Source organism: Bos javanicus, chromosome 7 (genome assembly GCF_032452875.1).
Source record: "Bos javanicus breed banteng chromosome 7, ARS-OSU_banteng_1.0, whole genome shotgun sequence".
Classification (NCBI taxonomy): Eukaryota; Metazoa; Chordata; class Mammalia; order Artiodactyla; family Bovidae; genus Bos; species Bos javanicus.
This window is the reverse complement of record NC_083874.1, coordinates 62153854-62419919: the sequence shown is the minus strand read 5'-3', so window position 1 is coordinate 62419919 and position 266066 is coordinate 62153854. Positions and strand designations below refer to the sequence as shown.

General features: G+C 45.6%; 2 protein-coding genes across 12 annotated transcripts; one reads left to right on the top strand and one right to left on the bottom strand.

Moving 5' to 3' along the window:
- The first annotated feature begins 76437 nt into the window (after positions 1 to 76437).
- On the top strand, positions 76438 to 175380 carry FAT2 (FAT atypical cadherin 2). The gene is made up of 24 exons (XM_061424085.1): positions 76438 to 76576; positions 99459 to 102726; positions 104172 to 104486; positions 108615 to 108673; positions 110161 to 110472; positions 111443 to 111653; positions 113214 to 113353; positions 113988 to 114269; positions 115337 to 115547; positions 121161 to 125219; positions 126754 to 126950; positions 129313 to 129466; positions 131344 to 131577; positions 134132 to 134515; positions 136912 to 137126; positions 138061 to 138198; positions 138792 to 138935; positions 143076 to 143273; positions 148270 to 149080; positions 160792 to 160937; positions 166522 to 166963; positions 170137 to 170290; positions 171339 to 171796; positions 173441 to 175380. Exons 2-24 carry the CDS (start codon positions 99480 to 99482, stop codon positions 173971 to 173973), a joined length of 13044 nt encoding a protein of 4347 aa, XP_061280069.1. The 5' UTR covers positions 76438 to 76576; positions 99459 to 99479; the 3' UTR covers positions 173974 to 175380.
- On the bottom strand, positions 150912 to 249317 carry SLC36A1 (solute carrier family 36 member 1). Of its 11 annotated transcripts, none has more exons than XM_061424090.1 (13): positions 238888 to 239018; positions 238731 to 238805; positions 228235 to 238653; positions 226710 to 226857; positions 219727 to 219817; positions 218572 to 218660; positions 217780 to 217875; positions 215498 to 215582; positions 214593 to 214811; positions 209975 to 210073; positions 206273 to 206439; positions 202583 to 202752; positions 189201 to 193647 (listed from the first exon to the last, which is right to left on the bottom strand). In XM_061424090.1, exons 4-13 carry the CDS (start codon positions 226850 to 226852, stop codon positions 193376 to 193378), a joined length of 1431 nt encoding a protein of 476 aa, XP_061280074.1. In that variant the 5' UTR covers positions 226853 to 226857; positions 228235 to 238653; positions 238731 to 238805; positions 238888 to 239018; the 3' UTR covers positions 189201 to 193375. The 11 variants fall into 11 exon arrangements, with proteins under 11 accessions (XP_061280080.1, XP_061280074.1, XP_061280075.1 ...); XM_061424091.1 differs by having other exon boundaries at positions 226710 to 226859; positions 230018 to 238653; XM_061424094.1 differs by having other exon boundaries at positions 228235 to 230095.
- Positions 249318 to 266066: the final 16749 nt, after the last annotated feature.

Sequence of the window (266066 nt, the reverse complement as noted above, 5' to 3'; positions counted from 1 at the left end):
CAAGTGCTCAACAGCAAAATGTGGTTAGCGGTTACCCTCCTGAACAGGGCAGATCCAGAACATTTTCATCATCACAGAGTGTTCTATTGCACAGGGCTGTTCTAGGGCTTCCTTGAAAAACCTGGGTCACGAAGGAAAAGAATGATGTGTTTGGAGGGGCCGAGGTGAGAGAGGAGAAGGGTCGGGGAAAGGGCATTCCAGGCGGGGGAACAGCACAGGCAAAGGTCTTGAGTGGGTGGGGAACATGACGAGTCCCCCTGCATGGCTGGTGTCCAGGCTGAGGGCTGTCTGGTACTGGGTGAAGCTGCACAGGTGGGCAGAGGCCAGACCCTGAAGTCTGGTAGGCCATGTGAGGAGTTTGGATTTTATTTTTTTGTTTGCAGTGGAAGTTGTTGGAGGATTTTAAACCAGAGAAACAGAGACAAGATTAGACTGCCTTTAAAAAGAACGCTCTAGTTCTGGAAAGGCCCACCACTAAGTCCACTGAACATTTTTTCAAGGCCCAGGCATGCCCATCATGCTGGTGTGATATTTCAGGCTGGTGTTCTGAGGCTCCCCTTTGAGACAGAGAAATAGTTCCAGAAAGTGTCCATTGCAATGGGCCACACACAGAGCGAGGTCTCCAGATGCCAAGTCTAGAGTTGGTTTATCCCTCTCTTACATTATTTTCAAACTGCTAACAATTCAAAGTCATTTAAAAAAATCATAAAACTCATAAACTTGTATTACAGTGTTGCTTGTTCACACAATGGGAGGCAAGAACTGGGCAGTTTGATCCTGGCCATTTGCGGAAGCAAGTCCAGCCTAGTGCCATCATCTAGAGGAATCCAGGCAGAGACTGACAGGGTGCATTTCGGAACTGGCTCATTCCTTCATCTATGGTGTTTACCAGATGCCCGCAATAACGTTTTATGTTCTCTCGAGTAAGCGCAGGCATGGCCTCTGCTGCCCTGGAGCTTTCATCCTGGCTAGGCAGACTGTGCACAAGTCAGACCGTTTGAGGCAGAAACATGTGCGGCAAAGGCCATAAAGCAGAGAGCTCTGACGGAACCTGGCTGGAATGGGTTGTTCCTTCGGGTAGGGATGGAGCTGTGACACTTCCCAGAGACTGTAGGATGCAGTCCTTGTGCCTGGGTCAACCTGGGGGAGATCACCTGAATAATACACAGCTCTCGCTCTCAGAACAGCTCTGCTCCCCATACTCGCAGAGGAGGAAATTGAGGTTCAGGGAAGCTGAGTGACTTGCTCATTTTTCATAAAATGGGGGAAATTGGAAACCAGAGCTTCCCCCCTCCACCCATATCTAGAATTCTCCCTCTAGGGAGTTTTGCTGAGTTTTCAAGGGAAAGGCATCAAGGAGCCCTAGGAGGACAAGCTGGGGTGGCAGCAACGCTGAGGAACTGAGTTGAGGGGGCCCTCAGAATCCTTACAGGCAATGTTTTCATATTCTCCTTCCATCAGTGCTTTGCTCCCTGTAAGTCAAATCCTTTAAAAAAAAAATTAACATTTAAAGGAAATCATCTCATTACCCTGAAAGAAAAATCAGTATCATTTACTATTGACATAAAAAAAAAAAAAAAAACAGTGGAAAAAAATGTAATGCGATTACAAATATTCCCTGTGCCTGAAGGATGCTGTTTCTTATTAAAGGAAGAAAAGACTTTCTCTTTGATAATCAAATGGTCCAGAAGAGAATTGAATTACACTTAATTCAATGCCAAATTGGTAAGTCTCCTAAATCATTTCCAGTCCCGAAGTGGTAGGTATCTCTCCTCTTTTTCTTGAAGGGGGTGGGGGTCCTTTAGAGATCTTCTAGGTCTTCTCTCCCAACAGCCACAGAACTGGTCTGAGCCCCATTTAGCCCAATGACCAAACACTGAGCTTGTTTCCTCATCTGTAAAATCCTGATGATAATGGCCCCTGCCTCATGGGTCATTGTATCTGGCAGAGAGGAAGACGATGTTGATGGCAACATTCCCGACTTAAACGAGAGGGGCCTGCACTTTCCCCACTGCCTAGATGAGTCCTTTATCCCTGGTGCTCTCTCATTTACAAAGTTTCAAGACCACATCCTCTTTGTGAAGGTGCTCAGGCATGTCACAGTGGTTAGGCTGTGCTGGGCTGCCTGGTCTCTACACTGGTTTTGGTTTTAGAACTGCAAGGGTTAAAATATGTCCAGCCGGAAACAGAAATAAGGGAACCCTCATGAGGTAAAGGGGCCCTGGAGAGGGAGTTAAAGCCTAGTTTCCAGGACAGTGGTCTTTGCCTGGATTAGGGCCTTCCCCTCAGGGGTCCAGCCTCCCCTTCTAAATAATGGTAGAGGGGCAGCTGGATAAGATGGTCCCATCCTATGAGCTTTCCCCGTCTCTCCTTCTGAACCAGCGGTCCCAGGGATGAGTAAAGACCTGGGGACATAGAAGCCTCACAACCCGGTTTCCAGATGGCCCCCCAGAGCCAGACGGACCGAGCAGTCTGCTCCCTGAACCGTAATCCCCGAACCCGCTGAGGAGAGCCAGGGCGCCCTCTGGTGGAGCCGGGGAGAAGGGCTCCCAGAACTGTGGGATGCCTCTGAACTACTACAGCATCCAAGTCCTAAGAACCTACAGAAGTCATCTAGCCGAGGCCCCCTCATCTTCCAAACGTGGAAACGGAGGTTTGCAGGAGCAGAAGATACTGCCAAAGGCAAGACTGCCAGATAAAACACAGGACTTTCAGTTAAACTTGAATTTTATATAAACAATTTTTTTTTTAGTGTATGTCCCGTGGAATGTTTAGAACATACTTCTATTAGACAATTATTCATTACATACTTAAAACTTTGCTAAATCTGGTGACTCAACCTCCAGTCCACTCACTGAGTTAATGTCTCAGCTGGGAATGCAGCCCAGACATGGGTCAGGGCTCTTGCAAGCAGCTCTGCCCAGCACAAAGAGGCATAGGAAATGCTTGCTGACATTATTCTGGAGGAAAGCAAGTATAAGAATATCAGAATCCGATTTAGATAATGCCAGGAATGTTTCAAACAGAACAAGGGAGACGGGTCTTCCCCACTCCATCTCCCCTCTTCCCCCAGCCCCTGGCAACCATTCAAAATCCACCTTTTCTAGGTTTTGGTCATAGAGTTTGCTGACATCCCTGTGACCCATTCTGATTTACAAGGTTAGGGAGGAGCCTGGGATCTGCATTTCTGAAAGTTCCCCCAGGTGCCTCTGATGCATAGCAAAGATTAAAACCTTCGGAGCTGGCTTTAAGAAGAACAGACCACTGCTTGATGGAGCAGATTTTAACCAAGATATGTCAGTGATTGTCAAACTTCACTATGCATAGGAATCATGGTGGGTGAGGTAGGAAGAGGGAAAACGGATTGTTAAAAATGCACAGCTCTTTTTCCAGAGATTCTGAATGAGTAGACCCAGGCTAGAGCCTTGGAATCTGCACTTCTGACAAGCACTCAGGTTTCACCTGTATTTATGATTACTGAAGCAAGCATGGACGAGTGGTAAAGTTCTTAAAAACAGATGGTGAGAATAGAAATATACATTATTCCACTTGCTAAAACTTAAATATTTCACTAAAAATACTTTTAAAACTTAGGAACATTTTAGGGAAACTGTGACGCAAGTGGTCTGAAGACCACACCCTGAGAAACACTGGCTTAGGAGGCAAGAGAGTAAACAGAGCTTCCTGCTTCAACACATACTGGGTGCCAATCTCCCCACCCCCACCCTGCCATGTCTAAGAGCTGGGAGAGTCAAGGAAGATTCTGGGAGGAGATGGGCAGGGGCTGGTCTTGAAAGGTAGATAAGACTCAGAGGTGTATTAATAGAAGGAAGTATTTGTGGGCAGGAAGCAAGCAGTCTGAGCAGATGAGAAAGTAAGTACCAGGAGAGAGGGTTGTGTCTTGTTTACAGATGGTGTCTAATAAATGATCCCTCTAGCCATGCCCCCCCTTCACGGATCACTGCCTTGTCGTATTGAAGGGGTTTGCATAACTCAATGAAGCTATGAACTGTGCAGGGTTAGGGCCACCCAAAATGGACGAGTCATAGTGGAGAGTTCTGACATGATCCACTGGAGGAGGGAATGGCAAACCACCCCAGTATACTTGCTGTGACAGCCTCTGAACTCTGCCAAAGAATGCATGGTCAATACTGAAATCAAACTGGTTATACTCTTTATAGCTGAAGATGGAGAAGCTGTATACAATCAGCAAAAACAAGACCTGGATCTAACTGTGGCTCAGATCATCAGCTTCTCATAGCAAAATTCAGGCTTAAACCAAATAAAGCAGGGAAAACCACTAGGCCAACCAGGTATGACTTAAATCAAATCCCCTATGAATATGCAGTGGAGGTAACGAATAGATTCAAGGGATTAGAGCTTATAAACAGTGTGCCTGAAGAACTGTGATGGAGGTCTGTAATAATGTATAGGAGGCAGCAAACAAAACCATCTTGAATAAAAAGACAAACAAGAAGGCAAAGTGGTTATCTGAGGAGGCCTTTCAAATAGCTAAAGAAAGACGAGAAACGAAAAGCAAGCGAGAAGGGAAAAGGTACATCCAACCAAATGCAGATTTCCAGAGAATAGCACAGAGAGACAAGAAGACCTTTATCAATGAACAGTGTATAAAACTAGAAGAGAAAAACAGAAGAGGAAAGACTAGAGGCTTCTTCAGGAAAATTGGGGGTATCAAGAGGACATTTGCCCAAAGATGGGCACAATAAAGGACATAAGTGGTTGAGACCTAGTAGACACTGAAGGACTCAAGAAAAGATGGAAAGAATACATGGAAGAACTGTACAAAAGAGATCCAAATGAACCAGATTGCTACGATGGTGAGGTCAGCCACCCAGAGCCAGACATTCTGGAGAGTGAAGTCAAGTGGGCCTTAGGAAGCACTGCTGTGTTGGATGTGATGGAATAAAGCTAATAAGTTAGTGGATGTGATGGAATTCCAGTAGAACTCTTCAAAATCCTAAAGGATGATGCCATCAAGGTGTTGCATTCAATATGTCAGCAACTCTGTAAGACCCAGCAGTGGCTACAGGACTGGAAAAGGTCAATCCTCATCCCGATTCCCAAGAAGGGTAGTACTAAAGAATGTGCTGACCACTGAACAATTGCACTCATCTCCCATGCTTGGAAGGAAAGTTATGACCAACCTAGACAGCATATTAAAAAGCAGTGATATTACTTAGTCAACAAAGGTCCGTCTAGTCAAGGCTATGGTTTTTCTAGTAGTCATGTATGAATGTGAGAGTTGGACTATAAAGAAAGCTGAGCGCCGAAGAATTGATGTTTTTAAACTGTGGTGTTGGAGAAGACTCTTGAGAGTCCCTTGGACTGCAAGGAGATCCAATCAGTCCATCCTAAAGGAGATCAGTCCTGGGTATTCATTGGAAGGACTGATGTTGAAGCTGAAACTCTAATACTTTGGCCACCTGATGCGAAGAGCTGACTCATTTGAAAAGACCCTGATGCTGGGAAAGATTGAGGGCAGGAGGAGAAGGGGATGACAGAGGATGATATGGCTGGATGACATCACCAACTCAATGGACATGGGTTTGGGTAGACTCTGGGAGTTGGTGATGGACAGGAAGGCCTGGCATGCTGTGGTTCATGGGGTCTCAAAGAGTCGGACACGACTGAGCGACTGAACTGAACCCATGCTAGTAAGGTCACGCTTAAAATCTTGCATGCTAGGATTCAGCATTATACGAAACAAGAACTTCCAGATGTCCTAGTTAGAAAAAGAAGAGGAACCAGAGATCAAATTGCCAACATTTGCTGGATCACAGAGAAAGCTAGGGAATTCCAGAAAAACATCTACTGCTGTTTCATTAACTACACCAAAGCCTTTTGACTGTGTGGATCATAACAAACTGTGGAAAGTTCTTAAAGAGATGGGAATACTAGACCATCTTACCTGTCTCCTGAGAAACCTATATGCGGGTCAAGAAGCAACAGCTACAACCCTGTAGGGAACAACTGATTGGTTCAAGATTGAGAAACGAGTATGACAGGGCTGTCTGCTGTCGCCCTGTTCGTTTAATCTATATGCTGAGCACAACATGAGAAATGCCAGGCTGGATGAGTTAGAAGCTGGAATCAAGACAGGGGAAACATCAACAACCTCAGATATGCAGATGCACTCTAATGGCAGAAGGTGAAGAGGAACTAAAGACCTTCTTGATGAGGGTGAAGGACATGAGTGAAAGAGCTGGCTTAAAACTAAATACTAAAAAAACTAAGATCATGGCATCCGGCCCCATTACTCCATGGCAAACAAAGGGGGAAGAGGTGGAATTAGTGACAGATTTCCTCTTCTTGGGCTCTAAAATCACTGTGGATGGTGACATCAGCCATGAAATCAGAAGACGTTTGCTTCTTGGCAGGAAACATATGACAAACCTAGACAGTGTGTTGTAAAGCAGAGACATTACTCTGCTGACAAAGGTCCATATAGTCAAGGCTATGGTCTTCCCAGTGGCCATGTATGGTTGTGAGACCTGGACCGTAAAGAAGGCAGAGTGCCGAAGAATTGCCTTCAAACTATGGTGCTGGAGAAGACTCCTGAGAGTCTCTTGGACAGCAAGTAGATCAAACCAGTCAATCTTAAGGAAAATCAACTCTGAATACTCTTGCAAGGACTGATGCTGAAGCTAACGCTCCAGTATTTTGGTCCCCTGATGCAAACAGCTGACTCATTGGAAAAGTCCCTGATGCTGGGAAAGATGGAGGGCAGAAAGAGAAGACGGCATCAGAAGATGAGATGGCTGGATGACATCACCGATGCAATGGACATGAACTTGGGCAAACTTTGGGAGATGGTGAGGAACAGGGAGGCCTGGCGTGCTGCAGTCCATGGGATTGCAGAGTTGCACATGACTGGGGGACTGAACAACAACAACTAGCCATGTCTCCCAGCACATCCTAGTCACTCTACTAGAGCTATAATGGCCTCCTTTGTATTCCTGAAATAGCTGAGGTCTGCCCTGCCTCACGGCCTTTGCACTTGCTGTCCCAGTTGTTGAAACTACACTCTTTCCCCAGCTTTCCACATTAAAACACTTTTATTACCAGCTTTTCATTAGTAACAAAAACATTGCCTCTTTGCCACTATCAGAACTCAGTTCAAATGTCACGCCCTCAGAGAGACCTTTCAGGTCTACTCCTCTTACCCCTCTTTCCCCTCCTTCATATATGCAGATGACACCACCTTAAAGGCAGAAAGCAAAGAGGAACCTAAGAGCCTCTTGATGAAGGTGAAAGAGGAGAGTGGAAAAGCTGGCTGAAAACTCAACATTCAAAAAACTAAGATCATGGCATCCAGTCCCATCACTTCATGGCAGATAGATGGGGAAAAAATGGAAACAGTGACAGACTATTTTCTTGGGCTCCAAATCACAGAGGATGTGACTGCAACCATGAAATTAAAAGACCCTTGCTCCTTGGAAGAAAAGCTATGACAAGCCTAGACAGCACATTGAAAAGCAGAGACATCACTTTGCCGACAAAGGTCTGTATAGTCAAAGCTACATAGTTTTTCCAGTAGTCATGTGCAGAGTTGGACTATAAAGAAGGCTGAGAGCTGAAGAATTGATGCTTTTTAACTGTGTGCTAGAAAAGACTCTTAAGAGTCCCTTGGACAGCAGAGAGATTAAACCAATCTATCCTAAAGGAAATCAACCCTGAATATTCATTGGAAGGACTAATGCTGAAGCTGAAGCTCCAGTACTTTGGCCACCTGATGTGAACAGTGGACTCATTGTGTCAGGAAGCATTTAACAGGAGGCTTCCTGTGTGCTGTTTTGGATCTGTCAGGAATTCTCCGTTCCTTATTAATTCCTGAATATTCAGGAATTAAGAGGAGAGGCAAGCCTCTCTGGGGGCTGAGGAATCCAGGTATTTCCTTTGTTAGTTTTTCTCTACGGTGATAAGTACCCTCTTTCTTTTTATGAACCATATGGTAAAAGTGATTATTTACAACTCTCTCTCTCTTTAATATGGATCGCCTATGTTTTATAAGTCTGGAATTTTAATCTTTATCTTTGCTGAGAATAACTACAGTATATATGCCCACACCATGTTGATTAAAACACCTTTGCTCCATCAGAGCTCTGGTCCCCGTGTCTTTCTTTCTCTTTCTTTCTCTCTTTCTCAGGCTATTTCATTGGAGCACAGAGGCCCTCTGAGTTCACTTTCCTGCCTGGGCTTCTAAGACCCTCTCAAGAAGGCGCTCTGTGCCTTCACCCCATTGAGAGGCACCTGAGGCCTCTGTGAACAGAGCAAGCCCCGTGCCAGGGGCTTTATTGGCTTTCTGTGTAAACCAAGGAATATCAGCCTTTTTCTCTCTCCTTTACTTTCTTATTGGTTGACTCTGGACCACCAGGTTCTGGTCCATTAAAGGACCTCAACACATTGGAAAAGACCCTCATGCTGGGAAAGATCGAGGGCAGGAGGAGAAGGGGACGACAGAGGATGAGATGGTTGGATGGCATCATTGATTCAATGAACATGAGTTTGAGCAAACTCCAGGAGATAGAGAAGGACAGGGAAGTCTGGCGTGCTGCAGTTCATGGGGTCGCAGAGTCAGGCACAACTGGGCAACTGAACACCAACCTGACACTCCTCCCTGCAATGAAAATGTAAGGTCCATGAAAATAGGGACCTAATCTCTATTTTCACTGCTGTGGCCCTCACCCTGAGCACATTTCTTGGAACATATTAAGATTTCATTAATATTTGTTAAGAGCAAATAAGTTAATTAATGAGAGGTAAGACAAAGTCAGCATAGGAAAAGTCTTGGGACCAAGAAAAAGGGCAGGTGATATTGGAGTCTGACAGGGAAAAACTCCTTTGACATTGGTCTTGGCAAAGATTTTTTAGCTATGACACTAAAAGTCTAAGCAACCAAAACAAAAATAAAAATTGAGATTACATCAAACACAAAAGATTCCTCACAGCAAAAGAAATTATCAGCAAAATAAAAAGGCAACTTACAGAGTGGGAGAACATGTTTGTAAGCCATCTATCTGATAAAAGGTTAATATCTAAAATATACTAGGAACTCAAACAGCTCAGCAGCAAAAAAGCCAACAATCTAATTAAGATATGGGAGGAGAACTTGAATAGACGTTCCCCCCAAAAGATATTCAAATGACCAATATGTACATGAAAAGATGCTCAACACCACTAATCATCAGGGAAATGCAAGTCAAAGGCACGACGAGATATCACCTCACACCTATTAGAATGGCTGTCAACAAAACACAAGGATGGTGAGTGTTTGTGAGGATGTAGGAAAAGGGAGCCCTCATACACTGTTGGTGGGAGTGTGAAGTGGTACAGCCACTACGGAGAACAGTATGCAGGTTCTTCAAAAAACTAAAAATAGAGCTACCGTACGATCCAGCATTCCCTCTTCCAGGTATATATCTGAAGCAAATAAACTATTTTAAGGAGGTATCGCCACCTCTGTGCTCATGGCAGCATTATTAACAATAGTCAAGACATAGAGACAACTTTAATGTTCATGAATGCATGAATGGATGAAGGAAATGCACAAATTATGGTTACCAAAGGGGGTTAGAGGAGGGAGAACTAGGAGTATGAGATTAACAGATACAAACTACTATATATAAAAATAGAAAAAAAAATAGAGAAGCAACGTGGATTTACTACATAGTACAGGGAACTGTATTCAGTATCTTATAGTAATAACCTATAATGGAAAATAATCTGAAAAATATAACTGAATCACTTTTCTGTACACCTGGAACTAACATAAGTCAACTATACTTCAACAAAGAGAAAAAAATTGTACACACACAGAGGAATGTTATTCAGCCATAAAGGAAGGAAATCCTGCCCTTTGCGACAATATGGGTGGACCTTGAGGGCACTGAGCTAAGTGAAATAAATCTGACAGAGATAAACACTGCGTGTTCTCACTTCTATCTGGAATCTAAAGAAGTTGAACTTATAGACAGTAGCCTGGTGACTGCCCGAGGCTCAGGAGGGGGGTGTGGGGAAAATACTGGTTAAAGGGCACATACTCCCAGCTTTAAAATGAATAAATTCTGGGGATTAATCTACAACCTGGTGACTATAAGCCACAAAAATATGCTATATACTTGAAAGTTGCTAACAGAGGTCTTAAATGCTATCATCACACACAAAAAAGAGGCAATTTTATGAGGGGATGGGGGTGTTAACTAGGGCTTCCCTGTTGACTCAGTGGAAAAGAATCGCTCTGCCAACACAGGAGACGCAGGTTTGATCCCTGAGTTGGGAAGATCCCCTGGAGAAGGAAATGGCAGCCCACTCTACTATTCTTGCCTGGGAAATCCCATGGACAGAGGAGCCTGACTGGCTACAGTTCATGAGGTCACAAAGGAGTCAGACATGACTTAGTGACCAAACAGCAACAACAACAGGTGTTGTGGCAAGCTATTTTGCAACACACACATGCATCAAGTCACATTTCACCTAATATCTCAAAGCTCAAAAAAATTAAAAAATAAACAAAACCTCTGAATTTCATATACAACTGCTAATTTAGTAATATTTAGTTTTCCATCTGTTAAAAGAAGTCTAAGATTTCTTAGGCTACATATTTTCCAAGGGATATAGAATCTGCCTATAATGCAGGAGATGTGGATTCAGTCTCTGTGTCAGGAAGATACCCCGGAGAAGGGAATAGCTACCCATTCTGATATTCTTGCCTGGAGAATTCCATGGATAGAAGAGCCTGGTAGGCCACAGTCCACAGGGTCACAAAGAGTTGGACAAAACTGAGCAACTAACACTGACATGGCTACAAATGCAGGTGGATACGAGTGGGTGGAATGAGATGGTGAACAACTCTTGATAAAGCTCTAGACAAAGCAAAGCGCGAGCATCCATTGATTTACAGGATAGCTGCGGCTCAGTAGATCCTAAAACAGTGCAAACTACAACAACAGACAAACACTCAAGTGATTTGGTTAATGCTTGTAGAGGAGAGTGAGATTCCAGGCTCAGATGATTATGAACGGGATTTCTTCATTGGCTCATTCAAAAGTCACACAGGATGTAGGACAGTTCTTCATTGTGTAGGACTGTCTCCTGCATTGGAGGATGTCCAGGCTCTCTCAGCCCCACCTGTTAAACACCACTGTCCCCAGAGCCGCAGACAATCCCACACATCTCCAAAAGACCATCACGGAGTGTACAGCCACCCTTGAGAATCTCTCTTGTAGCAGCTTCCTGAAGAAACCAGCAGGGGGAATCCTGACTCAAGAAATGAGAACTCCTAGGGCATCCGGTCCTGTCACTTCATGGGAAATAGATGGGGAAACAGTGGAAACAGTGTCAGACTTTATTTTTGGGGGCTCCAAAATCACTGCAGATGGTGACTGCAGCCATGAAATTAAAAGACGCTTACTCCGTGGAAGGAAAGTTATGACCAACTAGATAGCATATTGAAAAACAGAGACATTACTTTGCCAACAAAGGTCCGTCTAGTCAAGCCTATGGTTTTTCCTGTGGTCATGTATGGATGTGAGAGTTGGACTGTGAAGAAGGCTGAGTGCCGAAGAATTGATGCTTTTGAACTGTGGTGTTGGTAAGACTCTTGAGTGTCCCATGGACTGCAAGGAGATCCAACCAGTCCATTCTGAAGGAGATCAACCCTGGGATTTCTTTGGAAGGAATGATGTTAAAGCTGAAACTCCAGTACTGTGGCCACCTCATGCGAAGAGCTGACTCTTTGGAAAAGACTCTGATGCTGGGAGGGATTGGGGGCAGGAGGAGAAGGGATGAGGATGAGATGGCTGGATGGCATCACTAACTCAATGGACGTGAGTCTGAGTGAACTCTGGGAGTTGGTGATGGACAGGGAGGCCTGGCGTGCTGCGATTCATGGGGTCGCAAAGAGTCGGACACGACCGAGAGACTGAACTGAACTGAACTGAACTGAGTGTGTGTGTGTGTGTGTGTGTGTACACGTGTCCTAGGGGTGTGTGTGTGTATCTCCTAGGTCTGTGTGTGTCCTAGGTGTGTGTGTGTACTCCTAGGTGTGTGTGTGTGTGTGCACGCGCGTGCCCCAACTCCAGGGGGGGTTGCCCCCAGAAGGACACTGAGGGACCACCTGTTCTACCACACTTCCTGCCACACACACACCGTGTTTTACAGATAGGGAAACTGAGTCTCAGGGAGGAAAAGGGATTTGCCATTTGCTCCATATCTTAGGGACACAGCCAGCAAAGGAATTTAAGAAGCAGAAGCCCAAAGCTGTCATTGCTGTGCCCTGTGACGAAGTATCACAAACCTGATTAAAACCTGCCCAACATTAAACTCCAGACTTTGCAGAAAGGAATAAAATGAAACGAAAATGTCTTCTCTTCAGTTCCCATTTTATTTCCTAAACTGTTGATATTCTTTAGATATCTTTCTGAAAATACGCTGCTGCTGCTGCTGCTAAGTCACTTCAGTCGTGTCTGACTCTGTGCGACCCCATAGACTGCAGCCCACCAGGCTCCCCCGTCCCTGGGATTCTCCAGGCAAGAACACTGGAGTGGGTTGCCATTTCCTTCTCCAAAGCATGAAAGTGAAAATTGAAAGTGAAGTCGCTCAGTCGTGTCCGAGGACTCTAGCGACCCCATGGACTGCAGCCTACCAGGCTCCTCCATCCATGGGATTTTCCAGGCAAGAGTACTGGAGTGGGGTGCCATTGCCTTCTCCGGAAAATACCCTAATAATATATAAAAATACAGGTGTGTACATTTATCTCTAAAAATTTTGTTGGAGGCTAGTTGATTTACAAAGTTGTGTTACTTTCTGCTGTATAGTAAAGTTATACATATACATATATCCACTCTTTTTTAGATTTTTTTCCCATATAGGTCATTATAGAGCATTGAGTTGAGTTTCCAGTGCTATACAACAGATTCTTATGAATTATCCACCAGGATAATAAGGTGCCACCAGGGAAGCCCAAGAATACTGGAGTGGGTAGCCTAATCCCTTCTGCAGTGGATCTTCCCAACCCAGGAACCAAACTGAATCTCTTACTTTGCAGGCAGACTCTTTACCAGTTGAGGTACTAGGGAAGACCTCTTATTAATTACCTATTTGGTATTCAGCAGTGTGTATACATCCATCCCAATCTCCCAGTTTATCCTCCCCTGCTTCCCCACTGGTAACCATAAGATTGTTTTCTATGTCTGTGACTGTATTTCTGTTTTGTAAATGAGCTCATTTGGCTCATGCTTTTAGATCCCACACATAAGCGATATCATACACTATTTGTCCTTCTCGGTCTGACATGTGTGTCATTTAAAAGTACATACGCTTTTTGTTACTATACCATACGTTTTATGTGATTTATTTTTCATTTAAAATATCACTAGTAATCTTCCCATAGCGGTGATGCACATTTGCCTCCTTCTTCTTCCCAGTGTCTGCAAAGTATTCCATAAAACAAAGGTCCCACAGTTTAATCTGTGGGAACTGTGGTGCTGGAGAAGACTCCTGAGAGTCCCTTTAATAGCAAGGAGATCAAACCAGTCAATCTGAAGGAAAATCAACCCTGAATACTCATGGAAGGCCTGATGCTGAACCTGAAACTCCTGTATTTTGGTCATCGGATGCAAACAGCTGACTCATTGGAAAAGCCCCTGATGCTGGGAAAGATTGAGGGCAGAAGGAGAAAAGGATGTCAGAGGTTGAGATGGCTGGATGGCATCACTGATGCAATGGACATGAACTTGGGCAAACTTTGGGAGATGGTGAGGGACAGAGAGGCTTGGCATACTGTAGTCCAGGATTCATACAGAGTCGGACACAAATGGGGGGCTGAACAACAACCAACACCATGCCCTGTGCTGTTTCTTGAGGATTCTTGCACTGACAAGGTGCATGCTATAGGGCACCTCATATATACAGCTCTGTGCACATGTGTAAGATTTCTGTAGGATGAATTCATAGAAGTGGAATTGCTGGGTCCAAGAACATATGTGTGTTTAAAACATTGACAGATGTTGCCAAAGTGTCCTCCAAAATGCATACATTCCAATTTCTCCTCTGGCATAGAAGGTCACCTCCCCTGCTAGCTAGCAAGGGGAAGCACTCAGCTTTGGGGTCTCATTCTTTTCATCCAAGGAATAAGGTTGCACTGGATGATACCCAGGGTCCCCTGCAGCCCTAACTTTCTAAATCTGAGTTTTTTTTTCCTCTAAGATGTCCAGCATGCGGAGTGGCACTGAGCCTCATCTTCAGCAGATCTCTGCTCCACTCCACTCCCCTCCCTATCTCTCCCCTCCCATCCCTCCCTCCAAGTCCCAGGGGAGCAGAAAATGCAGTTCAGTTCAGTTCAGTCAGTCAGCCTAGTAAGCATCTCCCCACCCATCTGTCCATTTCCCCACCTGGTTTAGCAACTTCTGCCTTCCCTCCCAGGGCTCCCATGCGGGTCTCTTGAGATAACATCATATGAAGTCCTTTGCCAAAAGCACGCCTTTTTCTGCCCCTGGAAGGAATTATTTTCACTTGTTCTGAAGAAGAGTCTCTGCATGTACTTGTAACTCCTGCCAAGAAACCGGAGAGGCCCCGAATTCCTTAGCGCCTGGATCCCAGAATCGCTTAATCTGCCGGTTGCTCCCTTCCAAGGGGCGCTGAGATGATGGAGTTACAAGCTGCTTAAAGGCTTAGAGAGTGTCAGTTTGAAGGGAGGAGAGAGTGAGGAAGCGTCTGCCGCCACGCTCAGCCTTTCAGATGAAAGGGAGAAGGGAGTGTTTATGGGGATCAGTGCAGACACCCTGGAGGGGCCAGAGTTCCCCTTGGGCTTCTCAAAGATGACAGAGGATTGACATCATCAAAGCCCCAAGAAAAACTTTCTACCCCAAAGTCACTTAGCCTCAGGATCCTCCAACGCTTATGGGGATGGAGGAGGACAGACGGGGCTGCTGCACTTTGCACAACTCCAGGGGGCTCTGCTACACTGACCACGCAGTGCATGGTGCCCTGGAGAAGTTCACAGCAGTGCTAATGGCAATGATACAGCAGCCAGGATGACGTTTTAAAAAGAAAATTTGTTTAGTTATTAATATTTGGCTGCACTGGGTCTTAGTTGCAGTATGTGGAATCTAGTTCCCTAACCAAGAAATTGAACCTAGGCCCCTTGTACTGGGAGGGTGGCGTCCTAGCCATTGGACCATCAGGGAAGTCCCAGCATGACTTTTTAATGTTGAAAGAACTCTAATGATTATTGCTTACACTCAAAATTCAACCCAATTTTCCTGTCCAATTTCATGTCTTGCCATCATCCTGGCTTCCTAAGTTCCAAACACACTTTCTGATCCCCAGGGCCTCAGGTGCTTATTATTTAGCTCCTGCCTCAGGGCCTTTGCACAAGCTGCCTCTAGACCTTCCCAAGGTTGCTGTTAAGCTGCTAAGTCACTTCAGTCATGTCCGACTCTGTGAGACCCCATATATGGCAGCCCACCAGGCTCCGCCATCCCTGGGATCTCCAGGCAAGAACACTGGAGTGGGTTGCCATTTCCTTCTCCAATGCATGAAAGGGAAAAGTGAAAGTGAAGTCGCTCAGTCGTGTCCAACTCTTTGCAACCCCATGGACTGCAGCCCACCAGGCTCCTCTGTCCATGGGATTTTCCAGGCAAGAGTACTGGAGTGGGTGGCCATTGCCTTCTCCTAGGTTGGCTACCCCTAAATGCTCATTTTGCTTACAGACATGGGCTCCCTCTATTCAGTCCCACATACATTCAAAGTTCCCCCTCACAAGGAATGATGCTCCTTCTCAATCCACACTTCCTTTTCCCTACCATATTATTTCCAAACCCCTCACCTCATTCATGATTATAGTTTTTTGAATGCTGACCTTTAAGCCAACTTTTTCACTCTCCTCTTTCACTTTCATCAAGAGGCTCTTTAGTTCTTCTTCACTTTCTTCCATAAGGGTGGTGTCATCTGCATATCTGAGGTTATTGATATTTCTCCTGGCAATCTTGATTCCAGCTTGTGCTTCATCCAACCCAGCATTTCTCATGATGTACTCTGAATGTAAGTTAAATAAGCAGGGTGACAACATACAGCCTTAGCATACTCCTTTTCCTATTTGGAACCAGTCTGTTGTTCCATGTCCAGTTCTAACTGTTGCTTCCTGACCTGCATACAGATTTCTCAAGAGGCAGGTCAGGTGGTCTGGTATTCCCATCTCTTTCAGAATTTTCCACAGTTTATTGTGATCCACACAGTCAAAGGCTTTGGCATAGTCAATAAAGCAGAACTAAATGTTTTTCTGGAACTCTCTTGCTTTTTCGATGATCCAGCAGATGTTGGCAATTTGATCTCTGGTTCCTCTGCCTTTTCTAGAACCAGCTTGAACATCTGGAAGTTTATGATTCACATATTGCTGAAGGCTGGCTTGGAGAATTTTAAGTATCACTTTACTAGCATGTGAGATGAGTGCAATTGTGTGGTAGTTTGAACATTCTTTGGCATTGCCTTTCTTTGGGATTGGAATGAAAACTGACCTTTTCCAGCCCTGTGGCTACTGCTGAGTTTTCCAAATTTGTTGGCATATTGAGTGCAGCACTTTCACAGTATCATCTTTCAGGGTTTGAAATAGCTCAACTGGAATTCCATACCTCCACTAGCTTTGTTTGTAGTGATGCTTCCTAAGGCCCACTTGACTTCACATTCCAGGATATCTGGCTCTAGATGAGTGATCACACCATCGTGATTATCTGGGTCGTGAAGATCTTTTTTATATAGTTCTGTGTATTCTTGGCACTTCTTAATATCTTCTGCTTCTGTTAGGTCCCTACCGTTTCTGTCCTTTATTGAGCCCATCTTTGCATGAAATGTTCCCTTGGTATCTCTAATTTTCTTGAAGAGATCTCTAGTCTTTCCCATTCTATTGTTTTCCTCTATTTCTTTCCATTGATCACTGAGGAAGGCTTTCTTATCTCCCCTTGCTATTCTTTGGAACTCTGCATTCAAATGGGTATATCTTTCCTTTTCTCCTTTGCTTTTTGCTTCCCTTATTTTCACACCTATTTGTAAGGCCTCCTCAGACAACCATTTTGCTTTTTTGCATTTCTTTTTCTTGGGGATGGTCTTGATTCCTGTCTCCTGTACAATGTCATGAACCTCCATCCATAGTTCTTCAGGCACTCTGTCTATCACTTCATGGCAAATAGATGGGGAAACAGTGGCTGACTTTATTTTTCTGGACTCCAAAATCACTGCAGATAGTGATTGCAGCCATGAAATTAAAAGACTCTTACTCCTTGGAAGGAAATTTATGACCAACCTAGACAGCATATTAAAAAGCAGGGACATTACTTTGCCAACAAAGGTCCATCTAGTCAAGGCTATGGTTTTCTCAGTGGTCATGGATGGATGTGAGAGTTGGACTATAAAGAAAGCTGTGCACAGAAGAATTGATGCTTTTGAACTGTGGTATTGGAGAAGACTCTTCCTTGGACTGCAAGGAGATCCAACCAGTTCATCCTAAAGGAGATCAGTCCTGGGTGTTCATTGGTAGGACTGATGTTGAAGCTGAAACTTTAATACTTTGGCCACCTGATGCGAAGAGCTGACTCATTTGAAAAGCCCCTGATGCTAGGAAAGATTGAGGGCAGGAGGAGAAGGGACGACAGAGGATGAGATGGTTCGGTGGCATCACCGACTCAGTGGACATGGGTTTGGGTGGACTCCGGGAGTTGGTGATGGACAGGGAGGCCTGGTGTGCTGCGGCTCATGGGGTCGCAAAGAGTCAGACATAACTGAGCGACTGAACTGAACATCTCATTCATGCTTGTATCTGTAGAGGCGAGACAATGACTGACACCTTACAGTTGCTCAAAATTATTTGTTGAACTGTTGACCTAGAACAGACTGCTGGATATCTCTCCAGCAAAGATGAGTTTATTTGGGATCAGCAAAGAATTGCAATTTGGGATCTGCGACTCTGGCAAGCCACATGCAAGTCCCAGCATGGCAAGGGAAGGAGAACTCTTTTATAGAGGGAAAAGGAAGGTGGGAGGGCTCTAGTTAACAAAGAGTCTATGGCTTCTCACTGGCTGAGTCCTTGCCGGGAGTCTTTCTTCTTCCTGTTGGGCTCTGTTATCATTGCATGGCATGAGAGCTCCTCCTTGAGGTCTCTCAAGTTTATTTAATTGAGGTTTCTATTTAATAATTTTTTTTACAGAACAAGCATTGCATTGAGTCAGGGCAGTGACAGCACCATGGAAGCTGTGAAGCATTATGCTGTCGTTGTTTAGTCGCTCAGTCGTGTCCGACCTTTTTGTGACCCCATGGATTGTAGCCCACCAGGCTCCTCTGTCCATGGGATTTCCCAGGCAAGAATATTAGAGTGGGTTGTTCATATCCTTCTCCAGGGGATCCTCCCAACCGAGGGACTGAACCTGAGCCTTCTGCACTATAGGCAGATTCTTTACCACTGAGTCAATAGGGAAGTCTGCAAAGCGCTATGGCTTGGGGAAAACCACCCCAAGCAGCAGAAAAGCCATGTGTGTTAAAATTACAGAAATCTTACTGTCTCCTAGTTTCACAAGCAGTTCTTAAAAAGCGGAGAACTTTTTTGCGGGGGGGGGGTTGGGGAGGGTGGTCAGCACATCAGTTTCTCCCTCTCACTCTCACAGGCTTGTAAATGGTGGGGCCGGGGGTAATCATTCCATCCAACCCCTTTACCGTAATGATGGGAAAACTGAGGCTCTTCCAAAGGGGTAGAAGAAATCGATATTAATGGCTGAACTGAGGCTAGGAGCTCAGGCCCCCTTCTTGCTTGGCCAGCGTACCCTGGTATTCTTTGCTTAGACAAAGAACAGAGGGGGACTGTATTTGAGGGGCAGCCTGATCTTCCATGAGAAACCTTTCACAATGCCTGGGCATTGTGTCTCCTGAAGATTCCTATTAAAACAGAAATACTTTATCAAAATTTCATCCCTTTGAAGAGATTTGTTTCTGAGATAAGCCATATGAAACAGCAAAGAATGAGACCCTGAGGGAGGAGGAAATTCCAAAGGTGGTGGTGGTGGTATTTGTTATTAATATAAAGGGGAGCTGGGGGGTCTAGACTTGGGGGCAGGAGGGTGGAAAAGAGGTGTGGCACCCATGCCCACCTTTGCCAATCTCATTTTGTCTCATGCTGGCCTCAAACCTGAACCACAGAGAACTGTTCAAATGCCAACAAACAAATACAAAGCAGCAAACAAAGAGGTGTTTGTGCTGCGGATAACCGGTCCCACAGGTGGCTCGGGTGTAGCGGAAAGCAAGCTTGGGTTTGGGAACAGATGGCATCTAGAAAGCTGAGGAGGGGAGAGGGCCACCCCCTGCTGCCTTTTGTCACCCTGCCCAGCACCCCCTGTGGTAAAGGAACAAGAGTGTTCCCTCCCAGTTCCCTCCCATCAGAGGCACCTCCTGGGGGCCTGAACCACACACTCGAAGCCCCTCTTCATTCCTGCCCTCCTGGAGGATGGGGTGGGGAGGATGCAGGGGGCTGTCTGTGACTGCTTGGACAGCTGGAACGGGCAGAAAACAAGCAAGTTCAGCAAGACTTTGATATTCTAGCTAGAGAGCTCAGAACTGACCACACCCCGCTCCCTGCAGTCAACAACTGGAAACACCTGCAAGAAACTGAATGCAACAAATAATGTCACCAGTAGAAGTGGACCTGAGCATCCCCTGGTTGGGTCCATTCATCCTCAGCTGCTCCAGGGAGGGAAATGAAGCCAGGACCTGCTGCCAGAGCTTAGTCTGAGGGCTAAGTGGCTCCTGAAGCGCATGAAGTTTTTCCTTCTCTCCCTATTCAAAGCCTATCTGTTATTAAAGGCTCAAATAAAGTCCTTTCCAGTCCACAGCAGCTCTCTTCCCTCTGGTCACCTGTAGCTGTTTTCTTCACCTGGCATTTTGCACAGGCGGCCCCGTGTCACTACAGCTTACCAATGCCTGACATCTCTCTGCAGTTCAGAGCTGAGCACACAGTACGAGACCCTGATAAAAAAGCCTGGAGCTGGATGGAACCTGAATCACCATTGTTGTTCACTCTCCCCACCCCCATGTTACAGATGGAGAAACTAAGGCCCAGAGAGGGCAAGGGGCTTGCATGAATGGCAGCTGGGGAGGGCTGGGGTGTTGGCTGAACTAAGAAACAAGGGTAAGGGTTGTCCCTGTGGTGTGTCTGCACTGGCAGGCATGGAAGGCAGCATTTCAACTGATGAATCTGAGACGTCCTTCAGCTTCAGCATAATTGCATTTTAAGAAATCAAATTCTATTTTAGCTCTCTGGGGGCTTTTTTCCCCCCAAACTTTAAACTTCTTATTTTGTATTGGGGTATAGCTGATTAACAGTGTTGTGGTAGTTTCAGGTCAACAGTGAAGGGATTTAGCCATACATACACATTTATCAATTTTCCCCCAACCCCCCTGGGGACTTTGTGATTAAAGAAATTATATAGGATATTGTTCCTTAAAACTCAGTGATCAAGGACTTCCTGGTAGTCCAGTGGCTAAGACTCTGTGCTCCCAATGCAGGGGGCCTGGGTTGGATCCCTGGTCAGGAAACTAGATCCCACAGGCTGCAACTAGAGATCCCATGTTCTACAACTAAGACCCAAAACAGACAAATAAATAAATATTTTTTAAAAAGTTAATGATCAGTCAAGATTTTCTAGTTGTGAGCAACAGAAGTAAACGCCAGCGAATACAGCAGAATGGAAATTTACAAAAGGATGGGGGTATACTTGCAGAACAGAAGGAAAACTGAGTCACCAGGATAGGAAAGGGCGGGGAATCTGGTAGGAGGAACCAGCAACAGTCACCACCACCAGAGACCACAGGTTTGATTAGTTTCAACGTCTTGTCTCTGCGTCAAGATGGGTAGGCCAGACAGAAAGGTCCAGTTTGGGCCATGTGCCCACCTCTTGACCCCAGTTAGGTAGGCTACTTGACTGACAATTCTACCAAGATCATACACCGGCAACTGGAAGTTCAGGGTCCAGTGCTACACCGGCTTACTACATTTTAGCATAATGCTTTGGAACAGGAGTCAGCAAACTGCAGGCCACTGCCTGTTTTTGTAAATAAAGCTTTACTGGCATACCATCACGTCTGAATGCGCTGTCTATGGCTGCTTCCCTGATACTGAAGCAGCACTGAGTTGAGACAGGGATCACGTGGCCCAGAATCTAAAGTATTTACTATCTGTCTTTTCACAGCAAATGTTTTCTGACCCCTGGTTTAGAATCCTGCACCAGCACACCTCAAGGCATGATTTGGAGCAAGACCTTACCCGGCAGCCTCAGCTTACTCATTTGCCAGTGATGAATTTGAGTTGTCCTTTCCTGTATGTGACTTTCCAGCTGACCTAATTTAGCACAGTTGTTCTATAATTAAGCTGGTACAAGTAGTTTTTAAAAATCAGTCTTTACTTCACACCCATTAGGGTTGCAATTACTGAAAACAAAACAAAACAGGAAATAAGAAGTGTTGGTGAGGATCCAGAGAAATTGGAACCCTTGTGCACTGTTTGTAGAAATGTAGAATAGTGTATACACTGTGGAAAACAATATTGTGGTTCTTCAAACAATTAGAATTACTGTACAAGCCAGCAATTCCACTTCTGGGTATATATCCCAAAGAATTGAAAGCAAGGTCTTAAAGAGATAGTTGTGTTACACTCATAGTCATAGCATTATTCATAACAGCCAAAAGGTGGAAGCAACCCAAAAGCCCATCTGTGGATGAATGGATGAAGGAAATGTATACACTGCAATGGAATATTCAGCCTTAAAAAGCGAGAGATTTCTGATATACACTACAACATGCACAACCTTGAAGACATTATGCTAAGTGAAACAGGCCAGCTACAAAAAGACAAATGCGTGTGATTCCCTTTATACAAAGTATTTAGAGAAGTTAAATTGAGAGAGAAAGTAGAACGCTAGGGGCCTGGGGTCAGGGTGGACAAAGGGGAGCTGTTGATTAGTGGGTATACAATGTCAGTTCTGCAAAATGAAAAAGTTCTGGGGATTAGCTGCACAATAACGTAAATTAGCACTACTGATGGAGAAGGCAATGGCACCCCACTCCAGTACTCTTGCCTGGAAAATCCCATGGACAGAGAAGCCTGGTAGGCTGCAGTCCATGGGGTTGCTAGAAGTCAGACACGACTGAGTGACTTCACTTTCACTTTTCCCTTTCATGCATTGGAGAAGGAAATGGCGACCCACTCCAGTGTTCTTGCCTGGAGAATCCCAGGGACAGGGGAGCCTGGTGGGCTGCTGTCTGAGGGGTTGCACAGAGTCGGACACGACTGAAGCGACTTAGCAGCAGCAGCAGCAGCACTACTGAACTGTACACTCAAATCATTGTAATACTGGCTAAAATGATAAATCTAGTGTTTCTTTTTTCTTTTTTCGGTCACCCTATGCAGCATGTGGGATCGAACCTGCACCCCTTTCATGTCTGCACTGGGAGCATGGAGCTCCTACTGGGCCAACAGGGAAGTCCCACATTTAATATTATTTTCCATGTCTGAAAAAGTCTTGAAAGCTCTTAGGTGAGTGAGTCATGGAAGCTCCCTGAGGGCAGGGATTTTGGTCTGTTCTGTGCACTGCTGTAACCCTCACTCCAGGACCGTGCCTGGCATGGAGCAGAGGTTGGGTACACATATTTAAAGAGAGAGGGAACCCCAGCCACTTTGCCATGGTGTTTTATTCACAACCCCTTTAAGTGTGAGGGTGATGTGGCAATTGCTGCTTGAAGGTCAAGCCAAACCCCAGAGGGTCCCTGTGGGACTTGTCCTTCTACCTACTTCCTGCCATCAGCTGAACGGGTGAAGTTGGCACCAGGGCAAAGGCAGCAACTGAGCGTGGGCTGTGACAACCCAGAATCTACCCTGTGCCAGCCCTTGCTAGCATTCTCATGGGTAACTTAAATAAACAGCTATGTCCTGGAGCATCCTTCGTTAATTTGCTCTATCACACATAAATATGTTAAACAGTATCTGAAGCCAGGATGAAAAAAACAAATAACTCAGTCCAAGAGGCACAGTACACCCCATATCTGTCACAGTAACCCTGTTTTGGCCATGTTAGGTTAAGGAGGCTTTCTCTTCTCTGAATCTGGAAGGGGGAAGTTGTGACCTGCCTTTCTTCTTACACAATAGCAGGAGCTCCTCAGATGAAAGCATTTCAGAAAAACTATAATTCTTATTATAACATCCATTATGGAAAATTTAAAACATACATAAAAATATACAAGATGTCATAATGAACCGCCAAAACTCGTCCCTGGCTTCAGCACTGATCAGTTCACATTCAATTTTATTTCATCTCTATTCACATCCATTCTCTCTCCTATCTGTTTTTAGTTTAGGTAAGCTTCTTTTTAATTTATTTATTTGGCTGCAGCAGGTCTTTGTTGTAGCATGTGGGATCTAGTGACCTGAGCAGGTATTGAATGCAGACCCCCTGCATTGACAGCATGGAGTCTTAGCCACTGGACCATCAGGGAAGTCCCAGTTTATATCAACTTTCATCAAAGCAAAATATACATCCAGAAAAGTGCACACATTATAAATGTACAACTCAATGAATTTTCACAAATTACACACATCCGTGTAACCAATGCCCAGTTCAAGAAAAAGAGCATCACCAGCTTGCCAGAAGACCCCTGTGTCGCATGGAAAGACAAGGAAGTCTAGTCCAGTGTCTTCATTTCACAGAGGTGAAAACTAAGGCCTCTGGCTTGCAGGCAAAAGCACGTATGGAGCAGAACACATGGGGTACCTAATGCCCTCTGCCTAAGGGTGCTGAAGTCAGGGCACGGTCTACACTTGCCTTTGCAGGAATGATTTCTACATCCTGGCTGTTCCCAGGGTTTCACATGGACCTCTCCTTTGACCACATACTCCCAAGAAGCTTACTTAACAAGGGACCTTCAGAGATCCAATCATCATATGGTTTGCTTAGAAAAGAAAAATAAAAAACTCATTAAACTTTATTTCAAAAAATTCCCTAAATTACTGAGTGGTTATTATTTTAAAATTCTAAAAACAGAGAAATATACCATGCCAACATAGAGCATTCCCTTGCCTGAACTGTAAGTTGGACAGGAGTACAGGTAGGTGCCTGGCCTATGGGCTTTATATGTGTGTGATTTTTTTAACAGCTAGAGGAGAGAGTTGCCTCTTTCCTTCCCTCTTCTTTGGCTTTCTCTCAAAATCACTGTATTGCTGCCAGAAGTCGGATGAGGAGGAGATGGGAAGGGGTAAAGTGTTTGCCCCTGGCTATGTACTACGCAAGCCCAGCTCCTCTTTCACTTCTTATGTGGTACCTTTGTGTGTGTGATGGACACACAGAGCAAGAAGGGTATTCTCAGCACCGAGGTCTCTGCATACAGAACTATGTGCTAGAAAACACAGCTGGCTGGAGTGGGATGCAGTCTTAGCATCAACCACGTGGCCCTTGGTATGGATGATGGTTGGGAGACCACATCAGCTGTACTGTCATTTCCTGGGATCTCTCTCACCAGAGCTCAAATTAATTCCCAGTCTCCCAGCCACCAGTGCAGGGCTCTTCGAACTATTACACTTGAGTTCCCAGGATAATCCCATTTTTCCTATTATGTTTTATTTGCTCCCCAAACATACATGTGTACTTGTGGTACTATGGGTGTCAATTCTGGGTTTATGAAACAAGCAGGAACTCAGAAAGCCTGCCTTGGAAGAGCTAAGTTGGCTGGGAAATTCTGACAGGTAGGCATGTGTAGTCATCAGTACAGTGGTTAAGCTATGAAAAGTCTTAGACCCTTATCTCAGCTCTGCTACTTACTGACTGAGCAACCTCACACAAAGTTCTTTATCTCTCCTAAGACACAGACTCCTCATCTATAAAATGTGGACAATTGTCTTCCCTCCCTCGTGGGACCATGAGGAGTGAGTGAGATCAGGCATGTAACATGCTCAGCGGAGCATCCAGCCACGGTAAACTCCACATTAACAGTACCTGTTGTTATTATTTTAATTAAGGAGAAACACTTTCCACACATAAAAGATTTTCAGAGGACAACATGCTTTGTGCAGTTCTGGAGGGCAGAACCAGGACCAAAGGATGGGAGCCAAAGTTGAATACAAAGAACTTCATCTGGAGTCTTGGAAGAAGGGCCAGGCTCCTGGGGAGGCGATGAGCAACCATCACTGAGTACTCAGGTAGAGCAGAGGACTGCTTGGAAGGGATGCCATGGAGGGGATGTACTTTAAGTAGGAGGTCATTGTGGTCACATTTTAAGGGCTCTTCTTACTCTAAGAGCCAGTGGTTCTCATCCCTGAGGGGAGCCTTCCCCATGTGAGTTGGATCTCTGTGGTTTCAGAAACTCCAGGATCCATTAAGCCCATATGCATTTGGTTCAGACACACCCAGGCTTTGGGATTTCTTCCAGGCTTGACCTTTGCAGCCATAGAACTTCACTCCATCTCCAGCTTGTTCAGCTGCAGCTTACAGATCAGAGGAATTCATTTTGTGCCGGGTAACGGTCCTGTGTGAAAGGCTTGGGAAAGCAGCTTCTGTCTTGGGGAGACGATCCCAGCACCCTCCTCTCCCGACCCCACCTGGGAGAGCTGAAAATAACAGCATTAACAGTCTCTGACCACCTCCTAAGTGCATGGCACTGCATAAACTTTGGCATCAACTAGAATTCGGTTTTCCTGCATAGCAAAGAAGTCAAATCATTGTAGTTTATATATAAAAGCTTTGCTTTTCTTAGGTATAGAAGAAGTCTGGACATAAGCAATTCTGGATTGATGTGACGGTGCCAGGCAATTATCAGGGACCCAGGATCTTTCTATCTTTTTCTCTTTAGAGCAGCATTTTGCCAAAAGGTCTTTGGTTTGATAAACTTGGGACACACCACACACTGTAACCCTTGTTTAGAAATTCACAAATCAGTCCTGGTATGCTCAGGACCTGTACTGCTTCTTGGTGCTTTTTATGAATATATATTTTTAAAGTATTTGCTTTTTTAAACTAAACAGTTCATATTTTTATGAAAACAAAAAACACCCTTCCTAAACAGTAGCAAAACAGGGGGAATAAAAAGAAATTGTCCTTATCTTTTCACTCAGAGAGACCACTTATTAAGAAGTTGGTATGTTACCCAGATTAGATATAAAATATATACAAACATAAATATTTATAAAAATGGGAGCATTCTTGCCTACTATTCTATAATCTGCTTATTCCATTTAGCAAGATATCATGTCTGTTTTGGGTTTCCCAGGTGACTCAGTGGTAAAGAATCTGCCTGCCAATGCAGGAGATGCAGGAAACGCAGGTTTGATCCCTGAGTTGGGAAGATCCCCTGGAGTAGGGAATGGCAACCCACTTCAGTATTCTTGCCTGGAGAATTCCATGGACAGAGGAGCCTGGCAGGCTACAGTCCCTGGGATCACAAAGAGTCGGACATGACTGAGCAACTGAGCACACACTCCATTCTTCTACATTGAGAAATATGGTCACAGCATTAAGTTAATTCATTTGTTTGTTCAACAGTTTATTCAGTGTCTAGAAAGTGATGGGCACAAGCTATTCCAGGTGGGCTGGACAAAACCAGAAGTTGTCACTTCCTCTTGGAGTTCACAGCATTGCTCCCTGGCATACACACACATTTATATAGATTTGATTATTTACTGACATGGACATAGAGTGAAGGATCGACATCTCAGGAGCACAGATCGATGAACTTCTCCACATGCATGCACTCCTGAAACCACCACTCACATACAGAACACGTCCGGAAGCCCAGAAAGTTCCTTTCCCACTCACAGAGCCTTCTTTACTGAAACTCATTCTGGGGTATATGGATTTTTCATGGGAGTGGGTTTTATCCCTAGAACTAGACCAAATTTGAGCTTCTCAGTGGAGCCCCTTCTGGGCTGGGCCCCTCTTGCCCTTTGGGACAGGCAGGCCAGTGGGCACCACTGAAGATTGGGGGTGCACCTCCCTAAGACTTCTGGACACCTACCCTCCCTGGGCACGCTAGAGACAGAGGCTCAGGTGTCCTGTGCTCCCAGGTCAAAGGTGAGGACAGCCTTCCTGCTCCTCACAGCAGCACTTCCTGTTCTGTCTGGTCTGGGCAGGCCTCAGCAGAGGAGGCAGGGGAAAAGGGCCCAGAGCCAGGAGGTAGTAGGTGGGAAAGAAAGGATTAAACGCCTGATTCACTTTGCCTGGGTGAAAGGGCAGGGCGCCTGGGTACAGGGTAATGGATAAAAATAATTGCCAGTTCTGAAGTGGGGGTGGGGGGATGGCAGAGGACATTTGAATATGGACTGTATATTAAATAATGGCTTATAGCAAAGTTAAATTTGCCAATTTTGATCTTTATACTGTGGTTTTGAAAGGGAAATACTAGCACACTGAGGGATGCTGTATTTGACTTAATTTCAAATGGTTCAGATAAAAATCAGTATGAGGACTTCCCTGGTGGTCTAGTGGTTAAGACTGTGCTTCTGAAACTATAGCAAAGACCAATAAAACTAAAAGCTGGTTCTTTGAGAAGATAAACAAAATTGACAAACCGTTAGCCAAACTCTTCAAGGAAAAAAGGTAGAAGACTCAAATCAATAAAATTAGAAATGAAAAAGGAGAAGTTACGACACAGACAACACAGAAATACAAAGGATCATAAGAGACTACTAGGCACAACTATATGCCAATAAAAGGATAACCTGGAAGAAATGGACAAAGTTCTAGAAAAGCATAACCTTCCAAAACTGAACCAGGAAGAAATAGAAAATATAAACAGATCAATCACAAACATGGAAATCAAATTTGTAATCAAACATCTTTCAGCAAACAAAAGCCTAGGGCCAGATGTCTTAACAGGCAAATTCTACCAAAAGTTGAGAGAACAGCTAACACCTAAGACCTATCCTATTCAAACTCTGCCAGAAAAACTCCCAAAGTCATTCTATGATGCCACCATCACCCTGATACCAAAACCAGACAAAGATGCCACCAAAAAACACAAAAAAAAGAAGAAAAAAGAAAATTATAGGCCAATATCACTGATGAACATAGGTGCAAAATGCTTGACAAAATTCTACCAAACAGAATCCAACAACACATTAAAAAGATCATACATAATGATCAAGTGAGATTCATCCCAGGGATGCAAGGATTTTTCAATATATCTGAATCAATCAATGTGATACATCATATCAACAAACTGAAAGATAAAAACCATATGATCATCTCAATAGATGCAGAGAAAGCTTTTGACAAAATTTGACACCCATCTATGATAAAAACTCTCCAGAAAGTAGGAATAGAAGGAACATATCTCAACATAATAAAGGCCATATATGACATCCAGGGTTTCCCAGGTGGCACTAGTGTTAAAGAATCTGCCTGCCAATGCAGGAGACATAAGAGATTCAGATTCAATTCCTGGGTCAGGAAGATTCCCTGGAGGAGAGCATGGCAATGTACTTCAGTATTCTTGCCTGGAGAATCCCATGGACAGAGGAGCCTGGTGGGCTATACTTCACAGGGTCACAAAGAGTTGGACATGACTGAAGTGACTTAGCATGCACACAAACACACAGCAAATATTTCAATGGTGAAAAATTGAAAGCATTTCCTCTAAAATCAGGAATAAGACAAGGGTACCAACTCTTGCCACTATTATTCAGTATAGTGTTGGAAGTCCTAGCCACAGCAATCAGAGAAGAAAAAGAAATAAAAGGAATCTGGGTTGGAAAAGAAGTAAAAACTCTCATTGTTTGCAGATGACATGATTCTTTACATAGAAAACCCTAAAGATGCCACCAGAAAATTATTAGTGCTAATCAATGAATATGAGGATGAGATGGTTGGATGGCATCACTGACTCAATGGACATGAGTTTGAGTAAACTTCAGGAGTTAGTGATGGACCAGGAGGCCTGGCATGCTGCAGTCCATGGGGTTGCAAAGAGTCAGACACGACTGAGCGACTGAACTGAATTGAATCAATGAATATAGTAAAATACAGGATACAAAATTAGTACTCAGAAATCCCTTTCACTCCTATACACTAATAATGAAAAGTCAGAAAGAGAAGTTAAAGGGACAAACCCATTCACCACTGCAACAAAAAGAATAAAAGTTAGGAATAAATTAACCTAAAGAGACAAAAGACCTGTATGCAGAAAACAAGACACTGATGAAAGAAATTAAAGACTACACAAACAGATGAAAAGATATACTATGTTCTTGGATTGGAGAATCAGTGTTGTAAAATTGACTTACTACCCAAAGGAATCTATAGATTTAATGCAATCTCTGTCAAACTACCAATGATATTTTTCACAGAATTAGAACAAATAATTTCACAATTTGTATGGAAACACAACAGATCTTGAATAGCCAAAGCAATCTTAAGAAAAAAGAATGGAGCTGGAAGAATCAACCATTCTGACTTCGGACTATACTACAAAGCTACAGTCATCTGACAGTATGGCACTGGCACAAAAATAGAAACATAGACCAATGGAACAAGATAGAAAGCCCAGAGATAAATCCACATACTTATGGGCACCCTATCTTTGACAAAGGAGGCACAAATATACAATGGAGAAAAGACAATCACTTCAATAAATGGTGTTGGGAAAACGGGACAGCTAGGTGTATGTAAAAGAATGAAATGAGAACACTTCCTAATAGCATACACAAAAGTAAACTCAAAATGGATTAAAGACCTAAATGTAAGACCAGAAACTATAAAATTCTTAAAGGAAAACATAGGCAGAACACTCTTTGACATAAATCACAGCAAGATCCTCTGACTCATCTCCTAGAGTAACGGAAATAAAAATAAACAAGTGGGACCTAATTAAACTTAAAAGCTTTTCACAAATGATAATCAAGGTAAGACAACCCTCAGAATGGAAGAAAATAACAGCAAACAAAACAACTGACAAAGGATTACTCTCCAAAATATACAAGCAGCTCATTCAGCTCAATACCAGAAAAACAAACAACCCAATCAAAAGGCAAGCAGAAGACCTAAACAGACATTTCTCCAAAGAGGACATACAGATGGATAATAAACCCATGAAAAGATGCTGAACATCGCTTATCGTTAGAGAAATGCAAATCAAGACTACAATGAGGGGACATCTCACACTGGTCAGAATGGCCATGATCAAAAAGTCTACAAACAATAAATGCTGGAGAGGGTGTGGAGAAAAGGGAATTCTCTTGCACTGTTGGTGGGAACGAGAATTGATACAGCCACCAGAGAACAGTATGGAAATTTCTTAAAAAACTAGAAATAGGACTTCCCTGGTGGTCCGGTGATTAAGAATACACCTGCCAATGCAGGGGATAGGGTTCAATCCCTGGTCCAGGAAGATCCCACATGTTTCAGGGCAACTGAGCCTGTGTGCAACAACCTCTGAGCCCATGCTCCACAACAAGAGAGGTCATCACGATGAGACAGTAGCCACCGCTCTCCACAACCAGAGAAAGCCCTCAGGCAGCAATGAGTGCAACCAGAAATCAAAATAAATAAATAAGTTTTTAAAAACTAGGAATAAAACTACCATTTGACCCAGCAATCCCGTTACTGGGCATATATCCTGAGGAAACCATAATTCAAAAAGACACAGGTACTCCAGTGTTCATCACATCACTATTTGCAATAGCTAGGATGTGGAAGCAACCTAGATGTCCATCAACAGATGAGTGGATAAAGAAGTTGTGGTACATATACACAATGGAATATTACTCAGCTGTAAAAAAGAATGCATTGAGTCCATTCTAATGAGATGGATGAACCTAGAATCTATAATGCAGAGTGAAGTAAGTCAGAAAGAGAAAGACAAATACCATATATTAACACATACACACACATATATATGGAATCTAGAAAGATGGTACTGATGATCCTGTTTGTGGGGCAGCAAAGGAGACGCAGACATAAAGGACAGACTTATGATCACAGTGGAGGAGAGGGTGGGATGATATGAGAGAGCAGTATCAAAATATATACGTTACTATATGTAACATAGATAGCCAGTAGGAATTTGCTGTATGATGCAGGGAACCCAGTCAGTGTTCTGTGATAACCTAGGAGGGTGGGATGGGAAGACAGGTGGGAGGGAGGTTTAAGAGGGAGGAGACATATGTATACCTATGCTGGAGTCATGTTGATGTATGGCAGAAGCCATCAAAATATTGTAAAATAATTATCTCTCAATTAAAAATTAAAATAAATTAATAAAAAAAAGACTTTGTGCTTCCACGACAGGGGGCATAGATTTGATCCCTGACCAGGGAATAAGATCCTGCAGGCCACAGGATGCTTCAAAAAAAAAAAAAAGATGGTGTGTGTGTGTGTGTGTGTGTGTGTGTGTGTATGAGTTTGTGTATTTGTGGAGGAAGAGAATGGTAAAGAAAATGAGTCAAGATATAAACCAAAGGTGAATCTGGAGAAAGGTTTTCTGGAATGTTCCTGTATTATTCTTTGAACTTTCATCAAGTAAGTTTAAAATTATAACAAGATACAAAGTCATAAAGAATAATGGTATCTGAGACCTGCCTGAATTCACGTATTTCCACTTTGAGGCCAGGGGACAATGTGATCTTGGGCAGGTTCCTGTCCCTCTTCGGTCCTAGGGCTCTACTTTGTAGGGGTGAAACTGGACACCAGATGTCTTTGTGAGACAGATCAGCTCTGACTTTCTGATTACTTAAGGCTCTGGGTTTGTGGAATCAGAGGATTACTCAGGAGACCCACTGGGTGACTGATGGGTGTTGGGTCCCTCTATTTTAATCTTCTCAAAGTGCCTGGGGCATGGAGTTTGCTTTCTGCTGAGGAGGCAGAGAGGAGAGGTGGTGATTTTGCAATGGTTGCCGGTCTCCAAAATTTAAAGGAACAGAAAACTTAAATATGGAAAACAGGGAAATGAAAAGCAAGTAGCCAGGCCTCTATAGTCTCATTCACCTAATGTTGGAACCTATTTGACAGGGACAGACTGCCTGAACAGAAGGGAATCCCCACTTTCTGTACTACTGGGGAAATTGAGACTCAGAGGTGGGGCGTGACTTACTCAACATTTCACAGATGCCCCCGAGTGGCAGGGTCAGGATTAGAAACTATGTGTTGTGAATTTCAGACTAACCCAATGTTGGTGTTTATTTTTATTTATTTGTTTTTGGCCTTAGTTCCCCAACTAGGGATTGAACCTGCGCCCTTAGCAGTGAAAGCACAGCATCCTAACCACTGAATCACCAGGGAATTCCCCCAATATTGGTGTTTAATATATGTCATTTTTTTCTAATTATGAAAGAAATATAAAATACTTGACCATATGGAAATGACTGAGGAGCCATACCTAATGGATTTGCTTGCTGGCTTTCCTACTCTAAGAATCTCCAGATTCCAGGTGGGGCGTTCCTCTCTGCTTTTGGGCCCCACACCCGGACCTTCCTTCATCCAGAAGCCTGGGCAGGGCAGGGCTGGACTCCGTTCCTCTGCAGGGTGTTAGTGGCTTCCAGCTGACAGTCAGTCAAACACCCAGGCCCTGAACCTTCCCTTATGGTTCCTTCTCATCTCCCCATGCAATGCTGGGCTGGAGCTAGCCCACTGACTGGGTGTTGTATATGCTACTCATAGAGCCAGGCTTTGGGGGGTTCAGGAAGATAAACCATCTGTGCAAAGTTCTACCTGAAACTTCACAGTTCATGCTTCATTCCTTTACCTTCAGCTTTGGCCAAATTGCTTGGGTAGCCAGGTCTGCCGCCAGAGTTCATCAGAAGAAGGAGGTCATTCTGTTCATGGGGAGAGCAGGTACCCTGCTTTTCTTTTTTCTCACTCCCAGAACCCTGTTTATGCACATCTCCAGTGGACCTCTGAGTTCTGTTCTGGAGGCATCCCCGGATGAGGCTCACTGTGACCTTGATGGTCAAAGTGAGAATGCCTGAGGGCAGATCTTTTTGTTTTACAAAACAAAGATAGTGATGAACCTAATTTTTACCAAGCTGTTTTGTTGGGCTAGGCACATCCGTTAGGTGCTTGAAAGGCACCACTTTTAATGCTCACCAAGGTGCTATGACGGGGACGGCAATGGCACCCCACTCCAGTACTCTTGCCTGGAAAATCCCATGGACTGAGGAGCCTGGTAGGCTGCAGTTCATGGGGTCGCTAAGAGTCGGACACAACTTCACTTTCACTTTTCACTTTTCACTTTCATGCATTGGAGAAGGAAATGGCCCCACTACAGTGTTCTTGCCTGGAGAATCTCAGGGACAGGGGAGCCTGGTGGGCTGCCATCTATGGGGTCGCACAGAGTCGGATACGACTGGAGCAATTTAGCAGCAGCAGCAAGGTGCTATGAGTATACAGTTTCTTCTCCCTGGTTTATTCTTGTGAAAAAACTGGTTAGAGAGTTTCGATTACACATAACTGGAAAGAGTAGTAGAGAGGAGCTCAGAGATACAAATTCCAGGTCTGGCTCTGGGAGGAGGGGGTCACTGTTCCTTTTAGACCTGGCTATCTTTCAGTCCCCAGACCGTCTCTGTCACCACGACTGGCACTGGGCAAAGGCTCCACCCCTCCTCCATTCCCAGTGCCCCGCACTCTGCTCATGCTGCTGGCAGTGCTGTGAGGCTACCTGAGGAAGCTGAGATGAGAGGCAGGGACACCGGGTTGCACAACTCCAGGGGCATTTCACTGTCTTCCATGTGAACGCTATTTCCTGGAGTTGCGCAATGCAGGGCCTGTGAGAAAGAAGCAGGGACCAGCCCAAGGCACATGGACTAGGAGAACCAGCACTTGAACCCAGAGCCAAGGCCTTTCCCAGCAGTCAGGGCAGCACTGTGTGTGTGTTCTGGGGGCAGGGAGGGTTAAGTCTTGTCTGGACGTCTGCCCTGGAGGCAGGCCTCGGAGGCTTGGTGTCCACTCCAGCCATTCCTTGGGATGGTGGGGGCTTCCCTGCAGGAAGCCTCCTCTCCCTGGCCCCAGAGCACAGAGGCAGAGGTGCCCCTGTGCAGCCTGACTGGGAACCCGTCTCACTCCGTCCTGGGCAGTTCTAGAAGACCCGGCAGACAGCAGGAAGTAGTCAGGCCTCCTCCCAGAGCCCGGCCCTGGCTTGGTACCCATCCTTTTACTTACTGCCAGTGAGCACAGGGCAGAGCAGATCTCTTCTCTCTCACAAAACCTTCCAGGGTCTCCCACTGCTTGCAGGACAGAAGGGTTTAGACATGTCTGCCTCTATAATTGGTTTCTACTTATCCAGCTGCATCTTAGGCCACAATTTCCTGTGTGCTCCATCAACCCCATGCCACTTACAACCATCACCAGCACGCTGAACTCTCCTGTCTCCTGCCTTATCTCAGTTTGTCCTCTGCTCCCTAAATGACTTTCTCCTCTCTGATCTCTTCTTCTTACCCTGCTGAAATCTTACCCATCCTTAGAGACTCAGGCCAAATGTTTCTTCTTTAAGAAATGTTATCTTAGAATCAGAATTAATATCTTCATACATCTTAGTGTTTATTACTACATGTGCCCCTTCGCCACAGAGAGAAAAGTGACCCAGAACGGGGGCAGCCACCCTCAGAGCCCTGATCCAGTCTCAACGTGTAGGGGTGTGCTGAAGCTTCTCTCTCCAAACCTCCTTTGAGCCCCGAGTTTTCAAATGGCTGGGGAACTCTGCTGAGCTCCCTGGTCATCAGAAATCCTCATTTTTATGGCAGCAAGGGGGGTGGGGCAGATCTGGTGGGTAGAAGCCCTACCTGAATCCCGCAAACTGACCACAGTGATGGATATGTCTGTGGGCACAGTCCTGCGCTAGCTTGTTCCCTGGGGGAGGGAGTTGCGCAAGAAGACAGGGAAGGGCCCTGTCCCATCCACTTCCTCACCCGCAGCCATCCAATGGCCCATTCCATTCTCAGAGGCCTTGTAATTTGCTCTCATTAACCAAGCTTTGTTCTAGGGGGCAGTGGTAGAGAACCCCAGGCGTCCACTGCAGGCCTGGTCATGTCCCCACCACCCTCCCCTTCCTGCCCTGGGAGGGGAAGCCTGGAGTGAAGGCCATGCTTGGCTCCTTCCCACACCACCCTCTCTGCAGGGAGTCAGGGACTCAGGAGAGCTGGCCCCATGGCAGGCAGAAGTGAGCGAGTCTGTTATCAGAAGTGGGGTCTGGGCAGACCGAAATCCCTGGGCTAGGGGCAGGGATTGAGATAGGTTTTAACTTGCTGTGTGACCTTAGGTAAGGCCTTTTCTGTCTCTGAGCCCTGCTGTTCCCTTCTGGGATATGAGGCACGCTCAGGCTCTGCACCTGAGTCAGTGTCAGGTCCAAGAATCAAGAAGTCAGGAGCCTTTTCCTTTGGTTCAACCATGCCCAGCCCCAGAGACATTGTACTTCTAAGCGCCCAAATCTCAGCTGCTTGATGCCCCAACCTGCTGCCATCTCCTCCCAGCCTCCATCCATCACCTCCCCTTTAAATTCCACTCTCCAGACCTTGCAAGACAGTGACACACCACCATGACTCTGAGCCACTCGCTGGCTGTGGGACCTCTCAAGGCTGAGACTCTCAAGGCTCTCAGATTCCCTGGGTGTGAGCGCAAATAACATCATTATGTGCTGCCTAGGGTGAACTGTGAGCATTCAAAGAGGTGATTCAGACAAAGTGCTCTGCATGGTGCCAGGCACATGCTAAGTTCTCAATAACTAGAAATCATTCTTGTGATTAGCATTATTGTTAGTATTTTAGAAGCTAAGTTGAACCAGAGCTCTGGTTAGACAACCCCCTCTCTTAGCTTGACTTTCTGTTTTAACATATTACCATTCTCTCTTCTTCTCTCCTTTTTCCCTCACATCTAATTATCTAGAAAAACTGTCCAAGTTGTCCTTTTCTTTTTTGTCAATGAAAAGACATAATTCCACTTCTTCTTTCCTTTAATAAACATCCAAATATTTGTAGAACCCCTACCATATCCCAGGTGCTGCAGTCATCAAATAAAAAAGACCAAGAAGGTTCCTGATGTAGGTGGGGAGGCAGTGAATATTCAAATACGTTCATATGTAACCATAACCTGGATGTACTCTCTGGATGGCAGGCAGAGGCAGGAGAGAGCTCAGATATCTCACACCGAGGTCCTGTGTAGATGTGGTCTGGCCCATGAGGTAGGGTGCATTTCACAGCAGGACAAAAGCAGATACTGCAGGGTCCCCATTCTAAGCATGCTCACGTGCCTGTAAGTGTAGGGTGTGGGGGTGGAGGAGGGTGGTGCTCTGTAGACTGCCGCAGTGAACTTGATCTGCTAAGTGACTGTGATGAGTCACCAGGCCTCTCTGATTTGTTTCTCTTGTGTATGCAAGAAAACCGACTTCCTTCGGTCCCAGGAAGGGCTGCAGAGTCCTCTGACGTGCGGGGGATTATTCCCACGTGCCTTTATTTATTTGGCAAAGATTCCCTGAGTGCCTACTCCATGCTCTGTATGGGAGGAAGATGAATCCACGGGCTCCACTCTCAACAGGCTCATAACAAGTCAGGATTTATTGAGCTGCTACTATGTTTCAGGCACTTCAGCCATTTTAAGCCATTTTATTGTCATGATGACAATAGTTATTACTGATGACAAAAGTTATTACTGTCCCATATTTTATAAGCATGGAAATTGAGGCACAGAGAGGTTGATTGACTTGTCCAATGCTCCCAAGAGTTGGCGGCAACCACTCTACCATTCTCATGCAGTAGCCTAGGGAACCCTGAGGGCTCCAGAGACCTTTGTACATAGTCCAAAAGGTCAAAATAACTTTTTTTTTAATTACTAAGAACTTGCCTGCCTTTCTAACTCTCATTTTCTCATGAGAGCACAGTGGAATTTTCCAGAAGTTACGTGACTTATGGAATCACAGCAAACAGAAGGAAGAACCCCAGTATCTTCTGCAGAGATTTGCAAAAATGTAGAATGATGCCACTCTCCTCCCTACTTTTTTATTTGGAAAATATTTTTCATAAGGATACTTTCTGTGAATATGCAATGAGTTCATTGTTATTTTTAAAAGAGTGAGTGGGAGTGAAAGTTGCTCAGATGTGTTTGACTCTTTGCAACCACATGGACTATACAGTCCATGGAATTCACCAGGCCAGAGTACTGGAGTGGGTAGCCTTTCCCTTCTCCAGGGGATCTTCCCAACCCAGGGATTGAACCCAGGTCTCCTGCATTACAGGTGGATTCTTTACCAGCTAAGTTACCCCATAAAGTTTTAGAATATTCTTCTCAGTTCGAATTTCTAATAAACTGAGAGGGTAAAGGTACAGAGACGAAAGAAAGCTTGAGAACCGCTGTGCAACACTAAGCAGAAATGCTCCCCAATCACTATAGCTCGGGAATAACACTCCAAGACAGGCCTGCTGGAGGTGTGGCCCTGGTGTTGTTGCCAATGTCATTAGAGTTATTAAGAAACACATCCCTGGATCATGCTCCATGGAGTGGCCTGTGTGGGAACCAGCTCCATCACAAATCAATGCTGTGATTCAGAGTGTCTGCCCTTGTGACTTGCAATATGGGAGTCAGATTCAAATCCCTCTGTGTGTTTCTCTTCCTATAGCTTTCTCAGGACTATGGCTTGTCTCTCTTTTTTTGGCTGCACTGGGCCTTCCTTGCTGTGCATAGGCGTTCTCTAGTGGCAGTGTGTGGACTTCTCACTGCAGTGGCTTGTCTTGTGGAGCGTGTGCTCTACAGCATGCTGGCTTCAGTAGTTACAATGCGTGGGCTCCGAAGTGAGGGCTCAGCAGTTGCGGTACACAGGCTTAGTTGTCTTGCAGCATGTGAGGTCTTCCTGGACCAGGGATTGAACCTGTGTCCCCTGCACTGGCAGGCAGATTCTTAATCACTGGACCACCAGGGAAGTCCTGGCTTGTTTCTCTTGAACAGCCATCCCTCCAGGGTCTAAGTGACCTCCCTACTCTTTGTGATGCCCCCCACCTGAGCCCTGCAAAATAAATTTTGTTTCTTACACAGCCTATATATTCTATACAAGATGCTCACCAACATTCCCACTGAATTTGGTGACCATCCATCTAGCTACTTTCACTTGATATGGTGACAAATGAAAACTGAATAATAAAAATGCAGATAACAATAATATCAGGAATTCAGTAGATATTAAGGGCATGGAAACAAATGCCAAACATGGCAGATCTGAAGAAAATTCTATGAAAACTTTCATGAAATCTGTGTCAGTGTCCCTGGGAGGGGAATCTGGTCTTCTGGAGGACAATCTTGATATTATCGTTTAGGTTATTCTCTTTATCTGGAACTCTGTAGGAAGCTTCTTGGAAGAACTCCAAAGGACATATATTTGAGAATTTCATTCCAGAAATGATAAGTTATGATCTGACACAAACACGATTCTAACTTGCAGTGTTTCTATAAAGGTTTATTCAAAAGATGAGAGCTAAGTTTTTCAGCCACACTGGTTAAATTACTACACTAGAACAGGGTGTGTTAAGTCTCTCTATAGATGCACAACAGAGCTTTCTATATCATGCCTGGCAACTTGGCTTCATTCGGTTCTGCTTTGAATTTTGTGACCCATTCAGAGGCTTGCCTGAGAGCCGATCTTGTTTTGGAAGCTCACGGTGGCATGGCGTCAAAAGGAATGCGCTTCAGATCTGACCTGAAAAAACAGTGCAAACTGTAGGTTTTGGCTCCTGAATCAGGACAGTCCTGTGTGATCCTGGCTGAACTGTTAAGACATTCTAGAGCTTCAGCTCCTCAGCTGTTGAGTGGAAAAAAAGAAATCTATCCTTCTTAGCCTGACATCTTTATTCTGAGGATCAAACGAGGTAAAATATTTTAAAAAACAGAAAGCACTTGTCTCTCTCCTGAAGGCTTTGCACATGCTGTTCTTACCTAGAACCAGCTCCAACCCTGTCCGGTGGCTGGTCTGCAGCTATGGCTCTCTCTGCTCCAGCCACACTGATCTGCCCTGTCCTGCCTGTCCGTCTCAGGACCTTCGTAACTGCCATGCTGTTTACATGGAACACTCTTTCCTCAGGTACTGCACAGCTGTCTCCCTGACTTCCTTCAGGTCTCTGCTCAAATGTCACCTTATCAGAAAGACCCTTTCTGGACACAATATACAATGTAATCTCCAAATCCCAGGAGCCCTCCATGTTCTTCAGAGCATGTGTGCAATTTACCTGTTGATTATCTGACTAAAGGGCCCCCTTGGTGGCTCAGTGGTAAAGAATCTGCCTGGCCAACGCAGGTTCGATCCCTGGCTCAGGAAGTTCCCCTGGAAGAGGAAATGGCAACCAGCTCCAGTATTCTTGCTGGGACAGTTTCACAGACTGAGGAGACTGGCGGGCTACAAAATATCAGTTCCATGAGAACAGGAGCTTTGCTTTGTTCTGCTATAATCAATCCTAAAGATTAGAATCTAGCATCCATGCCTTCCTCCACCAAGAAGAAGAAGAAAGTCAGGAGACAGCCATATCAGGAGAGGAGACAGGGTGGGCTGGGTGGAAGAGATTTCAGCTGGGCAGACCTACAGAACAAAGAGGAGGCCCCAGGTTCCCTCCTGCTCTGACTCCCACCTCTTGGCTTAGATGTATTAGAGCATATCCTTAGTGTAATTATGGGCATTTGAATTGTTTACTCCTTCTTAACCACCCTCTTTGCTCACTTAATTGGTTCAAAGCCTGTGGCATGAGTAACTAACTGTGCAGCAATTTGGCATGTGGTGAGAAGGCAGCGGCGGTGTGACTGCCCAGCGAGGGCTCGTTTGCAGTAACCAGGCTCTAGGTGCAATCCTCACACAGAAACAGAGCTCAGATGGGGCCACAGCACTTCTGATGTCCTGGCAAACACCCCCAGTGGGACTTGCTCAACCCCTGCATCCTCATGCCAGGCTTCTCCACAGGTGCCTGATTGGTCACGTGGATTCCATGCTCTCTGAGCACCCTACCTATGTGGGCAGAGTAATTCACACCCCTGCTTCAGGAAGAGTAAAATCCAGGGTGGTCTGGCTTCTGCTTGCCTGGCCACCTCACCTCACATGTCTCTCCTCTTCACCTAACTTCTACTTGCTCTCCTGTGGTGGTCCTACCTCAGGCCCTTTGCACTGGCTGTTTTCCCATATTCTCACTTGGCTACCTCTTCTTTTCAGTGGATCAGCTTATATGGATGACTGGATGGACTGCATGACATCAGGCAAGTCCTAGCCTTGGTCTGAATCTCCACTTCCTCATCTGATAAATGGGTAGATGGATTCAAGATGAGGCCAAAGAAATTTTTTGAGGAATTACAGGGTACTGGATCCTAGGGCTAGGTAGATAGTGGTGAAAAAAGAAGATAGAAATCCTGCTCTAAAGGGCTATACGTGCTAGTGGAAGGAGATTGACAGACAATCCCTGTGGTTCAGCTGGTAAAGAATCAGCCTCCAATGTGGGAGACCTGGGTTCAATCCCTGGTATCCACTCCAGTATTCTGGCCTGGAGAATTCCGTGTCCATGGGGTCGCAAACAGTTGGACATGACCAAACAATAAACATAGAAACAGATAAATAAGATAATCTCATTTACTATATAATTTCATTTACTAATAATTTCAGTAAGTGCTGTGACGATAAAAATAAATGAATGAGATAGAGAATGAGTAACAGCAGGCAGGTTTTGGTTAAAGCAGTCAAGGAGGGCCTCTTTGAGACCTAGACAATAGTGAGCTGGGGCAATCTGTTGGGGGCCAGAGTGAGGTACTCCGCCCATGGCAAAGGTCATGAGGAAGGAGGCTCGACATACGCAAAGGCGGGATCGAGCCTCAGGAGTCCCCCTGGAAATCCTCGAGCGTCTACCCCCATAACCAGAGCCTGCTTACTTTACTACTTTGTGCTCTTACCTACACCTCTGACTTTACGGGGGGCTGTCCCCCACCACCTCTTTCGGAGAAGGAGTTAACCTAGAGCTCCAGTCAATAAAAACTCTTGGGTGTGACAAGAGTGTTTTAACCTACAAACTCCTCTGAAGGTTCTCTGGCCTGCCTGACAGGCTCGTCTGGCCACATGTGATTGCTCACAGCCTCCCAACCATGAGAGGCACGAGATGCTTTAAACCTTCTAAAAACAGGTTCCTTAGAAAAGTTAGAAAACTATTAGTATAAGTATAATGGGCTAATTAGAAATTGTGTTGGTGAAGGGTTTTTCATTTGTTGAGCCAATGTTTGTTGCTAAGTCTCCATATCCCCTGCCCTTACACACATTAATGAATATATAGAATTAACCTTTGATATTAATCACGTTAGACCTTAGGCTAAGTAAATTCTTTCCTTAACTAAAACCCACTACACCCTCACCCTGTAGGAGTGTAACTTTACTTGGGTGGCATCTGTTTTGAGAATAATCAGCCCTGGAGAAATAAGTGTCCTGATTGACTGACCGCTGTCACAAGGAGAGGGTCGTAAATTGTCAGCAGGCCCCCCTGGCCAGAAGATGATGTAACACCCCTAAGACCTCTGTATACATTTGTGTGAAGCACCTGACTTTAATAAAAGTCAGGACTGCTGTCCCCACGTGACTTTTGTATAACATCTTAGTGTATAAAAACAGACTCTGGAAAATAAAGAATTGGGATCAGTTTCTCGAAATACTGGTCTCCCCATGTCGCTCTCTCTCTCACTCTGGCTGAGTCTCCATCTGGAGCGCGGAACCCACCATGCTTACTAATTATGCCTGGGCTTCTAAGGTCCGACCCGGGAGGCCTCAGTGTCTCCTCTCCTTCGGGAGAACGGAAGGATGCCTGCGGCCTACGTAAGTGGTGCAAACTTCTTGTCTTGAAGTTTTATTGGTCTCCCGCGTAAACCAAGCTACTCAGCCTCTTTTCTCCACTGAATTTTCCTACTGAGCTATCCTTATTCTATTACTCTTTATATCTTTAATTAATATCTAATTGAAGCAATTGTATCCTGATCCTCGCCGACGCCGTCTCTCCTTCGAATACCCTGAATCAGCCGGGGCTGGTCCCCGGCAGCAATCATTCCAAGAAGAAGCAGTAATTGCGGGGACCCAAAGAAAGGAAAGCAGAGAAGGCAATGGCACCCCACGCCAGTACCCTTGCCTAGAACATCCCATGGATGGAGGAGCCTGGTAGGCTGCAGTCCATGGGGTCACTAAGAGTCAGACATGACTGAGCGACTTCACTTTCACTTTTCACTTTCATGCATTGGAGAAGGAAATGGCAACCCACTCCAGTGCTTTTGCCTGGAGAATCCCACGGATGGGGGAGCCTGGTTGGTTGCCGTCTATGGGGTCGCACAGAGTTGGACATGACTAAAGCGACTTAGCAGCAGCAGCAAAGAAAGGAAAGAGGTGTCATCTTCTAGAAACAGAAAGAGAGGGAAGATGATCAGTGGGCAAGAGACAGAGAATGAAGGTTTTGTCTAGGGGCCATGGTACCTCTGTATGTTTCATGTTAGGGGCCATGGGATGTCCACGGAGGGTTTTAGGAGATCAGTGATTTACATCTTAGAGCAAATCATTCTGGCTATTCCTCTGAGAACAGACTACAGCGAGACAACAGTGGAGGCAGGGGAGTAGCTATCCAGGGAATAAAAGGCAACACCAGTATCTGGGTCAAAGGCAGAGAAGCTGGTCAAATTCGGGGCATGTTTTAGAGGTAGAGCTGGGAGCACTCACTGATGGATTGGACATGCTCGTGAGAGAGGGAGAGGCATGTGGGAAACAGTTGATACACGTCTGATGAATAATAAACATAGCTCTGTGATCCCTCCAGGAGGCTAGTTTGCCAAAGAGCTCAGCATCGGGGCTGAGGCACATCTGCAATGATGACAGAGTGATCTTTGTATTTCCCATCTGTCATTGTCCAGGAGGGTGGCAACCATGTGGGTTTTGTTGCTTTACCCCTGATGCCTAGGACAATGCCAGGCACAGAATGGTACTTATGATAGTTACAAATAGTCCTGGAGCTTGTACCTCCCCAGGGACTTCACAGGGAGACGGAGCCAAGAAGGCATTTCTGGGCTCACCAGCCACATGCAACCTCATGGTCCTACTGGTCCCTTGATGAACCAATCTCGGCAGGTGAGGCAACCCTGCTATGTCCTCACTGCCAAACCCAGATCACCCAGATCCCGCTTCCGGTCCCAGGCTCCCAATTTTTATGCAGTTTGCCTACTACAGCTCGAAAGCATGCCCATCGCTTAAAATTTACCAGTAGTCTGGACCCCCAACTCCTTCTTCCCCTGTGGGTCACACACACACTCACAGAGGCCTTGAAAGACTAGGGAGTCTGCTTCATACTAAGGGTGGAATTTCAACTATATGGGGGAAATGTTAGGGGCTGGAGTTCTTTGGAGATGGGGTGGCCTGTATTAATCCATGCTTCTTTTGCCTGAGGAGCACCCCACTTTGTCTACCACTGGGGCTGGTACAGGAAAAAAGATGCCTTTTTCTGAAGGTCCCCCCAAGCTACCTGCATACGGGGAGAGGGCTGCCCCAGAAACTGCCCAGGAAAGAAACTCCAACCCTACCTTTCTTGGCTCAGTCTGACTCTGCAGGCTTCGCCCTGTTCCAGGGCTAATAAGAAAGACTGCCCCAAGGCACTGGGGCTTTGTATTAAATTTTTAATAGCCACAGTGGGTTTGATCCTACACTCCTGTGAGAATTAGTCACTGCAGGTTCAAGTGAGGAATTTATGGACAGGCCTCGACAATCTGTTTCTAATTTGGGGATGGAAATTCTTTGATTCAAGAATCCCAGGAGGGGATATGGTATAGCTGAGGAGGCCTAGGTTCCAACTATTCAACAAATTTTTTAAAATCTTTGTGCCCAGTGCTATGCTACTCCAAACTCCTGCTGTGACCCTGAAGCTGTGTGACCTTGGGCAAGTTCCTCCCCATCTCTGGGCCTTAGCCTCCTGACTTGCACACGATAGAGTGGGACTCTTTCCAACTCTGACGCCCTGCATCTGGATCCGTGAAGGACAAATGACATCTCCAGCTGCAGCTGCTCCCCGGGAGGCCTCCCTTATCGAAAGTTAGCTTTGGAGGCAGAGCAACTGCTGGGTGCCCAAGCATGCCCTGCCCTGAAACCCTGCTTGCCCTCCTGCTGTTTGGGAAGGCACTGAAAGGGTTAAAGTTGGCTCAGTCAGGCAGAGAGAGACTCACTCAATCCCCTCCCTCTTCAGGTCCACTCCCCTTTTTGTTCTCAGGGATTTGCTCAGCTTGCTGAGGTTTGGTAAGCCTGCTTGCTGGGCCGGGAGCCATGCCCCTCTGCCTCTCTGCTGTGAGAGCGCTGAACTGCTGAACTGTAGCAACTTGCCCTCGCTCTTCCCCCAGGCAAGAAATCTGAAGCTGCGGCAAGGGGTGGAGAAATCTTGGAACCTGAGACAGTGATTCTACCTGCAGCCAGAAGTGGCTCTGGAGATAATGGAGTCCAACTAACTCCTTTTCAGATGGAGAAACTGAGGCCCAGAGAGGGGACTTTTCTAGGTCCAGAGAGTCAGTTCAGTTCAGTTCAGTCGCTCAGTTGTGTCCAGGCCTCCCTGTCTATCACCAACTCCCGGAGCTTACTCAAATTCATGTCCAATGAGTCAGTGATGCCATCCAACCATCTCACCCTCTGTCATTCCCTTCTCCTCCTGCCTTCAATCTTTCCCAGCATTAGGGTCTTTTCAAATGAGTCAGTTCTTCGCATCAGGTGGCCAAATTATTGGAGTTTCAGCTTCTGCATCAGTTCTTCCAAAGAATATTCAGGACTGATTTCCTTCAGGATGGACTGGTTTGATCTCCTTGTAGTCCAAGGGACTCTCAAGAGTCTTCTCCAACACCACAGTTCAAGAGCATGAATTCTTCGGTGCTCAGCTTTCTTTATAGTCCAACTCTCACATCCATACATGACCACTGGAAAAACCATAGCTTTGACTAGATGGACCTTTGTTGGCAAAGTAATGTCTCTGCTTTTGAATATGCTGTCTAGGTTGGTTGTAACTTTTCTTCCAAGAAGCATAGTCTCAAATGCAGGTTTCCAGATTCCCAGGCCAAAACTTTCCTCCTAGGCTGATTTCTGGAGTGGGGTGACAGTCTTTGGGGTTGAAGCTGTCATGAATAGGTCATGTTGGGGTGGGGGACATGCAGAAGGAAAGCAGAGGAAGCATGATTTCAGATGTCTTGAAAGCAAGAAAAAGGGCCTCTGTTAATGCTTCTTCAAACTGCCTTCTTCATTTTCTTCTTCCTTTTAAAAATTTATTTGGCTGTGCCGGGTCTCAGTAGTGGCATATGGGACCTTTAGTTGTAGCCTGTGGGCTTTTAGGGCATGAGGGATCTAGTTCCCTGACTAGGGATTGAACCCAGGCCTCCTGCATTGGGAGTGAGAAGTCTTAACCACTGGGCCACCAGGGAAGTCCTGGAGTTGTCTTCTTGACATTCATCCCTGCCCTTACCAAGGACCCCAAATATCTACCCCTCTAATCCTCCGATTGCAGTAGCCAGGTCTGTTTTTATTGAGAAGCCAGTTTGGATAGAGGCTCCTTTGTTTATGGCCCAGTTTTGTAAATAGACCCCTACCTCAAGCCCCAACTTCTCTTTTTATTAGTTGTGTGATCCTGGGCATGTTGTTTCACTCTTCTGACCCCGAGCTACCTGTCTGGAAAATGTTGGTGCTAATAGTCCTTTCTTCACAGTGCCGATGAGAGATGAACAAGATAATGCAGGGCTGGGCATAAAGTAAGTGCTGGAGAAATCACAGTGGTTACCATCACTCCTCAGCTCCCTCTTCTTCCTCTTCAGTAGAATGGACCTATTTCTTCTGGTCCTGCCCTCCCCACAGGAATGTGAAACTCTAATAAGACAACAGAGATAAAGGATTTATAAGAATGATATGAGAGTCTTTCCTGGTGGTCCAGTGGCTAAGACTCTTGTTCCCAATGCAGGGGGCCCAGGTTCAACCCCTGGTCAGGGAATTACATCCCATGTGCCACAACTAAAAGATTTTTCATGCTGCAATGAAGACCCAGCTCAACCAAATAAATATATATTTTTTTAAAAAAGAATGATATGGAACCAGTGGTCTTCGTTGGTGATTCCACTGGCACGTCTGTCCCATGACTCTGTGCCTCTGGACAATCCCTGGTTGACTAGTTGTCGGTCGGCTCAGGATGTGGTGTACGGGAAATACCAGGAATTCAGATGCATTGGGATGCATTCTAACCACCCATGAGCTAAATGGCTCTCTTAGATGGTTACAACTCACTGTAAAATGGTACCAGAATCCCTGTTGTTCCAAATTCATAGGTCTATGGTAAAACTGCAAAGTTCTATGCCTGTTTTGTATTCATCCCCCTCTTCCTCTGGTTCCACATCTCATTTTCACGACGGGGTCCAGTCCACCTAACCTTCAGTTTTAACCAGAGCTTTGGGGGCAGCTGATTGAACCTAACACTCTAGAGTTGGGGCTGAGAATTTGGTCTTGCCAATCAGAGCCCTGAATTCCCTGTAGTCACCACAACTGGTTCGAGGATGGGCCTGTGACCTAGTCATAGCCAACCAATTTTCATCCTGGAACTTTGACTTGTAGTAACAGGGAGAAATGACTCACTCTCTTTTCTGCCAGACAAGAGTGGGGGGAAATAAGAGCTTGGAGCTCTCAGACACTATCAGGTGAAGAGAACTCAGCTGATTATTAAGCAAACGCAAAGGAAAACAGACAAAAAGTGGAGAAGGGCAGTCTTTTGCCTATGCTGTTTGTGCATTTGGCCCAGGCTTAGTACTCACCTAGAGCCAGACATCCTGGAATGTGAAGTCAAGTGGGCCTTAGAAAGCATCACTACGAACAAAGCTAGTGGAGGTGATAGAATTCCAGTTGAGTTATTCCAAATCCTGAAAGATGATGCTGTGAAAGTGCTGCACTCAATATGCCAGCAAATTTGGAAAACTCAGCAGTAGCCACAGGACTGGAAAAGCTCAGTTTTCATTCCAATCCCAAAGAAAGGCAATGCCAAAGAATGCTCAGACTACCACACAATTGCACTCATCTCACACGCTAGTAAAGTAATGCTTAAAATTCTCCAAGCCAGGCTTCTGCAATATGTGAATCATGAACTTCCTGATGTTCAAGCTGGTTTTAAAAAAGGCAGAGGAACCAGAGATCACATTGCCAACATCTGATGGATCATTGAAAAAGCAAGAGAGTTCCAGAAAAACATCTATTTCTGCTTTATTGACTATGCCAAAGCCTTTGCCTGTGTGGATCACAATCAACTGTGGAAAATTCTGAAAGAGATGGGAATACCAGACCACCTGACCTGCCTCTTGAGAAATCTGTATGCAGGTCAGGAAGCAACAGTTAGAACTGGACATGGAACAACAGATTGGTTCCAAATAGGAAAAGGAGTACGTCAAGGCTGTATATTGTCACCCTGCTTATTTAACTTACATTCAGAGTACATCATGAGAAACACTGGGCTGGAAGAAACACAAGCTGGAATCAAGATTGCCAGGAGAAATATCAATAACCTCAGATATGCAGATGACACCACCCTTATGGCAGAAAGTGAAGAACTAAAGAGCCTCTTGATGAAAGTGAAAAAGGAGAGTAAAAAAGTTGGCTTAAAGCTCAACATTCAGAAAACTAAGATCATGGCATTCGGTTCCATCACTTCATGGAAAATAAATGGGGAAACAGTGGCTGACTTTATTTTTCTGGGCTCCAAAATCACTGCAGATGGTGATTGCAGCAATGAAATTAAAAGACACTTCCTTCTTGGAAAGAAAGTTATGACCAACCTAGATAGCATATTCAAAAGCAGAGACATTACTTTGTTAACAAAGGTCTGTCTAGTCAAGGCTATGGTTTTTCCAGTGGTCATGTATGGATGTGAGAGTTGAACTGTGAAGAAAGCTGAGTGCTGAAGAATTGATGTTTTTAAACTGTGGTGTTGGAGAAGACTCTTGAGAGTCCCTTGGACTGCAAGGAGATCCAACCAGTCCATCTTAAAGGAGATCATTCCTGGGTATTCTTTGGAAGGACTGATGTTGAAGCTGAAACTCCAGTACTTTGGCCACCTGATGCAAAGAGCTGACTCATTTGAAGAGACCCTGATGCTGGGAAAGATTGAGGGCAGGAGGAGAAGGGGACGACAGAGGATGAGATGGTTGGATGACATCACCGACTCAATGGACATGGGTTTGGGTGGACTCCAGGAGTTGGTGGTGGACAGGGAAGCCTGGTGTGCTGTGGTTCATGGGGTCGCAGTGAGTTGGACATGACCGAGCAACTGAGCTGAACTGAACTGAACTACCTAAAGTCAAGTTATTCCTGGACTTCTCAGGAATATGAGTCAATTCATTTCTTTTATTATTTGCCTTCTTTCTTCCCATTAATTTTTCTATCAATTTATTTATTTTTCCTTAAGCCAATCTAATTTTGGTTTCTGCCATTTGTAATCAAAGTTTCCTAAGTGAGACTAAATAAAGAATGATGATAGTTATTGGGATAAACAATGTTAGCTGCTGATCTGGTATCTATTTTTCCCTCTTTATCACTAACAGAACCCTGGATGGAGGATGGAAATAAGGAGAGATGGCATAGTAAGTCCCAAGAGAGATGTGACATTTCGTCTAACCTAATCATGACACCAATGTTTCATATTTTTCAGAATCCTTTGTACTGACAACAGTCATGTAACCCAGTTCTAGACCATGAAACAAGGAGAAATCTGGGAAAGCAAACACATGGGAAAACAGACATAGCCAGCATCATTCTGTCTCTCTCTTTCTGCCTTGAAAGAGGACGTAATGACTGGAGTTGCAGCATCCACACTGTGGCCATGAAGCAGAAACCAAAAAAAGCTTCAGTGACACCAGTCCTAACATCACTGAGTCACTAAGGGCAACAGCTGTCTGCCTGTCTTTCTCTTGTAATAAAGACAAACACCCATTTGTTTAGGATAATATTAATTGAATTTCTGTTATTTGCACCTCAAAGCATTCTTTAGGGATGAATCATCTTAGTCATGAAGAACTCGAGTAGCTACCCAGCAATATCACTGGCCCATAATTCAGACAGGAATCCTAGAATAAAACAAGGACTTCCCTGGTGGCACAGTGGATAAGAACGTGCCTCCAATGCAGGGGACGTGGGTTCAGTCCTTGGTCGGGGAAGATCCCACATGCAGCAGAGTAACTAAGCCCATACACCACAACCTCTGAGCCTGAGTGCCACAACTACTGAAGCTCGGGGGACCTAGAGCCCACACGCTGCAACAGGAGGAGCCCCTGCTCTCTGCAACTGGAGAAAGCCTTCACAAAAGCAATGAAGACCACAAAGAAATAAATTTTTTTTAAAAGAGTAAAATAAATAACACTTGTTGAGTAGCAGCTATTGCGAAGAAGTGTGTAAAGTGCCTTCATTGCATACAACTTTATGTTTAGTTGCCATAACCTTACAAAGCAGATACTATTGCTCATCCCATTTTATAGATCAGAGTGATAAAAAGATCTTTTTAGGCTCACATGGCTAATAAGTGCTGGAAAAAAGGCTTCTGAGTAGTCATGGTAGTATGAATTCTACCATGTATTTTATTCATAGGAGACACCCTTGCTTAGTAAATACATGTACTCATTGTCTACACAATGTACATATGCAGTTATCTAACAAATTCACTATTATAAATAGAACAAATGTAAAGTAAGTGATAGTTGACACTCTGCCAGTGAACAAGGAAAAAATATGGGAAAAAAAAAAAAAAAGCCTGGCTCTCGCAGTGCAGGGGCAAATAGCCTAACATACCTTCACAGCGCTTAAGGACATTTCTGCATTAACACTCAATTCAATTATTAATGTTTTATAATGGCCCTGAGTCATCAAACAAAGTTGAAGTCATGCTTAGCCTCTTGTTTGGGAAGGCAGGGAAGCAGTAATACACCTAGGGAAGGTTCCCACCTGAAATGCTTAACAGAAGGTTTTAGAACATTAATCAGCAATACCTTTCCCCTCACCCTTCCCCAGCTCTCTCTGGAAAAATCAACTCACAGAATGCTTCCACCCCCAGGGGCCTAGAGGCCAAGGTAGTAGAGGACTGCATTTTTCATCACCGTTTTCCCAAGATGTTCCCTTCCCAAGCCTATAAATGTCAACGAGCAGGTTTCTAGCAAAGGGGATCTTAATTATTATTCCTGGGGGATACCAATGGGCACTTAGAGCCAAGAACATAGTAACAGCGTGAAGACTTGAAGAGCAGGACTTGGTTGGGACCTCTGCTCATAGCCTGAGTTGGGATCAGGGGAACAAGTGGGAGAAGGATCTGAGAGAGGGAATTAAATCGATTCAATGTCAGGATGGACAGGAGTCACTGAGCAAAGGGCTTGAAGGCAAAAATGACACAATGATGGACTTCCCTGGTGGTCTAATGGTCAAGACTCTGTGCTTCCACTGCTGCACAGCCACACACACACACACGCACCCCAAAAGAATCAAGCAAAAAAACCACCACACCATGCTAAGACTAGATGTGGCCTCTGATGTCCGTAAATCCAACATGCTCTTTTAACAGACAGGAAAACTGAGGCTCACAGAGGGAATGGGATTTACTCAAGGTCACACAGCAAGGTAACAACAGAGCTCAGGGCTTTGTTTCCTGACTTTTGACCAGGGCAGAAGGGTACACTGGACAAAAGTTTGAGGGTTGAAGAGGTTAGCTGACACTTGTGTCCTAAGCCATGAAAGAAATATACCTGGCTGAAGTTTCTCTCACATCCTGGGCCCCCTCTTTGGGACTTCTGGAGTTCTCAGAGAGCGGGACCAGGTGGGGGCCCCTCTGAGATATTAATTCAACAAATATATATTGTATCTATTATATTCTCACAACAATGATGAAAATAGGAAGCAGTGTCAGTACTCAAGAGGCTGTCAAACACAGTGGTTGAGACTACAGGTTCAGGAATCATAAGGCAGGAGCCAAGCTGGGGGTCTCTTGTTTGCTGCCCCAAGACAGGTTACAGAGGGAAAGACAGACAGGTAGACCCACACAACAGAGCCACACAGGCATAGGCAACGGGACTTACGTATTCAAACACAGACGTAGACACTGAACACACAGACACACAACCACACAGATGGATGTAGAGACAGCTGTGCCCAGAGACATACACACAGCTGTCACAGGCAGACACACGCACACATGCACACACACACACAGCCTTCTCATTTCCCCCATAAGCAAATTGCGAATCGGTAACTCTGGAGATTGTAACTACATATTTTCCCGGAAAAACAGACTTCTTTAATGCTGCCTGACCCAAGACCAGGGCTGCCTGATCCCACCCCACACACAGCCCCCATCCCACCCGCCTTGCTGCCAGGTGTTTCTGAGTAGAGGCCAGAAACCAGGATGTAAGAGCACCTCCTGCCTGATTCACTCCTCTTGGCCCCAGAACTTCCTCTTCCCTGCTCAGAGCAGCTTCCCAGGACTCTCAGCAACTTGACCTCTGCCCCTGACTCATCCTGCATTAGCACAGTTTGCAGGCCTGTGGTTCGCACAAGTCAAGGCACAACCAAGGTGGGGATGGGGTGATTTGGGTGGGAGGTGGGGGTCATTATTAGGTGAGGGCCCAGGAGGAGGTAGGGGTGTGGGCTGTGTGTCTTGAAGGGAGTATAAGGAATATGTACCAATATCTCCTGGCTAGGTACTAGTGGTAGCCCCGGGATTGTCTTCAGTTAGGATAATCCTCATGCTGGAGCTATGGGGCCCCACCCTGACCCATCCTGCCCATCCCCCAGCAGCATTCTCCCCTTGAGGCCAAGAGTCTGTGGAGTCAAGGGGACAGATCACCCCAAGCCTGTGGCCTCCCCCATCACTTCCCTCTGCATCAGGCCTCTGTCAGTTGGCTTTCTCCAAGGGCTGGCAGTGCATCCCGAGGGCTGTCGAAGAGGGAGCAAGTTGGTGCTGTTTGCTGGGCAGGCACTGGGGTGGTGTGGGTGGAGTTTTGGCTGAGAGGTATCAGCACCTTCCTTGTGGAAAAGGAACAGGTAGGAAGGGAAGGCAGGTGGGCTAGAGCCACAGGGCCTGGCATTTGGACCCTTGCTTGTCGCCCCACACTATTAAAGGTGAACCTGAAATTGGTGACTCCTGGTTCAAGGAGGTCTCCCAGAAAGGGTACACCAGGTTGAATTTCTATTCTAAAACAAGAAGCATGAAGCTGAATGTCAGAGAACCTGGGTTCTGGCCAAGTTCTGCCTAAGAGTTCTGCTGAATAGGATTGTAGTCTCTGGGGTCAGCAACTCTGGGAGTTTCTAGCTGGGTGACCCCAGTCAAGATCCCCCTATGAGCCTCAGTTTCCTCCTTCATTGCATGAAACCAGTAATTGTCTCTACCTCGTGATGATTAATTAGCATGATCATCTGTGACACTCATAAGTCCCCTGCTTTCTCTGAGTCTCAGTTCTCTTTCAGGAAAGGGGGAGGGCTTGGTGATGCTAAATTCAATGATCTTTTTCAAAAAAAATTTTTTTTTTAAATCTTTTGGCCATACTGCACAGCATGTGGGATTTTAGTTCCCTGACTAGGGTTCAAATCTGCACACCCTGCACTAAGAGTCTTAACCACTGGACCACCAATGAAGTCCCTCAGTGATTTTAAAGTTCCTTCAGATGCTCTTAGTTCAGAATTAGGTCCCAGGGAGATGCCTCTCAGTGACCTGAATGCCCCACCAACAGAGCACAGCAAGCACACAGGACATTCTCCAGCACCAGCTCTCTGCTCTAACTGCTGGTTTGACCCTACAAACCCTTGCCAAAGGACTTGGAGAGGAAAGTGGTTCTCAGAGAATCATACTTCTCACCCCAGGGCCTTTGCACATGCTCGTCCCTTGCTGGGAACACCTGTCACCTTTCATCTCTTACCAGTTAACTTCCACTTAGGTTTCAAGTCTTAAATCAATTATCACGTTGTCAGAAAAGTTCAGACCCTCTTTTACAGGTCCTTCTTGTTCCTTGTATCTATTTCGACCTATAGTCATACATCTTTGTAGATGACGTTGGGTGTCACCTCCTCCAAGAGACCTTCCTTTCAATCCCACCAAGGTTCAGTGCCCTCCTGCTGGACTCCCAAAGCACCCGGCACTTTGCATTTCACCTTTCATCTTGGAATTCTTTGTATTTCATCTTTGAGGGGTGGATAAAATGATGGAGGCACCAGATCAAGACAGGCTCCCCTGCTGCATATGCCTGTGGTGCTTCTTACTATCCTTTCACAAAATGCACTGCACCTGTCCAACTTGTCATGACTTATTCGATGTCTGTCTTCTCTCACCAGAGCAGGAACTTCCCGAGGCAGGAACCTACTTGCCTTCTGCACAGCTGTATCCCTAGCATACAGGACAGTGCTTAGCACATTGAAAGAATTATGAGCCTACATATCAACCTTTTCCACTCTGTGCGCACACACACACACTTTTATTCTCCATGTCTATGATAGTGCCTGGCACAAGGTAAAATTCTCAATGGGCACTTGTTGAATAAATGAATACATGATTGGTCTTTATAGGAGTTGAAGCTTTGAGAGGCCAGGGATCACACCTTCAGTGATGTTTTCCATCTCCTTGTGAAAATGGGATCAAGCAAGATCCCCGGAGAAATGCCCCTGTTGTAGGACCAGATCTGGCTTCCCCTCCACACAGGCACAGCAAGGCCTCCATGTCCTCACTTCTCAGCTGTTTATGATCTGCCCCACTCTCCTGTCAGCCCCAATCTTTCTTTCCAGTCTTAATTTCCACAATCTCCCCTCAACCTTAGGTCTCAGTCATGGCTTCCCAAGTGGCACTAGTGGTGAGGAATCCACCTGCCAATGCAGGAGACATAAGATCCCTTGGAGAAGGAAAAGGCCACCACTCCAATATTCTTGTCTGGAGTATCCCATGGACAGAGGAGCCTGGTGGGTTACAGTTCAGAGGGTCGCAGAGAGTCAGACACAACCAAAACAACTTAGCATGCATGCATGTGACTTACTATGTAAAGCACAGGGCCCCTCCCATAGTTTCCTGAAGCCCCCTGGTTTCCTCCATTGTCCCATAGCTACTGTGGAGAGGCTCACAGAAGAAGAGATGCACAAGTTCACCGGCATAGAGGAAACTTCATCTAAAAAGTGATATTTGACCCTGGCCTTGAAAGGTAACCCTCTAGCCAGGCTGAGACTGTGAGGGGTGGAGTAGAAAAGAACAAAGGGAGAAAAGGCATTTCAGGCAGAGAGAATGGTCAGCAAAAGCTCAAGGTAGAACCGACTGAAATTCTTGGCAATGTGGCCACCTCGCTCCAGCATTTTCCAGGCAAAGTACTGGAGTAGGGTGCCATTGCCTTCTCCAATTATGGGGGTAGCAGAAGGATTGGCAGGGGCTGGAAGAAAACTTGAATCTAGTATCATTTTAGAGAAAATAAGTAGTAATATCATGAGCAGTAGAGATACTAAGATGTGATCTTTGCTTTTAAAGAGACCATTGTGTAACTGAGCGTGGGACCTTGCCTTTCTTGGCCCTCAGTTTCCTGATCTTCCAGATGAATGTTTTGGATGAGATGAAACGTCCATCTCTTTCCAGCTCTGACGTCCTGTGACTGAAACTGAAGTCTTCTCTTGGCTTCTAATTCCTGTTCTGGGCCAGGACTGGTGACCAGATATGAGATCAGTCTTGCAGATTTCAAGACAAATGAGGGCTCTGTCTGTGCAGCTGGTGTCCACTTCCCATGCCCGGGGTTTTGCTCTTATGCTGTGTGCGGCCGGCTGTCACCACATCCATGGTGTCACCAGCTCCTACTGGTCTTTACTCCTCTGAGCTCCTGGAGTGTTCTCGGAGTCTGGCCAGGGGGAAGGTAGCACAGCGGGTCAGGAAGGCTAGGTGGGCGAGAGGGATCCTACCGAGGGCTGGCAGGGCATTGCGGACCCCCTGACAGTCCCTGGCTCAGTAGTCAGGCTTCTTTTTTTCCTATACCCACATTTTTTTTTTTTTTTTGCAGCCAATGGATTTTGGAATGAGTCAGACCTGGCTTTGAATTCTCTCCTTGTCACTTACTAGCTGTAGGCATTTGGCCTAGTTTAGTTGTATGTTTACTAGTTATTTCATTTGACCGTTAGCTCAATTTGCTTGTTGATACACTCATGTATGCATTCTTCAATAAATGCTTATTTTTTATTTAAAAATTTTTACTGGAGTATAATTGCTCTGTAATGTTGTGTTACATTATACATTAATGTTCTGCTGAGCAATGAACTGACTCAGCCATATGTATATGTGCATATATATATGTATCCCCTCCCTTTTGAGCCTCCCTCCCACTACCACCCCCATCCCACCCATCTAGGTCATCACAGAGCACTGAGCTGAACTCCCTGTGCTATACAGCTGGTTCCCACTAGCTGTCTATTTGACACATGGTAGTATATATATGTCAAACCTAATCTCCCAGTTCATCCCACCTCCCCTTCCCCACTGTGTCCACATGTCTGTTTTCTGCATCTGTGTCTGTTACTGCCCTGGAACTAGGTTAATCTGTACTATTTTTCTGGGTTCCACATATATGCATTAATATACAATATTTGTTTTTCTGACTTACTTCACTCTCTATGACAAACTCTAGTCCATCCACATCTCTACAAATGACCCAGTCGAATTGAATGCCTACCATGTCACACTCGATGCAAGGGGTGCAGTGGTCACCAAGCTGACTCTTACTGCCCTCATGACATAGTGTGACAGGAGTGTTCACCTGCATGTCCAACACAATGGCCACTAACCATTCATAACTATAGAGCACTGGAAATCTGGGTAGACTAGGAAACTGAAGACTGAGGAAATGAATTTTTTTATTTTATTTACTTTTTATTAATTTAAATTTAAAAGCACATATTTGGTTCACTTTTAAGTATGCTTGATATAACTCAGAAATGTGAAGCTATTTTTTCAAATGTAAACCTTATGAAATCTAAACACAGGTCAAATCTTGCTTATGAAAATTTAGCATTTGAATCAAGATGTTCTGGACATGTATAAGAACACATTGGCTTTTAAAGTGTTAGTAAGAAAAAAAAAAGAATAGAAAAATATCTCACTAGTAAATGTTGATTTCAAGTTGGATAGAATACCATTTTTGAAATATTGAGTTATCTAAAAATGTTACCAAAATGAATTTCACCTGCTTCTTTTAACTTTTTTTAATGCGACTCCTGGAAGTTTTACATCACATATGTGGATACATGGTATTTCTGGTGGACAGTGCTCTGTCAGCCAATTAAGCAATGCAACATGAACTTAAAAGATTGTTCAGTTCAATTCAGTTGCTCAGTTGTGTCTGACCCTTTGCAACCCCATGGACTGCAGACTGTGAGCACTGAATGAGGATTTATCTAAAGTGCTTAGTTCAGGATAAGTACTAAGTCAATATTAGCTAATTCTGAATGTCAGACATTGGGCTGTCCCCCATGTTACCCCTTTCCGTCATCTTGACATTGGTGCCTACTTGGGGCCAAGACCTCGTTCCCCTGGTTGAGGGTGACTTTTTTCCCCAGGAGTCTCTTGGGCCTTTCCTGCAAATAGGGTCTTCCCCATCCCACCTCTCAGTCTTTAAGACACTCCAAGGTGTAGCTGCTACAACAAGGATCCACTTGATGCCATCTCTGTCTTCTCCTCCCCAGGAGGGCACACTCTTTGCCCTACCTGAAAATCTGACCCATTCTCCAGAAATTTCTAACTCACTTTTGGATTTCACAGATTGATAACATTTCCCAGAATTTTGTGGGCCCAATACAGGATTGTTTTTCTTTTCTCTCTCTCTCTCTTTGGCTAAATAAAGTCTTTAAAAATTACTGTCTTCTATCACCTTATTTCACAAAAGAAAGAACACTTCTAAAAAAATGGGACTCTTCTGGGTAGAATTTGGGAAATCCCATGGAGAGAGGAGCCTGGTGGGCTATAGTCCGTAGGGCCCCCAAGAGACTGACGTGACTGAGCATGCACACACATGCACGTGACAAGCTAATTCCAGAATTTATATGGAAATGCCAGGAACACAGAAAGGCCAACAATCTTGAAAAAGAAGAGCAAAGTTGAAGAACGCATGCTTCTCCATTTCAAAACTTAACTTCGAAGTCATAGTAATCAAGACAGTGTGGTACTGGCATAAGGATAGACATATAGGTCAATGGAAAAAAAATCAAAAGCTCAAAAGAGATAAACTCTTACATTTATATGCAATTGATCTTGATAAGGGCACCAAAACAACTCAACATGGACATAATAGCCCTTTCAACAAACAGTTCTGGGATAACTAGATACACAAATGCAAAAGAATTAATTTGGACCCTATATAGTATCATGCCGGAGAAGGCAATGGCACCCCACTCCAGTACTCTTGCCTGGAAAATCCATGGACGGAGGAGCCTGGTAGGCTGTAGTCCATGGGGTCGCTAAGAGTCAGACAGGACTGAGCGACTTCACTTTCACTTTTTACTTCATGCATTGGAGAAGGAAATGACAACCCACTCCAGTATTCTTGCCTGGAGAATCCCAGGGACAGAGGAGCCTAATGGGCTGCCGTCTCTGGGGTCGCACAGAGTCGGACACGACTGAAGCGACTTAGCAGTAGCAGTAGCATAGTATCATACACGAAACAGCTCAATATGGACCATAGACATAAAGGACTGCAAAATCAGAAAATATCAGTGAGAATCTCTGGATTAGGCAATAATTTTCTAGATATAATACCTGAAGCATAAGCAATACAAGAAAAAAATGTATTAGCTGGAGATCAAAATTAAAAATGTGTGTTTTAAATGATGCCATCAAACAAGTGAAAGCACAACCCACATAACTGGAAAAAATGCTTATGCATTGTATTTATTATAAGGGATTTTATCCAGAATATATAAAGAACCCTTATAACTCGACAACATAAAGACAAATAATCTAATTCTAAAATGGGTAAAGGATTTGAATTACACAAAAAGATACACAAATGGTCAATAAGCACATGAAAAGATGCTCAACATTAGTCATTAGGGAAATTAATCCCTTAGTCATTAGGGAAATGCAAATCAAAACTCCAGCACAATACAATTTCATACCTACTGGGATGGCTGTAATCAAGAAGGCAAATAATAACAAGTGTCGGCAAGGATGTAGAGAAATTGGCAACCTTATACATTGCTGGTGGGAATGCACAAAATGGCCACTTGGGGAAACAGTTTGGCAGTTTTTCAAATGCTAAGGATAGAGTTACCATATGACACAGCCTTTCTACCCAGGAGAAATGAAAACATACGCCAAAAAAAACCCCAAAACAAAAAACCCACCTCAAACACATATGTTCATAGCAGCATTGTTCCTAACAATGCTAAAACAGTTCCTAACAGCTAAAACAGTAGAAAAGTCCAGGGACCCATCGACTGATAAAGGGATAGACAAAATGGGGTGTCCCTGTACCTGGAATCTTCTTTAGCCACAGAAAGGAGCGAAGCACATGCTACCACAGGAATGAACCTCAGGACCATTATGCTCAGGAAAAAGAAGCCAGGAACAGAACACATCTCGTATGGTTTTATTCATTTGAAATGTCTGGATTAGGCAAATCTACAGAGGCCGAAAGTGGATCAGAGGTCAGCAGGGGCTGAAGGAGAGGGATGGGGATTGGGGAGTGACCACTAATGGGTATGGAATTTGGGGGCAGGGGTGATAAAAAAGTTCTAAAATTCTCCTAGGGCAAACATTGCCTAACTGTGTAATAAATCAAAAGCCATTGACCTGTATACTTTAAATAGGTGAATCTTATGGCATGTAAATGGTATCTCATTAAGGCCAGAAACCATAAAAGTGGGCCCCAGGACAGATTGCATGTAGGTAAAGAGAGCAGAGCTCTGTGTCCTGAGGGCCTCTGAGTGTCTCAGCTCTGCCACTTTTCGGTTGTGGGATGGGACCTCAAACAAAATAGTCGACTGTGCTAAGTCTCAGTTGTCTCAACTCTATGGGGGGTGGGGAGAGGTGGGGTGGGGAGAGTGCGGGTATTGGGGTTGTGAGGATTAAACAAAAGCATCTGTGTAAAGTGTCCAGAACATAGCCAGGGCTCAACAAACACCAGGCAGTTTTGTTCTTACGTTTCCATCTCATTCAAGTACCATCCTTTAAATGAAGTAAAGTTAATTTTGTGAAAATCAGTGAGATTGTTCCAGTGAGCCTGTCTGTCCTTCTTTTTCTCACTTTGTAAAAACTGAACTAATGACAGCCTCCTTACCAGCCAGCATCACCCCTGCCAACCCTCACAGCAGGAGGGTACCGCCCACCCACACTGCATGCCTCTCTCTGAGAAGGAGACTGCCTAGACTGGGAGATCTCTAGGGATCACTCACTCCAGTCCTTTCCAAACATATTTTAGAAGTGGGATCAGTCTTCACATGAAACTAAAATAACAATAACCATGATAGCAGCTAACAATTATTGAACCTTTACCATAAGCCAGTACCAGCTAAAGTATCTCATGTGCATTATCTCCTTCAATAACCCTTGAGGTCCTCAAGGCCTGTTAGTAAGCAGCGGAGCCCTCAGTTTGTATTAAACTAACTAGCAAGCCTGTTAGTTTAATACAAAACACCTGTGCTCTGAATCCTGGGCCAGCTAAAAAGGGCCTGATCACAAGCGTTTGCATCTTAGATCCTAGACAGCTTACTTAACAGCTCAGAGCCTCAGTTTCCTCATCTCTAAGATACATATGTGCTCATGATAAAATACTAAGCAGGGTAATTACACTAAGCGCTTTGCACACATTAGCGCATGTAATCCACCCAACATCGTGGGAGGGCTCAGTGTTTGTTTTCGCTATTACTACACATCACCTCCTCATGCAGAAGCCCAGAGGGTGAAGTGGATTCAAGAAGGGTTATTCTGGTTGAAAAGAACAGGGACACCACTTCTTTCTGTCTTATCTTCTGTTGCCCCTTCCCCCAAGGCAACCTTAAGAACCCCTCTTTAGGACTCTAGTGCTCCTTGAAGTATAGTTTGAAACTATGCTTCTCAGCATATCCTCACTCACTGCACAGATGAGAAAACTGAGGCCCAGAGAGGGTAGGATACTGGTTCAAGGTCACACACTCAGGGGCAGAGATGGTTCTATAACCCTGGATTCCTGGCTCCCAACCGGGTTGTTGCTGAGGCAACTGGGATCCCCAGGTCTTCCTGCTGCCTCAGAGGAGGTTGTGTGGATGCCAGAACTCCCAGGTTGGGCTCCCTACCCTCCAGTCTCAAAGATAATCCTTTAAAGAATTAAGTGCAGCAATTATGTGGCTGAGACGGAGGTTTTGTTACTTTTTGGTAACCAGTCTTGCAGAGTCTCATTTACTGTCAGTTGAGTGCTCAGAGAGAACCCCCCTTGCTTTCCCCATCTCCATCAGAATTTCCTCCCCACCGCTTTCCCTTCAATTCACAGCAACACCCTGGATTGGCAACCCTCCACAGCACCTCCTCTCACAGCGCTTCCAGTTAGCACAGCAGACGGGCACTGAACAAGCAAAAAGCAGAGCAAAACCCTGAATGAGAAATAGTCACTAGTTACCTTCCAGTGTGTGGTTCTCTTGTTCAGAGTGGAGCAAGGAGTTGAGTCTGGGAGGAAGTACAGCCTGACTGTTGCTCTTCCTTCTGCCTGAAACGTTCCTCTCTGACCTTGTGGTTGGCTTCTTCTCACTCTGGGTCCCCTCCCGGGTCATCTGTTCAGGGTGGCCTTCCCTGGCCAACCCCCGGAGCGGGCCAAGCTACTCTGACCCTTCTGCTTTCTTTAGGACACACAGCTCGCTCCAATCATCCAACTGATTGATTTGCTGATGCTTTTATTCTCTGCCTCCTCCCCTCCATTAGAAAGTCCCGCAGGCAGGAAGCACGTCTTTCTCACTCACTTACTGCAGGCCCAGCACATGGAGCAGTGATTGGCATGTGGTAGGGGCTCCATGTGAGTGTGTGTGTGTTTTCTTAGTCATGCCACTCTTTGTGACCCCATGGACTGTAGCCCACCGGTTTCCTGCGTCCATGGAATTTTTCAGGCAGAAATTCTGGAGTGGGTTGCCATTTCCTACTCCAGGGGCTCCATACTATTTGTTAAATGAATAAGAGGAGGAAGGAATTGGAGAGCAAAGTGCAAAGAAGAGAGAGTTAAGAAAGAATTCTAGTTCCATGTCTGTCACTAACTTGCAGTGGGACCTTGGGCAAGTTTCTTAGCCTCTTTGGTTCACTATGTTGTCTTCAGTTGCAAAATTAAAGAATTGGAATTAGCGCTGGCTGCATGCTCACATCTCCCTATAATGCTTTTCACACTGAAGCATAATTTTGTTTTTAGACATCCATCTTACCCACCAAGTGCTATGTTCTTAGGGACAGAAACCAAGTTTTAGTCTGCAATCTAACCTTGCACAGGGCGCTGAACATACAAGGACGCTAATAGTGTTGGATGAGTGAATGGATAGATGGATGGATGGGTGGGTGGATGGATGGGTGGAAGGCTCTCAGAAGTCCCTTCCAGGAGTAGAGACTTAGGGTTCTAGGGGTCTTGTAAGCAGGGGCAATTAAAAGAGGAAGTAGGTATCCAGGTCTCTGCCTCCTTTGGTGTTTCAGCTTGGATATGCTCCTTAGTCTTCCCAAATCCATTTGGAGGGGTTCAGGCTGTTCCTGCTTCCCCAACCCCTAAGGCAGAGAACTACCTGCTCCATCAGAGGTAAGACCATGGAAGAAGTGGGACTTCTTGGTGGTCCAATAACTCAGACTCCAAGATCCCAATGCAGGGGCCCCAGGTTCAATCCCTGGTCAGGGAACTAGATCCTACATGCTGCAACTAAAGATCCTATGTGTCACAACTAAGACGCAGAGCAGCCAAATAAATAATAAATATATTAAAGAAAAGACCATGGAAGGAGTGGTACAAGGGTGGCATGACACGATCTCATTAAAGAGTTCAAGACAGCAAATCATCCAAACAGCACAGTGTGTAAAGGATACGGCAACAATCCAGTGGACTGGGGGCAGCTGGAGCACAGTCTGGTGTACTTTTCCTGCAAAGAGCTGGATGGTAAATATTTTAGGCTTTACGAGCTATACTCTCTCTGTTGTAGCTCCTCAACTCTGCAGCCACAGATGATTCCTAAATGAGTGAGCATGGCTATATTCCAAGAAATCTAGGTGTGGACACTGCAATTTGAATTTCATCTAATTATCATGTAACGCAATGTATTATGCTTGATATGATTTTTTCTAACTATTTGAAAATCTCACACTCATCCTTAGCTTGCAAGCAGTACAAAAACAGGTGATGGGTTGGACTGGCCCCTGACCTAGAAAGGACAAGACAGTGTTGGGGAGCTTCTCTGGGAGGCTTTCTGCAGGAGTGACAGAGGGGCCAGGGAAGGATTTGGATAGGAGAGCAGCAGAGGTTCGGGTCTGAGGTGAGCAGGCAGGGCACCAGCTCAAACGGCAGCAGAGGTCAGGAAGATGCAGGGCATGAGTGAGGCCGGCCAGGAGGGGCTGGGGGAACTCACACACCCCTGTCCCATCTGTCAAGACCTGCAGCATCTCAGCTCCAGTCCTTTATTGCCAACATGCCCGTTTTTCAGATATCCAGAGTTTCAAGAGAAGTCTGGATTGTTCTGAAAGGAAATATGGAAGAACAAACAAACAAACAACATAGACTGGGTCAAACAGGACCTGAGAAGGGGAGACTGGCTTATGGACCAGCGGCTTGCCATTCTGGGCTTTGGAGTGAGAGGGAAAACTTCTGAACCTGGGCGCATGCTCCAAGGATAGATGGACACTAGGAAGAGGGGACTGATGCCCACTGGATAAACAAGGCCTATATTCCCAAATAGTCCATTTCCCTGAAATACTTTGGAGGAAATCATTGTTAAAGTCTAAGCATATTTGGTTAGATTGCAGAACTTAAATCTTCTCCTTTTTTTTTAATTAAAATTTTTTCTTAAATTGGCATTACATATAATAAAGTTCACTGATCTTATTAAGTACAGTTCAGTGGATTAATTTTGTTGGTTCCTAAACTTCATGTATATGGAGTCATACAGAAAATGCTACTTGGGGTCTGGCTCGCTTCCCTCGACCTTGTCTGAGATCATTCATGTCACTACGGGTAGCAGTGGTCTGCTATTTTCTGTGCTCACATACTATTGCTCCATTTACTGATTTTATGGTTAATGGGTATTTCGTTTGTTTCCAGTTTATGGATTCTATGAATGGCATCGCTATCACCATTCCTGTATGTGTCTTTTTGTGGACATAAGCACTCACTTCCCTGGGCTGTGGACTTGCTGGCAGTCTGGAAGGATGTGCTTGCTGTGAGTAGTTTCAGATTCTGCCTCCAGGTCCTCAGGGGCCCAAGCCCTCTCTCCTTTGCAGCTAGGTGCCCCTACTGGAACATTTGAGAACACTGGTATGGGGGGAGGCAAGAACATGGCATGAAGAGCCAGAAGTCAGTTGTCAGCACATGGTACAGCATCAGTACCATGACACAGATCAGTGACCACACAGCATCAGCATCATTTTGATCCTTCACTCAGAAAAACAAGCTGAGTTGTCTGAGGTCAAGTAGATATTAAGGGGACACCCTGGGTTTAAATCCAGATTCATCCAACTCCAGAGTCATGCCGCTAATTGCTCTAACTACCTGGGAGTGGGGACCTATATTTTTACCCACCAGCATCCATTCCTTTCTTTTTGCTAACAGCATCTCAGTTGTGTTTTGGAGAGGCATCCAGGGGCTACCTGATGCAGTCTTAGTGGGCTGTCACTCTGGCCATCCTCAGCCCTGGGCCAAGGTGTAGGCTCAGCACTAGAATGAGGGGACTCAGGTAGCGAAGGGTCCCAGGGTGAAAATTTTAAGGATGCACTCACTGTCTACTGTTGTGTTAGTTGTTCAGTCATTCTGACTCTTGGTGACCCCATGGACTGTAGCCCTCCAGGCTCCTCTGTCCATGGAATTCTCCAGGCAAGGATACTGGAGTGGGTTGCCATTTCCATCTCCAGGGAATCCTCCTGGCTCAGGGACAGAACCCGGGTCTCCTGCATTGCAGGCAGATTCTTTACTAAGCCCTCACTCTCAAGGCATGCAAATGTGGGGTCAGCCTCTCCCTCATCTCAGTTCTACAGGGGACACAAGCTCAGCAAGCCCAGCCCCCTGGAAGCAATCTGGATCTGAGATTGCTCACAGAGGTGAGGGGCATCCTTCCAGTGGTGATGGTCTGGGTTGATCACCCATCCACTCCTGGCTCTTGTCTTTTGGGAGCTCTAGCTGTGAACCCTATACTCTCATTCTGTGTCGCTCATAACTAAGCCCTCGGCATTAATTTCCCCTTCTGTGTAAGTTATGCAAAGTTGGTTTCTGTGGCTTTTAAGGAAGACACTGTGTGCTCTGGAGCATATTGCCTGATGCTTCAGTCTCATTTACTCCATCTGGAAAATGGGGATTCAGTGCTTAGCACTCCAGCTGGAAAACAAGGTGAGTCCCCGGATAAGGGATACCTCTAGGCATTGCTTCCCAGCCTTGGCTCCATGTTGGCACCACCTACTGAGACTTAACAGCCTGATGCCTAGGCTTGCAGACATTCACAGTCTCTGGGGTGGGCTCACATAACAATATTTTGCAAAGTTCCACAGGTGATTCCAGGGAGTTATGAGGGCGAGAACAATTGCTCTAAACAATGCGGGATTTCTGTGGGTCATTAGCAGCTCCACTGCTCTTGCATCGCCCCCGTGGCTCCACACCTGGGACTTCAGCGTTGCATCAGCATGGCCCTCATCTGGGCAGCAGGCAGATGGGAGGAGAAGCAAGAATCTCTTATCTCTACTAGGCCTCTCTTATCCCTAGGTTTTCAAGGATCCCAGCAGCAGCCTGGTGAAAGCCAGAGGGCTTAGTTTAAAATCCTCAGGCAATTGGAGAGGCTTGTGCCTCAGAGTTGCTGAGGAGTCTGCAGTCTTAGAGCCTAAGGCCGTGGAGAGGTCATGGTGGCCATTTCCTTGCAGGAGGCACTGGCAGGGCCCCTGGAATAGGCAGCAGGAGTCCTGGGTTCAGGTCTCAATTCTGCCAATGGGACATCAACCAGTGAGCCCAGGCAAACAGCAACAGCTGCAAAATGAACAGATATTTAAGAATCATTGTATGCGAGGCATCAAGCTGGTATCCTCAACTGGGGCATGTTAAAGGACTCTGAATTAGAAGACAAAACTGGGACCCCAGGATCTGTACTTGTCAGTGGGCACCCAAGTGATTCTGGTATTGTGGGCCCTTGGATACTGACCCTGAGGTTGAGTGATCCAGGGGATTCCGAGGAGGGAAGCAGAGTTGAGCCTCACAGCAGAAGGTGCTGTGTCAGGGAGGAGTGGAATGTTTTGGATGATGAGACAAAGTGAGTAAAGTGAGACACTGACCTCAAGCAGTCTCCTAACATCAGGCCTTCAGTAACTCAACAGCTACTCGATGGAGTAGGACCTACTGCTGTGTAATATACATCCCAGCTCCTATGTCTTTTCCTCCACCAGCCAGTCTTGCATTGTCCTCTTTGTATATCTAAGACCAAGAACTCCTTTAGATTTGCTTATTTCCACAATCCTCTGACACTTACATGTAGCTTTATGCAGTTTCCCCTCTCATCTACTATTTGAGGCAGTTCTTATAATTTCCTGGTTAACATGAGAGACTGGACTGATCATACTGTTTCTCAGTACAAAACTCTCATGGATACATGGTCAGTAAGAGTAAGTAAGTAAAAGGGCCCAAATCCAAACTTAGGCATCAGACCCTACATCCAATGACCCTAGACTAAGATTATCTATCTGTTTCTCTGCTTACTCATCCATTTGTCCCTCATCCATCCATGCAGCCAGCCACATGTTCATCCAACCACACATTGCTAACTTATTTTTGTCTGCTTATTTCTGCCATCTATTTAATATGCTCATCTATTTCTGTTTGGGCTTTCCTGGTGGCTCAGTGGTAAAGAATCCACCTGCCAATGCAGGAGGCATGGGTTCGATCCTGCCCTGGGGCAGGAAGATCCTCTAAGGAAGGAAATGGCAGCCCACTTCAGTATTCTTGCTTGGGAAATCCCATGGACAGAGGAGCCTGGCAGGCTACAGTCCATGGGGTTGCAAAGAGTCAAACACAACTTCTTACCTACTAAACAACAATTTCTGTTTATCCATTTAACACAATTTGTGTCTATAACAAGTTGTTTATTGCAAATATTTATCGAGCCTGCCATATATCTCACTCCCCCTACTTGCATCTCCTGCTTCCACTCTCCAAATACCTCATCTTCCCTTTGAATGCTTTCTCCGCTGACCTTTTTCCAGGACCCTTAGTTTGTGTGACCACAGCCTCCACTTGCCTGTCTCCTAACTCACACTCTCCCCTGATTGCTGTGACCTGACCCCTTGTCCTTCCATGACTGCCCCGACCTGGTTCCATTCCTCTCTAGGCTAGACTCCGGGGAAATATTGATTGACTCGCTGACTGGACCCCCAGCTGGGCTGTTTGCAACTCCAGGGCAAGGACCACGTCTCTTTCAGGGTTCCACCCTTCTCAGTTTCCAGTCTAGGGCTAGGCACACGCTGCGCATTTTGTTCATACTGGCTGGCTGGAATTTGCCGTCCTTGGGAGTTGGAAGGGTCCTTTCAACTATTATTCATTTGACAAATCTTGCATGATTTGTCTTGCTAGATGCTCTTGCCAGGCCTAGAGATTAAAGAGTACAACCTTCTGTGCAGATGGGGACAGGGAAGCCCTGGGAATGACCAGGGCTCTGTCAAGGTCCCACAGCTGAGGCAGAACCTTAAGCACAGAGAAGAGAACATCACTACTATGGATTGTGATGGCTCCTGGGCTTCTCCCAGAGCCAGATGGCATGTGCTTGAAGGTGTCCACAGAGGAGGTATTGGGAAACCCGGGCTGCTTCACCAAGTCACACCAATCAGTCCCCAGTGAGAGCCACAGGGAGCTGCCTTCTGGGTGGCAGGAGAGCCTGAGTCAGCTTCACCTGCACAGATGACATCAGAGTGACCGGGGGCTGGCAAGGGAGAGGAGTGGCCCTGGGGGCTCTAAGGGAAGGAAAGCAGGGGACCCTAGCTGGCTCCCAGGGTATCACACCCCTGACACAGGATATCTGAGCAATGGAGTCCACGGCCAAGTATCGAGGACTCTCTAATTAGGCTGGACTTTCCCTCACTGTTGGAAATATCCGCTCTCCCTGTCCCTACCCTATGCTAAAATCAGATTCATAAGATATGATGTTAGAGTTTATCTAGCTCTGAGGTTCTTAAACTTGAGAGAGCCCCAGAATGAGTTCCAAGCCCGGGTAGCTCCGGGTAGCACACCACTGAGCGAAAAAGTTGCAGCAGGACACACAATATACTGCTTTAACAACCCACCCCACCCCCTGAATCTTCCCTGGTGGCTCAGAGGTTAAAGCGTCTGCCTCCAATGCCAGAGACCCGGGTTCGATCCCTGGGTCGGAAAGATCCCCTGGAGAAGGAAATGGTAACCCACTCCAGTATTCTTGCCTGGAGAATCCCATGGACAGAGGAAGCCTGGTAGGCTACAGTCCACGGGGTCCCCAAGAGTGGGACACGACTGAGCGGCTTCACTTACTCACTTCACTTACTCACCCCCTGAAAGCAAGTGAAAACCCCCAATGCTATATATCTCCTACTGGTATATTTATATGTGAATGTAAGAAGGGTTACACACCTAAATAATTACATTGTTTGCCTTTGAAGAAGGTATTGCTGGTGGTGGCAAAGAGGCCTTTAGCCTTAAATGTAATTCTTTATTATTTGAGAAGGAAAATATACCATGTAAATGCAACACTTAAAGATTTCTCCAATTTTTTTTCACCCATTTTATCTGGTTGGAAGTCTGAGAATCTGCGTTTTAGCAAAGTTTCTGTGCTTCTGTACAGTTGATCCGTGAATTGCACTTTGAGAAAAGCTGGTCTAGTCCCATCATTGTACAGATAAGTTGAGAGTCAGAGAGTCAGGAAACTACCTAAGACCACACAGCATGATAGTGACTGAGCTGGGACTTGAGCCCAGGAGGTTTTACTCCACAGCGCTCTTGTACATGATGACATGAGAAAGAAACTCAGGAGAAGAGTGGAGATTGGGGATAGGGCATGGATGTGCACAGGCAGAGTGTGAGCAACTGGGGCTCAGTGTACACTGGGAACTGGGCCCATTGGCGGCCTCTGTGCTGGAGAGGGATACAGGGATGGTGGGTAGGGGAGGAGGAGGCAAGAGGGGGAATTATTACTCATCTTTATGATTTTTTCTCAAGTCAGCCTGGTCTCAGGCCCCTCTTCCTTTCTGGATTTCCCTGCCTTGTGCAGCTCACTGCTGAGGCCCTCCTGTTTCCAGCAGGTGCAAAGGCTCCCGTTTTGGACAGCCTTGTGGCTAGGTAACCTTGGGCACTTGTTTTCCCTTTCTTGACTGCATCATCTTCATCTTTAACTTATACAGTGGACTGAGCTTCCCTGGTGGCTCAGTGCTAAAGAATCCACCTGCAATGCAGGAGACACAGGTTCAACCCCTGGATCAGGAAGATCCCCTGAAGAAGGAAATGGCAACCCACCTTGGTATTCTTGCCTGGAAAGTTCCATGGACAAAGGAGCCTGGCAGGGTACAGTCCAGGGGGTCACAAAGAGTTGGAGATGATTGAGTGACTAAACAACAACAAACATACAGAGGCTCCCAAACCTGACTCAGCACCCTCTTAGAGACTCATTTAAAAATCCGGAAAGCTGTGCTTCCCTGGTGGCTCAGAGGTGGAGAGTCCGCCTGCCAGTGCAGGAGACATAGGTTCCATCTCTGATCCAGGAGGATCCCACATGATGCAGAGCAACTGAGCCACGGGCAGCAACTATTAAGCCTGTGCTCTAGAGCCCAGGAACTGCAGCTACTGAAGCCCACATGCCCTAGAGCCCATGCTCAACAACAAGAGAAGCCACTGCACTGAAATGAGAAGCCCACACCCCTACTAGAGAGCAGCCCCCATTTGCCAGAACCAGACAAAACCTTCTAGCATTGAAGACCCAGCACAGCCAAAAATAAATGAATAAATTCAGGCTCCTCTGTCCATGGGATTTGCCCGGCAAGAGTGCTGGAGTGGATTGCCATTTCCTTCTCCAGGGGATCTTCCTGACCCAGGAATCGAACCCAGGCCTCCCACATTGCAGGCAGACACTTTACCATATGAGCCACCAGGGAAGCCCTGGTTACAGACTGCTGGGCCCCTCTGTAATGGGGAGGGGACTGAAACGTGGGGTTTTTTTTTTTTGTCTTTATTCTTTTAAAACTTTTTATTTTATATTGGGGTATAACTGATTAATAATGCTGTGATAGTTTCAGGTACACAGCAGAGCATCTCAGCCATACATATGCATGTATCCATTCTCCCCAAACTCCCCTCCCATCCAGGCTGTCACAGAACATTGAGCAGAGTTCTCTGTGCTATACAGTAGGTCCTTGTTTGTTATCCATTTAAAATACAACAGTGTGTACTTATCAATCTCAATGGAACTTGCATGTTTTAACAACCTCATCCCTCTGTCCCTCCGGGATCCCTACAAAGTCTTCAGTTAGAAAACCGCTGTGCTACTAGTCATTTTCCCTGAGCAACACCTCCAGCCCTGGGCCTCGGGCAGTCTGAGGTTTGGCCTGTGAGGAGGGCTGTGGGCACTGAGGAATCCAGAGCGGCAGGCAGGCCTGCTCCCCAGGAGACCTCTCCCCTAGCCACCCCTTGTCTAGTGGTTCTGGATTTCCTCCCTCAAGGCCGACCTCTTCCTCGCCTGGGCAGAATGTCTGGAATGTGGGGCTGGTTGGACTGCCAGAGCTGCCTCTGGAATCCAGGCATTGGAGAGCAGACTCTTGCCTCTGAAGGCCTCTGCCCTGCCAGCCTGGAGGTGACTCTACAGGACCCAGGCGTCTGAGAAAGCGAGGAAGGGGCGGGCATTAGGGCCCTGAGCACATCGGGCAGTCTCTCCGGGCCTCAGTTCTTTTGTCTATGTGCTAGGTGAAGATGTATCACACAGTTAATGTGTGTTCCGTCGCTTCAGTTGTGTCCGATTCCTTGTGACCTCCTTGGACTATAGCTCGCCAGGCTCCTCTGTCCATGGAATTCTCCAGGCAAGAATACTGGAGTGGGTTGCCATTTCCTCCTCCAGGGGATCTTCCTGAGCCAGACTGAACCAACCTCTCCTGTGTCTCCTGCATTGCAGGCAGATTCTTTACCAAAGAGCCACCAGGGAAGCTCCTTTATTTGTAACCATGTCCTACCCTCTACACGTATGGCGTTTTGGCACGTGCCATCTATCTGTTGTAGGAAGCGGGAGGTCCCCCTTTAGGGCTCCAAGAGCGGGCTCTTGTCTAACACTCGGAAAAGAATTGTCTGAGGAGACATGTGCTGACAAAGCAAGAGATTTTATTGGGAAAGGGCACCCAGGTGGAGAGCAGTAGGGTAAGGGAACCCAGGAGAACAGCTCTGCCGCATGGCTCACAGTCTCGGGTTTTATGGTGATGGGATTAGTTTCCGGGTGGTCTTTGGCCAATCATTGTAATTCAGAGTCCTTCCTGGTGGTGCACTCATCGCTCAGCCAAGATGGATGCTAGCGAGAGGGATTCTGGGAAGTGGACGGACATGCGGTGTCTCCTTTTGACCTTTCCCTAACTCTTCTGGTTGGTGGTGGCTTATTAGTTCCGTATTCCTTACCAGGATCTCCTGTCATAAAACAACTCATGTGAATGGTTACTAAAGGGACTGGCCAGGGTGGGCGGTTTCAATCAGTGTGCTTCCCCTAACATATCCATTCTCTGCACCTATCATATTTCATTAGCACCATATGAAGAGCTATTGGAACTTCATAGATGAATTAGACACCACTGATTCGGAAAACCACCACTTTTTGCCCCAGGCACACTGCTTAGAGCTTTTTTCTTTTTTTTGATGTGGACATTTTTTAAAAAGTCTATATTGAATTTTTACACTATTGCTTCTGTTTTAAGTTTTGTTTTTTTGGCCTCAAGTCATGTGGGATCTTAGTTCCCCAACGAGGGATCAAATTGGCAACCCCAAGGCTGGAAGGCAAAGTTCTAACCACTGGACCACCAGGGTCCAGTAGAGGTTTGCTGGAGGTTTGCTGATTCACTATCTTATTTAATCCTGACAACCCCTGTGAAATAAGAACCCCATTCAGCCACTTCTATTTTCACCCCCATTTGGCAGATGAGGAAACTACTTCCCAGAGAGATTAAGTAACTTGTCCAGTGCCTCACAGCTGCAAGACGGCAGAGCTGGGTTTGAATCCAAATGTCTAACCTTAAGTCCAAACCTCCCGTTGTGCCCCAACTCCTTGGTAAATGCAGCAAGAGGGAGAGGGACCACACAGTGCTATCCTTTCCAGACCTCACTGTCAGACCAGCACAGAGCAATCTGCACTTGGCAGGGGCACAGAAGCCCTGGCAGTTCATGGGGAGGTGCAGAGGGAGAGGCCAAGAGACCTTCCTGAGCGGGCAACCGGGTGATGGACCTGGTAGGCGTGGGCAGGATGGCAGTCTCCCAGTAGGAGCCAGTGGAGGGTGATGGGCTGAAGCTGACCGATATGCAGGCCATCTGCACCTCATCTATGAGGCCCAGTGTAAAAGGATAATGTGGGGGGCCTCATTCAAAAGTTACTCGGATGTGTAAGACAGAGAAAGCAGAGCATTGGGTCGAGAGTGGGGCCTTGCTAGATGCAGGTGGCGTGGCCATGGATCCAAATCCTGTGATTAGACTGGAGCATAACCAAGGGCCAAGGCTAACAGCACAGGTCTTAGATATAGATAAACTCGGTTCAAATCCTATCTCTGCCATTTAAGAGTATGACGACCTTGGACAAGTCACTTAAAACTAAATCCCTAACACATATATATGGAATTTAGAAAGATGGTAACAATAGCCCTGTATACGAGACAGCAAAAGAGACACTGATGTATAGAACAGTCTTATGGACTCTGTGGGAGAGGGAAGATTTGGGAGAATGGCATTGAAACATGTATACTATCATGTATGAAACGAGTCGCCAGTCCAGGTTCGATGCACGATACTGGATGCTTGGGGCTGGTGCACTGGGACGACCCAGAGGGATGGTATGGGGAGGGAAGAGGGAGGAAGGTTCAGGATGGGGAACACATGTATACCTGTGGCAGATTCATTTCGATATTTGGCAAAACCAATACAGTTTTGTAAAGTTTAAAAAAACAAAAACTAAATCCCAGTTCCTTCCTCTGCAAAATGAAAATGGTAACAGTAGTACCTTATCAGGAGGATCTCTTTCAGGATCAAATGAGATGATGCTTAGCCTAATACTTCATAAATTGGGACAAATATCAGTTATTTGTAGATTCATTGTAATTGTTGTTATTACCATACAAAAGGCAGAAAAGTGGTTTGTGGCTGTGGAGAAGGGGACATGGGAGGGATACTGATTCTCGGAGGTGTGGGCAGGGCCAATCAGATCCCCTGGTCTGGGGGCAGGTAAGGGTGGGTATGACATCAGAGGTTCTGTTTCATGTCCGTTTTGGAGCGACTCACCACCTCCCAGCTTCCTGTTGGGGTGACCTAACCAAAGCCTTGGACCAGCCAGCCGGGCTCCGGGAGCTCTGTGCCAGCCCCACCCACCAGAACCAGCCTGGGGCAGGCTGACAGAGGGCTGGATTGGGCAGGTGAGCTCATTCTCTCCAGCCTGACCAACCAAGCCGGACACTGCTCCTGGCAGGAGCTGTCAGAACTCCCAGCTGGGGGTCAGGATGAGCTGGAGGGCCTGGTGGTGCCCAGATGCCCATGGCCAGCAGGTCTGCTGAGTGTTTGATTACATTCCCAGGCACCCCAGGTAATGCCAGGGCTAGTGGTTCCCACTCCTGCTGTGTCCCGTCTGTCAGCCTCGGAGCTGACATCCCCCAGCTCAGCCCCCACAGCCCACCTGCCTTCCACCTTCTGCTTCTTCCCCTGGGCTGCAGCCCTCATGGAGCCGGGTGGCCTCATCCCCGATGACTTCATCCTCCTTAAAGGCACCATGTCCCTTTCTTTGACAGTCAAGCCTCTGGAGCCCTTCTTGTTCACAGGTCCACAAACTGACTCCAGGGTCCCCGCTCTGTACCCACTCCCATGCCGCTGTATGTGACCCTCCCCAAGAAGAACACAGTACGACAGAAGAGAGGCCAGCCCCAGAGATGACAGCTTGCATCTCATGTTCATTGACCATGTTGTCTCAGTGTAACCAGTCCATCAGCCAACTGTCCCCATGAGCTGAATCTTTTCTCCGGACCAGTCCTCCAAGGTGGACTACACTCTTCCCATACCCTCTGAGTATGCAGCTCACATGGGGCAGTAATGCAGAAGTTCCCTCCATTAGGGTGACAGACCAGTCCCATTTCCCTGAAAGCCCCACATCCCTTGAAGCCCCTCAGTCCCATGCCAAGCAGGTTGCTTGTCAGCCAATCCTGCACTTGCATCTGTGATGTCCTGGCTCTTATGGCTTGTGCCTCTGATTTCCCCTGAATTAACCTAAGATTTCGGCCTTCCCCAGAAGGAATTAGAGGGGTTCAGCCTGTTACAAATGAAAATACAATTATCTGTGCTTCTAGACTCTCTGGACACCTTGAAATTTGCCATCTGGTTAGAATTTTCATCACTGCTCAAGCCCCTCATTTACACTCCCTACACCATGGGGAATGTGGACAGATGGCTCTAGAAAGGAAAACCTAGGAGGGAGAGGGGAAGCACTCACCCAGACCACAGTGGGGAGTCTAGCTTTCTCCAGGCAAACAGGAGAGTGGGCAGGGATGGCGTGCTAGGTCTTTCTTTAGAAGCTTACAGCATCCTATGTCAAGAATACTAGAGCTTTAGAATCTCAGAGCTGGATCTTAAAGATCAGAGTTCAACACCTGCTTCAATGAAACAGGGAAACTGAGGTCCAGGCAGGGGATTCAGAATCAGATGTAATTCTTTTAATGCCTATGACATGGCTGACACTGCTGGGGAACACTGATGCCAGGGCCTGTTTCCAGGGAGTCAGAGGCAACAATTCAGTGGGTGGGCAGTGGTTGGACACTAGAATTTGTAGCTCCCCAAGTGATGCCAGTGTGCAGCAGCCCCAGTTGAGAACTCCTGGGTTAGACAGAGATCCCTGGAGCTTCCCAGGTGGTTCCATGGGTACCCGGTTAGGACCTGGGGCCAGCAGGGAGGAGGATCAGGGCCTGAGGCAAGAGTGGAGGGGGAACTGGAGAGGAGGGGATGGATGTCAGTAGCGATCTGCGGTTCTCGGTTCATCCCATTCCTCATCTCCTCTTACCCCCAGGCTGCAGACATCCCTTCGCTGGACGGGCTGGAGGCCAGTCTTGGCCAGGATGGGGAGCCCAAAGGCAGATAGTCGCACATGACTAGTCAAAGGATTCGTGGGGCTGCCTAGCCACCTTCCTCGGGTTAATGCCTAATCGGCCCAGACTCGGAGACTTGGGCGGCAATCAGCCAAGTGGATAATTGCCCAGGTTAGCCTTTCCATTGGTGTTGATCACAGGAGTCCTCTCGTGCTGTAAACCCCTACGGCTTTCAGGCAGCCTGTAGGAGGGACGCCTGGGAGATTCCTCCCTGGACGTCTCAGGCAACACGTGGCAGCCACTTGCTGGACACCTGTGGTCATGCCCAGTGCTGGTGACAGATCCCTGAGGGCGTGGTCCACAGGGACTGCAGTCATTCCATGAATGGATATCTCCCGAGAGCTGGGATACAGCCAAGAGTCTCTTCACTCCTCCATAAACAAGATCAGAACCTGGGGACTTCCCTGGTGGTCCAGTGGTTAAGAATCCACCTGCCAACTCGGGGGACACAGGTTCAATCTCTGGTCAGGGAACTAGATCCCACATGCTCATGTACAACGAAGCCCGTGCAACACAACTACTAAAACCTGTGCGCCCTAGAGCCCATGCTCCACAGCAAGAGAAGCCCCTGCTGGCCGCACCTAGAGAAAGCCCACTGACAGCAATGAAGATCCAGTGCAGCCAAAAATAAATATATTTTTAAAAGACCAGAACCTTAATGGTTCCACTTAAACACAGGGTCCCCTAAACCAGAGCCTGAGCATCTGGAAAACCTAGTCCTAGCCAAAGAACCAGGTGTTAGCATTTGTCACTTGGCAGAGGAAATATATCTTTTCTAAGTGGCCTCAGCAGTTTTGAGTCCATTTAACAAATGAGGAAACAGAGGAAATTGATGTCATCTGCCTTAGGTCACATGGTTTTGATAAGAGTAAGAATAAGGATAAATAGAATGTTTATTTATTAACCAGGTTCAAGGGCAGCTTGAACAGTAGCTCAGCTGGACATCAGGTAGAACTGCTAAGAATCAGAACTGACTGCTGGGAAAGGTAGTGAGTTCCCCATAATTAGAGGTATGCAAGCAAAGACTTATTTATTTGTCAGGGAAGCAGCAGAAGGGTTGCAAGTCCAGGGAGAGAGGAAGGTAGGGGTACTGAACAGGATGGTCTCAGAGCCATTTTCAGCTCTGTGGGGCGAATAACTATATCCCCAGTGCCTGGTAGTGCCTGGAAAAGAGATCCAGGCACTGAGCTGTGCATTTTACACACATCTCTGTCCCATGATTCTGCACAGCCTTACAAAGCAGGGATTCCTGTTACCCCCATTTCACGGCTGGGGAAGCCAGAGATCAGAGAGGTTAAGTCACTCATGGAGAAAATCACAGCTGATAACTGTAAGAAGAATTTCCTTTTATGGGGGACTTAGTCTGCTAAGTGCCTTCCCTCAACCTTTATATCATTTAAATCTCATAACAATCTTGTAAGGTAGGAGTTATTATCCACCCAAAAGGAAACTGAGGCTCAGACTAGTAACGCCCCCAGAGTTACTGAGTTAGTAGGTGGCAGTGCCAGGGTTCTGAACCAGACCTCGAGGGGAGGGGTGCTTGTGCTTGTTCATCTCAGATCTGCAGAGTTGGGAGGAGAAAGGAGAGAATTCTGGCCGGAGAGCTGAGCAACCTGGGGCCTTTCCCAGGGCCTCGTGGTCTCTGTGCATCCTCAGACAAGTACGATCTGACCGGGGCCTCAGTTTATCCCTCTGTAAAACAGAGAAGGCAGGTGGAGATGGGCAGGACTTCTCAGCAACTCTCCAGCCATCATTTTCCATGACTTGTTTCCCCACCGTGAGTTCTGGGCCACAACCCAGTTGGCTCCCTCCCTCCCTCCTGCTCCGTGAGACAGAGAGCTGGCAGGAGGGGATGATCCGCCTCAATTCTCCCACCTCCTTTTCCCTCCTCCTCCTCCTGGGCTGGGACACACCTACTCCAACTTTCTCAGCAGCCTCTTTGAGTGTGCGCCTTCCTGCTCTGAGACTCCGCGCCTCCCTCCGGAGCTTGTCAGCCCTTGTGAAAGGGGCTCCTGCCCAGCGGCCCACTCCGGGGCACCCTCCCCCACCCAAAGGGCCCAGGTAAGAACTGTTGGAGGGTGGGAAGTCTGGGGGCGGGGGTTGCGAAGCTTATCCATTCTGGTCCCCAGTAGGGGCTCCTGGAAGGTGCAGCAGAACCTGGGAGATGGCTGGAGCAGGCACAGCAGGGGTAGGACGCCTGGGCCCTGCCTGAAGCCAGGTACACCTAGGTACACTGAATGAGGCCAGCCCAAGCCTAGCGCTGGGGATCCGGGCCCAGAATGGACAAGGTTAGGGCTTTGATCTCCTGGAGGAGCAAGGTCATATTTGTACGTGTGGAAAGTTGGACTCCTTTGCTTGGAAGAATGAAATTCCCTGCTCAGGCTTTCTGGGGATGACCTTCAAGGGGATGGGGAGACAAGCTTCTCTTTGATTTGAGGAGGAAGGGCTGGGGCCAGGGAACCAACAGATGCTAAGACCTCGTGTGTGTCCAAGGCAGGGGGCACAGGATCCCTACACAGACAGAGTCACCTGGTGAGGGGGCGGGAGGCAGGCCTAAGGGAGAGGTAGACATCTGGCCGGCCCTGACTCTTGTGGGACTCTTTAGAGGCACCCAGATTAGAACCTCAACTCTCCTGGCTGGGGGAGGGCTGTGAAAGGCAGCGAGCCTGAGGCCAAGGGCAGCACTGGGGTGGGTGGGGGGAGCGGGAGCAGCTCTTGGGGGAAGCAGGAATCCGATGTGTATCTGTGGAGGTAGGATGGAGGGAGTGGAACACTGAACAGGGCCGCCAGGGCCGGAGTTCAGCCCTCCTCTTGGGTGGGGGCGGAAGTAGCCCTCCGCTTGGGGGGGAAGCAGCGACCATGCTGAGGTATGCTGAGGGCTCAGAGAGGCTAGGCTGTCTCTGACCCCAGGCGCACAGCACTCAGGAGCAAGGCTGGGGTTTAGGGCACCAGGGAGGTAGAGAAGCAGGCTCAGGATGCAGTACTTTCAATCCTTCAGCTTCCTCTATGGATGGGTGGGTGGGGGAGCGCTGAGCCTGGGCAGGTGGGCAGTGCCCTCCACGCAGAAATGAGCAACAGTTACTACTACAGCTGACACCTTTTGGATGCTTCCTGTGTTCAGGGATGGGGCTGACTACGTAAGGTCATTTGAAAATGTTGCATTTTCAAAGCAGGCAGGGGAAAGGAGAATTTCATTATTTGTGTGCTTGTAAGTCATGGGTGGTGTGGCTTGAAACTGTTCCATACAGTTCTGGGCCTATTTCCCTACATTTTAAATAAGGGGGCAGTTGGGTTATTGTTAAGATCCATTCCTTTTTAATTAATTTTAAAACATTGGAGTATAGTTGCTTTAGAATGCTGTGTTAGTTTCTGCTGTACAGCACAGTAAATCAGCCATACATATACATATGTCCATTCTCTTCTAGACTCCATTCCCACATAGGTCATTACAGAGCATCCCTGTAAGATACACTCTTACTCTCACTCCCACAAGGCTGCTGGGTAGACAGAGCAAGAATGATTGCATTTTGCAGGTGAGGAAGCTTTGGAACTTAGCATCCCCCAGTGCAGGAAGAGGCAAGCTCAGGTTCCTCCCAGGGCTCTCCACGGAGCACAGATTACACCCCTGGCAGGAAAGGACTGAGCCCATGAGCTGGCTAGGGTGGTGGAGCAAAACAGCGAGGCCCTGTCTGCTACAAGCTCCCTGGGCCTCAGTTTCCTCATCTGTAAATGGGGAGAATCTGGAGGGAATCAAGGTCTCCCTAAAACTTGTTTCCATGCTCAGTGGCCTCTTATGGATGCAGGGAACCAGACCTAGAAGGACATTGGCACGCTCCAGATCACACGTGTCAGCTGCCCCTGTGTTTTCCACTGTCAGGGGTGGCCAGGGCCCCCTGCACCAGGCCTCTGTGAGCTGGGCCGCCATGGTCCGCTGCTCGTACACTCTTCCCCAGGTGCCACTGAACTCACCTCAGCCTGACAGTTTTCCTTCCCCAGGACAGGCTGAGGCACTGAGACTGCTGCTGGCCAGGCAAGAACGTGGGGCAGCCTTAGAGGAAACCAGCGTGTGTTGGGGGTGATGGTGTTGGCATAGTCAGGGATGTTCCTGTGCCCACCGGGTGGACCCTGCCTTTTTGGTTCCTTCAGTAACATGTGAGCCAAGCTTCTGAAAGTTCCCGTGCTTCCTGGGCTGAGCTTCCTCAGCACAGGCTGAGCTAACTGAGAAACTTCATGCTACTGTTTCCCTGACTAACGGTACTGATGCTTACATTCACAATAGGGGTTTTCAGACAGGTGTATAAAGAAGGGTATGGGTCCAAGACTTATAGGATGAACTTGTGGTTGCCAGGAGGGAAGGATGGGGGAAGGAACAGTTAGGGAGTTTGGGATGGACATGTACACATGGCTATATTTAAAAGGACCTACTGTATTGGACAAGGAACTCTGCTCAGTGTTATGTGGCAGCCTGGATGGGAGGGAAGTTTGGTGGAAAATTAATACATGTATATGTATGGCTGAGTCCCTTTGCTGTTGACCTGAAATTATCACATTGTTAATCGGTTATGTCAGCCATACATATACATTTACAAATAAAAAGTTTAAATTAAAAAAAAAGGAAGATGAGTGTTGGTCCAAATCCTAGATATTATTGGTTGTATGACCTGGGCCTCAACTTCTTCAAACCTCAGTTTCCTCATCTGAAAAAATGGGGCAAATAACAATCCTTTTCTCAGAGACTGATGTGAACATTAAATGAGATAATGCATGTGGTGCCCAGAGCATGATCATTAATTAATTAATTGGCTCCTCTCCGCTTCCCCTGGGGTAGAGATCATCTTGGGCACCCTGAAGTATTCCTTCCTAAGACAGATCACAATTGTAATTATTAGTTATTTGTGTACATTTTATATGATACAGTCTCTCCTACTAAGTGTTGCTCACAGCTCCAGAATCCGTGTCTAGCACAGCACCTGGCACGTAAAAGCAGCTCAGTGTGTGTCTATTAAGAGAATGAATGAGTCTTCACAGATGAGGACTGACACTCGGAGGGACTAAGCATTAGTCCAACCCCACCATAGATGAGAGTGAAAGGGTCCCTAGACATCACTGAATCAGACATGGAGGCCTCCCTAGAGAAGACTGATAAGTTGGCTTGGGGTCACGCAGCAAGTGAGTGGGGAAGGCAGGGCCATGTCCCAGATCTTCTCACCTTCCTCTGCCTCTCTCTGCCTAGCCCAGATCAGGAGACAGTCCTGCTTCCTATGTGAGTGGTCAGCCTCAGAGGCCAGGGAATTGCCCCCATACCCCTGGAAGCAATTTGGGATGAAGAACAAGGTTGATCCCTAAACTGTAAGATGCCTTTCAGGGGACAAGGGACATACACATCACCAATCAGACCCCTCCTCCAACCCCCACCAACACACAAACACACATGTACACACCTGCACACCATCCCCTCACTATTGCCAGAGAGTCGGTAAGAATCTGCAACTGTACGAGAGGAAGGTGCTCAGGAGTTCCCTCAAGTCTCCTTTAAGAATTATTGGGTCCATTTTAAGGAAATCCCCAAAAGAGGGAATAAATGCATACATATAGCTGATTTACCTTGCTGTATAGTAGAAACTAACACAACATTGTAAATCAACTATACTCCAATAAAAACTTCAAAAAAGAATTATTGGTTCCATATTATAAATGGAAATTTGTAAATTGGTTCCATTTTACTTGCCTAAAGTCAGTAGCCCAGCTTTCGATGGGTCCTGGGCCTAAGCGCAGCCCTGAACATTGAACGTTGAAGAGAGAACTCTTGATGTACTGAGCCCCTTGAACCACCAGGTTAGACCATGTCACCTATATCTTCTCTTCTACTCTGCACGACCTCCCTGCAGGCCTGCAGTTGTGATCCTCCACCACTTCTTTTTGCTGTTGCCATTAGTCTCCAGCGTGGACATGAATAGAGATTCAGAAAAGCTAAGCCACTTCCTTTCAGTCGCACAGCTTCTGTTTTCTCAACAGATCCTTAGTTCAATAGACACTTAGTGCTTACGATGTGTCAGGCCTCCAGAGACTCACAGCTAGCGGAGGCAGGTCTGTAAGTGGATGGTTTAATACCTTGAGGTAGGTGGGAAAATAGAGGCAAACTCAAGCAGGCAGCGGGGCCTGAGGAGCCATACATAGTTAGCCTAGTACGGAGTTAGTGGAGCAAGGCTTCTAGGAGTAGCTGGGACTGAATATCAGTTTTGAAGACTAAATAAGGCTTAAATAAAGAAAAAAAGTGGGAAAGGCAATTCAGAAAGAGAAAGTAGCACATGCAAAAGTATAGCAGTTAAAGAAAACACCATGTATGTGCAGGCAACTGTCAGCTGGGTAGAGAATATTTGGAGATGCGCTCTGAAAGGCCAATTATGTCGGGCCAAGGAGCGTGACTTTACATATATATATAAATATGATGATGGCCCACCATTACCCACTGACTGACAAACTACCTCCTGAAAGAGGTGATGCCTCAAGCAGTTTCCAGTTTGGAGCCTGCAGAAGAGAGAAATGTCTCCTCTGCCCGCCCCACCCCACTGCGGAGTCCTTCTCCGTTCCTGAAACTGGTGCGGGCCCCTGCCAGGTGACCTGGAGTGGCAGGTAAACGACAACTGCCCGTCCCCTGGCCGGGGGGCAGGGAACAGCGACGCAGAGCTCTCCTGTTCCCAGTTCCCGTTCAGTTCCAGCACCCACAGCAGTTGGCCTCGGTGCCAGTTGAGCAGGACTGCACATGCCAGCTGTGGGGTAACGTCAGCATGTGTGTGCGTGTTGGCCCGTGTGTGCTCACGTGTCCCAGCTGAGAGCTGCTGTTTGTGCCTGCAGCACCCCCTTCTCTCTGGGTCCTCCCAGCAAATGCAAGGCTATACGGCACAAAACGCATCACTGGGATACTTAAACACTCAGCCTTGATGCCAGTATGGCGCCATGGTTGGCACACCAGCTCTGGAGCCAGGGCACTTGAGTTCTGGTCCTGGATTTGCTGCTTTCCAGCTCTGTGACCTTGAACCCATCATTTCATGTTTCTGCGGGGTTTGGGGTGGATAAAGCTGTCCACCTCACAGAGTTGCTGTAAGTTGATCCATACAAAGCTCTTAAGATCTTAGCATAGCAGTCAGCGCATACTAAGAGCTCACTAAACGTTAGCTACTATTACAGATTTGGGGGCTTCTGCAATATTGGAACTGACTTAGAGAATCAGAGCATTGTGGAACATTCAAATCCTAGAATCTCAAACTCTTCAGTTCAGTTCAGTTCAGTCGCTCAGTCGTGTCCGACTCTTTGCGACCCCATGAATCACAGCATATTATTAGAAGAACTCTATTGGATTTTTTATACAAATCTGTACTCTATGTAAAGATTGCTCCTACAGTGTCTCTGATGGATGGTCAGCCTGATTTTTTTTTTTTTCCTTTTCACAAACATTCAAAAAGAAGATGCATTAATTGCAAGTTATAGCTTGATGAATTTTTACCAAGTGAATGCAAACAGTGGCTAACCAGGATCCAGAGCAAAAAGCAGACACCACCCTGTCCCCGCTAGAGCCCTTCAGATACTCCTTGTCGGTCACTGCCCCCCAACCCTAAGCATAGCTATCATCCAGTCAGACGGGCTGTTCTCAAATATATTCTTGAGGGCTTGTATACCATTGATAGGAGGACTCTAATTATTAGAGAGTTTCCATGAGCTATTTAGAAGTTGCTAAATGAAGTTTTACATTTAAATTATTTTGTTTTTACTGTCATATTTCAGTGGAAGCATTGTTTAGAGCTGAGCATCCCAAATGGCTAGGGCTGTTTTTAAAAAATATGGATTTCTCAGCTGCATCCTGAGTCCACATCATCGGAATGTGTGGTCTGGGGGTGAAGCCAGGGGATCTGTATTTTTACAAGCTCCAAGGGAACTCCAGTTGGGTTTGGGAACTGTTGGACTAGCAGTTCAGAACTTGGTCTCAACTCAGACCATTTCTTCCAATCCATGCCCCACACTTAATGGACACTGATCTTGGATAAGGCACTTGGACTTTCTGACCTTTGAGCTTTTTCATTTGTAAAATATGCATAAAATGATAGTACCTACTTCCTTAGGTTACTGAAGGACTCTCAGGGACAGTGCTCACTAAGTGATTGCTCACTAATGCTCACAGATACTTAGCATTGCTTTACTTGGAAGAATCCATCTGTGGTGTAGCCAAGGGAGTGTTGGATTTTTCATCTGAAGCCTCGTGTTTAAGTCCTGGCCGGGCTGCTTGCTAGCTCTTGCTAGCTTTAGACAAGTCTTTTGATCCCTATCTTAGGGCCTCAACCTCCCCATCTATAAAATGGAAATATTTCTTGCTCTACATGTAGGGTCTTTCAGAAGATATAAGAAGAACATGGTCCAGAAACCTGCTCTGAGGACAGAAAAATGCTGCATTAAGCAAGCCCTAATGAACTGTGAACTCAGTTGAACCTGGGAACCCAGTACAAAATGGGCTGTCATTGTCCTTGCGGTTCTAGGGAGGGCAGGCCATGTGGAGGTGGGGATAGGGAACTGCTGAGGCACTGGTTTTCCACAGCCCTGGTATGCCCTGGCATGGTGCCCGAGCTCTCAGGTTCTGAGAATTGTCTCCTTCCTGGTTCCTGGGAAAGGAAGAGTCCATGATCCCACAGTCATGAAATCCCATGTAATCTGCTATAGTCAGAAGTCACCTGGAGTTCCCTTTTATTAGTTAAATTATTTTTCTTTTATTAAAAGTCTTCTTTGAGCTCCTTTACTAGCACTTTTAGAAAACCTTTAAATTAAGTATAATAAGAAAACAGAAAAAGGCATGGATCACAAGTGTGCAGCTCAGTGAACTTTCCAGAAACTAATCAGCTTCCAGATAAAAAAAAACAGAACATTACTACCAATTCCAGAAACCTCTGTGTCCTGTCCAGTTGCTAACTAGCCCTCTTCTCCCGCCCAAGGTAACTTTATCTTAATGTAATCCATAGATGAGTTTTGGCTGTTTGAAAGTTTTATACAGTTGGACTAGCACAATATGTACTCTTTTGTATATGGCTATTTTCACCCCCACATTACGTGAGGGGGATTCATCCGTGTTGTTATCTAGAACAATATTTTCATTTTCTTTTCTATAGAGTATTCTGCTGTATGACCAAGCCAAAGCTTACTTATCCATCTGCTCTTGGTGGTCATTCAGGCTGTTTCCAGCAGAGGGTTATTATAAATAATGCTGCTCTGAATATTCTCGTGTGAATCTTTGGTGAACATACGTACACAATACTGCTGTGCAAATGCAGAAGATGGAAATTGTTGGGCCATGAGTATGCCTGTGTGGATGGAATCCACTGATTTTAAGTTCAGTTTTATTCACTGCAAGGAGAACATGGTTCATGGGGCTGTGTCTCTATCTGGGAGATAGACCTGTTTGCAAGAATTAAAAACAGTTGTCTCTGGGGTTTGAGATGCTAATGAGCGGAGAGATTTGCACTCAGAGACTTTTAGGTGAAGGGCACAGGAAGCAGATCTGTTGTTTCACTCTCCTGTTTGGTCTTGTTCGCTCTTCTATTTGACTTTAGAGATAATCTTGCTCCTGCTTTGCCTGGGAGCCAGTGGTCCCCACCTATGGGAGAGAAGCCCTCCGAGTTCCACAGCCCAACGAAATCAGACTTCTTAAGGATGAGGCTGTAATTTTTATTACACTGACATTTGAGAAGCACTTGTCTAGCCTAAAAGTCATCGAGACTTTGGTCTTTTCCTAACTTCCCTAACCCCCTCTTCACTGGGGCTAGAAGAGGCCCATAGATGGGATACTAACAACACAGGATCTTAAAGAACGGGATTACCATGGTCAATGGATCCCAAACACCAGTCATACAAAAACCACCCCAGGAACTTGTTAAACATCTATTCCTGAGCCCCATCCTTAAGAATTTTAATTCAGTAGATCTGGGGTGGAGCTTGAAATATGTATTTGTAACCCCTACACCCATCCCCTTAGGGAATTCCCAAAATATAATCCCTGGTTTAATTCAATGTCCAGCCCTCTCTGGTGAGAACACAACTGACCCAGTGGTCCTGCTGAGTTTCGGGTCCACAGATAGCTGGGTGGAGAACACTTACCAGGGAGTCGGTGTGGACAGAGCCCCGGCGCTTGAGCTGGAGTCCCTGACAGAGGCTCATTTGCATCTCATTAGTAAGCACCTTGATGCTACCACATCATCCCTAACCCCTCTGTTGACCCTCGCTCTACAGTCAGGTTCAGCCAGCTCCATGCAGGACCGCAAAGAGCGGAGGGAGCTGCCTTGCTCTACTGCTAGAGCGCCGCTCCTCACCTGCCGAGGCCTGCCTACATTCTGCTTTGTCCCGAGCTGCTCTGCTCAGGCGGAGAAAGCAATGGCAACCCACTCCAGTACTCTTGCCTGGAAAATCCCACGGACGGAGGAGCCATGGGGTCGCTAAGAGTCAGGCACGACTAATCGACTTCACTTTCACTTTTCACTTTCATGCATTGGATAAGGAAATGGCAACCCACTCCAGTGTTCTTGTCTGGAGAATCCCAGGGATGGGGGAGCCTGGTGGGCTGCCGTCTATGGGGTCACACAGAGTCGGACACGACTGAAGTGACTTAGCAGCAGCAGCAGCAGCTCTGCTCAGAGGGGATTGGACTTGGACAGACAAACAGCTGGGCTGGGCACTGCCAGAAGGAAAGTGATTGAACTGGAGATGAAGCTTTTGCTGGGAATCTGTGTGCTGGTGGGAGAGGACCCATGGTTACAAGATCCTTGATGTGGGGGAGGGATCATATAACTCTCTCTCAGCCACTCTTTCCAGTCCACAGGCCCCGGGAGGCAGGCCAGGGAACTGTTAGACGCACCAGAGATCTGAGTTTTAATCCTCCTTGGCTAGCTGTGTGAACTTGGAGCTTAGGTAACCTCTCTGAGTCTCATTTATCCCTTCTGCAAAATGAGCATAATTATAGGGTTGCTGTAAACCAGCTTAAAAGTGGTAATGCATGCCAAGGGCCTGGCCTATAGTAAACAGTCAGTAAATGTCAGCTGTGATCAGGGCCTGTGTATTTCCTATTCCCTAAACCTCACCTTCTTTAGAGCATCATTTGCCAACAGCTCAGGGGAGAGTTCCCTCATAGCTCAGTTGGTAAAGAATCCGCCTGCAATGCAAGAGACCCTGGTTTGACTCCTGGGTCGGTAAGATCCCCTGGAGAAAGGATAGGCTACCCACTCCAGTATTCTTGGGCTTCCCTTGTGGCTCAGCTGGTAAAGAATGTGCCTGCATTGCAGGAGACCTGGGTTCAATCCCTGGGTTGGGAAGATCCCCTAGAGAAGGGAAAGGCTACCCACTCCAGTATTTTGGCCTGGAGAATTCCATATAGTCCATAGGGTCGTAAAGAGTCAGACACCACTGAGCAACTTTCACTTTCACTTTCACAGGGGAGGGTTACCCAGGAAGGCAGGAGAGCAGGCACTAATGCCAATTCCCAGACGGATAAGTGGAGATCCCATGAAATGAGGTGGTTTGCTCAGGGGGTCTCTGGTTTGGTCCCCTCCCAGGCCCTCTGATACATCACCAAGGTCCCTCAGCACCAAAGGAGTGGAGCTCCCATCCCTAAATAATTCCATCACTGCCCTATTGCCTGAGGGCTCCTCTGCAAGGCACTGGGACCATGGTGTGAGGCACTTCATCTTAACTGCAATCTCACTGCAGCGGGATTATCTTCTCCAGTTTATGTATGAAGGGACTGAGGCTCAGTCAGGGTTAAAGATTTGCTCAAGGTCATACAGCCAGCAATGGGCTGAGCATGACTCAAACAGCAGGTCGCCTTACATCAGAGCCTGAGCAGGTGACCTCCACACTCTGTGGCCCTAACAGGAGCCTCCCCACCCTCAAGCAGACCCGGCAGGCAGTGGCCATGGGCGGCAGATGACCTTTGGTACAAGGAACAAAGAAGCTTAGGGACTTCCCTGGTGGTCCTGTGGTTAAGAATCAGCCTGCCAGTGCAGGGAACATGGGTTCAATCTCTGGTCCAGGAAGACCCCACCTGTCTCAGGGCAACTAAGCTCTCAAGCTACAACTACTAAAGCCTGTGCATTCTAGAGCCCAAGCTCTGCAACGAGAGAAGCCACTGCAATGAGAAGCCAGAAACTACAGAGTAGCCCCAATTTGCCGCAACTAGAGAAAGCCTGCTCGCAGCAACGAAGACCCAGTGCAGCCAAAACTAAATAAACAAATAAACTAAAAAAAAAGAGAGAGAAAAAAAGAGAAAGGGAAGCTTCAGTCCCAGCAGCTTCAAAGAGCCAGTATGAGGAACAGAATTCACTTCACTGGGGGCCACAAGGCCTACTAACTCTGGAGAAGGCAGTTTGTTGTATTTGGATAGACAGGGGAACCATGCTGGATGGCTTCATTTGAAAATCACATGAGATGGGGCCCAGAGAGTCACCCCAACACACCAAGAGATCAGGTAGGTTGTGAGGTGTCCACAACATTCTCTGCCTTGTGTTTCCACAGCCTATCTTCTTCTGCCCACCTCACACCCCGTCTTTGCCCCCTCACACTCTAAATCAGATCACATCTCTGACCTCTCTGTACCCACTGTGGGGAAAAGGGTGACAAGATCAGAAATTATTTTTATTATTCAAATGCTGCTCAAGCTGTTGTGTGAGCTTTGCTACAAATTGTTGCAAGGAAACAGGAGATGTCACAGAGACTCATAGCGTGTGTATGTATGTGTGTGTATCTGTTTGTGTTTAACAGTACTTCTGGAAGAGGCTCCTGGAGCATGGACAGGTATCTGTATACATACAGAGAATATTCCACACATATTTTTGAACACCAAAGGTAACAGTAATAACATTACTATAACTATTCCAATAACTATAGTAATAATAATGAATGATAGTAATAGTTAACATTATTTTCTATGTGCTAAATGCTTTGCATGCATAAACTCACTAAATCCTCTATGGAGCTAACTGTTGCTAGCCCCATTTCACAAATGGGGAAACTGAGGCTTGGATAGAGGAAGTCAGGCCTCCAGACAAGCAGAGGGAGGAAGGGTCCAGTGGTTAAGGCTCTGCGCTTCCATTGTATGGGGCAAGGGTTCAATCCCTGGTTAGGGAACTAAGATCTTGCATACCCTGCAGTGCAGCTAAATTTTTTTAATTAAGGGAAGAAAAAGAAACAGAAAGCAGAGGCAATACAGGAGGCAGGTGTGACCCCAATGGCTGGCTCCTTTCTCTGCACTGTCCTGAGTAGAATGAGTGCTTTGTGGGTTCCTAAGGAGCCCCAGGTTGGGAAAGGAGTTGGGGTGTGGGGGGCAACTTGGCCAGTGCAAAGTGCTCAAGATGAGGAGACTGGGTTCTATTTCCAGGTGTGCCAACAAAGTCCAACGCGACTTAGTACAGCGCACTATGGACTTCCCTTCTCCAGGCAGAATTCTCCCATCTCTACAAAACAGAGATTAGACTCCTAGCAGCTCTCACACTGTGCCCTAGTGGGGCTTGGGAACCTCACAGAGACGCCTGCGACGGTGAAGGTGGGAACCAGTGGGGGTGGGCTCAGGGCAGCAGGCGGGTCTCAGTCCACTTTCCATAATGATAATGACAGTTTTTAAAAAATAGCAGCTAATATTTATTCAGCAGTTGCTAGGTGTAACATTGTGTTAACTGTTTAATATGAAATCACCTAGTCAAGCCTTCAGAACAACTATCTGTGGTGCATTCAATTAGTATCTCTCTTTTAAAGATGAGAACAGAGGCTCAGAGGTTCAGTTAGTGATCCAAAGTCCCCCCTGTTGGAACTTGATGCCTATGTGTTTTAAAATTCATCCATAGCTTCTGGAAAGACAAAGAGTTTCACTAGACCCAAGAGTTGCAAGACGCACAGAGGACTAAAGAGCCCCTGCCCCAGGTGAGGCCCATGTGGTGGGGACACTCTGGCCTCTACAATCTGTTCTACCCTCTGGAGGGAGCTTTGCAGTCCTCCAGGGATGTCTGTCTCCTGACTTCAGGACACAACCTTCCAGCCTCACAGAGAGCCACCCCAAACTCTAACCTTCAGGACAGCCTCTTTCTCTCCACACGGGGGCCTCCTGGTCCCTGCCTGGCCGAAGGCTGCCCCACCAAGAGGAGAGACTCCACAGGCCTTCCCACGGAGCTGAGTTTGTGCCTGAGGGATCCCAAGACATAAACACAGAACTTAGAGGAGGTGCTCTGTTCCTCCTCTTTGTCTCCAGAACGACTAACTGATAAACAGGTTCAATGTCATTCTGAGCTAGAACTCGTTTTTGTAACTTATGAATCCTTCTGGACAGTGCAGCCAGAAAAAGTGGGACAGGATTTGTCCTCCCCTCAAGCCCTCTAATCCCTGGATGCCCTCTGGTTTAGGGAGTTTTCAGCTCCAAATGCAAAGCTCATGCACCCATACAGGCAGTCCCAAGAGGAAGAGATCCCTTGTTCTCTCTGGGGCTCAGTGAGTGTTAGGGGCTCTGAACTCTCCAGCCAGGGTAGGGGGAGCCTCACGGGTCAAGCAGGCCCAGTGCATGGAGAGGAGGCCATCCTGGAGTCTATTTTCCTTACAGTTTGGAAAGAGACCTGGGTACCAGTATGTGTCTCTTCTGATAGAAAACTACCTTGAAGATAAACAGTAGCTGATGCAGCCTCCGAATCCGGGAGAGCTTGGGGAAGGGGTCTGGAGAACACAGGGCCCATCTGCAGGTGGCAGCCACCACTCAGCTCCAGCCAGCCATTCTATGGACCAACACAGACAGTGCCCTCCACTTTGTTAAACGGAAGCTGGAGTCTAGATTTTGGGGTGAAGCTTTCCAATGTTTATACGTTAACAACTAATTAGGTAAAAAGCCATCAAACAACAAAACAATATACTATGGCTCAACAAAACTAACTGAAGTGGGACAGCCTGTATACTACCCACTGGCCACATGGGATGGCCTTGAAGGGCTCTAAGACTTTATGTCCAGCAGCACCTCGCTCTCTCCTTCGGCTCCTCGTAGACCACCATGTCGATCTCATGACGGGGTCCCGCTCACTACAGGTCTTCCCTTTGGCCTGAATTGCCCTGGGCTACCTCCCTGGCCTGCAGGAACCCCTCTCTCCTTTCCCCTCTAGTCTGTCTGCAATCTCCTTGTTCCTGCCCCAGGGCCTTTGCACTGCCTACTTCTTCTGCCTGGAAGTCCTTCTCAAGATGACTTTGTGGCCTTCCCTCTGTTCACATGTCACCTTGCTATGTAGGCTTTCCCTGACCACTCTTTCAAAAGTAGCACCTCCTCCATCACTCTCTAATCTTGCTTTCTATGAATTTCCTTCACATCAGTTTTTTGGTGATGTCACCAGCTTGTGGGATCTTAGTTCCCCAACCAGGGATCAAACCTATGCCTCCTGCACTGGAAGCATAGAGTCCTAACCACTGGACTGCCATGGAAGTCGCTTATAAAGTACTTTTATTTATTTAGGCTACATTGTGATCTTGGTTCCCCAATCAGGGATCAAACCCATGCCTCTTGCACTGGAAGTACAGTCTTAACCACCAGACTTTCTCTTAACCTCTCTCTCTGCCACTAGAATCCAACCCCCACAAGAGCAAAGTCTTTATCTATCCTGTTCTCTGCTCTAGAATGTCTTCATAGGGTAGGCCCTCAATAAGTAAGTACCGAATGAATGCATAAATGAATGGCTTTGGCAGAAGAGGTCTAATAGCAAAACACTTTCCCGTTATCTCCCATTTTGTCCCTTTTCTTCCTTAAAATCCAGTTGCCTAGAAGCCCTTTGTTTCCTTCAAATGTCCAACTCTCCTGGATCACATTATGCCCTTTGAGGGCCCTAGTCACTGTAGCCTTTGTATGCCCCTTCCTCCATGAAAAAAATATCAGAAAGTATATTTAAGGACAACACTGACATACAGATGAATATATGGGCTAGTGGCTCCCATGCTGGACAGCTCAGACATAGAACACTTCCATCACTGTAGAAAATTCTTTTGGAGAATGTTGCTCCAGAGAGTCAGCTACAGCCCCCTCTGAGTCTCTCTTTTTGGAATATGGGTTCCTATTCTGGGCCAGTACTTGAATCTACCACCTGCTAGATGGTGAACCAGGCAGAGCCCTCCAATTATCTGAGCCTCCATTCCTCATTTACAGAATGAGAATGATAATAAGTGTCACAATAAGGGTGAGGTTGGTACAGTAACTAACTCACACTGAGTGTATCCTGTGCTAGGAATTGCCATGTATTGACTCATGCAGCCTTCTCATTAGCTCCATGAGATAGGTGCTACTCTCATTTCCCTTTTTCCAGGAACAGAGAGGTTAAATAACTGCCCAAGGTCACACAGTTGGTGAATGATAGAGCTGGGATTTGAAAGCAGGTTGATCTGACTTCAGAGACCACTTTCTTGCTATCAATTCTACCCAATACTGTAGCCTTTCTCCAAAGACCAAGTGAGAAAATGCACGCAGATGTGTTTTGAAAACGTATAGATTGCCATCCAGATACCGGACAGTATAATTTTTGTCATCAATAATGATAATCAGAATACTAATAAAGAAGGGGACCTCAAGTCTCAGCTCCATTTCACCTATACCCTAGATGAGAACTTCCTTTTCAGGCATTTCTCTTCCCCTTAATTCCAGGCTTGGGTTTCTCAGTCTGCTGGTGGTTCCTGCTGCCATTTAGCAAGCCATTATTGGTCCTAATAAGGTGTTACTCTGCATCTTTCCTCCCTGTGCTTTTACCTGTCATATTATCTGTCTTTCCTCCAGCCCTGGGAAGTAGGTAGGAGTAGCTATTATTATTGCCATTTTACAGACAGGTAAATTGAGGCTCAGAAGAAATCCTGTGGCCTTGCTAAGGTCACACACCCCATGCAGGGCTCATGTCACTGGTCCTTTTCCTGTTTGTATCCAATTCTTCGACTTGTTTTTGTTACATAAGGACTCAGCAGTGGCTGCCTATAAACTAGCACATGACTCAAGTGTTCGAGTTTCTTAGAAATGAATCGAGCCTCCCTACCAATTCCTGAATTTCAGTTGACCTAAACCAACAGAGCTGGTGTGCAAGACCAGTCCACACTAGAGTCGGAATCTTTTTTTTAAAAAAAAAAAAAAACATTTTATTTTCTATTGGGGCATAGCTGATTAACAGTGTTGTGATAGTTTTAGGTGGACAGCAAAGGGACTCAGCCATACCTATGCATATATCTATTCTCCCCAAAGCTCCTCTCGCACCCAGGCTGCCACATAACATTGAGCAGAGTTCCCTGTGCTGTACAGTAGGACATTGTTGTCCATTTTAAATACAGCAATGTATACATGTCGATCACAAACTCCCAAACCACCCTTTCCCCCTACCCTTCCTTCCCACCCCGGGGCAGCCATAAATTCCTTCTCTGTGAGTCTCTTCTTAATTTGTAAGTAAGTTCATTTGTATCATTTCCTTTTAGATTCTACATATAAGGGATGAGCTACGATGTTTTTTCTTCTCTGTCTGACTTTGTAGAGCGGGAATCTTGAGTGGGAAAATTCCCCTTTTGATTTGATATTAGATTACTCTTCCTAGCACATAGTTCTGCTCTGGTCCTGCCTCTTCTCTAAAACCTTCAGTGGCTCCATACAACTAAGTAGAAAAATTATTTCAGTAGCTAAAGACTTCCTGACAAGCAGGTACCTGGAATGTCAACATTCTTTCACTTTTAATCTGGCTCAAAGGCAAAAGGCCTCCTAATTCTCACTCCTGGCTCCACCCTCCCCCACTCCCCAGCCTTTGTCATAAATAGAATATATTCAGGATTCTTTCTTGAGAGCCACAGAGCCAGCCTCACACTGGATGCCAGAGGCGGTGGGTAGGGGTGGGCCGTCATAAAATAAATGCTGAGAGCACCCAAATCCATGGTACATTCATATTCAGACTTTTGAGGGGAGAGTGTGGACATCATTCAGTGAAGAGGAATGAATCCAGTGACTCTTTCTCTCATGAAAGACTCTCCAAACTATACAAAATATCTTCCCTCATTGCTTCTCCCCTGAGCCCAGGCAATCCAGAATGCCCAGCTTCAGGAAATTCTGCTTTCTGATATCAGTTCAGCCTCCCCGTTCTGGGTGCCCTTGGTGTGCCAGGCAAATCTCAGTTTACTGCACCTGAGAAACAGGAGTAAAAGGGCAGATGCGTTTCCTAAAAGTGCTCTTGGGCTATTAGTTAATGTCCAAGAAAAGGGAAGGTGCTGGGCCATGAGGCAGAATGTCATTTTCTGATTTGTGCCTGGGTGATGGGGAAGAATTTCATCATCAGAAACAAGCTTGGCATTTTGAACAAATCTGGTAGGACTGTCTTTAGTGGAAGCTTGATTTGGCTTTGAATTCTTCTAAGTGCATCTGCTTCCCCATGGAAGAGACAGAAATACAGAGTTACAAACTCCTAGAACTAGATGCCTGAGTCCTCGCACATGGACCATTATGGATACAGGTCACAGAGCATCAGATTCACAGCACATCCCACCATGCAGTTCAGAACATGCAGGCAGGACACAGAATGTTAGGATGGCAGAGCCCCCACTTGTCAGATCTGGAGGGGCTCCCAGTCTAGTTTTTCAAACCTGTGCTTCCTAAGAGAATGAGGGACAAGCCTGGAGGCAGAGTCCGAGGCCTTGAGCTCTGCTTCAATAGTGCAGTTCTGCTTTTATCTGTTTATAGGCTGTGTTTCCAAGTACAACTTGATTAGGAAAAAAAGAAAGCAACAGAGGGGTCTGAAATCTCAGATCCATTCATGCCCCTTCCCCCAAGACACACACATCATTTAGAGGTGAAGATGGAGGTCCAGATGGCTTAGGTGACTGACTTGACCAACACTCCCAGGGAATAAGTGACTTTGGATCTAGGTCTTCCAAGAGCCAGGTCAGCTAACTACACTGACCACTGAATAGGCATCAGTGAATGTGCAACCCTGATCCACAGCCGGAGGAAGTCCCAAATTCCACAAACCAAAGAACCTGCCCATGTAAGTTGGAAAGGACTTTAGAGCTCTCTTTGTAGTCCCCAAGGGCAATCATTCCCCTGGAGTAACACATCCTTTCCCGGGTGGCCACCCAGAATCTGCTTGGATTCCCCCAGAGAAGGGGACCTCTCTATATTGTGAGATGACTCATTCCAGAATTGCACTTGAGATCGCTAACCGAGAAAACAGAGCTAGATCTCAGAGCACTGTTCCTGCCAGTTGTATTCAGACTTTTATCACTGACTTGGATAAAGACACAGATGTTACAATCACCAAGTTGCTAAACATTTGAATTAAGATTCTGAGAAGCTGGAGCAGTGAGTGAAATACATGGAGAAATGAATCCTGGTCTCATTAAAGCCCTATGTCATTTAGTTGCAGAAGATCAGCCTGCATAGGAACAGATTAGGGGTGGTGTGAAAAGACATCTAGGAGTTTTCATTACCTACAAACTCAACAATCTGAGCCAGTTGCTAAAAAGTAATAATACTTGGTAATATTTGTTGAAAATTGTGTCATGTACCATAGTAATTATGTACTTTAATTCATTTCATTCTCAAAATGATATTATGAAGTCAGGAAACTAAGGATCAGAGAATGTAAGTCACTTGCCCAAAGTCACACAGCCAGAAGCTGTGCGCTGTGAATCATTTTCTGCATGAAATGGGATTGGGAGTTACACAGAATTTGATTCACTGCTGCTGCTGCTAAGTCACTTCAGTCGTATCCGACTCTGTGCGACCCCATAGACGGCAGCCTACCAGGCTCCCCCGCCCCTGGGAGTCTCCAGGCAAGAACACTGGAGTGGGTTGCCATCTCCCTCTCCAATGTATGAAAGTGAAAAGTGAAAGTAAAGTCGCTCAGTCACATCCGACTCTTAGCGACCCCATGGACTGCAGCCCAACAGGCTCCTCCGTCTGGGATTTTCCAGGCAAGAGTACTAGAGTGGGGTACCATTGCCTTCCCCGTTGATTCACACATATATCCTAAAAGAGCCCATTCATGAAGCCCCACATCTGCACTTGCTCGCACCTGTGCATACACACAAGCCCCATGGCTACCAGTTTATTTACTCCCATTCCATTCATTCTGTCAAGCAGGCACACACAAAGAGTGTACCCACACAATTATTCAAAATTGCCTCCTAAGTGTATGTGTATGTGATTTCTTGAAAATGTGCACATTCAGCCACATGCAGATTTCTCTCTGAGTCTGGGGAGCCAAAAGCTTGAGGCCCCACCCGGGACAAGCGCCTGCTCGCAGCTTCCCAGCACAGCCTATGGCTCGGCTAGCAAGCTCAGACTCGACCAGGGACCAGCAGCTTCCTGCTCCGCTGGGGAGCAGACTGGGCCTTCTCTAGGGGGTTCAGTGGACCCCACCCTCACCCCAATCTCAGTCTTTGATTCTGCCTTGGCTTTGAAACAACAGTAACTAATATTTATTGAGTGCTTTTCTATGGGCCAGGCACCATACTAAGCACATTAACATACATAATCCTGTTTCATCTTCCTAAAACCTCAGGAAAGCATTGTTCTTAATAGGCCCATCTTACAGATGAGGAAACTGAGGTTCGAAGAGTTTACCTTCCCCAAGGTTATCCAGTCAGCAAGTGGTAAAGTTGGACTTGAACCCAAACAACTGGATTTATAAGTGAGCACAGTTTCTCTTTCTCGCAATGTGACTAGGAGGAAAGAACCTGGCTCTGGTTCTCGCCCTGTGACCTTGGGCAAGCCCCTTTCTTTTTGAGGGACTTTATTTTCCAGCTTCAAAAAGGAAGGGAGGCTGACTAAAGGTTCTCTCAGTTTTCCCTCTGTCTTTGCTTTTCCAAAGTCCAGATCCTTCCATTTTTTTCAACTAGTATTTACTGAGCTTGCTTATGTATCAGGCACTGATCAAAGTACTGGGAGTTCATGCATTAATAAGATACACAAAGCTCCTGTCTTCATGGAGCCCAGGAGACAGTAAACAAATAAATAAGAACAATATTGGGAGGTGACATGTGCCATGGAGAAAATGAGGGTGAAGTGATCAAAAAGGGTGTTAGATAGCAGGCTACATCAACCTGGGGGTTAGAAGGTGACACTGTGCTCAGTTGCTCGGTTGTGTCCGACTCTTTGCGATCCCATGGACTGTAACCTTCCAGGCTCCTCTGTCCATGGGATCCCCCAGGCAAGAATACTGGAGTGGGTTGCCATTTCCTTCTCCAGAAGGTGACATTAGAGCTGAGAAATGGATAACAAGAAGGAGCTAGCCATGGGTGAATCTTAAACAGAGGAAAACAGCAAGTGCAAATTTGGTGTGTTTGCAGAAGAGAAAGAAGACCCTTGTTCTGCAGCTTGGTGAACAATAAGAGGTGTGCTGGAAGGTATCATCTGAGATGCAGGCAGGGCCCAGGTGGTAGGGAGCCTTCCAGGCTATGATGCAAGGTCAGATTTCATCTAAATGCTACAGGAAGCTGCTGGAAAATTTTAAGCATGGAAGTGATAAGAATTGATTTATGCTTTCACAAGATGTTTCAAAATAGTGGTCCTAGGTGCTGTGGGTGGGGAGGGTAGCCCAGGGAGCTGAACATGTCCCTGCCCCCTGCAAGCCTGTTCACTTGCCTGGGCACAGTGCCAGAAACAAGTCTCAGAAACAGGCCCTTCCCCCAGGAAACCACTCGCCAGGTCTGTGGGTCCTGGAGCTTGAACACAGCCATGGGCACCAAACCCCCACCCAAGGGTTCATTCCCTTTGACATCATTCCCTTTGACCACCAGCACCACCACTACCCCCTGCCCCGGCGAGACCCCATCCCTGCTCCCTTCTCTGCAGCTCACTTTAAGAACTCTAGCTCTGCAAGGCACCACTGCAGCTGCTGAGCGGAGTGTCTTGTTGGGACCTGCCCTCCACGGGAGCTGACCTGGTGAACAGGAAGTGTTCCCCACAGCAGGGCGGGCGGAGCTGGGAGGCTGCCTGCATCCTGGACTTGCTGGGCCACCGAATTGAGTGTGGACCTGGGACCAGGTAAGCACTCATTTCCCCCCTCCAGCTTCAACTTCAAAAGCAATGCCATCCTGGGGGAAGGAGTGGGGTCTGAATGATTGGGAGGGAGGTCCCCTTCCTGCTTGCAAGGAATTGTGTCAGGTATGGGCAAGTGTGGCTTTTCCCTGTGGCCAGGACCCTTGTGGGCTGCAGTGGCAAGCGAGGGGTGACAGCAAGGGGTGGGAAGGGTGGGGAATAGACATCTTTTTCTGTCACCAGCTTTAGGACCCCAGGTGTAAAGTCTGCCTCCATCCTGGCCCCTCTTTTCTGAGGTGCTGGGCATAGGGCGCCACCAACAGGATGTCAAGTGAGGAATGGTGGGAGGGAACCTAGAAGGAGGAGGCATAATCAAATTCTTTTCTATCACAGGCGTTCAGATCCCAAGTTAGGCTGACTTTCCCATTTCTGCCTTCACTCTCTTTCCCATGTTGGGATGCAACCCACAAGGTCTTAAAGAACCTGCCTTTGGTTGTCTCGACTCTAGAGAGACAAGGATCTAAGCCTCTCTTTTTCCCCCTTGCCCTGGACGTTTAACTCTTCCTTGCCTTTGAAGACCACGGCAACTGGAAAAACAAGTCTTGCCTGTTTCCTCCAGGAATGCTTGGCACATCTGGCTGATAGCCATGAACTCCCCAGAGTCAAGACTCCCATGGTCAGGCCGGGCACCAGCCTGGTGCACACAACCTCACACGTGCTTCTAGAAGACTCAGTTTGGCAACCAAACTCAGCCCACCCCCATCACCCTCCCCACCCTTGACCCTGATGAGTCTCATATTTTGACCCAGGATGGAGTTCAGGGATGAGCCATTGAGGAAGCCGTAAGGGAGAGGATGGGGAACAGTGGGTCTTAGAGGTGAGGCACTCATTTGTGATTACTTCAACAATTGCCAGGGGCTGCTTCTTACCTGGCCACCTACTGTGTGACTCGGGGCAAGATCCCTCTCCCACCTGGGTTCTCTTTTTCCATCTCTGCATGAGAAGCGGGTCTGAGCTCCGTTATCTCTCAGGACCACTTCAGCTCTGCCATTTCAGAGGAGGAAGAGAAGGTGTTTCTCTCTTCAGGATTACAAGACAAGCCAGAATCAGGCCCCATCCAAAGGGACTTTTGGTGGAGGAGGATGTAGCTAAGCCAGGGACTTTTCCCCATGAAATATTTATTTACTTATTTGGCAGTATCAGGTCTTAGCTGCGTCATGCAGGATCTTTGGTTACAATACTCGGGCTCTCTAGCTGTGATGTGTGGGCTCAGTAGTTGTGGCACTCGGGCCTAGTTGCCCTGCAACATGTGGGATCTTATTTCCCTGAGCAGGAATTTGAGCCCTTGTCCCCTGCATTGCAAAGCAGATTCATAACCACTGGACCACAATGGATGTCTCACCAGGATTAATTTGTGCTTTGTTTCTATTTAGCTGTCAGGCCATGGGCAGGCCCCTTCCATTTATGAAACTTAGATTCCTATGACTAATAATAGCTAATATTATGTTAAAACTTACGGTCTTCCCTGGTGGCTCAGATGGTAAAGAATCTGCCTGAAATGCAGGAGACCTGGGTTCGATTCCTGGATTGGGAAGATTCCCTGGAGAAGGAAATGGCAACCCACTCTAGTATTCTTCCCTGGGAAATCCCATGGACAGAGGACCCTGGCGGGCTACAGTCCATGGGGTCACAAGAGTCGGACACGACTGAGTGACTTTCACTTCACTTCACTTATGTTAAAACTTACTCTGTGCCAGGCACTCTGTTAGCTCATTGACCTTTGTTATTTCACTTAATTTTCAAACAATCAAATGAGATAGATATTATCCTTATTCCTACTCTACAGAAGAGGGGATCGAGGCTCATAGACGTGAAACAACCTGCCCAGAAAGTCACCCAGCTAGTAAATAGTGAAGCCAGGCCTGATGGCCCAGGAGCCTGATGCCAGGCCTGCGATCCTGGTCCTTTTGCTTTTTCACAGCTCCTACACGTGCAGATGCAGCTCAGTTCAACTAGAGTTCAGCCCTGACGGAAGTGTCTTGTGGGAAGTATTTAGTGTCAGACTGCTAAGCTTGGGTACCTGTTCAGAATGATTTCAGCATCACTGAGGAAGATTTTCCAGTGGTAAAGATCCCACTTGCCAATGCAGGAGACATAAGAGATGCACATTTGATCTCTGGGTTGGGAAGATCCCCTGGAGGAGGAAATGGCAACCCACTCCAGTATTCTTGCCTGGAGAATCCCATGGACAGAGGAGACTGGCGGGCTACAGTCCATGGGGTCCCAAAGAGTTGGACACGGCTGGAGCAACTTAGCACGCGTGCACAGGGAACCATTGAAGGTTTGGAAAAGGGAGGGAAGCAGTTAAGGACTGTGCTGTATCTGCTGGGTGCCCTTGAGGAAGCACTTAAACTAGTCTGTTACTCTTCAAACAGAAGAGTAATCTCAGCACTGCTGACTTGCTGTGGGTGTCTGTCCCATGCACCATAGGCTGTTTGGCAGCATCCCCATCCTCTATCTACTAAATGCCAACAGCACCTCCTGCACAAGCTGAAATAGCCAAAAATATCTTTGTGTGTGCTACATTGCTTTGGTTGTGTCCGGCTTTTTGTGACCCTATGGACTGTAGCCCACCAGGCTCCTCTGTCCATGGGATTCTCCAGGCAAGAATAGGAGTGGGTTGCCATGCCCTTCTCCAGGGGATCTTCCCTACCCAGGGGTTAAACCTGCATCTCTTAAGTTTCTTGCATTGGCAGGTGGGTTCTTTACCATGAGTGCCACCTGGGAAGGAAAAAATACCTTCAGACATTGCCAAATGTCCTCTGAGGGGCAAAACCACCCCAGTTAAGAGCCACAGCAGTAGGAACCATTTCTTTCCTAACTCATACTCTTTCTTTTTCTGCCCAGGGCTTCAGGAGGTTTTCCATCATGATTATTGCCTCGTTGGGATTTGCCATTCTCTTGTTCCACTGTACAACTTGTGAGAACCCCCTCATCTCCTCAGCCTGGCACTTCACACACCCCCTATATAATGCAACCATCTATGAAAACTCTGCTCCCAAGACCTATGTGGAAAGCTCTGAGAAAATGGGCATCTACCTCATAGACCCCCAGTGGGCAGTGAGGTACCGGATTATCTCTGGAGATGTGGCCAACGTGTTTAAAACAGAGGAGTATGTGGTGGGCAACTTCTGCTTTCTGAGAATAAGGACAAAGAGCAGCAACACGGCCCTTCTGAACAGGGAGGTGCGAGACAGCTATACCCTCATCATCCAAGCCACAGAGAAGACCCTGGAATTAGAAGCGCTGGCCCGCGTGGTGGTCCGCATCCTGGACCAGAATGACCTGAAGCCCCTCTTTTCCCCACCTTCATACCGGGTCACCATCTCTGAGGACATGCCCCTCAAGAGCCCCATCTGCAAGGTGAGTGCCACCGATGCAGACCTGGGCCAGAACGCCGAGTTCTATTATGCATTTAACACAAGGTCAGAGATGTTTGCCATCCACCCTACCAGCGGGGTGGTCACCTTGGCTGGGAAGCTCAACGTCACCTGGCGAGGGAAGCATGAGCTCCAGGTACTGGCTGTGGACCGCATGCGGAAGATCTCAGAGGGCAATGGATTTGGCAACTTGGCTGCACTCATCATCCATGTAGAGCCTGTCCTCAGGAAGCCCCCAGCCATTTCCTCGGTGGTCTTGGCTGCGCTTGACCGCAGCGAGGATGCCACCTACGCTACTGTCATGGTAGATGCAAACAGCTCAGGGGCGGACGTGGACTCGCTGGAGATTGTTGGTGGTGACCCTGGAAAGAACTTCAAAGCCATCAAATCTTATGCCCGGAGCAGTGAGTTCAGCGTGGTTTCTGTCAAAGACATCAACTGGATGGACCACCCTCATGGATTCAACCTCAGCCTGCAGGCCAGGGCTGGAAGCAGACCTTCCGTTTACTCCCAGATCAGGGGCTTTCACCTACCCCCTTCCAAACTGACTTCCCTGAAATTTGAGAAGGCCACGTACAGAGTGCAGCTTAGTGAGTTTTCCCCCACTGGCAGCCGTGTGGTGATGGTGAAAGTAACCCCAGCCTTCCCCAACCTGAAGTATGTTCTAAAGCCATCATCAGAGAGTGCAGCATTTAAACTGAATGCCCGCACGGGGCTGATCACCACCACAAGGCTCATGGACTTCCATGACCAAGCCCAGTACCAGCTGCGCATCAGAACCTCACCGGGCCTGGCCTCCACCACTGTGGTCATTGACATCATGGACTGTAACAATCATGCCCCAGTGTTCAACAGGTCCTCCTACGATGGCACTTTTGATGAGAACATCCCTCCAGGCACCAGTGTTCTGACTGTTACTGCCACAGACCAGGATCATGGAGAGAATGGATATATCACCTACTCCATCACTCGTCCAAATGCTGTCCCCTTTTCTATTGACCCTTACCTGGGGATCATCTCCACCTCCAAACCCATGGACTATGAGCTCATGAATAGAATTTACACTTTCCGGGTACGGGCATCAGATTGGGGATCCCCATTTCGCCAGGAAAAAGAAGTGTCTGTTTCTCTTAGGCTCAAGAATCTGAATGACAACAAGCCTATGTTTGAGGAAGTTAACTGCACTGGGTCTATCCACGAAGACTGGCCAGTAGGAAAATCAGTAATGACTGTGTCAGCTATAGATGTGGATGAGCTTCTGAACCTAAAATATGAGTTTGTATCAGGCAATGAACTTGAGTATTTTGATCTCAATCATTTCTCTGGCGTGATATCCCTGAAACGCTCTTTTAGGAACCATACTACTGGTCAACCCATCAACTATTCCCTCAAAATTACAGCTTCGGATGGGAAAAATTATGCCTCACCCATGACTTTGAATGTTACTGTAGTGAAGGACCCTCATTTTGAGGTCCCTGTAAAGTGTGAGAAGACAGGGGTACTGACACATTTCACGAAGACCATCTTGCACTCTATTGGGCTTCAGAATCAGGAGTCCACTGATGAGGATTTCACTTCCTTAAGTGCATATCAGATCAATCATCATACCCCTCAGTTTGAGGACCACTTTCCACAGTCCATTGACATCCTTGAGAGTGCTCCTCTCAACACACCTCTAGCCCATCTGGCAGCCACTGACCCTGATGCTGGCTTTAATGGAAAACTGGTCTATGTGATTGCAGATGGCAATGAAGAGGGTTGCTTTGACATTGAGCTAGAAACAGGGCTGCTCACTGTAGCTGCCCCCTTAGACTATGAAGCCACCAATTTCTACGTCCTCAATGTAACAGTATATGACCTGGGCACTCCCCAGAAGTCCTCCTGGAAGCTGCTGACAGTGAATGTGGAAGACTGGAATGACAACGCACCCAGATTTCCTCCTGGTGGGTACCAGGTAACAATCTCAGAAGACACAGAAGTTGGAACCACTGTTGCAGAGCTGAAAGCAAAAGATGTTGACTCAGAGGATAATGGGAGGGTTCGATACGTGCTGTTAAGCCCCACAGAGAAGTTCTCCCTCCATCCTCTCACTGGAGAAATGGTTGTCACAGGACACTTGGATCGGGAATCAGAACCTCGGTATATACTCAAGGTTGAGGCCAGGGACCAGCCCAGGAAGGGCCACCAGCTTTTCTCTGTCACTGACCTGATAATCACATTGGAAGATGTCAATGACAACTCCCCTCAGTGCATCACAGAACACTGCAGGCTTAAGGTCCCAGAGGATCTACCCCCAGCGACTATTCTAACATTTCTGGATGCCTCTGATCCCGACCTGGGCCCTGCGGGAGAAGTACAGTATGTCCTGTTGGATGATGCCCACGGGACCTTCCACGTGAACCCGATGACTGGGGCACTCAGTCTGGAGAAAGAGCTGGACTTTGAGAGGAGGGCTGGATATAACCTGAGCCTATGGGCCAGCGACAGTGGGAAGCCCTTGGCCCGCAGGACCCTCTGCCACGTGGAGGTGACCGTCCTGGATGTGAATGAGAATCTCCACCCTCCCCGCTTTGCCTCCTTTGTCCACCAGGGCCAGGTGCAGGAGAACAGCCCCTCAGGAACTTCAGTGATGGTAGTGGCCGCCCACGATGATGACACCGGCTTGGACGGGGAGCTCCAGTACTTCCTGCGCGGTGGCACCGGCCTTGCTGCCTTTAGCATCAACCAAGACACAGGTATGGGGCATTGGGAGGGATGGGAGGGCCAGGTGCTGGGAGAGGATGGGACTAAGGAAAATCAGGGGCTCTTTTGAGAAAAGTCAGGCTGTAAGCTAAAAGGAGCAATAAATAGGGCCACTCCTTCCTGTCCCTCTTATTTTATTTTTTAAGTTATTTTGGCCACGCCACATGACTTTTTGGATCTCAGTCCCCTGACTAGAGATTAAACTCGTGTGCTTGGCAGTGAAACTACAGAGCCCTAACCACTGGACCACCTGGGAATTTCCTCACTCTTTTTTAATGGCTGCATTTGTTCATATGCTTTTACTCGTATGCATGAGTCTCTACAGGAAAAACTCTTAAAAATGCAGTTCTTGGGTCAAAGGATAATACACATTTTCAATGTTAATATATCTTTCCAAGTTGTCCTCCAAAAAGGTGGCATCAAGGCATTTATTCCTTTGAAGCTCCATAGAAAATAAGTGCAATTCAGGAAACCCCGGGCACCCTCTACTTGTGAGGCCCTGAGATAGGTAACTTAGAGAAGATCCCAGGTGAATACAAGGAGGTTATCCACCTTGAGAAGTTTACAATCTGACGGATGATTTCTCACCAGGGTAAAGGGGAGGGTGATGAAAGAGAATTAGATTGAGAGTCAATTCTAGACTCAGCTCTTCTGCTTACTTGCTGCATGATCTTGGTCAAGTCATGCTCTTTCTATGGGCCTCAGTTTCCCCATCTGTCAAAGGAGGAGGTTCCTTCAGCTCTGAGATGCTATGGCTGTGAACCGGGCCTTGCCCTCTCACCTAGGTCTTCAGAGTTGAGTATGCCCCATGAGAGCTTAGGGCACAAGTTTCTTTTGCTCACTCTGGGACCCTTGACCTCTAGAACAGTGTTGGCCCACAATAAGTAATTTGTAGAATGAGTGAACTAATGAATGAAGCTAAGTCTCTAAAATCATGAAGATGATAGAGGGGGAACAGCAATTTATTCATCAAATCCCTCACCCTTGAATTAGTATCTATAAGGACTTGAAGCTTGAAGGAACCACTGTAAGGACCAAAGCATGGAAATCCCACCTAGAGAATGTGAAATAAATAAATTGGACTTGGGTTGAAGTAGTCAGGAGAAAGTAGGTCAACTACTACAGCCTTCTGAAAACCCTGCATGTGCCCATATGCCCATATGAAAACCCTGCATGTGCCTGTATACCCATAACTGCATGGCTGAGTTATGGATCTGTCTTAGCAGAGAAAGGCTCTGAGAAGTTCTTCAATAAGAATCCGAGCTCCCCTGTGTTTAACTCAGCAGCTCCCACACCATATAGGCCACAGTTCCCTTTTCCCCTGAAACAATTGTTAATATCCTTTCCATGGTATGGTTTCAGGACTGTTAGGTAAAGTGATCTCTAGAGCTACTTTGAGCTCTGAAATACTTTGGGTTTGGTGATCACCTCTCCCCAGGAATGATTCAGACTCTGGCACCCCTGGACCGAGAATTTGCATCCTGTTACTGGCTGACGGTACTGGCAGTAGACAGGGGTTCCATCCCCCTCTCGTCTGTAACTGAAGTCTACATTGAGGTTTTGGATGTCAATGACAACCCACCCCAGATGTCCAGACCTGTGTTCTACCCCACCGTCCGGGAGGATGCGCCCCTGCACACCTCTGTGCTTCAGTTGGATGCCTGGGACCCGGACTCCAGCTCCAAGGGGAAACTGACCTTCAATATCACCAGTGGGAACCATATGGGATTCTTTGTCCTTCATCCTCTCACAGGTAAGGGCCTCAGAAACCTGGGTGAATAGGATTCTCTACAGCAGTGCTTCTCAAAGTGTGATCCAAAGATCGGCATCATGAGTGTCGCATACGAACCAGCTAGAAGGTCAAGTTCTCAGGCTCCAGCTTAGACCTACTGAATCAGAAATCTGTATTTTAATAAGACATCCAGAGGATTTTGATGTGTGCTATGTTTGAGAACTGCACTTCATCAAAGTCCATCTCTATGGAAGAATAAGAATATGTCAGTTTTCTTTCCTTGGGGCCCAGGGAAGCTAAGCAGGTTCCCCATGTTGTCAAGTTGGGACTATTTCAACCCTGCAAGTGTTCCCAACATGACCATTCCCCAGAATCACAAGCCACAGGCTGAATCTCTTAACTCTAGTTTCAAACTGATCTCAAGCCTGCCTAGGGAGTGATGGTGATAGAGACCCACTTCAGAGGAGTCAACAATCTCACAAAGATCTCTCCTCAACCCAAGGCCATCTAGGATGGTTCAGAGGAATCTAGAGGCCAAAAACTTGCAGCAGTGAACCAGATATAGTCCACAACAGTGTTCTGTTTGGCTTGCACAAGCTTTAAACAGTAATTTTCAAGTTGTTGCCAACATTTAAAAATGTGCAAAGCTCACAAAATGTTCCAGACTTCTGTAACTAGAAGATCTAGCCATGCCAATTGCACAACCGCCTGAGCCAACAGCAGCTCCCCGTGTAGGGCAGGCATGTCCTCTCTCCTCACAGTCCCCTCACTCTGGCCTGCTTCCTGCATTTATGCTGCCTGCCTGGCTCCCAGAAGAATGAGAGCCAGTTCCCACGGCTGCAGGTACAGCTCCAAGGCCATGTGTCCCTCTGGACCATGAACAACAATGCTATTGCAGAGAACGCTGACATTCTTGCCTTCCAACCCAACTTCCCATTCTCCAGCTCCAACCACTGACTCTTGTCCTTGAAGGACAGAAGTCTGGCAAGATTGGAAAAAGCCGGGTGGGGAGGCAGGGGAGTGGGGGAGAGCTAGCAGCAGCTTCCTTCATGATCCTTAAGGCAAAAGGGAGTCAGGAAAAGCGATGGGCCTGGGGGTCCTGAGGCAGACAGCGGGTGGGGGACACAAGTGCTGTTTTGCCCGGTGACATCTGTTTGGAACCTTTGACCTTGGGGAGTTGATTAGTCTTCCTGGAAGGAGGATGCTTTTCCCAAGCTGGCTCTCTGCCTGGGCCCACTCGGCCCCTCCCTTTTTGGAAGCGGGAAGACATCTCTCACCTAAGGTAATAGGTTCTCTGCTTCTCCCAAAGCCCTCCTGTGTCTACTGTCAACAGTTCCCTGACACCAGGTCCGGCAACATGCCCCAAAGGGCAGAGATGCTTAGTCTTCCTTCAGTTGAGAAGAAATTCTTATTTAAAAATGAACATTTAAAAATAAAATAATAAATCCAGCAATGACCCCTCCCCCCCACCCCGGCCTACCTTACTTATCCCTTAGATTGTCCTACTTCCATACCTGGATCCCTTGGCTGGTTTCCCTATGCCCTTAAGATAAAGCCAAGCCCTGTCATGCCCCATGAGCTTGCCTCTCTCACTCCATCACTCTCTGATTCCAACCATGTGGCCTCCCTCAGTCCACACACGCCCTCTCCTGGCACAGGGCCTTTGCACAAGCTTTTCCTTCTGCCAGGAGTCTCCTCTCCTTTTTCAAGGTAACTCCTGCTTTTCGTTCAGATCTTAGCCCAGCTGTTCTTTTCTTAAAGATGTTTTTTTTTTTTTTTCTTAAAGATGTATTTTTTGACACTATAATACGTCTCCCAGCAGCATCTACTTTTAAAAAACACACTATCACATAGAACATTATAGTCATCTATAATGTGGTGATTATGCTATTAATTATCCACATACTTCACTAGACTTCAACAAGCTTTCCAGAAAAGGAACTTTGATTGTTTTTTGAAAACTATAATATTGAGGCCTGGCACAGAGTAGAACCTCAACAAATAATGAGGAAATGAATGAATGAATCTCTGCCAGCATCCACAGTCATTGGTTAAGCCCAAGATTCATTTATCCCGCAAAGGTTTGAAGGTGTCTGTCCTTATAAGGCATTTAAGTTAAGTGCTATGGAGAGGGGAAGAAGAATAAGACACAGTTTCAGCCCTTGAGGAACCCAATCCATGAGGAGTATAAAGATTTGGATACAAAAAGAGCTGTAGAACCGGTGTAAAGAGTACAACATTGTAAAAGATGAGTGTATGTGAGGCTGCGAATTTAGAGGAGAGAGGAAGCTGCTCAGTGTGGTGGACCAGCAATGGCTTCATGGGACAGCAGGCAGCTGTGCTGAGCTGAAGGGCAGGGAAGATTCTGACAGGCAGCAGGCTGGGCGGGCACTTGGGTAAAAATGGTGACGGAAGCAACAGCCAGGAGGAGAAGACCCAGGACTTGCTGAAGACAGAGCAAGTAGGTCCATTTTCTCTTTCTTTTTAAAAAAAACTTTTTCTTCTTTTTCAATGGTGAAATAATCATAGACTTACAGGAGAGCTGCAAAGAGAGTTCTCATACACCGGTCACTCAGCTTCCCCTAATGTTAACACAGTGTATGTATCAACACTAAGAATTAATACTGGTGCAAGGGAATTCAGGAGATTACAGATTTCATTCGGATTTCCCCAGTTTTCTCTGCTAACGGCCTTACTCTCATCTAGGACTTCATACCAACCTCAGAGAGGGGGATGTGGAGGAGCACAGGGCAATGGTCCAGGGGGTCCAGCAGCAATTCCAGGGACACCGGCCCTGAGAAGGTGGGGGAGAAGGCAGCAGGGGAGGCGGTGGCGAGAGAAAGGAAAGAGAGAAAAGGAAAACTAGAGATAGAAGAACAGTGACTGAGTTTCCCAGACACACAGAGAGGGGAGGGAGAGAGGAATCCCTGGGAAGGCAAGAGAGGTGGGGGATGGACAGGGATCAACAGAGAGAGGGGAGAGGGGCTGAAGAGGGAGCAGGAGCAGGAGGAGGGCAGGACTGAGCTGGAAGGAAGGCTCTCCGCCAAGCCCTCTCATCCCGCACTCTTCCTGGGGGTCCCCCGGATGCCGGGCCTTCCCCGGCAGGTTCCTCAGCTTGGGGACAAGCTGGGTGGGGCAAACTGAAACAATATTCACTCTGTCCCAGGGGAACGTCTTCCTTCCTGGTTGTGGGGCTTTCCAACAACCTCCTAGGACCTCTCCCATGGCTGCCTTCAGTGAGGGAAGAAAGAGCCAGAATGACACAAAGGCAAAGACACGCCCCAACAGAGGTCACTCCTCACATCCGTACTGGAGACCCCACCCCAACACCAGATACCCCTTTCCCCTCAGGAAGCCCCCACCCCCACACTTCATTCCATTACTCTATCATTTAATTGCCTAAACAAGATCAAGAAACTTACAGAAAGCTTTTAGAACACCCACTACGCCCTACCAATAGCTCTGCCTTCATTGAAAAGGGTCCCACCTACCCAGCTAGGACCTCTCAAGTCTACGGGCTTGGGTGCCCCTCTGGTCTCCCAACAATCTTGAGCTTGACTTGTCTGATGCAGGCAGAGAACTGGCTCCTTTTCACCTTTATGGCCTCAATTTATAGCCACAGTGCCTAGAAAATGAAAACCAGAATTACAGATCACTAAGTTCACCTTCGGGAATTTACAGACGTGCTGGGAGGAGCCCAGAGCAGCCCTCCTCTGGCTCATATGTGCCAGCTGGGCATGGGAAGAGCCCATTCTAGGTGCCAGGTGAGCAAGAGGATTAGAACAAAGGCGTAAAATGTCACCCTTTTGTGATTTCCCCGGGAATTAGAGGCAGTGACTGTGACCCCCGTTATAACTCCTGATGAGCTGCCTTTTCACTCAACAGTAACAGTATCCTGGGCTCAGCACCCTCCTGATGGCAGAAGCAGGAAATAGGTGGGGACCCCAGCTGACACTATCACCTCTGCTGTCCTCTCCCTACCTCTCCTCCCCTTCTCTCTCTCCAGATTTCCATTTCCTTTTTATGTTGTGCTCTCCCAAGACCAAAAGAATTCTGAGCTAGGCTTTGAATGTAGGCGTTGAATTTATCCCAGTAAAATGGCCCTGGGAGCCATTTGTTCCAGTCTCCCCCCAACCATCTCTCCTCCAGGTCTCCTAGCCACTGCCCGGCAGCTGGACCGAGAAAACAAGGATGAACACATCCTGGAGGTGAGTGATGCTGCTGAACCCCTGCACTACATTTGAAAACCTCCTGCGGGAGGCCAGGCTGGAGCCAAGCCAGGCCTTGGGGCCACATGCCCATCTCCAGGTGTAGCTGAGGAGGGTTCTGACTCAGGGAGAAGTGGCTACTTAAGCTGAGCAGGAAGCACTGATCAATTAGTAATGCCTGCAGGGAGTGTGGGAAAACGGAGCAGCACACATGGGTTATGTACTTGTCCAGTATGCTTTCTGGCCCATCCCCATGCTCTACAGTCACCCAAGGACAAACACTAGGTCAGTAGCAGAGCCAGGATGAAAACCCAGACCTTTGTCCTCTAGGCCCATGCTTTTTCTGTGCATATGTGCAGTCACTCAATTGGGTCTGACTCTTTGTGACCCCATGGACTCTAGCCCACCAGGCTCCTCTGTCCCTAGGATCTTCCAGTCAAGAATACTAGAGTGGATTGCCACTCTCTTCTTCAGGGGATCCTCTCCACCAAGAATCAAACATGCGTCTCCTGCACTGCAGTCGTATTCTCTACCACTCAGCCACCTGGGCAGTCGCGCTCTTTCTAGGATGTCTCTAAAATAAGCATCCCTGGTGACCATTCCAATGAGAGGTGTCAGTCTTGGCCCAGAGGGCCTTAAATCAGAAGTACTCTAGTCAACCCTGTCCTGTGTCATCCACAACTGATGAACAGGCATCTCTGCTAGTCTTAAAGGCATCAGCTAGGAGGGACACATATTCCTCAGCAGAACTGAAATCAGTGTTGCCTTCTATGATCCCAGGCTCTGGACATTCCCTTTGCGTAAAACCGGCATCACTAGTAAGGAGCAGCTCAATGGCCTTCTAGGCGCTGAGGCATTCTCCATAGTTCAGTAGAGGCATTTATCTTTAAATAGCAAAATCTTTTTAAAATTCAGAAGCATTTTGAGTGGAAATGTCCTATCTATACTGATGCATGTGATAATTTGCTCGCATGTGGAACAGTGCCTGGTCCTGAAATTGTTTTCGTGCCTTTCTTCTATCTCCGGATCTTATCTCATACACTGGGCCACATGCCTGACTCCAAAGGTACCGCCCACGCCTCCATAAACGCCTCCTTGTTTGTTTTCTTTCTGATCTCCCGAAGTTTAAGGAAAGTGAGAACAAAGCTTATGAGAATTACGAGCAAATAGAATGTCAAAAGTCTCGGCCCATGGGCCTCCCGAGTAAAGCGCCCCAGCTTTTGTTACAGCCCCTGTGGCTTTGTCTTCTTCCAATTCTTTCCAGTTTCTTTCTCTGTTCTTGCTGGCTTTTCTGTGGGCAAGGTTGCCAGAGAGCTGGATTCCAAGAAGTTGAGGTTACGATAATAAAAATCACGAGTATATACCAAAGAACAGGCGGATTGGTACTTCCAGGCTTTTGAAAGCAGGGGCAGAGGAAGAGCTGTGGTGGTTGGCAATACATAGTCATGACCTTGCGCCTGTCAACTCACGCTGGATCCTCTCCCCAGGTGACTGTGCTGGACAACGGGGAGCCCTCCCTCCGGTCCACCTCCAGGGTGGTGGTACGCATTGCGGACGTCAATGACAACCCCCCTGTCTTCTCCCACAAGCTCTTCAATGTCCGCCTTCCAGAGAGGCTGAACCCAGGGACCTCTGGGCCTGTGTACAGGCTGGTGGCTTCAGACCTGGATGAGGGTCTCAATGGCAGGGTCACCTACAGTATCGAGGAGAGTGATGAGGCAGGCTTCAGTATCGACCCTGTCACAGGCGTGGTGTCAGCAAGCAGCACCTTCACAGCTGGAGAGTATAACATTCTCACGGTGAGGGTCGGGGGGCGGGGGGGTGGGGATTGGGTGCACACCTGCTCAGGGATGGATTTTCTCTGAGGATACAAGACCGGAGAGACAGCCTTCAGGCGTGATGGAGGAAGTTCTCACTTCCGTAGCTTTCTCCCAAAAAGAAGCCAAAAGATAAAAATTCTGGGCTTTTCTCTTTGAGGGCAATAAGGTCCTTGCCTGGGAAATGCACTCTCTTCTTAAAGATTTTTGTTGAGAGGGGCAGAGGCATTGAAATCAAGATAAACCTGGGTTCAAATCTTAGCACTGACATTTTACACCTGTGTGGCCTTGGACACGTCATTATGCCTGGGAGCCTTTGTTCCATCATCTGTAAAATGGGGATGAGAACATTTTCCTTGTAGGAAGCTAATATAGTAAGTGGCTTGGGCCTGGGCTCTCATGTTGGTAGCCTAAATCCCAGCCTCACTGCTGGCCAGGCAGACAACCCCTGGCAGAAGAATTCACAATGCAGAGCCCCGGGTTCCTCCAGCAAAAAGCAGCTGATGATGGTTCCTCTCTGTGGGCAGTCATGAGGATTGAATTAGATATTGCACATATTGCTCTTAGAGCAGGGCCTAATGATAGGGAGAGCTCAATAAATTCTAGTTTATTATGTTGATTTTGTTGGGAAGGGTAAAGAGCCCATGCATGGAAAGTCTTAGGAATGAGCACACAAAGCCTTCAGTTAATAGTGGCTTTGATTCATCTTTCACTACCCATAAGGTTCTGGAGCATAGTTCTATATTCTGTTCACTACTGTGCTTGCTGCAGCTGACTTGGTGCCTATTTACAGTAAGCTCCTAACTGTGCTGAATGGATGAACTAGTGGATGAAAGACCAGCTCAGTCCATCACAGGGCACTCTGTCTCTTGGCCTGGCCACCTGGGTCTTCTTGTTTCTTGGCTCCAACCCTATAGACAAAGCCTCAACTTGAATTCTGGCCTCTTTTCAGGTCAAGGCAACAGATGGTGGGCAGCCACCACTCTCAGCCAGCGTCCGGCTACATATCAAGTGGATCCCCAAGCCCCGGCCCTCCTCCATCCCACTGGCCTTTGACGAATCCCACTACAGCTTTACGGTCATGGAGACAGACCCCGTTAATCACATGGTGGGGGTCATCAGTGTTGAGGGCCGACCTGGCCTCTTCTGGTTCAGCATCTCAGGTAAGGGCCCCAGGAGGGCCAGTCCCTCCCATCCTGAGCCCTAGTCATCAGGGCACAATCCTTCTGAGCCCTCTCAAGGTCATCTTCCCTGGCATCTTCTGTCTTGGCTGTGAGTGGTGATTGCCTTTTCCCTGTTTCTCTGGGGCAGTGGGTTGTCAGGACACTGCTTCTTCCAAGCTTTCCTTCATACCATCTATGATCTCGGGAACTCACAGGTAACCCCAGCTAGAACTGGATGGGTCCTCCAAGTTCCTGGGAGACCTAAGACCAAGGTCCAGAGAGTGGCCAGAGAGACCCAGGGGAGAAAACACAAGTTTTATGCTTCCTCTTCTGCCTCACTATGAACATCATTGCAGAGCTGACTTCACTGACCACGAACTCGAGGCCAGCTGTACTCTGGGGCTATGCTTAACATTCTGGTCCCAGGTTCCATCCTCAAGATCAGGGAAAGGGTGCATTCTCGTGGTAGGAGACACTTGGGTCCAAGCTCTCACAGCCTCCTCTGAGATTTCTTTCTGTTTCTAAATCAACATTTTGTCAGAACATATCGGGGTTGGGAGTGGTTCACAGATCACTTTGGGAATCTGATGAATGTTTAGGCTTTCTTTTTAGAAGGATACTTGTGACCTGTGTGCATGTGTGTGCACACACGCACACACAAATCTGTGTACAAATTTGGCAGCTGAGGGGGAGTTATAGATTCTCTGAAACCCAGCCAGGGACTCCAGGTCAAGAATCTCTAATCTAAGAGCTTCAGTATCACCTGAAGTCCCATCAAAGAGACTCCCACCTGCTTCAGAGGTTGGATACCAAACCTATCTCAAGCTTTTTAATCTCCTAGATTTACTTCCGTTACTAATTCACTGTTCTTTATAAGCACTTGACATTTTTTCTGTGAATTAACACATGCACTCTATAGAACATTTGGAAAATACAAATAAGTACAGAGAAGAGAATAAAAATCACCTAGTCAGTGGGAGGATAAACTCCCACTAAATAGAAGTTAACCCACTGTTTTCATTTTGATGTTTCCCTCTAGTCATTCTTCTTTACACACCCACACATTTAAGGTTACAAGAAAATATTGTTTTATAACCTTTTAAAATATATCCTGAACATATTTCTGTGTCACTAAACAGATCTCTACTAGCAGACACTTAAACAGCTGCATGCTACTTCTATATTTTGGATTCTCATAGTTTATTAATAAACAATTCCCTCTTGTCAAACACAGTTATTTCCATTTTTTCCCATGTCTAGGCTTCTCTAGACCATGCAGACTACCTGTAATCATGACACAGAGCTCCATGACTCCTGCATGTTTTAATTCTAGTAACAGAATACATTATAGGGTAAATTTTGGTCTTCCTCTGGGACTCCCCAGTCCTTATAAGTTTACCTTTTCCTGAATCATCACTTGGATCGTGATAATAATTTGACAATAACCCGACAGGATCAACTACCAGCTCCTCTAGATCTGCCAAATCCCACAGTATTAATACTTGTGCTATTACTGCCTACATCACTGAGGTCGTGCATGCTTTCCCCACCCCCTCCCAGGTGGGGACAAGGACATGGACTTTGACATTGAGAAGACGACGGGCAGCATCGTCATTGCCAGGCCTCTCGATACAAGGAGGAGGTCGAGCTATAACTTGACTGTGGAGGTGACCGACGGGTTCCAAACCATTGCCACCCAGGTGAGAAGCCTCACTGGGAGCCTTGAGTTGAGAAGAGATAGGAGGTTTCCTTGGTTGGAAGTAGCTGTGCTCACCACCATGTCACCAACGCACACTGGGACCTCCTTGGTAGGGATGAGGACGCAGAAGGCTCTCTGTGCATGTGTGCATCTCAAAGAACACTGAATCTGGAATCAAGGTTCTGCATTCCAGTCTTATCTGATCACTCTCTCTACATCTGTGATCTTGGGAGAACTCTTGTTCCCACTGTGGATCTCTGTATAATAAGGAGTTTTATCTAAATGAGCAGTTTTCAATTAAAGATAGAGCACCTAAGGGCTTTCATAGGTGTAAGGAATGATGGGAAGTGGGGCTCTGGATTTCTATTCTGGTTTCAGCCCATTTTATTTGCTTCATATACTGGAATTTCACCCCAAAAATTTCATCTGAAGAAAAGGTCCTTAAAGAAGAATTTTGATTTTGAAAACCACCATCTTAAAGCCTTGTGATTCTGAAATATGGTCATTCGTTCAACAAAATTTTATCAAGTGACAGCTGTATGCCAGGCCTAGTTGTTACGGTGGAGAAGCAGACAGACAAGGTCCCTGGCCCCCTGGAGCTTACAGTCCATCTTCTCTTTCACCCTCCTCCCTAGGTCTACATTGTCATGATTGCCAATGTTAACCACCATCGGCCCCAGTTTTTGGAGGCTCATTATGAGGTCAGAGTTCCTCAGGACACAATGCCTGGCGTGGAGCTCCTCCGAGTCCAGGCCACAGACCAAGACAAGGGCAAGGGCCTCATCTACACCATACATGGCAGCCAAGACCCAGGAAGTGCCAGTCTCTTCCAGCTGGACCCCAGTAGTGGTGTCCTGGTAACTGTGGGGAAATTGGACCTGGGCTCGGGGCCTTCCCAGCATACACTGACAGTCATGGTGAGTTAACCAAAGACTTGGGTAAGGATGTGCTTGTATTCGGATGTGTGGGGGTGTACATGCTTGGAGGCATGGTGAGGGTTCCCTCTTCCCTTACTGAGCCAGGTGTACTGATGTTTAGAGTGATAATCCATGAGATGAGTTGTGACATTTCACTGCCTGCCAGAGGCATCTTCCATAACGGATGCCTGAGAGTGAGGAAAGAGATGGGATGGCTGCCAAAGAAGTTCCTGCAACTTTGGCTATTCCTGGGCTCACTCCAAATATCCCCAACAATTCCCTCCTTCCTCCATGACTGCATGATCGCATGAACTCATATAGCATCAGAGCTGGGAGGGGCCCAGAGACCATCCTACTCAGAGCAAAAAGATATGTAAGGGCCTAAATGAAGGAGGGCTTACTCCAAGGGTCATGTGCCTGCACTTTCATAACCCTGACAGTGAGAGCCTCCTGAATTTATGCCCTCCATCCCTCATTTGTCTCACTCGAGTCCCAGTCCTGGTCCTACCTATTTCTCTTATCTTATACCTGAGGCTCACAGAGGAAGAGACTTGCTCACCATCATACAATTTTTTAGATGGAACCAGAATCACAGTCCAGCCTTTCCAACTCAAGGCTCAAGGTTCTTACATGTTACTTTATCATCCTCTGGGCACTTAAATATATATTAAAGGCTCTGAGAAGTCCTGCAGCAAAGAAAACATCAACTTGGCTTAGTTCAGTGCTCCCTAAATTCACTTAACTATAGGATTTTTTTTTCCTGAATAATACACTAACATCTTGAAGAACTAATATTCTCTAAGAACAAATTTGGAAAATACTGCTCTTCTGCTTATTTCTGCCTTCTCCTAAAGTGGAATTATCCATGAAAATAGCTCAGTCTAATAATCATGAATTGATAAACTTACTTAAAAAGAGAAAAGAATGTAACAGAGCAAAACTTAAAGGAATACAGAGAGTTATGACTGGGTGTATTTTTCACTGGCATTCTATTTCATTGACCTTTATCTAATCCTGCCTCCTCCATTCCACTTGCTGCTCATCCCATCGCCCCCTTGGGCCCATAGGTTCGCGACCAGGAGATGCCCATCAAGAGGAACTTTGTGTGGGTGTCCATTCACGTGGAGGATGGAAACCTCCACCCTCCCCGATTCACCCAGCTCCACTATGAGACACGTGTTTCTGACACCACAGTCCCCGGAGCAGAGCTGCTCCAGGTCCGAGCCATGGATGGCGACCGGGGAGCCAATGCTGAGGTCCACTACTCCTTCCTCAAAGGTGAGAGGTCTGACCGTACGTGCAGGATACGTGGAGAGGGGCTTTGGCAATAAGGAAAAGCACCAGGAGCATGGATTTGCAAGTTATTCAAGTGTCAATTACTTGCTAAACTTTGGCAAATTATCATTCTAGAGCATTCCCTGGAACTATAATGACCTAAATTAATGTGCTTTCAAAGATGGTGAGAATGGTAACAAAGGATTACTCAAGTTATGGGAGAATTTTCATTGAGAATATATATATATCCACCAATGACCATACATGTAAAGGATGCTTATGAAGTCCTCGCAAAATATATATATATATATCGGAGAAGGCAATGGCACCCCACTCCAGTACTCTTGCCTGGCAAATCCCATGGACAGAGAAGCCTGGTAGGCTGCAGTCCATGGGGTCACTAGGAGTCAGACACGACTGAGCGACTTTACTTTCACTTTTCACTTTCATGCATTGGAGAAGGAAATGGCAACCCACTCCAGTATTCTTGCCTGGAGGATTCCAGAGATGGCAGAGCCTGGTGGGCTGCCATCTATGGGGTTGCACAGAGTCGGACATGACTGAAGCGACTTAGCATAGCATATATGTGTATATATATATATATTTTTTTTTTTTGGCCACGCCATGTAGCATGCAGGATCTTAGTTCTCCAGCCAAGGATTGAACCAATGCCCACTAAATTGAGAGCACAGAGTCTTAACCACTGGACTGTCAGGGAAGTCGCCCATGCAACATTTTAAAAGATAGTATCTTTGTGCATGTACAATAAAAGGGACCTATAAATACTTGATAAGATATATGGCATAGTTTCAGGAGTATTTTCTTCTAAGGCCACATCATGATTTCATACCTCTTATTTTTTTAATCTGAAAAATGGGAATATTATCTGTGCCAGAAACTCTTTGTGAAGACTAAAAAAGAAAATGTATGTTAACACTTTGTAAATTGTAAAATATTATACAAGTGCCAAGGGTTATTACTAAGTGTTAATTATAAGTAGTTAATATGACAAAAATGATAATATCCAGGACCCAACTAATTATTAATCATAATTTGTAATGTTTGATAATTCATAATCGATACTTGATAATTATTGTTATCTATAATATAAATTAGTATCTAGAGAAGGCAATGGCATCCCACTCCAGTACTCTTGCCTGGAAAATCCCATGGACAGAGAAGCCTGGTAGGCTGCAGTCCATGGGGTCGCTAAGAGTTGGGCATGACTGAGTGACTTCCCTTTCACTTTTCACTTTCATGCATTGGAGAAGGAAATGGCAACCCACTCCAGTGTTCTTGCCTGGAGAATCCCAGGGACGGAGGAGCCTAGTGGGCTGCCCTCTATGGGGTCGCAAAGAGTCGGACACGACTGAAGCGACTTAGAAGCAGCAGCAGCAGCAGCAGCAGTATCTATAGAGCAAGATGCTATGGATGATCAAAGGTGAGCATGACTTGCTCTTTGCCTTCATGGAGCATAATGATGTTCATTTACTGCTTGTCGGTGTCTTATATACTTTCAAGAACTCAGAATGTTTCACATTTTCCTTTTTTGTAGAGACAGTCGTTATACCTTGTAATATGGCAGAAGTCTATTCATCCCTGAAGAATAATAATGCAAATAATAACCCATTAATGGCTTCTTTTTGTGACTTATGAAGTATAATCATCTCTTTTTTCTCAGTGACAGTTCCACTAATGTTGTACTAATTTTTTTTTAATAAATCTAAAACATTTTTTAAATCTATGCCTCACAACATATGGGATCTTAGTTCCCTGCTGCTGCTGCTGCTAAGTCACTTCAGTCATGTCCGATTCTATACAACCCCATAGACAGCAGCCCACCAGGCTCCCCCGTCCCTGGGGTTCTCCAGGCAAGAACACTGGAGTCGGTTGCCATTTCCTTCTCCAATGCATGGAAGTGAAAAGTGAAAGTGAAGTCGCTCAGTCGTGTCCGACTCTTAACGAACCCATGGACAGCAGCCCACCAGGCTCCTCCATCCATGGGATTTTCCAGGCAAGAGTACTGGAGTGATGTGCCATTGCCTTCTCCGCTTAGTTCCCTGACCAGGGATCAAATCCAGGTGCCCTGTAGTGGAAGCTTGGAGTCTTAACCACTGGAGCACCAAGGAATTCCCCCTGCTACTAATTTTATTTTACACATTGAGTTAGTTTTAAAATAATCTTATGATTGAAGAAGTAACACATGGTTGTTCTTTGAAACCTGAAAAAAACAAGAATCTCCGAAGAAGAAAATAACACTCAGAGGACTTCCCTAGTGGTCCAGTGGTTAAGACTCTGCACTGACTTCCATTGCAAGGGGCACAGGTTCAAATTTAAGATCCTGCATGCAGCAGTATGGTCAAAAAAATAATAAAAATAACACTCGGCCATGCCTTTCATAACCCAGAGAAAATAATTTCATGTATTTCTCTCTTATCTTTTTCTATGCATATTTCTGCAGTTCTAAGATCAAAATGAATATACAGTTTTCTTCCCTATTTTTTTTTCTCTCAGCAGTAAAATAAATTATAATTATGCTTACTTGGCTACTTTTAAGGGAACTACTTTTAAATTTCTGGTTGCTCATTAAAACCACATTCTTTGATCAACCTCAGGATTTGTATAACAAAGGCAAGTTGGGAAATCACCTCAATAGCCAGCTGCAGAGTGACTTCACTTAGTGGGACAATCAGATGGAAGGTTTTGTGGTGAAGCCTGGCTATTTACTTTGCCATTGAAATAATAAATGAAATAAGCATAATAAGAAGTAGTACTCCCCTGAGTGAAGGACCTGTACTCCTGGGTGGTGAGCAGAATTATTCAGGTTTAGTCATGGTATTAAATAGGTAATGGTCTCATCACAGAAAAAAAAAAAAACATATTTGAAAAACTATATCAGGTGATGGATGTTAAACAAACATTGTAGTAGTCATTTTGCAATATATACTTAAACATAGATCAAAGTATGTTACACACGTTTAATGCCATGTTATATGTCAATTATATCTTAATAAAACTGAAAAGAAGTACCAGTTATGCAAGCTGAATAAGTTCTGGTGATCTCTGTACAGAATTGTGCTTATAGTTAACAACACTGTACTAAACCTCTAAAAATTCAAGAACGTAGACCTCATGTTATCTGTTATTACCATAGTATAAAAAAAAGGTAAAGGAAAAAAAAAAAAAGAATAGTTACAGCCCAAGTAAGGTCCGACCTTAAAACTGTGACAACTTTGAGAAGTTTTTTTAGGAAAACATGATTAGTTTTCAACATTACCTTTTGTGAACTATGTAATGTTGCATAATCACAACTTCCCTCAACTTAAATTTGAAATGGTATTATGTATTTATCCAAATAAATATCAAATTTTAAAAGGACAATAAAAATAATAATCAGACATGGAGAAAGGAGTCCATTTTTGATTTTCATTTAGGCTTCCTGGTTAGTCAAGGAAGATTCCTTTAGGTACTATGAGCTCTTTAATTTTCTAATATTTGCTGCAGAAAGACTGTTGGATACTATACTGTTGTACAGGTAGTGGCTGAATATTTAAAAAAAAAAAAAACCTGTAAAGGTGGTATAAGAATGCCTCAGTTCAGTTCAGTTCAGTCACTCAGTCGTGTCCGACTCTTTGCGACCCCATGAACTGCAGCACGCCAGGCCTCGCTGTCCATCACCAACTCCCGGAGTTCACTCAGACTCACGTCCATCGGGTTAGTGATGTCATCCAGCCATCTCATCCTCCGTCGTCCCCTTCTCCTCCTGCCCCCAATCCCTCCCAGCATCAGAGTCTTTTCCAATGAGTCAACTCTTCCATTCAGGTGGCCAAAGTATTGGAGTTTCAGCTTTAGCATCAGTCCTTCCAATGAACACCCAGGGTTGATCTCCTTCAGAATGGACTGGTTGGATCTCCTTGCAGTCCAAGGGACTCTCAAGAGTCTTCTCCAACACCACAGTTCAAAAGCATCAATTCTTTGGCACTCAGCCTTCTTCACAGTCCAACTCTCACATCCATACATGACCACTGGAAAAACCATAGCCTTGACTAGACGGACCTTTGTTGGCAAAGTAACGTCTCTGCTTTTGAATATGCTATCTAGGTTGGTCATAACTTTCCTTCCAAGGAGTAAGCATCTTTTAATTTCATGGCTGCAGTCACCATCTGCAGTGATTTTGGAGCCCAGAAAAATAAAGTCTGACACTGTTTCCACTGTTTCCCCATCTATTTCCCATGAAGTGATGGGACCAGATGCCATGATCTTCGTTTTCTGAATGTTGAGCTTTAAGCCAACTTTTTCACTCTCCACTTTCACTTTCATCAAGAGGCTTTTGAGTTCCTCTTCACTTTCTGCCATAAGGGTGGTGTCATCTGCATATCTGAGGTTATTGATATTTCTCCCGCCAATCTTGATTCCAGCTTGTGTTTCTTCCAGTCCAGCGTTTCTCATGATGTACTCTGCATATAAGTTAAATAAACAGGGTGACAATATACAGCCTTGACGTACTCCTTTTCCTATTTGGAACCAGTCTGTTGTTCCATGTCCAGTTCTAACTGTTGCTTCCTGACCTGCATACAGATTTCTCAAGAGGCAGGTCAGGTGGTCTGGTATTCCCATCTTTTTCAGAATTTTCCACAGTTTATTGTGATCCACACAGTCAAAGGCTTTGGCATAGTCAATAAAGCAGAAATAGATGTTTTTCTGGAACTCTCTTGCTTTTTCCATGATCCAGCGGATGTTGGCAATTTGATCTCTGGTTCCTCTGCCTTTTCTAAAACCAGCTGGAACATCAGGAAGTTCACGGTTCACGTATTGCTGAAGCCTGGCTTGGAGAATTTTGAGCATTACTTTACTAGCATGTGAGATGAATGCAATTGTGTGGTAGTTTGAGCATTCTTTGGCATTGCCTTTCTTTGGGATTGGAATGAAAACTGACCTTTTCCAGTCCTGTGGCCACTGCTGAGTTTTCCAAATTTGCCTAACCTTTAGGAAATCCAGGTGTGGTGGAAAGAGCATTTGACCAAGAGCCTCAAGAGCTGGGTGTGCTACCCAGTCCCTCCCAACTCAACCCCCGCCACTCACTCCCAATCCTGACAAAGGATCTCCCACAGTTGACTATACAGGGAATAGACAAGGCAGTTTTCCCAGTCTGTTTCAGTTTAGACATTTTATGATTCCGTATTGAAAATTTTCAACTATTCAGTGTGTAACCAAAGCTATTCAAAGTTATATAAAGAATGGTTTAAAATTCTATATAATGTAACTGAAGCTTTGCCTATAAAAGTCACCACTGAAATACAGAGAGGAGTATGCTTTTCCTACAAAGTTTAAATCTCCTTTCTTTCCTCCAAAACTCTACTATGGCTTTGGTTTGTAGCTTTAAGTTATGGCCCCAAAACCTTCCATTTATGGAGCACCTACTATGTGCACCAATTAAGAGATTTCATAAAGTACAGACCTACCCTACCTCTTGTAGCATAACTAAATCCATGGTGGCACAGGATGTGGGTTTTGCCCTGCCCAGCTTTTGTGTGATTGTCTTATACTGATCTAGAAAGCCTAGTTGGTACCTCTGAAGGATGTGGTAAACTTCAATTTCTCTTGTCTTTTTTTTAGGGAACAGCGAAGGTTTCTTCAACATCAATGCCCTGCTAGGCATCATCACTCTAGCACAGAAACTTGATCAGGCAAATCATGCCCGGTATACTCTAACAGTGAAGGCAGAAGATCAAGGCTCCCCACAAGGGCATGACCTGGCTACAGTGATTATTCACGTCTATCCCTCTGACAGCAGTGCCCCCATCTTTTCAAACTCTGAGTACTTTGTAGAGATCCCTGAATCAATCCCTGTGGGTTCCCCAATCCTCCTCATCTCAGCTACAAGCTTCTCAGAAGTTACCTATGAGTTAAGAGAGGGAAACAAGAATGGTGTATTCTCCATGAACTCATATTCTGGACTCATCTCCACTCAGAAGAAACTGGATCATGAGAAAATTTCATCTTACCAGCTGAAAATTCGAGGCAGCAATATGGCGGGCACATTTACTGATGTCATGGTTCTTGTTTACATCATTGATGAAAATGACAATGCTCCCGTGTTCTCAAAATCGACTTTTGTGGGCCAAATTAGTGAAGCAGCTCCACTGAATAGCATGATCATGGATGAAAACAACAACCCCCTCGTGATCCGAGCCTCTGACAGTGACAAAGAAGCAAATTCCTTGTTGGTCTATAAAATTTTGGAACCAGAGACTCTGAAGTTTTTAAAAATCGATCCCAGCATGGGAACTCTAACCACCGTATTAGAGATGGATTATGAAAGCATGCCCTCTTTCCGATTCGACATCTATGTCCATGACCAAGGTAGCCCCATCTTATTTGCACCCAGGGCTGCCCAAGTCATAATCAACGTCAGAAATGTTAATGACTGTCCTCCCAGGTTCTTGGACCAGATATATGAAGTAGCAATAATGAAGCCAATCCACCGGGGTATGGAGCTCCTTATGGTGCAGGCCAGTGACGATGACTCAGAAGTCACTTATAGCATCAAAAGTGGCAATGCTGACGAAGCTATTGCCATGCATCCCATTACTGGTCACATATCTGTGTTGGATCCTACTCTCCTGGGACTCTCTCGGGAGCTTATCGTCAGAGCTTCTGATGGCCTGTATCAAGATACTGCACTAGTAAAGATTTCTTGGACACAAGCTCCTAACACAACCTTACAGTTTGACCGGGATGTCTACAGGGCAACAGTGAAGGAGAATTTACTGGAGAGAAAGGCATTGGTGATTCTTGGTGCCCAAGGCAATCATTTGAATGACACCTTGTCCTACTTCCTTTTGAATGGCACAGATATGTTTCACATGATAAAATCAGCAGGTGTGTTGCAGACGAGAGGTGTGGGGTTTGACAGAGAACAGCAGGACACTCATGAGGTGGCAGTGGAACTGAGGGACAATCGGACACCTCAGAGGGTGGCTCAGGCTCTGGTCCGAGTCTCTGTTGAGGATGTCAATGACAATAGCCCTGAATTTAAACATCTGCCCTACCACACAATCATCCAAGATGGCACAGAACCAGGAGATGTCCTCTTTCAGGTATCTGCCACTGACCAGGACTTGGGGGTGAATGGTGCTGTCACCTATGCATTTGCAGAAGATTATACATATTTTCGAATTGACCCCTATCTTGGGGACATATCATTAAGGAAACCCTTTGATTATCAGGCTCTGAATAAGTATCGCCTCAAAGTCATTGCTCAAGATGGAGGAACTCCATCCCTCCAGGCTGAGGAAGAGGTACTTGTCATTGTGAGAAATAAATCCAACCCACTGTTTCAGACACCTTACTACAAAGTCAGAGTGCCTGAAAATATCACACTCTATACCCCTATTCTCCACACCCAGGCCCGGAGTCCAGAAGGACTCCGACTCATCTACAACATTGTAGAAGAAGAGCCCTTGATGCTGTTCACCACTGACTTTAAGACTGGTGTCCTAACCGTGACGGGCCCTTTGGACTATGAGTCTAAGACCAAACACGTGTTCACAGTCAGAGCCACAGACACTGCTCTGGGATCATTTTCTGAAGCCACCGTGGAAGTCCTGGTGGAGGACGTGAATGATAATCCTCCCACTTTCTCTCAGTTGGTCTACACCACTTCAATCTCAGAAGGTTTGCCTGCTCAGACTCCTGTGATCCAACTGTTGGCTTCTGACCAGGATTCAGGGCAGAACCGTGATGTCTCTTACCAGATTGTAGAGGATGGCTCAGATGTTTCCAAGTTCTTCCAGATCAATGGGAGCACAGGGGAAATGTCCACAGTTCAAGAGCTGGACTATGAAGCCCAACAACATTTTCATGTGAAAGTCAGGGCCATGGATAGAGGAGATCCCCCACTCACTGGTGAAACCCTTGTCGTTGTCAATGTGTCTGACATCAATGACAACCCCCCAGAGTTCAGGCAACCTCAGTACGAAGCCAATGTTAGTGAGCTGGCAACCTGCGGACACCTGGTTCTCAAAGTTCAAGCTCTGGATCCTGACAGCAGGGACACCTCCCGCCTGGAGTACCTGATTCTTTCCGGCAATCAGGACAGGCACTTCTCCATTAACAGCTCATCGGGAATAATTTCTATGTACAACCTTTGCAAAAAGCACTTGGACTCTTCTTACAATTTGAGGGTAGGTGCTTCTGATGGGGTCTTCCGAGCAACTGTACCTGTGTATATCAACACTACAAATGCCAACAAGTACAGCCCAGAGTTCCAGCAGCATATTTATGAGGCAGAATTGGCTGAGAATGCAAAGGTGGGGACCAAGGTGATTGAGTTGTTAGCCATAGACAAAGACAGTGGTCCCTATGGCACTGTAGATTACACCATTATCAATAAACTAGCAGGCGAGAAGTTCTCCATAAACCCAAGTGGCCAGATTACCACACTGCAGAAACTAGACCGGGAAAATTCCACAGAAAGGGTCATTGCCATTAAGGTCATGGCTCAGGATGGAGGAGGACGCGTGGCCTTCTGCACTGTGAAGATCATCCTCACAGATGAAAATGACAACCCTCCACAGTTCAAAGCATCTGAGTACACTGTATCCATTCAGTCTAATGTCAGTAAGGACTCCCCAGTCATCCAGGTGCTAGCCTATGATGCAGATGAAGGCCGGAATGCAGACGTCACCTACTCAGTAGACTCGGTGGAGGACTTGGAAGAAGAAGTCATTGAAGTCAACCCAATTACTGGTGTTGTCAAGGTGAAAGAGAGCCTGGTGGGATTGGAAAATCGGGCCTTTGACTTAAAAATTAAAGCTCAGGATGGGGGCCCTCCTCACTGGAACTCTCTCATGCTGTTACGACTTCAGGTGGTTCCTAATGAAGTATCCTTGCCCCAGTTTTCTGAACCTCTATATACCTTTTCTGCATCAGAAGACCTTCCAGAGGGGTCTGAAATTGGTTCTGTTAAAGCAGTGGCAGGTCAAGATCCAGTCATCTATAGTCTTGTGCAGGGCACCACGCCAGAGAGCAACAAGGATGGCATCTTCTCCTTGGACCAAAACACAGGGGTTCTAAAGGTGAGGAAGGCCATGGATTATGAGTCCACCAAATGGTACCAGATTGACTTGATGGCTCATTGCCCCCATAATGACACTTACTTAGGTTCCCTGGTCTCTGTCAACATCCAAGTGAAGGATGTCAATGACAATAGACCTATATTTGAGGCTGATCCATATAAGGCTGTTCTCACTGAGAATATGCCAGTGGGGACCTCAGTCATTCAAGTGACTGCCAATGATCAGGACACTGGGGATGATGGCCAGGTAAGCTACAGGTTGCCAGTGGACCCTGGTAGCAATATCCATGAACTCTTTGCCATTGACAGTGAAACTGGCTGGATCACCACACTCCAGGAACTTGACTGTGAGACCAACCAGATTTACCACTTTTATGTAGTGGCCTATGACCATGGCCGGACCATCCAGCTATCTTCTCAGGTCCTGGTTGAAGTCTCCATTACAGATGAAAATGACAATGCCCCCAGATTTGCTTCAGAAGACTATAGAGGATCTGTGGTTGAGAACAGTGAGCCTGGTGAACCTGTGGCAACTCTTAAAACCCTGGATGCTGATATCGCTGAGCAGAACAGACAGGTCACCTGCTATATCACAGGTAAGGATACCTATCTTAGAGTGGGATGCATTGAAAAAAATTCCAGCAAGATGTTTCTTAAGACATGGGTTTAAGTCCTTGCTCTGCCACTTAACAGTGTGATCTTGAGCAAATCACTTAACTTTCCAGGACCTCAGTTGCTCCAGTTATAGACTTGGCATGGCTGTTTTGATTCATCTCAAGGGATGCTGACAGGATCTAACTTGGAAAAGCTTTGATAGCTCCCTATAAATTAGAAAGTGCTTTGTAAAGAGGATTTCTTATTACCTTAGCTCGAGTAGATAGAATGGAGATATTGTAACTGTTCTCAGTTAGCTTCTGGAAGATGGAGAGGGGATCAACAGTCGTGTGGTCTATAGAAGCTCTGTGAGGTGACTATCCTTGCAGAGTAGTACTCTGCCAAGGGCAAGTTGTGGATAGTAGAAAATGCTTCCTAGTCAATCATAGGACCTGAGTGTTAAGTGGGTTGGATATGATTCCAATCCAATCCTCTTCTTTCACACACACATGGGAGAACCAAAGCCCAGATAGGAGGATAAACTCAACCAAGGTCACACTCCAAGCTTGCATCGGGACTGGGATTAAAACCAGACCCTACAAACTGCTTTCCCCAGTAGATAACTACTGCAAACCTAAACGACTCCAATCTCTGTCCAGGGGTGAAACCAGCCAACTGGTGGCCAGAGAGTTTCTTTACTTCTCAGTGTCCCTTTCCCTGTGTCCCAGGTGCCTTGTCATCCCATTCCCATAGTCATGGTTTCTTCTGCTCTCACAGCTGCCTGGCAGAGAGTTAACAAGCATGACATTCCAACCAAGAATTATAGACTCCTGGAGACAGAGCCTGGATCAAAGTTGTTTGAAACATGAAGTCTTAGTGAAATATAATCTTATCATCTTATAATATCAGACTTTTAAAAACACAAAAATCTTAAACTCTCTGAATAATAACATAATAAATGTCACAGTACCATCAACTCCGGGAATAGCTGAATCTTGGAGCTCCAGAATCTTAGAATCTCGAAAATCCATCTCCCCTCTCAATGATGAATATCAAGAAAAGATGACTCAGAAGCAAATCTAATGAGCCATCTGAACTTCCAGTTAGCCTGTGTACTCAGTTGTAAAACAAAACCCCAGAGAGTTTAATGTTATTGATCACTTTCCAGCCCTCCACTATTGAACAGATACTGGATACTAGAAGGTTCTTATCTAGAATTGTTATCTGCTTCCCTTTAACTTCCTCCATTGTCTTCCAATGAACACCAAATAAGAAATGTGCCCCTTAGCCACACATTTTGGAGCAGTGTTTCTTGCAGTGATAATTCCATTTTATAGGAGACCTTTGAAGTTGAAAGAGGTTTCATAACACCAAATAACTGACTCATTGAAGAAATGTAGGTCCCTAGTTAAAGGAGGAAATTTTTGCCTTTCCCTGCAATCCTAAAAAAAAGTGTCAGGTGGACAGTCACCTATAGTACAAAGCCTGGTTTGTTCCTATGGCTTGGCTTCAGGAAACTCTGTCCCATATTTCTAGAGGGAGACCCCCTGGGCCAGTTTGGCATCAGCCAAGTTGGAGATGAGTGGAGAATTTTCTCGAGGAAGACCCTGGACCGTGAGCACACAGCCAAGTACTTGCTCCGAATCACAGCTTCCGATGGCAAGTTCCAGGCTTCAGTCCCAGTGGAGATCTTTGTCCTGGACATCAATGATAACAGCCCACAGTGCTCACAGGTGAGAGCCAAGTGAGGGTCGGGGAGGAGTGGAGATAAGGAAGCTGGAGCAAAGGGTAAGAGGAAGGAGAAGGATTCAGAGTACCATCTCTGAGGGGGGCCATCACTGACCAAACCTGCCCTTGCTTCTCCCCGGCTGGCGTCAGACTAGTGCCTGGGGCAGGGACCGTTCCAGGTAATTCCTTGCCCTTCCCAAAAGGATGTCACCAAGGTCTTTAGGATTCATGGTCCATAGCTCTCCCCACCCCCCTCCCCACACTCCCTAAAAAGATCCTTTTTTCTGTAAAACATATCCAGAAGTAACTTCATTCTCCAAACAGTCTGCTATGCTCAATGGAAAAGTCACTATATCACTCAACTTGTTAGCATGGCTCATTGTTATCAAATATATCCAAAGAGACCTTCCCCCAGAGACACCCTGCACCGCTCACCATGTCTTTATGTGCATATCCCTACATCTGCATGCATTATACAGACCAACAGAAACCCTCCCCCAGGATACATGTATACACAAACATACAGACAGGGCAGCTACATTTTTGATAAGGGAGACTTTCCTAAGGACCTCATGTAATTAAACACTAAATTTCCCAAGGAAAATATTGAGTGGTGTGTGTGTGTGTGCGCACACACACACATACATCAGGAGAGAAATTGCATTCTTAGAGGACATAAATCAATAACCATTGTCATGTAGCTTTGCTTTTAAACATATTTTTTAAAACACAATAAATAATTTTTAATTTGGGGGGGTTGCATTACTTCAAGGTTTGCAAATAAAGTTAAACTATTAATATTAAATTTTTATGACATCAAGTTAGCATAATTCAAGTGTATAAAAAATCCAGTTCTTCAGTATATATACATATAAGTGCACACTTATATGTAGGTACTCACACACATACACATAGTTGAAAGATTATAACTCTATAAATATGTATTTACATATATACATACACACAAAGATACACATAAGCATGCATGCATGCATGAAGTCGCTCAGTCGTGTCCAGCTCTTTGCAACCCCATGGACTGTAGCCTACCGGGCTCCTCCGTCCATGGAATTTTCCAGGCAAGAGAATTGCAGTGGGTTGCCATTTCCTCCTCCAGGGGATCTTCCCGACCCAGGGATTGAACTCAGGTCTCCCGCATTGCAGGCAGATGCTTTACCATCTGAGCCACCAAATAACATTCATCCATAATATACCCATTCATACAGGTAAATGTACATCTCTAACTCACACAAACATATAAGCATGTGCATATGTGTATACTTCAGTTCTTCATACTTTATTTGTATACATATATATGGACACATACCTTGGGATACACAAAAATCATATATCCTATCACCTTTCCTTCCTCTGTTTTCTATGCTCCAATCTCATAGAAGCATAGTAGAAAAAGAGAACCTGGATTATCAAGTGGGGTGCATGGAAAATGTCTCTGCAGGATCCAAGATGAGCACCTTTTGGATGGTTTCAGAAGGGCAACCTTTTGGGGAGAACAGTGGCCATACTTTCTTTCTCTTTTGCTTCAGCATCCTTCTAACCAGCCTATATCCTCCTCATGCTGAGGGAGTCTGGGGCCAAGCTCATCTTAGCCTTCTCAGAGGTGATCAAGAGCATAACCAGAGCCAGGGGAAAGAGTCTGCGGGGGCATCTCCACACAGCCTGCCAGGCACAAAACCTCCACCCAGAGCATATATGGGGGTCTGTGCTAACCCACACTCAGCAATGGGGGGGACAAGTTTGTTTGGAAACTGTGTCCAGCGCCAGCAGCTGGAGAAACATTGGGTTCTCAGGGAACTCCAGCCTCTCCCCTGTGCCACACACTTCAAAATGTGGCCCTTATGGAGTAAGAGACTGTGGCAGGTCCTGGTGGCTCAGATGGTCAAGAATCTGTCATCAATGCGGGAGACCTGGGTTCAATCCCTGGGTTGTAAAGATCCACTGAAGAAGATCCCCTGGATATCCTCCAGTATTCTTGCCTGGAGAATCCCATGGACAGAGGAGCCTGGTGGGCTATAGTCCATGGGGTCACAGAGTCAGACATGACTTAACGGCTTTTCACTTTCACTTCTAGCCTTGAGTGTGAGCTTTCAGATGGTGGAAATTCTCTCTCATTCTCTGCTTTTCTGACTAGGTCTCTCATCATCTTTCTCCTTGTTTTTCATCTCCATCTTCCCTGCATGTTCTATCTTATTCTATCTCCTCTCTCCCTCTCTTTGCTTCTCTCCCCTCCCCCACTTCCATCTCTGCTCTCTCGTCTCTCTCTCTCTGCTTCTATCTTGTCCTGTTACTCTCTCTCTGGATCTTAGCATATCTCCCACAATCTCCCTCTTCTTTGTCTTTCAATTTCAGCTTCTCTACACTGGCAAAGTCAGTGAAGATGTACCTCCAGAACACTTCATTTTGAAGGTTTCTGCAACAGACTTGGACTCTGACACCAATGCTCAGATCACATATTCTCTGCATGGCCCTGGGGCGGATGAATTTAAGCTGGATCCTCACACAGGTAGGTTTCCTGAGCTGCAGGATCAAGCCAAGAACTGATACACTGAATAACCAGTACCCAGTACCCAGGCTCCTTAGAGAAGAAACAAGAATTCACTTATCTATCCATCCATCCATCCACTCAGCAAACATATATTGGCACTATGTGCCAAGCATTCACTAGATGCTGGGGACAAAAATTGATAAGACAAGATCGAGGTCTTCACAGTCTAGTGGGAAAGGTATTGAGTTAGTGGTTTGACATGTGCTGAGTTAAGAAAAATTCAGGATGTTAGGTGAGGTCTCACAGCAGAACTTAAGTTTGGAAGTGGGGTTAAGTAAAATTTCTTTGAGGAAATAGCCAGGGGGTAAGGGAGTGGTAAGGTTGGACATTCAAGGTACAAAGAGATTTCATATGAGGACTTTGTTTTGGGAAAGAACATGCACAGGTAAGGACCTAGAAGGCCAAAACTGGTGCACAGAAGGGGAGGGGAGAAGGAGGGCAAAGGATGAGGCCCCCTGGGGCACAAGAGCCAAGTGCTTACCTACAGAGCCATTAAAGGGTTCAAGTAGGTAAAAAGTCATGATCAAAGACATGATCTCAAGGTTGTATGCTGCAGATTGAGATAAAACCCCAGGGTGCTGTTGTAAGGATCCCAATAAACTATATAGAAATATAAGCCCAAGTCTGGCACATAATAATAATTCAGCTGCTGACACTTGGAACCAGTAGCTCAAAGGATACTATGGAGGTTGCTGAGCAGGGAGGTGGCAGGTGAGAGTGAGTACTTCAAGAAGCTGCACTGCCCTTTCTGACCCCAGCACAGGCATGCTGAGTCACCCAAGTAGGTGACCTAACCTCTCTCTACTGCTCTTTGTCCAGATGAAGGATGATTAGCAGGCTCCTAAAAAAAATTCAATAGTTTATCTGAGTAAGGAAATAATATGTGCTCATTATTCAAAATGGGGTTCCCTTGTGGCTCAGTTGGTAAAGAATCTGCCTGCAATGTGGGAGACCTGGGTTAAATACCTAGGTTGGGAAGATCCCTTGAAGAAGGGAAAGGCTACCCACTCCAGTATTCTGGCCTGGAGAATTCCATGGACTGTATAGTCCATGGGGTTGCAAAGAGTCGGACACGACTGAGCAACTTTCACTTACTCATTGTTCAAAAATGCAAACCATGTAGGTGTGTATTAGGCAGACATTGGAAAATCTTCATGATAACCAGCCTCTTAACGAAAGATAAGCACTCTTGGCATATGTTCTATCAGACTGGTTTTCCATGCGTGCCACAATCTCTGTATAGCATGCTATTTTGTGACTTCCTTTTTCTTAGAGCAATATCTTGGAGCTATCAACAAGGCAGTACATAAAGTTCTGCCATAATCACTTTTACCATTGCAAAATATTTTACTGTATGGCTAAATGATAATGTATTTAACTAGTACCTTTTTGAAAGACACAGGATATTTTCAGTATATTGCTATTTATAAAGAATGCTGCAGAGAATATCTCTACATGTATATTTTCTCCTTGGGTTGATTATTCTATGGGATACAGTCCTAGAAGTGAAACTGTAGGCCAAAGCATAAACACATTTTATGTGGTGTTAGAAACTGTCTAACTGGCATTTTAAAATGTTGTACCTCTTTGTAGCTTGTTGGTGTGAATTTTAAATTGGGGATGCAGTGGTGGAATGTGACTAGGAAAGCAAGCAGGTGTGGAAAGATACAGACTCGGCCTCTTTCCTAACCATCTGTACACAGGACCCCTATTCTCTGTGACAGCACAATGAGGCGGGGGGCAGTGCTGAGGTTATCTCATATAAACATCAGGAATGTACATGCTAGGATCATGGCCTCCAGAGAAAGATCACTTTCTGTCCTTTCTCCTGCCAGGGGATCTGACCACACTCACAGCCTTAGACCGAGAGAAGAAGGATGTGTACAGCCTTGTTGCCAAGGCAACAGATGGAGGCGGCCAATCATGCCAGGCAGATGTGACCCTTCATGTGGAGGACGTGAATGACAACGCCCCCCGGTTCTTCCCCAGCCACTCTGCTGTGGCAGTCTTCGACAACACCACGGTGAAGACCCCTGTGGCGGTAGTATTGGCCCGGGACCCTGACCAAGGTGAGAAAGACAAGGATTAGAGGCCATTTGCTTACAGGGTCACCTTAGGCGAGGTTTTGGCTCTCTCTCTCTGTTGTTCTGGAACTGCAAGGACTGTCGCTTCTGAGCCTACAGACAGTTACAAGTAGAAAATGTCCATAAACTGCATACCTAAGTGCTAGAGGACCAAAGATTTTGGCCGTTTCAAGACTGATGTGGGGCATTTCAGCCTCATTGCTTCTCCCTGCCTCTTAGACTTAGAGCTCTTTCAATCCTATCATTTAAGCTCCAGGATATTTTGAATACAATACACCAGTCAGAATTATTTGACTCTGATTAATTGGCCACAAGAAAGAAACCTAGGGCACAAACTCCATTTAGTCTACTAAATTCTTGGATCAATTTTCTAGGCAATGAAGTGGAATAGTTTACATTTTATTTTTACGTTTTAATATTTTACATTTTAATTTTAATGACATGGTTTTCATTAGGATTCTTTTCCTTTTACTATTTACAAGGCAAATTGGTTTCATCCAGGAGTATTCATTTCATATTGTACCATTAAAAGATTCTGACATCATGAAGTTTTTCACTGTGGCAATCTCTATGTCTATAGATGTATGTGTATATATATATGTTTATATATATATATGCACATATACAATTATAAAATTTAATTCAAGAAAATTGGACAATTTTGCTATAGGTAAAAAATACTCTCAGGATCAAAGTAGCCAGAGGAACAATGATGAAGATGATGGTAGTGATAATACCCTGATTCATGAGACACCAACAGAGTAAATTTACAACTTCTTAGAGGAAGGGAGTTTTAGCTTGGCATTGAGGGAGGTGAGAGATTTTGGAGGAACACAGGGGTTCCAGGGAGGGCAAATAGTCAGTGCAAAGGCATAATATCTAAGGCCCTGCAATGCCCAATTAGGTGAGAGATTTTGGAGGAACACAGGGGTTCCAGGGAGGGCAAATAGTCAGTGCAAAGGCATAATATCTAAGGCCCTGCAATGCCCAGTTAGCCAGGGCTTGCACACCTCCAGGAACAGGAAGCTCCCAACTTTCCAGGCAGCCCTTCCTTCCTCAGATAATTATTAAGTGTTAGCATTTTGGAGCAGATACCTGTCAGTCATGGTCCTGCCATCTGCAGCCACACAGGTGTCCTAGACCTTCCAAGACTGGGACGTGCTAACTGTCAGCTCCAGCCTCAAGGTTCCCTTTTTGGATGAAAGAGCCCTAGCTTCTTCACTCTTGAGTTTCCAACCCTACCTCCCTTCTAGGATTCATCCTCTGGCCTTGTACCAGTTAACAATTAACCCTTGAAAACTGTTATTATTATTTTAACCCAAATATTCCACCTCAATATTTCATATGTAGCCTGAGCAGTACTTCTCTCTCGAGAAAAAAATACACATATGGAAGAATGTGCATGGTATGCACACTTAGTTCATGTAAATTCAACAAAAGCGTTGTGTGTCCCCACATGTGTGTGGGATTCAGTCTCTATAGGCTCAAGGCCTGTGCTCCTCCCATTGGGTGAGGCTCTCATGGCTGAGCACTAAATGTTGGCCTTCTTCAGACCCTATGGGCCCTGCCTGAGCCAACTGCTTCATCTGGTCCACAATCAAAGGAAATAACGGCCTCTGAGACAAAGCTCGAAAAACACTATGTGCTTTGATTTACTGAGAACTTTCCATGGGTGTATATTTTATTTTCTGTTTTTTGTTTCCTTTTTATTTTGACATAATTATAGACACACAGGAAGTTGCACAAATAGTACTGAGAAGCCTATGCATCCTTCACCCAGCTTTCCCCAAAGGCAGCAATCTGTAGTATGACATTAAAACCAGGAAACTGGTCATGGGACATTACCAACAGAAGAAAAAGAAAGAAAGTGAAGTTGCTCAGTCGTGTCTGACTGTCTGCAACTCCATGTAGCCTGCCAGGCTCCTCCATCCATGGGATTTTCCAGGCAAGAATACTGGAGTAGGTTGCCATTGCCTTCTCCAGGGAATCTTCCTGACCCAGGGGTTGAACCTGGGTCTCCCTCACTGCAGGCAGACTCTTTACCATCTGAGCCACCGGGGACATTACTGGTAATTAGACTCCGAACTTATTCAAATTTCACAGTTTCCATATGCACTTATTTGAATATTTACATGTGTGCCCTTCTATTCTATATTTTCCCATGTATAGACTCATGCAACCACCACCACAATCAAGAATTGTTCTATCACAACCAAAGAACTTGTTATGAGTGGTTTCAATCTTGTAAAATTTTCATTTTATGAGCTGACATTGGACCCTAACCTCCACATAAACAGCTTCAGATATCCTTAAGGGTTTGCAGAATAACCCTCCCCTTCACAAGAACCTTCTATGAGGTCTTGAACCCCACCCTCGTCAAGAAACCCCCCATGAGAGGGTCTCACTGATAACAGCCTAAGCATGTTAGCCTTTATAGGGACCCTGTCTTCCAGACCCTCCTCTGTCTGAAAGCTTTGCAGCAGGCAGGGCCCAGGGGAGGTCCCTCTGTATGAATAATGCACTCTGTCTCCCTCCCCAGGCACCAATGCCCAGGTGGTTTATTCTCTCACGGACTCTGCTGAAGGCCACTTTTCCATCGAGGCCACCACGGGTGTGATCCGGCTGGAGAAGCCGCTGCGGGTCAGGCCACAGGCAGCGCTGGAGCTCACCGTCCGTGCCTCTGACCTGGGTACCCCGATACCGCTCTCCACGTTGGGCACCGTCACGGTCTCTGTGGTGGGGCTGGAGGACTACCTGCCTGTGTTTCTGAGCACCGAGCACAGCGTGCAGGTGCCAGAGGATGCCCAGCGCGGCACAGAGGTGCTGCGGCTGGCCACCCTCACTCGCCCGGGTGCCGAGAAGACTGGCTACCGCGTGGTCAGTGGGAATGAGCAGGGGAGGTTCCGCCTGGATGCCCGCACAGGTGAGACAGCGCCGGGAGGCAGCTCCACCCCTACCCTAAACACACACACACACACACACAGTCTGACTCACATACCACAGCCCCTCCCTGGCATCTTTCAGCCCCTTTTTCACTCTGGATCTCTCTAGATACCAAGTCCCTTCTTGCACCCTGGGCCCCGCTTACATGGAAACACCCCTCCTTGCATTATGTCCCCACCAAGGACTCTGTGTTGAGGACCCCCTCCTCCCACTTTGCAACTTCACAGTCCCAGCTCACATCCAGCCCCAGGATGCTGAGGCCACCCTCCATCCTTGGCTGCCAAGGCATAAAGCACCTGCTAGAATTTGGGGCTTGAGCAGCCCAAGGCAAGGCTGCCTGCTTCCCTCCTAAAGCCATCCACAAACATCCCGGCTCCCTTGAATTTTCCCTTAGTCTCATAAAGATAGACATCTAGGAAAACTGCTCTCTTCTATCCTCCTATCCATGAAAGAATCTAAGTCAGACTCACAGCATCCCATGGAAGGGCCTCAGAAGCTGCTCAGGTCAGACCAGGCCCCACGTGGATCCCTCCCCACCTCTGCAATGGTGTGCTCTACCTCCTAAAGCAACCGCCTGTTGAGCAGTAGTTTTTGTTCAGTTTTTATTATGGGGACTTTAAACATGTTTTTAAAAATAGAGGAAACAGTATATGGACCCCATGTTCCCATCACCCAGCTTCAGTAATTATCAACATTCGTCTTGTCTGGTTTCATCCTTAACCCTCACATCCACCCATTGCTGAGTTATTTTAAAGCAAATCCCAGGGACTTCCCTGGTGGTCCAGTGGCCAATGCTCTGCACTCTCAGTGCAGGGGGCTGGGGTTCAATCCCTGGTCAGGGAACTAGACCTCACATGCTGCAGCTAAGAGCCTGCACATCTCAATAAAGACCGAAGATCCCGTGTACCACAACCAAGACCCAGTGCAGCCAAATAAATAAGTAACAGGATTAAGATTCAGTTAAAAAAAAAAAAAAAAGCAAACCCCGGACATGATATTGTGTGGTTTGTAAATACTTTAGTGTGTATCTCTAAGTGATAAGAATTTCTTGTATAGGCACAGCCATAATATCATTATCACACCCAAAAGATAATAATTCCTTAATATAGTTTCCAGACAACTTTTCAGACTATATCTCAAATGACTTTTTGAAGTTGGTTTGTTTGTCAACAGCCTCAAAAGTCCACATATTGCATTTCATTGATAGAAACTATATAACGTCCCTTTGGATCTCTGACATTTTCCTCTCCCTCTTTATTTCCCACTTATTTGTTTATTTAATGAAATAAAATAAATATTTTATTTATTTTAATGAAAAATTTGGGTCATGTGTGAGGCAAGATTTTCTAATATTTTGGATTGGCTAGTTGTACCTTTATGATGTCATATAATATATCCCCCTAGCCCCTAAGCTTATTATAAATGACATTTGAATCAAAGACCTTGATCACGTTCAAGCTCAATATTTTGCCAACAGTGCTTCATAGATGATGCTGGGCTCTGCTTTGCACCACATTAGGAGGCATGTAATGGTTTATTGGTTCTTTTTCCTGAGGTTAAGATTGATGGTGGGCTCAGAGGCTGTCAGTATGATCTATTTATTACAGAGTTCCTCATATAGCTATTCCTTCAACAGAGGTTTTAACAGCCTTTAGTGATTATTTCCTAGGTACATTATTTCTTTAGGGGCTGCAAAATGGTGGCTTTTTCTAGTCCTATCATTCTTCATTCATTTACTAACTGGAATCATTTTATAAAGAAGAGTTTTCTACCTTTAACTATTCAGTTATAGAGGAAGAGCAGGATAAATCCTTATTCTTTTATTTTCCAGTTTTCATAATAATAACTCTCTGCCCTAACAATTTGTTGAACAATGCTGGGTGGTATAAAACTCTATAATGTAAGTTCTGTCATTTACTAGGTGACTGTAGCACCTAGTAAATGGGTGCCTTGGGCAGGTCACTTAGCTTTTGGGCACATCAGCTGACTTACCTAGAAAATGGGAATCACACCTTGTTCTTGTTCTAAGGGTTATTATAGCTCCATATGACACAGAGTTAACATTATAGATTTAAACAAAATCTCAAAGAAATAGTACATAAATAAATGAGGGAAAAGCTTCTGCTGAGATGGTAATAAGGAAAATGAGAGGAGATGGAAGAGGAGAAAGGAGACTATAGGGGAGGGAAAATAGAGAGAGATGATGGAGGAGATGATGGAGATGATGCAGGAGATGACAGAGCAGATGAGGCAGGAAATCAGTCTCTCCCAACACAGCTGAGCTGCCTCTCCTGGCATTTAGCTCAAGACCCCCTCAGCACTCTGCCTTTGTGGTCCCACCTGCCTCAATGCTCCCATCACCTCTTGTTTCTTCAGGGATCCTGTACGTCAACAAGAGCCTGGACTTTGAGACCAGCCCCAAGTACTTCCTGTCCGTTGAGTGCAGCCGGAAGGGCTCTTCCTCCCTCAGTGACATGACCACCATCGTGGTCAACATCACTGATATCAATGAACATCGGCCCAGATTCCCCCAGCACCTGTACAGCACAAGGGTCTTAGAGAATGCCATCGTGGGGGATGTTGTGCTGACAGTAAGAATCTGTGATTTTGCCCTGTGTGTGTGTGTTGGGGGGAGATGGACTCTGGGGTGGGTTCTTATCTCCCCTTCCTGTAGTCATCTATGAGCATAGATTATTTTATCAATTAATACACTATAGACTTGACTGACGTGTAGCCACTCAACCAAGCTCTCTCTTGACAAAATGTCTCAGAGCCATGTTTGATAAGATCTAGATCAGAGGCCCCAGAGGACACAGGGGGCACAGAGGGTCAGTCTGGGAAGGGAGGAATGGGGGGGACACCAAAGAACACCTCTTTGCATTTAAATATGTAATTGCTCCCCATTTCATGCAGTGAAAGTGAACTCTGCATGCCCATATTCGAGGTTTTCATCTCCTTTCACGTGCACCCTACGCTCCAATCACACAGAAGGAGATGCCTTTCCCCAAATATCCTCTGGACTTTCATATCCCTGGGCTCATATTGTTTCCTGTGCCTGGAATGCTGACTCCACTCCCAGAAGCCTTCCTTATCCTTCAAGGCTTTGCAAATCCTTGTCTAACCTCCCCAGGTGAAATTTATAGCCATAAAACTGATCATTCTTTGCTCCAAATTAGACTTGACCATAAAATTAGACATTAAGCTTCCTGAGGGCTTGCTCATTTTGGCATATTCCTCAACTCCTAGCACAGGACCTTCATACCCTGTCAGTTATGAATGAATGAGTAAATGAAGGAATGAAGGAATGGATAGATAAATGAATGAACCATGACATGCTGACATCCTTACCAGGATGTAAATGAAGATATTCTCTGGGAAAGGATGACTGTGGTCTAGGGACTGCCAGCCCAAGGACAATCTGTGGGGCAGGAACATATTTGTGCCCCCTACACTCCTAGGGGCCAAGATTTCCTTTCTGGTCTCTCTTGCCCCTCCATTCACAACCATCACCTGCCCCCACTGCAGGTGTCAGCAACTGATGAAGATGGACCTGTAAATAGTGCCATCACTTACAGCCTCATAGGAGGGAACCAGCTTGGGCACTTTGCCATCCATCCCAAGAAAGGAGAGCTACAGGTGGCCAAGGCCCTGGACTGGGAACAGGTGAGTCACATGGGAGGGACCCATTCTGAGATCATCAGAGCAGAATATAGCCCTGCTAAAGGTCCAGAGGGTGAACTGTGGTCAGCACCCCAGCCTGATGCTTCTCCTGACCTGCCCTCAGTGTCCCCCATTCCTTTTCTCTGTGGAGACTCTAGGCATGTAAAGCCAGAGGCAGGAGAGGGGCTGAGTGACTTTTAACTCAGGCCAACTTCTCACTATTAACCAAAGATTATTAGATCATTATAACAAGTTATCATTTACTGAGCACCTGCTCTGTGCCAGGGACTTTGCTATGTGATGTTCATACATTATGCCATTTGGTCCTTAAAGTAATCCTAGGATGTGGTTCCTGATATCACCCACACACAAGTCAGTCACTCTGCCAAGGTCTCATAGCTAGTAAATAGTTAAACTGGAAGTCAAATTTACTTCTGCCTGACACCAGAACCTGAGCCCTAAAATGCTATGGGACAGCAATGGGGACAGGCAAAAGGGAGTGTCTCCATCTTATTTTACCAAAAACATTAATCATGAATCAGGGGGGCAGAACTGAGGACCGTGTTGCTAATTCTCCCCTGGGCCTCTTGCTGTAGACTTCTAGCTATTCCCTGAAGCTCCGAGCCACAGACAGTGGGCAGCCCGCACTCTATGAGGACACAGACATCGCTATCCAAGTGGTTGATGTCAATGACAACCCACCAAGATTCTTTCAGCTCAACTACAGCACCTCTGTCCAGGTATGCTCAACCTTCCAAAATCATCCCAAAGTCATCATCTTCCCTCCATTTTCTTCCTAGTGGAGGGTGCTCACCACTGGTATCAGTCCACCCAAACAGTGACTGTGACCTTGCATTGATATCCCAAATGGCAACACAGCCTGCTGAAGGGGATTATGGATTATACAATTAAAAATTATCAAGCATTCTGCTAGGTTCTTCTGCATCCATTATCTCATAGGGGACTCACACAGTCATATGGAAGTAGATAGTACTCATTTTACAGAATTTTTAAATGGAGGTACAGAAACATGCCATAGTCAAAAATGTGGCAAATTTGGGATTTGAACTCAAAGATTTCCAGATCCCAAGCTATTTCCGCTATACTAATGGTTTATAAACTGGATTTGGAGAAGGCCTTGGGATTCTGTGGGGAATTGTGATCACACAGAGAGAGGTAAGGAAGTGGGTAGGAGCACAAAATTCTGAGTCCCATATCCATCAGCCAGGGTCACCTGTTTTGGAAATTATGAGTATGAGTTACGAGGCTTTGGCTGCTAATAACAGATCACTTGACTAAAAGTTCATTAAACAATAAGGCCTTATTAATCCTATAGCAAAAGTTCTGATAGTGGGAAAACCAATTCCAGAATTGTTTATTTCAGCAGAAAAAAAATTATATCACAACTTTGGATTACTTTCTTCAAAATTCACTCACCTTCTTCCTTATGGTTATAAAATGGCTGCTGTAGCTCCAGCATCACATCCTTGCCTAACCTTCTTCAAAGGTGAACAGGAGGAGACTTCTTTTGCTGAATCTGTTTCTATCAAAAGAACCCTCACCTGTCAGACTTCTCCAATGGTCAGAACTGGATTATATGATCACCCTTAAATAAAAAAAAAACTGGCATCAGAACAGATCAGATCAATCACTCAGTCGTGTCCGACTCTTTGCGATCCCATGAATCGCAGCACGCCAGGCCTCCCTGTCCATCACCAACTCCCGGAGTTCACCCAGACTCACATCCATCGAGTCAGTGATGCCATCCAGCCATCTCATCCTCTGTCGTCCCCTTCTCCTCTTGCCCCCAATCCCTCCCAGCATCAGAGTCTTTTCCAATGAATCAACTCTTCGCATGAGGTGGCCAAAGTACTGGAGTTTCAGCTTTAGCATCATTCCTTCCAAAGAAATCCCATGGCTGATCTCCTTCAGAATGGACTGGTTGGATCTCCTTGCAGTCCAAGGGACTCTCAAGAGTCTTCTCCAACACCACAGTTCAAAAGCATCAATTCTTCAGCACTCAGCCTTCTTCACAGTCCAACTCTCACATCCATACATGACCACTGGAAAAACCATAGCCTTGACTAGATGGACCTGTTGTGGCAAAGTAATGTCTCTGCTTTTTAATATGCTATCTAGGTTGGTCATAACTTTCCTTCCAAGGAGTAAGCGTCTTTTAATTTCATGGCTGCAGTCACCATCTGCAGTGATTTTGGAGCCCAGAAAAATAAAGTCTGACACTGTTTCCCCATCTATTTCCCATGAAGTGATGGGACTGGATGCCATGATCTTCGTTTTCTGAATGTTGAGCTTTAAGCCAACTTTTTCACTTTCCACTTTCACTTTCATCAAGAGGCTTTTTAGTTCCTCTTCACTTTCTGCCATAAGGGTGGTATCATCTGCATATCTGAGGTTATTGATATTTCTCCCGCCAATCTTGATTCTAGCTTGTGTTTCTTCCAGTCCAGCGTTTCTCATGATGTACTCTGTATATAAGTTAAATAAACAGGGTGACAATATACAGCCTTGACGTACTCCTTTTCCTATTTGGAACCAGTCTGTTGTTCCATGTCCAGTTCTAACTGTTGCTTCCTGACCTGCATACAAATTTCTCAAGAGTCAGATCAGGTGGTCTGGTATTCCCATCTCTTTCAGAATTTTCCACAGTTTATTGTGATCCACACAGTCAAAGGCTTTGGCATAGTCAATAAAGCAGAAATAGATGTTTTTCTGAAACTCTCTTGCTTTTTCAATGATCCAGCGGATGTTGGCAATTTGATCTCTGGTTCCTCTGCCTTTTCTAGAACCAGCTGGAACATCAGGAAGTTCACGGTTCACATATTGCTGAAGCCTGGCTTGGAGAATTTTGAGCATTACTTTACTAGCATGTGAGATGAGTGCAATTGTGTGGTAGTTTGAGCATTCTTTGGCATTGCCTTTCTTTGGGATTGGAATGAAAACTGACCTTTTCCAGTCCTGTGGCTACTGCTGAGTTTTCCAAATTTGCTGGCATATTGAGTGCAGCACTTTCACAGCATCATCTTTCAGGATTTGAAATAGCTCAACTGGAATTCCATCACCTCCACTAGCTTTGTTCGTAGTGATGCCTTCCAAGGCCCACCTGACTTCACATTCCAGGATGTCTGGCTCTAGGTCAGTGATCACCCATCATGATTATCTGGGTCATGAAGATCTTTTTGTACAGTTCTTCTGTGTATTCTCGCCATCTCTTCTTAATATCTTCTGCTTCTGTTGCTGCTGCTGCTACAACAGCAACAGTCAGACACAGAGTCGTGTCTGACTCTGTGCAACCCCATAGACGGCAGCCAACCAGGCTCCCCCATCCCTGGGATTCTCCAGGCAAGAACACTGGAGTGGGTTGCCATTTCCTTCTCCAATGCATAAAAGTGAAAAGTGAAAGTGAGGTCGCTCAGTCGTGTCCGACTCTTTGCGACCCCATGGACTGCAGCCTACCAGGCTCCTCCATCCATGGGATTTTCCAGGCAAGAGTACTGGAGTGGGGTGCCACGTCCATACCATTTCTGTCCTTTATCGAGCCCATCTTTGCATGAAATGTTCCTTTGGTATCTCTGATTTTCTTGAAGAGATCTCTAGTCTTTCCCATTCTGTTGTTTTCCTCGATTTCTTTGCATTGATCGCCAAAGAGGGCTTTCTTATCTCTTTTTGCTATTCTTTGGAACTCTGCATTCAGATGTTTATATCTTTTCTTTTCTCCTTTGCTTTTCGCTTCTCTTCTTTTCACAGCTATTTGTAAGGCCTCCCCAGACAGCCATTTTGCTTTTTTGCATTTCTTTTCCATGGGGATGGTCTTGATCCCTGTCTCCTGTACAATGTCACGAACCTCATTCCATCAGGCACTCTATCTATCCATAGATCTGATAGATAGAGTGCCTGATGAACTATGTAAAAACTGGCATAGGAAATCAGATTATTACAACTGACTTAAACCAATCATAGTCTGTCTCTTCTTAGGAGGAGCACTTCTTTGCTGAGGGTATTGCTCTACCTGAATAAAAGCAGGATTTTATAAGAAAGGGCAGACTACCTGTTGACTATGAAACTATGACTTTCTGCTCATGAGATTGTGTTTTTAGATAAGGTTTTTGATGCTAAAAAGACAGTTAACAATCACTGTAAATATTACAGCATGCTGAATTCCTGTGTTACAGAACAAAGACTAAAACAGGGACTTCCCTGGTGGGCCAGTGGCTAAGACTCTGTGCTTATAATGCAGGGAGCTCAGGTTTGAGCCCTGGTCTGGGAACTAGATCCTGCATGCTGCAACTAAAGATCCTGTGTGTTGCAATGAAGAATGAAGATCCCACATGCCGCCAAGAACTGGCGCAGCCAAATAAATATTAAAAAAAAAAAACTTAAACAATACCCAGGGGATCCATTCTTCTCAGTTGAATTACTAATTGTCTTTGAATTTTTCTCATTGGATGTGTGTTCCATTGGTCATCTAATCATGAAACCATCTCTAGGTTTTCAACTGATCCTGTGAATCACGAAATTCCCATGTGGATCTCAGGCACTAATTTTATATACATGAATTATCAGTTATGTGACATGGACAAGTCACCTCTCTATAGGATAAAGGGACTCTAGAGACCCTTCCAGCCCCAATGGCCTTTGTTTCTAAAACCTAGGACTTCCCTCCGGAAGCTCTAGTCTAGATTAAAAAGGCAACCACTAATTAACAGACAGGCAGAATGAATGAATGACAGTTCAAGATGTAGGCATGACCTGGGAGCAGCCAGAGCACCGAGGACTCATCCTAGAGAAGGGAATCCAGAAAAGATGTGAGAAGAAGGACTGGGACTCACTTTGCTCTTTGATTTTGTCACTCTTGTTCTCAGGAAAATGCCCCCATTGGCAGCAAAGTCTTGCAACTGATTCTGAGTGACCCAGACTCCCCAGAGAATGGTCCTCCCTTCTCCTTCCGAATCACCAAGGGGAATGATGGCTTTGCCTTCCGAGTGACCCCAGATGGATGGTTGGTGACTACTGCAGGACTGAGCAAGAGAGTCCAGGAATGGTATAAGCTTCAGATTGAGGTGAGAGCAGTGGGGGCCACTGGTGGTGACCATGGGGACAAAAAAAGTGCTGGCAGTGCTACTAGATAGCTAGCAGGAAGCTGTTGTATAGTGCAGGGAGCTCAGCTTGGTGCTGTGTGATGATGTAGACTGGTAGGATGGGGGTGGGGGTGGGATGGGAGGTTTAAGAGAGAACCATATACCCCTGGCCGATTCATGTTGATATATGGCAGAAACCAACACAATAATGTAAAGCAATTGTCCTCCAATTAAAAATTAATAAACTCAAATTAAAATAAAGAGGGAGGGGGTATGTGTATATATATAGCCATTTATATATGTTGATATATATACACACAGATAGCTGGTTCACTTCGCTATACAGCAGAAACTAACACAACATTGCAAAGCGATTATACTCCAATAAAAAATAATAAATGAATAAAAGCACCATCAGTGCTTCTCTTATTAGGAAATGTACAGAGCCCTTACTTTGTGCCAGGCACTGGGCTAAGTGCTTCACGTGCATCATTGCACTAAATCTCCACACCATGCATTAGGGTGAGTGCAGTTGTCACTCCCACTTTCCTGATGTGGTAACTGAGGCACACAGAGATTAAGCGACTGGCTTAAAATGATACTGTTAATAAGTGGTAGAGCTGGGCTGCTCCAAATTCCAGCACTCTAACTCCAAGCTCTTCATCCCTGCCGTGCTCTCAGAACAGAAACACCCTCACCCTCGATCTAATTCCTCAAGTCTGGCCAGAATAGCTCTTTGAACCTCAAGTCTTGTTAAAGACCTACCTCTGAGCATTGGTGTTCAGTTTATCCAGTGTCACAGCAAGCCAAAATGCTGAGATGATGAAGTCTGCAGTGAAGAGAGGGTTTATTAGCAAGGCAGCCAGGCAAGGTGATATGATAACAAGTCTCAGAACCACCTCCTGGAAGGCAAGGGGCTCTGGGTGTTTATGGATAAAGAGCAAAGGGCCAGGGCAGTCTGAGGCCTGGGGAGCAAAGGGAGCACAGCGAAATGTGATTGGAAAAAGGTGCAGTAGTCATTGTTCTAACGCAGGTGTTCCTAAGCTACAGGCCTCTGCATGTCCAGAAATGGAGGCACTTTGCACTACCTGAGGGGGGAGTTTTCTGCCCTCTGACATCAAGGTCACCAAGCAGAACTTGGGCATGCTCTGTTGAAGGGCTGGTGGTCCTACCCAGTCTGAACCAGTTCTATTCCCACTAGGCACAGCTGACTCCCCAAGTCCTGGAAAATAACGCAGGCAACTATCTTACTGTTTAGGTTATATGCAGATGCAAGTCTTAAAGTGACCTTGACTAGTGAAGGCAGGGGAAGTGGATTTGACTAATGATTATCCATGGTTTCAGTGCCAGGGTCCAATGAGAGAACATATATACATGTACAGTGATATACGCAGTGATATTATCATGGGTTGTAGGAAAACTGCCCAAGAAAAAGCAGCCAAAATGCTGATGAAACATGCCAATGCTCATTCAGTTCAGTTCAGTTCAGTCGCTCAGTCATGTCCGACTCTTTGCGATCCCATGAATCGCAGCACGTCAGGCCTCCCTGTCTACCACCAACACCTGGAGTTCACCCAGACTCACATCCATCGAGTCAGTGATGCCATCCAGCCATCTCATCCTCTGTCGTCCCCTTCTCCTCCTGCCCCCAATCCCTCCCAGCATCAGAGTCTTTTCCAGTGAGTCAACTCTTCACATGAGGTGGCCAAAGTACTGGAGTTTCAGCTTTAGCATCATTCCTTCCAAAGAAATCCCAGGGCTGATCTCCTTCAGAATGGACTGGTTGGATCTCCTTGCAGTCCAAGGGACTCTCAAGAGTCTTCTCCAACACCACAGTTCAAAAGCATCAATTCTTCGGCGCTTAGCCTTCTTCACAGTCCAACTCTCACATCCATACATGACCACAGGAAAAACCATAGCCTTGACTGGATAAACCTTTGTTGGCAAAGTAATGTCTCTGCTTTGCAATATGCTGTCTAGGTTGGTCATAACTTTATTTCCAAGGAGTAAGCGTCTTTTAATTTCATGGCTGCAGTCACCATCTGCAGTGATTTTGGAGCCCAGAAAAATAAAGTCTGACACTATTTCCACTGTTTCCCCATCTATTTCCCATGAAGTGATGGGACCAGATGCCATGATCTTCATTTTCTGAATGTTGAGCTTTAAGCCAACTAAACCTTAAGTCTAGTGGATACTACTATCCTGTGAACTTCTCTGGGCTCAGGATGATGTAGTCATCCATTCAGACAGACAGCCAGTCAGGCATTCATTCATTCAGCATCCATTGAGTACCTATCATATGCTGGGTCCCATGCTAGCAGCAGAAAGAAGAGGGTGATCCCTGTCCCCATAGGCTTTTGATTCTAATTATAGAGATAAAAAATAAACAGATGAAGAAAGAAATGGATGGGAAGCTCAAAAGGCACTGCAGAGACATATTCAGAGGGTGGCTGCCCTTGAGTTGAGACCTGAGGAGTTGGCCACATGAAAAGAGGGCTGGAGAGTGTCCCAGGCAAGAACAAGACAAGACCAATCCCACTTTGGGAAAGAGCTTGAAGTGACCTGAGACATGGTCATTTGCTCATCACATGGTGAGCGGTGGTGGGAATGAAGCTGAAAGGATGGGTTGGATGGCTCATGGGTACCTCATAGCTTGGATGACCATGTTATTTGAGGTCCAAACTGTGAGGCTCCTGAGAGTGAGAGAGGCACTAAAAACAGTTAATTGGTTATAACTGTTGATTTTGATAACAAATGAAAATCAAGACTGTCCTGGGCTAACCAGGAAGTATGGTCACCCATGATAAGCCTTGGTAATACTTGTAGATTCTAATCAAGGTGCAGTGAGAAGTGATGGAAGGGTTTCCAACAGGGAAGTGACCCTTCTTGTGTCCCAGGAAGCTCATTTTTTAAGTTCCAGAGACAGTCAGTTGAAGGGGGCAAGACTGGTTGAGGGAGACCAATGAGAAGTCATCTAAGCTGGAGGCAGGTGGTGCTGAGACCTTGAGGTGATGGTGAAGATGAACAAGTGGACAGATTTGCAACAGGTTTTGCTTGGAAATTAGTGGGAGTTGGTGGTGGATTGGATATGGGGAGAGAAAGAAAAGAGAAGAATCAGGACCACTCCCAGGTTCCTGACTCCAGTGAAGTCTGATTGGTAGGGCCATTTATGAGTCTGGATAGACTTGGATGGAGAACAGGTTTATGGGATAAAATGAAGGCTCTGTTTAGCATATATTATCTTTCAGGTGTCCATGATATATCTAAGTGAAGGTGTCCAATAAGTAGCTGGAAATGGGAAGCTTTGACTCAGAGAACAGATGTGGGCTAATGTAGAGGGTCTTCAAAGCCAAAAGCATAGGTCAAGAGATCAGCTTCCTGATCTCTGTAAGCCTGGCTCAGAGTATCACTTAGTAACTGAATCACTTTCTTGCATTCGTCCTGTATATCCACTTTTGTTCACTGGGAGGCACTATGCTGCTGCTGCTGCTAAGTCACTTCAGTCGTGTCCAACTCTGTATAGGCCAGCAGATTCTGCTCTGGCTTTACCTGCTGTATGACCTTGAGCATGTTAATTGACCTTTTTGAGACTCAGTTATATCTTTTGTAAAGTAGGACACTTCAGGATACCTGCCCTATCAAACAGATAAACTAAGATCACACATTTAAAGCATGTAAAAGTGACTGGCACACAGTTTGTACTCAGATAATGTCAGTTACATGTTATAATGCAGTGCTTAGTCACTCAGTTATGTCTGATTCTTTGTGACCCCATGAACTGTAGCCCACCAGACTCCTCTGTCCATGTGATTCTCCAGGCAAGAATACTGGAGTGGGTTACCATGCCCTCCTCCAGGAGATCTTCCCAACCCAGGGATTGAACCCAGATCTCCTGCACTGCAGGAGGATTCTTTACCATCTGAGCCACCAGGAAAGCTGATATATTATAATACTTAGCAGTAATATTAATTATTACCATTGCTATTGATATCTCATCAGTTACCAATAATTCCCAGAAGCAGGTGTATTATTATACCTTTCTTGCCCACTCAAAGCAAATCCATATGAACAAGATATTACCATAGGGAAAATTACAAAGATCCTTATCGCTTCTCGGCCTTTTGGCTAAGATCAAGTGTACAAAGATCCTTGCTGACAGCTGTGAAAGTGGTAATGCTACTGAGGAGCGGAAGGAAAGCTTCACCCTTGTCTGCCTAAGTCTGGGCAGAAAGTTATAGAGATGCTTGGTGAAATGTGCAAGGGAAATGCATTTCTAATTTATTCTAATAATCACCTTGCTTAAAACCTTTGGTGGCTTTTCATGTCTCTGACTTAAATCCAATCTCCTGTTCCTCAGCCCATCAGTAACCACCTGGGTTACCTCTCTGCGCACCTCTGGCCCTCAGCCCTGGCCACTCTGGTCCCTTCCTGCTTTTTCAGCATTCCTTCCCACCTAAGGGCCTGACACTTGCTGTTCCCTGTCTGTCACCTCTCCTCCTCACCTCTCTTTTCTCCTGATCACGGCGGAGGGCCTGGTCTGTACTAGGCACTCAATACATATTTGTTGACTGAACTGAAGAAGACATGTCCATCCCCAGCCTGACCCCAGTCACATAGTAAAGAGGAGTAAGAGAACCTGTTGGGCTGACAGTGGCCACAAAGGATGTGCTCTGAAATCGCTAGGAGACATGTGATGACCGTCCTAAGGAAAGAGACAGAATGAGAAAAGTTCAAGGGGAAGGAAGCGTGTGGCTGGCGAGGCTTAGGAGGGACTCAGAGAGGTGTCAGATGAGAAGGGGTAGAATTAAGTTTTACTGCCTGGTGTGGGTTGTAAGTCCCTCCACAAAGCTTTTGGTGCTTCCGGAGTGATGATTTTCCTTTTCAAACACGACAGCACACTGAGCTCACCCTGGAGCAGCAGGGAGGCCCCTTAGGGGCCATAGCCACTGTCCTAATTCGTAGCCTGCTTCACCCACAGGTGTCAGACAGTGGCATCCCACCCCTCTCATCTTCCACGTCGGTCAAGGTCCACGTCAGGGAGCAGAGCCACTACCCGCCCTCCGCCCTCCCCCTGGAGATCTTCATCACCATCGGGGAGGAGGAGTTCCAGGGTGGCATGGTGGGCAAAATCCATGCCACAGACCGAGACCCACAGGACACGCTGACCTACAGCCTGGCGGGAGAGGAGAGCGTGGGCCAGCGCTTCTCAGTGGGGGCGACCGATGGCAAGATCATCGCCTCCCACACGCTGCCTCGGGGCCGATACACTTTCAACGTCACAGTCAGTGATGGAACCTTCTCCACCATGGCTGGCGTCCACGTCCATGTGTGGCACATGGGGCCAGAGGCTCTGCAGCAGACCATGTGGATGGGCTTCCACCAGCTCACTCCAGAGGAGCTGGTGAGTGACCACTGGAGGAACCTGAAGAGGTTCCTTAGCAACTGGCTGGACATCAAACGAGCCAACATCCACCTGGCCAGCCTTCAGCCAGCAGAGGCCACGGCTGGTGTGGATGTGCTCCTGGTCTTCGAAGGGCACTTGGGGGCTTTCTCCAAGCTCCAGGAGCTGGCATCCACCATCGCTCGCTCAGCCAAGGAGATGGAGCACTCAGTGGGAATTCAGATGAGGTCAGCCATGCCCGTGGTGCCCTGCCAGGGGCCAAGCTGCCAGGGACAAATCTGCCAAGAGACCGTGCACCTGGACCCCAGGGTTGGGCCCACATACAGCACAGCCCGGCTCAGCATCCTGACCCCAAGGCACCGCCTGGAGAAGAACTGCTCCTGTAAAGGTGAGAAATGGGCCTTCCCCAGGACACCCAGCACTGCTGGGCCTGGCCAGCCCAACTCCAGGGCTGGAGATCCCAACACAGGGCTCTCAGTTTAGTTAGAGGGATGTTTTCACAGGATTAAGGGCCATGGACCACCACGAGACAGGTATGGCCTCACAAAATCTCATCATGGAATAGCACCCTAGTTCTGGTCACTTTTTTAAATTTTGAAAATAATAGTAAGAATACAAGAGACAGTTCAGATAACAGCTAAAAGCATAGAGTCTAGCATCAAGTTGCCTGGGTTCCAATCCTAGCTATGCCACTTGTGAGCCACGTGACCCAGGGAAAATTAATTAACCTCTCTGTGCCTTTGTGCTATTGTAGGGATTAAGAATTAAATATTAAGGGCTTGCTTAGAAAAGTGCCTGACATATAGAAGGTGGTCAATTAACCTGAGTCAGTAACGCTACTACTATTATTACTACAGTCTGATGGGTTTAACCTTAGCATTCAGAATAGGCAGCTCAGGTTCAAATCTGAGCTTCTATCATTTACTAGCTGTGTACCCTTGAGTGGATTATTAAAACTCTCTTTCTCCTCCTTTTGACCTGAGTTCCCTCTCTTCAACACTTCTCTTCCCCTCCTCTCAATCCCCCTCCCCCCAAATCAACCCTCTTCCCTAGGAATCTGGAGCCCTGACAACTGATAATCTTATTCACAATGAGGTTTTAACGATTTAATAAGTGAACTCACTTCTGGGGAGGGTGGATTTAAAAAACAAAATCTGGGGAGGGCATTGCTTAATATAACACAGCATTTCTCAAAGGGGTTTCCACAGAATGCCATGTCCAAGGGCTAATGGTAGGTGGTCCACATTAAAGGGTCCCATGGTCAAATAAGCTTGAAAAACTCAAGTTTAGGTGAAGTTTCAGACCCCTCACTATGCAACAGTGCATTAGCAATTGCTATGGGGGATGGGATATGCAGGACCTTATGGAAGTTTTAGCCACATTATTTGTCACTATTTTCTTTCCTCTTGACTTCTTAACAGCATATCATGTGGGATGCACTTATTCAAATGATTACACTCCTAATGATAAAGGAGATATCTTGAGGCAAAAAGCCTTTGTGGTGTTCCTGAAATCACACATATATGCAAGATCCTCTCCAACTTGGCCTCCTTCTTCCCCAAGTGATGTCAGAATCATCATGGAAACTATGGAGGATTTTGGTATCAACCAACATACTTGGTTGATATTTCTGGCTCAATGCATGTTTCCTTCATGGTTTTAGCTCATAGTTTCTGACCCAGGCTGGAACCCAAGGCAAGGGGCCCTGGGGCCAAAGAAAGGTGTGCAGGGTGATGGCCCCTGTCTAACAGTGTGCCCCTGGACAAGTTACTCCACACCCTTGTTTCTTCACCTGTAAAATGTGAGCAATGACTTTGCTTGCCACCCAAGAGTTGAGTGAGACAAAGTCGGTTCCAGTGTTCCATGGTGACCACTTGGTACCGGGGTCCAGCCCCAGTTGGATCCAGGGATATCCTCAGGAGGATGGCATTGGTGAAAGAATAGCAAAGCAGAGAGACAGAGGCTTGACCTGACTGGTTTACGTGGGAAACCAATAAAGTTCGTGACACCGAACTTGCTCTGACCACGGAGGCCACAGGCGCCCTCTCGAATAGCTGAAGGTACCCCACCTTAGGCACCTTCTCGAGTGGGTCTTAGAAGCCCAGGCAAGTAAGTGGTCTCACAGAGCCCCCACGCTCCAAATCAGTCATCCTGAAGGAAGAACAGAGAAGAAAAGGAGAGAAAAGGAAACAAGAAAGAACGACATGGGGAGACCAAGCTTTGGTGAGCAAGGCCCGTAGCTTTATTTTCAAAGAGAGCTTATATACCTTAAGTTGTGCGTAGAGGATAATAGGGGGTGTAAAACCATGCAAAGTCAGCAGTCTTTGATCCTTATCGAGACCAGGCTTTCTTTTCTGCAAACTTAGCATATACAAATGCTTTAGGTGATTTACATCATCTTCTGGCCAGAAGGCCTATTAACATTTTATGACTCTTTGTTCTGATAAAAGTTAGTTAACCAGAAAACATGTTTTTTCTAAGAGTAATTATTTTAAAGTTTGGCGCCATCCTTCAAAAGTGTTAGATAAAGTTGCATTTCTACAGGGCAAAGGTGCAGTGGGCTTACAACAAGGAAAGAATTTATTACCTTAAGGGTCTAAAGTTGTTAACACCAAGGCCACTACTTATTTTTTTCTATATACCAACTATATTAATTAATATACTCCCAAGGACACAATACAGGGGATGTGGAAACTTGGCAGCAAGCATTAGCTCAACAATGAAATCTTCTACTAGTTCTATTCTAACAATTTCTAACTCCCCGAGAGGTTCTATACTATTTGAATATCTTAAGCTTCCCGTACCTCTCGCTGTTGGGAGGCTGTAAACAATCGTATGCGTAGCTGTAGGAGTCCGGGTATACCTGTCAGGCAAGTTAGAGAGCCATCTGAGGGGTTTGGATTGAAACACTCCTAATATGCCCAGGAGGCTAATTAACTAGAGCTCTAAGTTGATTTCCTTCAGAGAAAGGTGATCAGGGATAGCCCCCCATTAATGTCAGAGGAGTTGGTGAAAGTCGTAGAGTAGTAAAACAGACAGATTCTGGTTTTGGGGTAGATGCTCAAGCAGATCCAGGGGCCCCTCGAGTCCTGACTTGCCTTTGCATATTAGGCCTCTCCGCATGACCTTTGTCATGGGTGGGAACTCCCGTGCTGGGTCCCGGCATCTCCCCCATTTTTATTTCTTAAGAAACCCGTATGCAATTCAGTCTCGAGCTTCTGAATGCTCTGTCGGAAAATTCTGACAATACAAGGAAGAATGAATATGATAAGCAGAATTATAGCGGCCACAGCAGCATAGTTAAAAATAGCAGACAGAAAGTACTTTCCTGAAACAAAGTTAGAGATTGTATGGAAGAAGTCACTTGCTACTCCTGAGGCAGTAAAATCTAAGTGAGAGCGTTCTATGGTTGTTATTTGACTGTGAAGTTTCCTTAAATCTAAACTAATGTCGGAGCTGTTCCAGACACCTAAAATATGATTTTTAATTTTTTGCCAGTCATAATCTGTCTCATTTACTTTCAGGGGTGTTACACAAATCCACCGATAGTCGGCATGACAGGACAGTGCCAATCTCACTTTTAAAGCCTGCAATTCATTTCCAATATGCAATATTGCTTCCTCTAGGGCATCTATCCTCATCTCCAGCTTCCTGAATATAGCTTCCTCTGTTGCCAATGCTAAAGAAACATTTTTGGACATAGCATCAACATATTGAGCAGTGTGTACTTGTTCAGTCAATGAAACTGCTGCCATATAAACAGAAGTAATTCCAGTTATTAAAGTTGCTATTCCCAGTAAAAGTAAGCCCGCTAACCGTCGTGATCGCATTAAATCCCGCACTTGTTGTATTACAGCAAGACCATAGTTATCATACCAATGTGTAGTTATAGTTACAGGCACCATAAGATAGGGTGGGCGTTGCAACACCACAAAAGAGCAAACATTATATTGAGGGGCCAAACAAGATGAGAGCATACATTGTTCACAAGTTACTATATTAGGTCCACCTGAATAATTCATGTGTATATTAAGTCTCTTGGAATCATTAGTGAAGAGAAAAACATAAGGCGAGGGTAGACAAGCTAAAATAGAATAAGTAGAAATATTTTCTGGCCGGGTTAAGGTAATAGGGGCAGTAGCGGTAAGGGCCTTCCAAATTTCTGGTTGCCAATAAGTTCTGCCCTTAGCCGTATAAGACAGCATAGGAGGAACAAATTGATTACGATGCCATCTAGTGGCGCGTAATGGCCAAGGAACTGAATATTCTTTCCAATTGTCAAATCTCCCTTTAAATGCATCATCAATCATTGGATCCTGACCTGGATCCGGGTTGCTCCAGTCCTGAATGGTATAATTTCCTCCTGGTATTCTGTAGTCAATTCTAGAATTATAAGTACAAGATTTCCAAATCGGATATCCTGAATGACCATCTATAGTTTTCCATATGGCATCTGAAGGGGCAGCATTATGACAATTTGGATATTTTGGTGGAGATTTAAAACGCAGGGATTTATAGGGGTCAAGGATCCCAGGCATACGAGCCAGTAATACCCAAACTGACCGATATCTTAAGGATGGAGAATCTGTTATAATTGCTTTTTCAGAGGCTCCAATACATCCTTCTTTGGTAGGAGTAATATAGCTTCCTGTATGATCAAAAGGGAAGTTAAAACAAACAGGGAGATCATCTGTTAATCCCCTAAAGGTATAATTGAAATTAATAGGGTATTCCTCCTCTGTATAGAAAGTATAATGTCCTCCCAATAAATGAGGCTGGTTTGTGTGGACCCGTATAGGGGCATTGTTCCAAGTAACTACTTGGAAGGTTGGAGGATCTGGGAAGTATGCCCAATACTTTTCTGGAGCGGGAGAGGAGGCGCTTACCTGGCAAGATAGTAAGGCAAGCATAGCAATAAACACTCTCTCCGGAGAGACTGGAGAGCCCTGCAGGGAAGCTATCCCTTGTGCCTGGTGACAAAGCGTCTTAATCTGTCCCCAGGTAGGTATAGAGGCTTGTTGAGTGGCCCGCGTAGGACATCCCGGTGATTTCCTGTGGGGTAAAGAATTAGGGAGAACAATATCTCTTATACAGAGTTGTGACATCTGTCTGGTGGGTGGTTCCTCTTCCTGTTCATCCAGGATCTCTGGTGTCATTCGTCTAGAGATCAGCTGGGCTTCCCGTGTTGGCGGAGGGAGTGGAGGTAGAGGAGGTCCCTTCCTTTTTTGTGGTCGTGGCAGTGGAGGGACCAGATGCCTGGGGGGCTGTGACATGACGAATCAGTCTGTCTGGGATCCAAATTGCATCCTGTGGGAAAACACAAGCATATCCTCGGCCGCTAGTTAATAATGGGTTGGGACCCCTCCATTGTCCAGAGAGGAGATCCTTCCACTTCACCAACAGCTTTTTATTTTGTTCCGGACACCAATGAAGCATTGCAGTGGCTCCAGATGAATCAACATTCAGGTTATTTATTACAAAGAGAGCATGCTGCAGGATCTGATGGGGGGAACTATATTTAAATTCCCCTTCCTGTAATTTTTGAATTTGTATTTTTAATGTTTGACGTGCCCTTTCTACTATAGCTTGTCCTTGTGGATTATAGGGGATGCCTGTATTATGTTTTATATAAAACTTTATACAAAAATCCTGGAAAGGCTTAAAGTATAAGTAGGGGCATTATCAGTTTTTAAAGCCTTTGGCAGACCTAAATATGAAAAACAAGTAAAGAGATGTTGCACTACATCCTTATAGGCCTCTCCAGTACGAGCAGTTGCAATAATGACATGAGAAAAAGTATCTACAGTTACATGAACAAAAGACAATTTTCCAAATGAAGAGACATGAATTATATCCATCTGCCAGAGTACATTAGGTCTGAGACCACGAGGGTTAACTCCCATAGGTAAATTATTTACAGTAGTGGGACAATGTGAACAGGAGTGAACAATCTCTCGTGCAGATTCACGGGGAATCTGAAATTGATAATCTTAAGGCATTAGCATTTTGATGATGGAGTGAGTGAGGGGCTCGAGGCTCTTCAAAGGCAGGAGCCACTGTAACTTTAGTTAGTGAATCTGCCAAGTCATTTAAGGCATTCAAAGGTCCAGGCAATCCAGAATGAGCTTGCACGTAGCCAATAAAATATGATCTCGGTTTCGTTCCCAAATTTGCTGCTGTAGTTTAGTTAACAAGTGAAATATAGCAGTTTTGTTCTCTGGCAGAACCGCAGTCTCAATGTGTGGAAACAGCCTGACCACATACTGAGAGTCAGAGTAAAGGTTAAATTCCTCCTCTGCAAACATAACAAAAGCCTCTATAACAGCTGTGAGTTCAGCTCTTTGAGCTGAAGTTTCTTGTGTTTGCAAAACCTTATGCTGATCTCTTGTAACTATAGAAGCTCTGCCATTAGCTGACCCGTTAGTAAAGGCCATTTGAGTGCCTGGATTGGGGGAGTGTTTGCACCTAACAGGGAAAATAACTGGATGTTTAGATATAAAGTTTAGCAAAACATGTGAAGGTAAATGATGCAGAATTTGACCAAAATAATTTCCTATAGCAATCTGCCAATTTTCATCAAACATTAGAAGAGCATCAAGCTGTTCTTTATTATATGGAATTACAATTTCTGATGGCTCTTTACCAAATAACTCAATGCTCCACTTTCTCCCCTTTAATATTAAAGTAGCCACTAAACCCGGATAAGAAGCCACTACCTTTTTAGCTTGAGCGGGAAGATGGACCCACTCTAGGGGGCCGTTTGGCCATAAAACTCCCATAGGTGCAGTTGGGGTAGCCAGGCAAAGGAATTGCCAGGAGGCTGCTAATTCAATTCTTTTTACATAGCTATCAGATAAAGCCTTTTCTACTTTGTCTAGGGCTTCCTGAGCCTCAATAGTTAATTGCCTTTTTGAAGTTGGATCAGGATCACCACGCAGAATGTTAAAAAGAGGCTTTAGCTCAGCAGTGGTTAATTTTAAATAGGGCCTTATCCAATTAATAACACCTAAAAGTTTCTGATAATCATTTAAAGTAACAAGATGGACTTTTCTCAATTGTAAAGGGGCATGAGTCACTGTTTCAGAATTTATAACCCTTCCTAAATAAGTTATAGGTAGATTGGTTTGAATTTTCTCTGGGGCAATTTTTAAGCCTCTAGCTGACAGTGCCTGAGTCAAATCTTGGACAGCAGTTTGCAAATGAGCTCTATCTGGATGAGCTATTAAAATACCATCCATGTAATGAATCATATATACTTGTTCATATTTAGCCCTAATATCTTCTATAGTGGCATTGACTAATTTTTGACATAGGGTAGGGCTATTTTTCATTCCCTGGGGTAACACTTTTCCATTGAAACCTTAAATAAGGCTGTTTAAAATTTTCTGATGGCAGACTAAAGGCAAATTGCTTTTTATCTTCAGCACTTATGGGAATGGTGAAAAAACAGTCTTGTAAATCAATTACAATAATATTATATCCCTCTGGAACAGCTACTAGGGAAGGGAACCCAGGTTGTAAGGCCCCCATGTCTTCCATAGTGGCATTAATAGCTCTTAGATCTTGTAAAAGTCGCTACTTGCCAGATTTTTTCTTAATGACAAAAATAGGAGTGTTCCAGGGGCTATTGGAGGGTTCAATATGTCCCAATTGCAGTTGTTCAGAGATTAACATCTTAGCTGCCAGTAATTTTTCTTTAGGCAGAGGCCATTGTTCTACCCACACTGGGTCTTGAGATTTCCATGTAATGGGGTCGGCAGCAAAAACAATGGCCTCCATTATAAATTTGGATACCCCAATCCTGTATGTTGCTGTCGAGGGGTTGGGCAGATCGGCTCAATTATTCCTTCCTGTTGTTTACATAGTCCTTTTGATGGATCATAGCCCATATCGAGCATTTGGGAGGTCACTTTTTCATCAGGACTAAAAAGTAGCACTCCCATTTGAGACAGCACATCCCTCCCCCATAGAGTAAAGGGGAGTGAAGTAACTACATGGGGTTGAAAAGTTCCACAGGTATCCTCAAACCGCCAGTCTAACATTTTTGCACTCTTAACTACTGCGGTGGCTCTCCCTATTCCCACCAAGTTGTTTTCAGTCGTGTGTGTTGGCCAGGAACTGGGCCAGTCTTTCCCAGAAATGCAGGAAACATCTGCTCCTGTATCTAACAGCCCCACAATAGACTTGCCAGTAACCAAGATAGTTTTCATAGGGCATTTCTGAGTAATCTCTGTCACCCAAAAGACCATATCACTGGATATGAATCCTCTCTCTTGTCTCTCACTCTGAGTAACAGTGTGCCCTACAGCAGTGTGATAAGGCAAAAGTAAAAGTTGAGCTATTCTCTGTCCTTTATGAATTTGTATAGTTTTAATTGGGGGTGAATCATAATCTGAATTTCTCCTGTGTAATCTGAATCAATCACTCCAGAAACAATTATGAGTCCTTGCATGGCTAAGGAACTTCTGCCCAGTATAATTCCTACCAAACCTGTCGGTAATGGGCCTTTAACCCCTGTAGGGATTTTTATAGTAGGACTATCTGGTGTTAATATTGTTGAGGTGGTGGAACGGAGGTCCAGCCCTGCGCTGCCTGGGGTTGCTCTAATGAGCTCTGTGATGGGATGAAGGGTATGAATGGGTTCAAAGATGTTGCCCCAGTTGCTGTCAGGGCCTGAGGCTGGCCCCTCAACCCGTTTCCCGACTGCTGGTCAGGAACTAGCAAGGTTCCATTTTTATGGAATTTTGATCTACAGTCTTTTACCCAGTGATATCCCTTCTGACAACGAGGACAAGGAGTCTTAGGGAGATTAGGAGTCATAGCCGTGGAGGCAGGATTCGGCAGATAAGAGTTAGCTGTTCTTTGGGGGCAGGCGCGCGTAAAGTGCCCCTCCTGGCCGCAAGAAAAGCAGGCTTTGGACAAGTCAGCATTCCGGCCTTGATTACTGAAATGACTCTTTGGCGGGTTATTCTTGTTTGTAAAAAAGGATTGAACTGTCTGTTGATAAGAATTTCCCTTTATGGCCACAGCTATAGCAACGCCCTGCACCATTGCAGGTCCTACATGTGCACATTGCCTGATGTAATCTCCTACTTCCCCAGATTTTTTTTATAGGACGTAGGATAGCCTGGCAGGTAGAATTAGCATTTTCAAATGCTAGTTGTTTTATCAGTATTTCAGATGCCTCAGTACTAGAAATTACTCTGTTGATTCCCTCTATAAGTTGTGATACAAAGTCCTCATATGGCTCTTCTGGCCTTTGTTTAATGTTTGAAAAGGAAGAGGTTGATTCCTTTTCTTGAGGCAATAATCACCAGGCCCCAAGGGCGCAGGATGATACCTGTTCTAAAGTTTCTTTGCCTAGATCCATCTGATCCCCAAATGTTGCATAATCAATTCCTACCAACTTTTCTTTTACAATGTTGTTTCTTCCCTGTTTGAGGTTAGTGCTAGCCTGCTTTTGGGCAACATCCTCATATTCAGCTTTCCAAAGTATAAATTGCCCTCCAGATAAACAAGCCTTAACAATTGTTTTCCAATCATGAGGTGTCAGCCATCTAACCGCCAAGGCGTCTAATAATGTTAAAGTGTACGGGGCTGTAGCCCCATATAAGGCATAAGCCCGTTTGAGTTTTTTAATTAATTTCATTGGAAGAGGTTCCCAGAAAGGGACCTCTTCCCCCCCGCCCCCTTTTCTGAAACACTACTGGAAAACAAGCCTCAAGTTGGGGATCAAATTCATCCTCGGGGCTAGAGAGGACCCTTCTCTGGGGAAGTTCTAGTGGAGGCCCCTCACCCCTATAGGGAGGAGGGGGCAAGCGGGGACTGAGGCATTCCCTGTTTTTCCTCTCCTGCTCTGGGGATCCTCTGCCTGTTTGATATTTAAATCTTATGGATGGTCTGATTGGGGATGTTTCCCCTCAGACTCATAGGAGCGGATGGTATGATTGAAGATATTTCCGTCAAGCTCCTAGGAGCGGATGGTCTGATTGGAGATGTTTCTCTTAGACTTTTAGGAGCGTCTTTAGCTAAAAAAGACCAATCCTCATCAGAATGGTATCAAGCTGCCATTTCCTCTAAATCTTCCTCATCCTGAGGGGAGAGCTGATCTTTCTTCTCATCCCTATCTTTTATTTACCCATCAGCAGTCATAGCAGCTAGCCATTCGTTTAGCTGCTGATAGCTAGGTATAGCTTCCTTTTCTTCACTTTCCTCTCATACATGCACCTTTTTTTCCTCACTTTCCTCTTTAACGTGAACCTTTCAGAATCAGGAGCAGGGTCTAAAGCATCTCTAATTATATTACATAAGGAAAAGGCATCAGAGGGCACCTTTTCCGGACCATGTTGACTATAACAAGTTTTTATCTGTTTACCTACCTTTTCCCAGAATCTAAGTTAACAGTGCCCTTTTCTGGAAACCAAGGACACTGCTCTTGTACAAAAGTGAAAAAGGATTGAACATTAGCTTTCTTGACTTTTATTCCTTTTTTTGCTTAACAATTGCAAAATTACTCCTATAAAAAGTTGTCATTCTTTTAATTCACTGTTACCCATGTCAGAAAATTTTTATCTTGTCTTAAATTGCAAGATTCAACACTTCAACACTGAAATCTTGTCTTATATTGCAAGATTCAACACTTCAACACTTCCCACTCCTACTCACCCTACCTATCTTATGCAGGGGGGTCTGCGACACCCTGAGTGGGGTCCTAGCCATCCGAAAACTGCACAATGGGGGAGACCTACCTTTGGATAGCCTGTTCCGGGCGCCACTTACCAGGGTCCAGCCCCGGTTGGATCCAGGGATATCCTCTGGAGGACGGCGTTGGCGAAAGGATAGCAAAGCGGAGAGACAGAGGCTTGACCTGACTGGTTTATGTGGGAAACCAATAAAGTTCGTGACACCGAACTTGCTCTGACCACGGAGGCCACAGGCGCCCTCTCGAATAGCTGAAGGTACCCCACCTTAGGCACCTTCTCGAGTGGGTCTTAGAAGCCCAGGCAAGTAAGTGGTCTCACAGAGCCCCCCGCTCCAAATCAGTCATCCTGAAGGAAGAACAGAGAAGAAAAGGAGAGAAAAGGAAACAAGAAAGAATGACATGGGGAGACCAAGCTTCGGTGAGCAAGGCCCGTAGCTTTATTTTCAAAGGGAGCTTATATACCTTAAGTTGTGCGTAGAGGATAATAGGGGGTGTAAAACCATGCAAAGTCAGCAGTCTTTGATCCTTATCGAGACCAGGCTTTCTTTTCTACAAACTTATCATATACAAATGCTTTAGGTGATTTACATCATCTTCTGGCCAGAAGGCCTATTAACATTTTATGACTCTTTGTTCCGATAAAAGTTAGTTAACCAGAAAACATGTTTTTTCTAAGAGTAATTGTTTTAAAGTTTGGCGCCATCCTTCAAAAGTGTTAGATAAAGTTGCATTTCTACAGGGCAAAGGTGCAGTGGGCTTACAACAAGGAAAGAATTTATTACCTTAAGGGTCTAAAGTTGTTAACACCAAGGCCACTACTTATTTTTTCTATATACCAACTATATTAATTAATATACTCCCAAGGACACAATACAGGGGATGTGGAAACTTGGCAGCAAGCATTAGCTCAACAATGAAATCTTCTACTAGTTCTATTCTAACAATTTCTAACTCCCCGAGAGGTTCTATACTATTTGAATATCTTAAGCTTCCCGTACCTCTCGCTGTTGGGAGGCTGTAAACAATCGTATGCGTAGCTGTAGGAGTCCGGGTATACCTGTCAGGCAAGTTAGAGAGCCATCTGAGGGGTTTGGATTGAAACACTCCTAATATGCCCAGGAGGCTAATTAACTAGAGCTCTAAGTTGATTTCCTTCAGAGAAAGGTGATCAGGGATAGCCCCTCGTTAATGTCAGAGGAGTTGGTGAAAGTCATAGAGTAGTAAAACAGACAGATTCTGGTTTTGGGGTAGATGCTCAAGCAGATCCAGGGGCCCCTCGAGTCCTGACTCGCCTTTGCATATCAGGCCTCTCCGCATGACCTTTGTCAAGGGTGGGAACTCCCGTGCTGGCTCCCGGCAACTTGGTGTGGAGGTGACACCTTTGGTTGCTTTCACAGGTACTGCCGTGAGGTTCAGCGGTCAGAGTTTCGGGCGGTACCGTCTCCCGGAATTTCAGAACGGGCACATACACTTCCGCCTGAAAACACTCCAGTCACAGGCAATTCTCCTGTTCAGCAATAAGACAGTGCGTCTCTCCCTGAAGGTAAGGAACTGCCACCCTGAGAGATTTCCTGGGGGAATGCCAGGCTGGGGAGGTGGGGCAGTATGGGCGTGGCCAAGAAGGCAAACTTCTGCAAAGAAACCCTGCGTGGTTTACCATGAGCCTGGGTGTGACTCTCGAAGGTCAGAACACGAGACTTTCTAGTTACAATGGCCAAAACCCACCCCACTTGGGGATGCATCATGTCCTAGTACAACAGAGGTTGGGCTGTTCTGTGGGATGATAGAGAGCCTCTGAAGATAGAAAGAGAGATGCATGAGGCCACCTAGACCTGGCTGATGCTTTTATCACTTTTGCTGAGTAACAGACCCATGTTCCCCAAGATGGATTGGACCTGGGGGGCACTCAAGATGACAAAATCAGCATTAAGGTACATGGAATCATATGGAGGAAAATGAATTTCCTTTCTAAGGGTCTTTCAGTCCTTCTGATTATATCTGTAGAAAGTCTCAGAGTATCTGTCTGATTTTAACACCTCCATCACACATGTCCATCTCCCAAAGAGAAAAGAGACTTTGGCAGCTAGTTCGTGCTAAGTTGCTTCAGTTGTGTCTGACTCTTTGCAACCCTATAGACTGTAGCCCAGCAGGCTCTGCTGTCCACGGGACTCTCCAGGCAAAATACTAGAGTGGGTTGCCATGTCCTCTTCCAGGGAATCTTCCCTACCCAGGGATCGAACCCACTTCTTTTATGTCTCATGCATTGGCAGGCGGGTTCTTTACCTCTGCACCATCTGGGAAGCCCCATTTAGAATGTCTTAAATATTTATTTATTTTTACTGCACTGGGTCATCACTGATGCGCACATGCTTTCTCTAGTCGCAGCAAGTGGAAGCTATTATCTGGTTGTGGTGCTTGGGCTTCGCATTGTGGTGGCTTCTTGTGTTGCAGAGCATGGGCTCTAAGAACAGGGGTCAGTAGTTGTGTTGCTCTGCGGTGTGTGGGATCTTCCCACAGCGGGGATCTGTGTCCCTTGCACTGCAAGGCGGATTCTTCACCACTAGACCACCAGGGAAGCCCTAGTTGGAACTGAATTCATTTAGCAAATATTTATCAAGCATTACTATGCAACAGGCACTCTTCCAGGTGCTTGGGTCTTATCGGTGAAAAATATTAAAAAAAAAAAAAAACCCTCTTAGAGTTTTCATCCTATGGTGAGAAACTGACAGTAAACCTAGTAAATCATAAAATTACAGAATTTGTCTAAATGTGATAAGTGTTTGGGGTTAAAAGAAAAGAAAGGTTAAGGGGGAAAAGGAATGTGGGAAGTTACAATTTTAAATAAGGTGGTTAGGGAAGGTTTCATTGAGGGTCTAGTTATGTAGACCTCTGGGGGAACAGCATTCTAGGTAAAGGGAACAGTCATTGGTAGGAGATTGCTTGGCATGTTTAAAAACAGCTCAGATGTCAATATGGCTTGAGTGAAGTGAGCAGGGGAACAGTAGTAGCACAAGTTGAGGTCTGATACATAATCAGATGAGATGAGATCATATCTATAAAAAGTTCTCATGCTATTTAAGAACATTGGGTTTTATTCTGAGTAATGTAGGGGATGTTAAAGGTTTTGAGCAAAGAATTAAGATGTTTTGACATATGTGAAAAGGGTCCTCATGGCTACTGTGCTGAGAATAGACTTTAGAGGCACAAGGATGGAAGTGGAAAGACCCAGCCCAAAGGAAGTAATTCTGGTGAGAGATGATGGCAGTTTAGACCAGGGGAATGACAGTGGAACTGGGAAAAAAAAGAGTTCAGATGCTGGAGATATTTTGAAGGCAAAGACAGCAGGACCCCGGAGGAGCTGAATGAGGGCTAGGAGAGAAAACAAGGAGTAAGACGTTGACCTGGAGCAACCTGAAGGAATGGAGTTGCTGCCAACAGACCTAGCCAAGGATATGGATAGAGTAGACTGGGGAAGTGGAGGTGACCAGGAGTTCCATTTTGGACACATGAGCTTGAGATAACTATCAGACCTACTAGTGGAGCTGGACAAACAAAATCTAATGAGAAAGTTCTGGGCTGGAGGTGAAGATCCGAGATTCTTCAACATATATGTAGTATTGACAACCATGAAACTGGGGAGATCACCAAGGATTGCAGGTTAAAAATAGGGTACATCAAGGATTTATCCTTGAGATACTCCATTACTGAGAAGGCAAGAGAAGAGGAGAATCCAATAAAGGAGAATGAAAAGATGCAATTGGCGATGGTGAAGGAAAATGAACAGAGTATTGTATCTGGGAAGCCAGATAAAGGGTTTGTATTAATAAGGAAACAGTGGGGCTTCCCTGGTGGCTCAGTGGTAAAGAATCCATGCAGGAGACATGGGTTCAATCCCTGGTCTGGGGAAATCCCACATGCCTCAGAGCAACGAAGCCCAAGCACCACAACTATTGAGCCAATGTAGAGCCTGGGAGCCTCAACTACTCAACCCATGTGTCACAATTACTGAAGCCCACATGCCCTAGAGCCCAGTACTATGCAACAAGAGAAGTCACTGCAATGAGAAGCCCAACTATGGAAACCATGTATCACAACTACTGAAGCCCGCATGCCCTAGAGCCCAGTGCTATGCAACAAGAGAAGTCACTGCAATGAGAAGCCCAACTACGGAAACCATGTGTCACAATTACTGAAGCCTGCATGCCCTAGAGCCCAGTGCTATGCAACAAGAGAAGTCACTGCAATGAGAAGCCCATGCACTATAACTAGAGAGTAGCCCTCACTCTCTGCAACTAGAGAACAACTGTGTACAGCAACAAAGACTCAGCACAGACATAAATAAATAAATAAAATTATATACAAAAAGAGAAGGAAGCATTGAATGATCAGCTCAGTCATATTCTGCTAAGAGGTCAAATAAGATATGAAGTGGTATCAATCATTGGATTCGGCAACAAAGAGGATGCTGCATACTCTGACATCAGTGGTTTCTGTGTCGTGGTGTCATGGTGGGTAGGAGTGGAATTTTACTACAAAGCAAAAGCAAATAAAGAAAGTGCAATCTGGCAAGAGATGTGGGTTCAATAAAACTTTTTTTTCTTTTTTAAGATTAGAGCAATAGGGACTTCCATGGTGGTCCAGTGGAGAAGACTCTATGCTCCCAAAACAGGGGACCCAGGTTTGATCACTGGTCAGGGAATTAGATCCCACATGCCAGAGCTAAGACGTTCTTATGCCTCAAGTAAAGATCCCACATGCTGCAACAAAGATCAAAGACCTTGCATGTCACAACTAAGACCTTGCAAATAAATAAATACATATATATATATATATATATATTTTTTTTTTAAAGATTAGAGCAATAACAGCACGTCTATATGATGACTGGAATGATCCAGTAGAGAATGAACAAAGATATAGGAAGGAGAAAGGATAGTCAGTGGTCTCTTGTCCAATATATAGGAGGTTAAGAAGGGTAGGGTGGGATCTAGTGCACGAATAGAGAGATTGGCTTTGGACAACATGGACAGATGTGATGGTGACCGTGCCTATAACTTCCCATCTGGTTGCTGAGAGCAAGGATGGGGAGAGAGGCATTAAGGGTCTAAGGAGAGAAGTTGTGAAAATAGTCATCTGGGAGAGTGAGGGGACTAAACAAGACAGTAGAAGTGTTGGCCGCTCAGTCTTGTCTGACTCTTTGCAAAACCATGGACTGTGGCTCACCTGGCTCCTCTGTCCATGGAATTCTCCAGGCAAGAATATGGAGTGGGTGGCCATTCTCTTCTCCAGGAGATCTTCCCAACCCAGGGATTGAACCTGGGTCTCCTGCATTGCAGGTGGATTCTTTACTGTCTGAGCCAACAGGGGAGCCCAACCAAGACAGTACAATTGTACAATTGTTGGGCAGTACGAAGGACACATTTGTGGCCATGAAATTAAAGGGAGACCAATACACAAAGGCTGTGTGTTACTCCGTAGCCACGTTCAGCTCCATGATTGCTATACAGAGTAGAGGGAAAGTTGAGTTTTACCTGATTTGTGTATTTGCCAAGTGAGATCTACCAAGTTAAAAAGGGAAAAGAATTTGTCTATGGACTTTAAGCTTGATAAAGTGAGGAATGAGGACATGAAAGAAGGGAGAAACAGTGAAAAAATGGAGGGATCAATGGAGTTGTGGTCTTTAGTAAGTGAAAGCAGTGATTTAATAACAATGCTTTGTATAAGATGTACTTATTTAAAAATTTTTTTAATTGAACAATAATTGCTTTACAGAATTTTGTGGTTTCCTGTCATACATCAACAAGAATCACCCATAGGTACACCCATGTCCCCTCCCTCCAGGGCCTCCCTCCCATCTCCCTTCCCATCCCACTATTTAGCCTGTCACAGAGCCCCTGTTTGAGTTCCCTGAGTTACACAGCAAATTCCCCTTGGCTATCTATTTTACATATGGTATTGTAATTTTCTATGTTAGTCTCTCCATACATAAGATGTACTTATTTTTGACATTCTCTTTCCTCAGTGGCAAGTTATATTGGTTTTCCATTTGCTGTAATAATACTAAGTGTTCTTTTAAAAAAAGGTATGTGTAGTATTCAACCAGGGCAAAAATTGGCAAGATTGTGTACAAATGGCCAGTCTCTAGAAAACACTGGGTAAGATCTTCACATTTCACCTGGAGGAAGCTCTACTTAATAGTTTCACTTTGTTGTTGTTGTTGCTCAGTTGCTAAGTTGTGTCCAGCTCTTGGTGACCCCATGAACTGCAGCACACCACCCTTCCCTGTCCTTCACTCTCTCCCAGAGTTTGCTCAAACTCATGTCCATTGAGTTGATAATGCCATCCAACCATCTCATCCTCTGTCATCCCCTTCTCCTCCTGCCTTCAATCTTCCCCAGCATCAGTGTCTTTTCCAGTGAGTTGGCTCTTCGCATCATGTGGCCAAAGAATTAGAGCTTCAACTTCAGCATTGTCCTTCCAGTGAATATTCAGGGTTGATTTCCTTTGGGATTGACTGGTTTGATCTCCCTGCAGTCCACGGGACTCTCAAGAGTCTTCTCTAGCACCACAGTCCAAAAGCATCAATCCTTCAGTGCTCAGCATTCTTTATGGTCCAGCTCTCACATCCATATGTGACTACTGGAAAAACCATAGCTTTGACTATATGCACCTTTGTCAGCTTGTAGATCCCCTGAAATCATCTTTGAGATCCACTTCAAGAAGTGCTGAACTGTTGCATAAGTGGGGGTGAAAGGGAGGTTTTTGGTTTCCCTGAAGGCTTAGGAGAGTAGAACACTGGAGAGGCCTGTGAAGAAGAATCCAAAAGACAGGGGCTGGCAAGATGTCTCTGGGCCTCAGTTTCCTTATCTGTGAAATGGACAGACATGTCCCCTACCCAGGACATTCCATGGAGAACAGCAAGAGCCAAATGAGGCCATAAATGGAAGTGCACTTTGAGGGCCTTTATGCTCTACAAATACAATGTCTGAAAAAAATACAGCCTTGAAAAATCACTACCCCTTCTACCTGTAAAAATACACGAACATTTTTTGCACTAGCAGCTTCTGAGCAAAGGTTTCTCTAAGCACCTCTTGGTTTGCTGATGGTCATCTGGGTTTTCTTTACAGCTGGTCAATGGAGTGCTCCAGCTGGAATACCACTGCCCAGGTGGCTTCTATGGAAATCTTTCCTCCCGGTTGCACGTGAATGACCATGAGTGGCACTCTGTTCTGGTGGAGGAGATGGACACTTCCGTCCGCCTGTTGGTTGACAGTGCAAGCAGCACCTCCCTCAAGCTCCCAGAGAACTGCCGGGGTCTGAAGCCTGAAAGGGACCTCTTTCTGGGTGGCCTCGTCCACTCGCATTCTTCCCCAAATGTCTCCCAGGGCTTTGAAGGCTGCCTGGATGCTGTTGTGATCAACAGAGAGGTGCTGGAGCTGCTGGTCCATGGCAAGAAGGCGGCCGGTTTGCTGGAGAGGCGGGCCCTCACCGAGTGCTGCTTCCCCAGTGACCAGTGCGGCCAGAACCCGTGTCTCAACGGTGGGAAGTGCTCGCAGACTGGTGGGGCAGGTAAGGCTGTGGCTGACCCCGAGGCTTATCCCAGGAGACTCTGCAGAGGACCCTGACATGCTGACCTAGCAATCGTGGATCACTGTAGAGTTGACTGAGCATATTTCTCCAACACAGCCCCATGAGGGAGAGAGGGGAAAGGGAAGTAAAGCTCTGTTTTACTGCTCAAGAAACTACTGTGCTACGGAAGGGATACCTGGAAAGGTAAGGGAACTCAGACAAGGTCATAGGGCTGAAGTTTGAGACAGGCTCAGGGTGCAGATCTCAGTGGAGATAATTCCTCCCTTTCCTTTACTGTCTGGTGAGTTGGGATTGGCTAGGTTTACACTGGAGAAGGCAATGGCAATCCACTCCAGTACTCTTGCCTGGAAAATCCCATGGACGGAGGAGCCTGGTAGGCTGCAGTCCATGGGGTTGCTAAGAGTCGGGCATGACTGAGCGACTTCACTTTCACTTTTCACTTTCATGCATTGGAGAAGGAAATGGCAACCCACTCCAGCGTTCTTGCCTGGAGAATCCCAGGGATGGGGGAGCCTGGTGGGCTGCTGTCTATGGGGTCGCACAGAGTCGGACACGACTGAAGTGACTTAGCAGCAGCAGGTTTACACCAGGGGAGGCCAAGAGTCTTCTTTCTTCTTCAACAAGAACTATCTTTCTACTTTTTTTCTGGATGGGGGAAGGGGGTGAATAAGAACCTCCATATAGAAGGCTGAAGTCAACATATCTGTGTCATCATTGGTCCATGCTAAGTTTCTCTTTCTTACTGCCCTTTATACTCCACTGCCTTTTCCCTTCCCCAAACTCATAGGTAAACATTTAAAGTGGGTTTTTTTTGGGCCATACTGGCACCCCACTCCAGTACTCTTGCCTGGCAAATCCCATGGATGGAGGAGCCTGGTAGGCTGCAGTCCATGGGGTTGCTAAGAGTCGGACACGACTGAGCAACTTCACGTTCACTTTTCACTTTCATGCATTGGAGAAGGAAATGGCAACCCACTCCAGTGTTCTTGCCTGAAGAATCCCAGGGACGGGGGAGCCTGGTGGGCTGCCGTCTTTGGGGTCGCACAGAGTTGGACACGACTGAAGCGACTTAGCAGCAGCAGCAGCAGCAGCAGCAGCACAGTATATGGGATCTTGGTTTCCTGACCAGGGATCAAACCCTCACCCCTCAGTGGACGCATGGAATCTTAACCACTGGACCACCAGGGAGATCCCTAAAGTTTTTAAAAGTATCCTTTCAACATGCATGAACTATATTTCACATGCTTGAATTTTTACACTCTTCCATCCACACTGCCACAAGTAATTCTTTTTTCTAATATTTTTTTAATTGGAGGATAATTTCTTTACAATGTTGCATTGGTTTCTGCCATACATCAACATGAATCAGCCATAGGCATATATATGTATGTCTCCTCCCTCTTGAACCTCCCTCCTACTGCTTTTAATTTCGGCTCAATTTGCCAAGGTGTGCATGTGCTTACCTTTCCCCTCTCCACTTTCCTAGCAATGGACATCCCACTTCCATCAACAGGGCTGCACTGAACATCCTTCCATGTCATCTTACGAACCTACATGAGAACTTTCACACATACACACACATGAAATTCACAAACCCAGAGTATACCAACACTTTGACTAAGTCAGGTCAGATTGCTGACCAGCATGGCTGCAGCAGTCTGTACTTCCACCAGCAAGTGCGTGGGGTTCCTAAGCACCTGTATCCCTGTCAACACTTGGCAGTCTCCCGTTTTCTAATGTTTGCCTGATTCATAATATTGTCATTTCTACCTGAGCTATCCAAGGAGTCCATCACTTCTGTGTCCCCACTGCCATGAGTCTGACCCCAGCCCTCATCACCTCTTATCTTCTCCTCTGCACCAGCCACCTCCTTGCTCTCCTGCTTCTGTCCCTCCACTAGCATCTTCCAGCAAGACACCAGAGCCATCCTTACACAGTGCAGATCTGAGCACATCACTTTCCTGCTCAGACCCTAGTGGTGGCTTCCCCTTGCTGTTCAGCTGCTGTTGCTGCTGCTGCTAAGTTGCTTCAGTCGTGTCCAACTCTGTGTGACCCCATAGATGGCAGCCCACCAGGCTCCCCCGTCTCTAGGGTTCTCCAGGCAAGAACACTGGAGTGGGTTGCCATTTCCTTCTCCAATGCATGAAAGTGATAAGTGAAAGTGAAGTCATTCAGTCGTGTCCAACCCTTTGTGATCCCATGGACTGCAGCCTACCAGGCTCCACCTTCCATGGGATTTTTCCAGGCAAGAGTACTGGAGTGGGGTGCCATTGATGGAATCCCAATTTCTTACTCCTGCCTATGGCTCCTATGCACTGGACCTTTCACCTGCCAGCCCTCCTGCTCCCACTCTCCCCTCTGCTCCCTAGGCTCACCCCTGCCCTGACCCCTGGTGATATGTCATGCCCTCTCCTCTGAGTCTTTGCACACATTCTCCTTTGCTTAAAGCATCTTCCTGTCTTTTTGCCTGGCTAATTTTTACTCATCCTTCAGGTCTGAACTAAAATACCACCTCCTCCAAGAAACCTCCCCTGGTCCCTAGTTTAGGCTAGTTTCCTCCCCTAACACTTCCTTTCAATAAAACGAATTTTTATAATAATTACTAATATACTGATATGATATATAACTGTCTCAGTTTGACGACCCCCCCCGCCCCCCCAAGTTTGCATTTGCTTGCGGTGTAACTCTGAGCCAATGTCATACATTCCCAGGCCTCACTTCCTGGCCAGCCATCAACTTCCACCTGTCCCCAGGTGCAAGGACAATAATAGTAACTCATGTTGACCATAACAGCAACCAATCTCAGAGCCAACGGGTGGGTCAGATGAGCTAATACATGAAGATGCTTAGAACAGTGACTACACTGAATAGCATGGTCCTGGATGACAGTGACGATACCCATTCATATCTGTTAGATGAATGTTCCCTGTAGGCTGTAAGTTGTTTGAGGGCAGGGATCAAGTCTTCTTGCCCAGCTGAGCACCACTGCCCAACACAGAGCACATGGCAGAGGGGAGCATTCAGTAGCCAAGTGTGGACCCTGGGATCTGCAAACACTCAAGGTCCCCCTCCATCCTGGGGGCTCAGTCCACCTGCAGTTGCTGGACCACGAGGCCAGTGTGTCCTCTCGCCTCCCTGCCCTTTCCTCCCAGGATATATCTGCGTGTGCCGCCCACAGTTTGCCGGGAGGCACTGCGAACAAAGAAAGGAGAACTGCACCTCGACTCCCTGCCTGGAAGGTGGAACTTGCATCTCCTCCCCCGAGGGAGCCCCCTGTATCTGCCCTCACCCCTACACAGGAGACAGGTAAGCACAGGAGAGGCCCCCGGCTGTGGGCTCCTCTCCCTGAGGTTGGCAGCACCTCTGCCCTCTGAGCCCTAAAGAGGCCAGTGGGCAGCCAGGGGCCAAGTAATCCAGTGACCTGGCCTCTTGGCCTTTTGCAGGGGTCAGGCCTCCTTCCTCCCACCACCTGCATCAAGAGCACCCTGGGAGGGGAGGTCCTAGCTATACAGACAGATCGCCCAAGCCCTCTGCTGAACCTAGTGGACTGGACTCACCAGGCTGGGGCCCAGGAATCTACCTCATACCAGCTCCTCAGGCATTTCCTGTCTTTGCTGAAGTCTGAAAATGCTCAAGTTCTTATTCTCTTGCTCTGGCCCCTGACTTTTCAGAAAGTGGCCCGGGGGCAATGATTCCCCTTGGGACAGGCTCCACTGTGGATTCATGCCCCACCACTACCTACCTGTACCTTATGTAATGCTGCCCTGGGGTTGCCAGGGAAGGAGAATCCCCCACGATAATCCTAGACACAAAGAGGCTTCTGGCAATTCACTGGTTTTACGAATTTCCAGCTTGGAAACCTTTAAAAATCATGAGGGAGACTTATGAAAAATAAAAATTCCTGGAACAATTAAATTGGAATCTCCAAGGAAGGAGGCCTGGGATTCTATTTATAACACGCTCCCAAGGGACCCCCCATCCTGTTGTCAGGGTGTATGTAAGAGATCCAGTGGTGTGGTCCACCCACCCATTTTACAGGTCGGGAAACTGAGACCCAAAGAAGGAAAGGGCTTGTCCAAGAGTCTCCCATATGTTTATCTTAAAGTCCTTTCTCTCAGCACCCGGTCAGGGAGCTAAGATCCCACATGCCACGGGGCAACTAAACTCGCGGGCTGCAGCTACTAAGCCCGAGCACTTCAGAGCCCGCCTGCTACAAGTAGAGAATCTGTGAATTGCAAAGAAAGATCCTGCATGCTGCAACTCAGACTCAATAAAGCCAAATAAATAATAAATTAAGAGGGGACATGGAAAGGCCTATATAGTGACTGGGTCCTCTACTTCTCTGTCCCTGCAGGTGTGAAATGGAGGCCAGGGGCTGCTCAGAAGGACACTGCCTCGTCACCCCTGAGATCACAAGGGGGGACTGGGGACAGCAGGAGATTCTGATCATCATAGTGGCCCTGCTGGTCATCGTCGTCATCTCCACGGTGCTTCTCTTCTACTGCCGCCGTTGCAAGTCACACAAGCCCGTGGCCATGGAGGACCCAGATCTCCTGGCCAGGAGTGTGGGTGTTGACACCCAAGCCATGCCTGCCATTGAGCTCAACCCCCTGAGCACCAGCTCCTGCAACAACCTGAACCAAACAGAGCCAGGCAAGACCTCGGCTCCAAATGAACTTGGCACTTTTGGGCCCAGCTCTAAGCAACGGCCCATGGTCTGCAGTGTTCCTCCCAGACTCCCGCCAGCTGCGATCTCTTCCCACCCTGACAGTGAGGCCATCATTAAGAGGAGATGGTCCGGCGAGGAGATGGGTCAGTATAGCCACAGGCTGCTAGCCTCTGGGATTGATGGGACAGGGCAGTAGATGGAAACACTCCATTATCTGAGACATGAGTGTTTTCAGCCACCATCCAGTCGACGAAGGGATGTGGTCAAGGTCAGGGTGCACTGGATGTGACTTCATCCTCGGGGTTACATTCGCAGAGGTGTCCAGCCATCGGGAATTACCTTGAATGGACGGGGAAATCGGTGTCTTTCGGAATGTGGCACGACCCACGAGGCTTCCTCTCTAGTTTCAATGCGAGACCTGCCTCCTCCTGAGGTGCGACGGGAAGGTGGGATCCCTTTCCAGACAAAGTAGGGGAATCGCCCCTCAGGTCGAGATCAGAAGGGGAGAAGGGGCTCAGATTAAGTTGTGCGGGAAAACTCGGTGTTCCTCTTGAGTGAGACCCGTGTGTCGGGGAACTTTTTGACTTGCATCAAGGCTGTCAAGTACAGTTTCGAATTTCAAGAAATTCGGTGCACTAGTGGGCTGGACCAGACTCCAGGCCTCTGGACTCAAGAGTCTATGCCTCGTTCCACTGAACTGTGATCCACTCCTCTAAATTCCAAGTCACTCCACAGGACTGACGTCCATGGCAGAAACCCACAGACCCTGGATAGGGGTGGGGAGGATCCATGGGGTTAAAAGGAAGCTTCTGTACATATTTACTTGGGTTTCCCTGATGGCTCAGCTGGTAAAGAATCCGCCTACAATGCAGGAGACCTGGGTTTGATCCCTGGGTTGGGAAGATTGCCTAGAGAAGGGAAAGGCTACCCACTCTAGTATTCTGGCCTGGAGAATTCCATGGACTGTATAGTTGATGGGGTTGCAAAGAGTCGGACACAACTGAGTGACTTTAACTCACTTACATGTATATTTACACTTTTCTGGAAAGGGAGAGAGAGAGGCAGTTGTCTAGTTGGCTGGCCACCCAGTCTAGAGGTACAGCAGCCTTGAGCCAGACCTGGCTCACTCCGAGGAGGGATCTTCACCCTCCTCTCATTTTCAGCTCAACAGGAGGTGAATTTGTACAGTACTTTATGTTTCTAGGCTTACTTACTAATAGTTCAACAGTTATTGGCATGAACTATCTGCCATTAGGGTAACTGGGACCCATATAGACACAGTGACTTGTAACTCTCCCAACTCTTCAGGACCAGGGATAGAGGCAGGTCCAAGGATGCCTGATCACCCAGCTTCCAAGCCACGCCTCATGCAATCACTCCCTGTAATAGACACCACCACATCTCCTAGTCCAAAAGGCATGTTTGTTTCCTTCAATTAAGGAGACAAAACTCACCAGTAGGATTTTGATGGAGCTGCTGTCTCCAGGAATGGGAGTTGGCTGCATGGAGCCGTTCAGATTCTTCCCTTATTCACTGACCTTTGAAGCAGTGGCACAGATTTGCAAAATGGGCTGGCTTTGAGTTAAACCTCTGGCTTTTAACTTGGCCCCACTGGATTCTAGATATTAATTTAAGCTGCCAGAGACAACACACACAGATGGGCCACATGCCCACTGACTCCTTGGCTCCTCTCTGCCACGCGCTAAGTCATGTACATTAGCTCTAATGCCAGCTGGAACCTTCACCAGGGAAACTCAGAGCTCACTCTATCATGTGTTCCCTTTCAGTGTACCCAGGCGGAGCCACGGTCTGGCCCCCAACGTACTCCAGGAAGGAACGCTGGGAATACCCCCACTCCGAAGTCACCCCTGGCCCAGTGCCACCGTCGCCTCACTGCCACCAGAACCCAGCCGTGATGCCGGACCCCAGTGGCCTCTACGGGGGTTTCCCCTTCCCACTGGAGCTGGAAAACAAGCGAGCACCTCTCCCACCCCGTTACAGCAACCAGAACCTGGAAGATCTGATTCCCCCTCGGCCCCCCAGTCCCCGGGAGCACCTGCCGGCTCCCTGTCTCAACGAGTACACGGCCATCAGCTACTACCACTCGCAGTTCCGGCAGGGAGGGGGAGGGCCCTGCCTGGCAGAAGGGGGCTACAAGGGGGTGAGCATGCGCCTCAGCCGGGCCGGGCCCTCTTATGCCGACTGTGAGGTGGGGGGTGGGCACCCCCTGGGCCGGGGCCAGCCCCAGGCCCCCCCCAACTATGAGGGCTCTGACATGGTGGAGAGTGATTATGGGAGCTGTGAGGAGGTCATGTTCTAGCTATCCTCAGAGGGAGGCAGGCAGGAGGCTGAGGACCCGACACCTCCCCCCCAACTGGTGGGGAATGAATTGAGCATGGCTGGGAAAGAGGGAGGGAAGCCCCCATACCCAGTCCAAGCTGCCAAATCTTGAAATGTGCTCTTGCAGACCCCAGCTGCTCCCTGAGGATGGAGGGAAGCTGAGGGTAGAGCTCTAGACACAGCGCACCAGGGCCCCCCGCAGAAAGGGGGTGCCCAGAGCTGTTACCCTGGAAACCCAGGAAAAACTGACTCCTGGGATAGGCAAGAGGCAGTGGGCCCCTCTGATGGTCCCCAGGGATTCAGAGCCTGAACTAGTGGGCCGACCCTGATGGGCACACTCTTAGACCTGCCCACAGCTGCACTCTGCAGGCCATGGCGGGCCTGTGCCTCACAGGCAAGCACCACATCTGCTGTAGAGACAAGGTCCAAGGTCACAAACCCTGCGGGGCAACAGGGGCTCTGCAAGGGGCTGAGAGGTGAGCAGCAGGTGAACAGCTACCACATGTCACCTGTGCACCCTGCCTGCCAGGCATCGGAGGTAAGATGATGAACCTCGATGACGAAGGTTCCCCAGGGGCATCATTTGGCCTCAGTCTCCTGGTGGTCCCACTCCTCTAACTCCAAGCACCTTGTCCGTCCTTTTCTAAGTCATGTGACTTTCTACCAGCCAGGGTTTGCCAGGATCTGTGCAGCCCTGAACCATCTTTGTTAAAGAATTCAGACCTCATGAAACTCTGGGCTCTTCAGCCCAAGTTTCGCAAGCACTTTGGGCCAAAGGCAAGAAGGGCACGATTCTTCATTTTTGAAATAATTCTTAGGCACTTTTCAACCTTGCTGTCTGGATGAGCTGCCCCATAGGGACTCAATGTCCTCCCTAGACACAAGGAAGTCAACTCTTGCGCAGGGAAGGGTGGCAGCAGGGAGTCAGACACCAGGAGGGTCCTCTCCTGCCCCTCTGTCTCAGAGACCTGCCAGTCCAAGTATTACCTGCAGTGACTCAACCCTATGCATGGAGGGTCAGTATGGGTGCATGTCTGCACACATGGGAGTCCATGTATAGTACATGTGCACACGTGCAGAATGTATGTAGCCAGGAGTGGGAGGGCCCAGAGGCTTCTGGTGGCCTGGCCACTCCTTCCTCTGCCACTCTGGTCCACTGCTTTTTCATGTGTGTTGTTTAGGGAGACAAAAGTAAAAAGGAAGAGAAATGGTGACTCTTACCCACAAGGCTGCTGCTTACAGCTAGAGGGAGCTGTGTGGGTGAGAGGGTGTCTGTGTGTGTGGTTCACGGCTGTGCGGGCGACTGTGAGAGTGAGTGATGGGGTGCCTGGTTTCATTGCTCATCTGTTGTTGTTTTTTAACAATAAAATATCTTTTTTTACTGTTATTTTCTTTGTCACCTAGGCTGTTTGGGATTGGGTCAGGGGAAGGTCACAGGGGTCTACTGGCCATTCCAAGCTAAGGTTCATGGAGTCTGGGGGTTGGAAGGGACCCCACAGGTCACTAAGCACCATGATTCCCTTGAAAACTGGCTAACCTGCAGATCCCTGAGTTCCACCCACACATACAAAATCAGAACCTCTAGGGGTGGGGCCTAGGACACTGGAAAACCGCCTCTAGTTCTGACACAGCGGGGCACAGTGAGAGGACAAGTCTGCTAAGGAGCAAATGAATGAAAGGCCCAGGACAAGACTTCAGGACTGCTGACCTCTGGCCAGCACCCTTGGCACCACAGAGCAGTGGCCAGGCTGAGGGGACTTATATCACAGGTCTTGGGAGGCCAGTCCCCTGCTGCCCAGAGTCACCTGTGGCCACAGCTCCACAGCTCACCTTGAGGCCCAGCTGGATGTGAATGTCACCAGGCAACCTGGTCCGTGCAGGCCTTGCCGGTCCATCACTGAGACTGGAGGGTCTAGTCCCTGCTGCCCAGCTCCCATGCAGGTAAGCAGAGAAGGCATGCACATGGGTGGTACCACAGTAGACAGTGGCTCAGGGGTCCAATGGGCTCGGTTCCAAACCGGCTCTGCCGCACCATAACGTGGCCTCAGGCAGGTACGACCGGGCCGCTCACTGGTCAGTAAAATGAAGAGTAAGTAATACCCCTATTCTGAGAGATAAGTTCAAAGAGCTGATAGCAGCATAAACAATAAATGGTGACCCTTATGCTAGGGAACAATACCAGGTATAGTATGCAGATAGGATTAGCTTATCAGAACGGTGCAGGAAACCACAAAGAATCTAGCCCAGTGGCGCCCAAATTTCTGTTGCTTTTTGATTTTACTTTTATGATTTTGATCCTGATAAAATGACACCTGTTCTATTGTTTACTTAATATTTTTCTTTTAGTGTATTTAGATTTTTAAAACTATTTTTATTCACCTTCAAAGGATAGGGCTTCCCTTGTGGCTCAGCTGGTAAAGAATCCACCTGCAATGTGGGAGACCTGGGTTCGATCCCTGGGTTGGGAAGATTCCCTGGAGAAGGAAAATGCTACCCACTCCAGTATTCTGGCCTGGAGAATTCCATGGACTGTATAGAGCACGGGGCGCAAAGAGTTGGACATGACTGAGGGGCTTTCATTTTCACTTTCGGACTTCCCTGGTAGTTCAGCCGATAAGAAGTCTGCCTGCAATGCAGGCGACCTGGGTTCAATCCCTAGGGTAGGAAGATCCCCGTGGAGAAGGAAATGGCAATCCACTCCAGTATTCTTGCCTGGAAAATCCCATGGACAGAGGAGTCTGGCAGGCTACAGTTCATGGGGTCTCAAAGAATGGGACACAACTGAGCAATTTCACTTCTCACTCTCTAAAAGGATAATATCCATAGACGAAAACAAGTAAAAGTTACTAATTTTTCTAGCGCCACATGAAAACACATGAACATTCTGGTTTTCAAAATGACTGTCCAGGGTCCCCTAAATCACCTCTGGGAAACACAGATCCAGTTCATCATCATTCCCAATGCTCCTCACCCTGAGGCCTGCAGAGGAGAAGGCGTGGATCTGAAGTCCCACAGGTAGCACTTCACAGTAGTGAGACCATATTCAGGTCTGATCCCAGACTGGGGGTCTCCCTAGAAAACTCCCTGCTCTTCTTATAAATGCAGAGCCTTTCTCTAGCCAGCCCACCTCTCTCCCCACCAGGTCCCTCCTTCCCTTTGTCTCCTGCACCTGCACATTCTCAGATCAGCCACTAGAGGGCTCTTTGGGATCAAGATATAGAGCTGTGGCAGCCCCAAATGTTTCTCAGGGAAATCCTCAAGCCACTGGGGTTCTGTCTCAAAATGTCCTGAGTCTGACACAGCGAGACAGTGGCATAGAAAGGCAGAGACCCAGGCAAGACCCACCTGACTTGACCCAGGTGAAAACACAGTTCACCACAATCATCCTCAGCATCACTTCTTACTGGCACTTGCTATATGACAGGTGTTGTGCAAACGCTTGGCATGTCTTATCTCATTTAATCCTCATCATGGTGTGATGAGCTTTATTTTTTGGGGCTCCAAAATCACTGTGGATGGTGACTGCAGCCATGAAATTAAAAGACGCTTGCTCCTTGGAAGAAAAGCTACTGACAAACCTAGACAGTGTATTAAAAAGCAGAATCAGTTTGCTGACAAAATTCTGTCCAGTTAAAACTATAATTTTTCCTGTAGTCATGTACAGATGTGAAATGGGATCATAAAGAAGGCTGAGCGCTGAAGAATTGATGCTTTCAAACTGTGGTGCTGGAGAAGATTCTTGAGAGTCCCTTAGACTGCAAGATCAGATCAGTCAATCCTAAAGGAAATCAACCCTGAATATACACTGGAAGGACTGATGCTGAAGCTTCCACCTGATGCGAAGAGCCAACTCACTGGTAAAGACCCTGAAGCTGGGAAAGATTGAAGGCAGGAGGGGAAGGGGATGACAGAGGATGAGATGGTTGGATAGCATCATCAACTCAATGAACATGAGTTTGAGCAAACTCCGGGAGATGGTGAAGGACTGGGAAGCCTGGCGTGCTGCAATCCATGGGGTCGCAGAGTTGACATGACTGAGCGACTGAACAACAGCAACAACAAGGCTTGTGGTGTGAATACTGTCATCTCTGTTTTATAGATGGAGGAAAAGAAGAACACAAATTAAGTGGCTTGGGACTTCCCTGGTGGTCCAGTGCCTAAGACTTCACACCCCTCAATGCAGGGGACGTGGGTTCTATCCAGGGAACTAGTTCTCGAGTGCTGCAAGCAAGAGTTCGCATGCTGCAACTAAATATCCTGAGTGCTGAAACTAAAGCCTGGCGCAGCCAAATACATAAATAAAGATTTTTGAAAAAGTAAAGACAAAAGAGTATTTATAATATTTCTACTTTTAAAAAGAACAAAAAGAAGTTAAGTGGCTTGTAACTTATGGTAGTGACTTCAAGTGGAGTCTCCCAGTTCATGAGTGCTAGGGTCAGGATTCAATCCAGGGATGCCTGACTCCAGAACTATGCCTTATATTTGAGTTTTTGAAACTAATCATAAATATGGGACATCAGAAGATTAAGGAACAGGAGCAACTAGGACTGAGAGGGCTTAGTCCAATAAGCCAACTAAGTTCAGAGACCAAGAATGTCACTATAATTCTAGGTGGTATTAACAGCTGGAGTGTCTGGGTTTGGGGACGTAGAGTCTGCTCAGTCCCCCAGGGTTCAACTTAGGCCACCCTGGTAATCCTGTATCCAGTTCCGAGGCTGGGCCTTAGGAGTGACACAGCAATCTTGGGCACAGCTAGAGGAGGGCAGCCAGGAAGGGGTTGGGGAGGACTCAGAACCATGTTCCAGGAGGAAGGGCAGCTGGAACCCACCAGGACCTATGGCAAGGGAATTGTGAGACTGCTCCTTGCAAGGGCAGCCTGCACTGCCGCACCATCACTGGCGTTTCTCAAGGCCTCACGAAGAAGCATCTTCCAGGAATAAGAGCAGTGTTTTGGAGGGACACACATGACGTCTTGGGGGAAGAGCAGCAAAAAGTGAGTGTCTGGGGGTAAAGACAGGCAGGCAGAGCCAGACTACCGTTTTGTGGACTGAAGATTAGAGATTATTGGTGGGGGGATTGGTTTCAGTTTCACCCAGCACTCACCAGTTCCTAACAGGCCACAGACTCGTACGTACAACAGGGGCAGGGGACCCCTGTTCTAGAGAGCAGCAGCCATCACAACTGGGTATTAAAGTTGAGCTTCAGGTTCAGCACAGGGAGAAGGACTGGCTGGGCTAAGAGAACAGCACAAAGGGAAGGCCTGAAGGTTTAAAGTATTTCAGCACTGGGGGGAGTTCTGATGGGTGGGGATGGAGGGACAGTGGAGCCCAGGGTGGGGAGAACAGCCTGGGGTGGGAATGCGGGAGGAGTTAGGTGCACAGATAGGGGTCTGGAGACACACTGTGTCCACCGAGGGATGCGAGGGGAGGAGTGACAGAATCAGGTGGCAGGGCAGTGGATCCAAGGGCCAAAGACATGAGGTCTAGAATCAGACAGACCTGGCTCCACCATTTAGAAACGTGAGATCTTAGGGACTTCCCCAGTGGTCCAGTGGTTAGGACTCCACGCTCCCACTGCAGGGGCATGGGTCTGATCCCTGGTCGGGGGACTAAGATCCTCCATACCCTGTGGTGTGGCCAAAAATGATAATAATTCTGGATTTTTCAAATCTCCTACAATTGTATTATCATACTTGCATAATTTAAAAAATTAAAATAATAATAATAATAGAAAATGTGTTATCTTGGGCATCATTTAAGCTGTTATGCTTTAGTTTGACAAGCAGGGATATTAGCAGCACCTTACCTCTCTGGGTCTGAGGACAGAATATAGGTAAAGTGCTTAGCATGGTTGGCACAGTAAATGCTTAGAAGACGTTAATATGTTATCATTGCTATTAAAAAGCAGATCCTATTGTAGTATCCATGATCACACATCTTTGTTTCACAGCCAAGACACAAGGACATCTCCCCAGTTAGGGGTAGGTAGAGGCTAAGTACGTTAAAGCAGCAGTTCTTGAGAGGGTGGTGATTTCCAAACAACCCCTCACACTCAACACACACACACAAACACCACACAGAGAAGTCTGACCATGTCTGGAGGCACTTTGGGTTGTTATGACTGGCAGGATGCAGGTGGCATCCAGTGAGTAGACCAGAGATGTTGATAAAAATCCTACAGTGCACAAGACGGTCTCAACAGCAAAGAATAATCCAGCCCAAAGTGTACACGGTATCAAGGCTGAGAAGCTCTGTCCTGAGGAAATATATGTGGTCTTAAGTAGCACATAGCAGCTGGGAACTGGCAAAAGCACACTTATGCCAAAAATTATAGTTATAGCACATGGTTTTGCTCATTTATAAAAAGGTACCATTCTGGATTCTACATTTGTCAGAGTAAATATCAATATCAGGGTGAATAAAAAGCAATCCAAATATATATACACACATGTATACATATGTCTGTGTGTATACATATATGTATGTACGTGTGTGTGTGTGTGTGTGTGTGTATATATATATATGTATATATATATATATACACACACACATATATATATATCTAAAATAATATACCATATACCATGACCAAGTGGGATTTATTCCAGGTAAGCTAGGTTGGTTAACTATTCAAAGATGATCCATTTTAATCCATCATATCAACAGGCAAAAAAGAAAAATTTTAATGTCATAGCAATTGATGCAGAAAAGGCATTCAACAAAATTAAGCCATTCATGATTTCAATAAAATCTCTCAGTACAGGAATACAGGGGAACTTCTATAAAGTCCTGTAGTTGGTATCATATGTAAAGGTGAAAGACTGAAAGCTTTCCCTGTAAGACCAGGAAAAAGGTTAGAATGTTCACTGGGACCACTCTTTTCTAATATAGGGGCTTCTCAAGTGGCACTAGTGGTAAAGAAGCCTCCTGTCAGTACAGGAGATGTGGGTTTGATCCCTGGGTTGGAAAGATCTCCTGGAAGAGGGCATGCCAACCTACTCCAGTGTTCTTGCCTGGAGGATCCCCATAGACAGAGGAGCCTGGCAGGCTACAGTCCATGGGGTCAGAAAGAGTCAGACACAACTGAAGTGACTTAGCACGCATGCATTGAAAGTTCTGGCCAGTGCAGTAAGACAAAAGAAAAAAAGAAAAAAAAAAGGTATACAGATTGGAAAAGAAGTACAACTACTATTTGCAGACAACATGAACATCTGCATAGAAAATCCCAAGAATCTTACCAAAAACTCATAAAACTACAAAGTAAGGGCAGAAACATCACAAGACAGAATAATACTCATAAATGAATTTCATTTTTATATAATACAGATGTATGTGTGGAAACTGAAATAAAAAACACAGTACCACTTAATACTGCTCCAAAGAAAATTAAATAAATCTAACAAAACATTTACAAGATCTGGTAAATGGCTAAAATAGAAAATAACACCACCACCAAATGCTGGCAAAGATGCAAAAAAAAAAAAAAAAAAAAGCTAGATCATTCATATACTGCTGATGGAAAGGTAACATGGTACAGTCACTCTATAAACTCGTTTGGAAGATTCTTTTAAAACTAAAAACAGGCTTTCCATATAACCCAGCAATTGTACTTCTGACATACATCACAGAGAAATAACTTTTTTTCACAAAGAAACATACATAGATATTCACAGTAGCTTTATTTGTAAGAGCCAGACCTGGAAACTATGCAAATTTCCTTCAATAGGTAAATTGATAAACAACCTGTGGTATGTCCATACCATGGAATACTACTCAACAATGAAGAGGGACAACCGATTCATACATGCACCAACTTGAATGATCCTCAAGGAAATTACACTGAGTGAAAGAAGTCAAACTCACAAGGATACATAGAATATAATTACATTTATAGAACATTCTTTAAATAATATAATGACAGAGATGACGAACAAACAGATTAGTCATTACCAGGGGATAGCAGATGTTGGTAAGGTTCAGGATGTGGATGTGTCTACGAAGGTGTCAGGTGAGTGTATGTTCCTCGGTTCTGTCTCGTCACAACAAAGATTTGGAGTGACGGACATTAAAGCCCTTGGCTCGCCACAGCTCTCAGGTCTTGGACAGACCGTGTAATAGCTCTCAGACAAATCAGTGTTACAGCTCCATGTTACAGCTCTATTTTATTTAGAAAATAGCAGGAGAATCCATCCTTGAGGCTTGAGGGCATGCCAACCCAAAGATGAGAAGAGAGTGGGGGAGCGCACCAGCGTGCAGGAAAGATAGAGAGAGAGCGCTTTGGCTCCTCTTATTATATGTTTCTTCCTCCCCCTGGGCCTGCCCTATGTAAAGTGGGCTAGCCAGGGGTGCTGTTTGTTCTACCTGAGGTCCTCATTCCGGTCCTTGGACCTTCCTTGGACCTTTCTTTGTTCTATTTTCACGGGCTTTTCCCTTCCTTGTCTTTTAGCCACAGCCATCTTGGACTCCTGTTTCCTATTCTAACTACCTAGCCAAAGGGTAGCATGAAGGGGTCTTGTGGTAAAGGTACCGTTAAGCACCATGACCGTGGTGGAAAAAGCCACACGTGACTAAAACTGTTTAGCCACACACACACACGTACACAAGCATGCACACACACACAAATGAGTGCATTATAAATGGAGACACAAGAATGAGCTCCATGGATTGTGTCAATGTCAACTTCCTGGTTGTCATAATGTACTATTGAAGGAGGAAACAGAACAGGCTCTATCTTGAAAGCAGGACTCCATCTTGGGCCGGACTGTGGACTTTGAGCTATACGCCCAGTATCTATGGATACGACATACCAACTGGAAAACCAGGACCCCCGGAAGGAAGAGCCCCAGAGCTCTCCATCGCCTAAAAGAATACCCTAATTATCTGTGTGACGGAATAGAATCATACATTCTATTATGCTTATTGGGGAATGACCACAAGCCTATTGATAATTGTCCAGTGTTAACTAACTGGGTTTAAGGCACATGAATCACAGGTTGACTTTGATTGTATCTTTCTTTTTCCTTTGTTCAGACTAGTTTCAGGGAATTTGAGGAGGTAGGTTTGGACACGTACGCTTAGGGTATATAAAGTTTTCACAAAAACTGGTCAGGGTCCTTAGCTAAGAGGAGACTCTGCCTTGGGCCCGCCAGTGTAATAAACTGCACTCCACTCTCTGCATTGTCCTTCTGAGTGAGTTTGTTTCCCAGAACGCGTGGCTACAACTCTATAGTCTTGCAAGCTGTCAACATGGGAGAGATGGGGTGAAGGGTGCACTGGATTCCCCTATATATTTCTTTGTACCTTTCTGTGAACCTATAATCACTTCAAAATAAAAAGTTTAATCTTTTTAAAGACCAAAGTTCTAAAAATATTTTTAAATTTACTTTTATTTATTTGACTGTGCTGAGCCTTATTTGTGGCAGGCAGACGCTCAGCTGCAGCAGGTGGGATCTAGTTCCCTGACCAGGGATCAAAGCTGGGCCCCCTGCACTGGGAGCTCGAAGTCATGGCCACTGGACCACTAGGGAAGTCCCTAAAGACCAAATTTTAAAAGAAGAAAATTATTTGAATAAATACTCCATTCAAGAAGGTAGACCAGGGAACCAGGGAACTAAGGAATCAGGGAACCAAGCAAAGAAGGAAAATGGTCAACTCGATGAAGAGGAAGGTGAAGGAGGAGAAGAGGAGATGATGAAGATGCTGGTTACATCAAGTAATGAAACCAAGAAACGGAAAGCAGGTTTGTGACTGCTGCTAGGGAATGAACTACGAATGTGCACTACAACATGGATGGATTTTGACAGCATTATATAAAATGAAAGAAGCCAGAAAGGTCACCTATTGTTTGGTTCCATTTATATAAAGTATCCAGAATAGGAAAGTCCCATAGAGACAGAAAGCAGATTAGTAGTTGCCAGGGATAGGAGGAAGCAGTGTTTAATCACATTTTCTATTTTCTGCACTTTATGATGCTTTGACTTCTTGGGCTCTTTGTGGACCCAGAGACCGATTGCCCCTCCCAGAGTCAGCTGATTTCTAGAGACAGCAAACAGCCTGCCTGAGGACATCCCTTTGATATGCAAATCAACCAATCCAGAGTGCAATTCCCAACCCAACTCATCTTATCAGTATGGAACACAGTCCCCACCCTAAATCACTCCAGGAGTTATGGACAACTAGAGACCACCTTTACAGCCCAGGCTGCTCAAAGTGTTTACCTACCTAACCTCAAATTTGCTCATTTGATGTTAACCCTGCCCTGCCTCGCCTTTCCCACAAAAATCACCCTAAAGGCTCCCACGCACGCCTCTGTTTCTCTTCTGCCTCCTGATCACCCCTGGCACTTTTCTGTGTGGCTCTGCCTCCTGTTTCCATGGATCTGTGAGTATAAAAACTTCATCCTGAAACTTTCCTGGTGGCCCAGTGGTTAAGACTCTGCACTTCCAATGCAGGGGGCACAGGTTTGATCCCTGGTCAGGGAACTAAAGTCCCTGACCATGCAGCCAAAAAATAAACAAACAAAATTTAAAAACTATCCTTCATGACAGTCCTGTTTCTGTGTACCTTACCATATCTAAGCAAAAAAATCCCATGTACATTTTAATTTTTTTAATTTATTTAATTGGAGGCTAATTACTTTACAATATTGTAGTGGTTTTTGCCATACATTGACATGAATCAGCCATGGGTGCACATGTGTCCCCCATCCTGAACGCCCATCCCACCTCCCTCCCCATTCCATCCCTCAGGGTCGTCCTAGTGCACTGGCCCTAAGCGCCCTGTCTCATGCATCAAACCTGGACTGGCGATCTGTTTCACATATAGTAATATATATGTTTCAACGCTGTTCTCTCAAATCATCCCACCCTCGCCTTCTCCCACAGAGTCCAAAAGTGTGTTATCTCCATGTCTCTTTTGCTGTCTCACATCATTCTCACCATGTGAGACATGACCATGTCTCACATGGTCATTGTTACCATCTTTCTAAATTCCATATATATGCATTAATATACTGTATTGGTGTTTTCCTGACTTACTTCACTCTGTATAATAGGCTCCAGTTTCATCCACTTCATTAGACCTGATTCAAATGTATTCTTTTTAATAGCTGAGTAATATCCCATTGTGTATATGTACCACAGCTTTCTTATCCATTTGTCTGCTGATGGACATGTAGGTTGCTTCCATGTCCTGGCTATTGTAAACAGTGCTGCAGTGAACATTGGGGTACACGTGTCTCTTTCAATTCTGGTTTCCTCAGGGTGTATGCGCAGCAATGGGATTGCTGGGTGGTATGGCAGTTCTCAGAGAAGGCAATAGCACCCCGCTCCAGTGTTCTTGCCTGGAGAATCCCAGGGATGGGGGAGCCTGGTGGGCTGCCGTCCATGGGGTCGCACAAAGTCGGACACGACTAAAGCGACTTAGCGGCAGCAGCAGCAGCAGCATGGCAGTTCTATTTCCAGTTTTTTAAGGAATCTCCACATTGTTATCCATAGTGGCTGTACTAATTTGCATTCCCACCAACAGTGTAAGAGGGTTCCCCTTTCTCTGCACCCTCTCCAGGATTTATTGTTTGTAGACTTTTTGATGGCAGCCATTCTGACCTATGTACATTTTAAAATGGCATGCAGGGATGGGATAGAAAGTGTTTAAAGCGTATATGGTTGCCATTTGGGGTGATAAAAATATTCTGGAGTTAGGTACTAGTAATAGCTGCACAACACTGTGAATGTGCTAATTGTCTCTAATGGTAAATTTTATTCTGTATTTCTGCATTTTGCATTTCCACATAGACAATCATGTTGTTTATGAATAAAAAGTTTTAATTAAAAAAAAAAAAGACCAATAGCAAAAAGACCTAGAAAAAGATGCACATCAGTAGTGGTTAGGCAAATGCAAATTAAAATCACAATGAGGTACCACTACACACCCATTAAGATGGGTAAAACTGAAAAAACTGCAATATGAAGTATTGGGAGGAATGAGGAGCAAGTGGAACTTCCATAAATTGTTGGTAAGAATCCAAAATGGTATAGCCACTTTGGAAAACAAATTTCCAATTTCTTATAAAGTTGATATACACTGAATCATACAACCTCACAATTACATTCCAAGGTTTTTACCAAAGAGTAATAAATACAAATAGGAAAAGGAGTATGTCAAGGCTATATATTGTCATCCTGCTTATTTAACTTATATGCAGAGTACATCATGAGAAACACTGGGCTGGAAGAAGCACAAGCTGGAATCAAGATTGCCGGGAGAAATATCAATAACCTCAGATATGCAGATGACACTACCCTTATGGCAGAAAGTGAAGAACTAAAGAGTCTCTTGATGAAAGTGAAAGAGGAGAGTGAAAAACTTGGCTTAAAGCTCAACATTCAGAAAACTAAGATCATGGCATCCGGTCCTATCACTTCATTGCAAATGGATGGGGAAACAGTGGAAACAGTGTCAGACTTTATTTTTTGGGGCTCCAAAATCACTGCAGATGGTGATTACAGCCATGAAAGATGCTTACTCCTTGGAAGGAAAGTTATGACCAACATAGACAGCATATTAAAAAGCAGAGACATTACTTTGTCAACAAAGGTCTGTGTAGTCAAGGCTATTGTTTTTCCAGTAGTCATATATGGATGTGAGAGTTGGACTATAAATAAAGCTGAGTGCTGAAGAATTGATGCTTTTGAACTGTGGTGTTGGAGAAGACTCTTAAGAGTCCCTTGGACTGCAAGGAGATCCAACCAATCCATCCTAAAGGAGGTCAGTCCTGGGTGTTCATTGCAAGGACTGATGTTGAAGCTGAAATTCCAGTACTTTGGCCACTTGATGCAAAGAGCTGACTCATTTGAAAAGACCCTGATGCTGGGAAAGATTGAGGGCAGGAGGAGAAGGGGATGACAGAGGATGAGATGGTTAGATGGCATCACCGACTCAATGGACATGAGTTTGGGTAAACTCCAGGAGTTGGTGATAGACAGGGAGACCTGGCGGGCTTCGGTAGCAAAGAGTCGGACACAACTGTGCGACTGAACTGAACTGAACTGAATAAATACATGTGGCCACACAAGGATCTGGGCATGAATATTCATAGCAGCTTTATTCAGAACACCCAAAACTGGAAGCAACCCAAATGTCCAACAACTGGAGAATGAATAAATAAACTATGGTTCAACCACACAACAGAGTATCATTTTGAAATAAAAACAAACTCCTGACATGTCACAACATTAAGTATAAAAAGCATTATGCAAAGTGAAAGAAGCCAGACAGAAGGGACAACATGTAACGTTCCATATACATGACATTCTAGAAAAAGCAAAACTAGAGACAGAAAAGTTAGATGTGTTGTTCCCAAGGGCGAGTGGCATGGGGATGGGACTGATAGCAAAGGGACACAGGGACCTGTAGGGGTAAAGGAAACATTCTGTATCTTCACTGAAACGGTGGTCAGATGACTGCATGCATTTGCCCAAGCTCATCAAGTTGCGTACTTAAAAAAAAGTGACTTTTATCATATGTAAATTATATCCCTATTTACTCTCCCAAAGGTGGGAGGATATCAGTGGCCAAGGATCTAAAGGGTACTGGCTGAAGACACACAGTTTCTTGGCACACATCTGCAATGGGCTGGGTCTGAGGAAACCAACCTACTTAGCAAAAAGCCCTGGCTAGATCTAGGGTCCAAATCCAGTTCCTGTCACTCAGCTTATGTCTGTGTGAGTGCAGTGGGCTGACCTTGAGGGCCTTCGTTACCTGGAAGGAGGGATTATGGCCATTATGTATGGATATGAACAGGAATAAAAACATGAACAGTCTAAGAAGGGCTGAATGCTCTGCCTGAAGCCAGTGAGCAAGACAAGATTATAATGAATGAACACAGAACCAAAAATACAAGTAAAACAGCTCCTCTCCAAATCTTGGTTTTCTTCAATTCAGCTAATACTTTATGTTTCATGAGCCCCTCATGCCAGGTACCATGTAGCATTCTCTCTAAGCCTCTCAACAGTCCCTAAGGGTGGCCCTCCCACCTGAGGCTGCAACAAGTAGGGCGAGGCAGCCAGCGCCTTAGGAAAGAGCTTGGGTTCTGCAACCACAAGGCTTGTGTAAGTATCCCAACTCTGTCCCTTGCTGGCCGCTGTCCTGGAACAGTCACTGAATGCCTTTGAGCCCCTCAGGTCCAGTAATAACACTGATCACAGAAAACAGTCATGTTTCCCCACCTTCCTCCATAAGTGTTGTGCCTCAACAGTGCTCCTTGAGGGCTCTGCTTTTAGAGAAGTCTAATCTAGTAGCCAACGATTAGTTTTCAGATCGTCTTAGGGGCAGCTTGGATGGCCTTGCTTTTCCTCTGCAATGTGACAAAAAAGGAAGGGGAGTCATCTCTTCCATGTCCTGACATCTATCTCATCACTTCAAGAAAGGTGGGGGTAATACAAGTATTACCTCTTGTATCAGTCAGGGTTCTTCAGAGAAGCAGGACAAGTAAGATGGAGATGTACACACATGAAAACATATGGGAGGTGGTGGGGGGCGGAGAGAGGAGGAGACAAGACACACACACACAGACGGGCATTTCAAGAACACGTGTGATCGTGCAGGCTGGCAAGTTCAGAATGTACATGGCCAGCTGGTGATTAGAAACTCTTGGGCAGGAGTCAATGCTGTAGTCTTGAGGCAAAATTTTTTCTTTCTCAGTGAAACAACCTCCATTACGCTCTTGAGGCTCTTCAGCTGATTGGATGAAGCCCACACACATTTTGAGGATTATCTTTTTATTTAAAAGCAACTGACTGTGGACATTAACCACAACTACAAAATGCCTTCACAGCAACACCTAGGTTAGTGTTTAACTGAATAACTGGGTTATTCAATATAATCGCCCAACCACCTTGACACTGAAAACCATCACGCCTGTCCTGGGTGGTCCTCTGACATGCACAGAGGGGGCTAAGAATTCCTACGCAAGCTTTCAAGAGAAGCAGGAGTAGACTTAGGAAGAGCAGGATTGTCTAACAGAAAAGTAACTACCTGCCCTTTCTCAGGGACTCTCCATCCATAGGTGGGTCTGCTGTTCACACTACTCCCCTAGATGAGTTCTGTGACATAAACCAAGAAACATTTTGACCTAAGATCCAGTAAAGGGATCTGAGTGATCGGGGGAAAAAAAAGAGACAGAGAGAAAACGAAGACACAGACTCCAAGCTCTCAAAAATAAAAAATAAAGCTCATTTATTAAGGAAAAGTTTAACACATGATCCGTGTGCAGAACCCAAAACAAAATCTTCATGAGTCCCTGCATGACCCACATTTCTACACGTACCATTCAGAACGTACACATGCACACAGGCACATGACATACACGGGACTGTCTAGTTATCAAGACCCGCTGGATGGCAGTTTTTCATTTTCCTCTTGGTCACACATCCACTAACATGGTTTACAACAGAGTCACATAATTTTATTGTTCAGTAAATTTCAGTAAAACAAAACCACTTCCACAGCATCACCTTGATTGAAACAAAAGAACATGGCTGACAGCAGGCAACTTCACCATTACTCCCCACCGCGACTCTGGTAACCTCAGCTCAGCACCATTTATGTCCCCTGGCCAGGGAAAGACCCGGGGATTAAAGGACAGGGAAGAAATGTCACAGGCTGATGCCGTGAGTGCAAACAGCTTTGCAACTAGCAGGACTGTCTAAAAGTATTAACCATGATTTCAATATAAACCGTACTCTTTCCTTTCCTCTTAATGGTCTTGGAGATGCGTAATGTACCTTGGAAAATTAAATTCTAAGGCAGACTTGGAGCCGACTCCTGTACATCAAGTCAAGCCTTTTTAATTTTATTTCCACCAAGAAGCAGCTTTGTGTTCTGAGCTAGGTAGATGCCAGGGCTCACCTGAACATCCAATCAGCCATGAAATAAAACAAACTGATAAAGACTCCCTTGCAGTGAGTAGTGAATAAAGAGAGCTGTAAACAGACATAAATTGAGATTCTGCACTTCCAAAACACATGAGGCAAACACGTAGTGTTAAACAGAGATGATGTTCTACAATTTAGGAAGGGAGAGATTTGAGGGAAAAAAAAGCCAGGCAGGAGAACAAGGAGGGGGAAAAGATTTTCCTAACATACCTGTTTGGAGATCATCACTTTAAGACAACTTTGCAAACTGCAAAGTTTGCCTTTCGTGGGGGTAGAGGGTAAACGGTGAGCATTATCAGCCAGTAAATCTGACTGGAAAGGTGACTGACGGAGGAGTTAAGCTGCAGGTTCTAGGCTAAGACACACCACACAGTCACATCCATCTGGCCAGGGTCTGTGCACATGAAGGGCTCTTAGCAGCACAACATAAATATAAATAATGCCACTTGTGAATGGTACAACTTCTAGAAAAAGTGACTAGAGGATGCCAGGTCACGCTGTTCCCAGCAAGAACCTGCATTTAAGGAGAGGTATACTGCCTGCAGGGAGTTGGAAACCTGCTCCTGATAGTGGCGTCTGCAGGAAGGAACAAGGGGCTCTGAGAAGCTACCTCTGGGCTGATGGAACCTGGGGCCGCCCTGGGGAGGCTGGAGAAGGACACAGAGTGAACAGCACTGGGCCAGAAAGCCCTATCGTTTACCTTTGGTCAGAAAGATGTGGCCCCACATCCCTGCAAGCCTTTGCTCTTTTGTTCCCTGATTGGTCTCCTACTTACGCTGGGGCTTCTTCACCAGAGACTAAAGCAGGGCCCAGGGAGAGGCTGCGAAGGAAGCAGGGAGGGAGCCCTGACTGAGAAGCCCCGTGGGCAGCAGACTAAGCTTCCCTGAGCTGGGCTCGCCAGCTGCTTCTGTAAAAGGAAGGGCTTCTTCCACTAAACCATCTGGCCAACCCTTTACTCGACAACTGACTGCTGTGCAACTGCACAAGCAGGAAGGTCCCCATGGCATCCACCTTGCCTGGGTCTCCTGAAGCAGCCATGTGATCAGGCTGCCCGAGAAGAAAAAGCACAGGAAGCTATCGAACAGGGCAAGGCCAGGCCAAGCTAGTTTCCTGAAGCCCCAAGGCTGCAGCAGTCTCTCCTACATACCAGGTCCCCTGGCAGGGGCCCTGAAGCAATAGACATGGGGCCAAAAGACCTCAGGATCGTGCTGTCCAGTTGTCAGGTCCCAGCATCCCAGACTGGGTCTCAAGAGCCGCCTGGACAGGACTGCCTCTAGCTGTGCCCTGAGCACACAGAAGCCTCCACCGTGGAAGCTGTGGGTGGGACACATGTCTGAGCCCTTAATAGTGGCCCACACCTTCTCGATGGAAACAAATACTCAGGACCGCTCTGGAAAGACTGCTGGAGCCTGGGCTTGCAAATGGGAGCTAAAGGTTCTTGAAGTTACACTTTGGTAACCAGAAGTTACTCAGAAGTTACTCAGAAAGGCTCCAGAGGGCAGGGCCACTGCTACCTCCAGTTAGAACCCTGGTCACATGAGCACCTGTGAGTGACCACCAAAGAGCTGAAAGAATGGGGGAAGTGTTCACTTTCCTAAGGGAGACCAGATCACCACTGACTGCATCTTCCTAAGTGAACAAATGATTAAGTAGGTCAGGTGTCACTGAATGAGAGAGTCTGGCTTTGGAACAGAAGAGAAAGAAAAAAGCTGGGGCTGTGAGGGTGGGTCCCAGCCCCCAAGAGCTTTGGTGAAACACAAAAAGTAAACCCCTGATAAAGGAGTGCTGCTCTCCCCACTTTCAGGTAAGAGGCTGGCAGGGGTGGAGGACAGCACGACCCTGTTACCTACACAGGAGCATGTGCGTGCACACACACACATACACAACTCAAGAGACGGAGATTCAGTGAACAGCCTTCTGTGATACCTGTCACACCAAGAGGGAAGAGGCAGCCGACAGTGCAATGGACATTTCCAAGCCTTCTCTGCAGTTTGTCCCCACACCTGATGGTTGACCTTGAGGTGAGTCAGCCCTGAGGCTGCCTCTTTTCTGATACCCAGGGAGGCATGCGGGGTTGGGGATAGAGGGACAAGGGCACGATTAGTGTTCAGAACACAGGAGACCGAAGTCCCAACCAAGTGGTTCCGTTAGAAGTCCAGATCCTGGAGGCAGCTTGGGGCTGGGTACTTTGCCCACCCGCCCTGTCCTCCAGGGCTTGTAAACAACCGAGCACCACATGTAGTGTCGGACCAGCTGCTGCAAACTCTGGGAACTGCCCTTCACACTGGCCTCATCTTCTCGTTCACAGCAAGAGTCGGGGTGTCCTCCTGGACGCTGCCGTGCCGTCTGTCCGTCAGGAGCTGAGGTGGGGAACAGGTCTGAATGCACAAAGCAGCTGTTTTCTAAGCCTCCTATGGAGAGAAACCCACCCCACATCGCCATTCTTCCCCTCCGCTTCGTGCAACATCTCCTGAGTCCTTCCTGCCTTCTCAGGAGGAAATCAGGTTGGTTGACGGGAGGCAAGGTCCGTGACTCCCCACAGAGGTCCGCACTTCGATGGTCCTGACTAAAAGCTCTGGGGTCCTCGGCCAAGGGTGCCAAGGGCCTCCGTAGACACCTCCTGGACTCAGTTTCCTCTCAGAGGGAGGAGTTGAGTGAGAGTTTACTGAGGAAGGAAAAAGTTGCAAATAGGCCCAGATCTAGAGACAGAATCTAAAAACAAAAGCTGGTTTTAAATAAAATATAAATATTTTCAATTTTGGCAGCACTTGATATCTTTCAGCAGTTCGAGCAACTAAGATAACAGTATCGTGACCCATGCGAGGAAACCGGAGAGGAGGTGGTGTTGCCAAGGGTCACGGCAAGCCAGAGAAAGGCCAAAACCTCTAGCTTTGGGGGCTGGTTTTCAACTACTAGGTAGGCTCCACTACTGGGCGGAGACTTGAATAGGCAGGAGAATACTGAGGTAAAATATTTGGGAGAGAGCTAAGAGGTGGGCTTGGCTTGATAAAGAGGGGCATGCCCACATTATTTCATCTAGGCTTGGCCCGGGCAAGGAGAAAACATGAGGTGACAGACACTGAAATTTTTAGATAAAGTGAATTGTGCAACAGGGATAATTTGGAGAGGTGGGTCAGAAGAAGAAAGGCAGGCAGTGAAGGGAGGAGGTGGGATCAGGGAAAAGAGGTGAAAAGTTCCGGGTTAAAATAAGTACAAATAAACAGAGATTGCGCTGCCGCTAGAGGTACCTCCCACGCAGCAGCGAATCTGCTGCCCACGCCCTACCCTGTCTTCATCCCTACCTGACCCAGGGTACCTAGGAGCCAGGTAGGGGTTCTCAGACAGCGACCTTACCTTCCCCCAGAGCCTGGACCCTGCCTGAGGCTCTGGAGCCAGGTGCTGGGGGAACACACAGGGTGGAGTGGGCTGGTGCAGGGACGCACCCAGCCTGCTATACAAAGGCACTGGTGGAGTTGATGAAGATGGGAGCGCTGCTTGGCTGGATCAGCTCATACAGGGTCAGACACGTCCCTACCACAAAGCCCACGAAACCCAGGATGCTGATCAGGGCGTCCTTGACAATGGTGATGGGGCTCATGCCCTCCGAGTAGTAGGTGGTGATCTCCAGGAGGGGCGGGATGATGAGGGCCAGGGCACTGCTGCTCACGGAACCCACCAGGGAGATGACCAGGTCCAGGCGGGGGATGAGGATGGCCAAAATGCCTGTGGGAGAGAGGACACGCCTGTTGAGGACCACCCAGAGCTGGGAGAGACCGCCTTACCATTCAGCAAATCTAGCAAGTCCGTCTCACAGAAGGGGGAGCTCCAAGGAAGCCAAAACATCATCCAGCTCAATTTCTCATTGCACAGATGAGAAAACTGATGCCTGGAGAGGTGGCATAACCCAGGACTCACTGCAAGGTAGGCAGAACTGGGATGGGAACCCAGATCTCCCAGCTTCTCCTGTCACAGTCTGTGACTTCCATCTTTCTGAGGAAAAGGAGCCAAATTACATCCCAGGGCAATCTGGTCCTACTAAAGGACAGTGAGTGGAGAGCAGAAAAAGAGGTAGACCTTTTCTGAGCGACTGCTCATCTTCTTACCCCTGAGGGTACCTCTGACACAAACCTCTCTACTTGAAAGACAAGAAATGAAATGGTGGGAATGGGGGGACCCTCCTTCTGAACAATCCCATGTAAGCCCCATGGCATAGAGCACTTTCACGCAGCAAAAAGCAGCAGATCTGTGTGCAGGCTGACCTCAAGAGCAAAGCCCCCCACGATGACTGCATTCCTGTGTCAGGACAAGCCGGTGGCTTCCAGACCTGACACTTAGCCCGGGTGTATGTGAAGAAGGTGCAGAGATGATAAAGATGAAATGAGGACTGCGTGAGGAAATGCCACAGCTTTCCATAGCACACCAACACCTGTACCACCAGCCAGCTAGTCAGACAGTGCTGTTTAAATCCAAGCAGAGGACTTACTCCATTGCCCACTGACCCTATGACTTCCCCTAACTCAGCTCTCCACTCGGGGGGCGGGTAGTGGTGAAGGCCAATGTTTCATAGGTTTATTGAGGATTATGGGCTCTGGAATTGGGCACTAGTGTTTGGACTCTGGCTCTGTCTTGAGTGACACATGGCTCTTTTCTACTCCCCAGTTTTCTTGTTGATGAGATGAAGATATAAAAGCTCCCGTGATGATCAAAGGAGGTTACAGAGGCACTTAACAAAAGGCCTGGTGTACACCAGGCACACAATACAGTTAATATTATCAGCAGTAGTGTATATTTCGTTGCTCATGGCAAGTGCACCGTTAACTCGCTAATAATCAAATTATTTTGATGAATCATCTTCCCCATTGCTGGGCTCCGGCCAGCAGCTCTGAGCATTGAGACAGTAATCCAGAGCACATCTATCTCCTCCCTGATCTCTATAAGAGACTCACACTGGACACAGTAGACTCACACTGCTAACTGCTGCTGAGGGTTTCAATTCTACATTCATTTCATAAAGCAGAAGCGAAGTCCAACTGCTCTGAGGAAGGCATCACAGTGGTGAGACGCCAGAACTTCTTAATCCTGTGCAGCCAACTGTACCCTCCAGATGGACTATTGGAATCAATTGCTGCTTCTTTGGGTGAGCACCAGATGAAAGCAGGGGCTACATTTAGAGGCCAGGTTTTAAGAGAAATACTCACTTTTTTGCCTGGAACACCACTCCATGCGGGAAGGCAAGAGGCAGGCTGGGAACCGGGATAAGCAGAGCCACGTCACCCGTCTCACATTCACTCACTCTGCAGTCGCGCCGTACAATAACGCCACTGTCACTAGCTATCCAAATCTGAATGAGCTCGGTCCCTCAGTCACACCAGCCACACTGCAAGGACTCAACTGCCACCTGTGCCTCCTGGCTACTATCCTGGACAGCACAGACCTGGAGCACTCCCATCATGCAGAACGTCTACTGTCTAGCAGACAGCACTGGGAAACAAGCACTCGCTGAGCTGAATTCGCCTCTGCTCCATAGGTACAGACCTCCACAACATTATTATGGTCTCCGCGGAAAGATAGCCCTGAAGAATTTACATGATAGAAAGTGACAGAACTGGAACTAGGGCCTCAAGCACCTGATTCAGTAACATTATAGACCCAAAGATCAAGAAAATACAGAATGGTATGAGCAGGAGGAGGGAGAACAGGGGATCTGGCTGATCAGCAGAAAGATCCTGTCTGTGAAGAACTGAGGGGTTCAGATACCAGATTAGCTTTCCCAGAGACACACCACAATCATGAGGTAGAAAATCCAGTACAGGTCAGCCATGACCCCTCTCTGCTTTTCAGAGGACTCCAGACAAGGATTTTGAAGCCTGGTAACAAAAGGAGGTACAAGGAAAATGAGTTTCAGATCTGCCTATGCTGCCCAGGGTTTTACAACCCCAGGGCAATCCCTTCCTCTTTCTTTCTTCTACATTCAACCTTCATGGCAATTATCTCTGAATACCCTCACTGTTCTGAAGCCTTCAGAGTCTACCAAAGGTATAAGCTTTTAACTTGTTCTGCAAGTTTAAAATAGTCTGTTTCAGCCTTCAGCTATTTCTAAATAGAGTTGATGATGGCCCTCAAACCGTCAGGGTTGAGTTTGGAGGAAAGTTGGAAGTGTTTGTAGGTTGATGACAAAATGATGCTCTCATCACAGAAAACCTAAGACAACAAGAGCTGATCTGCTGTGTGACCTGGAGTAAGACACTTGCCCTCTCTGGGGTCTGGATCTCTTTGCCTAATGTTTAACCACACAGTGGTGGCTCCAGATGTTTCAGTTCAGGTGAGCAATGGGATGGAAACAGCTGAGGCAGTCATCAGATCTGGGCCTTGGAAAGGCTGGTATAAGGGTGTGGTTAAGGGTCGGGACTCAAAATCTAGTTAAGTAACTGACAGTTACTTAACCTAGTTAAGACATCTTCCCTACTGCTAAATAGGGATGGTCAAATGAGATCATTCAGGTAAAGAACTTGGAGTACTACACACATAACAAAGGCCTCATAAATGTTAGCTAACAGCATTATCCATCCCTGCTCAGGAGCAGGCTGCGTGTGACCTGGGGTGTGGAATCAGCTCCCATTCTGAGCCTAACTTCATTTACCCATGGAGTAAGGTGACTTCATTAACACTGGATAACTTGCATTGCACTTGACTCTGAAATTTTAAGCAACTGCACAATGCAGATTTAGTCACTTGGGAATGTGTTCTGGAATATGTCCCTCAATTCACTGTCTGGGAAGTACCATGTGCTGCTCCAGAGTGATACAGCTGACTCACAGGATTCCATCTTAGAAGACATGGTCGGGCCAAAAATGTAACTTCTAGCCCCCCTGCCCCCGACTAGGGCTTCCCTGGTGGCTCAGTTGGTAACAAATCCGTCTGCAATGCAGGAGACCCAGGTTCAATCCCTGGGTTGGGAAGATCCCCTGGAGAAGGAAAGGGCAACCTACTCCAGTATTCTTGCCTGGAGAATTCAATGGACAGAGAAGCCTGGTGGGCTACAGTCCATGGTGTCACAAAGAGTCAGACATGACTCGGCTACTAAACCACCGAGTCGCTCTGGTTTTGTACTATAAAAGGAAGTGTGAGTTATTCCTCCTGGTCCCCGGGATGCTCCAACCACTGAAGAGAAAGCAGGCGTTTATGCTGAGACAATAAGTCCCTGGAGGAGACAAGTCAGAGGACCTGCCTGGCCCCTCCCAGTGCTGAGGGTCTGTCCTCTCCTTTCCTCTTGCGTACTAGCCTGGAGGACAGATGGGTACTTCATGATATGAGCTAAATGGAGTCATGTGCTCCACTCTGATAAGAATTAAGTGAAAACAGAAAGAAACAGAAGCTTGCGAGATCAGAATCTTTTCTCAGACTGGATGGAAATGTTCCATTTCATCATGACTTTAAAATAGCAACCTGAAAACTTGTTCTTGACTTGACTACTGATATACAAGATAAGTATGTTTAACACAAATGTCTTTAATAGAGGTATTTTTTAAAGGGCAAAACTTTAAAAAGCCAGGACCGCAGGGCTGCAAAGGGAGGACCCTCTTCCTGTCCTAGCTTGACCAGATACACAGTTGAACCCTAAATGCAGCCCGACACTGGAGAAATATAATGAGGGGAGAAGGCAGGAAGAATGAACTTCCCATTAGTTAATATGCTGGGGGAGGAGGAAGGGAGAGGGACCCAAACGGAGGACCTAATAACCAAGGCCTCTGTTTACCAAACACCAGGCAAACTCAGTTCAATTCAGTCGCTCAGTCATGTCCAACTCCTTGCGACCCCATGGACTGCAGAACACCAGGCTTCCCTGTCCAGGCAAACTAGATTTCACTAATTCCAGAGATGGGAATCAGGTACTCAGGAAAGATATGGGAGCAACTAAAACCTCTTCTAACACTGAATGTCTTTACTCCATGAGTTAAAGCCCTTAAGAAAGAGAAATCCAAGAAGGCAGATACCTGAGGAAGCAGCCAACTGGGAACCCCCTCTCCCTGTGCTGTGCTGTGCTTAGTTGCTCAGCTGTGTCTGACTCTGCAATCTCATGGACTATAGCCCACCAGACTTCTCTGCCAATGGGAATTCTCCTGGCAAGATTACTGGAGTGGGTTGCCATGCCCTCCTCCAGGAACCCTCTCCCTACTGCCCCACAGAAAGAGCATCTCACACAAAGAAGGTCAAAGACAGCCCTCTCCCCACTGGCAGTTCCCCAGCCCCCTGCAGCAGCCTAGCTATGACATGAACAGCTTCGCTGTTGCCCTGAGGACGAGCAGATCACATGATTAGTCAAGAGGGCTCCAATGGTATTGCAAAACATCTTCCTTTTGGGTTAAGAGACACTGAAAACGTGATCTTTTAACTGCTGAAGCAGCAGGAGGCCAACGGCCATGTTCAGAGAAGGAACTGACTGGAATTCTGAGCCTGTGGTTTTAGACCACAACAGAAAGAGCTGACTTACGCACAGAGCAGAGAAAGCGCTTAAGAGACAAACACGCTGACAGAAAGCCCTTGGACACTTACAGCTCCTGTGTCCAGAAGTGCTTACTGCTGTTTATCACCATTAGTGTAGATGAAGCTCATCTGTGTGACTCTCAAACGGCTAGAAATCTGTCTTTAAAATTAATAACAGTCTTGGACAGAATGTATAATTTCCTTTAGTGGGAGCATAAATTTTAAAAACAATACAAAAACAAGGGAAACCACCTACATGTCCACTGTTAAAGGAGTAGTTTCGTAAACATGACCTACCGATACAATGGAATATCATGCAGTCATAAAAAGTATTTCCAAAGATATGCACAGTCATGAGACAATTTTAAACCAAATGCCAAAGACAAAGTCACATGTATATGAGGACTGCAATTATTTATAAAAAGCGCCCATGGGGATTAACACAGAAGATAAAATGCAAAAAAGTTATTTTAAGTCACTAGGATATTGGGAATTTCTTTTTCACTTACTCTAGATCTAGACAATCTTCAAACGCTTTTATTACATTAACTTTTTTTGGAGTAATATTTTGGTAGGAATTTAAAATCAAGCTCAAAGTACTAGTGCAGAATGACAGAGTTTTAGACATGAAGTGAGGGGATCCCTTTCACATCTTACAAATGAAGAAACTGAGGCCTCATGACCGAGCCCGTGGTGGAGATTGGGGCTCAGAGCACAGTTAGTGCTGCTGCTCTCTTTCTTTGTAGCTGCAAGACCGAGATGTGTGGGAGGCCAAAAGGGGTGGAGAAAGCCGCTTTGTTTGGACCTGGAAGCTTCATCCTCTAAAGAGTCTGGCTGCTTGGACTGCTTTATATTCTAGGCTGATACATCTCCTAACTGAGATGGTTGTACTGCTATTCTGTCTTCAATAACAGGTTTATGACATTCTCATACCTAACTGAAATAAAATGTGTCATGTGGCAAATGCCACAGCAGATCAGTTCAAACCACTGGAGGACAGGTTAGCGCCTCAAGGAATCCAAAGAAACTACTCTTTGCGCATCTCTGGCCTCTTTCAGGTGGAGCAGCCTCTCCCAGCCTCTCCTACACAAGGTCTGGACATAAGGTGATCTGCTAGGTCTGCATGGCCAAACATATGGGCTGGAAGAAACTACTGTCCCATATAAAATTGTAACAAAATGAGCACCAATCTCTGACATGCATATTTTTCTTTCCTTTCCTCTCCAAAAGTGTGAAATACAGCATCAAAAAAGTAGACATGGTCATCTTTGGCAGATGGGGAAGAGTGGTTGAATTCTAAGTGGAAAAAAAAATAAGGCTGAACCAGATTTTCCTGCTTCCCTTGGGGATGGAGGGTGAGGAGGTGGAGAGAAAGTTGGGGAGAAAACAAGAAAATAGCCCAAACAGCAATAATACAAGCTGCCATTAAAATTTATGGGTGTAAATGAAAACAGTTACATCAAAGATCTAAAATCATATACCAATTAACCTTTGGCCAAAGGATCTGAAGTTACAAAGATACAAAAACAAAATGAACTTAGATAAATGCAATTAAGTTGGTGCTACAGTAAAATACTGCTCCCGAATCCCACAATAACTTCAAAGTCTGCAGGGAAGGCAAGAGAGGCTGAGCACTCAGAGATGAAGGGGTTGCACCCTTTAATAGGATGACGATGCAAGGTCAAGTCACAAGAGATCACAGGAGAAAGGGAAAACAACCCATTGCGCTTGAAGATCAAAAGCAGCTCGTATCCTCTGAGCGTCACACCGCAGAAGGGAGGTGAGACCCACAGACAGAGCCAGGGAAAGCGAAGTGAAAATCAAGAGGCATTTAAGGATAGCATGAGGTCTGTGAGTCAGGATTGCTGGATCCCGCGGGGTGCAGCGGAGAGGAACCTGGCAGGAAGCGAGACATATGCTACCGGAGGCTGAGCCAAACTTGAGAAGAAAATGGGGCGGTGAGAGGAGCCAGGGCCAGCTCAGCGCCCCAGCTCTTCCAGCAGGGACAACACATGTACACAGATAGCCTACTTTCTCTATAGTAACCACTCCGAAACAAAGCCCATTATTTGAGCTATCCCTATCCTTTCTTCTAGTATCCGTTGGACTCAAGAATCGGGGCCTTAGAGTTGACATTATGAACACCGTGCACATGGGTGCTGTCTCCTCAACACTCAGATCTAATTCCTCTGTAGAGGAAATACACATGCTTGATCAAAGCCTCCAGGGTTGCCGGCAAGAGACAACAGTAAAATCTAGGAGAGTACAAGCCTCTGATCTTATCACACATTCAGGTGCTTTACTGGAAAGTCAAAGCTGTACCCTGCACATTCCTTCCTTTCAATCACTTTGGGGCAGCAGTGGCCTCCAGGCAGTGGGCTGTTTTCCAGGCTGGTCTAAGGAGATAGCCCAAAGGGCTGTCCAGTGAAGAATATGAGAAGTCAGATTCCTGGTTGCCATCAGCTCTCTGGGGCTGGTGAAACCAAGGTGTGCACTCTGCTACCCAGGTCCAGCCTACAAGAACGCCTCAGCAGGAGAGCTGCGCAAGATTAAATAGGAAGGTCTTCAGGTCTCAGCTCCAGTGAGTTCCTTCCATGCAGACCTGGGACACTGAGCTTCCACCCACTGCCCTAGAAGTAACATCAGGAAGGCACCTGTAGGTGGCTGGGGGAGGGCCACCCTGGGATGGGCGCCAGTCTGCTCCCCACATCTACGTGGGTGGGAGGAAAGGATGACAGCCTCTTGCTTGCCCTGCTCTTGCTAACAGTCAACCAATGAAGTCATTTCAAACTTTCCAGACTATGAGCGCACGTTAGACAACTATCAAATCTTCATCCCTAAAACACTCCATTCTGGTCCAATGAACAAATATCGTATATTAACACATACATGTGGAATCTAGAAAGATGGTACTGAGGAACCTGTCTGCAGGAAAGGAATGGGGATGCGGAAGTAAGAACAAACCTGTGGACACAGCTGGGCAGGGATAGAGTGGGACGAATGGAGACAGCAGCGTAGACATATGTACACCATCATGTGTAAAATAGCTGGTGAGGAGTTGCTATACAACACAGGGAGCCCAGCCTGGTGCTCTGTGATGACCTAGAGGGGTGGGGGGCGGGGGAGGGAGGCTCAAGAGGGAAGGGATACATATATAACTATGGTGGATTTGTATTGTTGCAACCAGAAACCAACACTAGGTTGTAAAACAACTTTCCTCCAATTAAAAAATAACTTAAAAAAAAAACTAATTAAAAGAAATATAGACCAGCTTTACTTCAAAGACAGAGGCTTGGACTGCATACTTTAAGGAAAGTTCCAATATGATAAGCAAAGATGTCTCTTTTCCCAAGAGAGTAAAATGTTTAAAAAAAAAAAAAAAACAACTAACCATGGCCAAAAAGAGACATACATCTGTGATTCAAGTATTTCAATTTAGAAAGAAACTGTAAATCTCTTAAAATTTAAATTAGATATTACAGACCAATTTATTCAAGAATTATTTTATCAACTTCACAGGAGCTTCAAAAAAATAATTTATTTTTGAATTATACCAGTTTTAACCAAGAACAAATAAGGCGCTATCTTGTCTCTCAGCTCACACTCCTGGGTATGTGGTCAGAAGAGAGGAATTAAATACAAAGTGATAAAGCAAACACCTAGGGTAGTCAACAGAAATTTTCTAAGAAACAGATTTTAGTGAGAACACCATCCAAAAGTATCTAGAATAGTATCAGGCAGTCTCAAAATGCAATCCAAGGAATAGACTGTCACACTGAAAACACGATTATTTGAAATAAACAAAGATACACCTGCTATCAAAGAACTTACAGTACTCATTATGCATGTGTGTTAAATGGATCTCTTTTAAACTTTTGCCATATTTCATACAGAATAATTGCACCCGTTTACGAAGCATCATGACCATTGCCATTACATTTTAGGCTGTCTCTATAAAGAAACTACCACTCCCGTTCCTGTATCCTTTAGAGCATGTCTATAATCAATTCAGTCCCTCTGCAGACATGCCTCAACTCTGATGCTGAGACAGTGCCCAGAGTTCCCTGCTCACACAACACTGGCTACGACACAGGCCCTCTCTCACAAAAGCCCTGGGGACTGGGCGCCCTCTGGGGAGAAAACAGACAAGGTAATGATCTTGTCTTCTACTCACACGTCAGACAGACCAGCACGGTGCGCACGGAGAGATCTATCACCAGTTCGCAGTGCTCAGGCCCGCGGGCCACAAAGAAGGGGATGATGATCTCGGCAGGGACGTAGAACTGGAGGGCGTATGTGAAGAAGATGCCGACGGAGTAGAGCAGCTTAACTGACTGGTACAGCCTGCAGAGAGAGTCGAGACACACTCAGAGCCAGCTGTGCACACTCACACACCCAGCAGTCAGACTGCAAAATGGCTCTGTGGTGATTTGGCCATATCTCTCCAAGTTACAAACGCATGTCTCCTTTGGATGAGCAATTTCAGGTCTAGGGATTTATCCTATAGCTATACTTGTACATGCACACATAAACTTACAGGAAAAATATGTCACTGCAGCTCTAAGTCTGAAAGATTAAAGAGTTCCAATGTTAATCGGTAGGGAATTGGTTAAATAAATCATGGCACCCCGATGTGCTCAGGCGTGTCTGACTCTTTGTGACCCCATAGATTGTAGCCTGCCAGGTTCCTCTACCCATGGAATTTTCCAGGCAAGAAACTGGAGTGGGTTGCCATTTTCTACTCCAGGGTATCTTCCCGACTCAGGGATCCAAACCATGTCACTTGCATCTCCTGGATTGGCAGGTAGATTCTTTACCACTAGCGCCACCTGGGAAAACTGGCATTACCACAGAAGTGTTCAAAAGTAGAAGAACTCCGGTGCTGATACGAAACTACCCCCATGACATAAATTGAAGTGAAAAAAAGCATGAAGCAGAACAGTGTAGACAGTATGGTACCCACTGTCTAAAAAAGGAAAAAGAAGGAAAATCACCCCCTTTCAGACACACATACATGTGACATTCCTATATACGCCAAGTATCTTGAGGAGGAAACACAAGAAACCTCTGAAATGGAAAATTGTAAAACAGGGGTCCTGAAGAGCCAAGTGGAAACCTAATATTTTCTGTATGCCCTTTGAACATTTGGAATCTTTTCCACGGGCATATGGCCTTTAACAAATAAAAACAGAGACCAACATGACATGGTAAAAATTAATAAACAAAACATTTTTAAAAGGCAAGAAAAAAAGGAGTAAACAGCAGGAAAAAAATACAATTCAAATGCAATAAGCCTTTTCATTATCTTTCCCATCCAACGCGGTGCTCCCAAGAATCAGATGGTGACCACACAGAATGAACAGGCAGGAACAAAAGCCATCTTTCCATCCCACTAGGGCTGGCTACGATCCTACCACTGCTTCATGGGAGGCTGCTCAGAGAGACTGCTAACCTACCATGGGACACGTCTATCTTATCCCAGACCTAGGACAGTGAAGAGTAGAAAAAAGGTCTGATCAGTAAGTATTCAGATTTGACATGCCCATTAAAGAGAAGGCCATCTTGCCCCTAAGCAAAGTTCCACTTCAAAGAAGACCCTCATGCATTACCAGCAAGAAACTGTGGCCTCCCTCCCTTGCTGGAAATCTATTTAAAAGTGGTGATTATAGGGACTTCCTGGTGATCCAGAGGTTAAGACTTCGCCTTCCAGTGCAGAGGACGTGGGTTCAATCCCTGGTCGGGGAGCTAAGATCCCACATGCCTCAGGGCCAAAAAACCAAAACATAAAACAGAAGCAATATTGTAAAAATTCAATAAAGACTTTTTTTAAAAAGTAATTATACTGTTCACGGTGTGCACTGACTTTCTCTGTGGTTGAACTTAATACCTAGAAGATGTTCTAATGCTATAAGCAGGAGAACACCCTGGGAGAGACTGAGATTGACAAAAGGTCTTTTGCTCCAAGAATACATAATTAAAAACCCTTTGGGAAAAAACCAGCTAGCAGCTCTATAATTAAACTCAGTGCAGCCCCAAAGCCTTCTGGAGTGCTGGGAAATCTAGATTCAGGATAGCCACCTGCTGGGACAGCCAAATAAATCATACCCAAAGGGAGGCAGAAAGATTAGGGGAGCTGGGGTGGAAACATCAGAGGAAAGAAGACAGATGCTCGCCTATGGCTTCAGATTATGTTGGCTGCTTCTGCTGCTCCTGATCCATTTATCTTCAGTTATGCTGAGCTATTACTTGACTCTTCTCTTTTGAAAAGGCATGAATATTTGGAAATTGAAAAGCAGGCATTAGAGGGAAAGAGAAAGACTTTTGGGAGAAAACAGCCCACTTCAGGGTTACCACTTGTCTGCTGATCAGGGTGACCAGTATTAAACACTGATCCTACTGAAAAAATACTTTTCTCAATTTCCTCAGTCAGTCCTTGTACAATGCCTCACCCATTATACCTCTAAAACCAGGCCAACCTGAAAGGTTATTCTGATCCCTAGGGCATTCGACAAGCTTTACAGCATCTGCTCACGGCTGCTGTCTGCAATGAAATTTTAATCTTCCAAAAAGAATTGCTGCTTAGGACACACCCTCTGACATTTACCTTTTCAGGAAGGATTTCAGTATGTCTTGGTCTTTCTCTGCAATACAGCAATCATGACTTAGGGAAAGTGAGATACAGAAGGGTTCCCAGCCCATGGTGAGAGGCTCGCCTGCACCTGCGCACGGAGCAAGTGACAGTCCTGGGACAGGCACAGCAGAAGCTGCGGACCAGGCAAGGCTGCCCTCCGCTTTCCTTATGTATCTGGAAAGGTTCGAGGTCAGTGGACTGGATGCTTGACCCTTCTGGGCTCAGATCTCCTGGGAGAAGTGGCACCATCAGTCAGTGGATCAATCAATCCACGAGGCATCTGTCTCCATCAGAACGACTCATCCAAACAAAGTACAAAGCTCAGCACCATCCTATTCTCCATAGTGCCAGTACAGCAGTACCAAGCTCACGCATGTTATTTGATCTGCATGACAATTCTGACAGAAATGACTAGTCTTAGTCCCCAGAAAGGGGAACTGAGGCAGTGGGAAGCTGTGACCTGTCCAAGGCTATAGAGAGCTGGGACAAAGCAGATCACCTCTATCCTCTGTGCTCCAGTGGCTTTCTGGTGAGCTCTCCTCATTTATAAAGGCCTCACTGACTCAGCAGTTAGTCCTCCCTTTTTGTTCAAAAAATCTTCACTTGGTTTTGACTGTATGCCAGGCATTGTGCCAGGGGGCTGGGGTAACATGAATGAAGCTTCTAATGTAGGGAGAGCACGGCACAGGTAAACAGACAACCACAACACAATGGAATAAGGACTGAGACAGGATCCTCATGGGACCCCGCGGCAGCAGAGAGGAGGGCCACTGACCTAGACTTGACGTTTCAGTCGGTGAGACATTAGAGAATTTCTCAAACAGAGTGACTCCCAGCATGAGGCCTCTTCACTGAGAAGGAGCTAGATGGGGGTGGAGCTAGAGCCTGAGCGGCCCTCACTGCATCTCAGGGTTTCCTCTTCATCATTAAGAACTAAGGAAAGGTTCTGTGCCCTCTCAACAGGGGAATGCATGACGGGACTGAGGGTTAGATGGCTCCCACAGGTAACAGGAGAAGAACAGATATGAGAGTCAGACTCAGGCAGGGAGACCAGCCAAAAGGCTTGATGGGCAGCCAAGGAGGATGGTGCTGATCTGGGGACTGGGGGCACGAAGGGGCTAAAGTGAAGTGGGCTAATTTAAGAGATAAGAAGGAGGAAAAATACACATTATGACCCTTATTGCTTTTTTAAAAAAAACCAGTGCTCCTAGGATTCCCTCCTTCCCTACATACCAACAGTTGGGCAGGTTGAGAGTTATGCTGCCTTGGATGTTAGCTCCAAAATGCAGGTAACCCAGAATCCCCAGGCTGACATAGAGGGCAGTGACGATAGCCATTCCCACATAGAGGATGAGCGAAAATTTCTTAGGATCCTTCATTTTGTTTTCAAGGGGCAGAACCTAGGAGAATAGTGAGAGATGAGAAAGCACCATTAATGGCCAACAACAATAATCAAGTAATATTCTCAGAAAAATGTAACCTCTCTTTTTTTCCCCAGAACTTCCCCAAAGCCCACCTGTTGTTTACTAGACAGACAAATGTAAGCTGTTCATCAGACATTATGCTTGCAGACTCTGGGAGATGGTGAAGGACAGGGATGCTGCAGTCCATGGGGTTGCAAAGAGTTAGACACAACTTAGCAACTGAACAACACTTGCCAAGCTGGAGGAGCTTTGGAGCCTGCTGTCTAAGCAGGAAGTCCCAAGAGGTATGGTGGGCAGGCCTGGAAGCCAGGACTCCTGTTGCAGGTTGGCTCTCTGCCTCCTGTGGGTTGGGAGTGCTTTTTGCACCCTGAATCCATGTGTACAGCACCCAACAAGCCCTCTCCCATCATGCCCACTCAGCATGATGAGGAAGAGACCCAGCGGTGGCCCAGGCCAACTGTACCTCAACTGAGATCATGGCTCTGCTAAGCTGTCCCAAGAATGCAAAATGCAGGTCAAGGAAAACTGCCACTCCAGTTCCCAGAAACTGCTTCCTTACCTCAAAAGGGGTGGGCACTAGCAGTGACAAGTGAAACCTCCAACTTAGAGAAACTGAGGTGCTAGGGGTGGCATGACTTAACAGAGGATCCTGGAGGCTGAAGTTTGTGGAGATGCATAACAAAACCCAGTTTTCAGACTCCTATTTCAAACCACTGACCCTGCAGCCTCCTCCCTCACAGCAGAGGATTTTCTTTAACATTTGCTAAAGCCAAGGAAAGGCCTTTTACTTGCAGTTTTTTAATACTTAAAATTTTATTATGAAAAAGTTTCTAAAAATTCTATTGAAGTATGGTTGATTTACAAAGTTGTGTTTAACTTCTGCTGAACAGTGATGTGACTCAGTTATACATATACATATTCCTTTTCGCATCCTTTTCCATTATGGTTTATCACAGCATGTACTTCCCTGTGCTATACAGTAGGGCCTTGTTGTTTATCCATCCTACACATAATAATCTGCATCTGCTAATTCCAAACTCCCTTTTCCCCAACCCCCACCTACTCCGCCCCCGGTAACCACAAGTCTGTTATATTTGTGAGTCTGTTTTTGTTTCGTAGATATGTTCATTTTAGATTCCATATGTAAGTATCTTTATGACTTACTTCACCTAGTATCGTAATTTCTAGTTGCATCCATGTTGCTACAAATGGCATTATTTCATTCTTTTTAATGGCTAAATAAGATCCCTGTGTGTGTTTATGTGTGTGTGTATTCATTATCCATTTATCAGTTGATGGACATTTAGGTTGCTTACATATCTATTGCGAATAGTGCTGTTATGAACATAGCGGTGCATGTATTTTTTTCAAATTTTGTCTGGGTATATATGACATGTATAACCCACGACTGGGACTATTAGATCATATGGCAACTCTATTTTTAGTTTTTTGAGGAACCTCCATACTATTATGAAAGGCATTTTATGAAGAATGGTTCATACAGGGAACAGGGAAAAGACCAAATGTGCCTATGACTACCTTCATGATCTGCTATCAACCACATCTGGCTGGGCTGTTGCAGGAAAAGCAACTTAGGGAAACATCTATCTGGCCCCTTCCTCTGTCTTTGGTCTTGTCATTGTGCCCATTTTCCACAAGTGCCTCTGGCCACCAGACAGAGCACGTCTCAGCCAGACCCACCGGCAGACGGCAGACACCATGAGCCTGCTGTTGGCCCACAGCTACCGGGTACATCACAGCTCTGCATCTCCAACTGACCTTCAGCATCCCCCACACCAGATCAAGGGGCTCAAGCTTCAGTTGATCCACAATCCAACAAGAAACAGTTTCTAAACTTTCCTTTGGTTTCTTTCTATGGGGAGTCTTGGGAGCCAGAGGACAGGGAGCCCATCTCCTTCAGGCCAGCCAGTCTGGACCAGGGGTGCAGAAACACAGAGAGCACGGGAAAGCTCAGTGAGCCCAGAGCTTTTCCTGGTCACGCCCAACAACCCTCAGATCCGGCCTAAGAGTCAAAACAGCCATATCTCTATTTTAAAAAGAGAAAACACCAACAAATCTTGAATTAATAGATAAAGACGGTAACAGAATGACTTTATCTGAGCCCCTGCTGATGAAATGAAGCAAAGAACAACTTCTGCCCTGTGCTGCTAGGGAGAGCTGATAAATTCAGCACAATGTTCCTTAAGAACCCAGGGTCCCTGGACATCTTTCCACATTCACTCAGCCTCTTCTTTCCAGATCTGAGTGCTTCAAAGCTCTTTATCCTACTGTAATATGGGTCCCTTGAGGCCTCTGCCTGAGCAGCAGGGAAACCATATATGTTTGTGAATCAAGGTGAGATGTTCTTCTTGGGCAATGAGAAGCCCCAAGGGCAAGCACCAGGGAAGGTTTAAAACCTCAGAACAGTCACATACACCTGCTCACTCAAAAAGTCTCTCCCATGATGTTACGAGTCATATTAACACATTCTATTGACATCATCAGGGCAATTCTCAAATCGTGACAAAAAATGTCCACCTCTGAGGTTTTCTTAAAAGTGTATAAGGATGCTCACCTTATATAAAGAAAACCTAGACAGTGCACCTAAATGAGAAGGAAGTCCAAATGGGAGGGTATATGTATATGTACAGCTGATTCATTTTGCTGTTTGGCAGAAATTAACACAACACTGTAAAGCTCCAATGAAAATTAATTTTTAAAAAGTGTGTAAGGTGACAGAGCAATCAAATAGGGACAAAAAGATACTCCATGAAAGGAGAACTGTCTTCCCATTTCCTAAGCCCTAGGCTAACAGCTTTCTTCAGAAAAGAAATCTGGACCTTTATTATGAAAAACACAAGTAAAAATCTAATTAGGTACACCCGAGGGACAGAGTCCTCTCTTTAGGGGAAATTGGTGAAATCGCAGCAATGATGGAGGAGCTGAGCTAAGAGTGAAGGCTATTGGTTTATGCATGGAAAATACAGCTCAACAAAGTTTCAGGGCAGAGAACTCACTCATATGTTTATTGATTTAATGATAATATCAATACTATTATTAATGAAAATAAAAATTATTGAATGCTCACCACATGTCAGGGATTATTTGAAGTATTTTAGACATGTCTCATTTAATCCTAAAAACTATTAACACTAGGCTCCCTTTTCAGAAGCATACAATGAAGAATCCGAGAAGGCAAGACCTTGCACAAAGTCACATAGGTACTCTTTGGCAGAGTTGAGCCTAACCCCAAATTGGTCCAGCTCTAGACCCTGCATTCCAATCTGTCACCCACCGCTGCTTACTGCATGCACAAGAGATGCGTGTGCAATAGACAGGCTTGAAGGGAAACAAAAACTGGAGCTAGGAAACTTCAGTGGAGTCTCTGAAATGCTGTTCATTAAATGGCCAATAAACCTTAAAGACAATTTCTAGGAGCATTTCCTCAGCATTCCTTAAAATGGACCTTAAGAACACCGAGGGCACCAGAGAATCACGATGCATCTCATACCATCCCGATGCCTTCAAATGCAAAAATGGCCGTGCCAAAGAACAGAGGGTAGGTCTTCCAGGAAGCCACCAAGGGGAGGTGGCTGGGGTCTGGGATATTCTGAAAGAGAGAAAACAAAATAGAGCAAAGGCTATACAGAGATTCATGATTTCAACCCCAGCATCAGACCGGTCAAACCTTTCCTAAATCTAATATTCTCTTAAGGGAAAAAGTATGACACTATGACATCTCAGAGATAATTTGGGGTTGTATGTAGCCCTTCTATTTTTCCTTCAAGCCAAGAAAAGTCTACTTGCTTTGGGGAAACTCAAATGTTAGAGACTATATAAAAAGAATCACATTCTTTCACTAGGTGATCCCATCCCCAGAAATATAATCTGACAAGGAAAAGATGATTAAAATATGAAGAAAATTGAGCAAAGCCTTTGAATGGTAAGCAGCAGCAAGCCTAAATGTTCCTGAACATCTGTCTGTTAGTGTACTGCACATCAACTAAACCACACTCTTGCACTATTATGCACTGTCTAAAAAGTACAAAGCGGGATAAGTAGTACATGAAAAACTGCTAATGAAATAATAGTGAGAAAAATATTTTAAAATTTTATATATTTACTATGATACAATTACATAAACATTCCACACAGATACAGCTGGAAGAAAAGGTGGTAGGTTTTTAGATGAGTACTTTTCTCTTTTATCTCTACTTCCCTCTCTTTCTTTTTTCAAAAATTCTGTGAATCAGTACTTGGAAAATATTATTGACAGGCACATGACAGCACTATTGGTACAAAGCGGGGGAAATAGCAAAAACAGCATTTTAAAAAGAAGGCAAATAAAAACCAAGGCAACTGATAACGGCAGGTACAATGTACCTAGCTAGCTGACCAATGGCAAGATTCCCCAGTGATGGCCGGTATCGAAGGAGCAGGACTCAAGAGACAAAAGCTGCCATTCTTTCAGAATTTGACTTTTAGATTTAAAAATGTCTTTAAAACTGCCTTTTACAATGTTTTAAACCTGATTTAACTATAGAGTATCTAGATAAATATGGAGCCTGTTCTAACAGTGTGACAGAATAACATCGGAGGACAAAAAAGAGACCTACTACTAATCTCTATAGTAGGTTTCTCTTTGAAAGATTTCAAACCAATTATATTGGTACTATAGTCTCCTTAAAATATGAAGAATTTTTAAAATGCTTTCTTTTCCAAGCCCCTGCTAAGAAACCAGTTAGATCTCTTTATGAGAAGCACTGCAGTTCCTTGAATGAAGCTGAGACTAGTAAATATTTTTTTTTTTGATGAAACATGATGGTAAGATTGTCCTTTAATTCCCTGAGTCATAGTATAACTAGAGTTTCTGAAAACTGCCCAGGGTCATACATTGGGCTGAGACGTCACAGAGGGAATTTCAAAATACACGTCTGGGGATACTGGTGTGAATGAGACCAGCAGAAGAAATTTACATACTTAATGATGGCTACTGCCTTATACCCCAACCAACTAAATGGAAAAACTTTTAATTTGCAAAAAATGTACAAATTAAAATCAGGTCATTTTCAACATATTATCTCCTCATTTGCACCACATTATCATGTAACTATAATAGCTTTTTGAAAAAATGTTGTTAAATGTACATAAAGAATTGCTGGATGTACTCCAATTTTAGGAATATTATTAACTGCGAAAAAATATGTCTCAGAATTAAGGATATCTGTGGTGGTCCAGTGGTTAGGACTCTACACTCTCACTGCTGAGGGAATGGGTCTGATCCCTTGAGCCTCCAGGTACTGCCATAAAAAATAAAGAAAGAAAGAATTAAGGACATGCAGTGATGAATTAAGGACGTGCACTGGGAGCCAAAACAGTTACTGGGACTCTGCTCAGAAGTGCGCCATTTGTCACACATGTGATGAAGAGACCTGCTCAGGTGGAAGGAGCCAAGCGACTCCCTCCAATGGTGTGAGTCTGAGGAGCAAGGGCACCAGCCACGCACATGCTCAAGGCTAGGAGAAAATTCAGGAACTTTGGACATTGGGGGATTTATCAAGACAAAGAGGGAAAGATACCAACAGGGGACAGCAGTAAGAGCAGCGACAAAGACAACCAGAGGGACAGCTTTAGCCATGCGCCACATCAACAAGAAGCTGCTGGCCACCCAGCCAGACCACATTCTCCCCTCTCCAGCCCCAGGAGAGAGCACTCCCGGGTCACAACACTCCTCCCCACTGAGCCCAGAGGCAGGCTCAGAATCGCTCTCGGGCCTCAGCAGGGCTGCCTCGTCCAAAAGCGCAGGTTGTACTAGGCACAGACAGACCTCTGGACAGACACTTCTCTCAGCTGGGACTGAGATGCTATGGACCCTGTATTTCCATCCCTGTCCTCCAATCACAACGACCACAGCCCAGCTATCTGCAATGGTATGAAATTAAATGTGGTGTCTATGTGAACTGGCCTCACTTCCTGTGTCTTTGAAAATGTTCACTGCAGCAGGTCCTAAGCACCAACTGAGATCTCTAATTGTAAAATTAAATCATACGTTTATTTGTGCTTCCTTGTGTTAACTTAATGGGCCAAAGATAGGGGAAGAAACTCTCTAGAAATGGTCGTTCACGTGGTCACAGGTCCTCCTTCCAGTCCATTAAAAAAAACAGAACACAGACAGCTGTCTATTTTATGCTTTAGAAAATAGTTCTACAGGAGAAGAGTCCATATCTGCCACCCACCTGAAGGAAAAAACAGAATGCTCACTGACGACAGTGTTGATTTAAATTCATTATGTCACTTCCTCAGTATAAAAGTCGTTGCATTTTATACCCCACTGTTTTCCTGGGAACCTCATCAGTGGGTAACTGGGTCACTGTTATGCAGACTGTGAAAATGAGGTAACGTTCACCTGTCAGACTGGCCCAAATTAAAAACATTGATACGTCCAGTGTGGCTAGCATGGGATGCTTACTGACTGTGGAAGGAGCCTGTAAAATTGGTAAACGGCTTTTGGAATAAGCAACTTGACAGTACAAAAAATTCTAAACTGTATACTCTCCAGCAAGTGTACCTCCAGCTCCTCTGTATGCATATATTATATAAATACATGGAGAAGTACTTATACATGTCCACAAAATGATAAGCATAAGGATACTATCATAATACTGAAATAACACTAAGGTGATACATGAATTGACAGGCCACTGACTGGGGACTGGTTAAATAAACTACAAAACTATGGCACATTTATTCTCTGAGATACTATTTAATAATTTTTAAAAAAGAGGTAAAAACAGATATATCAACATGGAAAGCTTTCTGAGGCACTGTTAAAGAAAAAAACTAAGGTAGATAAACACTATATATAATAATTTTTTAAATTATGTTAAAAAACACAAAACCAATTTTCATTTTATATATTTCTCTACATAGAAATACAATATGTAAATCCATTCAAAGGACCTAGAAACACATGTAGCAGGTCCCAGAGTGGAGGAGATTCAGGGTGGGGACATGCTGCTCACAGGTACTTGTGTTGTCTGTATTTTAATGAGCATGTATTGATAAGTTGTTTGGGGAATTACATTCAATATCAGGAGATGATGAAGGACAAGGAAGCCTGGGGTGCTGCAGTCCATGGGGTCGCAAAGAGTTGGACACAACCTGGCGACTAAACAAACAAACAAAAATCTTTCTTTAAAGTTATCCTTTTAAAGGGTGGTGGGGGAGGGACAGTTATGGAGTTTGGGACTGATAGGTACACAATGCCGTATTTAAAGTGGATAACCAGTAAGAACCTACTGTATGGCACCGGGAACTCTGCTCAATAGTATGTAACAAGCTAAATGGGAGAAGAATTTGAAAAAGAATACACATGTATATATATAACTGAATCACTTTGCTGTACACCTGAAACTAACACAACATTGCTAATCAACCATACTCCAATATAAAATACAAAGGTAAAAAAATAAAGTAGAAGGGAAACATGGAAATAAAAATGAGATCCTCAGCCTGATCTTCTACCCATCCATATACAGATGTCCTCTCCTGCACCACCCCACAGACCTGACCACATGGGCTACATGAGGGGGAATGATCACCAGATTTAGAATTCTGACAAATAAACACAAAACTGGAGTGGTAAAATAATAATATAATATTCCTCATTATATTATATCATATGATGATTCTTCTATTAGTATAAAAACATAAATTGTACAATTTAATATTTAAGAATCATCTTAGTATTTTCTCTATTTTCCAATCTTATACAATGATCATGTATTATTATCTAACTGGGAAGAGTCTAAACTAGCAATCTCAATGGGAGTGATTTTGCCCTCCTTGAAGACACTGGGCAATATCTAGAGACATTTTTGGCTGACACAACTTGGGGAGCAGTTGCTACCGGCACCTAGTGGATAGAGACCAGGTTGCTGCCAAACACCCCATGATGCACAGGACAGCCCCCACAACAAAGAGTTATCTGGCCCAAGTGTCAACAGTGCCCATGCTAAGAAGCCCTAATCTTAGCACACTGCTTGTAAGTAACACCCCTATTTATGCTCACTTCCTCACTTTGTATCTCCGATTATTTACAAGACACAGGGAGAAGGCTGAGCTCCTACCTGAACAGTGAACTGGTAGATCATGACCAGGCTGACTGCCATGGTGATATTGGCCAACAGGGAGAAGATGGACAGGGCTCGCAGGTTCCTGACGAACACCAGCAGCACCATGAACGGCAGGAACGTGAGCATGTAGAGCCTCGAGTCCATAGTGGGCGTCAGGATCACTGTCTCGTTGTTGTGGCAGTTGTTGGTGGTCCCATTGGCCATTTCTATCACCTAGAGTGAACGGGAGAAACAGAGACAGCCTCTCAAATGACAAAGGCCAGTGACCCTCCCACCGGAAGGGGTTCTAGGCTAAACGCTCGGTGTGTGAACAAAGTCGTATAGGAAGTCAGTGGTCATGGAACCATCTGCAGAGATCTTCCTAATTATCATTAGCAACCCAACTGTCAGAGCTGGGATTGATCACATCGTACCTAAAGACAAGAAAGGACTTTCCTGGTGGTCCACTGGTTAATAATTCACCTGCCAACACAGCGGACATGGGTTTGATACCTGGTCCAAGAAGATCCCACATGCCACGGGGCAACTAGACCCATGCGCTGCAACTACTGAGGCTGTGCTCTACAGCCCACGAACCACAACAAGAGAAGCCAGCACAATGAGAAGCCCGAATGCCACAAGTGAAGAACAGCCCCTACTCGCTGCAACTAGAGAAAGCCTGTGCACAGCAACAAAGACCCAGCACAGCCATAAAGAAATAATAAAAAATACAGACAAAAGGACAGCAAGACGTCTTGAGGTTTCTCGATGTTCTAGGTCTTTAATAAAATCAAACGACGCTGACCCTGTTCTATGTAAAGTGTTAAGATCTCAATTCTCGTGCTGAACAAAATTGGCTTGGGAGGGATCCTAAACAGAAAGTCCATTCATCTCTTGCCATTCTTTTCACTAGGGCCTACCTGTTTAAAGTTGTCAGCCAGAAAGACAAAATAGATACAGCAGAATCCCAGCTGCGTGACGATTAGGAAGAAGTCCACCATGCGCCTGTGGGTGGGGAAGGAAGGAACATAAAAGATCAAACAATAGAAAGCAAGACAGCCAGAGAGATGGGAGTTTGAACAGTGCTTCTTCCCAAGTCATCACAGACCCTTCCCATCAGGTTACAAGGATGAGGGTGCCCTGATAAGAGGATAAACTGTGTCCCTGTTCTAGAGCCCTGGAAGAAGGTAAGGGAGGCGCTATCTGTATGGTTCCCGAGAACACCTTGCTGGCTGCATGCCAGGAATGCTACACACAGTCAGGCAGGCCCGAGACAGTCCTGAGACTGGACTGGCAGGAGTGCAGCACACACATAAGGACTACCACCCATCCCTTGGCTGCCCCTTCCCTATGGCCCGCCTGTCCCATTTCATCATGTTTATCCTAAAGCTACAGGGAGCCCTTAGCATAAGAGCCCCAGAAGTGGACCCCTTCACCGTCTCCTTCTATAACTTGGATCAAAAAACCAACCAACTCTCATGTAAGGACATGGAAAGAGATGTATCAAAACAGACTGTGGCTGAAGCACAGTTACAATAACAACAGCTAGTGACAACCTAACGGTTCATCAAAGGGAAAATGCTTAAATTATACGCCATTTTAGATGAAACAGTACATAGCAGGTAAAAAGAATATGTTAAATCTACGTGTGCCAAAACAGAAATGTCTAAAGTCCATTAAGGGAAAAAAAAAATCCCACCAAGTTTCCAGTCAGAATGCATAGTATGGTATTTACTGTAAAAAATGTGAGGAATCTGTACATGTTTTTACATACTCAGAAAATTCCAGGAGAATATTCATGCAACTGCAACTGTACTTTTACTCTTCATTTTATGTTTTTCTATCTTGTTAAAAAAAGTTGTTGTTGCTGCTGGGGTTTTTTTTTCACCATGAGCACACATTAATTTTATTAAAGGAAGGAAGGAAAGGAGGGAGGGAAGTAGGGAGGAAGGGCGGAAAGAAAAAGAGGGGGAGGAATTGGGAGAGAGAGAAAGAGAGAAGGAGGAGAGGGAAAAAAACAGATGCAGAAAAAGAAGAGGAGGGAGGAGAAGAAGACTCAGCCAACAACCAACCAACCAACAGAGGTCTCTTGGCAACTTGGCTTCTCCAGGCACAGAAAATGATTTTCCCGAAAGAATTACAGAAACCTGCATCACAGGAGGAAGCTTACTATGTGTGAAGGTAAAAGTCTCCCTATGAGTTCTTCTGGAGAACATTAGTATGATTCAATTTAAAAAAAGGTCGGGGGGACTTCCTTGGTGGTCCAGTGGCTAAGAATCTGCTGTGCAATGCATGGGACTCTGGTTCAATTACTGGTCAGAGAACTAAGATCCCACATGTCCGAGGGCAACTAAACCCATGCACTGCAATGAAGATCCTGTTGTTGCAACTAAGACCCAATGCAGCCAAATAAATAAACATTAAAAAAAAAAAAAAGGAGTTTTCTATGTCAAAATGTACCATTGCCTCAAATGGTAAACAAATAGTAGAATACTTCTCTCCAGGTGTCTGAAAAATTACCAGAAGGAGAAATTTCCAAATACCTCTCATGTCAGCTCCTAAAACATCTCTTTCCCTGAAAAACCCTTTTTCTCTAATTCCCCTCACCTCCCCCTTGAAGCCCTGCTTCTCCTGCCCAGTGCCCGGCCCTGAAAGCACCTATCAAGTACGCTTCTCACTGGCACAATAGACAAGAGCATCTTTAGGGCTCCTCCCCCTCGGGGCCCCTGCGGTGCATTGCTAGTTCCTGATACTCTCTCTACTGGTATACCCTATTCCTGACCTCTTGTTCTCAACAGATCTTCCACACATCTTTCTCCTTCTCCTGGAGAGCCAGGACCATGTAATATGGGGAAACCATCCTCCCTATACCTGGAATTGCTTTGTACCACTTACAAGAATGTGTTCAAATGTCTGTTGACCAAAAGAGGGGATAAAATACCATCGCTGGTCACAGGCTGTCAAAGCTGGAAGAGCCCTTAGCTACCTTTCAGGCCAGTGCCTTCCTGTCTTACTAATGAGGAAACTGAGGCCCACGGAGAGGAGTGGTCACACAGCTCAAGGTCACACAAATGACCACTGGCAAAGCTGAGCCCAAGCAATGTTCTTCCCACTAGCTACATGGTCTTCCACCCATCATCATTCTATCTGAAGACCCCCACACTGGGCAGCCACAGCCGCAAAGAAGAAGGAAACCCATTACCTTCCCCAGTGTGCGTGGTTCCGGAGCCAGGAGATGGGGCTGGCTTCCAGGCTGTACATCACTGTATCCCCATAGTCCACAAAAGGCTTGTTCAGTCTGGAAGAAAGCAGAGAGGAGAAGGGAACAGTGTGGGGTCAGACAGTGACAATGACAGGACCAACAGGGCTCATGGAGACCTGGGTAGGTTCCCCATCTGCCACCCCAGACACAGCACCAAGTCCTCAGTCTGATGCTTTCAAGAAGCCTAAGTCTGAAGTCGATGGGACAGTTACTTTCTTTATAATTAAGCAATCATCTGGTAAAATCCTTTCAATGGGGTGCATATTACAAAGCACATAAAACTAGAACATGGTCTCTGCACACTGGTTCTAAGTCAGTGTGACAGATGACGCATGTGTGTGCTCACTCAGTCATGTCCGGCCCTTTGGGACCCCATGGACTGGAGCCCGCCAGGCTCCTCTGCCCATGGTATTTTCCAGGCAAGAACACTGGAGTGAGTTGCCATGCCCTCCTTCAGGGGATCTTCCTGACCCAGGGATCGAACCCACGTCTTCTGTGCCTACTCTAGTGGCAGGCAGATTCTCTACCACTGAGCCATCCGGGAAGCCCATGTGACAGATGACAACAAGCTACAAAAGGGCACAGAAACTGCCGGAGAAAGGCCATTAACGAGTGGCCACCTTCAGCTAGCAGAGAATCGAGAGTGATGTGTGTTGAGCGCTCACTTCCGGCGCTGGTAACGGAACCTGGAAGGACAGCCTGTCACTCAAGAGGTGCATGGAACACCCTCACCTGTAGCAGAAGTGGTGAGCGCACTTCACCAGGATACGCATGCAGTGCACAGCCACGAGGCCAATCACCAACAGGCTGAGGGGACCCATCTGTGCATAGGCGGTGCGGGCCAGGAAGGGAGAGACAGGCAAGCAGAGTTAGAACTGGAATTCGCACATGATCAAAATGTGACTAGGGTACCTTCCAATGACAGAACTTCTGGCAGGGCATTCAAGAAACAAACATGCTCACAGAGACTAGTTGAGCAGGAAGGGCACCCTCTGAACCTCGGCAGGCCTTCTAGACAATTAATCTCCCTGAGGAGAACGACACAGATTAGGCTGTTTCGAGACTGCTGCCTACTCAGCAGAACAGAAGGCTCCTGGGACTGTCTGGGAAGAAAAGACAGGCTAAGGGCTGGTGGGAGGGGGCGAGTTCTGTCTAGAGTAATGGCACAGGCCAGTTTTCAGCGGAGGACAAGTCCAGCCTCTGGGCTACCTCTAACTTTATTTATTTATTTCTACTTTTCCCATATAACTTTTTTAAGTTGATATGTTGTTATTTTCATTTTTATTCGGTTAAGAATTTTTTTTTTTTCTGGCCTCAAGCCATGTGGGATCTTAGCTCCCAGTCAGGGTTTGAACCAGTGCCCCTCGCAATGCTGTAGTGGAAGCACAGAGTCTTAACCAATGGACTGCCAGGAAATCCCCTATCTCCAACTTTAAAAGAAAGCAGAATGGCTCTGGACAGGCAGTCCATCAGGGGGAGAATCAAGAAAGGAAAAAAATTAGATTTTCAGAGTTGTCCATCTAAGGGCAGGGCGTGGAAAGACTATGGAAAATGGACAGAATTCTGTTATTCTTTAGTTACTATTATTGATGGAAATGGCCAGGACCTCCTCCTTACCTCAAGTAGCCTCCATGAGGGCAGGAATCTTTGTTTGTTTCACTCACTAATAGTAGTCTCAAGAATCTAGAACAGTGCCCGGCACACAGCAGATCCTCAAAACATACCTTTAGAAGAATAAACCTGAACCCTGCTTTTTCTCAACTGCATTTGAAAAAGAAAAACTGCCCATTTCAAAATGTTTTATATGAAGTAAATTAAACACACACACATGCGCACCATCTCCTAAAATTTGTCACAATACTTCCTTGCACCGATGCAGACCCTTACCAAGATGCCGGCATTTTTCACCGCCAGAGGCAGCCCCAGGAGTCCTGTGCCAATGTTGCTTTTTAGCAGGTGGATCAGGGTCTGGAACCATCTGAAGTGGGAATAAGGCAGACAAGGGCAGGTTAACAATAATAAGAGGTAACATTTATCAAGTACTTACCGTTGAGCTAAGTGCCTTCATGAACCATCTCATTCAATTTCCAGCATGGCAGGCATATTCTTTACCACTGAGCCACCAGGGAAGCCCAGAATAACATGATGAGATAGGTATTAACTTCATTTTACACAGGATGAAGCAACTTGTTCAAGATCACACACCTGAGTGTGAACCTGGATTCAAACCCAGGATGTCTAGCCCCCGAGCCCATTCTCCTAGTCACTGGGCTATAATGTCCATCCCCCAAGGCATCTCTGAGTTCACCTTGCTTAGAGATTAGACCAGAGGGACAGTATGGTGTCGCTCCTGGTGTATTGGTTTTCACCCTGGAACTTTCCATTATAAAGACTCAGATCCAGAATTGCAACAGAGGATTCCAAGCATAACTGTGAAAGACAGACACACTGCTGTGAGTAAAGAACAGGGGAAATAACAAAATAGAAACCCCAAATCCCTATCAAAAAGTTTTATGTAACGTGAACAGAGTAAAAGTCATGTGGTCCCACAGTCCCTGGTGTATTGTGTATTTAAAAAAAAAAAAAAAGTCAAATGCCATAGTCCTAAGACTGGAGAAGCCCTCTTCAGACAGTCGCCTAATTTATCTTTCTGCCTTGAGAATAGTGTTTTCCCTTGTCTGTTATAGACTGTCCCTCTCAAGCTGCAATTGGAAAGCCACTCATGTGTAATTATTTTTTCACTCAACAAACACCATCTATAATGTGTAAAACATTGTGTTAATGCAATGGTGGAAACTGCATGGATCAGATGTGAACTTTAGTCTCTGGAAACTAATAGAGTCTGCAGGAAAATAAGGCAGACACATGAAAAAGATCAAACATGATACCACTTTGCCCCAGACTTCCTCAAGATTTGGTCCCTGGCACTGTCTGGAAATTCTTCTCCACATATAACCTAAACACCTCCTAAATGATGTTTCCACACATGTCTTCCAAACTGCAATTTAGTAGAAACTGAAAGCAAATCATGTGTTATCTTGTGGTGGTGGTTTAGTCACTCAGTCGTGTCTGACCCGTGCGACCCCATGGACTGTAGCCCACCAGGGAGCTCTGGCCATGGGATTTCCTAGGCAAGAATACTGGAGTGGGTTGCTATTTCCTTCTCCAAGGGATCTTCCCAACCCAGGGATCAAACCAGGGTCTCCTGCATTACAGGAGAATTCTTTTCCATTGAGCCACCAGGGAAGCCCATTAACTTGTAAGAACCATAATAAAGAAGATCTGTCTACACTCTCTAGAAAGGAATTTTACTCTCGGTAACCTTTCTCCCTCTACCTCCAGGAAGAAAATCTCTTGACCTTCCTACTGTCCCCAAGTTTCTCATGCAAGATCAAGAAAACTGCTTCAAGTCTGAACAAGAAGAGGCAAGTGCTCTCCTGGATGAAACTAAGAGACGGCAAGGGTGCAGGGGTGACTCCTCCATTATCAAGGGCCAGTGACTAGGAGATTATGGGCAGAATGATGGAGCAGTCAAATTTCTATCTTGGCAAATGTTTAATCCACTCAAAGGCAAAGGTAAGCACCTCACCAAAACTACCTGCCTACCGCAGGCCTCCCCAAAACACCCTGGGCTGGGTTTCATAGGAGATCAGATCCCTCCAGCCCTGATTCCGCCATTAATTCATTACGAAATTCCCTTCCCTCCTCTGGGCCTATCATCTCATATGAGAGGACTGGACCAGAACAGCAAACTTCAACTCTGAAACAGGAGGGCTCTAAGCAATTAACCAAAATTATTCTTTGTTAAAATCATCAATGTATTTATTTTTGGTGGTGCTGGGTCTTCGTTGACGCGCTCGGGCTTTCTCTAATTGCAGAGAGTGGGGGCTACGCTTCACTGTGGTGCACAGGCTTTTCATTGCGGTGGCTTCTCTCATTGTGGAGCACAGGCTCTATGCACGCGGGCTTCAGTAGTTGTGGCACATGGGCTTAGATGTCCCGAGGCATGTGGAATCTTCCCGGACCAGGGAATGAAACCCATATATCGTGCACTGTCAGGTGGATTCCTATCCACTGTACCTAAAGGACTTCCAAAATTAAGCTTTTCACCAGTGGCCACGAGCTGGGATTACCCAAAACCATATGAGTTATCACAGTATCAATTCCATGGACTAGAGAATCTTAGCTATGGGGGTAAGAGGGAAAAATAAGCCTAGCAAATCATAGTTCTTATACTTTTTTGGCCTTAGGACCCTTTTATGTACTTATAAATTACTGAGGATCCCACATAGTTTTTGCTTACATGGATTATATCTGCTGATATATATATATGTATATATATATACATATATATATTTTATAAATTAAACCAAGAAACTTAAAAATACATATTAATTTAAAATAACAATAAACTTACTACGTTAATAAAAATAACCAATTTTTAACAGAAAGTAACTCTATTTTCCAAAAAAAAAATGTGAAAAGAAGTGCACTATCTTACTTTTTTTGCAAATCTCTTTAATGTCTTGTTTGGTAGCTGGATTATCTTCTGCATTCAACCTCTTGTGATACATTGCTTTGATGGAAGTCCCTGAAGAAAATCTGCCCTCACACAGATGTGTAGTTAGAATGTATCTGAATAGCCTGTTTAGGCAACTGTGATATTTTTTATTTGATACTACATCAAAACTCTACACACATAGTTTCTTAGGAGTTAGTTGTAATGTGGAATCTGACCTTTTCATACTCTACTATGTGAAAATACACTGGCAATCTTGCTCCTTGAATAGATCTTTTACCCACACACAATTTCCCAACATCACACTTTGGCCATATGGGAGATACTGGTTCCCTGAGCTACACAGATCTTTCAAATGCTGGCACATTTCATTATATGACATTTTAAAAAATCACATTCATTAGTATCATCCCTAATCTCATTAGACAAGTCTTTAGATAAAGGGAAGCTGTCAAGGTCACAGTGCAGGATACAAGTTTATTTTTTCTGATTTTGCTCAAAAGCTCAAATTTCATTGTTGGCAACATATAGCACTGGTTTTTTGTTTTTTTGGTTTTTTTGGCTGTGCTGAATCTTCACTGTGGCTCGAGAGCTTTCTCTAGTTGCAGCATGCTGGTTTGGTTGCACCTGCGGCATGTGAGATCCTAGTTCCCCAGCCAGGGATTGAACTCTGTCCCCTGCACTCAAAGGCAACTTTTAAACCACTGGACCACCAGGGAAGTCCCTTAATAGTTTTTCCTGAGGTGACGGTCTCATTACTTTCATTTTCAAGAAAATATCTGCCAAGTACTCAGATCTGAACGACCTACGGCTTCCTAGTTGTTCAGCAGAACAACAACTAAGTTGTTCAGATAACTCAGTAGAACCAGCTAGAGGTGGAGAGGGGCTTATAATGCGGGCAGACGGTCTCCTCTAGTTTGGAGTTCACTAGAGAAAATGCCACGCACCAGGAAAGACTGCAGCCAGGGGGCCTTTACCAGTAATGAGCTCCAAGAGAAGCTTTCATGTGCACTTTCCATTTTGTCACACAGAATATTAACAAAATATTCTGGACTGAAGGGTCAAGATTTAATAAAATTAGTGATATGACTGCTTCATCAAGGACATGCTTAAGTGAAAAATACAATGACGAGCATAATTTGGTGTTACCTCCTTGATGCACGCTGCTGCTGCTGCTGCTAAGTCACTTCAGTCGTGTCCGACTCTGTGCGACCCCATAGACGGCAGCCCACCAGGCTCCCCCATCCCTGGGATTCTCCAGGCAAGAACACTGGAGTGGGTTGCCATTTCCTTCTCCAATGCATGAGAGTGAAAAGTGAAAGTGAAGTTGCTCAGTCGTGACCGACTCTTAGCGACCCCATGGACTGCAGCCTACCAGGCTCCTCCGTCCATGGGATTTTCCAGGCAAGAGTACTGGAGTGGGGTGCTATTGCCTTCTCCGTTGATGCACGCTAAGGCACCAGCAACTTTACCCATCGTTGCTTCTGAACCATCAGTGCAAACGTCAACACAGTGAAAAAACAAATCACATCTAGTATTATTATGAAAACAGTTTTGACCTCGTGGGCTTCTTAAAATGGTCCTGGGACCCGCAAAGGGTCTGAAGACCATACTTTGCAAATGGCAACTCCAGATAACCTACTGAAGACTGGTTTCAGTCAACTGGTTTCTCAGCCTGCCAGCCTGGGGGAAAAAGTATACTGGTTGAGAGCAGTATAATGTAGCTCAATAGGGCAACAAGAAAACTTTGCCCGAAAGAGTAAAATCTGATGCCGTCATCAAAGCAGTCAACAGCTTGATAACTTTAAGGGTTAGGAAATTAACCTCACCAAACACATTATCATGGAAGCACCTGGGGCTCCTATCTGCATCCCTGACTGGGGATTCTTACTCAGTCCTAATCCCCTAGAAGAGCCTGGTGTGCATGCATATACTTTGCTTCTTGTACTTTGTTCCATGTATTTTTTCCACATACTTTGTTCCTTAGCAAATTAGATAACACGGTGGAGTAAGTCCCCAGGAAACAGGAACCCAGCTCAAAAACTTGTCCCTAACACTTCTCACCTGTAGAGCTAACTAGGTCCCAAATCAGCTTATACTTTATCATACCTGGCACATTTCTACATATGACGCGTCTGGCGATCCAGGCCCCAGGCAAGTACTCAACCAATCCTCCAAGTCCCAAAGGAGTACTTTTCCCTGCACCACTTGTGATGGGCTTGTGACACCTGCCATCACTTACAGAGGGCTTTCCTGGGTCACCTACCTTGTTTCACAATACCAGGGCAGGATGGGCCCTCAGAAAAAGTACATCCCCAAGCAAGGCCAAGAGAACATTGATCAAACATTCCAACCGGTCAATTTCCAGCAAACAATGGGAGATAATTTGGCGTTGACTATTAGCTATAACCCAATGTGGAAAAAAAAAGAGAGATTCAGAATAGCCAACAACCATGCATTGTCTTCAGTATGACAAAACCTATAAGCTACCAATCCTGATGTTGCTAGATGACTGGCTGTGAACTTTAGAGGAGTCCCTCTAGAAATGAAAATCTAGACCCCATATGGCAAGCACTGCATAGACAAGCTGATGTCTAAGAACAAGGAGCAAAAACTGGAAAGAAAACTAGAGAGAGAAGCTTGGAAGAAGCATTTTCCAGTAACCACAGTGACTTTTGAAGAGAAGCCATCACATGGCATTGGCTGCATTTGACACTCCTTCCACCTGGGGGAAGTCACGTAGGTAGGTAAGGTTAGGGAAGAGAGAGGAAAGATAGTTCTCACTGCTGCTGGTTGGGGCCTAAGCAATCTTTTCCATCAACTAACACTGCAAGCATATGGGGAAATCTACAGTAGCATGCCACAGGAGAAAGAAGCTATGGAGATGGAACCTTTATGAGCAGAAAACCAGCTAGAGGTGGAGAGGGGCTTATAATGTGGGCAGACCGTCTCCTCTAGTTGGAGTTCACTAGAGAAAATGCCATGCACCAGGAAAGACTGCAGCCATGGGGGCTTTACCAGTAATGAGTTCCAAGAGAAGCTCCCATGGTCTCCTTGGGCAGTCACAGGGGAGAGTGTGAGTCAAGGACATAATGGATCCCTCAGTGAGTCACACCCAACCCCCAAGGGAACACACAGAGGATGATAGTAAAGCTTGAGGAATATACAGAAGGGCCACAGAAGATGGGGTGCTGTGGTCCAGAGAAAATGCTAGGGCTCTGCTGATTTCAAAACTGAACCAGACAACTCAGTGGAGTAGAAAACCCTCTTCTGAATCTTCTCATTTGAAGAGTGAATCAGCACAGCTTCACACGGGGGTTCTCAATCTTATATTTGGAAAAACTGAAGCCCACAGAGGGCCAAACTAACCCAGATGAGACTTGGGATTCAGTTTCCAGAGATAAGGCATAAGCCCTCCTAAGGGCATACAAAGCAAATTACCTCTTCTTTTTCTTTTTAAAGATTTTATTTATTTATTTATTTTGATGTGGATCATTTTTTTTTAAGTCTTTATTGAATTTTTTACAATATTGATTCTGTTTCATGTTTTGGTTTTTTGGCAGCGAGGCACGAGGGACCTTAGTTCCCTGACCAGGGATCGAACGCACATCTCCTGCATTGGAAAGCAAAGTCCTAACCGCTGGAGTACCAGGGAAGTTCCCTCTTCTTTACCAACGCCTTGCATCTTTTAGGACCTCCCTGGTAGCTCAGCTGGTAAAGAATCCACCTGCAATGAAGGAGACCCCACTTCAAATCCTAGGTCGGGAAGATCCCAGACTTCCCACTCCAGTATTCTTGGGCTTCCCTGGTGGCTCAGACAGTAAAGAATCGCCTGCAATGCGAGAGACCTGGGTTCAGTTCCTGGGTTGGGAGGATCTCCTGGAGGAGGGCATACTGCAAGAGAAGTTATTCTTCCCTCTTCCTATTTATTCTGTCAAATGCCCTGGCTGTTTGGTGATGGGGACAGAAGTCTGGGAGAGACTTTGCAAAGGACTGTCTGTATTGGACTTGGAGTTATTGAAGCTTCTAGCACAGATGACCCAAGGTTCTAAATTAAGAGAATGTTCTCTCTACAAGTTTTTCTTATGTTCAGGCTGTTACTTAGCACCAGCCTTCTGTGACCAACGCAGGTGAAATGAACAAAGAATAAGAAACAGAGTAGAGAGTAACTGACAAAGAGCTCAGATCTCAGCAGCATCACTCACTTCATCTCTTTAAGTGTTACTCTCATCTGTAAAGCAGGGAACTGATAAAATCGGGGGGCAAAAATAACTCACAGGGAGATTACATTACTAACACAGAACGATGGAATATGATTCCCACCCCTAAGGCAGACAGAACAGCTACTTACGTTGTGCTATTGCTTTCCCCAAACCGCATGTAGGACCCTGAGGAAGAGAAGTTGTTCAGGCCTTCGGACGGGCTCTCCTCGGGGCTCGCGTCGGTGGAGCTGTAGTCACGGTAGTCCTCATCCCGAAGTCTCTGCGTGGACATGGTAACTGGGGGGACAGGGGCGGCACTCAGACCTCCAGTGGCTCGTGCCTTTAGCTCCGAGCCTGGGGTCGGCTCTAGGGCAGAAGCAGCCATTGTCACAGAGCTCAGTGACAGCTGCACTATGGATTAAGTACAGTGAGAATGCCTGATACTGACAGAAATGGAAAAGGTACAAAGTACACATGGGCGGGCTGAGCTCACTTGACTTCTGCCTCCCAACCGACGGTGCCACATTCACAAGTTTCTAAATTTGCCAGCACACCAGGACAGAACAAAGGCGAGGCTCTAGTCTTTCCTATGCCTTAGTTTGGGATTGACAACCCCTTCCACTGAGCTAATTTCTTGGACCCCGGACCCAATAGTGACATTTTATCTACATCCATCTTCCCCAAAAGCAAGCTCTTAAAGGACAGGAACCTAAATATTCCTAAGCTGCATTCTATTTTTCCTATGCATTCAGTACAGTAAGAACCTTCTGCAGCCCAGAAATCCTGTCCAGATCATCTGATTCTACTCAAACTCTCCAGCAGGTCCCAAAGCTACAAAAGATGTTCCCTTTCTCTCTGCCAGGACCTCTGGTATGTTCTATGCTATGCTATGCTATGCTAAGTCACTTCAGTCGTGTCCGACTCTGTGTGACCCCATAGACGGCAGCCACCAGGCTCCCCCATCCCTGAGATTCTCCAGGCAAGAACACTGGAGTGGGTTGCCATTTCCTTCTCCAATGCATGAAAGTGAAAAGTGAAAGCGAAGTCGCTCAGTCGTGTCCGACTCCTAGTGACCCCATGGACTGCAGCCCACCAGGCTCCTCCATCCATGGGACTCTCCAGGCAAGAGTACTGGAGTGGGGTGCCATTGCCTTCTCCGGGTATGTTCTATACTCTTTGGTATATACTCACTCCCTCATCCTAGGACTCTCTTCTTGCAACCAGCACGAATATTGAGAAACGGAGCTAAAAGCAGCTCAGAGGAAGGCTAGGAGCATGACAGGTACCTGCCACTGGCCCTTGTTGCAACATCTCCCTTCCACCCATCTTCCTTTTTAACAGATCTGCCAATTTTTTAAAGACAGTGGAAGAAGAAAACCTTCCTCTTACATGCAGAGGAAGGACAGAGAAGATGGTATCCCCTGGGTGGACTTTGCTTTAGTAATTAAGCAGCAGAAAAGAGAACAAGGACTTCGCTAAGATACACTACAAGTATACATTCCAAGAGTTGTGTAAGCTCCCAGAATATGAGGGTCTGTTGCTAAAAGAGCCGTTGGAGGTCACTCCAAACTGCTCATTTTACAGATAAAGAATCAACAACCGCCACCCCCCCTGCCCAAAAGCTGAAGGGACCTGCTCTGCTACAGCCAGGTAGCAGCCAAGCAGTAAACATACATCCTGACACTGCCTGAATCTGGAAACATCACTGAATACACTGCCAGTTGCAGTGATGGAATATCATAATGAAGGCGAGTCATCTTCCTCCAAGAATCTGCAATTGAGTAAGGAAAAAACGGTTCATGAACGTTAAAAATTGCAAATAAAAATCCTCTGACACTTGGCAGACTGGTACGACCACCTGCCTACAAAGTGCTTTTCCCTATCCTGAATCTCATATGCTGCCTCAGATGCCCGGGGGGAGACAGGACCTCCGAGGGCCATCACACAACGTGCTGTCCCACCTGACACATAACGTTAGCAGCCAGAGACTAGACAGCTCTGTGTCAAGTGCTCCCAGAAGTCCAGCCCCTGGGGATTCTTCAGACCCCACCTGGCACCTGAGTGATGCAGGGTGATCTCATTTTCTCCCACCAACCACATAACCTCATGAAGAAAGAGCTTGGCAGAAAGCCAGCACAGGCCTTGGAAGTCCAAGAGGATTCTGCCTCACTTCACCACCAGAGCTGACCTTGCTAAGCATCTAAGAGGGCATCATTTACTCACATGGTGGAAGAATTCAAGGAGTCATCTAAGCTCTTGGGGCAACTAAACTTATAAGAAGGCTGGGGTAGGGGAAATCTATAAAAGTATCTTAATGTGAACAGTTGAAAGCTGCTACTCGAGTAAAATCGATTAAGTGAGTTTCTATGCAGGACATCCCTGATGGTCCAGCGGCTAAGACCCCATGCTCTTGTTGCAAGGAGCCCAGGTTCAATCCCTGATCAAGGAACCAGATCCCACATGCCTCAACTAAAGATCCTGAGTGCTACAACTAAGATCCAGCATGCCAAATACGTAAATAATTTTTTTTTAAAAAAGGTTAGTATCTATGCATGTCAGAAGTGTGAAAAGTCAAAGTGTTAGTTGCTCAGTTGTGTCTGACTCTTGCGATCCCATGGACTGCAGCCTGTTCAGGCTCCTCTGTCCAAGGGATTTCCCAGGCAAGAATACTGGAGTGGGTAGCCATTCCCTTCTCCAGGGGATTTTCCCGATCCAGGGATTAAACCTGGGTCTCCTGCATTTCAGGCAGATTCTTTACCATCTGAGCCACTAGGAAAGCAGTCAGAAGACCTGGGTGCTAAAGCTGCCTCTTACCACTAGTTTGCTCAGTGGCCTGAAGCAATTCTTATGTGCCTCAGGTCTTAGTTCCAAATGCTAAAAATTTGGGTGTAGGGGGTATGGTATACTAACCTATCTCTCAGCACCTCTTCCAGGAATCAATGTAATTCTTTATGCAAACACAATGGCTACTTTTGAGTCTCTTCCCATATACCCAAAGCTCTGAGGAACAGAAGCCTTCCAGTGAACCCTGCATATTACCAAGGGAGAGGAACAGAAAACAGGCACTGACAAGTTCCCCAATCCCTCCCCATCAACCAAGAAACCACTCTTGGTACAGACACTCAATTTACTTCAAACACTGTTAAGAAGCCTCCTCATGTCACTATAAAAACTGAAGTGACCCACAGCAGATTATCACTAAGAAAAGTGCTCAGAAAGAAGCTGAAATCTATAGATCAAAAGTCCAGTGAACAACTGCAGAATGTGGAAGATGTGGCTTGGCAACTGTGCATGTTGAAAAAGGAAAATAATGCTACTTACTGGTTTTAGTTGATGATAAGCTCAACAGAAATCAATGATAACACAGTAGATGCCAATTCTGCTAATGCAATTCTTGGTTTCACTACAAGGAAGAACCCCAGGGAGATGACAGACTGTTCTTTTTTTTGCCATATCTTGTACTCTGTTCCAGGTAGCACACTATAAAGGGGATGATGATCAACTGCTGTATAGCCAGGGGTCAGCACCAAGGTCACTAGGGGGAAAGAAAGCAGCTAAATGAAGAACGGCTGGAAGTCCTGAGAAGGTTCAACCTGGAGAACTGGAAACTCAGGAGGTACAAAAATTGTCTTTCAAAGCTGTTCTAGGGATCAGATTCATCCTTTGGAGCCTCAAAGATTACTCAGAAATGGGATCATTAGGTGGAAAGTAAAGGGAGGCAGGTCTTTGGCATAAGGAAGCCAACTCTCAAAGAAGTTATCCACAGGACTTCCCTGGTGGTCCAGTGACTAAGACTCGACCTTCCGATTCTGGGGGCCCGGGTTTGATCCCTGGTTGGTAACTAGGTCCCAGATGCCACAACTAAAGATCCCGTGTGCCGCAACTAAGACCTGGAGCAGCCAAATATATAAATAAATAAAGATATTTAAAAATATATGTGTGTGTGTGTGTGTATTAAAGGCAGTATCCAGGAACTTCCCTGAGTCCTTGGTTCGGGGTTTAAGATTCCATGCTTCCACTGCAGGGGTATCGGCTTCAATCCCTGGTCAGGGAACTAAGATCCTGCAAGCTGCATGACAGCCAAAAAGGAAAAAAACAAAGCAAAACAGGAGTTGTCCAAATGGATCACTGGATCATTCTAGGAGATAGCGTATCTTATTCCTGCAAAGTTCCAAGCAGAAGCCCTTCTCAGAACTGCTAGGCAGGAAATGAAGCCTGTAGAGGGTGGGTGTGATCATTTTCTGGAGGTTACTTCCTTCTAGGGCTCTTCTGGCAACCAAGGCCTCCACGTCTTTTCTCTAGCTATCCCCACTTAGTGCTAGTCTCCTTGGCCACCCTGCCCTGAGCTCTCTGTGATGAAATCTGGTTTCCACCATCTACTGCTATAATTGCTAATTCCTGCCCTGTGGGAGTTTTAATAGACCCTGTTAACTGTCCAAATGAGGGATGTGATAATTAAGAGTTCAAAACAAGCTTGTTCTTCAGGTTCTTAAGGACAATGAACTGAGTTTATATAACATGTGTGGTCCATCAACACAAAGTAAAAAATCTCCATAAAATATTCAGATTCAAGAGAGTACTAAGTAAGAAAAGTCTGCATGTTGGGTGACAAACATATATATTCAAGTGTACATTTGAACCAAAATTGAAACGTCAACTCTTTAAATAACCTTGATAAATGCTCTTCTTTTTCCTTATATAAAAATTATTTTTAACTAATCAATAATTGCTATTTCAAGGTCTTTTCTCACTTATTTCATATCTACTCTTCCTTAAATCAATGCAGTATACACACAAATGATGTTTAGTTGTAACATAATGGTCTATCATTATATTAATAAAATAATTTGCTTCACTAGCTCCCAGTTAAATTTTGAGCTTCTGCTTCTTTTAATGACTATCTTATAGCTAAAAAATTCCCACATGTAATTTTTAATTTTCAAGTCATATCCTTGGAGTAGAGTTAGGTGAATAGGTTTTTTAAATGGTTTTACTACACAAATGACTGAACTAACCTAAAGTGTCACTAGCAATATATGGACATGCCTATCTCTTATAACCCTGCCAATGTTGGATTTTATTTCTTTTTTTTTTTTTGGCCATGCTACATGGCTTGTGGGATCTTAGCTCCCCAACCAGGGACTGAACCTGGGCCCTCACAGTGAAAGTGCTGAGTCTTAACCACTGGACAACCAGGGAATACATGGATAGTATCATTTTTATTTCTGGTATTTCTGATGAATGAGTGGCTCCTTGTATTTATTTTATTTTACATTTCTTTAATTTCCAAAAAAAGACAATTGATAATCAAGACTTTAAGAGCATCTTTCCTCCACCTATCAGACTCATAGTTTTGAAAATACTTAGCTCATTTTTGAACTCACTTTTGAAAATCTAAAATGTTCTTAAGATAGCTATCTAAGAGTTTAGTGATGGGACTTTACTGGTGATCCAGTGGTTAGGACTCCTTGAATTTCCAATGTAGGCAGTGCCAGTTCAATCCCTAGTCAGGGGGCTAAGATTCCACATGCTGCACAGCAGACTGGCCAAATTTAATTTACTGATTAAATTCTATTCCAAATTTCAGTATAATAAACATGATGACTTCCAGCAAGGAGAATCCATTTATATGAATTTGTAGGTCTCTTTTGGGGCACACAGGAAAGTCAAGGAGGGGAAAAGAGAAGAGGGCAGGAAAGGCACTGCAAGCGTCAGTTCGCTTCATTACCAAAAGCTAAGCAATGCTCCTAAGGGTGACTTGTAAACACAAAAAATATTATCCACTAGAAACGATTAAAACTAATAAATGCAGCAGAGTTGCAGGATATAAGATGCACATACCAAAATCAGTTGTATTCCTTTACACTTTCAGTGAACAAGGTGAAAACAAACTTGAGAAAACAGGTCCATTTACACAGCAACAAAAAGAATCGAATATTTAGGAAGAAATTTAGTCAAGTAGGTGTAAACTTGTACACGAAAACTATAAAACACCATAGAGAAATTAAAGAAGACCTAAGGAAATGAGAAAACATCCTAATATTCATGAACTAAAAGATTTAACACTATTAAGATGGCAATATTCCCTAAACTGATGTACAGATTCAGTTGAATCCCTATCAAAATCCCAGCTCCCTTTTTGCAAAAATTGACAAGCCAATTCTAAAATCCATATGGAAATTCAGAAGGTCCAAAACAGCCAAAACAAATCTGGAAAAAAGAAAAAAGATGGAGGACTTCCCAACTGCATAACTTAATACAAAGCTACAGTAAGTAACCTTAAGACAGTACAGTATTGGCGTAAGGACAGACGTACAGATCAACTGAATAGAAGTGAGAGTCCAGAAATAAACTCTATACCTAGGTCAAGTGATTTTTGACAAGGGTGCCAAAACAATTCAATGGAGGAAAAAATAGTTTTTTCAACAATTAACGCTGGACAACTAGAAATACACGTGCAAAAAAAAGAAGCTGGAACTCCACCTCCCACCACATACAAAACTTAACTCCAAATAGGACTTCCCTGGCAGTCCACTGGTTAAGACTCTGTGCTTCCAACGCAGGGGTCACTGGTTCAATCCCTGGTCAGAGAATTAAAATTTCATATGCCACTCAGAGTGGCCAAAAAAAAAAAAAAATTCAAAATAGATCAAAAACCTACATGTAAAGGTTAAAACTATAAAAACTCTTAGAAGAAAACATAAGCATAAACCATTGTAACCATGAAATAAGCAGTTTCTCACATATGACAGCAAGAAACACAAGAAAAAATAGATAAATTAGACCTAATCAAACTTTAAAATGTTTATGCCTCAAAGGATACCACCACGAAGGTGAAAAACAACCCACAGAATATGAAAAGTTTTCTATTAATTATATTTCTGATGAGGTACTTGTGCCCAGAACATACAAAGAACTATTATAATTCAATAATAAAATGAAACCCAATTTAAAAATGGGCAAAGGACCTAAAGAGCTGTTTCACAGAAGATGTGAAAAAAGCCAATAAACATATGAAAAGATACTCAATATCTTTAGCCATCAGGTAAATGAGAAACAAATATCACATGTGAGGTATCACTTCACATACACCAGGATGGCTAGAATCAAAGACAAGTAACAGCTGCTGCTGCTGCTAAGCAGCTTCAGTTGTGTCCAACTCTGTGCGACCCCACAGACGGCAGCCCACCAGGCTTTGCCATCCCCGGGATTCTCCAGGCAAGAACACTGGAGTGGGTTGCCATTTCCTTCTCCAATGCATGAAAGTGAAAAGTGAAAGTGAAGTCGCTCAGTCGTGTCCGACTCTTCGCGACCCCATGGACTGCAGCCCACCAGGCTCCTCCGTCCATGGGAGTTTCCAGGCAAGAGTACTGGAGTGGGGTGCCATTGACAAGTAACAGCAAGTACTGGCAAAGATGCAGAGAAATTGTAGAGAATCGTGTCTTACATTGCTGATGAGAAAGTAAAATGGTGCAGTCACTTTGGAAAACAGTCTGGCAGTTCCTCGAAAGGCTAAACATAGTTACCATGAAGAGCAGTGATAGTGTGAGTCACTCAGTCCTGTCAGATTCTGTGTGACCCCATGGACTGTACTGTAGCCTGCCAGGCTCCTCCGTCCATGGGATTCTCCAGGCAAGAATACTGGAGCGGGTTGCCATTTTCTTCTCCAGGGGATCTTCCTGAATCAGGGACTGAACCCAGGTCTCTTGCATTGCAGGCAGATTTTTTACTGTCTGAGCCACCAGGGAAGCCCATAGTTACCATATGACCCAGTAATTCTGGCTATTAGGGATAATGCTGCTATGAACATCTTTGGGTATATTTTTCTACAGGCATACATTCTCATTTTGGTATGTACCTACAGGCATACATTTTCATTTTGGTATGTCCCTATGAGTGGTGGATAGGACCCAGCAATTCCACTCCTAGGTACACACCAAAATGAAAATGTATGTCCACAGAAAAATGTACACACAAATATTCATAGCAGCATTATTCCTATTAGCCAAAAAATGAGGGGAAAAAAACCTGATGAGTGGATAAATGAAATGTGATATATCCATACAATGGAATATTACTTAGCAAAAAACAAAAAAAGAAAAATATGCAATACTGATAGATGTTACAACATGGATGAACCTTGAAGACATTATTCTAAGGGGAAGAAGTCAGTCACAGAGGAACATTTGGGAGCTGGGGAGATTAAGGGGTGACGGCTAAAGGGTTGAGTTTCTTTGGGGGTGATGAAATGTTCTGAAAATGACTGTGTTGCACAGCTTTGTGAATTCAATAGAAAAGCTGTTGAACCGTATGCTTTAAATGGTTGAATAGTATGCTATGTGAATTTAATCTCAATAAAACTGCTAAAACAAACAAACTGATCTCTGGGCCCAATCTGATTCAGCCTCAGCATTTAACAGGCTTCTTATTATGATAGGTACACCCCAGGCCTCATCTCCTACCAAAGTTTATGGATTGGTGATATATGCATATTATAAGTACTACTATTATTATAAAACAATCACATTTTCTAGAACCCAGAGAAGCAGTGAATTCTCTAGATATACGCTCTCTTCTCCGTTGCTGGAATTCCAGAAACACGAACAAAGTCATAGACTGTGTTCCTATATGCTGTCTACAAGGAGGGAAGTAAAAATGTCTGACATCCACATGATTTGTTTTCGGAGACATGGGATAGTACTCCATCTGATCTACCACAGAATGACTTCCCTGACTTGAGACTCCTGCCTGAGACAGTGAGGTGCATGGGCAGCCATGAAACAGCTGCTGACCTCAGCAGGCTCTGCACAGGAGCAGCTGAATGAGCAAACTGACTTTTTACTCACCATCATAAAAATCTCTAAACATTAGCACCAGGCATGACTGACAGTTGACCAAGCTCCAGCTTCCCAGTTATAGATGAGAACACCAAAGCCTCAGATGGTTAACAGTTTGGGATCAGAACCCAGCATACCAGATTCCTAGCCCAGTGTTCTTTCTAACACACCACCTACTCTTCCTAAAATCTCCCTGGGAACAGAACTCAGGCAGGATTAAGTCTACAGGGGGAATCCCACATAACAAAATGTGCATGAGTTCAGAGCCTAGTTATGTGACCCTAATCTCCCTTTGTCTTACTTTCCTTATCTGAAAAATGTTATTAATAACACTTATATCACAATATTGTTATGAATGTAGAAGTAAAAGATGTTAAATATGCTGCTTGGTGCATAATGGACCCTTATTAATGGTAGCAACTATGTTATTACTAGAGAGAAGGAAGTTCAAGGCAGGGAGTCACTACACAAATAAAGTGCCACAGAACTTCCTCCATCCTATCACTCTGGAGAGCTGAGCCAGGTCCCCATCTCAGAAACAATGATCTATCTGCCGAGAGCATCCCAGTAACCCACGGAGACAGAATGCTGAACTTCACGGAAAAGGGAAGCACAGAGGAATCCTTCCTACTGGATAGAATCATTGATAACTGGCCCTGGGTGTCAAGGATTCCAAGAGAATGTCTGGGAGAAAAGAGCAGAGATAGCACCAAATATAGCATCAGGAGCTTACTCTTTTTAGTATATGCAGAATGTCCTAGCCAACGGACCCCACACACTCATTAAATAGAAGCTAGCTTTGTGTGCTCAGACCCAGTTAGGCCTGGCCAAAGGAAGGAGGTAAAGGATTCCTCCAAGATCTGAGTTAAGACTCAACGTGAACTTCCTCTTTGGGAAAAAGAGAAATGCTAGCCTAGGACTTAGGGGGTAGTCACATACTTCTGGAAGAAATTAGCAGGACTAGTCAGCAAAAGTAGAAACCAAAGTCCACTCACTCAGCCCAGTTCTAGGATCTCACTCCCAGTCAGGGTGGAAAGAAGGAATATATCATTAACAGTAATGTCTCCTCAGCATCTGATCCTGGAAGAGGTATCAAGAACTTAAAGAACTGAGACACTCGGTGGGGAAGGGAGGCGAGAGAGGGAAAAAAAAGAAAAAGCAGAAGCATTTAACATGAGAATTGTTATCTAAGCGAAGAGAAAAACAAAGCATGCACAAAAGTGGACCCGCTGCTCCACTATCTCTAACTCACATCCCACCTGCTAACAAGTCCAGTCCTAGAATTTCACATAACCTCAGAGTTAGAAGAAAACTTAAATTTTTATCTAGTCTGATCCTCTACCTACCACATTCCCAAAAGTAATTTCCTAATAACAATGACCTCTAGTGACAGGGACTGCCACACGCTGTGTTGCAACATGCTAGAGCACCACTTCTTTCAAAGTTCTTATTCTCACCCAACGGGGAAGGAAACAGTAACCCACTCCAGTATTCTTGCCTGGAGAATCCCATGACAGAGGAGCCTGGTGGGCTGCGGTCCACGACACGACTGAAGCGACTCAGCATGCATGCATGTATTGGAGAAGGAAATGGCAACCCACTCCAGTGTTCTCGCCTGGAGAATCCCAGGGACAGAGAAGCCCAGTGGGCTGCCGTCTATGGGGTTGCACAGGGTCAGACACGACTGAAGCAACTTAGCAGCAGAAGCAGCAGCATTCTCACCCAAAAACCACTTTCATTATGGTATTTCCATCCCCTGGTCCCAGTTGTCATCTCTGGAACACTACAAAAGAATGGAATCCGCCTCCTTATACTGCCTTTAAAATAGACAAAGTTCTGAGCACTTCAAGCTGCAACAGGGATGAGGCCAAATGAACAGATACATGCTTCAAAGGGAAAACAAGGACTCAAGAGCAGACAATTATAAATGGCACAATCAGAAAACAAAGAGAGAGGGACTTAATATCATCATCAGAGCAGGCTCTGTTGCATAAGGCCTCCACCCCAGTCTCAAACTCAGAGCAAATGATCCAGCCTTTGGTGTCCTCTTGACTTCAGGAACACCTTTTAAAAAACCACATTCTAAACATACAATCATGTTAATTACTGTAAAATAGGCTCTCAACAAGAATCAAAGAGGCCCTTGATCACACTTAAAATAATAAAAGTCAAAATCATTTTCAGCTGTCAGCATTTAGCTTAGATATAATATAAACAGTAAGAAAAAAGGAGGTGAATTTCATGGCAACCTATAAACAAGTAGGGAACTGCTTCCTGGACAACTGTATTAAGAAACAAATGGAGGGAGGAGGTAGGATCTCTCTGGTTAGAAAACAGAGTGAGATAGAGAATGTCAGGGCAGAAGGAGATCTTAGGGATTCCACCCCATCACTGTACAGACTGGAAATCCAAACCCAAGCAAGGATGGGAGTCATCCCGGGTTGCAAATCAAGTGTCAGAACTAGAACAAAATCTCCTAATTCCCCAATCTCGGTTCTTTCCATTACACCAAGCTATCTTCTTTCAGCAAGCCTCAAATAACTGCAAAACATTCATCGGAATAACCAGCATTCCTCAAATCTGACAAGCTACATTAAAAACAAAGCAAAGGTCTTGACATTCTGCAAGTTAACGCTAGCGTTCTCCACAACCTCAGCTGGGAGCCGCCTACCCTCCCAAGAGCATCATACTCTGCTTCTTATTTCATATTTTGGGATGACTTAAACAAAATTGCAGGATGCTTAAAAGCATGATGAATTTGCAGAAAAATCGAGGAACAGTGAATGAGGGAACCACACCCAGAGCCAAGCCGATCTAGCGGCAATTGAGAATGCAAAGCTGAAAAGGGAAGAACGAACGAAGGAAAAGGGTGTTGTTGTTGTTTTTTTTTTCCACCTGTCAAATTTTCCGCAGGAGGCAGTCTGGTGAAAAGCAAAAAGCCGCTGGAGTTCAGGGAGACTTGGATTCTAGTCGCAGGGCTGCGACTAACTCACTGGATGACCTTAGGCAACCCCTACTTTTTCTAGGACCTCGATTTCCTCAACAGCTCTAGAAAGTGACTGCAAAAGATAATTTCCCAGAGTCCTGGCAGTTCGGCATTCTATGACCCAAAGACCGGCTATCAGCAATTTCCCAGCAGGGCTCCCGCAACTGCCGGGTCACCTCCCCGCGACGTCTGGACCACTGTAGGAAGCGCAGCAGAAGCCCTAGCTAGTCGTTTCGGTGATCCTTCCCATCTCGGGACCTGTTCCCACACCTGTCAAAAAGGATGGGGAGGTCAAAAGAGACAGCGCGAAGAACACCTCTCATCCGGGAGGGGTGCCCACAACTCACCGCAGCTGCCACCGGGGAGCCGAGGAGACCAGGACTCGCAGCCCAGGCCGGTCGGTGCCAGACCCGGAGCATCTGCTGAACCCGGAGGAAGGCGACTTGGATTCAGCAAAAGGCGACCACCGGCAGCCAGCCCCAGCCCATCAGCGCGCGGACTTACCGCTCGAGTTCCGACTCCAGCTCTGGCTCCCACTTCGGTGCAGCAGCCCACCAGTCCACCAGTTCCTGCCTCAGCTCGAAGCCCTAGCCATCCCCACCCTCCGCTGCCCAAGCAGCCGCTTCCGGGCCCGTCACGTGACCCAGGCGCTCAAACCCTAGGCCCGGGTCACGTGCTCCCGCGCGCGGCTACGCCTCCCCTCTAATGGGCTCGGCTTCGCAGCACCACCTGGCGACGGGGAGCTGAAACTGCGGGAACGACGGTTCTCGGAGTTGGGACTGAGCCGGGCGTCGAACATCTGGGCACCAGTCGAGAGCCCAGCGTCTCAGAGCACGGTCACCTGAGGTGTGGGCTTGTGGAAGGTGGCTCTGTTTTCCACGCGCTGAACTTTCTTTAAGACGTTTCGGTGATCATATGTTGCTTTTATGAATGAAAAACAATACATCTTTTCAAAACTTTAGTCATATTTTTAAACTTTTACCAAACATATGTGGTGGCGACCGGAAGTGGGACTCTGTAAGGCCAATTCTATCTTTTTAATATAGTTTAAAAATTTAACATTTTTGAATGACAACTTTTCAGTATGTTTGAGGTTTATGTCTTATCTACGCTTCTCTTTTACTTTAAAAAATATCTTTAAAAATTTAAAGATTTTTAAATTTTTAAACTTAAAAAGTTAAAGATTTAACTTTAAAAAGATTAGCTACTCAGAGAAACAAACCCACAAATTATTGATACAGCTACAAAATGGATAGATCTTAATTATACTGAAAGAAGTCAGAAAAAAAAAAAAAACATTGTGTTTATGTAATCTAGAAACTTTAATCTACACTGACAGAAAACACATCAGTGGTTGCCTGGGAATGGTTGTTGAGGTCAGGAGAGAAGAAAGTGATTATAAAGGGACATAAGGAAACTTTCCAGGTGACATATACGTCCATTATCTCGACTGTGGTAATAGTGTCACTGGTGAAGTTATACACTTTAAATGTGTGCAGTTTATTGTATGTAAATTATACCACAATAAAGCTGTTAAAATATTCAGTAAAAATTATAAGTAGAGTGGCAGGGCCTGAGGAGGGGACTTATGGCAGGGAAGCAGCTTCACAGACACCATGGCGGAGGCAGGAGCCCCCAAATTCCTGTGGCAGCGCCGTGAAAGGCTGGGAAGTACTGCGCGCCCCTCTCTCGGTGGCTGCACTTCCTGGGCCTGGACAATAAAGACAAGGAGCCAGAGGAGAGGAAAGGCGGGGACCAGAGCCTGGCCAGCAGCCAGCCATACAGACAGCCAAAGGGCCCCACTGCGGCCAGCAGCCCTCTGCTCCTGGCTGCCTCCAACCTCGACTCCAGGCTTCCCCAGACCCCTTTCCCGTGGATTCCAGCAAGGCCTTTGCCCTGAACCTGGCAGCACGTTGACCAACACCTGGTGGCCAGTGAAGGTTTACAGGCTCAACAACGACGAGCAGTGGGACAACCAAGGTGCTGGGCATGTTGTCCAGTTGTGTGGAGTAGCTGAGGGCATGTCCGTGCTAGTCTGGGCCACTGGAAGAGGGAATGGCAAACCACTTAGGTATTCTTGCCTCAAGAGCCCCATGAACACAAGGAAAAGGCAAAAAGTTAGGACCCCGGGAGATGAACTCCCCAGGTCAGTAGGTGCCCAATATGCTGCTGGAGAAGAATGGAGGAACAATGGAGAAACTCCAGAAACAATAAAGAGACACAGCCAAAGTGAAAAAAAACACCCAGTTGTGGATGTGACTGGTGATGGAAGTAAAGTCTGATGCTATAAAAGAACAGTATTGCATAGGAACCTGGAATATTAAGTCCATGAATCAAGGTAAATTAGAAGTGGTCAGGAGATGGCAAGAGTGAACATTGACATTTTAGGAATCAGTGAACTAAAATGGATGGGAATGGACAAATTTAATTCAGATGACCATTATATCTACTACTGTGCGCAAAAATTCCCTAAAAGAAATGGATTAACCCTCATAGTCAACAAAAGAGTCCAAAGTGCAGTAGTTGGGTGCAGTCTCAAAAAGGACAGAATGATCTTGGCTCCTTTCCAAGGCAAACCATTTAGCATCACAGTAATCCAACCACTGATGTAGAATAAACTGAAGTTGAATGATTCTTTGAAGACCTACAGGACCTTCTAGAACTAACACCAAAAAAGATGTCCTTTTCATCATAAAGAGAAAGTGTTAGTCGCTTAGCCGTGTCCAACTCTTTGCGACTCTATGGACTGTAGCCCACCAGGCTCCCCTGTCCAAGGGATTTTTCCAGGCAAGAATACTGGAGTGGGTTGCTGTTTCCTTCTCCACAGAATCTTCTCAACCCAGGGATTGAACCTGGGTCTCCTGCATTGCAGGCAGATTCTTTACCATCTGAGCTACCAGGGAAGCCCCATTATAGAGGACTGGAATGCAAAAGTAGGAAACTAGGAGATACCTCGAGTACCAGGCAAGTTTGGCCTTCAAATACAAAATGAAGCAGGGCAAAGGCTAACAGAGTTTTGCCTAGAGAATGCACTGGTCATAGCAAACACCTCTTCCAACCACACAAGAGAGGACTCTACACATGGACATCACCAGATGGTCAATACTGGAATCAGATTGATTATATTCTTTGCAAAGATGGAGAAGCTCTACACAGTCAGCAAAAACAAGTAATACAGTAACATGTTCTTATTAAAAATGTTTGACAATATATGACTCTGTAAACAGTGAAAATTCCTCTTCTCCCAAATTCGCTATCTTCTCCAAAGATTTACAGTTACCATCATGTTACTGTTGTTTTCTAAACACTATGCTATGTATTTATAGAAATATCTATATATATGCATGTACAGATCATGGTGCTAAAATTTAGAATCATGAATACTAGTACTTACTGTTTTGCTTAAGATTTTTATTCTTCACTGTTTACATTGTTTAAATTATTTCATAAATGTATACTACTTTACATATATATGTTCAAAATCTCTATGTGTTCTATAACCTATTTATATGTTTTAAAAAATCTACTCTGGTTGGTTCATTTCACCAGAGGGAAAAAAAAAGAATGTAGATTCATGCCCAGTCAAAATAAGAGGATGAATGAGTTCATCCCATCCCTGGTAGAACTCCCCAGTTCATTGACTGCTCAGTGCCAGGAACTATGCTTGAAGTGCTGCTGAGCCCAAGTCCAGAGTGCCTCTTTTAGGTCACCTCCAGGCCTCAAATTTCACTTATTCTATGGCTCCTTCTAGTATTCTACCCCAAAAGACAGAACTTATTGGAATTACTGATGCAAGTGGGAATTTGCCTTCCCCGTCTGCACCGGGGAGGCCTTGGCTGTAGATAGGATTCTTCCTCCCATGATGACTGAGAGTGAAAAGAAAGTGAAGTCGCTCAGTCGTGTCCAACTCTTTGTGACCCTGTGGACTGTAGCCTACCAGGCTTCTCCATCCATGGGATTCTCCATCCATGGGATTCTCCAGGCAAGAATCCTGGAGTGGGTTACCATTTCCTTCTCCAGGGGATCTTCCCAACCCAGGGATTGATCCTGGGTCTCCCGCATTGCAGGCAGACACTTTAACCTCTGAGCCACCAGGGAAGCCCTTTTATACCTTTCTTAGAGAGACTTTTAAAAAAAGGCTGCACAATTTTCAGATACTGTTAGGACTCTATCAGCCTTTTCATTGGTGGTGGTTTGGTCACTGAGTCTGTCCAACTTTTGTGACCCCATGGACTATAGCCTGCCAGTCTCCTCTGTCCATGGGATTGCCTAGGCAAGAATACTGGAGCGTGTTGCCCTTTCCTTCTCCAAGGGATCTTCCTGAATCAGGGATCGAACCTGGGTCTTCTGCCTGTGGAATATAGCCCACCAGGCTCCTCTGTCAGTGGAATTCTCTAGCAAGAACACTGGAATGGGGTGCCATTTCCTTCTCCAGAGGGTCTTCCAGACCCAAGGATTGAACCCACGTCACTTATGTCTCCTGCATTGGCAGCCGGGTTCTTTACCACTAGCGCCACCTGGGAAGCCCAACCTTATTATTGCTGCTGCTAAGTCGCTTCAGTCGTGTCTGACTCTGTGCGATCCCATAGACGGCAGCCCACCAGGCTCCCCGTCCCTGGGATTCTCCAGGCAAGAACACTGGAGTGGGTTTCCATTTCCTTCTCCAGTGCATGCAAGTGAAAAGTGAAAGTGAAGTTGCTCAGTCGTGTCCGACTCTTAGCGACCCCATGGACTGCAGCCTACCAGGCTCCTCCATCCATGGGATTTTTCAGGCAAGAGTACTGGAGTGGAGTGCCATTGCCTTCTCTGAACCTTATTATTATGAAGCCATAATTATGAAGCCATAATTAGAAATTAGAGACTTCCATGGTGTCCAGTGGATAAGAATCCACCTGCCAATGCAAGGGATATGGATTTGATCCCTGGACCAGGGACTAAGATCCCACATGCTTCGGGCAGCTAAGCCCATGACTCACAACTACTGAGCCTGGTCTTCCTAAAGCCCCTGCTTTGCAACAAGAGAAGCCATTACAATGAAAAACCCATGCACCACAGCTAGAGAGTAGCCCCCTCTCAGTGCAAATAAAGAAAGCCCGTGGTTAGCAAGGAAGAGCCCGTGTGCCACAAAGAAGACTGAGTGCAACCAAAAATAAAATGAAAGAAAGAGAAAACCTAGCACACAACAGCGTATCTCTATATCTTTGCCAGATAACCCCTGATATTGGCAAAGACACAAACAGCAAGATCTGTTGGGAGGCAGTTTGCAGCAAGTCAGAATAAGAATAAGATTGTGATGACTTGACAAGAGTGACAGCGGTGAATGTGGTCAGTTTCTGAAAGCATTTTTATAATAGGTTGAATATGTTGATGGACTGTAAGTGGAATATGAGACAGAGGAGACAAATATTTTGGTCTGAGCAACAGGAAAGAGAATTGCTTTTAACTAGATCAGAAAGACAATGGCAGGAATAGGTTTGAGTGGGGAGGAATTGGAGATTATTGTGTGTGAAGCTCTTATTAGCCATCCAAGGGAAAAGGTTAGGTAGGCATTGGAACGATTGTGGAGAGGAGAGAAATCCAGCCTAGAGATAAAAATGTCACCATTGTCAGCAAATTAATGGTAGTTAAGCAGAGAGACTAGATGAGATCATCAAGGAAGTGAGTGCAAATAAAGATGAGAGAAAACCTAAAAATCAAGTATGGGGGAGGACAGAAAGATGATTATGAATGAGCAAAAGTGACCATGAAGGCATGGTCATTGAGCTAGGAGGAAAACCAGGAGTGGTGGTGTCCTGGAAGCCAACTGAAGCAAGTTATTCTAGAAGGGGAAGGACTGCCTATGTCAAATGCTACTGCTTGGTCATGTAGAAAGAGGACTGAAAACAGACCATTGTATCTAGTAAAGAATAAGCACTGATGGGGACTTCTCTAGTGGTTGAGAGTCCCACTGCCAATGTAGGGGACATGGGTTCGATCCCTGGTTCAGGAGGATCCCACATGCTGCGGGGCAACTAAGCCTGTGCACTATAACTACTGAGCCAGCACTCTAAGCCTGTGAGCTGCAATTACTGAAGCCCAAATACCTAGAGCCTGTGCCCCGCAATGAAAAGTAATCCCCACTCACCGCAGCTAGAGAAAGCCAATGCAAAACAAAAAAGACCCAGAACAGCCCCCTCCCCCCAAAAGAATAACCATTGATGGTGCTCAAAAGAACAGATTTGATTGGGTACTGGGAGTGAACCCAACTCTGGAGGGAGTTCTTGGCCAGTATTATTTATCTGTATCCCAACCAAACACCACCACACCCAATGCCCCTGTACCCTAAATTATTTTGAAGCAAATTCCAGTTATATCCCTACAGAAAAAATAAGGAGAATGGTGAGATTGTGTGTGTCTTATGAGTCCTGCTCAGTTTCCCCTTTATCTTTCCACCTCGCCTTTCAGGACTTCTTGAGTCCCCAGTCCATTTCCTTTACACTCTATGACAGATGGGGAAAGTGCCATTCACAGCCAATTACTTAAGAGGGGATGGGATCCAAAGGTCAGTCCCCTGACCTTTAGGTGGGACCAGCTCAGTGATGCAAGTTGTGCTCCAGCTTTCCCCATGGGATCCGGCTGAAGCGAGTCTCCAGCTGAGACTGCATCCTCACTTAGCCTTTCCCTTTTTCTTCACTTCTGCTTCCCTCTCATCCCTTCTCCTGAGAATGCTGCTCCTGCTGCTAAGTCACTTCAGTCGTGTCCGACTCTGTGCAACCCCATAGACAGCAGCCCACTAGGCTCCGCCGTCCCTGGGATTCTCCAGGCAAGAACAGTGGAGTGGGTTGCCATTGCCTTCTCCTCTCCTGAGAATACTCCCTCAGTAAATCACTTGCTCAAGAAACCCTATCTCAGCTTCTCATTCTAGGCATAAAGCATCATCCCCATTTTACTGATGAGGAAAAGTAGACTTTATTTATTTTATTTTTTAAATGGAGGAAAATTGCTTTATAATGTTGTATTGGTTTCTGCCGTATGACAATACAAATCAGCCACAATTATGCATATATCACCTCTCTCTTGAGCCTCCGTCCCCTCCCTGCATCCAACCCCTCTAAGTCATCACAGAGCACCAGGCTGGGCTCCCTAGGTTATATAGCAGCTTCTCATCAGCTATCTGCTTCACCCATGGTACTGTATATATGTCGATGCTACTTACTCTGTTCACTCAACTCTTTCCTTCCCCCACTGTGTCCACAAGTCCGAAAGTAGACTTTAGAAAGATTAAAAACACTCACTCATGTTCACATGGCTAATCAGGGCTGAAGCCAGAATTCCAGCGACCACATACTTAATCATCTCACCACACCCACCACTCGGCAGCATCCAAAGTTAATGAAGCAGGAGAGTGGAGAATGTCCTTGAAGGGCTGAGAACATGCAGGAGCCCAGCCTCCTTGGAGAAAGTGAGCAGGCTATTATGTCAAAACTGTTGAGATACAGCCTGTCTACCTTCTGTAGCTCTGGCTAGGTGACATTACCTCTTGGGGGTTAACTTCCCTGAGCCTCTGCCTCCTCACCTATCAGCCAGAAAAGGGTCTGATGGGTGTCAGAGCATTTGGCCCACCGACACAAGAAGTGATTCTGATTTTTCTCAGTGTCCTCCTCAGACCTGGTGAGCATGAGGATAATATGCCTTCTTTGCCTCTTTGGGTTCTTCAGTCAGGAATTGGAGTTGTTCAGCCTCATGAGGATGGGAAAGGGCAGAGCGACTTACAGACACCTTAAAAGAAGAAGAATTCCTGTCCCCGGTATCTCAGAGTGACCCCAGGAAAGTGATGGTATTGATAGTAAGATCTCAGATGCACTGGGTACTTGCCATGTGCTTTACAACTGATTTACTCCCCACCTAAAATCTTATATGAGATCGTTATTTTTAATTCCACTTAATAGGTCAAACTGAGGCAAGAAAGCAGAAAAACTATGCCCAAAGTCTCACAAGAATCTAAGTATTGAAGCCAGGAGACAAGCTCTGCATAACTCCACAGCTGGTGTTCTTAAAAAATATCATGGGTTGAAACCTACTTGTTAATAAATGAAGTCCATACTCACACTTTGTGAATTGAGGGATTTTTTTGCTTTTTTCCTCTTCTTTTATCAACATGTTTCTGCTCCTTCGTTTTTTTCTTGTAGTTGTTTCTTTTCTTTCTGCTTTATTTTCTTTTTCTTCTTTTTTATACCACTAGACATAAAGAGAATGAAGGATTCTTCCAGGGAGCTTCCTTTAATTCTAGATTATCAGAGCTGGAAAGCCCCATTGGGTCAGTGAGCCCAACCTGTCATTCTCAGTGGAGGCCTAGAGATAAGGGGCAGTATTCCCAGAGTCACACACATCATGTGTTTCTTGGCTCTTGCTTCCAAGCCCAGAGGTTACCAAATAGCACAGATAGAATGAGCATATTTGGTTAAGGAGGAAAAACACCTGGGGTGCACAACGCAGTCTCTGTATACATATCTGGATTACATGAATTTAAGATGGTGTGGTATAAAATGTTAAAGTTCTACTTCATAGGCAGAATTTAGGGTACTTAGAATCCCACTCAAATTTAAAGTTTCACAGGGTATCCCGTAATAGCACAACTGATGTTCAAAAGAGTTAACTGTAAACTGTGCTGCTCTCTGCCCAATTTTGTCAGAAGCCAAGAAAAATGCCTTTGTTCACATGGAACTTCTGTGGGCGAATTGAGTTATTTATTAGCCATAGTGTAAGCATCTATTGTTAGTGTAATTTAAAATATTCTATAAGCCATACAGTATAATTTGAGAATTCATTCAGTGGCACAAGTGCCGAAAAGTTAACTTAGAAATTCTTAGTTTGGAAATGGAAATCAGAAATTGCTATAGAAATGAGAAATTAGAAACAGCCAAACACATCAAGATGTAACATGCAGATGACAAAGGAGAGTTAATTCCATTTAGTAAATTAGCAACACGGTTGAAATGAAAAGCAGCCTTTAAAGCAAGGGCCTCACTATGGGAACAGACAGCAACTCAGACACTAGGAAAAGTGCTGGTGCTCTATCAACACACTATAATGTGCCTCTGAGCCAGGCTCTTGTGACTTGCGATAATTAGGAAGGGAGTAATGATGGTAAATTTTATCACTAGTGTCTTTGTGGTAAATGAAGTATGTTTAGAGGGGAAAAAATGTGTTACAAACTTAAGAGATTTATGCATTCCGCAGACTCAGAGAAAAATTTTGCGGACTGTCCAAAAGCCCATCCAGAGAATCCAGTAGGACCACTCTACCATCAATACAACACTCTGATGTATGGGAGAATGCTCAAGGGATGGGAAATTCTGCAGGGGCACAGAACCAGAGGGCATATGTGAAAAAATGCCAATTGCCTGTCAACCTAAGCTAACCTGCAGGCAGGATTGCAAGAACAGGAGCATTGTCAGTGCATGTGTATGAGAACCCGAGTACACTCCTTAGAATCAAATGCTGCTCTTACAGGAGCACATCCAAAGAACAGGCTTTAAAACATATTATATCACTTTCGTGGGGTGTGCATTGGTCAGTGAGGTACCATAAATGAGTACAGGGATACTGATATTGGTACTTTTCCCCCAGGGGCAACCAGGTGGCTGGAGCTTCTGAGACAGTTACCTATAGTCATGAGCAATTATTTTATCCTGACAATGTATAAATTGTTAGCATTGTCCACATGTGTTATGGTATAAAAGAGATTGGGAACCATTGAATAAGTTTTAGTGTTTGTATGATTTTTTTGTTCAGGTGGAGATACTTTTGAGAATGAAAGGAGCTGTATTCACACCAGAACACCGGGAATATAGTGGGACTATTCCAGGAAAACCAGGATGTGTGGTGGAGTATGCAGAATGATGGTCCCCAAAGATGTCTAGGTCCTAATTTCCACAGCCTGTGAATATGTTACCTTAGATGGCAAAAGAGACTTTGCAGATGTAAGTTGAAGCTCTTGATGAAAGGAGGTTATCCTAGATTGTCTCAGTTGGGCCTAATGTAATCACAAATGTTCTTATAGGAGGGAAGCAGGAAAGTCAGAGAAGGGAGAAGATGCTACTGTACTGGCTTTGAAGATGGAGGAAGGGGTCACAAGCCAAGGGAATACAGGCAGCCTTTAGAAACTGGAACAGCAAGGAAGCAGATTCTTCCTAGAGCCTCCAGAACACAGCCCTGCCAGCATCTTGATTTTAGGACTTCTGACTTCCAACAACACAAGGTAACAAATTTGTGTTGTCTTATGCACAAAATGTATAATTTGCTAAAGCAGCAATAGAAAACTAACACAGATAACTGTTTATAAGAAGTTTATGCTTACATAATTTTTAAAAGTACAAAGATATGTTGAAAGGAACTAAAATGAAATAATTATATTGAGAGGAGGGGTGGGGGAGGTTGACAGGTGTAAATTTTCATCTAACATCATGTTGATTAGTTGAAAAATGTCATTGAAGTATATTATACAAAGAAATGGAGAACTAAAGAACTAAAACTAACAAACAAAAACAATTAAAAAAAAAGAGAGAGAGAATTGCTCCAGTAAGAGGAATGGAGATGGTCAGATAAGAAGACTCTAGCTTTTAATTAAAAATCTCTTGGTTAAAAAAAATTAAGGATTTATCTATGGACATCTTTCTTAGAATATGAATATTACTTTTTAGAGTGTGTGTTGGGGAGCCTCCAAGAGCTTACTCATCTCAGGTTCTCCAAAACTCTAGCTTCCAATCTACCTGAAAACAGTATACAGCTTCCATCTCACCCATACACACTCCCCTACCTCTGACTCAGCCAAGAGCTTCCTTGATCTCAGTCTCACACAGGACAACACCAACTGGTAGGTCCTCCTGAAATGAGGCAGGAAAAGGCCAGACTGGATGAGGAATATTCCTAGGACTGGGCCCAAACTCTTAAAAGATCTGGAGCAAACCCACTAGGTCCTGTCTGTAGAGTGGGCGGGCAGACCTTGGGATTACCTCACAATGGTAACAAAGAACCTGGCAGACCTTAGAAGAGAGAAGAGCCTCCTGGTTGCCACTGAAGAAAACACTGATGTAGGAGCCCAAAGAGAAGGGCTGAGGCTGACTCTGCCATGTCTTAGCAAATCCCTTTCATCCGGGCTTCAGTTTCTCACCAATGAAATTAATAGGGGAGGAAATTCATCTCCCACATCTTTCAGCTCTGTGAGTCCTTCTTTTTCGTACTTTAGCAACACCCTTCCTCCAAAGATGACTGGATGGGCCCTCAGTCAGTCAGCCACAGAATCATTATATATCACACTTTAGAGTTCCTTTGAGATGGTCTGCTACAATCCATTCATTCTTAGTTTTTTTTTGGGGGGGTACCCCTCGTGGCTTTCGGGATCTTAAATCCCCAACCAGGGATTGAACCCATCTCCCTGCAGTGGAAGCACTGAGTCCTAACCACTGGAACACCAGGGAAGCCACCTCCCCCCAATTCATTTTTTATATGGGGAACTGGACCTCAGAGAGACAAAGGTATTTGGTCAGGGTCACGCTTTATAAGAGGTATGAGAGCGTCTGGGTTCTCCTCTGAATCCTCAGTTAGACCCTGGGGTTTTGTGGTCACAATTTGCCATGTGACGGTATTGAATGGTACCTGTTTAATATGAAAATACATTGTGACTGTGTTTTTTTAAAAATACATGTAAGATGCTATTAGGGACAAAACAACCGTATAAAAAAGATGAGTGGCTATATTAGTTTCCTATTGTGTTAGTTACTCAGTTGTGTCTGACTCAGCGAATTGCTATCTAATAAATTACATAAACTTTGTGGCTTAAAATGACTTACATTTATTGTCTCTCAGTTTCTGTGGGTCAGGAGTTCAGGCATGGCTTAGCTGGGTCCTGTGCTTATAGGGGCTCACTGGGTGCAACCAGGTTGTTGGCTGAGCTCTAGTCTCATCTGGAGGCACAAATGGAAAATAATAGCCCTCCAAGCTCAGGTTTTTGGCACAATTAATTCCTTTGCTATTGTAGGACTGAGGGCCCCAGCTTCTTGCTGACCCTCAGCTCTTTGCTGACTCTCAGCTCCTAACCATGTGGGCTTCCTAACATGACCACTTACTTCTTTAAAGTCAGCTGGACTTTTTGTTTGCTTGTTGAATATCTTCTTGTTGCAGGTCTTAAATTTTGTCTTTGTGAAATATGACATGTATGAAGAAAGGTTTATGAAATATATATGTCTAGTTTAAAGAATATTAGAATAAATATCTGTATGCCCACCACTCAAGAAATAAGCTGTTGACTTTGAAGTCTCTAGAGTTTGTCAGTAAAACAAAATCTCATATAACGTGATGTAATCATGAAAGTGACATTACATCATCTTTGCCACATTCTATTAATTAGAAGCAAGAACAGGTCCCACTCACACTCAAGAGGAGGAGATAAACAAGGGCATGAATGCCATACATAACAAAGGAGGCAGCATGTTAGAGTCTATCACCACAGCAGTAAAAATTGTGTGTATAGAAAGGACCAAAATTTCTACTGTCAAGACAAGTGAGAAGAGGGCTAAGGTTTAGCCTTTGGATTTGGCAGTGGGAGGCATCGTTGCCATTGGCAAGAGCAGTTTCAGTGAAGTAATAAGGATGAAGTCAGCTGAAGTAAATCCAACAGAATGGAAAGTGAGAAATTGGAGAGAGTAAGTAGAGATGACTCTTTTAAGGAGTTTTACTGTGAAAGGGAACAGAGAGATGAGAGATGAAAGGTCCTGTGGTATGTTTATATGTTCATGGGAATGACGAAATGAAAAGTAAAGGTTTGATGATGCAAGAGAGAGGGAAGGATCTTTGCAGGAGGAAGGCTCTGGAATAGGTGAAGGAAAGGGGATGAGATCCAGTGCACAAGATAAAGGGACTTAGGGCAGGATGAGGATGACTCGCCTATTCTCACGGCAGAAAAAGCCTAGTTAGTCTGTGCGTTCGGACACATGTCAGTGTGTAGATTTAGTGGCTGGAGGATAAGGAAGTTCTCTTATGATTGCTTCTGTTTTCTCAGTGAAATAAGAACAATGTCATCAGCTGACAGTGAAAAGAGGGAGAGTAATGGAGGTTTGAATTCAGGAAATAGCCTCTTAAAGAGTGGAAGAGCAACATAAGTAAGACAAATAGGTTTGCCCCACAGTGCTAGGACTCACCTGAGGTTTCGTTTTTGTTTTTTTAATTGGAGGATAATTGCTTTACAATGTGTTAGTTTCTGCTGTACAACAATGTGAATTAGCCATGTATGAAAGTGAAAGTGGAGAGTGAAAACGTTGGCTTAAAGCTCAACATTCAGAAAATGAAGATCATGGGATCTGATCCCATCACTTCATGGCAAATAGATGGGGAAACAGTGGAAACAGTGTCAGACTTTATTTTGGGGGGCTCCAAAATCACTGCAGATGGTGACTGCAGCCATGAAATTAAAAGATGCTTACTCCGTGGAAGGAAAGTTATGACCAACTAGATAGCATATTGAAAAGCAGAGACATTACTTTGCCAACAAAGGTCCGTCTAGTCAAGCCTATGGTTTTTCCTGTGGTCATGTATGGATGTGAGAGTTGGACTGTAAAGAAGGCTGAGCGCTGATGAATTGATGCTTTTGAACTGTGGTGTTGGAGAAGACTCTTGAGAGTCCCTTGGACTGCAAGGAGATCCAACCAGTCCATTCTGAAGGAGATCAGCCGTGGGATTTCTTTGGAAGGAATGATGCTAAAGCTGAAACTCCAGTACTTTGGCCACCTCATGCGAAGAGTTGACTCATTGGAAAAGACTCTGATGCTGGGAGGGATTGGGGGCAGGAGGAGAAGGGGATGACAGAGGATGAGATGGCTGGATGGCATCACTGACTCGATGGATGTGAGTCTGAGTGAACTCCAGGAGTTGGTGATGGACAGGGAGGCCTGGCGTGCTGTGATTCATGGGATCGCAAAGAGTCGGACACGACTGAGCGACTGAACTGAACTGATGCTATGCTATACTAAATCGCTTCAGTCGTGTCCAACTCTGTGCGACCCCGTAGACAGCAGCCCACCAGGCTCTCCCGTCCCTGGGATTCTCCAGGCAAGAACACTGGAGTGGGTTGCCATGTCCTTCTCCAATGCAGGAAAGTGAAAAGTCAAAGTGAAGTCGCTCAGTCGTGTCCGACTCTTAGCGACCCCATGGACTGCAGCCTACCAGGCTCCTCCGTCCATGGGATTTTCCAGGCAAGAGTACTGGAGTGGGGTGCCATTGCCTTCTCCGAACTGAACTGAACTGATACATATAAACCCTCCCTCCTGTGCCACCCTCCCACCCCCTCCTTCCCACCTGTCTAGGTCATCACCGAGCATGGGGCTATCTATTTTACACATGCTATCTATTTTACACATGTAGTGTATATATGTCAATTCTACTCTCTCAATTTGTCCCACCCTATCCTTCCCCCACTGTGTCCACAAGTTCGTTCTCTATGTCTGTGTCTCTATTCCTGCCCTGCAAATAGGTTCATCAGTACAATTTTTTCTAGATTCCCTATATATGTGTTAATATATGATATTTGTTTTTCTCTTTTTGACTTACTTCACTCTGTCTGACAGACTCTAGGTTCACCCAGATCACTACAAGTGACCCAATTTAATCCCTTTTTATGGCTGAGTAACATTCCATTGTATATATGTACCACCTGAGGTTTTGATAAGTTGAAAGTGTGACTGGTTGGCAAACCTGCCTTTTGCTCTCTATCCACATTCAATGGCTTGGGTGTAGTCTTAAAGCAGAGGCAAAGGTGCATCGGGACAGTGTTGTGGCTTTGAAGGATGGCTGCAGAACAAGGAGAGGGACAAGAGGATGGGAGTGTGTAGCAGGGAGCCTGCATGGTTGACCAGTCACTGGGTGGAAAAGGGAGTGAAGCTATGTGGGGATGAAGAGCGGTGGCTGAGTCACAGACTTTTTAGCATTAGACGAGAGACCCCGATGTGGTCACAGTCTGGTAGGGTCTGCACACTAGTGGATGTGAAACAGACCAGCAGGAGTTGGTGTGGCACCCAGAAAATAGGGTGCTTGAAACAGAGGCTTTGAAGGTGGCGCAGGAACACAACACTATAAATCAACTATACTCCAGTAAAACTTAAAAAAAAAGAAGAGTGGTACGGGTTTTGATAATGACAAGGTCTAGGGTGTGATGGTAGAAGGGAATGTGTGGGGTAAGGTGGAGAACAAGCTATTTGGAAGCAAAAGGGGTCAAGAATTTAAGAGACTGGAGCACAGATGACTCTTTTATATGGATAAACGTATCAAGAATGATCACAACAAGGGACTTCCTTGGTGGTTCAGCGGCTAAGAATCCACACTTCCATTGCAGGGGCCCCAGGTTTGATCCCTGGTCAAGGAACTATATCCCACATGCTGCAACTAAGTCTGAGCACAGCTGAATAAATAAATAAATAAAAGTATGATAATAGGGAAATGGTGGAGGAAGAGAGATAGGGCAAGAGAGAGATAAAAACAGTGAGAGAGAGAGAGAGAAGATGCTAGGTGGAAGAGGGGGCCGGCCTGAGGGTTGTGCATGCCGAAGCAAGTAGAAGTGCCGTGGTATGCTGGCCCGTGTTCCCGAGGAGCCAACTGTCTTAGAGAGGAAGGAGGAAAGAAACAGGAACAAGGATCCTCCCTGGCTCCTGGCCATGTGATATGAGGAGAGGGGAGCCTCTCTCAGAGGCCTGCAGAGGAAGCAGTGACCTTAGGGGGATGCTGAATTTAGTTAGGGCAAGGAGGTGAAAAGAACATTGCTGTGCGGGAGACTTAACCTCTTTTTCAGGAAGCCTTCCTGTTTATTACACACACTCAGCCTTTTGAAATTTTCCTTCAGAGCACTTATCACAGTTGAAAAACTTTTTTACTTCTGTATGGGAAACCCTGATTGATATTCATGACTTCCAACTAAGGTCATGGAAGGCTCGTTCTGCATCCTGGTAGCGGTGGGTCCCTAGCACCCAGCTAAGGGGCCACCACAGGGGTACTCCATCAGGGTTTTTGGCCAGAAAGGAAAGAACAGACTTCCAAGAGTGTAGGAGATGTAACTAACTTCCCTTTCCCTCTGCAGTAGAGGAAGACAGCAAAAAGATGTGGGAATAGAAACTACCAGTTAACCCTCTCCTGCATACCTTGATCTCTGCTTGAATACCCTTACTGACAAGGAGCTTACTACCCTCCAGAAGTCTTCTAAGGATGATGTTGGAGAGATCTGAGGGTTTTTTTTTTTTCCTTAAGTGAAGACTAGGTGGCAGTATCAGTAAAGAACCCATCTGCCAATGCAGATAGATGTAAGAGACATGGGTTCTATCCCAGGAAGATCCCCTGGAGGAGGGCACAGCAACCCACTCCAGTATTCTTGCCTGGAGAATCCCATGGACAGAGGAGCCTGGCAGGCTGCAGTCCACAGGACTGCACAGTCAGACACAACTAGCTGAATTACAGTGTTGTGTTAATAACTGACTCAGTTTTATATATATATATATATGTTTTCCTGTTCTTTTCCATTATGGTTTATCACAGGGTATTGAATATGGTTCCCTGAGCTGTACAGTAGGACCTTGTGGTTTATCCATTCTCTATATACCAGTTTACATCTGCTGATCCCAAGCTCCCAATCCAACTTTCTCCCAACCCCACCCACACCTCTTGGCAACCACCAGTCTAGTTTTAGTGTCCTTGAGGGGTTTCTTAGATGCATTGAAAGATGCTGCATGGTACCGTCCACTTCTGTTGACCTTCTCCCCACCCGGGAGAAACAACCAAACTGGTTAAATAAACCATAATATAGCCTTTCACAAAATAGTACACAGTTGGAAAATGAATGAAGTATAAGCCATATCTATTATGCACGGATAGGCACAGTCTTCTTCTTTATACAGTATTAAGCCCACAAGAGGTGCCGTGGTATGCCATGGTATATTTATATATAATACTGTATAAAGGTGTGTAGGTGTGTGTGTATCCCGTGGCCCTCCTAGAAGAAACCTGCCCAAGTACAGTCACTCCCTTCCCTGGCTCTTTTGAACCTCAGTTTTCTCACCTATAGAAATGGGTATTGAAGGACTTCCCTGATGGTCCAGTGGTTAAGACTCTGCACGTCCACTGCAGTGGGCACGCGTTTGATCCCTGGTTGTGAAACCGTGCACATCTGATTGGGACTTGAATCCACGATCTTTCAATTAGAGTCACTCACCTGGTGTCTGGATTTGCTGAGGCTCAGGTTCTGTGTCTAAGCACAGATTCAGTGAGAAGCAAAGCGATAGGTGAGAAGTCGATTTGTTAATATAGGATGCTTTGTGAGGGATGCAGGCAGGCAGGCGACGGAGCTCTGCCCCGAGGGTTAAGCAGACTACATTTTTATAATCAAAGTAAAGTGGGGAAGAGGGAAAAGACCACCCTCTTCCTCATTCTTTGAGTAGACATTAGGCTTACATCACCAGCTCCTCCTTCATATTAGATAGGAGAGTATTTGACCTTATGAGATCAAACTGGGACTGTCATGGCACTTAAATCAGGAGAAAGACGGTAACACATGTTACTAAAATGTGTTGAATCGTCTCAGGTGTCTGTATAATGAGGGTCTCCAACTTTGGAATGCCACCTTTCCCTTAAATTCCTGTCCTTGGTCCTAAGGATCACTGTCTTGCTGACCATGGCCAGCAGAATGCAAGCCTCATTTTTTTTTTTTTTCTTTCACTTAATGACCTGGGCTGTATCTCTTGCTTTTATTTATGGTTTTATATAAGCAAGCTTGCTTCATTCCACGACTTTCTGATGGGTTTCTTGAGTGATCATTAACTTACATGGTCCCCCGAAGTTCCCTTGGTTTCCATCTCTACCTATAATGCCCTACTGAGACTACTACAACTGCCTGTGTAACTATCCTCTCTATCCCTATCAGTCGGGGAACTAAGATCCCTTATGCTGCGCGGTGCAGCCGAGAAAGGGGGAGGAGGTTGACAGCCTGCTGATTGGAAAGCTTAAGTAGTGTATGCAGTTGTTTTGTAAATGTTAGAGTACTTGACACTTAATAATACTTCCACTATTATTTTTAGCATAATTACTGATTAATGATTACTCTCATCCTCATCCTATGAGTCTATCTAGGCCAGGGTCTTCATAGGAATTCCATAAACCTCATGAAATTGTAGGTAAAATTTAATAATTACTGTTTGCTTTTTCTCTGAGAGGATCAATTCTTCATCTCATAGAAAAAGAAATTTGTGATTCAAAAAAAGAAGAAAAGTTTCTGATTTTCTGAATAGTAATGGAGTGATAACCCCAGAATTTTTCCTTTAATTTAGAAGTCCATTTTATCTTCCCCTAAAAGCATTCATATCTCCAGAGATTAGCCTCAAGAGCCTGTCCTCTATCTTTCCTTTTCCAGTGATGGTGAAATCTGCATACCCTCCATCCTCTGAAGTTTGCCTTGCCCTTGAGGTTCTTTCTTGGCTCTCTGTGATGCTGTAGAGGTGACTGGGAGAGTGTTCATGGTCAGACCCATTTCCTGTCTAACATAAAGTGCTTTTATTTTATATTCTCTGTTCTCTTGCAGGCAGCAGAGCCTAGAGGCTCTTCGTTCAGCGTGTTGGAGAGGGAGGGCAAAGTTTGAATACTGGTGCCACCGCTGACCAGCTCTGTGGCATTGGTCAATTTCCCTAAGCCTCAGCCACTCCATCTGTAAAATGGGTCTAATAGTAGAGAGCTGTTCTCTAGATTAAATGAGACCGTAGCACTTAGCAAACACCCTCAATGGTTACTCTAATTACCCTTATCTTAGGAAGTGTTCAAAAGTTCTGCTGCCAGGAAATAATGCTTAAAACCTTAAGAAATAAGAGACCCTTGAGAACTACAAGCCCACTTCACACAAAGAGAAAATTAGCCTAGAGAGGGGAGGAGACTTGTTCCAGGTTGCACAGCAAACCAGAGGCAATGCCAAGGTAAAAACTGGGCTGGAGCTCCCAGAGCAGGGCTTGTTCCACTGCCTCACAAGCCCCATTTGTTACAAGTGATGATCCTTCATTGACTCATCATTACCATCCAGAATCCATACCTTACATTAGGGTTCTGTCTTGGGTTCTATGGATTTAAACACATGTATGACAAATCAGCTCAGTTCAGTTGCTCAGTCATGTCCAACTCTTTGCAACCCCACGGACTGCAGCACACCAGGCCTCCCTGTCCATCACCAACTCCCAGAGCTTGCTCAAACTCATGTCCATCAAGTCGATGATGCCATCCAACCATCTCATCCTCTGTCTTCCCCTTCTCCTCCTGCCTCCATCTTTCCCAGCATCATGATCTTTTCCAATGAGTCAGTTCTTCCCATCAGGTGCCCAAAGTATTGGAGTTTCAGCTTCAGCATTAGTCGTTCCAGTGAATATTCAGGACTGATTTCCTTTAGGATGGACTGGTTGGATCTCCTTGCAGTCCAAGGGACTCTCAAGAATATTCTGCAACACTACAGTTCAAAAGCATCGATTCTTCGCTGTTCAGCTTTCTTTATAGTCCAACTCTCATATCCATACATAACTACTGGAAAAACCATAGCTTTGGCTAGATGGACCTTTGTCAGCAAAGTAATGTCTCTGCTTTTTAATATGCTGTCTAGGTTGGTCATAGCTTTTCTTCCAAGGAGCAAGTGTCTTTTAATTTTATGGCTGCAGTCACCATCTGCAGTGATTTTGGAGCACAGGAAAATAATGTCACTGTTTCCAATGTTTCCCCATCTATTTGCCATAAAGTGATAGGACTGGATGCCGTGATCTTCGTTTTTGGAATGTTGAGTTTTAGCCAGCTTTTTCACTCTCCTCTTTCTGCCATAAAGGTGGTGTCATCTGCATATCTGAGGTTATTGATATTTCTCCCAGCAATCTTGATTCCAGTTTGTACTTCATCCAGCCCAGCATTTCACATGATGTACTCTGCATATAAGTTAAAGAAGCAGGATAACAATATACAGCCTTGACGTACTCCTTTCCCAATTCAGAACCAGTCTGTTGTTCCATGTCCAGTTCTAACAGTTGCTTCCTGACCTGCATACAGATTTCTAAGGAGGCGGGTCAGGTGGTCTGGTATTCCCATCTCTTGAAGAATTTGCCACAGTTTGTTGTGATCCACACAAAGGCTTTGGCATAGTCAATAAAGCAGAAGTAGATGTTTTTCTGGACCTCTCTTGCTTTTTCGATGATCCAGCGGATGTTGACAATTTGATCTCTGGTTCCTCTGCCTTTTCTAAATCCAGCTTGAACATCTGGAAGTTCTCAGTTCACATACTGTTGAAGTCTGGCTTGAAGAATTTTGAGCATTACTTTGCTAGTGTGTGAGATGAGTGCAACTGTGTGGTATGACAGATATCCACCATCATTTATCATGCAGAATAATTTCATTGCCTTAGAAATCCTCTGTGCTCTCTGAACTTTCCTCCCCTCACCCTGGGCTGCTACTGATCTTTTTACTGTCTCCATAGTTTTGCCTTTTCCAGAATGTCATAGAGTTGAAATCATACAGTATGTAGCCTTTTCAGATGGCTTCTTTCACTTAGTTATATGCATTTAATTTTCCCCTAGTGTCTTTTTATGGCTTGACAGCTCATTTTTTTCTTTTGCTATTTGTCCACCTACTGAAGGATATCTTGGTTGCTACCAAGTTTTTGCCTTTATGAACAAAGCTGCTATAAATATTCATGTATGGTCTTGTGTTGCCAAAAGTTTTCAACTCACTTGAGAAAATACTAAGGAATGCAATTGCTGAATTGTATGCTAAGAATCCACTTAGTTTTGTGAGAAACCACCAAACTGTCTTCCAAAGTGACTGTTGCATACTATTGTGTATTCCCACCGGCAATGTGAGTGTTTCTGTTGCTCCACATTGTCACTAGCATTTGATGTTGTCCGTGTTCATTTTGGCCTTTCTAATATACGTGTAGTGATATCTCCGTGGGGTTTTGTTTTTGGTTTTTTTTTTTTTTTGGCTGTGCTGGGTCTTCATTGCTGCACAGGCTTTTCTCTAGTTGTGGTGAGAGGAGGCTTCTCTCTAGTTGTGATGTGCAGGTGTCTCATTGCAGCGGCTTCTCTTGCTGTGGGGTACAGGCTCTAGGGTGCACAGGCTTCCATAGTTGCAGCACATGGGCTTAGTAGTTGAGGCTCCCAGACTCTAGAGTACATAGTTGTGGTACACGGGCTCAATTGCTCCACAACTTGTGGGATCTTCCTGGATCAGGGATTGAACCCATGTCTTCTGTATTGACAGGCAGATTCTTTACCACTGAGCCACCAGAGAAGCCCATCCATGGTTTTTTGTTTGTTTTGGGTTTTTTTTTATTATTATTATTTTGCCTGCATCAGGTCTTAGTTGCAGCACTAGGGATCTTCAATCTCTGTTGCAACATGCAGGATCTTTTAGTGTGGCATGTGGAATCTAGTTCACTGATCAGGGATCAAACTCGGACCCCCTGCATTAGGAGCACGGGTCTTAGCCACTGGACCACCAGCGAAGTCCCATCCCCACATTATTTTAATTTGCATTTCCCTGATGACTTTGCCAACAAAGGTCCGTCTAGTCAAGGCTATGGTTTTTCCAGTGGTCATGTATGGATGTGAGAGTTGGACTGTGAAGAAAGCTGAGCCGCCGAAGAATTGATGCTTTTGAACTGTGGTGTTGGAGAAGACTCTTGCGAGTCCCTTGGACTGCAAGGAGATCCAACCGGTCCAATTCTAAAGGAGATCAGTCCTGGGTGTTCTTTGGAAGGAATGATGCTAAAGCTGAAACTCCAATACTTTGGCCACCTCATGCGAAGAGTAGACGCATTGGAAAAGACTCTGATGTTGGGAGGGATTGGGGGCAGGAAGAGAAGGGGACGACAGAGGATGAGATGGCTGGATGGCATCACTGACTCGATGGACATGAGTCTGAGTGAACTCTGGGAGTTGGTGATGGACAGGGAGGCTTGGCGTGCTGTGATTCATGGGGTCGCAAAGAGTCAGACATGACTGAGCGACTGAACTGACCTGAATTGATGACATATGATATGAAGCATCTTTTCATGTGTTTTTTTGCTTTCTGTATATTTCCTTTGGTGGCTTCCCTGGTGGCTCAGTCAGTAAAGAATCTGCCTCCAATGGAGACCGCCTACAATGCAGGAGACCTGGCTTTGATCCCTGGGTTGGGGAGATCCCGTGGAGAAGGAAATCGCAATCCACTCCATATTCTTGGCTGGGAAATTACATGGACAGAGGATCCTGGTGGGCTAGTGTCCATGGGGTCACAAGAGTAGGACATGACTTAGTGATTAAACCACCACCACCACCATACTTCCTTGATGAGAGATCTGTTCCTGTCTTTTGCCTATTTTTTAAATTGGATTGTTCATTTTCTTATTGTTGATCATCCTTTTTCAGATATGTCATTTGCAAATATTTTCTCTTAGTCTATGACTTGTCTTCACAAATCCATTTTTGTCCTATGTTTTTCAATCTAACATACCTACTAAGCTCCTTTCCTTCTGTCCACATCCACATATCCAGCTGGGTCCTGGCAGCCTGTAGATGGTAGTCTGTGGCCGTGCCCTACACGGGTGTCCTAGTGAGCCATGCCCACCACTTCCACTGCTGGTGAGAGTCTTTGAGCCATCTCACGAACAAGACTTCCTTTGCATTAGTTCTCCTGCCAAATTTTGCCATGTCTCCTGCTATTTCTCCTTATAAGCATACTAGAACAAGGCCCTTCTATTGTGCTCCTTCAGCCAAGGGTATGTTCCATCACAAAGTTGGTGTCCTTTTTTCACTTTCAACATATGCAATTTAAAAAAATAATATTTAATATGTTTTTAAAACTTCAGGATTAAAAAAAAACTATTTATATCTGTATATAAATTATTATACATAATGTTTATAAATATATTTAGAGTGTCTGGACTTAATTACACTACACTGTTAAAAGTACATACTTTGAAGAAAGAAGTGGGAAGGAGAATTAGATTGGGATGAGGTGGGAAGAGGGTATAGATAGAGATTTTCCCTTTTTACATATATACTTCTGTACCATTCAATCATTTTATAACAAGCATTCATCACTGCTATATTTTTTTAACTAAATGGAAAAAAAGTCACATGACTTCTCATTTCCTTGAAATTCTGATGTGCCCTTAGAAGTGTGAACTCCTGCACTGCTGGTAAAAACCACTGTACCAAGGGATAGTGTGTGTGATAATCTTCATCACTAGCACAAAGACCAGCAATTTGTGTGGTGTCTGGGAAGCTCAGGGTGTGATAGGAAAATCACCGTTGTGGAGCCAGGAGACCTGAGGTCCGGTCTTGAATCAGTCATGTGATCTGAGGTACTCTGCAAGCATCTTTACTCACCCTTATTAACTCTGTTAATTGTGGACCAGCCTAAACAGAAAGAGCCTAGGGCCGAGGCATGCTGAGTCCAAAATGTAGATGATGGAGGCCCTTCAACTCCACTGACTTCAGCAGCCTGGGCCAAGAAACTAGAAGATTCAGTTAAGCATAAAGAGAAGAGGACCCAGGCTAAGGAGGCCCCAGGGCAGTTCAAGATGATTCATGACCTAAAGCGGCATGTAGTAACTAAGAGTCAGGAGGATCCTGTGTATACTTCCTAAAAGATCAGTTGACTCACTGAGAAACCAGCATCTCATTCAGTTATCAGTTCATCCATCCACTTATTGAACAAATGTCACTGAATATTGACTATAGACCAGGCTTTCTAGGTGTTAGGGTGATAAGGGTAAGTGACGTAGGCATGGCCCCTACCTTGATGGAGTTTCATGACCTAGCAGTAGAGACAGAGTAAATAAGAAAAGAAGCAAATGTATAATTCTGAACTAAGATAAGAGTTTCAGGGAGGGTGGGGAAAACCTGTCTGAGAACGTGAAGTTTAAGTCAAGATCTGAAGAACAAGAGTCGACTGATGGAAGAGGTGTGGAAATAGTATCAAAGGCCATGGAGTGGGATGGGCTCAGAGTCCTCCAGAAGCTGGTAAAGCATGCTGAGTGAGGGGTAAGAGATACAGAAAGAGAGAAGGGAAAGGTAGGCAGGAACCAGCCATGTGCTAGAATGTTATTCTAGGAGTAGAGGAAGGCCCCATAAGGGTTGTAAGCAGAGAAAGGTCATAATATAATCAATAAATTTTAAAAGATCACTCAGCTGCTGCATGGATCATTGATTGGAGAGCCAAGAAAAGAAACAGAGTCATTCTGTGGAGGAAGGGATGACCAAGACCAAGCAGAGATTTCAGTGTCCAAGTCAAATCAGAATTTACAGGGGTCAGAGCCTTCCTTCTTCAAGCAGGTGAGATTGGGCAACAGATAATGGGGTAGGGAGGCCAAGGCAGGCCCTTGGCTCCATAACTACCTGGGCACAGAGGCTCTACCTGGGAATATACCTGGACACAGGTGAAAAGAGCCTGCAGGGCATTCCTGCCTCTCCCTGAGCAGCAGGAGGTCTGAGGCTTCCCCAAGGCTTCCTACCTGTGGGTGTGAGTAGCAGGGGGACCCAGGCAAGACAGGTGAGGCAGAGGTTAATAACTCCAGCACAGTGGGTGGCCCCATATTCCCTCTTTTCATAACAAATAATCTTCTCCTCCCAACACTCAGGTACAATCATGTTTTTCCTCCTGTTTGTGGACCAGCTGGGATTCTTCTGTATGTTCCTTACCTTTGTGCTCAGATCAGATCAGTCGCTCAGTCGTGTCCGACTCCTTGCGACCCCATGAATCGCAGCACGCTAGGCCTCCCTGTCCATCACCAACTCCCGGAGTTGTGCTAGATCTCTGTAAACAGATAGGCAAAGCCCTGGAGCAGAAATGCAAGGTGGCAGGAGTTATCCCACTGTGAAAGTGAGAGTATGAGTCGCTCAGTCATGTCCGACTCTTTGTGACCCCATGCACTGTAACCCCAGGTTTCTCTGTCCTTGGAATTCTCCAGGCAAGAATACTGGAGTGGGTTGCCATTCCCTTCTCCAGGGGATCTTCCTGACCCAGGGATCAAACCTGGGTCTCCTGCATTGGCAGGCAGATTCTTTACCATCTGAGCCACCAGGGAAGCCCACCATGAGCTTTGAGCAATTCTTTCCCAATCAACCAATTTGAATAAATTTCAAGTTAGTGAAAGCCTAAACTATGAGCCTTTGCTTTTGAAAGCCTAAAAAATTCAGTCCTTATCTCAAAGCAGTACTACTTTAGAATCTTCAAGTTCTCCCTATTGAACAGGATATATTCTAATCTGGCTCATAAGACCCTGGATTATGTGGTCCCCATCTACCATCCAGCTCACCCGACTCCCACCTATCATATAGTTTGTCTTTTGTATGTGTGCTATACTCTAAAACATCTGGGTTCTCTAGTGCTCCCGGATTACAAAAAAAACTGTTGCATGCAGTGCAGGAGACCTGGGTTCAATCCCTGGGTCAAGAAGATCCCCTGGAGAAGGGAATGGCTACCCACTCCAGAAGTTTTGCCTGGAAAGTTCCATGGATAGAGCCTGGTGGGCTACAGTTCATGAGGTTGCAAAGAGTTGAACATGACTAGAGACTAACCATTATAGCTGATTTACATAGGTGAGATTTTTGTTTGGTTGGTTGGCCATGCCACACAACATCCAGGATCTTAGATTCCCAACCATCAGACCCACACCTCCGGCAGTAGAAGTGCAGAGTCCTAACCACCAAACAGCCAGTGAATTCCCTATCCATTTCTTCTTGATTGTCCACGTTGTTGGTGAATAGCTGTTGATAACTCAATCCTATTTTCTTTAATGTATAGTTTCTCTTGAATATAGACATGTCTATATTTCTTCTCTTTAAGTAGCCTATGAACTCATTGAGACTAGAAAAGTTCCTCTTGAACTATTAAAATAGCTGCTCGACAAATATTTGTTAGGTGTGTATTTTCAGCAAATAGGTCTTCAAACCCTTGTGCTGGAAGAAACTCAAGCAGTGCAGGCCATAAAAAGGCAGGCTACAAAGCACCAAGTACATTTAGGTCTCACTTTTATAGATATATGTGTTTGCATGTGTGTATATACATATGTGCATGGGAAATCTCATGGACAAAGGAGCCTGGCGAGCTACAGTCCATGTGGTTGCAAAAGGGTCGAACATGACTCATCAACCAAACAACAGCACATATGCATATGTATAAATGAATATAATATGTACTCTAAAGTATTAACAGCAGTTACCTCTCTGAAATGAATCTATAAATGTATCTTTTTTTAAAATTTTGAATGCTGTATTTAATTTCTGCTGTGTAGCAAAGTGACTCAGTTATACATATATATATATACATATTCTTGTGGTCATGTATGGATGTGAGAGTTGGACTGTGAAGAAGGCTGAGCGCTGAAGAATTGATGCTTTTGAACTGTGGTATTGGAGAAGACTCTTGAGAGTCCCTTGGACTGCAAGGAGATCCAACCAGTCCGTTCTGAAGGAGATCAGCCTTGGGATTTCTTTGGAGGGAATGATGCTGAAGCTGAAACTCCAGTACTTAGGCCACCTCATGCGAAGAGTTGACTCATTGGAAAAGACTCTGATGCTGGGAAGGATTGGGGGCAGGAGGAGAAGGGGACGACAGAGGATGAGATGGCTGGATGGCATTACTGACTCGATGGACGTGAGTCCGAGTGAACTCCGGGAGTTGGTGATGGACAGGGAGGCCTGGCGTGCTGCAATTCATGGGGTCGCAAAGAGTCAGACACGACTGAGCGACTGAACTGAACTGAACTGATATTCTTTTCCATTATGGCTTATCACAGGATATTGAATATAGTTCCCTGTGTTATACAGTAGGACTTTGTCATTTATCCATCCAATAGATAATAGTTTTCATCTGCTAAGCCCAAACATCTAGTCCTTTCCTCCCCTGCCCCCCTGCCTTCTTGGCAGTCACAAGTCTCTTCTCTATACACAGATATATTGTTTGTCTTCATTTAAAAATCTTTATGGTTAATTTTTTCTTTTTAGAACACAAAAATAATGCAGTTATTTCTTAAAATCAATCAGTAATATAAAAATTACCAAATTAAAAGTCCCCGTAAATCTCTCCTCCCACAAAAACACACCAGTAAAAGTTATGTGAATAATTTTTCAGGTTTTTTAATGCATATTTGAATATTCATACCTAATAATCATTTTCAAACTATGATATTAATCTGCCATTTACTTTTTTCTTGCTCAATAATAAATCATCGATTTATTGTATATGATTTACCAAGTTAACTCTTTCAATAAATGAGTTCATTCAACAAATACATATTGATTATCAACCATGTGCTGGTCACTGTGTTGGCAATACAATAGTGAACAAACTGTATAAAGTCCTTACCCTTGGGAAATTTATATTCCAATCGGAAAGATGAACATTAGCCATAATCATGCCAGCATACAATTATAATCCATAACAAACCCTATTGAGGAAATGGGCTGGGTGCTCTGATCTAGTTTACGGGGCCTGATCTACTGAGACTGAACAGTCAACAACTAAGAGAAGGTTAGGAGAGAAGGGAAATATTGTGCAGAGGAACCTCTAGTGGCCTGGTGCTTGTGAGGGCTGATGATTGGCAGAACAGGCTGGAGGGCATGGGGTCAGGGACTGGTGGGTGGCAGCTGATGTTCATGTCATCCTTTCTT

Bases quoted from the DNA above. Each gene is read 5' to 3' on its own strand.
- FAT2 (XM_061424085.1), top strand. From the start codon at position 99,480: ATGATTATTGCCTCGTTGGGATTTGCCATTCTCTTGTTCCACTGTACA. The intron at 129,467-131,343 runs GTAGGTTTCCTG...TTCTCCTGCCAG, and splicing joins TAAGCTGGATCCTCACACAG to GGGATCTGACCACACTCACA. The intron at 160,938-166,521 runs GTAAGGAACTGC...TTTTCTTTACAG, and splicing joins CAGTGCGTCTCTCCCTGAAG to CTGGTCAATGGAGTGCTCCA.
- SLC36A1 (XM_061424086.1), bottom strand. From the start codon at position 226,945: ATGGCTGCTTCTGCCCTAGAGCCGACCCCAGGCTCGGAGCTAAAGGCA. The intron at 215,583-217,779 runs GTAATGGGTTTC...CCCCACCCACAG, and splicing joins AACCACGCACACTGGGGAAG to GCGCATGGTGGACTTCTTCC. The intron at 210,074-214,592 runs GTAGGAGCTCAG...TCTCTCTTTCAG, and splicing joins TCTACCAGTTCACTGTTCAG to AATATCCCAGACCCCAGCCA.